Here is a 288,358-nt window from a genome sequence, read left to right on the forward strand (position 1 = left end):
ATCTATGAATAAATATTTGATAAATTTGGCTACATAAAAATTTAAACCCTTTATATGGCAAAAAAATACTACTAAAATGCAGAAGACAAATGACAGAGTAAAAATATTTGTTTTACATTTAAGAGAAAAATAAATTCTTCCATATTTAAAGAGCTATTAAAATTCGGTGAGAAAATGAAGTAAATAGTAAATGAGTAGAAGGCAGACTAGGAAACTGAAATCACCAATAAACACGCATGCATATTCAAACTCACACTTAAATACAAAATGAAACAATACGATACCATTTCCACTTATCAGATTGATAAAGATTACGACAGTATTAAAACTTTAAAATCAAGGTATTAGTATATATGTGTGCATAAATATTATATGTTCATAGAAAGTTTCTAAAAATGATACATAGGAATCTTAACAGTCAGTCCTTACAAGAGTAAGTGATAAGAAACCATGACCAAAAGCAACTTGAGAAAGTATTACTTGGCTTACACTTTCAGGTAAAATTCAGGGCAGGAATTCAAGAAAAACCTTGAAGCACAAACCGTAGAGGAACACTGATTGCCAGTTCACTCACAGGCCCAGGTTTAGCTTACTTTCTTATAGAGCCTAGTGTGGTGATATATTTTGTACCCTAATAAACTTGCCTGAGGATCAGAAGACAGAGCCAGTCACTAGATTAGATATAGAGGTCAGGCAGTGGTGGCACACACCCTTAATCCTATCACTCGGGAGGCAGAGATCCAGATGGATCTCTGTGAGTTCAAGGCCACACTGGAAACAGAGCCAAGCAGTGGTGGCACACACCTTTAATCCCAATACTGGGAAGCACATGCCTTTAATCCTGCGAAGTTATGTCTGGGCAGAGAAAGGTATATGTCATGAAGGAATAGGAACTCACTCTCTTTAGACTGAGCATTTCATAGAGGTAAGAAATAGTGGCTGGCTGTTCTGCTTCTCTGAACTTTCAGCTTTCACCCTGATATCTGGCTTTGGATTTTTTTTATTAAAAGACCATCTAAGATTCAAACAACAGCCTAGGACCACTTAAGGGTGATGATGCCCACAGCAGGCTGGCTCTTTCTGCATCAATTAATAAGCAAGACAATTCCCCACAGACATGTGCACAGGCCAATCTGATCTAGTCAGTTTCTCAATTGAGATTCTCCTATCAAACTACTGTAAACAGTGTCAATCTCACAATATAGAAACATCACCCTTTGCCTTATTTTTACAATTCAATTTTTAAACATGAGTAAAAATTACATTTTAAATGCAAAAGGATAGTTAATAATTAGAACAAAAATAGTAAGAAAAATGACAAGGAAAGAAGAGTCTGTAAGGGTAGGTGTAAGAGCAATAGAACACATGATATATGAAAGTATAAAAGGAAATATTGGAGACAAAGGAGTGGGGGGGCCTACCCATTTCTCTGTGGGAGGCCTGCTCCCACTTTTCCCCCAGTATACCCTTGAGGAGGGAGGAGGAAGAAATATTTAGATAGAAAGATAGAGGGGAGAAAAACAGATATAAACACAGGATAGCCTTGGGAGGACCTGGATCAATATCCACCAGCCCCTTCTGTCTCTTCTAAAGGGCTTTTTATAGGAATGCCAAGGGGTGGAGCAAAAGACTTTCCCCAGAACTGCCAAATGTAGACCTTTCCAATCAGCTGATAACCACACATGTGGTCAAGCCATCCTCTAATGCAGCCCTGCTGGGTAAAGCAAGTTCAGCTCTCACTAGGAAATCTTTGTGGGCCTCCACACAGAAGTGCACACCAGGGATGGAGAAGGGAGTAGAGAAATGGGGAGGTGCAGAGAGCCAACCAAACATGAGCGTTATGAAAATGCCACAAGAAACCTTGTTATTGTGTAAAATAACTAAAATAAATAAATAAAATTTTATGAGACAATAAACAAACTTTCTTCCTTTCTACTATATATGATAATATTATAGTTTATTTGAAATACTGAAAATGGTATTGACAAATCCTGATATAAGGTGCTTTTACTTTTGTTCAATTAAAACATTTTTAAATTTCTAAAAATTAAAAAGGAATAAATGCCTGAAGAAATAAGACTATCCTGCATGAATTTAGTGAGTGTGAAGCAGAAAAGAAAGGAAAGGGAAATGATAAGATCCAGGGCCATTTCAAGCTGTAGTTTTTTCACTGCCCCCAGAGATGCTGTCCATATAGAGATGAGGAAAAAGTGGCTGTGAGGCCATAGGCTCCTCAGTGTGGAGACATGGTAACTAATTATCCATTTTTATTTTTATGCTGAAACAGTTGCCACATTACATTCTGCACTGTAATACTCTGGGTTAGTTTGACAATTTTCATTTTCATACCCATTAATCGTAATTGCACTTTAACTTTTAATCCTTTTTTGAGGACTACAGGTGGAAAGCATTATCATTAACTGGTTACCAAGTAAACAAACATTTAGAAATAGTTTATTAATATAAAATGAAAGAAAACAGACATCTGCTAGAAAAAAAATACGTTTTAAGAGACTCTGACAGGGTTAAGTCTCTTTTTCTTTCAACTCCATCTGTAAATTCTTAATCTCCATCCAAATGCTGAGATATTACCCCAAAGACACTGCCCACTTGTTTCAATAAGGTTTATAGCATACAGGTTGAAAACAAAGAGAAAATTTGTGTCATCATGCTGGTTCATACCCCAGGCTCTATGACTTTGTGGCAATTTGCACTTCAGAATATTGCTTAATTTCCCTGAATTCCAACCTCCCTTTTGTTATCTATAAAATGGAAACCATGAAAAGATCAACAAAGTCTGTTAGAAAAATCAAACAAGGTGATTAACACACAAAGTACTTAATGCAGTATCTGGAACATAGTAAATAATCTATAAGTGTGAATAATCAATTCTGTTTCAAAGGCCGAGAACTATATTAATATCATGTGATATTAATTAATTAATATCTCCCCTCTCATAAGGCAGCTGAGTAGAAGATCATGCAAGTTCCAATCTCCAGTTACTAAAATCCTATGTTGTTTATTGGCAAGTATTCATCTAGCTTCACCATAAAAACATTTTTTAAAGGTGCAGCAACTAAGCACCAAGGCATGAAACATTTCTTGGCAATAGTCCATCCAGTAAGGGAACAGTTTTTTCACAGCATAAAATTTGTATTGATTATTTGAGAATTTTTCATGATACACCCTGATCACACTCACTTCCCAGTCCTCTCAGGTCCACCGCCCACCCTGGAGCCCTCTCCCTGCAAAAAAGAAAAAAAAATGCATCAAGTCCAAAATGTGTTGGAGCATGATCAACCTTCCAGTGACCAGCCCCCTTAAGAAGATTGAGTCCTTCCCCACCCCACCCCCCTTAAAAGGTGATAGCAGGCAGGGAAAGAAAGGTAAATTCATTGGGGAAAAAAACCAAGTCTTTAATGAGGTTGAATAGTCCCAAAGCAACAACATTAATTATTTTCATAATATATATTCTCACAACAAGCTGCTCATTACATTTCTATACTTTTATGAAAGGAAAACTGGAACTGCTTGATTTTGTTGATATTTTATGGACTAGGAAGACAGCCAGGCAGTCCCTGTAGCAGAGGAGAAGGTCTGTCTTTCCACAGGTGTTCCCAAGAAGAACAGCAATCAAGTGGCTTAAAAATAGAAGACAACTGTATCTGCTGGTGCCAGAGGTGACAATGGAGGAGAAGTCGGGAATAGCTACACCAGCTGATAATCCAACTCAGAAGTACTTTCAGCCATTATAAATAGCAAAAGGAGGACAAGTCAAAAATTTCGTAGAAGAATAGTGTTAGGTTCTTGAAAGTGCAGCCAAGTGCTTCATGTGAGTCAAACATAGTCCTAACTCACCCTGTTCTGTACTTCTTTGGCATTTTTCCTTCAATATGCCTGAGCAAGAGCCCCCATGAAGAATAGATAGAGATTTTCTTTGCCATTCTAGGAGAAATCATCCTTTCAAGCAGAAACATCTCAACTTGTGTTCCTCGTCATCAATACTTTCTATTTGAACAAGGAATTTTTCCTCTAGGGGTTTATCTCTAATCTTTCCAGTGCCTCTATCAAGATTCACTATGACAGCATGACAGATGCTTTCAAGTTGGGCAGTGGTAGAGATCTGGACATTGACAATATCCACAGCCCTCAGGAGCACATGCTGACTTTGGTGGACATTGGCATTGGCATGACCAAGGCTGATCGCATAAATAACTTAGGAACCATTGCCAAGCGTGGCACAAAAATGTTCATGGAGAATCTCCAGGATGGTGCAGACATGTCCATGATTTGGGTTGCATTCTCCTCTGCCTATCTGGCGACACAGAAAGTGGTTGTGAATGCAGACCACAGTGAGCCTATTGGCCAGGGTACAAAAATTATCCATCATGTCAAATAATACCAGGCAGAATTCCTAGATGATATGAGAGTCAAGGGAGTGGTGAAGCAGCACTCATAGTTCATAGGCTATCCCACCATTCTTTATTTGGAGAAGGAAAGAGAGGAGACCAGTGTTGATAAGGCAGTTGAAGAGAAAGATGGGAAGGAGCAGAAAGACAAGAATTAGGGGAAGCCTAGTACTGAAAATATGGGAGCAGATGAGGAAGGTGGAAAAGAAAAAAAATGTATATATGAAAGAGAAAACCAAGAGTATTAAGAAGTAATACATTGATCAGGAAGAAATGGATAAAACCAAGCACATTTGGACCGGAAATCCTGATGACTTCATTCAAAATGAATATGGTAAATTCCATAAGAGCATCACCAACAAACAGGAAGACCACTTGGAAGATAGTTTTCCCATGGCTTTCCCAGAAGCCTTGCCTGACCCTGACCCACCTGGCTCTCTGCCTAGTATTTTTCTTCTATCCTGTCCTTGATGTCTTATTGCAGGAATAGCCTCTCCCTCTTAGAACAGAAGGTTTGAATGTTGTATATGGGGGGAGGGGTTGCTTTGTTCTGAAATTAAAATATACAAAATAAAGGAGATGCACATTTTTTAAATGCAGTAAGTATTACTTGAGGGTAGATCTTTATTAAAATGTAACTTCTTGGGTCCTTCTATATTCACATATCTTCATTTCTATCAAGCCTCCTGTGTTATTCTCTGAAGCCTAAGATATGGTGCTGAGCCTTTAAAAGTGTACTTCATTTTATAAAATAATCTTCAGCTAACAGATAATTTCAGTCACAGGATAACTAAGAAGCAGTGCACATCTGAAAGGATTATGGTGAATAAGCATGAGTCTGAAATCAGGCAAACCTGTGTAGAAAATACTAACTACATCTAAACATATATAGTCCACACAATGAGGAAAGAATCCTCTCTTCAATAAGTGCTGCTGAGAAAAATGGATTCCACATGTCAAAGAATGGAAATGGATACAAACCTTACACCAAAGTGAACTCCAAACAGATAAAAGATGCAAATGTAAAACAGGAGAGCATAGAATGCCTAGAAGAGAACAAGGGAAGATCCTTGACATTGGTCCTGACCATGATATTTTTATTTTCACAAAAAAAGTACTGGTAATAAAAAAAAAAGAAAAGAAAAATGGGACTACATCAAACAAAGATTCTGCATAGCAAATGAGAAATTGACCAAAATGACACATCAACCTATGGATCAGAAAACTGCTTACAAACCATATAACTTAGAAGATTTTTAGTTTCAAAATATATAGAATATTAATACAGCTCAAGAGTAGAAAAGTAGTACAATTCAAAAACCAGCCAGACACCCAAATAGCTATTTCTCCAAAGAAGAGAGAGAAAAAGACAAGAACAAAGGTTCAACATCACTAATCACAAAGGGAATGCAAGTCAAGACCACAATGAGATATTACCTAACTTTGGTAAGAATGACTATTATTAAAAAGGGAAAAGATAACAAGTACTGGGAGGAAAGGAAATCATTATACACTGCTGGTAAGAATGTAAATTAGTTCAGACATTATGGAAAACAATGTCAAGGTCCTCAAAAAACTTAAAAAATAGATTTATTATATAACGCAGAAATCCTACTGTTAAATATATATGTTTGAGTATATAATGAAATGTATATATATGTATATATACATATATATATAATGAAAACAGTCTGTCAAAGACACATCTGTATCGTCATGTTTACTGCATTATTCACAGTAACTAAGAAATGCAAACAATAAAACTGTCCATCAATTGATGAATGCTGAAAATTATGGAATGGATATGAAGACATTATCTAAACTTCAAAAAAAAAAAAGAGAAACAAATTCCGTCATCCATTCCAACATGAATGAACCTAAAGAACCTCATTCTAAGTGACATACAAGACACACAAAAAAAAATCCTTGTGTATAGGTACCACATTTTCTTTATGAATTCATCAGTTGACTGGCACATAGACTGACCATGTTTGGGCTACTGTGAAGAGTGTAGTAAATAACACTGATGCACAAATATCACTGTAGCATACTGACTTAGCTTCCCTTGAATATAAATTCAGAATTGGATATATAAATGTTAGATCATAAAATGATTCATTTCTTAACTACTTAATTTTTATTGAAAATAGATACTTCTTTCATACAATACATTCAACTATAGTTTTTCCTCCCTCCTCTTTTCCCAGCTCCCTCTGCTCCCCCTCTTCTTTATCAGGCTTTCTTGGACCACCAGGCCCCAAATCATAACATATTATTAGTTATGAATGCTTGGTCTCATCTTATGCTTGCCCCGCTAGCTCTTCTAACACAATGTAATCCATTTCTCTTCATCTACCTTTTGCCTCAGGGCTTTTTACCTTTCATTCTGTATGTCCTACTTTCCTGCTTCTTCCATGTCTGGCTGGCAGCTGCCTGACTGGCTGGCCCTGGGTGTCTCCTCTTACTCCCTCATTCTCTCCTCTTCTTGAACCTAAATTCCTCCTACTACTTATTCTCTCTGCCCACTAGCCCTGCCTATCCCTCTATTTCCTGTCTATTGACCATTCAGCTTTTTATTAGACCAATAAGATGCCTTAGACAGGCAAGGTAAAACAGAAACACATCTTTATCTAGTTAAAAAATGCAGCATAGACAAAAGTAACACATCTTTATATAGTTAAACAATTATTATTCAACACAAACAAATGTAACACATCTTTACTTAGCTAAGCAAATATTCTATTCCACAATACTCTTCCCTACCCACTCCCCCTCCAGTTCCCTTCAAAAAAGAACAGGTCTCTAAGAGACAAAAACCAAACAAAGCAAAACAAGATACATAAGACAAGGCAAATGCCCTCATATTGAGGCTGGACTCTATTTTTAGGTTTTCAAGGCAAGTCCATGCTCATTTCACAGTGATTGAATTCATTTACGTCCCTACCAGCAGCATACAATATCTATTCCTCACTGCCGTAGACTCACTAGTATTTGTGATCATGGGACAGCCACTTGTCATGGATGTGGTAGAGCGAATTTATGCATTGTGTAGGAGGGTGGATTAATTTCAAAGATCTCTTTCCAATTTCTGTGAATCTGCAAATGATACAGCCTTGGTGTCTTATTCTGTCCATGTTTTAAAAGCGATCTCTGATCTCATTTTCTGCACAAGACCTTGCCTAGTTACTGAACTTGTTTATTCTCCACAGTTAAAACTAATTCTTTATGGCTTTACATTTTCAGTCCAAGGTGCCAAGATACATAGGAGACATGCACATGTGCACTTGTATGTGTGCTCTATAAGCACACACACACACACACACACACACACACACACACACACACACACGTGCACATGCACACAATTTCTTGAAGAAATGTCATTGTTGAATTTTGTCCTAAGCCCACTACAATTCTCATCCTTTGGGGAATCCAGGTAGTTGTGAAACCCAAAGAATGTTTAGGTTTACCCATACCAAACATTGATTTTTCATTTACTTGACTTGACTTTTTATTCTAGGGATCATAGAACAAAGTAAACTCTCTGGCTTGTGACTCTTGCATGTATGTGAAGTACAACTGCATAGGAAATACAATGTGGCATAGCTTATAGTCTTTCAATTCTTCTCATTGACACAACATTTTAAAAGTAGAATTTATTGGCCAGTGAGGTGGCTTAGGCAGGAAAACACACATAGCACACAAGACTGAAGACCTTGTGATCTGAGTTTAATCCCTGGAATCCATATACACATGAGGAAGATAACAAAGTCTGTAAAATTGTTCTCTGACCCACACACAGGCGCGCGCGCATGCGCACACACACACACACACACACACACACACACACACACACACTTAATGATAATACATTTTAAATGCAACGTTTATGGAACACTCAGTGTGTTTTGTGTACTTTGCGATCTCACTCAATCCAGAAACAAACCTAAGAAGTAGATTTTTTCTCATCTTCACTTTTGTAACAGAAAAACCAAGGATAGTAAAACTAATTTCCAAGGAGCGGTAATTTAGAAGATTATACTAAATTGAGCATTTAAGGTATACATCATGTTATATGATATATACAGATAATTTAAAAGTTACTACAGTGAAGCAAATTAAAATATCCATAATCTCACATGGCTACTCATATTTTCATGTTTCTGTGAAAAGAAACTAAAATGTACTCATTTAGTAGGAATCCTGAATATAGTATATTTTTCCACCCAGACCCTGAGCATTTTCTTATCCAAAATAAGCCAGACATGGAAAGTCCAGTGTTATATATTTCTCTCATATGTGTGTCCTAGCTTTTATATTATCTATATAAAATTATATATATATATATATATATATATATATATAAAACATGAAAGTATATGAGACACTTTTGGGAAAGAGGAAGATAAGTGAGAGTTAAAAAGGGACAGTATAGGTTGATGGAAAATGAATATGGCCAACGTAAATAATACACTTGAATGAAAATATAATTTTGAAATCTATCATTTTGTACAATAAATACATGTGAATTAAAATTAAATGAAAAAAGAAAAATTTCCATTAGCACAAAGGACATTGCCTGATTTGGAAGCTCCTGCTTTCTCAGTAGTTCTGGTTATAATATAAATCTTATGCTACACCCAAGCCTGCTTCATCACAGTTGCCCATGAATCCTAGCTCTGCCCTCAGGAACGCTAGAAAACACCTGTTTACTTTCCCCCATATGATGAGCTTCCACATTCTAAGACACAGGTTTCTAGTCTTCCTGAATCAGGCTGTAATTAAAATGGCATTCCTCTACTGGACTCATGTGTGGTGGTAATCTAAATTGTACTGAAATGTGATTTTGATTGTATGTTAATAAATAAAGTTGCCTGGGGGTCAGAGCTATTAGAGCCATAGCAAGAGTGTGGCGGTGGTGGCACACGCCTTTAATCCCATAGATATCTGTGTGTTCAGGGATATAGCCAGCATTGGAGACATATGCCTTTAAGACCTAGGGGGCTGTACATTCAGACAGTGATGAGGCAGTCACGTGTTTGGGTTTACAACCAATGAGAAGGCAGAACAAAATACTTTAAATAGACGAACAGACAGGAAAAAAAAAACCTCATTCGGGAAGCTGGGATACTGCAGGCTGAAGGGTGAGATTTTAGCTCTGAGCTCTGACCTCTCGGCTTTCTCTTTTGCATTGTTTCTGTGTTTCTTATTTAATAAGACGGTTGGTTACATCTATACTCATGGAAAGCACATGTTGGCTCAGTACCTACAGGAACATTGCCATCTTAGTAAAGCCCACCCAAAGGGAAAGCATGTCTGCAAAAAAGAAGAGAGATACAAATGGATGTGGTGAAATAGTCACTACAAAAAGCATAAACTTGCTGGGTGGCCCCCAATTCACAGAAGGGAGCAGCTAACACAAACGCTTTCAAGAAAGGAACTGGGAACATGGATCCATTGAGTGTTCTGCAATTGTTCTTCCAGAAATGGAACAATAATTCACAATATTCTTCAACACATACTAATTATTTCCTGGTGCTGAGTGCAGAGGAGACTCCTTAACTAAAAAGTCCCAAGGAAAACCGGAGTCCCTCTCTTTCACCACCTTATTTCTACTACCTTGGGGATGAATTTGTCCTTCATATCTAGGGGCAAATTCACATCTAGGGGAATGTCCACAGAGTGGGTACCTTCACACATGTGTGTCCATAAGATGACAAGGGAAATAATTGCACTTATAAAATTTCACAGTAAATTCGAGTGGATGGTGAGGATGTGAAGAATTTTAACAAGAAATATTAACAATGTTAAACACAGCACGTTTCTATGAAATTCTCTAAAATTAAGCCACACTCATCTCACAGGGAAACTGGTCATAACCTAATGGAAAAGATTTTAATTTCATACTCTGTCTATGCAGTTCTCATTTACGGTTTAACAGTTTTAGTGAAGAGTTCACAGTGAATGCTTTTACCAAGCAGCTTCATATTTCCCAGATGAATTTCAGGAACTTTTTCTCACCACAAACTGCCAGTAGCCTATTTTTCCAATTGTAGCTTCAATTCTACCCCTCCTCAAATTGGTCTCTTGGCCATGTTCCCAAAGTCCTCAGTGCTTTCCTAGCTCCACAATTTCCCTCAGTCATTTTTTTCTAGCAGAAAAGTCTCATTCCTTTGTTTCTACCTCTCCTATTAAAAAATTGTTCTTCCTCCACAAATCTCCTATATTCCTATCCCCTTCCTCTAAATCCTTACAGTAATCTTTCAGTACTATCCCAGGACCAAAGCTTACTCAAGTAAGACAAGAGACAAGAGGGGGGAAATAATACTAGAAATAAGGAGTAAAAACTTTAATGCCCAAAGCCACATAAAACTTTAAAAGGCTAGGATTGGAATGAATTAGTAGAACATACTATTCAACAGATATCTAATAAGCCTTATTGTGTGCCAGACATCCTAAAGTAGCAGTGTAGAAAAAAATTAAAAAGAAATGATGGCCAAATAATAATTCAAATGGAGATCACACAAAGACCTTTTGCTTGGGAAGATAAATAGATTTTAGATGAGGAAAGGTGGGAGAAGTGCATGCTGGCCTAGGACAACAGGGACTTGATAGTTCAATTTTGGCCACTTAACTTTGGAAAAAGCTATGCAATCCTCCAGTGAAAACGTCAAGCAGACAATTTTATATACAAGTCATAGACTCAGAAGACAGAAATGAAAGGAAGAGTGAAAGTCAACAACCAGGAATTCAAGAAATAGTTGAAAGTAAGTGAAATAGAGTCAGCTTGAAAGCAATTCTGTAAATATTGAGCATCCCAATAGGTCCTCCTCTCTATATTGGTGACAGGCTTTGCAGCATCTAGAAGTGAATTTTAAAAGAGCCAAGCCATCTTATGGAACTTATAATATTCACCTTTCCTTAACATTTGATATGAACTTGTGCCATATTTCTCAGTAGAATGGTAATGATAAGGAGTCTGAATAAAAACTCTTCTCTGAATTCTGAGTCAGGAGCCTAATAGATGCTATTACCAGTGTATCTTAATTAACTAGTTAATGTTAAAGCCTAGGGTCAGAGACACAGCTTAGCTAAGTTGCCCAATTTTTAAAGCCAGTTCATGATAGGATCACCCTTCGGCAAATGGTACTGAAAGGTATCAGGCCTCCCCCATGTGGGTATTTGCATGTTCCAAGAAGACTTAGGCATGCAGGAACAGACCAGAATGTATGTTTTTTTCCTGCAAAACAGCCAACTAGATTTCAAATGGAAGCTAGAAAGTGTAGCTAAGCATCACCTGTTGCATTGAAAAGTCTACACTATCTATACTTTGGGTTTTGCATGAATGAGTTTATTAAGTATATAGAAAACAAAAGTAAAAAACATAAAGAACAAATGGCAGGCAGACATAAGCGGCAAATGAATAGAAAAACATCAAATCAGCAGTTTCTGGTATTTAGCAAAGGCCACTAGAGTAGCCTGAATAAGAGAACAAACAAAAGAAATATCAAATTGGGATCTTGCAACCATCCAGTAGAAATTGACCAGGGAATTTGAGATAGTCATCTGAAGTTCCCAATTAGGTGTTCTTCATGGATGAGCTTCTTCCTTTCTATTCTTACTGTATGCTTTTTAGTCCATGGAATAAACAATAGTATCCCCTGTTGGATATGATTTTTTTAATCTAGTTCCTTTCAGGGGCACAATGTTTTTAATACTCTTAACTGTTTGCTCTTTTCCCCTTTCCCCATTGTGGAACCAGGAAGTCAGCCTGATGCAAAATGGGAGGTTTTAGAGGTGACAAAGGAAGGCCTCTGCCCAGAGTCTATTTTCAGGAAGCTTAAACAGCACATGACAATATTTGTATTATACCTGCCTAGTACCTGCTCAGGATGGAGAGTGAGTGAACCTCCTCAGAAGACCTGAAGTTCATGGGAATTAAAGGCACAGCTAGAGTTTTGTGCCTTCCTGCATCCTCAATGCACCCTGCACAGTGCTATACTATAGCAGATGGTAGACCAAATACTTAACTGAATAAGGAAATGGCACTAGCAGCAATGTGTAAATGTGTTGTGAACATTCATCATTCAAAACTTAGCTTCAAATCTGTATCTTTTGGAAAGGCTTATCTTATTAACACTGCTGCACTGTGATCAGATCTTAAATTTGGAGAAACTAGTGAAACATACAAGTGAGATGTCAACCAGAACATTGCATCCTGGGCTTCCTCAGCCTTTCTCTATTCTAGTTGTGCCACATGAATTTGCACTCACTTGGATGCTATTTTTCAAATGATATTGAAAGTCATTTGTCAACCCCTAAAATATTCCTTTTGTAAAGGACAAACTTCTGACCAAGTATTTTATCCTCCCTTCTCATCATGTATGCCTAAAACTGATAGATACATAGTATAGCAGAGGCTTTATGACTGTCATTGCTAATTTCTGAGATTGTTAGGACTTATGTGAGATGTGAAGTATGGTATTTCTCAAGATAACAGAACCGCCACCAGGGTTTCAACTTCTGTACTTGATGCATTTCTCAGTGCTAGGCTCTCAGAACATGATTCTCTGCCTCCTGCCCTTTTCTATCTATCACAAAGGAAGACATAAAGAATGACAGGCTCTAAAGAGACTGGGCTTCATACTACCCCTTTGCACTGTGGTAACACTCCTCAGTGACAGAATTTTGAAGGAATTGACAAAGACTAGCCCCGAAATGAAAGCTGACAAGTTAGAGATTTCTCTGCAGTTGGTCTCACGCTCGTGCCTCTCTGAGCTGAGTAAAGGAGCAATCTCAGGTTACACAAATTGATAATGCACTTGATAGGGCATTAAAAATGAAGATAGGAAAAATGCTAGAAATAAGACTTCACTCTAATGGAATTTATAGAATAAGAAAAAAATCTGTCTGTTATTCAGTGAAATGCCAGTTCAAAAACTATAAACTTTTTGATTCCTAGTCTCATCTTGATTCCTATTTCCATCATAGTCCACTGAAGAATGACTCGGCACATACAAGGGATAAAGTAAAATTTAACTCCATAAGGAATGCAGAACTTCAACACAAGTTTGAGATGAAAATATTAAACTGGGTCGAAGGTTTTGTTGTTGTTGTTGTTGTTGTTGTTGTTGTTGTTTTAAGACAGGGTTTCTCTGTGTAGTTTTGGTGCCTTTCCTGGAACTCACTCTGTAGACCAGGCTGGCCTCAAACTCATAGAGATCCGCCTGGCTCTGCCTCCCAAGTGCTGGGATTAAAGGCGTGTGCCACCACTGCCCAGCATGGGTCAAAGTTTTTGTCTTAGCTTTCTATACATCATATTACCAGTATGTGGTATGCATGTGTGTTAAATGGAAGAAGGAAGCAGCGATCAAGGCAAGATCCTTTATTTATGAGTAGAGGTAACTATTATGGCTAGTGATATATCAGAGCAAGAAGCCCCTTTAATCAAACATCAAGTTCAAAATCCTCCAGAAATAAGGAAAATTCTTCGTGAAGGAGTGCATCAGTTCTTTTTCCCCTTTTTATATAGACTTTGTTTATTAAATGAAACATACTTTACATACAGCGGAACATCTTACATATTAAATAACACTTTAACAGAATGATATGACATATTTTTAAGCATAATTTGAAAAAGTAACTTTTTCAAAGTGGGTCAATGAGACAAATGTATGCAGTGACTAGTCAAATCAACTTCCTACTGCTCTTGTGGTCAATGAAAATGAAAAAGGAAAGCCAACTTTGACAATCACGGCCTCAAAGGAATAGCACGTGTTGGATTCTTTTCAAATAAAAAAAAAATGGTCTTTAGTTCACCAGTTCTTAAACAGATAGCTCTGACTTTTTGCATGTGTCTCTCATCTCCCGATAGTATAGGTAGCTACTTAAAAGAGTTCTCAACTAATTTGCTCCCTTAATCACAAAATTTGTAGTATTGATATATTTTTCAATTTTTAAATATTTTTCACACAATATATTAATATTTTTAAACATTTTATTTTTATGTAACTCCTGAGCCACTATATAATTATAATACCATTACACTGTAAATTAAACAGCATTTCTTATTTTGACATGCAGCATGTGGTATCATTGTAAGACATTAATGAAATGATTTTTTTCCAAATTCACAGAACTCATTACAAATTTCAGTATTGTATCTTTGCTGTATGGGCTATTAGAAGATTAGACACTATGGAAATATTCAGGACCTCACACATGTTAATCTCATAATATGATATGTTGAAATGTATTATTCTTTTGCCCAGGATATCTTCCTACCAGCCAAGCCATCCCCACTGTCATCTAGCAGAATCCTGACTTTCGTGGCATAAGTCATGTCTAATACCAAGCACTCAAATAAAATGATGCTTTCTCTTAAGCTAAGAGTCTTCAGCTGATATTGTACTCAAGTAAATGTCAAATTTTCCCTGTTATGATGGCACTTGCTGTGACAAGCCTTGTTGGTCACCAATTTTCTGCACTTGCTGGCTCGAAATCCATGGTCACAAAGATAGCTCTGCTTAAACTCAGCAAGTCACAAAACAATATTAAAAGACATGAATGGGGTACTTGTAAGGAAGAAGGTGGGGTAACAGGGCTGGAGGTTTCAAAGAGGGTTAGAGTGACAGTAATCTGAATTACTGTATACATGAATGAAATTGTCAAAGAAGAAATTTATTAAAAAAAAAGAATAGTTAATAAATAAACCTCAACTGAAGGATCAGCACAATCTTACACTGCAATATGTTGTATGTCAAGCCATATATTCCATTTTTCTTTGCTCTACAATCTATATGCCACTCTCCTTTATAGACAGAAGTGGTTATATTTGATCAATGAGGCTAAAGGATTGTGAAGGATCTTAGATTTTTTATCCTACTAACAAACTAATGAACTGCTATGCCATCATTTTATGAATGTTAACAGAAGACATAACACTTTGGACAGAAACAAAGGACATAATTGCTCATAATAACAGCAATAATCAAAGTATCAACATTTTCTTGAACCTGTTATCCAGATCCTAATATTCAAAAGTTGATACAAAGACACATGGCACCTGGAGTACATTGGGTTGTAGCACAGGAGAGGAACCCTGAGTACAAGAAACCCAAATCCTTCATAAGAAACAGTAACCATGCCTGACCTTTGCACTAAAAGAAATTACTTCTACTTTCCAAGCTATTTAATTAAACAAAAATTACTGAAAATATTCCATAATGAGAGCATCATCATCTTTGTTCATAAGGCATGTTGAAATGTGGGAGGCCACTGGAACATTGCTTGCTAAGAGATATATAAGAAGAAATGTGTAATAGAGACTTTTGTGAAAGATTTTTAACCATAATAAGAAGGAAATGCTACACAATATGAGCTCCTGCGTAGAGCATTTGCAAGCAAGACAACAATGCTTAATTTATTTTTAGCCACCATGAAACTGTGGAATAGCTAAAAGAATCTCAGGTATTGCTACCCAGTTCCCAGACATCATAAAATGAAAATTATCTTACCTCCATGTTTAGCACCATCAAGCAAAAGTATCCAATCTGAAACATTTTCCTTAAGCCTCATTATTCACCTAGTTACTGAAAGCAAAAATCATATTAAATTTGTACTAATTAAGGTTAGATTTTGGCTTGAATTTTCAGTCTACTGCTGACTATCCATATGTTTGAAATTGCTGTCTAACTTTTCTATGGCTCAGTTTTCAGATTTATAGAACGATCATAATAGCATAAACTCTCTTAAAGTATTGTGAGGTTTAAATAAAATAATGAATCTCAAGTACATAGCCTAATTCTTAGTACTCAGTAAATGCTAAATAGAAAGCAACTAACAGTGGATATTTTTCATTTCTCTATGTATATCCTAAGGAAGAGCTAGCTATACACAGAATTGGAAAAAGTCTCTAGAATGTGTTGACAGGGTCATATTGCCAGAAACTTAAATATAATTACTTTTCAACTCATGGAATGAAAGAAATAGAAAGAACATAGTTAAATAAAACCCCTGTAATCTACCAAATTTGTTTTTCTTTAATATTTTCAATTTTAACTATTCTTTCCTGTATGAATTTTTTTCCAAATGTAGCAGTTGTGTGGAGCTGAAGATGTGGCTCAGTTGGTGGACTATTTGCCTAAAATGAATGAAGCCTTGGCCTTAATCTTGAGTACTTTATAAACTGGACATGATAGCACATGCTTACAACCCAGGACTGGGTAGATGGAAGCAGAGGATCAGAAGTTCAAGATACAAAGTAAGTTCAAGAACAGAATATGATAACTGAGATTCTGTCTCAAAAAAATATTGATACTTATTCTGTGTTAAAAAAGGGGGGATCCCCCAAAATGTAAAGCTAATCATAATGCTATCATCCAAACACAACCAGTGAACCCACAGAATCACTCTGATCTTCTTTGGTCTGTTTTACTATATATGTATCTTTCAATTTAATTGTGTTCATCCTGTATATAGAGACTTGTGTTCTTTATTTTCTCCATTTAAAGTTGCAACATAAGTATTTTCCCATGTTATTAAAATCTCCTTGTAAACACATTTTTAATGACTGCCTTGTAGCAAATAATGTGTATAAACCATAATGTACTTAAATATATTCCCACACTAATGCATTTTGGTTTTGTCTGATAATTAGCTAAAGTAAACAAGTCACAAAGAATATATATATTCTGAAATATGCAGAAGTTAAATTATTACATCAAAACTTATAAACACTTCCAATTTTTTTCCAACTTATAGTCCCACCCACAACATGTGAACATGCCTATTACATCATGCTTTCACCAGCTCTACAAATTTTCATTTTCTTGCTGTGGATATCCCTCTGTATGTTGTGAATGTGTTGTTCTTATTGGTTAATAAATAAAGTGCTGATTGGCCAGTAGCCAAGCAGGAAGTATAGGTGGGACAAAGATAGAGGAGAATTCTGGGAACAGGAAGGTTAAGTCAGGAGTCGCCAGCCAGACACAGAGGAAGCAAGATGTAAAGATACTGGTAAGCCATGAGCCATGTGGCAAGGAATAGATTAATAGAAATGGATTAATTTGAGATATAAGAACTAGATAGCAAGAAGCCTGTCACAGCCATACAGTTTATAAATAATATGTCTCTGTGTGTTTACTTGGGTCTGAGTGACTGTGGGCCCAGGCGAGACTAGAGAAAACTGCAGCGATATTTTCTCTTCTCTGCTCTTTTGGTTGGGGGTCTTGAGATTCTAATACTCTAGTTTTCATTCCTTTGGTCATCAAAGAAGCTAATTTTTCCCAAGTGTTCCCACTGAATCTTTCAATCAGAGACACTGACATGTTATAGATCTTAAGAATTCACAGTCTAGTTGCTTCTATTCAGAAGGAAGCCAAAACAATACCCAAGAAAAACTTCAGAGGCTTAATTTGGCACCTAAATAATCTAACTATGCAAACGTTTGGCCAGAAGTTCTTATCACAGTGATGCTTGTTTCCAAGTCCATGTTCTATAAACACTTCAGTTACTGAGAGAGAAGAGAGTGAAGTACTGTCCCACTGCCTCTGGGTTTCATAAACACAACCTGGAAGCAGCTGATTAAAGATCAATGAAATGCCTGCTTTTGAAACCTCAGCTGAGAAGATCGTGTTTAACAGGCATTTAAATCAGTCATCGTGCTTGCTTTTAACTTTCCTTACCACTAAGAAGCCTCATGATTTACAAGGAGTACAAGACATACCATAAGTCTTGATGCATCGAGGTGACATTTCTCACACCTGCCTCTCGCCTCTTCTCCCTCACCCCCACATAGTTGTCAGTGCCATGTCCAGGAGTGTGAATTAGGCTGACCTCACTGCCTTACCACTCCATCACAACTGGGGAAAGGGAGATGTGTAGCTTCTCCTGAGTGAATGTCTCTGCTTTAAAAACCAGAAAAGAGACCTGGGCAGCTGCTCCATCAGTTTCCAACTGTGTAGTCTGAGACATAACTAGCCATTCCCTAGCAAATTTTAGATGTCAACTAGTCAGGTTTGTCACCATGATGACAGGTCAGGACTATCCACACATGTTTATGAATGAAGGAGGTAACTTTGCCTCAATTATTGCTGATTTTAAAGGTGTGTGACTTCTGAGAATAAGCCTGGGAGGGGCTTGAAGGTGTTGGGCAAATGATGTGGAAATTCACTTCTGCTTGATCTAGATTCTTCTTGCTTACTTTTCAAAGTTTAGTTGGATCCAAGAGTCAGCTAGCATCATTTTCTAAAGCCAGGCTACTGTTATGTTAGCCAGGCAACACAATAAATCAACATGACAGGAAAAGCCACCAAAGGTGTTTTAAGATTCCAGCCCATTTGCACTTACCCAGCTTGACACAGAGTCGGCACAAGCTTGCATCTCTTTTAAAACATAATGGGCATTCTATTATACAGCTCACTGAAACCAAGAGTACGAGGCTTATAATGGAGGCATCACCCCACAGCCATCCTTGGGAATAAATCCCTCTAATAGATGCTTACTCTGAGGCTGAATGTACAATTATCATACTATCTTAGTCTGACTATCATGTCTCAGCCCACTATTTCTCTCTGCAGCCCTCTGATCCACAGCTGACATGTCAGACAAGGAACAGCCAGGAAATTATGGTCTTGCCATCAAAAGAACATGTAGAAGTTTGATGCAAAAAGATGTGTTTCACTCAGAAATCTTTTCATCCTCATTTAATCATTTACCTGCACTTTTTCTTTATTTTGAAAACTCAACTTCCTGGCCTGGTATGAATAGAGTAACTAACTCAGAAGCCAGCACAATATCACGGAAGTGATTCTGTTCTGTCTTAACACACACACTCGGCACCAAAGCTCAGAGTCTAGCATTTGCTTAACTGGCAATAAATGGTGGATTCAATTGAACTGAATTGAACTAAGCCACATGTAATAAAATGGAAACGAATAGAATTCAATTTTTTGGATTTATTAAATGGGGTCTTCCGTTTTTTCCACATGGCAGCTTTCCAAATGTCCTTTTTCAACCTCCTCAGACAAACTGAGAATAAATAAATGATCAATACAATTCAGCACACATGAAAAACAGTGAGTGAGCTAGTAGTCTGTCTTTATAATAATAACCATGTAAAAAATATATAATTGTGTCATTGGTACAAAACAGAAAGAAAAACAAGAGATTCTACTAAAGTGAAGTTTCCATTAGAAAGCACTGTAAACAAGACAGTTTGTTCCCAGCACCACTGAGCTCTGCGTTCTAGGCCATCTTTTGGCCCTCTCAAGCTTTCAGTGCCTTGTATTTTCATGAGGCACTAATTGCTCTCTCTCTCTCTCTCTCTCTCTCTCTCTCTCTCTCTCTCTCTCTCTCTCTCTCTCTCTCTTTCCTCTCATTAAGAAATAATAATCTCTACAACTGGTGAAACATATGTATTCACAGATCTAAACCATCAAAAATCTTGGAAGTATTAGCCCTCCAAGAGATGTCTGCATGGGGTAAGGATTTAAGCAATTTACACTTAAGATTAGTGATTGAGGAAAAGCATTAGGGACTATATTGGCCTTTTAGTACTCCCTAAATTCTGCTATACCAACAGGAAGTAATTGTTCCTTTGATTTTCACTAGACCCTGTTAGAAAGGTAATGGTGTCATTACTGAGGGGGGTAACTATTTTGTTTTTTAATTAGGCCTGTGACTTGACCCCTGTAGTCTTCAGTTTCCAGTTGATGAATTTTAAAATAGGCAAAAATCACACAGCTCTTCTTGGGGACTCTTCTCAATAGAAATCAGAGAGGGGACTATCCAAACTGGGTATCTTTTGGTTTGTTAAATTGCTTGTGGCTCTGGGCTGAGGTGTTTGGGAATATATTCTGAAGAGTTAGAAGTAAAATAATTCATATACCTTCCATTTATCTCATTCTCTTCCCGAAGGAAAATTTAAGCTGTGCACTTGGCAATTCCCAACATCAAATCATCTCTTCTTTCCAGTCTTGAAAAGTACTCTTTTCATTCATGGGAGAGGGTATGAACTCTCAGCCAGAGCCAGACTACCAGTAAGAAAATTGCTGATGAGTGTGCTCTTGATTAGAGTAAGAGAAGAGTGAAAAATAGAGTTTTTTCTTAAAAATATTGAGAGGAAAAAAATCACTCTTCCTGCTGTTGAGGCTTACCACATCAATAAAGTAATCAAAACAAGGAGGAATTCACAGACATATACAGAGAATCCAGAAATAAATCCCACAAATATGCTCAACTGATTTATCACAAAAATGCAAAAGTAAGTCAATAGATGAAAGACTGTCTTCTTAATGAATGGTGTTATAGTAATAGGACAATTAGACAACCATGTGTAAAGTAATAGCAACAAAATGAAATCCTGCCTTCTGGGATATGACACAGCTGGGACATGTAAGAATTCATTGCTGTAGTGATTTTTTGCATAAGACAAAGCCATTTAAAATTCCAGCATAGAGAAAGTAAGGTCTACTGAGACCCTACAGCTAGCAAAGACCCTATTGTCACTTGATGGCTGCTGGAGGAGGGAAAGTCACTTTTCTTTGGGGTCATGGTCCCTAGTACATTGCCCATGCCCCAATAGATGGCCCCAACCACATATGCATGTGGGCAGCAATAATTACACTCAAATTATTTTTCTTTAAAGAATAAGAAGTTGAGGGGGGAGAGATGGCACAGAATTTAAGAACATTATCTGTTCTTACACAGGACTGAGTTTGATTCCTAGCACCTACATGGTTGCTCACAATTATCTGTAAGTCTAGTCCAGAAGGAACCTACACCCTCTTCTGACCTTTACAGGCACTGCATGTATGTTGCATGCATATGATGCACATACACGCATGCACCCATAGATAGATAGATAGATAGATAGATAGATAGATAGATAGATAGATAGATAGATAGATCGTAGATAGATAAAGTTCCATGACAGTAGTTCAGCTCCATATTTATAAAGTTGGTACTGTTCCCAGCTTCCATGTAAATTCTTAAAGATTTATTTATTTTATATTATGTATATGGATGTTATTTTCTGTCTGTATGTATGTGTACCATGTATGTGATTGGTACTGGTAGAAGTCAGTGGGGCACATTACGTCCCCTGGTACTGGAATTGCAGTTGGTTGTGAGCCACTATGTGAGTGTTAGGAATCCAACCCAGATCCTCTGTAAGAGCAATGGATGCTCTTGACCTGTAAGCCATCTCCAGCCTCAAAATGTATTTTAAATTAATTGAATAATTATAATAAACATCCAATATTGAAAATTACTACATTATAACTTTAAAAGCCTTCGAAAGTTTATTTTCTGGGGGCTAGGATCAGTGGTTTTGGAGTCGTGGTTGCTCTTCAGAGGACCAAAGTTCAATTCCAGGCACCTCTATAACAGCTCACAACTATGTGTAGCTCTGGTCCTGGGGACATCTAACACCCTCTTCTGAACTCTGTGGACACTGTGTGTATGGTACATAGACATACTTGTAGGCGAAACATTCATACATGTAAAATAAAACAATGAATAAAAATATTGGAAATTGGGAAGGAGACATGTTAAAGAGGTTGGGAGTAGTAGGAGGGTGAAATAAGGTTTGAACATGATTGGTGAGCTCCGGGTTAGATAATAGTCCCTATCTCAAACAACAGGACAGAGATTGGTTGAGGACAATATCCAATGTTGACCTCTGGTCTCCATACGCATCCACAAACACATGCACATGCACTCACAGGCACATATGCACACAAACATATATCCACACACCACCCTACATATATCTACCAAATTATATATAAGTTGTATAGATTTATGCAAAATGTATAAAGTTAAAAATGCTAACAACACCAAATGCTAGGAAAAACTTTACCAACACATTGCTGATAAGAATGTAAATTGAGGTTTCTAGCATGACAATTAGGATGTTTGGCCAGGTGGCCTTCGAATACTTCAGAGATCTATTCAGAGGGCCTGATCCAGTTGGGGGCCCCTCAGCCTTTGGTTCATAGTTCATGTGTTTCCATTCGTTTGGCTATTTGTCCTTGTGCTTTATCCAACCTTGGTTTCAACAATTCTGCCTCATATAAACCCTCCTCTTTCTCACTAATTAGACTCCTGAAGCTCCACCCAGGGCCTGGCCATGGATCTCTGCATCCAGATCCCTCAGTCATTGAATGGGGTTTCTAGCACGACAATTAGGGTGTTTGGCCATCCCATCACCAGAGTAGGTCAGTTCGGGCTGTCTCTCGGCCATTGTCAGCAGTCTATTGTGGGGGTATCTTTGTGGATTTCTGTGGGCCTCTCTAGCACTTTGTTTCTTCCTTTTCTCATGTGGTTTTCATTTACCATGGTCTCCTATTCCTTGTTCTCCCTCTCTGTTCTTGATCCAGCTGGGATCTCCCGCTCCCACAGGCTCTCTTTTCCTCAACCCTCACCCTTCATTACTCCCACTCATGTCCAGGTTGTTCATGTAGATCTCAGCCATTTCTCCATCATTGGGCGATCCTGGTGTCTTTCTTGGGGTCCTGTTTTCCAGGTAGCCTCCCTGGTGATGTGAGTAGCAGTTCAGTCATCCTTGTTCCACCTCTAGTATCCTCCTATGAATGAGTACATACCATATTTGTCTTTCCTGAGGGAACCGGATGCAGAGATCCACAGTCAGGCCCCAGGTGGAGCTCCAGGAGTCCAATTGGTAAGAAAGAGGAGGGTTTGTATGAGCGAGAATTGTTGAGACCAAGGTTGGAAAAAGCACAGGGACAAATATACAAACGAAAGGAAACACATGAACTATGAACCAATAGCTGAGGAGCCCCCAACTGGATCAGGCCTTCTGGATAAATAAGACAGTTGATTAGCTTGATCTGTTTGGGAGGCATCCAGGCAGTGGAACAGGGTCCTGTGCTCATTGCATGTGCTGGCTATTTGGTACCTGGGGCTTATGCAGGGACACTTGGCTCAGCCTGGGAGGAGGGGACTGGACCTGCCTGGACTGAGTCTACCAGGTTGAACTCAATCCTCAGGGGAGTCTTTGCCCTGAAGGAGATGGGAATGGGGGTAGGCTGGGGGAAAGGCGGGGTAGGGGGTGGGAGGGGGGAGAACAAGGGAATCCGTGGCTGTTATGTAAATTTAAATTTAATAAATAAATTTCAAAAATGAAAAAAATGTAAATTGATATATTCACTTTGAAATAAAAGAATGTGTAAGTTTCTTATAAACATGAATATTCAACTACCATATGAATGACCACAATTTGTGTAGTAACTTCATACAAAGTTTATTTATAATAGCCCCAAACTGGAAACATCTAAGATGCCCTTCAGTATATAAAGGTTAAAAAGACTGTGGTATATACATATTGTATAATCTTACTCAGTAATAAAAAGGAAACAATTATTGATACATGAAACATGTTAGGTGAATCTCGAATTATGCTGAATAAAAATAGTTTATGTACTCTTTTAATCCATTTTTACAATGTTATTGATATGTAATATGTAAATATAAATATGTAATTATAAATGTGTAAATAGAAAAATCAGTGATTGACAGAGCTCTAGGTGAGGCGTGGTAACAAAAGGGCAACATGAGGTTAATGTGTGGTAACAAAACAGCTCTCTGTATTGAGTGTGATGACAGTTTGTGAAGCTATATATGTGATAGAGTTTCATAGAGCTACCTACATACACTAAAATATTATCCCATAGCATGCAATATTGTAGAAGTGGGGTTGGATGGTTAATGTACATTTTACACAGTTTTTTTAATCTATGATACTTCAAAATACAAAACTAGAGTCGATGTGAAGGCCCATTTTGACTTGGTGTGCTGCTGTCTTTTACCATGACATCCAGCTCATGAGGCTACAGGAAGAAGGATGCCCAGAATAAGCTTAAGCATACAAGTCCCTTTTTAGAGACCTAACCTTGAACTCTCACTAGGAGCAGATACTAGAAGTCACTACACCAGGCTTTAGATGTCATTTTTGTTTCTGCTAATGCTTTAGAACAGGGCCAGATGCAATCAAATACAAGTACTGTAGCCCTTCAAGCAGGGAGCCTAGCAGAGTGTTAGAAATAACAGACCTCCCAGGATACAGTGAAGGCTAAGAGAGTAGAATGGAAATGGGTCTTGAGGGCAGGCATGAGGGCAACTCACTGAAGAAAACCTTCAAATGAGTATTGCCCTTTTACTGATACCAACCAAAATAAAGAAAGGCACAGAAGCATCCAGTCTTACTAAGTTACTTTCAAACTGTAAAATGCTGCTTGACTGTTCTACTTGGTGGTTTTCTCTTCTGTGATGGGAAGGAATAAGTTTTTGCTTCACTGAAGATTCTACTTCTAAGTTATGTCCTTAAGGTATTACATGTTAACAAAATGTTGACAGATCAGACAGCATTTTTAAATGTTGCTTCTTTTTTTATTTTGACTGTTTTTTTTCTTAAGCAGAAGGACCGCTAGCAGCACCTTCAGTGTTCATTTCATCAAAGGACTCTCTAAACATACCGTATATTTATTGCATCTTTGGGAGTGATAATTTTCTTCCCAGCTTTCAAATTACTACATATTTGTTACTGCACCACTGAGGGAGGAGATCATTTGTTATTAGTTCCTTGTCTGACGTGAAACATTTAATTTGAACTGAAACCACTGCACAAGGAAATAAACAGTGCATTTCATACTCAAAGTGTCTGCTTCCCTCACTGGGAGGCGGTGGGAATCATTTTGACCATATGGTGAGTGTTTATCATCAGATGCCTCATGAGTATCTCTGCTGTCTGCTTCGCTCTTCTCCTTAGACCTGTGCGCTGGCGCTTTTTCAAAGAATCCAGGTCAGCCTGCTTTCAGATGGAGCATGTGACCTCCAGAAGCTCATCAGAGTTCCCCCTGGGAGATATTTTTCAATGCCTATGACCAGGCCACAACTCTCTAGAGGTGGAGCAGTTGAGTCAAGAGGTTATTATCTTGGATCCCAAAAAGACTGGACCATGCACACAGCTTTGCCACTTATAACCATGAGTTAGTAGGCAAGACATTTAGCATATATGGGCCTCAGCTCTCTTAAATACAAAGTACAGGTAATAATATTACCTAAATTCTCAGGGGTACTGGGAGGAGCAAATGAGCAAAATCCTGTAACTCAATTAAAGCAAAGCCTGGGAGTAGGAAATACATGATATTCTCAGCTGTTACTTTTTTCTAATCAACTATTCCATTCTTGACTTCTAGTAAGAAAATTTGTATCAGAGGCATTCTGCTATTCATGGGAATGGGATGACACAGCATCCTTTCTCTAAGAACAGACTTTTAAAAAAATTATGAAAGATCACAGTTAGGCAACCGTGGTGGCGGGACTTGATGGGTGTAGCTTCTCTGACATTTCTAGGAGGAGGCACAGTCTCACAGTAAACTTCTTGTTCCTCTGGCTCTTAGAATCTTTTTATCTCCTCTTCCATGATGTTCCCTGAATAATAGGTGAGGGAGATGTACTGTGGATGTACCAATAAACACTTAGCAGATTGTATTTCTGTATTTAGGAATAAATGTGTGTGTGTACACATATTACCTATGTATATTTACATATGTAACAATAATTGAAGAATACATGATAAGAGGTCATGGATTGAGAGAGCAAGGGTGTTTGGAAAGAGAGAAGGAAAGGAGTAAAATGATATAATATTTTAATTTAAAAAATAAAAAAAGTATGAAAGAAAGAAATCTAAGCATTTCCTTCTTTAAAACTATTTTTACCATGCTGAAGTTTCCCTAGCTACAGGTGACTAAATCCAAACACTTTCTTGGGGTAAAGTTCTGCAAAACAGAATGGAAAACTGAAAGCCAGCTTCGAAGTAGACCAAAGACAAAACTGGCTCAGTGTGTGTGTGTGTGTGTGTGTGTGTGTGTGTGTGTGTGTGTGTCTTGTTTATTTTTCTTACAAACAGAAGTATAATCCATGAGTAAAAGAAACCTATTAGAGAAACCTGATTTTTAATTCACATACATGCATATGTACAATGCCAAAACATAACAATATTCTAACCATTATGTCTAACTGCTAATTTGATCATCAATATATTACTAAAATATAATATGCAAAGGGAGACAATCTATCATCCAAATGATTACAGCATTAATATATGTGACTATAGCTATGAAACAAATACAACAGAAATGACTATATTTATCCTGTTACCCAAATCCACATCTGATGCCCCTAGTTATCATGCATCTATAAACACACATGTTGCACGTCAAATTTCTGTGTTCCTGAGCCTGAGTAGATGAGTTAATTCACGAGAGTACTATTACCTTGAAACATGTTCTACCTTTACAAATACATACACCATTGCTTGGCTCTTTGGGCTGAAGTCTTATTGCTATAAACCGGTCCCTTTAGTCTTTCTTAGAGTTGCAGATTGGCACAGATTGATGAATTTTCAAAAGTATAAAGTATAAAAGGGCTCAGGAGAAGCACACTGGACAAAACTTTGAGCTACCCCTCACCCTGCACATGCCTTCTTAATGACAATACATGAAAAAGAGATACTGACACCAATTTTCTTATTTATTCTTCTAAGGGCACCTAGTATAGTATGTAGATAATCAAGATTTTGTAACTATCAAATATTACAATGTCTCTGTACCTCCAGGACACTTCATATACGTCTATGGTACAGAGTATTTACTGCCATGGCCTTTGCTGTAAGTTTTATTGCTTAAAAAGAGACACAAAAGGGACAGAAATGAAAAGTTTTTACTTACAGTAATTTTTGGGTCTCTTCTGGTTATTGTCTTTTTTCACCGCTCATTCATCTTATTTTATTGATGCTTGACTACATATCATAACTCTGAATGAAACACTATTTGATAAGCAGGCATGAATCACTAGCCTCTCTTATCTAAATCTATCCCACTACATATTTCTAGTGTCCATTAGATCAGCCATACATATTAAGCCAAATATATTCAATATATTGTCCTTTCCTGCTAGAGATAAGAATAACACTTCAGCATAAAGTTTAAGAGGCCTCAAATCACATTTCGATTGTCATTTTCAAAACATGAATCTGCTGTGTCATATCTAACCCTCAAAATACTCTTCTAGTACAGCAATTCAAGAAACTGGCTTGATTATTAAAAGGCTCTGTATTTTCTAATTTTGACCACAATATTAAGCTAATACAATGGAAGCTTAATAACTTTATTTCAGCAAGGCATTATCATATTATAATAATATTTTACTCTTAGATCCTTGAACACTTTAACACAATAGAGATTCCATTAATATTAAGAGAATTATTGACTGAGAAAAGTCTGGGAGAAGACCTTCTCTTCACTTCCCAACATTCTTCAGTTGCCTATAGCTCTTTGTCTTAGGTGAGCTCTGTAGCCCCATTGCTCATTCCCCACACCCTGTCAAGCTAGCATGTCTCTGTTCAGCTCATGTTTGGGAAGTCATATTAGTGAGACTTTACGGGTAGAGCTTCAGATGTTACTAGGAGACACAATCTCACACAGAAAACTCACTGGTCTCCTGGCTCTTAAGATCTTTCTAGCCCCTCTTTCATGATGTTCCCTGAGCTTTAGGTGTGGGAGTGTTTTGTAGGAAGAAGGGTAAAAGACATATTATAGTTAGGAGGGTAATGATATTATGTGAAAGGGAACTTTACAAATGTTTTGCCTTTAAAAAGAAATTGACATGAATAGAACTAGAAAAAAAATCATCTGATTGAGGTAACCCAAAACCCAGGAAGACAAATATGGTATGTATTCACTTATAAGTGGATATTAGCCAGTAAGTAAATGATAACCAAGTTATCATCTGTAGAAACAGAGAGGTTAAGTAAAGAGAAGGGATCTGGCGATGGGGAATGGATCTCCCTAGGAAGGGGAAATAGAAGAGATTTTACTGATGGATTTGGGGCAGGGTGGGTTGGGAGCAGGAGTGATCAGGTATATTTGGAGATGGGATGGAGGGAGAGAGTGTGGAGAGAGATGTCTGGAACTGGGTGGCATTTGGGGGTTGGTGTAGAAACCTAGTGCAGTGGAAACTTCCTGGAATCTATGAATATGATCCTAATGAGGACTTCTAGTAATGGAGGATACAAAGCCTCAACTGGCCATCTCTTATAGCCAGGACAGGCTTCCAGTGGCAGGACTGGATTTCATTCAATTGAGTTGTTGGCTAAGGGGGTCTCATGGAAATCCCCAAACAACTCAAGCTGATGCTAAGACAAAATATCGCTCTCCACAAACTGACAGCAAGGCCCCATTGCCAAGGACAACACCCACACAACTGATTGAACATTGAGAAGTCTAGTCTCTTTGGTGCAGGGAAGATACGACTGCAAGATGTACTAGGACAATGGTGGCACAGAACTTGTGGGAATAGCCAGTAAATGATGTGACTTAAGGACCACTCCATGAGAAGGAAGCTGTATCCTACACTGCTTGGCTGACCAAGAACCAGAGACCAGAAAGCCCAAAGACCTAGGGTAAAACCAAACATGATTGTTAATTAATTAATTAATTTAATTCCCAATTATATCCTGCTATATTCACACATCAGCACCTTATCCAGGGATTGTCAGAGAGGTTTCTTCCCGCAGCAGATGGGAATAGATGAGAGACACACAGCTAGATATATTTGGAGAGAGAGTCTAAATTGGAGGTCTCCATCAGATCCCTCCACTCAGAACTCAAGGAATCCCTCAGAAGAGGAGACAGAAGTATTGTAAGCTCCATAGTAGATGGAAGACACCAGGAGAACAAGGCCCTCTCAATCAACTAAGCAAGACACATACAAGCTCACAGAGATTGAAGCAGCAAGCACAGATCCTACATGGGTCTGCACCAGATCCTCTATGTATATATTATAAATATTAGCTAAGTATTTTTATGGGACTATTGACTGTGAGAACAAATAGGTCACTGGCTCTTTTGCCTACTCTTGGGACTCTTTTCCTCCTGTTGAGTTGCCATGTCCAACTTCAATATGATAGTTTTTGCTAGATATGATAGCACAAAAGGGTAGATTATTCTACTCTGAAAAGAAAAAAGGAAGTATATAAATATGATAAGATAAAATGGTATATTATTGAATCTACTTTTAAAAAGAAACTACTAGTTTTAAATATTGTACATTGATATAGATCTTTGTATAATTGATACAAGGTTGAGATTATTTTAGTTAGAACATACTGTACATACATTTCTAATCTTCTTCAAGGTATTGTATCTATACAATTCACTTAACAGTGTAATGCAAATTTCTAATCCTTGAAAGTTATTATTACCAATCAATTAGGATAATAAAAAAATGCAGGTTAGTAGTTAGTCACCTATTACAATTAAACTTGTCATATTAGGTATGTTTTCAAGGTCAAACAGATATATTTTAGGTAGACAGGTCATCTTCAAACACTTCAGAGATCTACAGAATATGAAATTTAAGATATTTTAATAATATAAGGTTCTTTTTTATGACAATGAGACATATCTGCTCCTGTCAGCACCAATCTACTTCAGAGAAGATGATGGACACTGAAGAAACTCCATATGGAGTTTACTTTCTTTGTGGCAAAAGCTAGCCACTGGGCAAGAAAATTCCCTCACCTCAACTGTTGACAATATGCTGTCCAAAATGGACAAGCAGAACACAAAATAAAAGACTGCAGAACTTTGTCAAGACAAGGTAGGACAGTCCTTCAGAAAAATCCTGCTTCACAGAAAAAGTCTGTTAGATATGCTAGGCTTGTAGGCTGATGATGGATGCCCCAACATTGCAGAGGAACCTTGAGTGATTGTCCAGGCAGCCAGCTGTTTCTGTCATTTCTCACATTTTTTGGAAGTTGCTTGCTTACACTTCCTGCTTACTCGGTTAGTATTATTTCCTTTTTTGGGTCTCTGAAGTTGAAGACTAGACAGTTATAGTTTTCCTTGTTAACAATTTCAGAAACAAAACTCACTAAAGAGGTGTAAAGTGTATAAGTTTGAGAAACATCAAAAGATAGTTTTTAGTTGGTAACACAAGTTAGGATAGAAAATGAATTAGGCACTACACTTTGGACTCACCAAAATAAGATAAATAATGGAGTATTTTTCTGAATTTGTCAGATGTTAATGGACTAAATATTATTGATGTAATTATTGCCTTATATATTATATATAGATACTGTAATTATTGCATGTAGTTTTTCTTATATTAGTTATAACCTTTTTATTTTAGACAAAAAAATGAGAATTGTGGTGATATTTTGTGTATGCTCTAATAAATAAAGCTTGCCTGAAGATCAGAGAGCACAGCCAGCCACTAGTTAGTCTTAGAGGCTATGCAGTGGTGGCACACACCTTTTTAATCCCAGCACTTCAAATCTCATGCCTTTGCTCCCAGTACTTAGGAGGCACACATGCCTTTAAATCCAGCACTAGGAAGGTTGAGATAAGAAGTGATATGGCTGGGCTGAGAGAGGAATATAAGGCAGGAGGAGACAGGAGCTCAGTCTTTTTGGCTGAAGAGGGTGAAGTGAGAGGTGGCTGTGGCTTGTTCCTTTGTCTCTCTGATCTTTTAGCATTTACCCAGATATCTGGCTCCAGGTTTTTATTAAGACCAATTAAGATTCATGCTACATTTGCTTCATCGTGTTTGGTTGTTATCTTTTTTTTGGGGGGGGGGAGCTGTTATCTCTTAGAATCCTGTTCTTTTCTCATGAGAGACAGAAAGGATCTGGAAGGGAGGGTTGATGGGAAGGGACTTGGAGGAGTAGAGGGAGGGAAACCTATAATCACAATCAGGATATATTGTATGAGGAAAAGAAACTTTTTTTTTTTTTTGGTGTTGTTGTTGTTTTAAAACAGGGTTTCTCTGTGTCGCTTTGGAGTCTGTCCTGGAACTTGCTATGTAGACCAGGCCGGCCTCAGACTCATAGAGATTTGCCTGCATCTGACTCCCAAGTAATGGAATTAAAGGCATGTGTTACCATGGCCCAGGTATTTATTTATTTACTTATTTTACATGCATTGATATTTTTCGTATATGTGAGGGTGTCAAACCTTCTGAAATTGGCGTTACAGACAGTTGTGAGTTGTCATATAGGTACCGGGAATTGAACCCAGAACCTTTGGAAGAGCAGCCAATGCTTTTACTACTGAGACTTCTCTCTATTTTCAATTTTAAAAAAAGGAAATTGACAAAGGCCAGACTGATTATTTAAAGGAAAATGCCGCCATGGTTAGGAGGAAGGGGGTTAATTGACCTAATAGACTCCTCATTCTAGAGCCCTAACTTTGACATTCAATTCATACTAATATATCCAGACAAATTTACTCTGATATTTCCATGCACACAATACAGGAAAACATGTAGTTATCTGAGTCCCAGTCTCTTGTGAACAGATTAATGTTGAAATTGACACATGGGCGGGTCCTTGCTCAGATGACAATGTGTATTCACTCTACATTAGCAGGTTTAAAGCTGCCAGACAAGGAACTATCCAGGAAGCAATCTGGCGAGGTGACAAACTTGAGTCTCTAACATTCTGTGAATTTCTAGTCCACACCACTTCCATCTGCTAAAACTATAGCAGCCCCAACTACAGCCCCACACTCTCCATTGGGAGCAGATGTTCTCTCTGGAAATAAGTTTCCCTTTTAAAGATGAACCATCAGACTCCATTTTAATCTGCTTTCCTGTCATTTACTTTGTTATACTTTCTGTGCCAACAGATTGTGAGACACCAAACATTTTAAGTGGGGCTCTGTAAAATTGCAACGTCTAGCAATAAATATTAATATTCAATTGTCATATGTTAACTAGAGGTGAATGTAAAGTTGGCTAACATTTGACAATAAATAGCAAATTATTTCTGCAATTAACAGTTGAATTCATCTTAGGAAATGTGGCCAAGACTGAACTTTTATTACTAGTATAGATATGAGGCACAGCCTTATATGGAATTCTATTACATGGCACTTTCTGAAGAGAAAATTGTAAATAATTAATGGCAATGATCCTTTCTAATATTGTAGTCCATTTATATGGCAATATTGGAAACAGTGAGAGTGAGCCTACTTTTTCACACCCACAGAAGCATGCATACATGTGCACATATGAACAGACACAATCACACACATACACACAGCATAGAAAAAAACTTAAAAATAAAGTTCTAAACTTTTTCAATTCTAATTTTCCATTGCTAGTAGACCCTCTGGGCTTTATGTATAACATATATACATAAACACACACACACACACACACACACACACACACATATATATATATGTTATATATATATAAATATGTGTGTGTGTTATGTGTATTTATATAATGTTAAGAAATTAAGTTAGACAAAGTATAAGAAACTAGCCTAGGGGCACTCAGAAGGCAGGAGTAAACTGGATTTGAATTCTGAGCCATAGAAGTAAAGATAAACCATTCAGCCCCTAAGCCAGCTTCATCAAAACATTACAAAAGCAGCCTGTACCACCAGCACAGTGCTTCTGGAAACATCAAGTTCGTAATCTTTCAGAAACAAAGCAGCCTGATTAGCCTTTCAAAGCCTTTATGGCAAAGTACATAGCTCCTATTGTGTGGACATAGTACCATAGATCAAGAAATTATGTTAGTGGCTTGAAAGTAAATAGAAACAATGCTAGGGATGGGGACATTACAAGTTGATTCTTCTCTCAGATCAAGTGTGCATTTGTGTAGTTGGGTATATATTCCAAATACTTATTTAGAATGTATAACTTGATAGTGCAGAAGGACATGGGACTCAGCTCAGTTGTACATAATGCGACCAGTCCTTTATGGCTGCAAGGAAGATGAAATAAATGAACAAAAAATATCAAACTCTTTTTTTAATTTTGTATTACTTTTTATTCATTTACTTTGTGTGCATGGTTGGATGTGCATGTGAAGGTCAGGAGATAACTTCAGGAGTTGATTTTCTCTACTTCCACAACCATGTGTGTCATGAGTATCAAAATTAGGCTATCAGACTTGGCATTGGGCACCTTAATGCACTGTGGCATCTAGTCCACCCAAGATCAGACGATTAACACAAGGACTGTAACATATTACATACTCAGAAGGGTTCAACTACTGCTAATTTTATTGTGCTATAATACTTAACTTTCTTGTCAGTCTCTTCAAACAGCTCATTGTATCCTTTAAGCCTGAGTCCCAAGGACTGGTGCTGAAGATGAAACTCAAGGTCTTGCACATGTTATGCAAATGATCTACCACAGAATTACGTCCCCAGCCCTCTTATTGTCTTTGAAAGGCAACAGAGTACAATAGGTAAAAAGCAGCCTCTGGAACTATACTACATAGCTCTGTTGTTTAGTCTCAATGAGATATGTATCTTTCTTCTTCATTTCCTGATCTATACAATGGTGCTAATAATGTAGTCAAATTCATAAATGTGTTTGTAAGACTTTAGAGGATCCATTCTATGAAGAAATTATTTTCTCTGTTTTGCTTAACAATGCAATCCCAGTGCTGAGAATACAATAAGTGCTCAGCACAAATGTGCTGAGTGGCTATACATAAAGCACATTCACCAGACCCTGCAAATTCAAATTAGCTAATTTGAAAAGATGAGCTATTATTATTTGTTCCATCAGAAGATGGAACTTAGTACAGCTTATGCACTCATGAAATTTTTTTCACACAGACGGAATAAAAATCATCCCCCAGTCTAAGCAAGTCCTTCCTCATGGTATACTGTTAGTAAGGTCTGATCGTACATCACCCCCTTACTTATGCCATATAGTATACAAATGTAAAAATTCTGAGGATCAGATCAACAGCAGACATGAAAGAAATCTTATAGATCCATAATTAAAGTGCTTAATTTCACTCTTTCATTGTACATTTATTCAACAATAAGTATTGTGGTGATTTGAAAGGAACTGTGTGGCTTTGTTGGAGTAGGTATGGCCTTGTTGGATAAAGTGTGTCACTGTCAGGGGGCTCTGGCTTTGAGATCTCCTATACTCAAGCTACACCCAGTGTGGCCCACAGTTCAGTTGCTGTTGCCTGCAGATCAAATGTAAAACTTTCAGCTCTTTCTCCAGAACCATGTCTGTCTATATGCCACCTTGTCCTGCCATGATGATAATGGACAAAACCTCTGGAACTGTAAACCATCCCAATTAAATGTTTTCCTTTATCAGTTTCTGTGGTCATGGTGCCTCTTCACAGCAATAAAAATGCTAACCAAGACAAGTATCTACCGTAAGTTTGACCCTGTGATAGTAATGGTGTCCACAATAATAGACAAAATAGTTCTGATCCTTGCCATCATAGAGATATGGGTCATTTCTTTTCTGTTCAGTTCATTTTTCTCATTTGTGAAATTGAAACAATAAGCATATTTAAAATAGAATGAAACAGGCTGATTAAAAATCATGGAGTTTAAAAAAATAAGAAAAAGAAAAAAAATTTAGCCGGGCGGTGGTGGCGCACGCCTTTAATCCCAGCACTCGGGAGGCAGAGGCAGGCAGATCTTTGTGAGTTCGAGGCCAGCCTGGTCTACAGAGCGAGATCCAGGAAAGGCACCAAAACTACACAGAGAAACCCTGTCTCGAAAAAAAAAAATAAAATAAAAAATAAAAATCATGGAGTTTGAAATTGGCCTACTTGTATCAGAACTCCATTTGTAGTACTTGCCAGATGTTGAAGACTGATAAGGTCCAAGTCTTTATACCTTACTTTCCTCTGTCACAAAAGAATGATGACTGTATGTGTATAAATATGTATGCATATGATTATATATATATACATATATAAACTTCAAAGGTGCTAAGTACATAGTAAATGCTCAACAAATAGTCATTAATATCATAATATTGTCACTCTGTCCTGCACAATCTATAGATCCCAATGTGAAAATGTATTCCCTGTAAGTCCAAGCCCTGGATATCAAGTAAGGGCAATCTGCATATCAACCCTATTTTTAAGTGTATTTGGATTTCACTGTAGCCGTAAGTTTCTCAGGTGCCACCTGGCCCCACAGTCCCATGTTTCTCCAGTTCCACCTGGCCCCACAGTCTTGCAGCACTTATAAAATAATCACTCAGAAGCTTAATATTAATTGCAAATTATATGGCCTATGGCTCAGGCTTCTCACTAACTGGCCATTATAATTTAACTAAACCCATAACTATTAATCTATGTATCGCCACATGTTCCGTGGCTTTATCGACATCCCATTATATGTTGCTCCTTAGAAGGCAGTTTAGTGTCTCCCCTTACTCTCCTTTCTCCTCTCACTATCTCTCTTGGATTCCCCACACCCCCGGCTCCATCCTGCCCTGCATATGCCAATGCAGTTTTATTTATTAGCCAATAGGAGTAACATATTCACAACATACAGAAAGACACCCCAAAGCCTTTCACCTCCTTTTAATTATGTCAGATTTCAAATGAAATATGAAAGACCTTTGTCTTCAAAAAGAACTTTTTTGCTTACCCGTGGCATATTTTTAGGAATCCTCTATAACACCAACCACCATTAAACAGCACCCCAGGAGTGTGTGGATGATTTCCAATGGATTCCAAATTTCTTCTTCTCATCTGGAAAAAATAGACTTCCCCATGTTCACTGACTTCTAAACAAGGCACAAAATTTTAATTATATTACTCTTTAGTTTGTCAAAGCCAGGTGAAGCTGCTTCACAACATGTGGGAAGGATTTAAAGTATGGTCAGCTGCCATGGAGACCTCTGCAAGGATTGGTCCAGGTCAAATATTCAGATAATAGTCTGAAAATAAGAAAATGAAAAATATCATATGTTCAACTCAAGTTCAACCTAGGTACAGGCTCTAGATCCTTCTATATCACCTCCCCAAGGTCCAAATATACATGCCCCCTCTTGAAGTAGCCTCACTAGAGTTTTTTGAGGTACACTATTTTCTATGCAAATTTCTGCCACACACACACACACACACACAACCATATAAACAACATACGTACACATAACTCTTTTATTCCAACACAATTACGATCCAGGGATAAGAATAATGAAAATGCCACAGATTTAAGTGTGACATTTATTTTATGAGGGAACACCATAGAAAACTTCAAACATATCATTTAAGAATAATAGAACTTGAACTTTTAAAAGTCAATGAATTGGAAAAGAGAGAGAGAGTGAAAGTAACCATTGGCAAAGTAGATGACTTCCCCCATGGATTCTATGATGAACTATATAATACTTAATGTTTTATCAGGTGGAGAGAATAAAAGTTCTTTAAAAAATGAGTAAACTAAGCTGAAATATTCGAGGAAAAGTAATTAACCACATTGTGCCAACTCTATAACCTCAGGATGGGAGTGTATCAGAAGCCTAGTACTTTGCGGTTTTCCTTGGTGGAATTTCCTAAATTCTAAAATTTATCACTCTTCCTTTCCCTACACTTGGGTGTTCCTAAGTCAGCAAAACTTGGAGTTGTCTCTCATTTCTTTCTATTCTGACTACAAGATGTTCTAGTTTTTCTTCCTCTTCCTGTGATAAACACAGTGGCCAAATGCAATTTGGGGAGGAAACAATTTATTTCAGCTTACAGCTTACAGTCCATCATGAAGGAAAGTCAGGGCAATAACTCAAGATAGGGACCTAGAGGCAGGAACTGAAGTACAGTCCACAGAGGAACACTGCTTAATGGATTGCCCCTCATGATGTATTCAGCTTGTATTTTTCTTTTAAATACAACCCAAGAACGGCTGCTCAGGGGTGGCACCTCCCACAGTGAACTTGACTCTTCCACATCAATCATTAATTAAGAAAATGCCTCCACAGGCTTTTCTTACAGGCCAGTCTGATGGAGGTGTTTTCTCAATTAAGAAACTTTTCTCCCTTCACCCAGATGGATCTATCTTGAGTCAAGTTGACAAAAAATAAATAAATAACCAGCATATGGGGTGATCAATATGTCACAACCTCAAAAGGCAGTCTTACCCAAAGAGTCTTCTTTCTTCTTAGTCTCTATGAAGTTCAAGGCCCCTCGTATACTGAAAAATAGTAAATCTGTGTCTGTACCCATCACTTTATTATACTATTCTTTAAAATACTTTATTCATTGCACATACTATTGTTTTGTGATATTTCTACCACATTCTGATGCTCCTGAGACTGACAATAAAGTTTGTTTTGAATCAGGGAAGAGTTAGCTACTAGCTGACCAAAATTAATCGTAGAGGACAGATAGACACAGGAAGTGGTAGGGCAGGACTTTGATGGGGTATCGGTCTTTTGGATGGAGAAATGAGAGAGAGAGAGAGAGAGAGAGAGAGAGAGAGAGAGAGAGAGAGAGAGAGAGAGAGAGAGAAAGAAAGAAAGAAAGAAAGAAAGAAAGAAAGAAAGAAAGAAAGAAAGAAAGAAAGAAAGAAAGAAAGAAAGATGGTCTCTGCCACTTCTCTGAACATTCAGGTTCTTACCCCAATATCTAATGCCCGAGTTTATTGTTGATAAAGAATAATTAGATGAATGCTTCCTCTGACTCCCCACATTGGGTGCCATGTATAAATGAATGTTTTTGGGAGGAGGCTGCCAGTTCACAAAAAATGACATGTAGACTTATTATTAATTATGAAAGTTCAGCCTTAGCTTAGACTTGTTTATAAATAGCTCTTATAAATTAAATTAACACATATTTTGAAAATCTATGTTCTTCCATGCACTCATTACCTCATTATCCATCTCCATTATACCCATCCTGGTTATTCTGTGTCTGGCTGACAGCTCTCTCTCTGTCCAGAAGTCCCATTTATCTCTCCTGCTTCACTATTGCCCATTTAGCTTTTTATTAAAATAATGAATTACACAACTTCATAGTGTATAAAAAGATTATTCCACAACATTTCGCTTTTTTGTCTAAATAAAAAGGAAACATTTTAACTCTAACATAGTAAAACTATACAATAAGAACAAGGAAAGGTATAATTTTAACAAATGAAAATATATACAATATAAATAATTATCAACTAAGAACTACATTTACAATGTAAAGTCCATTTGTATTTGGCATATTCAGAGAAAATACTCTATTGTCTATTTTATCTTGATAAATGTAAAGTTTCATGCCTATCTTTTTAGACCTCAAAACATTTTCTTATATAAACAATTTAAGCTTTTATGTCTCTCAACTTTATACATTTTCACCTCTTTTGTGAATTTCTTTTCTGAATTTGTTAACAAGGAAAATGGTAACTATAACTATCTAGTCTTCAACTCTATCAGGGACCCAAGAAGGGTATAATATTACCTGAGTAAACAGAAAGTGCAGAGCAAGCAACTTCCAAAACTATATACATATATATTAAACTTTATGTCATGATATTAATGGTCATATAGAGTACTAACTAATTCTAGAAAAAGGTTTCATCTAGCTTCTTGTACATGATTTCAGGCTTGAGTCTGAATCGGGTAACTAGGAATTAAGTTTGTGCACCCTAGATGTACTTAACAAATTGTGGTTGTTTAACCTTTCTGAGATCTGTTGCATATGACATTTCAAATGTTTAAGTCTTCTGCAGTAAACCATGACCATTTCTAAAAGTGACCTTTGATGTCCCCAAAAGGATGATGTAGCCCCATAACAATTCCACCTATATTGTGGTAATGCCACTAAGCTGACAAACACCACACGAAGATCACCTTTGGACTCCAAACTGCTCATAATTTCAAGGTGGCTAGCTGAAATGGTCCAGCTTCATGCACTACTCCAGCCAGGACTTCAGATAAGCCCTACACTTTTCCATTACATAGAGACTGGCAATAAATGATGCAGATAGCTCTTCCAGGACTTGACCATTATCTCAATTTTCTCATATTCCCCTAGAGAGGCTGTCACACACACACAATCACACACACACACACACACACACACACACACACACACACCAGGAAGCAGTCTAGAAAACTTGACACCCACATTCCCAAGAGATGAGGTGGGTGGTTTATGGTCATTCCGCGAGTTATGGATGCTTGTCATCATTTAGGGTGGTTGGTTACAAGTTGTTATTAGTAATGGTCAGAAAAAGAAAATAAAAACTAACCAAAGGAGATTAGATCCAGGGATCTTGTTCTGAAAAGAAAAAGAGGGGATATAGTATAGAAATGATGGGATAAAAGGGTGGATTGTGGAGTCTACTTTTGAACAACCTAGTTTCAAATATTGTACATTGGCATGGAATTTTGTATGTTGATACAAATGTAAGGTTATTTTTGTTATGCAGTATATACATTTTCTACTCTAGTTTAAGATATTTTTGTATATTGATACAAATTTGAGATTATTTTTGTTAGAACATGCTATACAAATGTTTATACTCTTGTTTGGGGTATTGTGCTTATGCAGCTCATTTAGAAACACAATTTATAATTAAGAAATGCCAGTTAGTAGTTAGGTATATGTAATAATCAAACTTTTAGTCATATTAGGTATGTTTTCAAAGTTAGATATATTTTAGATAGATAGATGGTCTTCAAACACTTCAAAGACCCACAGAATGTAGCATTTAAAATATTTTGTTAACATAGGGCTTTTCATGACAGTGAGACACATCTGCTCCTAGCAGCACAAATCAAGTTCAGAAAAGATGATGGCTGAAAGGACCATGTAGATGCCATAACAGACTGCTTAGTCTTCTCTCAGAGATCAGGCCTCAATTTCAGTTTCCTGAGAAACTTAATTTCTTAATCAAGCAGTTTCTGGGAGGGCTATGACACAGTCCTTGCAGTAGCTCCCTTTCTGCACGTACTCTGACTGCTCAAGGTTCAGCCAGTTGTTTATTGTCTAGGACTCCTCACCAACTTAAAGCTATGTGCATGGGTCAATGTGAATGTGCTAGGCTAGCCAGCCCCCATGGTAGCTCAAGGACAAAGCCTGGGACTTGTTCAGGCCTGCCTCCCAAATAATAACTGTAACCCCCAACCAGTAAATTCAAATGTTACACATCTTCACCCAATCATATGTTGCCAAGGCTTGTACTGTAGCTAGAGTTTTCCTGCCTTGCCCACAGTCAGGACAAATCTTTGTCACCCGCCAGTCCCACAGCCGCTCAGACCCAACCAAGTAAACACAGAGACTTATATTGCTTACAAACTGTATGGCCATGGCAGGCTTCTTGCTAACTGTTCTTATAGCGTAAATAAATCCATTTCCATAAATCTATACCTTGCCACGTGGCTGGTGGCTTACTGGTGTCTTCACATGCTTCTTGTCATGGCGGCAGCTGGCAGTGTCTCTCTGCCTCAGCCTTTTGCTTCCCAGAACTCTCCTTTCTCCTTGTCCCACCTACTTCCTGCCTGGCCACTGGCCAATCAGTGTTTTATTTATTGACCAATCAGAGCAATTTGACATACAGACCATCCCACAGCATTGTACCACACTGCTTGTGGTTTTTCTCTTTAAAAATCCCTCACCCTGAGAGCTCAAGGCCATCCTCCTTCACCTGTCTAGCCAGTATGTTGGACACAGACCAAACCTAGGTTTGTAATAAACCCCATTTGTGTTTTGCATCGGATATTGGCTCTGTGGTGATCTTGTTTTGGGGGGTCTCATGATGCGGCCACAACAATGGCCATCAAAGAAACTCCATATGGAGTTTGCTTTCATTTGTGGCAAGGTTAGCCACTGGGCCAAGAAACTGCTCTTGCCTCAACTGCTGACAGAATGCTGTCCAAATTGGACAAAGAGGACACAAAAGAAGACAACTGCCAAACTTTACCAAGACAAGGTAGGGCAGTCCTTCAAAATTCCTACTTCATAGAAAAGTATGCCAGACTTTCTAGGCCCATAGGCCGGAGATGGGTGCTCCAACATTACAGAGGAACCTTGGGGTGACTGTCCAGTCAGCCAGATGTCTCTGACATTTCTTAGTTTTGGAAGTTGTTTACTCAGGTAATATTATGTCATTTCAGGTCTTTGATGGGGTTGAAGACTAGATACGGTTTTACAGTTTTCCATGGTAATAAATTCAAAAAAGAAACTTACATAAAAGATGTAAAGTTTATAAGGTTGAGAAACATAAAAGTATAAATTGTTTATTAAGAAAATGTTTTGAGGTCTAAAAAGATAGTTTTAAGATGGTAATATAAGTTATAATAGAAAATGGTTTACTATAAAGCTTTGGACTCATTAAGAGAGGATAAATAATGAAATATTTTCTCTAAATTTGCCAAATGCTAATGGGTTGGACATTGTAAATGTAATTCTTACCTGATAATTGTTCTCATTATATATAGTTTTACTATGTTAGAGTTAAAGCCCTTTCCTTTTATTTAGACAAAAAGGAGGAAATGTTGCAAGATACTTGATTACACTGTGTAAAGATATGTCCTGTGATTGGTTTAATAAAAATGGACCAATAGCTAGGCAGGAGGTATAACATGGACTTCTGAAGAGAGACCACTCTGTGAAGAAGAAAGGCAGAGTCACTAACCAGATGCAGAGAGAGTTATATGACAACACATAGATGAATAGAAATTGGTTAATTTTAGTTATAAGAGCTAGTGGGACAAGCCTAAGCTATAGTCTGAGCTTTCATAATTAATATAAATCCCCATGTCATTTTTGTGAAAAGCCTGCCTATATATTTTTCATAATATACTTCAAAAGCTTAAGGCCCAGTTTCCAGAAATTTCTTGATAGCTACTAGCCTTCTAATAATGGGAAGAAATTCTAGGCTGCCATCTACCAGCAGATGGTATTTAGCTTCACTGGTGGCTATCACACACTTAGTAATTAGAAAGCAAACCAGAGAAAAGACTTGCCTAGATTCCATTCAAGTAAGTACCACTACTCCAAATATGGATTAGGCTGTACTAACCAATTAATTACTTTCCCAAAAACCAATTAGAATTTCCTTTTGCCTCATTTAGCTTGGAGAAGAACAAGTATCTCCCTACTCTATAAATATAAAAGAGAACAATATCGCTATTTCAAAATGCTGCAAATCAAGTTATCTTACATGGCTTCAGATAAAGAGAAAGGCACAGGGATGGTCTGGTCTGTGTAATCAGAAGCACTTGACACTGAAAATGAATTAAAAACACATTGTAATTCACAGCCTTTACTACCATATAGACCTCTCAACATTTCTCACACTATCTTTCCTTGTCTCCCCATTTCCTATTGTGCTTTACACACCAGAACATTGAGCCTCCTTAGCTTTTTACTACTGCTCCACCACCTCCCACCTCCTCCCACCCCTCTGCTTCTCTGTCTCTCCCTCCCTTTCTCCCTTAGCTCCTATATCTCTAGAGCAGAGGTCTCACATGCTACTCAGGCTAGCCTGAAACTCCTAGCTTCAAGAGATCCTCACGCCTCAGAGGCCTGATAAATTGAACTGTAATGGCAAGTCATATACAACATTCTATCTGTATTTCTACAGATATCAGATATCAATATCAGCATTTTGGTTACAAAGAGGTGGTGAAAAATATAGCCAGCTTGGATCACTTCCCATCACCTCCACAACCACCATCTGGGTTCAGCTTCCCATTGTATCTAGCCTACATTATAACAGTGCTTCCTGATTTTTCTCCCATCTTTTATTTTCAGTTATATGGACACTTGGACACTGTTAAAATCTGAGTCAATTCAATGCCTTGTTGAAAACCTCAATATTCCTCCTTTTTCTTGACCTCATACTCACATGGCTATTTGATTCTTTAGGATCTAACACAGAAATTATCTTATACCATCTCTAACAGTGCTTCTGTGACTCTTATGGAAATAAGTAATAGCTTTCTGACTAGTTTTGTGATCTACTCCCCAAAAGAAAATAGATACCTGATCCTGAAAACCTAGTTAAGAGCCCATAGTTGGAGAAGTCATAGATCTATGGGGGAGCACACTATCATTTTGCTATGTGGTCTTGTTGTTGTCAAACTGCCTTCTAAATATCTACATTTATATCTATAGTATTCATTTCAGAAGATTCAAATTGCAGTAGACAGTAATCAATGCACACACTGAAAACAAGGAAAATGGCCAAGCATAAGTGACAATGGATTACTTGGCCCCAACATTTATGTCATGCCCTCTAAGGCTTAGGGAATATCATAGAAGAAGGTGTATAAAGAATGGAAGAAGCAAAGAAAACAGCAAAATGTCTCTTCTGAATATGACATAGCCTTTGCACTCATGTATTTGCTACAGCTGTGGTTATCTGTAAGATTTGTTTAATTGGGGCCCATCAACATTTTCTCTTGGATAGGGGAGAGGCTCATGAGACCTCATTCCTTTCTGAAGAGTCTTTGCAGTTGATAGCTGCTTAGGAAGGGAGGGTCTCATTTTGTTCAGTGGTGTAGCCATTGATTAGGTGATATTGCTTTGATAAATAACCTCCCATTCATGCTTAGACAAAAGACATACAAAAGAAGACATGAAAGTAGACAAGGGACTTATGGGAAGAAGGGTTTCACCTAGAGACAAAGAAATATAATAGAGGGTAATAAGGGTGTTGAAAAGGGTTAAAATACATTATGTGTGTGTGTGTGTGTGTGTGTGTGTGTGTGTGTGTGTGTGTAAAGGTATTAAAGAATTTAAAATTTTAAATTAAGAAAAGAAATTATCTTGTCAATCAGCCTTACCATGGAAAACCTAGCTAAAGTTTCAGTAACCCTACAGACATTTAATATTCCTATTTTCTGCTTGTTTAGTCTCCTTTCCTTAGCATTTTTTACAATATGACATAATGTATTCCATCCATTTATCTTATTTATTGTCTGTCTTTCCTCACTAAAATGTAAATGTAAATTCTGTGAGGACAAAAAATTTTGTCTCTTATTGTATTCATAGCACCTCTCACAGTTCTATCTTTTAGTATGTGCTCACTAGCTCTCTAATGAACCAATGAATTAAAAACCACTACTTGACAAAGATCCAGCAAAGCTGAGCCACATGATGGCTGCCACATCACCTTTGGTTTTCATCTTCACCTGTTAAATACTTGGGTCACTTGTTGGGGATGTTGGATTGATGGAAAATCTCTTATAAATCATTTATGCCTTCTCCCAGGAATGCTGCTTCTAAGCTCACCCAAGAAATTCCTGAACATACTATCTCCACCCCCCACTTTGAGGGAGATATCCTTATCTACTTGAAGGTCTTCCTTATGCCTTGGAGGTTGTGACACATAAGCTAGTCAGTCAGGCTGCAAGATTCTCCTGACCACCGTGGCCTGGCTCACTTCCTTCTCCCACTGACTCCTTACTCCCTCTGCAGGACCCATCCACGGCTGGGGATGGCTCCCAACAACCTTTTTCTTACATCCTTCTATCTTCTATTCAAATCAGGTAACAAAATCTGCAAAGTTTTTTGTTTTAAGATTTTTTATGGGTATAAGTGGTTTACCTGCATGCACCTATGTACACAGTGTGTGTGTGTGTGTGTGTGTGTGTGTGTGTGTGTGTGTGTGTGTGTGTGTGTGGTGCTGGAGCAGGCCAGCAAAGGATGTGAAATCCCCTATGTGAGCCACCATGTGGGTGCTGGGAACAGAATCCAGGACCTCTGCAAGAGTAGCAAGTGCTCTTAACCACTGAGCATCTCTCCATCCCTCTGTTTTGTTTTTTTAAATACCACTATTACTGTCCTACTTCACTACTTCACTTTTTATATATAAATCATAGCAAAACTTACCCACTTCTCCCAAGCAGCACACCCTATGTACGAATCCATTCTTCACAGAATCTGGCATACAGACATGCCACTTTCCTCCATGTACTCAAAGTTTGCAATACTTACAATGAGACTATGACTAAGGAGGTCACATTAGGGCATTTGAGATCAGAGCAGAATGAGACTGGATACAGCTATATTGCTTGTGAAGGTTAGAGAGAGAATAGTGCTTACAGATAGAAAAAAGGCAATGTCAGGTGAAGAGGAAAGTAATTGGCTTGACATCCCAGATGTAATGCTAAACATCAGTATAAAAAAGATTCATGAAAAAATGATTTTCTGAAAAAAAGCAAAACAGAAAGATTCAAACTGCAACATTCTCTTTCAAGATGTATAAGGTATAGATAACATGATCTAAAAATGTCAAGCTAATGTGCTATGAAATATAAGTATTTTTTCTCCTTCTGAGTTGTGTTGTTAGAAAAGGATAGTCTTGTGAAGTGAGGATAGAGATTGTGCTTTGTGTTAAATTATACTCTACCCAGTGTACTTATTTATATACATTCATGTAAATGTTATCTATATTAAGAAAGAAAAAGAGTGACACAATTTGTTGTGTGACTCATTGATTTTCTTCCTTTTTGTGATGGGAAACATTCTTTCATAGCTCATGGCTCACTAATCAATGTTAAATGCTTCATTTGTATTTCAAGGGGAAAATGTTAAAATAAGAACATATCTATATAAAAGGGATGTTGATGTGAAACTATCCACTATTTGGACTTGGGAATAAGGCATTGAGTGACACTGACATGTCTCTGGAACATTTGCTACCCAGGGTGCAGGACAGGATACTCTGCACTGTGAGAAGGGGGTGTTTCTCTGGGGGATTCACAGAGTCCCTGGAGTTACAACAATATGATGAAGCACAGTAGCAGCAACAGAGACCATATGCCTAGACAGCCTAATAGATTTACTATCTGACCCTTTACAGGAAAAGCTCACCCTTTGTGTTCAGAGTTGAATAAAAATCTGAGAACATATTGCAGGTAACAAAGATAAGCATTGTTTGTGAAATGTTCATTTCAGTTACAAATATGTGATGTAAAAATGGATTTCTTCCTATAGAGAGCAGACAAAAATATTGAAAATAACTCTTGTAATCCATGTTAAGGAAATTAGATTTCATCTTAGTAAAACCATTGACAGATCTTAGGCAGAGGTGTGATTTAACGGGTGCTGTGTTTTAGCAAAATCCCTCTTGGTGTAGTGCGAAACATGTGACAGAGAAGGGCAAGGAGAATGAGAAGAGACACGTTAGAAAATTATTTCAGTTACCCAGATGAGGGATGTCTAGACCACAGTGGTTACAGTGGGGAATAAAAGAAGTTGACCAGCTACTTTGAGGACAGTTCCTCAGTATTGATTTGGAGGCAAAATTACCTGTCTCTTAGTCCCTGATATAGCCATATTTTTCTGCTATATGTAAAAGGAGAATAGAAAGAAGAGAGAGAGAGAGAGAGAGAGAGAGAGAGAGAGAGAGAGAGAGAAGGAAGGAGAGAGAGAGAGAGAGAGAGAGAGGAAGTAAGTTATTATAGCATGTACAAAGCATCTCAGTGCTTAGTATTTGGGGTAACTCAGCTCTGACAGGCCTAGAGCTATATTCAATAAAAGGAAGTGGTATGCCACTGAGGCTTGCTGGATATGGACACTTCAAAACAGGAACTATTAAATGAGGGGTGCCTTTTTTTTTACTCTTTATATGGGAGCCCCTTTAGGAAGCTGCTCTATTCATTATCAAAGGCTTGTAAATTTCTCTTTCCTTCCCACTTACCTTTGTCTGAACTCACTTCCTAGTTTAGATACATATCAATCAGGATGCTGGCTGATTTGTGGGAACCAGACAAAAGGATCTTGGAGACTCATCAGTACCTCTTCAATTCCACATGAACTATGAAGCATATGTGGAAACCAGCTCATGTTTCTGGTAACCAGTGCTGAAAACTGAATTACCTTTTTTTTTTTTCATTGAGTTTTTCCTTTTTATGATGCATTTCTTTATAATGCCCCGTGGTTTCAATTTCTTTTTCAAACATGCCTTCCATCCCCATCACCACTAGTACCCCACTTTTTAGCCTTTAACTTCTCTAATCTTCTGCCAACTTTCTGCATCTAAAAAACTAATCCAACCCTGTTGTGAACATATATTGGGATTGACTCCAGCTGTGCTGACCTGTAACACACATGAGTACATCCTTGACAGATTGCTTGAAATCCAGAGGGACAGAAGAATATAGGGTTACCAGACCTTCATTTCAAGGGCTGTTGACTAGCTAGAGTGCACAGGCTCTAAAAGGAGTCACAGTCCTGCCATGCATGACTAATACAATTTGAAAGGGAGGCACTGAGTAGGAGTAGGGAGATGCCTGGGAGGCTGATCAAAAGCACCCTGTCCTGAAATTCCCACTGTGACAATCATTTTTCAGAGACATGACATTGCAATCCCAAAGATTTGTTAAAAATTTCTAGGTTTTTCTAGGATGAATAAATAAATGCCTTAAGTTATTAGCACCCACTATTCAAACCCTGTCTAGGAAGAACTTATCAGGATGCTTGTTGGTTCCTCAAGCGTAGTTAAAGAGAGTAATACTTTCTTAGTAAACAGACATGGCTTTGAATCTTAGCACTTCTATTTAGTAATCATGTCTCCTTGAACAGTCTCCCATAAGCCCGCCGAGCCTCAATATTGTTTGTATATACAATAGAGATATCATGATTTCCCATACGAGGCTGCCTTGAGGACAAGATGCTGAACTGAGAACGGAAAATGGCTCAGTAGATAAAGGTGGTTAACACCAGGCCTGAAGACCTGAATTCAATCCCCAAGACACACATAGTGGAAGGAAAAATACTGACTCCCACAAATTTTCCTCTGATATTTACATGCCAGCAGCAGTATGTGCTGTTGTACTCACACACATATACACATACCCTCTCACACAAAATAAGCAATCAATCAATGAATAAATAAATAAGTGCTTAAACAAAAAGCTGCTATGAGGATACTGCTTATAAAGTGTTTGGCACACAGTAGTTCTCTACTAGTCCCTGGTGCTCTAGCATATCCAGAAAACTGTAGAATGTAAAAGGGGAGACTTTTTCTCATTAAGTGGAAATACTTATAAGACAGGGAAAGTCCTGGTTTGAGACAAAGATCCATACTAGAGGACCTGGAAAATCAAAGTGAAGTCAAGGCTTTGGGCATCTGGAGGAAGTTAAGATTCTAAAGCCCAAGATACAGCCAGTACCCCAAGAACTGCAGGTAACAGAGATTCTTGTCTAACCATTTCCCATCCATCTTCCTTCTCCACACTAAAAATCATCCAGTCACTATGGAAATCAGCATTGAGTTTACTTAGAAACAAAATTAAAGGACAATCATACACTTCTGGATGTGTGTGTGTGTGTGTGTGTGTGTGTGTGTGTGTGTGTGTGTGTGCATGAGTACAAGAGAAACATGTGTATACTCTGAGGAATCCAAGTCAGAATATAAAAGAAATAAATATCTGTTATTGAGAGCTAATTATTGTTGGGGGCCTGCCCCCACGTTTTCCTCCAGGGTACTCTTTTTTTTTTTCAGGGTACTCTTGAGCAGGGAGAAATGAGAAATATTTCGATAGAAATACAGAGGAGTGAGACAGTTAACAACATAGGATAGCCTCAGGAGGGCCTGGGTCAAAATGCACCAGCCCCTTATGTCTCTTCTAAAGGACTTTTAAAGGAATGCCAAGAGGGGTGGAGCAAAAGACCTCCTCCTTGCACAGCCAAGTGCAGATCCTTCCAAACACCTGGTAAACATGCACATGGTTAAGCCATACACTAATGCAGCCCTGCTGGGTAAAGCAAGCTCAGATCTCACTAGGAAACCTCTGTGGACCCCAACAAATCATCAACTTGATGTGATTTAGAATGACGATGAAAATAAATCTCTGGGCATATCTATGTTTATCTAAATGAAGTTAATTAACATAGGAAGTCTTGGCTTAAATATGCATTAACATTGCATGGGCTGGAGTCTTAGACTGAATAAGAAAGGGAAAGTGAGCTGAGAGCAAGTGTTCATCACTCTCTACTCCCTGCCTTCAGTTGCAATTTGACCAGGAGCCATGTGTTCCTGCTGCCATGTTTTCCCTGCCAGAATGAATTGTATCCCCTTGAACTGTAAGCCAAAACACACCCTTTTCTTCTTAATTTGCTTCTTGTTAGGTATTTTGTCACAACAGTGAGAAAAGTAACTAATACATCTGCATTCCCATATTTATCATGGAACAATGGCAAAATTATGGCTCACCAAGAAATGAATGGATGAGCAAAATGTGGTATATATGCATTATAAAGTTTTATTTATCCATAAAGAAGAAAGCAATATGTGATCATTAGGGGAAATAGGTGGACCTATATACATTATATTAAGTGAAATAAACCACTGCCATAAAACAAGTATTCCTTGGTTTTTCTCATACGTAGAAGTTGTGGATAGGCAAACAAAGTATGTGGAACTAAAAAAGGATCCATGATTTGGAAGAGAAAGGGGAAAAGTTGGGAGAAAAAATAATAATATATGAGGTGAATATGCTCAAAAGTACCTTATATGCATATATAAAATGTTATAATGAAGTGTGTTTTTTATAGTTAATATACATTGATAAAAATACAAAGAAAAAAGTAGAGAATTAAAGTGTCAAGAAAGTGTAAGAGTCACTTACCAAGATTCAGGAGGATTATAACTATAATGGCAACACTTGTGTGCTCTTATACTAAAGAATTTTGTTTTGAAGTCCTATCACCTTCCAAGTGGTGGAAGTGGCATCCAGGACATCTTTAATCATGTCTACACCCTCAAACCAAAATAAAGAAAGTGGTTAGGCCCATTTTTGTCTCCAGTACAGATACCATACGCTAGAAGAGAATACTCTAAAAGCCATCAATTCTCATGGACACCACACACAGCATGCCAATATTGCACATATAGTGCCTTACAGGTACTTTGTTCCCACTAAAAAGCAGATAATTTAGTGCTTTGGTTTCTAAACTTGAATGTATTTGAGTTTATGCTTATATAATACTGTCAGTTTCCCGTACTTAGGCAATGATCATTGTTATGTCCTAGTGTATGTCTTGGTATTCAAGTGAAGGTTCTTCATCATATGAGAATTTATTTTCTCTTCTTTGTTCCTAAGGATGAATTGACGTTTTTTGCTCTGTCTCTCCTTCCCCACTCAAAAAAATAATAGTAGTAGATGGAAAAAACTCCAAGAACTTTATTTTCTTTGTGCTTTTGGTGCAGGCTAACCCAGAAGCATTCCTTTGACCTCCTATGTCTTAATTGTTTCCAGGCCAGTGACAGACCAGTTTCTTTCCAATATGTCTTTCCATCTGTGAGATCATGTGAACATCTGTACATATACCAGTGTATGTTATGCCAGGGCCCCAGCATGTCTGTTTGCATTCTGATGAGACACCTATTAAAATGCAGTACCAAATCTCTGTCTATTGCTTTGACTCTAGGGCTAATTCTGGGGAATAAGATACAATCTCAATTTCATACAGGTGAACAGAGATAACAGGAAGATGGAAATCCAGGAAGACAGTGGATTTCCTTGAGATCACTTTTAATTGTCTGGAAAGAATAGGTCATGCTGAAGCAATTTAGCCTTTAACCACTAAAGGCACTATTTGTAATGGTCTGATGTGCCCCCCTTTTCTCTAGACACCCCCTCCAGTTGTAGCTGGAATGAATACTTGCAGCTCAAATGTTAAGTCCTACAGAATAATTGTTTGGATAAAGAGAGCTTGTTGGAACTTTCTCTGCAGCCTTGTAATGTACAAAGTCAGAGCTTCTCCTGATGCTTCATTTTCAAACCTGGAGGCATGAAGGGGCAGCCAGGTTGTCTTTGTTTTACACTCCCTTTTTCCCAAATGACAGCCTCAAATAAAGCTTGCCCTTTTAAAAAATTAATTCTGCAGAGAAGTCCCACTGTGCAGTTGCCCCTGAAATGATTTATTTTAAAGAATAACTTTAGTATGCTTGTTTAAAGTGGCTCGTGGGAAAATCTTCAGCATCCCAGATGTGAAATGGGTTTCCCTCCCTTAACAGTATTGATAGGGCTGGCAACAGGAGGGGTTACAATGTAAATGAGTGAGGACTGACTCCAGAAAGAAGCCCCTTAATTAGGAAGTTGAAAGTTGTTTGAAATGGGAAAGGCAAACGGAAGTCTTTGCCTGAACATCAGTACACCTACAAAGAGCTGGTTAATTCTAAGTTCTGAGACGCTTCCACCCACAATCAAAGGGGAAAAAAACCACTCTCCAAGACACATTTCACCAAAAACTCAATACTTTTTCCATAATAGCCTTTAATACTAAAATGCATTAAATTTTTGAAGCAGAGAAAACACATTTAAGAGGGAAACAGAGAACCACCAGATAAAAGGAAACAATGTGGCAGGTAACACCATTTAAAACAGAACTGTAATAATTTAATAAAGCTGCTTTATCATCTTCATAAAATAGACAGAGTAGTGATTCTTTTTTGTCTTTTTTGTTTTTACAATGATTCAATCACTGTGAAAATGTACATAACATACAGATCAGCATATACAACCATTTCATCTTCATATAATCAGCAACAGAGACTGCTTAATGAGACGTACTGTACTTGCATCCTTCTAAATTGCCACCCTGGTTTGACAGGTAAACAGTAATAGTGTCATCAGGCTCATTCCCCTCACTGGAGGAGCGAAGGCGTAAGCCTTTTGCAACTAATACCTTAGCATTCAAATAGCACAAGGAGGTATTTGTTGCTGAATTTCTAGCTAGACCTAGTCTGGCTCTTGGTCATTAGTCTGTATCTTAGCCTTCCTCAGCTGAATGGCAGCCAGTGCCAGTAAACATCTACTTAACTGGTGCTGTGAAGGTGTTAGCTGGTTTGCTTGCTAAGGTTGACAGCAACATTCAGTTAGTAACAAGGTCATCTTTAATTGCCGACATAGCTGGAGCAACAGTCAGCATCATCAGATTGCCCTAATGACCTACAATGCTTTCCAATCAAGGTCAGGTGTTCCTCGGTGGTTCTTTACCAAGAGCGCTTTACAACGTATACTTCAGACAAGGTGGTTGATTTTCTTTGTTTTACAAAAGCAATGTGACTCCTATTTGAAATTAATTCACTTTTGCACAACAAGTGACCCACAGGCCAATTCCAGCTTCACAAGAAAACAAAGAGAGCTGCAACAACTTCATTAGGACAATGTGTTTTGCTCTGGAATATTTCATTATCAATATAAAGCCACCCAGTCCCAGTCCCACCCCCATACATCCCCTTTGAATATTACTTTGATACATACTTAAACTAAAGAACAACATCTCAATACACTTTAGTGTCAGCAGATACAATTTGACTCATGAAATGACATCCTTAAAATGTAATTTTACCAAGAAGGCAAACACTAGGACTGTATACAATGGATTTCTTCAGCTCATTTATGCCAGTTTTTCAAAGTCAGAAGGGTCTTATTACCCTGTGAAAAGAGCCAAGTGGACCAGACTTGTCGAGAATGCCTTGGGGGAACATTTGGCATCAAAATGATCCCCATAAAATGGATTATGTACAGTAATAATCCTTTCTCCACCTTGGATACCCAAAAAAAGCTATCCCTTCCATCCCTGCCTCTCCTCAAACCACTCCTTGTCTTTCTACTTTGAGTAGACCACTTGTGTTTGGTTTTTAGTGGTATGGTAGGTGTAGAGGAAAAAGTCATCTGAATTCCCCTCTAATAGCCATATGCTGAGACAACAGGATCTGGAAGGTACTCTGGGTAGTCTCAATTTCCAAAGTTCAGAGTTACAACTTTCATTAGAGATCAGTTGGTCACCATGTCAACAAATTTGCATAAATGGCCACCTTAGATACAGTTAGTCCTATGAGGCAAGTTGCCTCTGGAGCATTGTCTCATCTAGGCATCTGTAGACAGGAAAATAAATCCTACCCCAAAACAACTAAGAAACTCTAAGGATTAGGCTCCACCAACCTGTACTTTAACAAGCCCTCAAATTGGAGTGGGCAACTGACTCATGGATTTCTGTGCCAAATCCTCCCGATTTCTTATATAGCCATCCTAGGAAGGGATAGAGAATCATCATTTCTAAGAAGTTCCCAAGTGATGTTGCTTTGAGACGATACTTCTGAGAACCACTGTTCTGCAGGAACTCTTGGGTTCCATAGTCCACTATCTATTCAGTACCATGACAGACCCTCACTTTTGCTAATGGCTTCAGAGGATCAATGAAACACTCAGTTTCATTCTGAACAGGTTGATTTACTAGTCTGCATAGGGAAAAGAAAAGTTTCCATAGGGCATTGTGGATCACTTCTCCCCATTTCTTACTGAATAGCATGTTGCTATGTTTGGGAGAAAGCAATCAATCAATGCAAACTAGATTCCCTATACCAAATAAAGAAGTTTACCTGGCCAGAAATTTTTTAAGCATGTCACACTTCATGACCAAGGGACATCAGAAGAAGTGGAAGAGAACTCCCTAGAACTTGGGACCTAAAATTGTTCCCATGTTTAAGTGTGTAACATGTTTGCAGAAAGAAAGGGCAAAAAATATTTGCTCCACTGGCCTCGGTAGCTTTTCATCACATGTTAAAAAGGGAGGGGGATAATCCCGATTCGATGGGAAGTTTCAGATCCTTGCACAAAAGTCCTATTTGCAAGCACAGTCTGCCTGTAGAACCTGCCTACAAAGCCCTCCGAGGATGCGCTTGCACTTCCATCAGACAATTGGAGGGGGAAAGATACTTCCTTAATGAGAATTCTCTGAACAAACAAACAAAAAATCTGACTGCCCACTGAGAACAATGATTTTAGATAGCTTGGAACTAAAACTAAACTCTGGGGAAAAAATTTAAGAACTGCAGTTGCTTTTGATAAAAAAAAAAAAAAGGTTAAAAAATTGCCACTGCTACACTGTTTTTAATTGGCTGGTAAGACACATGGCAGGCAGTGGCCTTTCTACATTCCAACATTCCATTTCCACTTTCCACAATCTTTTAAACACCCTAGTTTCCACTGAGCAGAGTAAGAAATCCACCTGTAGAAAGCTATCCAATCTGACTACAAAGTGACCTTGAGGTGCTAGCTAACAAGATAATATCAAAAGGATCATGGCAAAGATCAGTCTAAATTCTATAGGCAGTCATCCTAACTTAAAGGGCACTTTAAAAAAAGTTGAATATGTTAATCAAATAGTCACTTGGAAGGAAAAATAAATACCTAATTCATAATCTACTACAACAAAATGAAATAAACCAGAATAAGAGAACATATATGAGAGAAAATTAAATGAAGCAAGAAGAAGACATAAAAGTCTCTAACTGTGTCAGTGTCAGGGAGAAATTTGCAGCCAACCCAATATTTTGCATGAGGTAGTATTCAGCACTGAATAGGAAATAAGGATGGATTTGCAGCTTCATTATAGGTTCCTTTTATTTTTCCAGAAATCTTCTCCCCTACCTAACCCCATGCCCAGTGCCTTACCCACCCCCTCCCTTACAACCCTCCCACCACCCACAAAAGAAAGTATTCCTAGTAATGTATAAAGCTAGGAACTCAGGTAAAAATAATGAAAACATTTCAAAGAGCTGACTGTATCTACCTAAACTTAAGAAAATAAATTCTTTTTTGAATTCTAGGGCTCTAACTTCTAGCTTTCTTTCTAAGTGTTCTTGAATTACAAAAACGAGAGAGAGAGAGAGAGAGAGAGAGAGAGAGAGAGAGAGAGAGAGAGAGAGAGAGAGAAACCAAAAAACCTGTTTCTTTAGAAGCAATTCTTTTAAGACAAAGGTAGAGCAAAGGTGACATGTTTCTTTAGTTTATTTTAAATAATGAACTCTTAGGCTGCAAGAATACTATGTTGGCTAGTGAATATTAACTAACAGATGATAAAAAGGGGCATTTGTGCAGTGTTAAAAACAACAAAAAGAATGGGTGGTCTGTTAGTTTAAAAAGGCATATTCCTAGCCTACAGCAAAAAAGAGTCAGCTAAATCTAAAGGATTTTTGTTTTAATAATTTCTTGTTCACATTTTTAATCAAAAAAGTGTTAGACATAAAAAGACATGTTCAAGTGTCTGAGTGTCTCCGTTTAGAAGGCACAGTAATTAGATTAGTGATGTTAGTACCTGTCTTTTCCTAAATGTACACTTTATACTGCTTACTCTATCATTATTTATAAGCCTAAGGTAAAGAGCAACATGGAGCCCTTAATTCTAGCCCATGATGTGCTTTACCATCTAATTCCAATCATGATTGGGAAAACACTGAATCAGGAAGTGTGTGTCTAAAGAGATGTTAATTTAGATCTCAAAATAGACTCAGTCATGTTGCATGAGTTTTAGATGATTGGAGACAAGGAATTTCTCAGCCTGAAAACTGATAACTTCAGGGGTAACTTTCCTGTTCAGGGTCTGAAAATTAGAAAAAAAAATAATGCATCTCATAAAATTTTCAGCACAGTATTTCTGACAACTGCAAAGTAGATAGCAGCATATCCAAAAATGACTTTCTACAATGATCTAACACAGACCCGGGCAGAAGACTGAAAGGCAGGAGAAATCCGCTGCAAGGTGGTGAGCAATCACTACATGGATTAAAAAACGTGAGTATCCAACAAGTACTCAACCTGTAGGTGTGGGGTTGCTCACTCATTTGCTGTCTCAGTTTTCTGCATTTTGTTTTTGTCTGTATTTTTATTATTTTTTTAAGAAAAGAAAACATCAACCTTTAAAAGCCTTTTGCCATCACCACACACATAGCAGTTTGCAATATCAAATACAACAACAGCACGGCTAGCAAAAGGGTTCTTAAAGCAGGGGCGTCCACAGCAAAGTAGCGGCATTGGGAAGGACTCGAGCTTCAGAAACAACCTTTTGGGGGCTCGATTTCACATCACTGAATCAATGAACAGTACACAATAAATGACCAATAACTTGTCTACACTACAAAAAACAGTGGCGAGCTTATTAAAGGTGTCCAGAGTTTTTTTCTTTTTTTTTTTCTTTTTGCTTTTTTAAATGTAATTCTTCACAAACAATGGTGATTTATATTATCATTTTGACATATAAAAATATATAAATTCAAACACTTAATACATAATACTTTTCACAACTGAATTTGCCTCTGTTTCCCCAACATCAAGGCCCCATGAACAACTCAAGCCAAAGCTAATTTGCTCCAACTGAACACCCCTGCTGCCTGTTGAAACGAGAGGGATTGTCACGGAATGATAGTCATTTATACACAATACATTTAGGGAAAGCTCTACAATGCAGCCACTCGAGAACCAACCATTGGTGAGCAATTAAAATGAGCAGCTGCTGCATCTTCACTAGCCAGTGTGATTTCTTTCTCTTTTCTTCCCCAGATGGGTTTACAGAATGATATCCTTCAGACGCTTCACGCCAGGAGATTCCTTGTCACGACCTTCCTTCAGAATAGGATTGACCTCACGCATGACTTTCTCACTGTCGGCTCCACGGGGCTCAGCTTCAGAAGGACGAGAGGCGCCATTGTTGGCATGGTGCTCCAGATCATGAGCTGGAAGAGCCAGGGCGACCGTGTAAGACATAGAAGGCTTGGTGGGCAGAGGGCTCTTGAGATGGAGTGGGGAGGTGACAGGGCTAATAGCCTCACAGCCATTGCCTGCCTCCCGGATAGCGCTGTTGACTTTGGGGCTGCAGATGGTCACATCGACAGTCCTCTTGCCTTTCAGGACGGGCCGCTCCTCAGCCGGGTGGGTGCTGACATCTTTTCCAAAGGTTGCGAAAGTCCGCTTGGTGGGGCCGCAGTCGTCGTAAGCCTCAACATCAGCAGCAGTAGCTTCAATGGACAGAGCGATGATGTTCCTCACATGCTCAGGAGACTTGGAACGGGTGGGCATAGGATTCCGGGGCATCCAGCATCTATCAGAGTGGCCAAGAATCCGGCATTCTTCCCTGCAATGAAATCCTTCATTCTGGTCTATAAAGGGGGGGAAAAAGGAAGATGTCAATTTCATCAGCTTTTCCGGGGAATCACTTCAACCCCCTCTGGTCTCTCTGGTATCCACAGGCCCTTTTAGGAAATGGCACTTTGAATAGTCTTTTATTGCCTTTTGGGAGTAGTGTGAAAAAAAATGGATTTTTAAAAAGCTATAGATCTCCCTCCAAACACTACTCTTTTTTTTTTAAATGATCCTTGCTGTTCCCATTGCTGACAAAACAAAAATCCTAAAAAGAAACAAGTTATAATGAAAAACTATCTTTAAAATTTTATCCTCAGTGCTAAGGTGCGGAGAGTCAGCAATTTTATCAACACCTACTGCTCAAAATCACCTATGTTTGAAACGGCATTCAGCAGAAGAGGACGTGGAAATAACGCTCATGTTATCAAAGAAATTTGCCCATAATTTTTATGAACACTATCAACCCCTTTCCACCTTACCAGTGAAACACGGTGCTTCCATTTCAATTACTGTGCATTCTTTTTTAAAACCTAATACGTAGTTTCTTTTTGACCACCAGTTCCCCCAAGAAATCACTTCACTATGACATCACTATGACTAGATTTCCCATAAGAAGGAATACTCTGGGACCCCTTCATTCTGAAGAACTCACAAGCTTCAATTACACACACACACACACACACACACACACACACCTCTTATATATTGGGTATTATTTAATTAGCCACAAACCAGCTATTTCTCTTTTTTAATCTTCAGTTTTATTAAGGACCTACTTCCTAATGTTATATAAATAGCTAGTAGGAATGCAAATTACAACAGCTATTAGGGAGAACAAAACAGAAGGTTCCTCAAGAAAAATTAAAAACAGAAAAACTAATCTACCTCTCATTTCTGGACATATATTCAAAAAATAAAAATCAAAAAATCTCTGCAAAACCAAGTATATCATTATACTATTAACATTAGTCAAGATATAGAATCGCCTTAGCTGCCCATCAGCAGAGGAGTGGATAAAGAAAGCATGGTATGCATGCTTACTGGAATTTTATAGCCATAAACAAAAATGAAATTCTATCCTTTGAGATAAAGTAGATGAAACTGAAGGACATTACATTGAGCAAAATAAGTAAAGACTAAAAAAACAAGTACCACATATTGTCCTTCATGAATGAAGGCTACAAAAATAGAACCATAGGCATTAGAAACTAGGAAAGTCAGAACTGGGAGGGGTGATAGAAGTAGGCACCAAAGCACAAGTTCTAGTATTCTAACACACAGCACACAGCAGTAGCACTACAATTTACAATAACCCATTTTGTATTTGAGAGGATCTAGAAGAGACAGAGGACTTGAAGGAACAAGAAGATCAAAATGTTTATTACATTAATTAGTACGTGCCATATATGTGTATTAACATATGGCAGTGTTGCCCCTGTGGTGGTTTGAATAGGTATAGCCCCCAATAAACCCATGCGTTTGAGTGCTTGAACCACAGGGAGTGGCAGCCATATTGGAGTAGGTGTGGTCTTGTTGGAGGAAGTGTGTCACTGTGGAGCCAGGAATTGAGCCTCCTGTTGCCTGTGGATTCAGATATAGAGCTTTCAGCTCCTTCTCCAGCACCATGCCTGCCTGCATGCTTCCATGCCATGACTGTAATGGACTAAACCTCTGAAACTGTAAGTCAGTTCCAAGTAAATGTTTTCCTTCCTAATAAGAATTCCATGGTCATGGTGTCTCTTCACAGAAAAAAAAAAAAAAGCCTTAACTAAGACAATTCTAAAAATATGTACAGTCCATCCCATGCTACTATAACATAAAGGTTTTGTTGATTGCTTTATCCCTACCATAAAAGATCTCAATAGTTAGAATTCACAATTATTACAGTAACATTTTTATCTTTCCAGCTCAGGTTCACTCAGTGCTAGGTAATTTATTTGACTCTCAGAGGAGCTTTCTACAAAGACTACTTTACCAAAGCATGAATGAAGGGTTAACAACTGCCTGATCATTGAATAAATATGCATTAAAATGGTTTGTATATAGCAACAGTTTTACAGCTTAATTGATGTTTATGACATTCTTGTATAAGGATAACCGAATGAAAATTTTCATCATATTGTACAATGTTTCACAATATGAAGCATTAATATTTACAAAAATAAAACCCTGAGGTAGGACTGGAGGAGGTAGGAAGGCTAGAAGAAACACAAAGGCAAAGGAATTCATATGTGAATGAATATAAATTAGGTATATGTATGTCTACCATACAAACACAAAGAGAGAGAGACAGAGAGATAGAGCATAAAAATTGGAACTGTATACTGTGGTTCCATTTTTGTAAGAGTATGAAGCTAGCATATAAGGGGCTTGCCTGAAATGAGTCTATATATAGCACACCAGCCTTGCACACTTGTGTGTGTGTTTCTTTAATTAAAAAAAATGGCATAGGAGAGAAAAGCCACTAGAAGTAGTTAGATGGCAAAGATTTTATCCATATTGAGTACAGATTTGAAGACAATTGTGGACATGGCACTTGATCTCATTTAAGCGATTTAAAATCTGACTCAAGAAAAAGCTCTGTGTATCTGGGTGAAAACATTACCAACATCTTTAACATGGGTATTTCCTGAACCATTTCAGTACTCAAGAATGAAGCACTCAGAATTTTGCATATATGAAAACAAATAACAAATTAGCATCATCACCAACAAGAATACTGCCTGTTAAAAAAAATAGGGCAATTCTTCAGATGCCAGCACAGGTTTACATCATGACTGCATGAATAGCCATGCATGTGAAAAAATGAAGAGTTTGCAAACTCCAAGGGATGCCATCTACTACTTTATCACAATTCAACATGCATATGTTCCTGGGGAGGCACAGAATATGAAAATAATAAAAATATGCTGGCACGTACAAAGAAAGCACTTTATATAAGCTCCAAACACATGAATGGAAAAGATGATATACCTCCTGTCGGTTTTCTCTAAATCCTGTGCTTTCTTCAGGAGGCTCTAGGATTGTTACAGTACAACAAAATGCACAGCTTTGAAGTTTTCTAAATAAGAATACTTTATATTTTAACATATTTTCCATAATTTTTCAAGTAACACCTATAAAAATAAGTGTCAGCTTTTGGGGTGATGGGATAGATGGTGAAGAAGTGAAAATAAACACAATTCAATAACTGACTTCCTGTGGGAGCCAGCTAGGACACCGGCTCCCACATTTTATGATGGGGAATTCTTAAGGAGAGAGGGATAAGAGATATTAGATAGAAGGATAATGGGAAGAGAAACAGATCGAAACACAGGATATCCTCAGGAGGGCCTGGATCATTATCCACTGGTCCTTCCTGTCTCTTCTAAGGGGCTATTTATAGGAATGCCAAGGGGTGGAGCAAAAGACCTCCCTCTAGCACAGCCAAGTGTAGACCCTTCCAATCACCTGGTAACCATGTCAAGCAATCCCCTAATGCAGTTCTGCTGGGTAACGCAGGCTCAGATCTCACTAGGAAACCTTTGAGGGCCTCCACAACTTCCATTTCTATAAATCAAATCAAGTATCCCTAGAAGCCAGGAGAAAAAAATCCAGAAAGCAATGGAAATGCTGTTCTTTTGGTTCTTAAATCAGGGCCTCTAAGCCATAGAGCCATGATCATGTGAGCAGATAAAAAGAGGAGATTCTAGCCTACCATTAAACTGATACTACAGGCCACTCACAATTCTAGAGTATAACAGTGGTAACCCACTGTAAAGTAGACTCTGCCCAATGCAATCAACCTTTTATCTCTTACAGTTTTGTTTTGTTTTGTTTTGTTTACTATGAGGGAGCTCTTCAAATTCCATACAATAGCAGAATCCCATTCATGTGTTACCCTCAAATCCAAGTATGTTGTTCCCTCCCCATTCTAGGTTGCTTCAAATGAACACCATAAGGAAATCTTGATCTCTTCCATGCATTGACAAGAAATAAAAATGCCAGATACAGATGCCTCCTAGATGTTATGAATCTAGGAAAAGAGAAGTAGTAACTCAGACTTCTCAAGAGAATTTTTGCAAAAACCAGGGTACCCTTTGCTTATCAACTACATAAATGAAAAGGAATCACTGTCTGGGAAGAGAAAAACAAACTTGTTGTAGAATATTTTAAGGTGTGTTACCTTTATTTATGTTGCATCTGTTTAACTCTGTGAAGCTGTGTTACTTTGCCTGTCTAAAACACCTGATGGTCTAATAAGAAGGTGAATGGACAATAAAGATTTGAATGGCAGGAGAAAGTATAGGTGGGACAGGCAGGCAGAAAGAATTGATAGAAGGAGAAATCTGGGAGAAGAGGAAAAAAGGAGCAAGAGAAGGAGGAGAGGAGGACACTAAGGGCCAGCCACCCAGCCACCTAGCCACTCAGCCAGCCACAGAGTAAGAATGAAAGTAAGATTTACAGAAGTAAGAGAAAGGTTAAAAACCCAGAGGTAAAAGGTAGATGAGATAATTTAAGAAAAGCTGGCTAGAAACAAGCCAAGCTAAGGTCGGGCATTTATAAGCAACAATGAGCCTCTGTGTGTGATTTATTTGGGAGCTGGGTGGCAGGCCTCCTGAAAAGAGTAAAGAGAAAAAACAAACAACAACATGAACTAACATAGCATCCTCAAAAAGATGCAATTATTCTAAGCATACTAACCAAGCTTGCTAAGTCCATCTCAGTTGTACATGAGACAGAATGATACACTATTTTCTTAGATTAATTATGCTAACTTATATTCACTGTACTCACTTATTCAAGTAACTACATGAATCTAAAAGATCAATTTATTAATAATTTCTCACTTGGGATTTAAATCAGATATTTATATTTCCTTAAGCACGTACCATGGATAGTGAACTTCTATTTATCAGCTTTGGCTTCAAATAGCATGATATTTGTGCCAATAAGATTAAAATAAATCTAACCTAGCTTAAACTATTTATACTCATTTTCTATATAAGAGAAGTCATAGTTAAAACTGACAGAATAAATGTACTCCAAATTATAATTTAAGTATAGTAAAGAAATTCACTGTAATATTAAATGTGAGAACAACACAATAAAAATACCCCCTATGACTATCAATAAAGATAGACTGCAAAAGAAAAAGGAGAAAATAAATAAAAGAAAAGATTAGTATTGTTAAAGATTATGTGCCCGCAACTACAACAGCTGGGTGTTGAATAGAGGTGTGAAAATAGAGAGGAGCCATTTTGTATCACCCATCACAAATAATCAGGATGCAGGCTCTTGCTTAAAAAGGCTAACAATTTACCAATTCTCTGCTAGGGTTCCCCTAAAAAGTATATGTGTGACTTGATATTTACTTACATCTCTGTCTGAAAGTATTGGCCTAAACCTAGGCAAAGTGTAAGATTCTAAAATCCACAAATAGTTGTGATGATTCAAACTCACTGCCATACACAGATGTATGAAGGCAGGTGGGTTTTTTTTAAAGATACATTTCTTTTTTATTTTATGTGTTTGAGTGCTTTGCTTCTGTGTATGTAAGTGAATTGTGTACATGCCTGGTACCTGAAGAGGCCAAAATATGGTGGGGGATCCCTTGGACCTGGGGTTACAGATGATTTTAAGGTGCCATGTGGGTGGTGGGAATTGAGCATGAGTTCACTGCTCATATGCAAGTGCAGCAACTGCTCTCAACCACTGAGCTATTGCTCCAGTCCCAAGGCATGGGGTTTTAATTCAAACACACACATGATTAAGGTTGACTGATTTGTCAACTAGTCCCCACTACTTCTGAAGTTATCCCCAGGTCTTACAAATCAGAAAAAAATACAAAGTGGGTGCATAAATTTGGAAGAGGGACATAAATCACCGTGTCAGAGAAGTCTTAACTTAAAAACAACAACAAGAAGCAGAGATAAAGCTCCAGAAATCTACACAGTAATCAATAATTCTGTTATTACTTGTTATCAGGACACTGATGAATTTCCAAGCATCTGGCAACAAATAAATAAATCTTCAAAACATCAGTCTTGCAAATTGTGAGAGGTATAACAGACAATAACAATTATATCATGATGGATAAAAAGGTAATTCAGATAGAAAAATCCCAGAATATGTTATTTATACAAACAGCAAAAGTTTATACAGCAATTGCTACTGTCTTTGAGACAGTAGTGTGCTGCAACAATAGTGTCTATCCATGGTCCGATCCAAAGCAATAAAAGCCAACTTAGACTTTCCTAAGATTTCAGAGTCCTGGAAGAATAGAGGAGCTGAGAGGCTCTGGTGGATTTTTATAGGTGTCCAGTCTCAATGAATGTGGTCAATAACGCTACTAGTTCTTTATTCTAATTCAAAGTTTTAGCGGATTGTCTCAAAGATCTTAATGATCATATACAAGAATCCAACACTACAATATTTCAAGGCTACAGTTCCAAGAGCACTGTTACCTCTTTAGAAGTGATTTGAAAATAGGAAAATGTAAAGTGAGTTTCAACTACTACAGGTTCTAAGTAGTGACAATAATCCAACATATAAACAAGTGATATATTAATCAGAAAAGTTTCGTGGATTGTACCATTACTCACCTAGATAACTTATTCTGCAAAAAGCCCATGGGCAAGACAATCTACAAACAAGACTGGGTCAGTTTATGTAAAGTATAATAAAAAAGCATTGTTGCAAAGATAATGAAGAAGGTAAGTGCCATTAAAATTGGTCACCTTTGCCTAATCAAGAAAGCAAAATTTGGAGTAGACAGGAGAGATTGCTTAGTGATGAAAAGCATTTGCTAATCTTCTAGAGGACACAACTTTGGGTCCAAATACTCAAGTCATGTGGTTCACGAGTAACTGTAACTCCAGCACCAGAGAATCCAATGCGCTCTTCTGGTCTCCATGGGCACCTACACACATATAATATATACTCCCACACATATACACAAAAGTAACTTCAAATGAAACACATTTTTTATAGGTATCCCACTTGAGTAACTTCTACTTATCTGAATCAGATATTAAAAAAAACTGCCTAGAAATAACTACGTATATTTTGTCATAGAGTCCCACTTCCATAGGGATGATAATGTGCTTCATTTTTTTAAAAAAATTCATTGGACTTCCTTCAAGACAGGTGTGATCATATAACTAAGATCAAACCAACCTTATGAAGGCAGGATATGATGAAAATTTGAAAGAGAAATGGTTTATCTGTGAGATTATGGGTCTTTTCTTTCTCATTTTTTCCTATCTGGAACAGAATCATAGTGACTACAGCTACAATATATTTTTTTTATTTTTGTTTTTTGAGACAGTGTTTCTCTGTGTAGCCTTGACTGTTCTGGAACTCACTCTGTAGACCAGGCTGGCACTGAACTCATAGAGATCTGCCTGTCTCTGTCTCTCAAGTTCTGGGAATAAAGCTGTTACAGTATCTGTCTTAATAGAAATGCAGTAACTCTATGAAAATCATGAGCCTTATGAGTAGCAAAATAGAAAGATATAAGGACCTTGGGATACTGAAAATCTATAGTTACCTCATCAGATCTGAACTCATCTTGTATAAGAGGCAAAATAAACTCCACTTGATTTAGGCTATTTTTTTTCTTTAGTGGAGTCTTTATTTCCAATACATGAACACAACTCATGGTGGATAACATTATTCCTGAAGTCACAACTAGAATTTTACTTTCGCAACATTCTAAGGAATCACTCAACCATCCCTTAGACTAAGATAGGGTTCAAAGGATCTCCCTTTCATAGCACTCATCCCACTTGAAATTACTTATTTAAGTCATGTATGCTTTGCTTGCTTTTTAAAGCTTTAAATGAGCAAACACTATGCCAGTCTGATTTTCCCCTACCCAATAAAAGTAGCAAAAACGTCATTACAGAGTAATAATGAATAACAGTTTAACTTAATGGAATGATAAAAAGTACAGAAAGAATGAAAAGAAATCTAGATTGATCCTCAAGATACTATGGCATTGATGCAACTCTTGGAATTGGAAATAAATGTTCTAGCTAATAGAAACAGTTTAGAAAACTAAAAAGTAATCTGTGTCACTTTGTTAAGGGCAATAAAAGTGGAACTTGAGAAACATTAGTCAAGTGACAAGTGGTTTGGGGTGGTTCTAAAGAGATCTAGTATGCATTTTACAATCAATTGAAAATATAATTGTTTCAACCTGGAAATTTCCTATACTAGCAATAGTTAGCAGGGACTGTACTATGATAACTTAAGAACTTTTAACTAAGTTTAAAAGTGTAGATTGTAAACTGAGTGTGCTGTTCAAATATCAAGTACTATTTCTTAACATCTAAAAATTGTCATTGATTCCCATAAAATATAAGACTAATACGACCTAAGATAAGTATTTCAGATCTACAGGAGAAGCTGGTATACTCTGGCAAAATTATTACTGAAAAATATTACAAGACTTCATAACAAAGTTCATGTATCAATCTATTATGCAGGGGAATTACCAAAAGGAAGAATTATTCAAGAAAGAATTCCCAAAGGGGCTTTCAAAGCCTTCAGAGTCTGAAGAAAGAACATCTATTCTGTTTCTATAACTTGACACAGCATTCAAAGTGCTAATGGGCTCAATGAAAAAGGGGTAAGCAGGAATGTTGATAAACTGCTAAGAGCAGGAAACACTGTGGAACTCAGACATTCTGTGTTTGCTTGGATCTGATTGATATTTTGAGAATTGGCTTTGTTTGGATGTTCAGATACCAGGAGAAAAGTACCTTCTAATTATCTAACAAAATTCAATAAAGACTTAAGAACAACTTCTCAAAGCCATAGGGGAGTGGAGTTACACTCACTTCATAAAGTGAAAATTTAACCATAAAAGACAGTATTCCATCTGTAAAATATGTAAAGGGACATCCATGAAGGCTGGCACAGTTTTACAGACTTAGGAGACAATAGTACTAAGCCATCCTGTGGCCAGTCTAATTCTGATGAAACTTGAATTACAGATTTTACTACAAATAGCTACTTGTATCTTACTACCCTCTGCCTTTATTTCTTCCCAAATCATTCATTTTGTTCTCCACTTCTTTAGCCCCCTAGTTCTTAGCAGTCCTTAGTCCTATAGCACTATGCTCTGATACACAGCAGACAGAATCAGTGGAGTGGCAGAATTGTGGTTGACATTTGAAATACTGATGTGAAATTATTTGATAGATGTCAAAAAGTGTTCTCTGCAAACCAGTCCTTATCACATGGAGAAAATTCCCTACATTTTTCATTTATTCAGGTATACATATTAAGAAATGCCAGTGGTAATAAAAGGGTCCTTTATCAAATTAAGACAATCTTTTTCCTTTGGCAATTTAAAAGAACACTGAGTAAATGGAACCCAAATTCTATGGAGTAAGGAAGAATAAAAACAGCTTCTGGTGGAGAAGGATGGGGGTGGGAATGGGATATCAAAACAAAGTTACTGGGACTGGCAAAGGGATGTTGCCAAAAACAGAGGCCAGAAGAGGGAGAAAAGGCCAGTCCTAATAGGCTATCATGGCATTTGCAGAATGGTTGATAAACACTGGGAATTCTATAAAGGTTACTTTGGGCTCGACACCGGGAAGACAGCTGAAAAGACAGATGAATTCCAACCTTGTCCGAGACAATTTGACAGATCAGCACTAGTTATCAAATGTCACCCAATAGTCAACCTCTGATGCCAAGTGCTACATAACCCCTTCTCCTCATTCATGGTCTGTTCACCTGCAATTCACTTAGCACCAATGGAACATGGAAATGGATTTAAAAGATGGCTCTTTCAGAATTCAAAGAAATCGAATTATCTTCAATGGAATCTTTAGTGCTGAGCTGGCTGAAGAGACAAAGTTAAAACATATTGAAGTCTAAGTGCTTGAAAATTTAATATTTATAACAGACGACAGTGTGGCATGTGCAGGTCATATGATCTAAGTTGCAATTTTGGCAATCACAATAGTTCCTGGCATTTTCATTTTTGTACTGGTGCTCAATTCAATTCAGTCCATAAAGAACAGATATCAAGACGTGTATAAGTATAAATCATTTGTGCTGACACATGGGGAGCAAGGAAATGAAGCAAAGGGCTACCCAGAAAATTGAGGTAGAGGAATAAGAAATGGGGACAGTGACTGAGACAAGCAGAGACTGAGTAGACTAAGATCTTTGTATTTGTCTTCTGTGATGGAAAAAAAAAATATGTGACAAAGTGCTGGGTTTCATCTACGTGCTTAGAAGCCATTTGAAAATGCATCTTTATAGATAAGATATGAGATGACATAGGTCCTGAACTATTTCCTACAATGTGGAGCACTGAGATACTGCAATTCTGAATGACATGAGACTGTTTTCAAGGGTCTCACTGTAAGACTCTCACAAAAATAAGCCCTTTAGCCCATACAAGTGGGCCTCTTACAACACCTAGTCGGGTCTCTGAAGAATTCAATCCATTTGTTTGATTTTGCATAGATTAAACACAATCAGATCATTTCACATGTTCAGAAAGTATTTATGCTGCTTGCAAAGTGGAGTCTTTACAATGTGCTTACCAGGAGCTCTGAACATAAACTTAGCTATAATTTGATTTCCCCAGAAAAATAGACAAACTACTAGTATATTATGGAATTGCACAAAAGCCACTTTGTGGTAGATTTGAGCTTTTGGGTGCCTGAGACAAAAACACACAGTAAGGATAGCATAAGTAATGTTGGCAGATAAAGAAAGAAGACAGGGTAGGTTAACCAGGAGAAAAAAATTCTCTTGTAGCAGAATTGGGAACATAGCTTAATAATAAGAGTGCTTGCCTAGCATATGGGAGATTCTGGGTTTGACACCCAGCACTGAAAACAAAACACTTCCGTTTTTAAAATGAAAATTTAATTTTGGAGGTGGGAGGAACATCCAGCAGCAGGGTTCTCCTTAACAGGAACTGACATTTCCTTCCTTCAGGTAAGTCCCAGGACACTTGGTTTTGTGGAAAGGACAATACTGGCCATGAGTCAATAAACATATTGCAATTGTAACTTTCAGATTCCTTAGAGGTTTTTTTTTTTTTTTTTTTTTTTTTTTTTAAATTCCCAACAATTTGTAGGACTGACAGGGCAAATTAAAAGACTATGTTGGTAATTCTCCAATCACTCATTGGGCTTTGAAAATAAAATGTTTAGTAAACCAATCATGTCGTTTACAGTGACTCAAAGGGCTAGTGTGCTGTGTCTTTAGCTGAATAGTAATCACTGGAAATGATCACTGGAAGTAAGTAGGAATGTTGGGGCATTGGTATCTGTTAGTTACCTAAGGTAGACTATCTGTTACCAACAGAAGCCTTACAGACTTTGAGCATTATCTTGATGGTTCAGTGTAACTCAGCAACCATCTGGAATGCTGTAGTGTGATGACACTGCTTCTGGGTACAGCAAACAGCACAAGCATTAAAAAATTCATTTCAGATATCTTCCTGCAAGCAAATAAATTTTATAGCAGTTTCAATCCTTCTTTCTTGCAACAAAGAAAAGCTTAGTTCCAGACAAATTAAAAGTAAATTGATTGCCTTAGGGAAATATATTCAAATATCACTTTTCTGTGTTAGAAATCTTTTGGGGTGGAATATTGGGTAGAATAGTGAAATAGATGCTGGAGATAATAATGTAGAACATATAGAAGTGAGTATATGAAAATGATAAGCAACATAGGAAGAGCACTCAACTCATGACATCTTTATTTGCTCAACTAGGTAGAAATCAACTTAAAATAAAATGCAAATGTGTCACCGGGGTGCAGACCTAACATTTGTGCTGGAATTTATGAATAATAACTATGAATAATGAATACTAAAATTGAAGGGATCAAACGTCACCTTCTGTTTATTTGTCATTATCTGTCTTTCATGGACAATGCTCAATTTTGTTCTTTTGCTCCTTTTCTTTAAAACTACATAGAGTTATTCTTTTGGAGTTGTCCACTTAATCACCCCACTTAGAGGAAAGCAGGCTGCATGTTATTAGGTGCTGCCTCACAATCAATAACACAAATTCAGAAGAAAGATCAATTAATGTATTCTTTGAAGAAGTCGGAAAATGTGAGGCTATCCTACATTTGCCCTATGATCTTATCCAGAAGGAAATGGCCCTTATACCTTCTACACATGCGTGCTTCACTGTGACCCTCCTTGCCAACAGCTTTCCCCAACTCCTCACTGATGCAGAGCATGGCAGCTCCATAGAGCATTAAAGAAGCCTTGCTATCTATTTGGGCCACAGCTGTGGAGGTTTTCCCTGAATTGACTCAAAACTATGCCCACAGGAGTAGCAGAAAACTCTTGGGCTAAAATAATCTGAATTAAAACACTGACACAGTTCTAGAAAAATATCTTGTAGTAACTGATGCATAGTAAGCCTAGACCATAACAACCAAATCCACCCCTCCATTTCTCTTCATTTCCCCACTCCTCACACCACCACCTACACCACTACTAGTTCTTAACAATTATTTCCATTCACAGATTAAGACAAGAGAACAAATCACAACAGTGCTGAAAAATAGACTCATAAATTTAAATTCTGTGCCCATTGGCAGATACCCTTGGCATAATCTCTTTTTTTTTTCCAAAAGACTGCATCTCCTAAACTCCGACCCCACTGCATTTTCCCCTTGTTGGTTAAATGTGTATCTTTCATGACTGGATCTGTGAAACATAGGGCCAATGAGCAAATTCCATGCGGTCGTGAGAGAAGCCTGGAGCAATCTGGGCAGAAAACAAGATAGCACTGGGAGGAGAGAATTGGATGCTTCATTCAAACCTACATGATTTCCATTCTCTGATATTCCAATTTGGCAGTCAGAATACAGAAGGTGCAGAAGTGTTTAACATGAAATGTTGGACTTTAGCATGAAAATACTCTGATTAAATTGAAATTATTAATTACAGAAAAAGCTTCTTTGGCCCTAAAGTTTTCTTATCCCCTTAATTCAACTTTGATTTTTTTATTTGTTTCAATCAGTTGTGAACAGAAACTAATCTATGTTATCATTAAAAATGCAAATGAAATAACCAGTTTTGGGAAAATGCAAATGATGCTGAGTTAAAGAGCTAAAGATCATCATTTGTTCATATATTAAGACATAGCACAGTTCTTTATCTAATCTAATATCCATGGACCAATGGGTTGGGCTGGGAGTGGAAGGCTTTGAAAAGAAAGAAGAGAATGGGACATATAAAAATGGTATTTAGAAGACTTCCAGAAGCATTCCAAGAACACTCTGAATACACACACACACACACACACACACACACACACACACACAGACACACACGGGAGGGGAGTTGTACAGAGTTGTAATGCTAATATAACTTCCTGGATAAGATGTTTATAGGACATTAACAAACAAGGGCACTAACAAATGATTTTCTTCTCTTGGGAAATATTTGCACTCTTCAGAGTATGAAGTTTTGTACAGAGTTTATGCAAACTGAAAAGTTTGTATTTTTAACACCCTGTTGTCCATCCCAATATAGGAGATCCATGGTAGTTCAATAGACTACTCAAGAGTAAACACTTTACCAAGACAAAAGTGGGCAAACTGGAACGAATCTAATTCCTTGTGTAACTGCCACTAAACAGACACATGTGGTGACAATTAGAGTAGTCATTGATCCGATTACAGGGAAAGGCCAGTTCAGGCACCCTCTCCACTACTGCTTGGGGCCTTAGCTGGGGTCTTCTTGTGGGTTCCTGGGAATTTCACCAGCACCAGGTTTCTCCCTAACCCCATAATGGCCCCCTCTATCACGATATCTCTTTCCTTGCTCTCCCTTTCTGTCCCTCCCCCAACTAGACCATCCTACCCTAACTGTCATCATAGAACCTTCATGCAGTAACTGATGGAAGCAGATGCTGAGATCCACAGCCAAGCATTGGATGGAGCTCCTGGAGTCCAGTCAAAGAGAGGGAAGAGGGATCATATGAGCAAAAGGGTCAAGATCATGATGGGGAAACCCACAGAGAGCTGACAAGAGCTAGTGGGAGCGCATGGACTCTGGACTGACAGCTGGAAAACCTGCATAGGACCAAAGTAGGCCTTCTGAATGTGGATTACAGTTGTGAGGCTTGAGCAGTTTGTGAGGCCACTGGTAGTGGGATCAGGATTTATTCCTAGTGCATGAACTGGCTTTTTGGAGCCCATTTCCTATGGAGGGATACCTTGCTCAGCCTCAGTACAGTAGGGAGTGGCTTGGTCATGCCTCAACTTGATATGCCAGACTTGGTTGACTCCCCATGGAAGGCCTTATCCTGTCTGAGGACTGAATGGGCAGTGGGGTGGGGGAATGTGGGGGGTAAGTGGAAGGAGGGGAGGGAGGGGTAAATGTGGTTGCTATGCAAATGGAAAAAAAAACTTTTAAATAAAAAGAGACACATGTGAACCCAGTGCTTGAGAAACTTTTTATGCCGTTTAACAGACTGAAACGAAAATTTCTTTTCTTGTCTGCATGATCATTAAAAACAATCTTTCTTTCTGGCCATGTCTGTCTACTAAGGGCATGACGATTGAACTTGCCTTCCTTCTGTACCTCCCAACTAGACACAGGCAGTCCAGAAAAAACAAACCTTTAACACTAACTAATATTTAAAATTAAAAATAATCACAGTATCTAAATGTTTCTGAGGTTACCCAGGAACTTTGAAGAAGCCAGAAAAATTTGAAGAGAGCTATCAAACAGATTGTCCAGTAAGTAGATGTGACTAGTTATGGTTGTACAACACCTATCATCCACTACTTGAGAGGTAGAGGCAGGAAGGTCAGGATATAAAGGCCAGCCTCCACTACATAGAAAGTAAATGCTGCTGGCTATGAAAGTGCACACCTATAATGACATCACCAGAGTGAGAGAAGGCTAGAGGCTCACAAGTTCAAAGCCAGCTAGGCTGCCTAGCAAGACTCTATCAAAACAAAACAAAACAAAAACGAAAACTAACAGAAGACGTTAAAGAAGATGCTCACTTCTCCCCTTTCTTTAAGAAAGCTCTTGAGCTCACCTCAGAGTAAATCATCCATCTGGACTCTTTACTTCCTTTTGACCACACCCCACAGATTATTCAGAACAGGGGACTAGTAGACTGATTATACACTAGACTGAACAATTCTGTGAACTGCACACTGACAGCTCCCACGGTGTATTTAAGACTGAACTGTCTTTACAAAATTTCATCATATCCATAGATACTGCATGAAAGAAGCTTCCACTGCTCAATGAAACTTTTATTCCGACCTCTAAATATTAAGTACTTTCATGGATTAATTCCCATTCCTGTCTGTATCTCATCTTCCTTGTCTCCGTTCCATAGTGTTCAGCTCCTTTCTGCTGTGACCAAAATATCCACTCATCGTACAATCTCTCTTCAGACCTCATTTCTCTTCCTTCAGCTTTGTGGCCTTTCCTTGTCATAGCAGATTTTTCTGCTAAAAACTCATACCTCCGTGAGCTACAGGGAGTCAATGAAAGACAATAGTAATGGGCAAGTATCTGCCAGGAAAACCACTGACAATGGAAACAGTCCATTTTTTGGAGACATTCCCTCCGCTCTACCGAAGACCCTTCAGAATATGCCTGACATTTCTGTGGGGACCCTCCTATTATTAGAAACAGCTGTGTCTGGAATGTCCTTAGTAGGATATGTTACAAACACTGCTTACAAGATAAAAACCTTAAGGACAAAAATATTAACTATACAGTTAGTCTGCATACCCTATGAAAGAGCTCACATTTTAACATTTGCTATAAAACAAAAACTTTAAATCTTAGCAATGTCTTCAATTTCTAAAAAGTTGCCATAAATTTTATATTTTTTCCAAAAAAAAAAAAAAAAACACCAGACCATTCAGTAAACTACACAACTATTTACTCAGTGGAAACTCATAGCTTAATGTAACACTGGCCTTCTCTTGCCCTTCATGTCAAGATCATTGGGCCATCAGCCAAAGCCTAGAGAAGTTAGTTTCATCTTGGTGAATTGGAATCTTTAGTGTCAGACACAGTCAGCCTGACTAATGGGAGCCACAGCTTGCCAAAACCCACAGCCTCCCTGTCTCTTCCACCCATCAAATATGTTTAGAAGTATATGGCACAAACCCAGCATGCTACAGATCCCAATCAACTATCAATAGCTTAAGTGTAAGTGATTGTGGATGAAGTACAAGCCAAATGTGTTTCCCTTTTAGTTGCAGGAATTCCAGTGCTGTTATGGCACACATAATGCTCACACTTAATGATTCAGACAGGCATCCACCAGCTAAGTGTTATAGAATGCTCTGCACATGAAACAATTACAGCATGCAGCACAGTTAATAGGTATCTCAGTTTGAAGTTCCAGAGGCAACACATGGACAATATTGACAAGACTTCCCACATGTCAGTTGAATATGATGGAAGATGGAGATGTCCCTAGATTTCCTGCTGGGCACTCTGCAGGCATGTTTCCATCTCTTAGGAATCCCACAGCTATTGAACAAAAGGATGCCTGTGTATGTGTGAATTTCTCTAGTGAATCTCTGACTTCACTGACATTCCAATATTGATCATCAACAGTAATTTACTGAACTTTTTTGCCTTTCTACTTTTTAATTCTTGTAGAATGACTCAAACTCAGAGTTCTATCAACACAGCATTCTTTTCTCAATTCATAGCTTCCCATCCTATGAATATTTTCAAAGACAATGATTTGAAATGAATGGCTCAGGAAAATGATCTTGCTTTTTTTTAATTTATGACAATCCCAAATGTGTATACAATGGATTGTGGTCATATCCATCTCCATTACTGTCTTATTCCCCTCCCACTCTGGTTGACTCCCTTTTTCCCAACCAGCCCCTTCCTACTTTCATGCATTTTTTTTGTATGTGAAGGTCTTGTGCATGTAGCCACAGTTTCTGTGTGTTCACTACTGCAACAGTCTTGTTATATTCTGAGACAACATGTCATGACACTGTTCCCCATCTTCTGCTTTTTTATAATCTCTTCTTCCCTTTTTCTTTGATGCTCCCTGGGCCTTGGAGGGGTTGATACAGATGTCCCATTTAGGGTGAGGATTCAACATGGCTCATTCTCAATGCTTTGACCAGTAATGAGTCTCTGCATTAACTATCACCTACTGCAAAAAGAAGCTTCCCAAACTAAGGTTGAGAAGATCACTAATCGATGAGTATAAATAGAGATACTTAGAAGAGAATTTGTCCATTTAGCAAAGCATCAGTAGTATGTAAACCTACCAACCCTGGGCCTGTGGCCTCCTCACCCAAACTCTTCACCAAGTTTGTAGTGCCAGCCAAGAGTTCCTTCTCATGGAACAGGCTCAAATCCAATCAGAAGGAAGTCCTTCAATAGCAAGTTGTGTCAAGAATGAATAGCATCAACTGTCTTGGACCTAAATACACTTCGGTGCACTGAAAAAGTAATGTTTTTCTTTCTTCCCTGATCACAAATATGTCCTAAAATCCATACCCATTAGGAATCCAACTATCACTGTTTCATCTGGTGATTATCCCTCCCAAGAATAAGATGGAAAATCTACATCATGAAAGCCTACTATCTCCTCAGAAAGTTCATATTTTGGAGCTCAGGCATATGTATGCCTATTTGCCTTTCAATCACTAGAGCTTAGACTACTGAATTGAGCAGATCCAACTTCCTGTATAATTGTGGAGAGAGGCATGGTGGAAGGATTGGATGGTCTATAATATTTGCATTTATTTTGAAGAAATCACACTTATTCCATAATAATAATGCTCAGATTTATAGGTCTATAAAATTATATATTAATTCAAAACTTAAATCTAAAGAACAAAGCTGATCCCAGTTACTGGTTACAACATTAAATTTCTCCAATCAACTAAATATTACCCACCCTTCATTCCTGTCACCACAAGGAAGAACAAATGGGATGTAAATTCAGCTGCAGTTTTAACAGGCAGTTTTAGATTTTTGGGGGTATTTAATATTTTACATTTCCATACTTTGTCCAATACCTGCCATTTCTTTGTTTCCTACTGTTGTAAGTGCAGTATCATGAGGATATAATTTTTCCTAACCCTTGCCTAGTTCTCATCCCTCACAGATATGAAGCTATAACAGTGTAATTAACTCCAGCTGCCCCATCTTCCCTTCTGACTCTAGGAGCTGAGCAAGCCGACCCCGCAGGGTGTGGACTAAAGTGGGTGGAAGAATGTCTGGCTCCATTCCAGCCATGGCGTGCCTCACCCAAATTGCAATCCTCCCCCACTAGACAATACCTAAGTTCTGCAATCCTGTTTACACAGCTGGAACTGCACGGCCCCCGAAGAGCACGCAAAGAAGACGAAGACTGCTCCCTGCTCCATTCTGAATTTAATCCTGTTTCTTGAAAGAAGAATAAATGAATGTATTAAATTCCCAGTGTCATGATAAGGCGACTGGGAAAGAGTCTGAATGCTCCCCTTCTGAACAGAATGTTCATTATCAGGATTGTGGCAGCCCAAAGGCGTGAGGCTTTCTATCTGCTAAATAGCAGCAGCCAATGATAACTTCCTCCAGATGGAACAGCGGTACTACCAGAAAACACGACCACCCACTTCAGAATTCGTTTTATCATTATCTTAAAAATGACAGAGTAAATTACTTTCGTGAAGCTGGGTTTCTTGCCAGTCTGGCACTTGAGAGTATAGATGAGTCTGTTCTCCCCTTCATGGAACCCCTACCTGAAATCTGTCACATTCCTGCTCAACAATGCCAAGGAGCCCTCCCCACAGCCCATCAAGGCCTAAAGTAAAGAAAAGATGAGGTGTAAGTTTGATCCTAGCTTGGCACTGTGTGTGCTGAGAGCCTAAAGCCACAGGAAGTGCTGAAGACTGCAAACGGCTGGGGTTTAAAAAGGCAAACATTTCTGCTCCAATCATTTATCCAAAGGCAAAATTCTCTCAAGAAAAAATGGGGCATGACCCATATTTACTAGAGGCACTCAAGACTTAACCTGCTTCACATCAAAGGGAAAGTTTACACCTCCACAGAACGTAAGAAGCTAGCCTTTCTCAGTGAAGTTGAGTTGTGTAAAAGGAAACCCTCCTTCTAAGGGCAGTCTAGCAAAGAGTCGAAGACTGTGCATTTTGGAGCAAAACTGCCTCAAGTCCAAGCTCTGAGACTTCATGGCACTGTCATGGAAGTTACTTAAAATAACCACGACTTCTGGATTGTTTCCAATCTGGGAGAAAAGACTAATAAGCCTAACCTTGAGATTGATGGAATGATTAAAAAAAGAAAAGAAAAAAAAAAAACACTGTGCTTTAAAGAATGTCTAGAAATGTGGAAGAAGAATTCAATACATTTTAGGTGTAATTACAGACACATAGAGAAAGCTCTGACTTATTGGGAGCTATGAGTCCAAGCTGGTCTCATCTTTCACTATGTTTCCAACTACCAGTGGAATACAAAGAAAAGGATGCTAAGAAATACTTTCTCTTAAAAACATCACCACATTAGGCTACACTGATGACCCAAATGCCACCAAGGTCATTCTTTTGTATTGGATTTACATTAAGATGCTAGTACTATTTGAAAAGGAAAGAGCAATTTGTTTAAGAGGTCCCTGGAAATAATTAGGACCTTGAAGAAACAGAGCATTGAACAAGTAAATTTTTACGTGGATAGTAAGAAAGAAGCAAATAAAGGATTTGAACACAGGGCTCTGAGCAGAAGGGTTAGTGGTAGGGGAAACTACGAAATTCTAAACAGTACAAACAGTATTTGGTGCTTGGACTCTCAAGTGGAGGCAAGATGCAGGCAGACGCATATAGTTGCATGGTGCATACAATTGTTTCAAAGAGTGGACCTTGCATACACCAGAGAATGTGAGAAATGCTATTTCACTCATGCTTGCTTTTCTTCCTAGGCACTAGGCTATTGTCTTTATTACAGATCTCATCATTTAATGGAGGGAAACACATATATGCAGAATATATTAAAATTCAAAAAAATAGATTTCAGACAGGAAATATTGACAAGATGCCTAATATGCTATTTATGAAGGATCAAATTGAATGAGGCATTTGGATCAGGCAAACCAAATTGGTTGTACCACTCACATTTGGAAAGGCAGCACTGTGGTGATATTTTATTTGTGCTCTAACAAATAAAGCTTGTCTGGAGAACAGAGGAATAGAACAAGCCAAGCCACAAGTTCTTACCACTAGGAAATCCTCAGCCCAAGAGAGCTACTTCCTGTGTACTCACGCCTTATATGCCTTTCAGTGCTCTGCCATCCTACTTCCTTTCTCCTCCCAGCTTTATCACTTCCTCTTTCCATCCAGCTCTATCACTTCCTGTCTGTCTGTCCAGACCTCCAGACCTCTATGGTTAACTAGCACTGGGATTAAAGGCATTTGCCATCACTTCTGGCTCTGTTCCCAGTGTGGCCTTGAACTCATAGAGATCTGAATGGATCTCTGCCTCCCAAATGCTGGACTTAAAGGTGTGTGCTACCACTGCCTGACCTCTATGTTTAATATAGTGGCTGGCTTCTTCCTCTGATCCCCAGATAAGCTTTATTGGGGTGCAAAAATAAAATATCACCACACAGCACTAAGCTGACAGTACAGAAAGTTTTCCCATTGATTAACAGGGGGCATAATGTGAGAAAGGAGGTGAGGAGGAATATAGAAGTTGCCTTTTATTGTGAAAGCAAGAGAAAGGCATGATAAAAGGAAATTCCAACAATGAAAGTGGAATCATAAAATTAAAGGCCAGGGACATAGGTGAAGTCAAACCACCTAGAGAAAACAGCAATCACTTTCTAAAATGAAGGTACATAAAACTAAAACAGAAAAAATGGATAGGGAAGAGGGCTCTTTAAAATCAAAGTAGAGAGTCTGTGACAAATGAGGCACATTGAATTCAAGGAATATATAGTGTCTTTTCTTCTATTTCTCTACTAAAACCAAACCATGGGTGCTAGGCTAAGTTCTCCTCATAGATCAGTATCTCCAAATGCTAAGCAGTGGAATTACTGGGAATAGTAAGGTAAATGCAGTTCTGAAGGATTGATAAAGCCCACATACCATATGGATTAAGTCCCCAAAAGACTTAAAGGCCCTCAAGGTAAGTTGGAGCAACTCTGGCCATAGGATTTTGGTAGGTATAAGATACAGGAAATGGGCTAGTAGTCCTGAACTACTAAGAAATCAAAGGAAAGAGCTAATCATTCCATTTTGAGAAAGGCAGAGGCAGCTGCCAAAGCATCAGAGAGGAAACAGCTGTGTTCTTCACTTAGGGGAAAGACCTAATTAAGTTGAAAATTGCCAACTATTCAGAAATGGCAAAGGAAGATGAGAACACGAATTGGATGTACAAGGAAAACAGGACCACTTCCACAAATATACACATTTTGAAAGCTAAACACATGCAAATAAAAGCTAAAAAGAGGAAGAATCTCACAATGTTTTACACAACCCAAATTGACTGATTTTTTAAATCTCCATATCCTTCATAATAATGGAAGGATTTTTAGACCCCAAAGCCTCATAACTAAGACTCAGATTTTCTGACGTACCTTGTCCTTTAGAAACAGAGAAAAGTTCAAACTTAGAGTCCTCCAATAACCTTTTCATGCTAAATAAACTCTAGTATGCTAAATAGGACATTAGCAACAGTGAGCCCCTCTAAATTACCAACCCTACAATACAGATAAAGGACTGAGGGGCTCACAGACAGAAAGGTCTTGGATTTCATACAGGGAGTTAGTGCAGATCCAGGACTTCAATCCATGTGCTTAAACAGGACTCCACCCACACACACATCTATACAACAACAAAAAACAAAACAAAAAAAAGGAGGGGAAATACAATAATGGCTATTTAGAAATCCAGGGTGACCACGGTATATTTTAACAATGTGAAAAATATTTTTGCATCATCATTGAGAAATCGTCATTTCCAAGTTACCAGTACATATACTATCACACACAAAAAGCAAGGCATGGTAGTCCATGCCTGTATTCTTAAAGCTCTAGAGAGGCAATGACTGTGCCTCAGGAAAGCTGTACTTCAATAGGCCAGAAAAGAATAGAATAGTCTGATCCAAAAGAGCCCGAGTCAGAGGAAATGACAAGGAAGAGAAACTAAAGACTGATTTTAGTAGACATTTGATGTGGCATGGGAGTGGGGTAGACACCAATGGAAGCAAGAGACAAGCAAGGATAGAGTAGGACGGCAAGAAGAGTTAAGCTGTGATTCAACTGGCATATTGTGAAAAATGACACAAATAACACAGCAGACAAATTCCACATAAAATGTAAGAAAGTGAAAGAGCATCGACTGTAAGGATGCTGATGCAGTAGATACACCTGGTACTATCAAACATGCCCCTTGGGGTAGTTAAAGGAAACCCATTATTTCCCTCATTTCATAGCAATGCTTCTTACTCCTTGATCTTTTTGGCATCATACTAGGTTCTGCTGCATTTTCCTGAAGCACCATGTCTTCCAAACTGGAGGAGGCAGCCCTTTTATACCAATGATGAAAACTCCCTGCCAATCCAGTAGCCTTTGAGACTTCAAGTAGAAAAACAATACCCTGGAGTCACATATGTAGGAAGCAGAAACTTTCTTCTGATCTATGTTCTGTGTTACAGTCAATCATTTCACAACTAGAATCTGTAGGATGACATGGATGAGAACTTCCCTGGGGAACAAACATTGGTAGATGACTTAAATGTTTAGTAGTATTTAGAATGAATTTATGAACACTTGCACATTTGAGATCCCCTGTGACCTGTGTGGGAAACTTGAAGAAGTAAAAAAGGAACCTAACTCAACCACATGAAAGAAGTCACAAAAAAGTGTTTAATAAAGGATAACTGACTTGGGAAAAATGAACAAAAATTTTCTGTGCCATTGACTGTTTCTCCATTTCTTATAAAAGTAAAGTATATGAAGTTGTCCCTCAACACAAAGAGCATAGAATAAGGCTAACCTGAAGACAGGAGGCATAGAGAAAGACCTGGAAAAAAACTATCAAGGTAAAAGTATATAGAGGGAAGGGAGGGAGGAGGATGTAGTTAAAACAGCAGTGGCCCATAGAAGAAAGGGATGGAAGTATTAGTTTCAAAAGAATAGATGAACTGCAAGAGGTATGACCTTTTAGCCAAACAGGAGGAGTTGTCACTCTTTAAGGAAAACAGAGACACTTAACAACTAGGAAAGAGGGAATGAACTGAGAATTAAGTTCATTGTACACTTAAGACTTATTTGCTCCCTGATACCAGAGTTAAAAGCCTCTTCTCTGGTAGACCTTCACCAGATTTTAGCTTAACTATATTTTTTTGATAGACAAGTGACCTGCTACTTCAATTTGATTTTTTACCCCAAGCTTTATGACATTGCCATTGAGCTGCTTCCAACAAATGAATGCCAAAGGGAGGAAATTAAGATGAAAGAACAATTACCCCTCAAAGCAAGCACACCATACCATCTGTTAGCTTGAATATGGCACTCATTACAGACCCACTGGCAAATGGCTATGTGCTCAGGAATCTGAAAAGGTTGTGCCCTGAACCCAAAATCAGATAAAAGAAAGCTCAGCAGTGGAAGGGCTTTAACAATTGTCAAGCCCCTCTCTCTTCCTGCATTTAAAAAACAGGCAAGCCATGAATTAACATGGCAAAAATCATGGACATAGGTACAGAAGCAGAGCATCACAGAAGAGATCAGCACAGACCAAACAAGGCCACTCACAGGACTATTTTGCTCGTACTATAAAGTGGGAAAGACACATGGATGAGGTGGGGGAGATGAAATCAAGAATGATTCACTTTTGGCAATTCCATTTTGAGTACCTACTAAATAACAGGCATCATGCTAAATGTTTGCCATACACTACTATCTCATTCAATTCTCACCACCTAGCTCCCTGGCAAATTCTACCAATAGCCTTCATTATACAGATGTGAAATCTGGGCAGGCATTTAACATGTTTATAGTCACACAGCTATTAATCTGTGAAATGTAATGAGAACCTGAAGTTCCTGACTCTTAGGTCAGTGCCCTTGTTGGTAAATGTGATCACACTGAGATGAAAGCACCCAGGTCAACAGGACATGAAAGGGAAGGGCATGGGGGGGGTGGAATCTAGCAATCTGATTCACAATTATAGTGTCCTAAGAAGAAGTGTGATGCATATAAACATCACCATGGTTATTGATCCTAGCCATCCTGCTCATCATTATACCTCATAAACATATAAGCTGAAATGTTGAGAGGTTAGTGACTTATCCGAGGCAGAGTAATAAACAAATAATATAGAAATTTCAAGTCCTTGTTCCACTGAGCTACATGCTATAAAACTATTTTAGGGACCTATAATTATCTTTAATATTTTGCATATAGTACATGGATTTAGATTTTTAGGTCTAGAGAAGTTGTGTACTTCCAGCTACATTTGTCATGGAATGTCAAATAATGAAAGGAAATTTTTTTTCACAATGAATCTGCCTTTTTAAAACCATGGTGCTGATCCCTGTGTTCTAAGTTCTTTGTGCATAGCCTGAATTGCACACAGTTCTCTTTTGTCCCTCCTTTCAACATATTGACAAATGCAAATACATCATAAGGTCCTTCATAAGCCAAAACACTTTATGCTGCAAAATTGAAGCCTGTTAGCTAGACTCAATAGCATAGAACCAGTGAGGGGGAGCCATATAACTTAAAGTAATACGAGACAAACAACTATAAGGAATGCAAGGGTAGAATTATTTTTTCATTTATCATTTCATTTAACGAGTGGCTGTCTCCTAAGATTTTAAAACTGTGGTTGAAAGGGTTTTGTTTTTTTTCAATCATTAACAAATTCATTTTTCCCACTATAGAACAGGCAGAAATCCAAAGGTACATAAATTCCCATCATTTCTCAGATGACAGTGTCCCCATGGACCTGCTGTGAGCTCATTCATATGGCGAGGAGATATGACCTTTCAGGTAGGAGCTGGGCATTTTTCAGTCCACTGTTAGAAGACGGAAAAGAACAGAAGGGATTCTTTATATTCTTTATTTGTAGGGTGACTTTTAGAAGAAAACTAGAAATGAAAGATATGTTTTCTTTTCTTTTTTCTTTTTTTTTTTTTGTGAAAGTCTGTCCATGATGTAGAAACAGCAGTATCTGCAACTTGTCAGCTGCTTAAAAGCAATGAAGCAAGAGGAGAGCAGGCAAGAGCAATATGGATGATCCTAGGGACTGAGCTGTGCATTTTGTGACCTAGGAAAGGCTAAGTAGAGGTACCACTACCAGAGATTTGCTTATGTCGCTAGGGTGCCAAAATACATGAATTTCTTATTTAAATTAGCCCAGAGTTCACTTCAAATATTTCATGGACATCCTATAATCTTTTGTATCTCAAGAGGCTGCTTCATAGAAATGACTGGACAGGGAATAGAGCACTCTAACATCCACACATTTCACTGTGAGTAAACCGAGTAACAACTATCAAATGCTCTTTTGGACACTGACAGCTCTGGGTAAACTGGTGAGGTTGTTTGGCCTCCCTTTTCTATGCATTTCCCTCCTCTAAGACTATTCAATGTCTATAAATCATCCTCCTTGCATCTCTACCTAATCCCCAGTTTGGAACAATATCGAATAGAAATCATTTACAACTTAAAATGAATCTGAAAACATGCATTCACTCTCTTCCTGTGGGATGCCTGAAATTTCAACTATAGTCATAAAATGCAATGTGCCAACCTCTATTCAAAGGATTCCAGACAACAGCAAGCAGATAAGGAGTTTTGGAGGACAGGGATGCTGACATCAAACAAAATGAGAGGCTAGTTCACTGACTCAATCTACTGTTAATGCTTTGTACACTTACTATTTGACAGAAAATAGACAAAGTGTTTTACCTGAATCATCTCACAACTACCCTGATAGGTAATTTCTGTCATTCTCCCATTTTGCAAATGAGTAACTAAACTGAGGTCCACAGTCACCAATTGTCAAAGGTTAACCTGGAACTCAGATTTGTCATATCCCAAAGTCTGTATTCATTTTCACTATGCTATGTGGCACAGCTGGCAATGATGATCTTGAATATTGTGGAGTTTTATTATTTTTTTTGTTTTATTTTGTTTTTTATTTTTGTTTTTGGGGGTTTTGTTGTTGTTTTGTTTTGTTTTTTGAGACGGGTTTCTCTGTGTAAAAGCCCTGGTTGTCTTGGAACTCTCACTTTGTAGACCATGCTGGGCTCAAACTCACAGAGATTTGCCTACCTCTGCCTCCTGAGTTCTGGGATTAAAGGCGTGCACCTTTAATTACTACTGCCCAGCATGGAGTAATATTAAAGTATTTGTATTATCTCATTAGAGCCAGCTCATAACAGCTAAACCCCGTATTTATAGGGTTTACTGCATTTATAGGTTACTATCTATCTAGACGACTCCAATGAGAAGCAGAATTCTCAGACTTACCTATGAGGGTTAGTTACATCACATATATTAAAGGAAATCTTGATTATATCTCATTATATTCCTGTCAGTCTTAGATTCAGCCACAGATATATGTGCCTTAATTAATTTGTCTATCATCACTTCATTCTAACATTCTGTACATTTCCCAGTCTACTAAGAGTCTGACTTTACTCCTCAACTTAAATGTCTCTTGTTTGGATTTTTTTAATTCTATGCTTGTATACAACTTGTAGTTGCTGTAAATGATAAATAATACATTATAACATGTGTTAATTTCACAATAATTCCAGAGACTGTTATGATTCAAACGTTCTATATTAATGGCAGTAGAAATTTAGGATGCCATAAAGACTATCAATAATGCTGCAAACTGAGTATGTAGTTTTGAACCTGAATTTCTGGTATAAGAATTTTAAGCTCTAAAGGATACTGTGTGATGATTAATACTGTTCTCCTTGAAGATGTCCTCCTTTTCTAAATCAAGTAAGACATTGTCTAGCTTTGTAAATCTCATTTAGATTTTCCTCATCTAGATATTCCATCCCACAGAATCTGTAAACCATTTATTTTAGATGCTTTTTATTTAGAATACAAAAGAAAGAAGCAGTAAGAGGTGCTGGAGATGGATAAGCAAAAACAGAGGGTCCAACATGCTTCAAACGTTCACAACATTATTTCTTTAATGATATACTTATTTGCAAGTGTTGGACATACTAAATGGAGTGGAATATGGAACTAGGTGGAATAAATAATACTGTCTTCCATCTTCTATGTGCAAATACAGTATTTTGAATGGTGGGTGGGCCCATGTGAAAACCTATCATTTTTAAGTTAAGGAGCATTTCAACTTTAAAGATATTTACTCCTTCCAAAACTACAAAATTCATTCCTCGGCTCATTGTCCCACAGGAAGCACACAACTTGAGTTTCACTCAAGCAATCAAGAGAAATTCAGTCCAAAAGATAAGGCAGAAAAATATCATCACTCAAGCTTTACTTAAATGGTCAGTCATTTTCCTTCATAATGAAAAACACTATACTAACACAATCCTTAATGTAACCTGTGTTTCTTTGAAAAAGACTGAACAGATAGTTTAAAGGTCACTAATTGGCATCACAAAGTAAACACTAAAAGGTAAATAGGAGATGATGAGTTTGAAATGTTGGTTTCTTGGTGCCTGCTCTTGTAGTTCAGTTTGTTTACAGACTCATTAGCTGAGTAGATTGATTAGCAGCTGAATTCAGGAAGTGTTCACTTGCTCTGTTAGCTGAAGACTAGTATGATTTGATGTACCTACATTCGAGTTAACTGGGACACAATAGTAATGTTTTCTACATCAAAGAAGGAAAGATTCCCTTCCATCCAACTTCAGTTTAAATCAATTATAAATCTGAAAGTGTTTGGTGAAGCTCAGGGAGGCATAATGAAACCTTCTACATTGACAGTCTGCACAAACAAAGATCTGCCTATAGTTCTTTGAAATTCACTTGGTGCTTAGGCATTGTATTTATGAGTTTTTATTTTGCCGCTAAGCAAAATCACCCAGCATACAAAAACTCAGGCTTAATAGAGAACTCACAGATAATCACTCAACTTTTCTGAAATGTACAAACAGTTTGATGAGCATTGAGTCCAGAAAAATAATTTGTACTTTGAGCTGCACTCTGGACTTTGTCATCAATTTGTATTCTGACATTAATACAGCTGTTCAACTGTTTTGTACATCAGTTTGTCTCCAAGAAAGAAAAATGGAACAGATATTTATATGCAGTGTGTCTGTGGGATGCAATAAATGCTGGAATTAAGGGGGCTAAATTTTCTGGCTAGTCATGGCAATAACAAAAGTTTCCCAAGTTTAAAATAATTTACTTTTGCATATCAATGATAGTTCAGTTTCTGTCTCTAACTTGCCTTGGTTTATCAGCAGGGTACAACCTGACTCTTAGAAGCTGGAGGCATTTTTTGTTTCAATAAGCTCATTTTTCAATTAAATTAAAATCAAAACCATTCTTTTGGTTCATCTCCCAGATTAAAGCTAACTGACAGCCTCATTAATGATTAAAAACAGCAGGTGGTGATGGCTTGGAACAGTTTGACCAGTCTAAATATCTTGGAACCTACATCATTCCCCTTCTTCCTCTTTTCCCTGTATTAAAATGGAAAGATTCTGTTGTTCACACAGGTTGGTAATTTTACAGACTAAAGAGCAGAGAGGAAAGCAATTCATCTATTAGAGTGGAGAAAAATATAGAGATAGAGAGAATGGCAGCAGAGAAGTTGGAAAATATATATCTGGCATGGAATTTGAATTTGCAAACTAACTCCTGGGAAGTTGCCTTGCTATAATGAATTAGGGCTACAAAGTTTTCCCAGGTAATTAGAGCAACGTAAGCTTATGGAGTTTCACTTAAAGAAACAGCATTATAAATTATCCTTTTATTCAAACCAGTTTTCAATTATACTCCCACAAGACTTAAAGACTAGATTCTAGGCTACTGTTTAGAAGGCCCATATGGCTTAACCAGTTGGACTAGGAGCCCATAAACTTGTGTATAGGGCTCCAATATCAGCTATTTTGAAATTTTTCCTGTTAAATTAAGACAGAATTCCAAGTACTTTCATTTGCAACTGTAGTGGATATTACTAAGATTAAAAACAACAAAACTTACAATTAAACAAGGTCTATTATTTTTTTGTTTAGCAGCCTCACTGTTGCCAAAACTTATGAAGGATAACAGAGTTAACTATTATTTCTGATTACAGGGATCCTTAAAAGACAAAGTGTCTCTTAAAAGGCCTCTTCAGCATGGCAGTGTGAATTCCGAGTTCATTTTCTGATAAACTCCTTTAGCACCTTCTAGAGCCAGTGCCCTTCAAGTCACCTCTGCTACATGCCAGCTCGTACATACCTAGAGGCTCAAAGTCAATCTCTGACCTGCTTACTTCTCAGTAATGTCCAGAGTTCATCAGAAAACCTTAAATCTCCCACGGTACCATTTTGAATTTGTCACCTACACATACGTGTCTACCCTCAAAAGATACACTTGATAACTCTAGAGACTGTTTCATTGGCATTCTTTTTATTCGTATTTAGTTAACTGATTCTCTCTCCTCTCTTCTCTTCTCTTCTCTTCTCTTCTCTTCTCTTCTCTTCTCTTCTCTCTCTCTCTCTCTCTCTCTCTCTCTCTCTCTCTCTCTCTCTCTCTCTCTCTCGGTGGGTGTGCACACATGTATGTGTAAGAAGGGAATAGTGTGCACACCTGTGCACAAACATAGAGATAAGAAAAAGGTGTTCTATGCCTTATTCCCTTGAGACAGGGTCTCCAGATAAACCTGAATTTGGCTGGTGGCCAGCAATCTCCAGCAATCTTTTTGTCTCTGCCCCCTGCCCACACTGACTGGGCTACAGGTTTGGGAAAAACCTACCCAAATTGTTACATGGGTTCTGGAGATTCAAACTCAGGCCATCATGCTTGAAACCAAGGTCATCTCCACAGCCCCTCATTGACACTTTTTCTCAAGGAACTTTGAAGAACAAGTTTATGTTCTCTACACTTAGCAGAATAATTGGTTTTTGAGATACTATTCTTCCCAGTTACAAAAAAAAAAAAAAAAAAAAAAAAAAAAAAAAAAAAGTCTGTCATTTCCACCCACCTCGAGTATTAGAAGGTCAGGTATGACCAAAGTCTAGAGTATTTAAGATCTCTGAAACCCTCTACAAGAGCCTTGTATAGTACTCTAACAAGCAATGCTTCCAATAGCCCTTAAGACAAACTTAACCCTTGTCTGACCTGGTGCTTGGTGTTTCCATTTTTTTTCCAAGCTGGAGTTTTATTGTGTGGAAAGTCTAACAGGAAAAAAAAATGTAAAAACATTTCCTTGTAGAAAATTTACCCTTTTAATGTGGATGTATCAAGTAAGCATGCCCTGACTCAAAGTGAAGACAGAGATTATAAACACCAGGGGAATACCTAATTCTTGATGAAAGAAAAATATGTATGGCAAAAGAAAAGCCATTTTACAAGTGCCCACATAATAAAAAGATGATATATAATTCTGATATTCTTTAAATTGCTTCTAAAATCGTTACCATACTTAATTTCCCATATTTACTTCATAGTAAATGTAGTAAAGGCAAAGAACCAGAAAAATACAAATATTCAAATACCATGTTTAGACTTATGCTTCTCTATCCTGGTAGGTTATTATGGTTCTCAGCCATATTGTTGTAGATAGAAATAAGTTTACATAAAAAGAAAGTTTCCAAAAGGATAATGATCTTCCTATTTTAGTGCATCTTTTGAGCATGTGAAGCAATCAATACTATAGTATCTTATACTATGGGTCACAATCCTATATAGGTTCATGTAACTGAATGTGGAGATTGTAAAAAAAAAAATGGCAATAATAAAATGTTTCTTGACACACAACAACAACCAAAATTCAATTTGAGTCGAACACACGTTGATTCCAAGCTGTTTTAGGCAGTGCTAGTTCACATTAAATCCTGAAACAGCATTGCAGCTCTGGTTCTTAAAAGACAACATGCACACTTTGCACTGTGCATACAATGATACCGCTCAACACCAACTAACACTAGCCGAAACACCTTGGTCATAATATCAAATGGTATGATATTCTGTGTTTTTATTACACTGTTCTTGTAGAAACATCACATAATCACATAAAACAAAGGCTAATTAACAATTTTCTACCATCATTCCTCAGAGTATATCAAATTAGTATATTTTTAATTATATTGTCTTAGAATATTTCATTTTGAAAGTTGATGGTAGAGTTACTGACTTGAGTTTCATTTTAAAAAATCATTAAATGAATTTTGGCTTGGGATTAGGACATAATACTGAAGAACTCTGAAATGGGCATAAACATACTTCTGCCATTTCATACTATGTATTCATGCAAAGTAGTGTTCTCTTTATTGATGATTATAAAATCAAAGTATTTGTCAACTCTGAAAAAGTTAAAATTTCTGTATCCCGCAGTATAAAATATTCATCCAATATTTAACTCTTTATGTAAAAATAAATAATTACATTCATATTATTCATTTGTAAATTTCCTTTCATTTTTAATAAATGGTAAAATATGTTTTTAAAACAAAACTTCCTATGATTTATTAACAGGAACTGCTTTATTTGTATACTTACTTGGTGTACACATATACTTCAAGTCCTTTAAACATTTTTAGAAGTGAAATAAGGTAGTGAGTAGGAAAATTTTAAGAAGCTGATATTTTGACTTTGCTCTTATCTGTTACCCTATTGGCAGTATATCTATTCTTCCAGGCCTACAGAACTTACTTTTGCATGAAACATCTGGAAAAGATTCACCTAGCAAATCACCCAAATAGAGCATAATTTTATCTATCATATAATCTTGGGGTCTGGCTTCCTGTTATTTCTCCAATGGGATCCCACTGCGCCAAAGCATCTTTTAAAATGCATGTTGCTTTCCAGTTCAAATAATCTTAATTGATTTCTTCACTGCTCATATGGCAGTCTATTCCACATTGGACCATTTAGGCTATTGGTCCATAAACTCCTACAGAATCAAACTTTGAGTTGTTCATTGTGCTCCCTTTGTATAGCCTCTATCCTCTAGTGCTTAGCAACACTGAAATTCATAATGTAAGGTAACCAAGATAGCACATGGCATTCTTTGGATGAATAATGAATCTTTTATCATAACTTGTATTAATATTAAATTTTCAAATGACCTTAAATATGAAACAACTAAAAACTCCAGATGTTAAAAAACTTGTGTGTGTGTTTGTGTGTGTGTGTGTGTGTGTGTGTGTGTGTGTGTGTGTAGACTTGTGAACGCACGTGTGCACACACATGCAATTCATTTTCCTATCTGAAGGAAGATAAACAGCTGGTTTTATTCCAAAGCCTTGCATGGAAAAACTGATGAAAATGTGTAAAAATAAATTTTCTGATCAAAAGGCTTATACCAAAATAATGTTAGTGAACAAGTGCTAACATCATGGACGTTTCCACTAGTTAAGACCAACTTTTTATTGCAATGACTGTATTGTCAATAAAATATGAATAATGCTTTTGTAGGGATCTGATTATCTAATACAAAAATGTAGTTGAAATAAATAAAAGCTCCACCTCTCACCTCTTTTCCTAACTTCAATGTTATCTTTGACAATTGATATTCATAAAATAAGAGTTTTTAGTCTTTTGTGTTGGCATAATATTTGAAAGACCCTAACCCTTCAGGCTTACACCCCCAAGCTCCAGGAGAATAAGGCCCTAAAAAGAAAACTAGTTCCAAGGGCAACCTGACAGCCATCATTCAACCACCCCTGCCACAATGTAACAATGTAAAAAGATTTCTGTCCACTGTGACCTTTGTGTAAACTCCACTCCCGTCCTGATACCCCCCCTTGAGGTTTCAGGAAGAATGTACATGTGGACGTGACTGTACCCACTCTGTGATCACGAAATTGTATGGGAATTGTAATCTTATGGCTTTTGTGGGTTTTTCCTTTAAAAATACCTATGTGACTGTAGGGCGGCATGACTCTTGCTCTCTGGAGCTGAGTTTACCTGACTGTACAGCCGCAACAATAAACACCTCTTGCTGTTGCATCAACTGCATCGGAGTCTGGGTTCTTGGGGTGCCCACTCGAGACCCTAAACTTTAGGGTCTAACAATATTAACAATTTTATTATTGAGGTCATCTCAGCAGACCCTAAATAAGGCAAAGTAAAAATATGGTACTTTGGTAGTCAATAACAGCAGAATTAACACATTGCCATACACCTCAAAAATGTTGAGTGACAAATGGCAAGATAGGTCAGTAGGTGTAGACTTTTACAGCCAAGCCTAATGGATCGAGTTCAATCCCCAGGACCATATGGTGGAAGAATAGAACCAACTTCCCCAAGTTGTCCTCTGACCTGAACATGTAACATGTTTGACACTACATGCTTGAACACTTTCTCCTCACTTTCTCTCTATTTATCTCTCTATCTCTACCTCACACACATTAAAATACATAATAAATAAATAAATAAATATAGCATGATTTTTTTTTATTTTGAATGAAGTATTAAAGTGTTTTGTGTATGTATTATTCCTTCTTAATATCAAAAGACTATACTACCTGGGGCAGAATGAATGAAGCTGAAAGATACATGTGTAACAACATTGTAAACATGATCCTATGTCCAAGTAATTAAACATTTCAATGGGTACATTTGCAAGAAGATGATAATTCTAAAAGTTTCTATAGGAACAAAACTGGGGAAGAAATAGCCACATGAATTGCAAAACAGTATATCTAGCCTCAAAGATGCTAATTCAGGTCCAAGGGGATCTAATCAACCTCTTTGTTGAAGTAAAGATAAAACTTTTTGACAGCAAATGGTATTCTGATAAAATGGAATTTTCAATTACTCTATGAACATTTGGTCCATGCTACAATTTCTGGAGCCCAGCAGCACATTGCTTTGCAATGTCACAAAATATTCTCCATTGAGAACTCCTTGTTTTGCCAAGAGATTAATTGCAATGAGTGTTTGGAAATTTAGTGAGGTGAGAGGTAAGTCAGGGGATAGATAAAGAGATAAAGAAAGATGTTCAGTCACTGAATTATAATTTCATTAAACGGCTAAAGAAACTGAAATTCTACATTGGTGATAGAGTATTGAGGGCGCAAACACCTTAATATACTGTGGTTGACACTAGTCTGTGCATGGAATGAATAATGTGGGACATTTTTATCAAGATTTTGTAGCAGGAGTAACATTAGGTGCACCTAATGTTCTTCTGATCCACGTTTGATATTTAAGTGATAAATTTTGTAAATAAGTTAAGTAAAATGCAGAAGAATGTAACACTTTCCAAAATAAGGCAATGATTATCTTGCATTTGGGTGTGTTTGGATATAAAACACAGATAAACATCACTGTAAATTTCTATGCATTGCTTCTATTTGATACCAATTAGCATGGGAGGGAAACTAACTCAGTGTTATAGTGAACTCCAAATTAGGTGCATATTAGAGCAATTACAGTCATCTTTTCAGTAGATGAATTTATAATCAATAATTAAAATCACAAGGAATAAAATAAAATTGAGTGTGATTTGAAACAAATTACTTGGGATTGGAACTAGAGTGTGATTCTAAGCTGTGATCCCCATAAACTTCAGTTTCATGTCCATATTACACATTTAAGCACAATGCAATATCCACATCACCACACATGACCTTGCAAAAAAGGGGAGAGGGAAGCAAGAGGTCTACTAATCCCAGCACTCTTCATGTCAAAGAAACATTGGCTAAGGAGAGATTCAATCTGGCAATGCTCTCAATTATGCAGCAAAACCATGAGACACTGCCATCTTTCCCCACCCTACTTGTCAATTTCAGGCATTAAAGGAATCAATATTCTTATCTTCTCACGAAGGTTGTAAATTTACTGAATAAAATCAGATGGGGAAAGCATTGGTTAAGAGATGCGATTGTGACTCCCAAGCTCAGCATCAAATCACCTCAGGAGCCAAGTCAGAAGATAAGCCTGCCACATGTGACAACACTTGCTTGTTCTCAAGGTACTTTGGGAGCAATTGAGAGATAATATTCTAAACAGCACAGTGTGTCAAGAGAAAGCACATGTTAAAAATGTTCCATTATCTTCCTTTCTGGGAAGCCACAAGATCCACAGGACTGGGGACAAACCTAGATAAGCCATATTAATTCTTGGGCATGATGGATGGCCAAGAAGTCTGGAATTGTGTGGCAACTAGGTAATTAAGCTCAGCAAGTTCACCTACCTCCTGACCTGGTTTCAAACTTGTTAAGAGAGATGCCAGGGTTGAACATAATGTAGAAAGCAGAGGCTCTTATCATTCCTTTGTTGCCATTCTGACCCAGCTCACAAATATGTTTGTGTGAAATAATCAAAACGCAATCCAAACTTTCCAGTGACTAGGGTTTTGACCTTTGAATTTGAAAGTCCTTTAGTCTCCTTCCTCCACTGAACATAGTGGGTCTGGGGTTCCTACGCCTAGGAAGAGTTTCATAGAAAAGCTACTGAAAACTAAGACATTTGGGCCTTTACTCAAGACAAAAATCACCTTGTCATTCACACTGAGCATTCTTATGCTGTAGCAAAGTTATAAAAATACTGGAGAAACCTGGGGCAGTACAATGAAGCCTAGGTGTCTCTCAAAAAGAGTGGACCAAATATAATTTGTACATTTTAAAAAACTGACAATACAATATGGGATCATATAAAAAGCCATTCCTGCCTGCTCAAGGAGAAAATAATGGGTGCATAAAATCATTTTGTTTGATATTCCTGGGATTTCCCATCAAACACATGTCCCCACATGTACAGAAAAGGGGGCAATACTAATGTTAAAAGTAGAAATGTCATAAGGAAGACCCACAGTTATTACATCCAAGGTGAACCAAACTTGTCAATACAGTGGTGTAAGGTAACCTTTATGGGTTGCATTTGGTGTGATGTTACACTGGTTCTCACAAACCAAAAGATTCAGAATTTTGCCTGAGGAGTTCAAGATCAGGAATGTGTAGTGAATTCACCCAGTGAGTGTCTTTCAACTACTGAACCTGAGGATAAAATAGGATGCATTTACATGAATGCACGCTTGAGACAACAAATGCTATAAAATGTTAAGTGGTTGGAATAGCTGTTATTTTTTGGAGTCATATAATCAACCCAGGTTAGCTGGTGACACAGTTCCTGTGGCAAGCCTGGAGTTGATTTGGAATACACAGTCACATATCATTAACAGAATCATCAGAAGTTGTGGGGCATCACACGTAAAGACTGAGATGTAAACAAGAGTTCAATTCCTTTTGTCACTCAAACTAGAAAGGACCAGGTCAAGGATTGACTCAAAGTGTAGCCATCACTGGAACAATAAAAAAAATGAAAATAAAAGCATGTAAATAAAATAATAAAAAATGTAAAGGTTATTGTCAGAATGGTATATACTAAGAAAAAATGTGTCTACATGCATGAGTGTGTGTGAAATCATCATTTTTTTATGTAAGAGAGTCTTTGGATATTGTTACATATTTGTTTTCTAATATTCTTGATGTTATTCAATCTACACAGTACATAATGCAACCCATTTATAAGAAACACTCGGAACATCTAGTTGCAACACACTGATATTGTTTTCCTCAAGAAATGTGACAAAAAATTAAAACAGATGTTGTTCTAGCCAGGCATAAAGTGAGAATCAATTACAACTATTTTCTTTCCTGGAGTCATTTCATTTTAGAGAGCCTCTAACAGAAAACCTTTCTGATCTAAATGAAGAACGCATTTCTTTGAGATACACATGAGTAAGAAATGATACATATCTGTCTGCATCCTCTGAGAATTAAATTGCCTCTGTTTCAGCTATATAAATGTTTAATTTTTCATCCTCAGTCATATAGTAAGGTTTCCCAGAAAGTATATTATCTCTGCAGATGTCACCACTCTCCAATTAAGGAAAGGAGCAGGGTACAATTGGTAGTGACCTCTCTATATTATAGACTTTGACACTTGAGTCTCCTGAGGAGAGAATGGATCCGACAATTTAATAGAATCTACAGTGGCTAATTTTTTTCCATGAAAAACATTTTGTTTTGTGAATCATGCATTTTTTGGATTCATTTAGAAAACCAAAACAAAAGCGTTTAATGATGTTTACAGTGAAATGAGACAGCTGAAGACCAGCACGTAATCACCATATTTTGTTTTAAGACTTTTAGCAGTGGGGCTTCCAGCTGAGCATGAGACTAGCTTTTCTCAAGACATAGCCAAGCATTCTGAAGCTTCACTGAGCCTAAACACCAAATTGAATTCATACTTCTTAATTGGGAAAGACAGGCTGTTTGCATACTATGTTTACATCAGTAAAATATTGAAAATGACATTTGTGCCCAAGTCCATATGAACAATCTGCCTTCGCTGAACTCTGCTAGTGTTTTCATACTCTGGTTTCTGCCTATCACAGTTTTAAAGAGCACCTCTTCCTAAAAGCACTTGTGTCTGGGTTCATACAAATAGATTCTCTGCATACATGATGATGTGGGGTCCTGACATGTGCTTTGTAACTCATTCATTTCACAATACCAGAAGGCTTTGTACTGACTCAGTCACATTCTCTTAGCCTGTCTCCCCTATATCCAGTGACATGGACTTCTGCAGTAGCTCCATGCTCCATGGCCTTGGAATAGCAGTCCTGTAGGTGAAGTGGAAAGTCTAGCAATTTCTATCCTCAGGAAAGACTACAAAATCTGTGGGAAGAGAACAGGGTCTCTGGGGAAAGTTTGCCAGACTAGTAGAGAAATAAATCCCACCCCTCTGGTCTCATTAGAGCTGTGTTCTATGCAATTTAATTGATTAGCTGAATCCATGGACTGTAGCATAAAAGCCATTTATTCCTGATGAGAAAGCATCTGCTTACTTCCTATGTGCTCAATACAGTTATTATTTTTTTAAAAAAAAGAATGTGAATCCAGTCACCTTAATCACCTTATAAAATGCCCATGCCCCAACATTACATAAGGAGGTAGATTTATCCTGATAGATGTTATAATGCCTCAAAACTCTCTAGATGCTCCTAACATGTGAGCTAAGTGAATACCTTCATAACATGCACTGCAGTAAAGTAGTACAATATGTCTAGAAAGATTCTGGGTTCTTTGGAACATATAGTTTTGATTTAACATTGTCCATCCCTTACCATGGTCAGGCATCTGAGATCCCATGGAGGTCACGCTGGTGTTCAGCACGTCGTTCACAGCAGTATCACAGTACAGGCTCCTCTGGACATCATGCTCACTGTCAGTCTGGTCACTCTCCTCATGTCCACTATCCTTCAGGCTGTTGCCCTCGAGGTCCTTGAAGGTGGAGCTGCTGGGTTGAAGAAAGTACGTTAATTTACAACTGTGATAGATCTGATTTTTAAAATCTTTCCAAGCCAGGATGATGTCAGCTCTGTAAGGAGGCCAGCAGTGGCTAGATTGTCCAAAAGGGTAAAAATATGGAGAAAAGACATTTCTGTTTGAAGATAATGGAACATAACAATACAGAGAAGTTCTCAATATTGGATGCTGATCCAGCTAATACTTTCATTTGCTTCTTTTTAGTGCTTCACTACAGGCGAGGTAGAAGAAGATAGAAATCTCAAACCACTTCTAAAGAATATCACCGTTGCAGTTTTTCTATTCCGATACAGTTACAGTCAAATAGAAATAGCCAATGTTTTCTGAGAAATTACTGTTCATGAGTTACTGTTTTAAGAGATCAACATTAACTTTTTTATGCCACTCAGGCTGTATAAGAAAAAGGTGCTAATAATATTATTATTTGTAGATGACATAACAGAGATACACAGAAGTTAAATAACTCGCCCAAGGTCACACTACTGGAATAAAAGTGTAGTACATCTAAGATCAATCCCAGCTTTTCGAGTTTCAGTGCTTAAAATCTTAACTAGTATGTAAATTGCTTCTCTAGAGAGATCTACTAATCATCAACTATAAAAAGCAAGAATGGCAGAAATTGAGGTAGTGTAATTAAAATTAAAAGGATGATCAGAGTTGGAAAAACCAGGTCAGTTTCCTGGTTGTTTGATTGCTTGTTTTGTTTTTAAGACAGGGTCTCATTCTGTGCCCCAGGCTGACCTGGAACTTGATACATAGCCCACACTGGCCTTTGAACTTATGATAAGGATAACAGTTTCCTCCTGAGCCCTGGGATTACAAACCTAAACTGCCATACCACATGGCTCACTTGTCAGATTTGAGTAAAAATGGCAGAGTGACCAATTCAAAGAAAAGGAAGACTGGCAGTAGCTGAGGAAACTGTTGGTGCATGGAACGTGTTTGGGGTAATTTTATGCATCTATTTGACTGGACCAAGGGTGATCCAGGTGGCTACTTAAGCCTTATTTTGGAATGTGTCTTTGAGCGGGTTAGCTGAAGAGATTAGCATTTAGATTGAAGAACTGAGTAAAGCATGTATCTTTCACCAGTGTTGGTGGGACTCATCCAATCCATTGAAGAAGACCTGAAAAGAACAATAAGCAAAAGGTTGAATATCCTTTCTGCTTGAACTGAGACATCAATATTCTCCCATATTCAGTGCTCCTCATTTTCAGGTTTTTAGGCTCAAACTAGAATCTCTACAACTGGGTCTCTAATGCTCAGGCTTTCAAATTATACCATCTTATGCTCTGGCCTTCTAGCTTATTGGTAACAGAGCACAGAATTCCTGAAGATTCTACAACTACATTTATCAACGTCTTAAACTTTAAACATTCACAGACCTCCCTCTCAGAGACATAAGAACATTCACTACATATGGTAAAAAGCTATGCCATGGACACAAGGATACACTGTCACTCTGCACATTTGTCCTAAAGGAAGCACACAGAAAATTAACACATGACCAACCTGGATGTTGAATGATTGCTGACATAATAAAAAGTGAAAGATCAAGAGGGTAGTAACTGGAAAGCCAGCATTTTAACAAAATGCAGTTTGATTATGCAAAGCACTGTCCTATTAGTTATTTCAGAAAATACATCTTAGCATCAAAGTCACTAAGATCCAATAACTCAACAGCCCAGTTCATTCAGCTCTGCCAAATTATGTCACAGAGGTAACTCGGTCCAAATAACCTATCAGAACACAGGTCTATTTAAGAAAATCCTACAGTTCTTTCATGGAGAAAAAGATCAATTGGAAACTCATGATTTAGAAGTGGTTCACCATTTCAAGCTTCATGGCACAGACTCTATGTCTTCCTGTATATACTAATCCAAAGTTTAAGTAGATTCAAAGTTTATATTTTAGAAATAAAAATTGGGCCTGCCTACAAGCACTCATATACCTCAAGAGAGAAAAAAATGACCTGCCTGGATGATATCACAGGCCATTCCATTTTTATAACAAATATTAGCTTTTTAACCTATATTATCTGGTTCTGAAACATAAGGAAAAGTTCTTTAAATTCTCAGCACAAAAACTGCCGAGTTAAGCCAAAGAACTCAAGTCTAAATTGAATGCATTTCAGCAGTGCCAAAATTTGCTTGAGATATATGATGGTGAATGAAATAGTCTAAAGACAAATGTAATTGGCCATCCCTTAGAATAGGGCTTCTTAATCTTGGCACTATTGAGTTTTTAGGTCACACAATTCTTTGTTGTGTACATCCTGTGCATTGTGAGATGTTTAATGGACCTAATGACCTTTGCCCATTAGATGCTAGTGATGACCCCCATCAAGTTTAATAATGAAAATTTTCTCCATGGTGACACTGCCAAATCACCCTCAGATAAAACAACTGTTCTACATTTTTTCACCAGTATTCTTATAACATAGTGTGCAAGAGAAAACACTGAACTTGGAGTCATTAAAGCAAGTGATAACCAGCAATCTACCACTTTGTTTATGTGGCTCTGGGCTCCATATCTAATCCTCAATTTCCTTGCCTTGACAAATGCACTTGATGAAGTCTCCCTCACAGGACCATTCTGAGGACTCAGTGAGATACTTTGCATGCAGAGCCAGATAGAAATAGGTATTCAATGAAATTATCATTATTTAATATGATCATTATTCTGTATTATAATGCCTCATTCACATCACAGTTAAATAGTATGTATGGCTATGGTATTTTATGAGATTGGTATAAGAATTTTATATTTATTTAAAGAATGTTCCTATCTTCTGTAAACTACTGTCAGCCATTGTCCATTATTCTATTTCTTCTAAAATCCAGGGACAGAAAAATGTCTTTCCTGTCAAATATGCGTCCTTGCTTTATTGAATGATAAAACTATATGACCTGATGCACTTTTCATTTTGTCTTGGCTTCTCAAAATCTTCAAGCTAAGCATAACGTTTAATTGCACCAAGTTATCTCATCTCCCTGGAAGCTGGTGATCTCTATCTCACTTCTCCTAATTGGTTTTATATCTGCCTTTTAAAAATTTGGTCATCTATTTTATATGCATCAGAATGCTGAAATCTACCTTGGGACTTCTGGGTTTGTTTGTTTGTTCGTTTGTTTGTTTCAGGTTTTAAAAAATAACATAAAAAATTAAAACTGTGAATGATTAGCTACTAGGATCTAAGGAACTGCTGGGGTGAGCAAGAGAAGAAAAATCAAAGGTAGAGCCACTACCCTCTCAAACCTCAGGATAGTTAACTCATTTAAAGATCAGTTTGCCCATCTGACAAACTAAGTGCCGCTTACTGTGATCTTGTAAGGACATTTAGTGGCTTAATGAATGGATTTGTGTAAGGCAGTTTAAGAACCAGTGAGCAAGATGCTACAAACAGTAAAACAGCCTGGTAAATGGCTACTCACCCAAAACAAATAACAATTTATGCCAGACATAAAAAATGCTGATTTCACTTGCTTTATTACCTGTGTACCTCTTGGGAGATGAGAGACTTGTAAAACAACTTTTGTGGGACAATAAATTAGGGGCACCTGTTTCCAATGGTATTGTAAATGCAAATGTTTCTATTACTGCTCTGGTGCCCAGCAGAGGAAAAAGTTCAGTTTAAAACACCTAGAATAGGGTTCTTTACATAAGAGTTAGTCTACATGCTTGATGAAAGAACATTACACTAATACTAACCTGTGTGTGCCCTTTAAAATATTACTTTTGCAAAGGATAGAAGAACCTCAGAGGATACTGGTCATATCTCCAATAGGTGATCCCACATACATAGAGAATGCCATTTGCAATGGAGAAGAGAAAGTCAAAAGAGTATTGTAACTGGCTTTTAAAAAGTGTAATCTATAGTGTTTTCTGGACCATCTTTGCCATCACCTTGTAACCTGTTAAAATTGAAGCTTCTCTAAGGATGGAGTTAAAGACAGCTTTTACCAATGCACAGAATTGTTTAGAAATTGCTGTTTTAAAAGAAAGCTTACTGCTGTTTTATTTTAATGGTAAAATGATGATGTTTCCTTCCACTCCTTTCTCTTATTTATCTGAAAAACATGTACCAAATATTTACTATATACATGGCACCATACCAGATGCTACAGAACTCTGGGACAGTTTCTCTTTTTTTTTTTTTTTTTTTTTTTTTTTTTTTTTTTTTTCGAGACAGGGTTTCTCTGCGTAGCTTTGTGCCTTTCCTGGAACTCACTTGGTAGCCCAAGCTGGCCTCGAACTCACAGAGATCCACCTGGCTCTGCCTCCCGAGTGCTGGGATTAAAGGCGTGCGCCACCACCGCCCGGCCGGGACAGTTTCTCTTAATGAGTCTCTTCAGTAGTATTTTTAACTCCTTGTTCTTATACCAGAAAAAAATGAAATGCATCTTGTCCCATCCTTTTATTATTTCATGTAGAAATCCTGACTGCTATAAAAAAGGACCAGGGATGGCCAGTGCTCAACTATCAAATGTAGACAGATGTGAAAGAATAAAAGTGTGTGTAAGATTCTGGCTATTATGAATAATGCTGCTATAAACATAGTTGAGCAAGTGCCCTTGTGGTATGATTGAGCATTCCTTGGGTATATGCCCAAGAGTTATATCATTGTGTCTTGAGGTAGATTCCCAATTTTCTGAGAAACTGCCATACTGATTTCCAAAGTAGCTGTACAAGTTTTCACTCCCACCAACAGTGGAGGAGTGTTCCCCTTGCTCTACATCCTTTCCAGCATAAGCTGTCATCAGTGGTTTTGATCTTAGCAATGTTCATAGCAGCATTATTCATAATGTTGGTTTCCAGCCAGAACCTGGAAACAACCTAGATTCCCCTCAACCAAAGAACAAAGAACAGATTTTCTTTTTCTTTTCTTTTTTTTTTTTTGGTTTTTCGAGACAGGGTTTCTCTGTGTAGCTTTGCACCTTTCCTGGAACTCACTTGGTAGCCCAGGCTGGCCTTGAACTCACAGAGATCTGCCTGCCTCTGCCTCCCAAGTGCTGGGATTAAAGGCATGCGCCACCACCGCCTGGCTCAGATTTTCTTTTTAAAATGTAGTACATATACACCATGGAGTACTCCCCATGGGAGGCCTTACCTTTTTGGAGGAGGGAATGGGGGATGGGTTGGGGGGGTGGAGGCACAAGTTACTCAAGATCAGAGAATCTGAGCTTGCTTTACCTAGCAGGGTTGCATAAGGGGATGATTTGACCATGAGCACAGTTACCAGGTGTTTGGAAGGGTCTGCACTTGGCTGAATCTAGCAAGGGAGAGGTCCTTTGCCTTGTCCCTTGGCATTGTTATAAAAATATTTTTTGAATAAAGTTCTGGGCCAATGGGTATTGACCCAGGTCCTCCCAAAACTATTCTGTATTTCTGTCTTTCTTCTTGTTGGCTAGGCCTATCATTCTACTGATAATTTCTTATCTCTCTCTCATCAAGAGTACCCAGGGTAAAGTGAGGGCAGTTCTCCCACAAAGAGGGAAGGTTTGAGGGGAGCAGAAGGAAGGAAGAGAGGAGTATCTGTGGCTGGTATGTCAAATGAATAAAAAATTCTTAATAAAGAAAAATGAAAAAATATTAAAAAAAAAAAGAGTCTGGCCAATAAATCCCAAAACAACATTCCAAGAAATGTCCTTAGATAGCTAGAAATTGAATGTAAGATGAGAAAAAATGTATAGGAAACAAATTCTAAGAGTTAGGCTGAACTTTGCCAGACATTTTTAAAATTCAGAGGTTTGTTAATAAAATTTGGATTTATGACAAGATCAGAATTTCCTGTCCAGGAGCTTTTTTTCAAACATGGGTCTTCAGGAAAACATAAACATCTCTTAAACATCTTGGATGCTCACTTCCCACGGCTTGATCCCTTGGGATCAGTGTTAATATTAGTCACCACTGTCATTTCCTACCATTTTACACTTGTAATGGTTATTCTCATGAAAAGGATAGCACACAAAATATCCTGTATCTTTTTAGGTATTTTTATTTGTCTAAATGCAACTTGCCCCATATATTCTAAGACCTTCATGGGTTCCCAAAACCGTCACAGTTCTATAAAAAGAAACTGATGAAAGTGTGTGTGTTCCCAAGCTTTCAGATGTTTCCTCTTAATCAGGTGGTCCCTGATAAATAAACTACTATCTTTGATTTTGGGCCACATCTGGAGATATTTCCTCCAAGAGCTCACTCAGTCAAGAATGTAGCTTTTGTGCGCATGTATGTATAAAAAAAAAGTAAAATAATTAATCAAAATCAAAGGTTTCTAGTGAGTCTCAAAGCTGTCGTGGAAATACATGTATCCCCAAAGCTAAATCCTTTAACATAAGTCTTTATCTCATAAGTCTGCCTTGTAAGTTGGATATTTGGAGCTGATCTAAGATGTGCAGGTCCCCAGGAGTCTTAGCCTTCTACTAGGCTATGAAAATCAGTCTCATGCTATCAGTTTAACCTAGTCAGAGAATTTTCAGGTACCCAGAATGAGCTAGCTCCAGAGACCTGTAAGGATCAAGCAAGCCACTGTTTTTACCAGTTCAAAAAGAAGCTTTGAAAATAACAGTCCTGAAGCAGAAAACAAAGCAGTATTTTTCCTGCAAAGCCCCTCTAATCAGTACATACAAAGAGGCTTTTTCTTTCTTCCTAAAATAAATTTCTTAGCTAATTTTCATTTCCTTACCTTTTGTCCAGAGGATTCTTCCAAACAACTCCAAAATTTTCTGAATTATACTATGATTGGTAATACAAGGATAGCCATTTTAAGATGACTAATGATCATCACTTAAGGTCACAAGCTATCCCAAGCCAATATAGATAAATCTACCATAGTTTGGGGGGGTTACTGCAGCATCATAAATTAAATCAGATGTGAATTCAAGTTTCTTGTACAAAAAGCAAGGATTTTGTTTTTTGCTTTGAATCCCACTCTTACAGCGATATAAATTTATGGGATTACAGCCAGCAAAATAGTAGAATTTTCAGATCTTTCCCACTGCAGTTCTATTATACCCTGTTTGTTCCTCTGCTTTATTGCTATTATTTTAACAAAAAAAACTCAGTGTTCAATTTTAACTGCAGAATAACTACTGGACCATTCAAGAGGCTATTTACATGAAACAGCAATAGAGGCATCATCTGAATGGTCAACTTCTGGGTTACTTTTGCACACCAAGTTCTCTCCTTTGCTTAGTTCTACCTCAATAGAGGGTTTCCTAATCTCATCTTCCTCCCTATTGTAAGAATTTAGGACCCACCATACCAGGTGGAATCTTGTCAATATTCACCTCTGCTTTGTACTCAAAATATAGCTAAGTTATAACCAATCAATCATACCAATTTCAGATTTCAACCAAAACATTTCATAATACCTTGACAAGTATAAAGTTGGAAATTTTTCTTTTCCTCTTTCATCTAGAAAATATTATAAAAGATGTTTCATGTGTCATTTAAATATCTTTAAATTTTCAAAACTGTCAAAATAATAACAATCTTAGAACATACTACAAGCTCCACAAGAGAACAAAAGTTGAAGCCTCCTATTATTTAACTGAGTAGCAACAAAAATTTGGATATCAGTATGATTTTGAAAGTTTTCTAATTTTTCTGATCTTTCTAACATTGATTCCAAAATCACCAATAAATATTTTATGTTATCCCAATTTCATTTTTAATTTTGCATATGTTTTGATGGAAATAAATATGATGAAATACCAACAGTGATGCTCTTTGTGTGAGGGAATTAACAGTGATCCTTACATTCTATATTTTCTCTAAATTCTTCCGAGCATAAGCACCTAGGCATTCATCATAACATCCAAAGGAGTAGAGTTCTTAAAAATTAATGTTTTGGGGTTTTTATATTAAATCAAGCTAAGCAGTAGAAATGCAAAAGCAAACCAACATACCTTTTGATTAAATGGGCACGGCTATTCACGTAGTTAGAGTCAAAGGAATAGTTTTCAGTCTGCAATGAGAAAGAAAAAGATTAAAAGATGATTCATAATAAGAGTCCAAATGTTCTACTTCAAAGGACTGTTTTACTGTGCAAAGCAGTAATGGGACAACAGTTTGATGAATGTCTTCTTTGGGGCCCCCAAGGGCCCTCCAAAAGCAGCATCTTACTTCTGTAAGCCAGGGTGGACTTGGTACAAACATTCTCTAGAATATGGCTGGCTACTGACCATGTAACCACTTAGAGACAAGAGACAGTATGACTCACAATCGTTACAGAAACTAATTGCTTCCCATTCCCCAGTGGAGACCATTTTATGCCCATCAAATTGACTATAAGTTCAAAGGTATTTTTATTAGAAGTAGATAATTAACATGTTAAAATATTTATTCCAAAGATATGGAAATGCGGCAAGGTAATCCCCTACTGTGGATTTAAATGCTGCACTTCCCTTTGTTTTAAGACATTTGCTCAGCATCAGTTACACAGGATGGATTTCATTTTATCACAGATACAAAGGCAAACAAGTACTATGCCCAAAACAGGGTAAAGGTCAGTCCACAGGGGGTACCAAAGTCTTTCATGTGAAACATGAAGTTTGCAAGCAAAGCCCTGTCTCAGTTCCTATCATTAAAACTCTACTGTGTAATCTGGTTACAGTAGCTGGTTGGAGCAAGGGTTTTACAAAAGCAAGTGCAAGGTACCTGAAAGATGAAAGAGATGGGAAAACAGCTTTTGAGCACCGGGAGTCTGGACAGATTGAAGGGGGGCAACCTTAGAATGGGTAGAAACCAAGGAAACATCTATACTAAAGTCAGTGTCCTAGAAAACTTGATCTTATACCCAATGTTAAAAGCACAGCTCTTGTTGAACCTTTGTATGAACTCCAAATGCCCAAACACATCTCTTCCCTCATCCTGCCATTCAACAATTCCCACCATTCTTTCGAGGCCTTCTGCAATCCCTTCAACTGAAAGCACCTGGAAATGGAAATACAATAGCTGTCTAGAGAACAAAATAGCAGATTCTTTTCGGATGACTACCTGTCAGACACTTACTGCACTAGACTGTTAGATGCAGTACTTACATTCAAAGATTCACAGTTTGATAGAGGAGAAAATGAGGCAGGTACACCACATGGACACTAACCAGCCAACTGTCAGGGTAAGTAAGTAAGGGCCCTAGATATCTACAGAGTAGGTAGGAAGCTGGCACTAAACAATTGGGAGGATCAAAGGAGAGAGAACTGGGAAAGAAACAAAACCCTACCGGTGTCCAATAGTTACTCACACATGGCCATGTTCCCTACATGGCCCTCACTTGAAGACAGACTGCATACTATCTCTTTACACTGTTTCTGTCTAAATGTTTAGATACCCTTTAGTGTAAACACAAGTAACTTCTGATGATATTGGAAGAAATAGTTTGAACGAATAAAAATAAAAATGGTCAGTCCATTTCTAATTCATTGATTAGTAAGTGAATGCTGAGATTGTGACAAAAGTAATTAGTGGAGAAGACTGTGTTGGAAACATGACCTTAGTATTTGCTGTAATAAGTTATTCAGAAGTCACTTAACTAAGAAACATCTGATTTGATTCATTTTACCAATACAATGGGAAAAAATGGTGTTACATGTGGGTTGTTTTATTATATTGATTGCAATACTCAATTTAACAAGAAGTTATCACCTCCTAAAAATCATGCTACCCTGCCAAAATAGGGAATGGACTGAGCATTCAGTGATTTACTTCTTGGTTTCATGGTACAATCTATGTTAAATTACTTAATTTGTCTGTGCTTCAGTTTCCTCCTATGTGAAGTACAAACCACAGAAACATGAGTTCAAAAGATAAACTCAACAGCATTTATCAAGGCTCACAATGAGATTCCACACAGACACTGCTTTCTGTGGAGCTCAACATCACAAGTAGAACTAGAAATTTATTTCATTCTGGTAAAGAAACAAGTTCCTGTCCAAACTTACTAGATCTTTACAAGTAAAGTGGCAGAAAAAAATACATAGATACACAAAAGCACATGGAAAAAAAAGAAAAGATAGTAGAAGGTATTGGTTGGCCTTGCAGAAAACTCAGGAGCAATATTGCAAGCTAATATCCTGTGAAAAGAAACATATTTTCCAGCAGAATATTTTACATGTGTGCACAGGTGAAGGCATCAAATCTCTGTGCATTGTGATGACCTGACCTCCATGCACCATACAGAAACCACATGTTTGAGCAGAGAGGAATAACCATGCAAATGTTAGCTCTGATGACTGTACTATTTTTCACTCCTAAGGGAATATCTATCTCACCATGAGGTATTCCACTCACCATCAATGAGTTAGTAGTAGAGAAAACTCTAGAAGTCCTGGTTATAATCATCTTAAGAATTCTCCACACTCATCAAGGTTCACAAATTGGCTAACCATTGAGAGATGCAACAGGTATGATATGACATTCAAGGCAGAAAAATATCACTGAACTTTATCACCTTCCTCTACCTTTCCTCTTTTTTAAACTTAATGAGTAAACTTCCCAGTCTTGAGAATCCTGAACTCCAAATGTGAATGTTCCATTATCTGAAGCAGCAGATGGACCATGTTGCGTCCTAGTAAAACAGATTCTCAAAACAACTTTCTCAGAATAAATGGAGCTATTCCACCTCATCCGTTGTCTTTTGCCTTTACAATCAATTTCAGTACCTAAAGAAGTAGCTTGGTTGCAATTACAGGAACAATTTACGCAACAGAATCATTCACATGAGAACAGCATCCACTACTGGCTTCAGTACTACATTCAGAACAACTGAGTTAACTGGCCATGAAGGCCTATTTTATTATGGATCTATATTTATTAGCATCGAAAATTCTAGCTCAGACTGAGGAGATGTCTTAGCAGGTAAATCATTTATTGTACAAGCATGAAGACTAGACTCTGCATGCCCTGGGACCACATAAAAGCCAAATGGGCCTGGCAGCCTACCTGTAACCCTTTGGAAGGTAGAAATAGAGAATACCCAGATCAAGCTAACTAGCTGAAACCCTGAGTTCCAAGTACAGTAAGGAACACGCCTCAATGTATAAGGTAAAGAGTAAAGAAGATACCTGACATTAACCTCAAACCTATACACACATGCAAACCTACCACACGTGCACATATATGTACAAAAGACGTTCTGTCTCATACTGGGTCCAGGTGTGTACTCAAATCCAATTCTTGTGCACTAAAAGAATCAATTTTTCCTTTTCTAGTGGAGTGAAGAGTGATACTTAGAGCACCCTGAGAAAGAAACCATCTTGTCTTAATGAACTAGAACAACTTGCACATCTTAAATGAGTGTTTCTCGGCTCTAAGTGCATATCAGAATCATCTCAGGAGCTTTTTAAAAAAAGTACCATCTATGAAAGATGCTGAAATAATTGGCATGGAATTCATACTAGTTTTAAAGTTTCCCTAATAAATCGAATGCACCTCCAAGGTGAAGTCCAAATGTCATAAACAAAGAACTAGCTTCAGCCTTTGGCCAAATGTCCCATGTTTGTTCACATAAGCCAGTCATCATATTGTCCTACCAGTTGATCATATGATAGCATTTCTGTAAGTTTATCAGCCAAGGTGATCTCAGTGTAGGACAAAGAACCACAGAAGAAACAGACTTTTCAAGAAATAATGAGAGTTTTACTTTTGTGTGTGAATATATTAGCTCCTGGTTAGCCTTATTTAATCAAAATTTGCTTGACATTATTCCAGTCCCATCTCTAAGTATTCTAAATGGCAAATAACATGAAACACTTGAGAGAGAGATTTTTCTCTAAATGTCACATTAATTTCACTAGGAAATGTCCCCATCTCTAATGAGACAGCCAGGTTAACACAGAAACACAGCAAAGAGACAAGAACAACATTTGTTTCTGAAAATGTAATTTTGACATTAAAAACGGGTCAAAAGCAAACTTTAATTTCTAGTCTTGATGGGAAATATGTCACTTTTAAAATCACCCAAAACACTCAAAAATTCTTTCTCTAACTAGAAGCCTTTTTCCTTTAGAAATTCAATGAGAGCAGACTTCTTGGCCTTGAGTTAGTAAAACCTTGGTTTTTCTACAGCTATTAAAGAACGAATATTTCTGGATAGCTGAGATATCCAAAGGCTAGGGATTTTCCCCCTTAAGAACTGAAACTACGTTACTAAATTAACTTTTCCTACTTGTTTCTGAAATGTATCACCAAATTCCCTCTGTATAGTATAAAAAGTATGAATTTACCTTGTCTTGGTTATTTGGGAGTACCCATCTAAACATAAAATACCATGATATGCAGGATTAAACTCTACCCTCAATGACCCCAAAACACTATTTTGGGTAGCTCATAGCTTTAACTTGAAGGGGAACCCTAAGTGTTGCTGCTTTTCAGGACTCTTTTGCCATTTTTCCTTGAATGTTTTTACTCTACCGTGTTCTGGAAACAAGTAAATGTCTTAGCATAGTCTAAAAATTGAGCTAACAAGTTCTGAGTAGAGAGCATGGATATGTACAGGTTCTAAAATAGGAATTGCATGGCCTTCAGTATACGGACTTTTGTTGCAGCATTTTGAGTTTTATGATTGCTTTGTGTTGCGCTTGCTTAGGCACCTTCTTTGTTAGCTATTTTTTTCCTCAGTATCCTTCTGGATATAGGAAATTCGGAGTGAGACTTTGGGGGTGGGTGATATGTTATGTTTCTATGTTAATAAGTCTGGCACATCAGAAGTCAAATACTTCCACTTTGTCAGGCCCTCAAGGTAGCAGAGAATGCCCTACTTTAATTGTCATTTTGTATTACTTTTACAGTTCACTGAGTTGTGCCCTAGTCTCTGGAAGAGTGACTGCAGCTCTCTCAGCACCACATTTATCACTAGAAGAGACTTAAGCCCTAAGGAGAAAGAAGCCCAATAAATGCAAATATCCAGGACTAGACTCTTTGCCCAGTGGCACAAATCCCCAGGCCACTACAACAAGCTATAAAAAGGTTTCAGATGCTTGGGTTAAAACAGAGATTTTCAGACCTAAAGGTCTGTATTTCAAAAATGAACAGTCTTTTACATTGCACCTTGCAATTCTCACCAAGCTGAAAAACATAGCAACTGTAATTTACTCTTTAGAAATGGTTAACTCTTAAGTCATCTTAGTGACACAAACTTTGAAACTAAAACCCCAAATCAGATGCACAGCAAAGTGATTTTAAATTGCTGCCTATTTTCTTAACAGCTAACTTCCAATAATGATAATTGTGTCCACTGATCAATGATGAAAAGGCCCATAACCTTTTTCAAAGCCGAATACTGTTTTAGATATTCAAATGACTATCCTTTCACGTGTTTTTTAATGAATTGACAAATGACTTTTTCCTGCTTCCTCTGCCTAACACATAAAAATGAAAAAATGTAAGTTCTGCATAGCGATAAAGCCAACATGCCTCCAGCTAGAATGTATATTCAAAGACTCATCCATCCACACAGCAACAGTTAAAATAGGAATTACTGGCAGCAGAATAAAAGACAGCATCCCAGAGTTCCTATCACTAGGAAAGACAACTACTAACCACAGTAAATCTGATGTTTTATATATATATACCCAAGCTCCAGTTCTGACACACAAATGCACATATTTGCAAGCAGGCAAGCATGTATGCATACACACTCGCACACATATAATTTGACTATAAAGAACAGTGTGTTGTCAAAAAGGAACCTAAATTTTCTACCCATGGTTGTCATTCACTGACAGATAACCTTGGATCAATCATTTTGTTCCTACAGAATTTAACCTATCCACCTTAAAAGTGAGATTAACCAAAATGATCTTAATGCTTCCTTTCAAGCTCAAAATGTCTAGGCTTCTTAACAAACTGATTCTTATGAATTAACTCATTAATTCATCCATTCAATAATTATGTTCCAAACACTAAGGGTAAGAAACAGCCCATGTCTTCCAGGAGCTCACAAGCTAACAGACTTCTTTCCAAGGATCATCAGCCTGATAAAATACACACAGTGAGGCTGGCACATAGCTACCTGCACATACATGCATATTATTGTATACACGGCACTCTACATGCAATCTACAGAATTACATCAGTACTTTTTAGAACTAAATAGCATCTTAACAACTTGATCATGGTGGGTGACACACAGAAAAAAAAATGGCCATTGCAGTTGTTACATGTGCATAACACACATCATAAATGTAAAAAAATCTCTCTCCTAACAATCATTGTAAAATGTTTAAGATTTTAGGGCCAGATCCTGATTAGTACCATTAGATTCTTTTAGTACCATCTCCACAGTCTGCATCACCTGCCACTGTTGCTTCATTTCCAGTTGTTTTATGCTTCAGCCCATTGTGCAAAATGCTGTTTGGATAATCATTCTTGCCATCACAACACTTCTGTTTTCCAGTCCTACAGTGATTCCTTGTTATTATTAGCATTAAATTGGAGCAAATCCACCCTTAGTTAAATAGTCATCCAGTAAAAGACCTTCACTTCCTCACCTTCCTCATTTCTACCTTCTCTCAAGTCTAATATATATGTCCATTACTTATCATCTCATATGCTTGTCATGGCCTCACACTCTGATTACATATTGTACATGCAATTATGCATTTTCTCAATGTCTGTGACTATTTCACATGTAGCATGTCAGTTTCTCTTCCACCTGGGCTTGAGGCTCTCTTTTGAGGAACCTATGCCATCTGCTACAATCCTCGACAGTTAGCAAGAATGCATGTGATGTTTTAAGAATAACCAGAGAAAAGGTGGAAGTGATTAAGAATAAGAATACTCACATGTGAAGATAGATGACCAATTCTGTTAACCCAAAGTGGTCCTATTTTCTTCAGAACACTTTCATACTGCATACTGTCTTCTGTAGCTACAATTTCATTTTTTATCTCACCCAATCTCAACCTCATGTGTGCATACAGCCTAAATACTACTGTCACGAATAAAAGTTGATGTAGTAAGTGTTTTCTGTCCATCTAAACTCATCAATACTCTGAACATGTCTAGGAATGACTTGACATTTTTTTCTAAATCAGGATAGATTAAAAACTCTATCAGAAGATAAGTATTCATCTATGTAGACCTCAGAGACACAGCCTGCCAGTTTGGCACCCACCTACTTTTCTACGTGTGATAGAGAACTAAATGTAGGATACTACTGAGTTTCAGGGCAGGACTGTCAATGGGTAACATGGGCTACATAGTTAACACACAAGTTGTACTGAAAGAGTTCTTACGTGGCATCCTTTCATGATCATTCAAAGCTTTGCTGGCAGAACTGATGTTGTCAGACTACCAAGACATAACAGAGATGTCCTAGGAAAAAACACTCTTCTCTTTGGGTTGAAGTTCTATCTTTTGAAGCTCAATCCATGTCCTTTTCCAACAAAGGTCTTCTTAACCAGCCTCTTAGTTTTCTACAGGAATCTCTGTAATTCTAATGCAAAAGTCCTGCTGAAAGACTGGGTTGAATGTGGTACCATCAAGCAAGCAAATACAGGCTTCTGCATAAGGTTCTTGAACCTATCACTAAGTCTTTGATGGGACATAATACACTCTGATACAGGATCTGCCTATAGAATGCTCTCCGAGCCATTTAATGCCTACTGTACATAAAAATACAAAATCAATAAGGCCACAGTATGAGTAGACACAGGTGAAGAGTAAACAAAATGAAGTCATGGAAGGCAAACTACATCATCCCACATAATCAAAACTCAACTCAAGGATTAAGTACCTATCAACAAACCACATGTGAGAAAATCCTGGAGTTGAAGCACCCTCCCAAATATGGAGCGACAACACATTAAAGCTATTTTGCAGGCAAGCACTAGCACGGAATGCTTTCATCTCCAAATATCAAAGTCCTTTACAAGCATGTGCCAACTGTTACCCTTATCCCTCTAAAAAGCCAAGAAAACAAACACACGGGATAAGTACTACAATCAGTTTAAATACTGACTCAGCTGGAACATGCCTTAACAACAAGGATGACAAGAAAACCACCAGGAACACTGTTCCTGGCATTACCTACTACTGAAACGAAAAACAAATATAAGACTCATAACATCATCAGTGACGTAACCAGTCTGTTTCACACTTTCTTTTACTCAGAGTGACGTTGCTTGGCTGCTAATGAAGCTGTGAGTAGAGTGTAGTCTATCAGTTAGACAAAGGGAAAAAAACTTGGCAGTTGGCACTAACTAAAGATGGTTCCCCAGACCCAGCTGAAGGACCCAGTCATATGTGCTAAGGGATCCAGGAATGAGTAACTTCCTTCCCTGGAAACTCGGTAAGCATTTCAATTGTCACTTGGAGGCAATGACAACCATCTTGAGAATGAAAACTAAGATAACTTGCTATAATTTATACAGCAGTTTCAATTTCAAAAGCTATGATTTGATAAAACTGATACATCTTATAATAAATCCATTTGATCCTCAATACTGCAAAAAATACAAAGAAAACAAAATCCATATAAGACCTCCCACCAGCAATGACAATTAGGGATCCACAGTATGAGTTACATTGGATCCTGAATTCCTCTGGCTCAGAGAAGGCCCAGCACTCTCAGAATCTGAGGTGGTCCATTCTTTTCCATTAAGTTCTCCTTTACCAGTTCCTCAATTCCCTGCTACTTAGCAACTATAGAGCCCTGGCTGCCTACAGAGTACAGTTTCTATTGAGTGAGCCTTGTCAGCTGAAAAGACTTTCAAAATATTTGGAAGGTAAGTGGCAGGTGGCCCTGTCCCTGTGAGCCAAAACAACACCCCCAAATTCAGTTCCAACCCCAATCCCATTATTTAGATTATACATCACTTAAAACCCAGTTGCCTCCACAAGCTTATTTAAAAGTAAAAGAGGATCAGTCTTTGGCATAGCACTCACTCTAAACTCATTTCCCTTGTACCAGCTTGTTGCTCAAGTCTATGATATGTGATCATGCTGGCACAAAACAATGGAGCAACCTCCCATCTTAGAAATAGCGAGTGCATTAGTTTCTAATATTGATATTTTCTAATTAGATACAATAGATCATTTTCTTGTTTGTGGTCAATGAGAGCCTCCATGGTTCTCTTTTGTTGCAGATATTCTAATTACTGCTATGGCAAACCGAGCAGACTCTCATCATACCAGGATGAATGGAGAGAAGCATGTACACATAGAGCATTCACATGTATTTTCTGCCACAAGCATATACATCGATTATTTCTGAACTTTCAAGTACTAATTTCAAATTTAATGAGGCACAATAAACATTTCTCAAAATTGGGGCTGCATGGTTGCTTAACATTGGCAACCTCCTAATTATGACTGTAGTTTAAATAAAAGGCACTTCATTCTATATAAATTATTAGGTATTGAATGAAACCCACAGTAGCCTCCAGTTTTCAGTGTGGAAAGAAAACATTGCAGGAAATCGGTATTAGGGGGAGAAGCTTTATGAGCTGTAAATGAGAAGTAATAATCGAATTCAAAAGTTGTGGTGGAAATGTTAACTCATTCTCAAAACCCCCCTACCTGTCCTCCCAAATTTATCAGACCTTCTCATTTCCTGTATGGTAGAAGGGTGAGAAGGAGGAGGGCATATAGAATTTGACACATGTTGAAGACAGAGATTCAGTAAAAGGCTACCATCTGATGTGGAGTTCTGCCAGCCATGCATGGAGAAGGCCATTATTGCACCTCACAAAATGGCTAGTTTTATCAGCAGCTTGAAATTGTCAAATTATTAGCAATCTGTAATGCAGTTATGGAAAGAACCAAAAGCACAACAATTACTAAAGCACCTTGTATTTATATGGAACCTTTTATCAGAATACTTCCAGAAGGTTTAACAGGCTCTCATGGAAAGGGATCATTTCCCCCCACAGCTGAGACACAATAGACATTCTGCACTAGTAACAGTAAATATAAAGGGTTGCTGGAGAGAGGGGAATTACTAAGCCTTACAGAAACCATGAAGGAAAGGAATTATTTTTAGACAGGCAAAAAAACACATACCCAAGTTGGAAACTAGGGCTGACAGTAGCAACATTTTTTACAGAGCTCATGGCACAGAACTGAAGAATTTTGCTTATCATTCAGCCAGCAAGACTTCTGTGAGGTGCTTAATGACTGTAATAGAGCAGGTGCCTCCTATTAATAAGAATTAGCATTTGAAAATGAACACAATGCACAAAACTTGACATTCTTTTCCTGAAAGCCTTTTTGCTAACACGAACTAGCTAATCCTCCTGTTACCATTATGAACTAAATAAATATTATTAACTCTACTAATGGCATGAGAGAGGAAGTGAAGAGATTCACCCTCTACTAGAAAGAGGCGCTGAGCATCTGCAATCAATCTAGAACTTGAGACTGTTCACACCAGGTCCCATGCTCACACCACCAGGCCATACCTCATTAAGATCCTGGAAAATGCAACGAAATGAAAGTAATTAGGACTGGCTGACAGAGTACAAGCCTTAGAAGAAAAAAAAATTATCCCCAGTCTGCTTAAACACGACAAGTCCAAGGGCAGTGAACACAACTACGTCAATTTCCTCCCGAAGGATGATTAAGAAATAATGAGGGGGAACTCCTCACTCTCCCTCTGTCATCAGATTCCCAGCAGCAAAAAACAGGAAGAATTCCAAACTCAACTGTCAAAAAAAAGAACATTGTCAGAAACATAAAACTGTGCTGTGTCAGAACTGCGCTTCAGCCCGGGTTGTTTATGTCTCCCTTCTTTTGTCCACATTTGCCTAGCCACCTCCCTCCCCAGCTCTTCCCAGATCATTTTTCCAAGTAGATTTAGATCTCCTTGGCTTTACTCATTCTTAACTAGCGCAACCACTCCTCATTCTGGATAGCTTGATATTTGTGTCTATTTCTATTCTGTTGATTTGCAGCATGGTCTCACATAATCAAGGCCAACTTTGAACTCATTTCCTCCTGCCTCCCGAGTGCTAGGGTGACACATGTGTTATACTATGCCCAGCTCTTGTGCCCACTTAGTAAAAGATTAAGTAAAAGACTATTTGGTCTGGGCTTAACTCAGTACAAACAGATGTGGCTGGCAGTTATTTCTTAACACACACACACACACACACACACACACACACACACACACACACTTTTTCTTTTTCATGAGGGAAATAATAGTGTATGTTGTGTTTAGATGTTTCAATTATTTTTCTCTGGTATAACCAGCTACATTTAAGGCAAAAGTCACCCTGGAGACAGTTTATACAGATGGTTCTAAGCTTAGGAAAGATCATAGAACATTTTTTAACTCACAGAAAGCTTTTGAAATAAGGCAAAGATGGTTCTTACTAAATGTTAGGCTTGTTAACAACATGGACTCTCTCTAATTCTCAATTTCCTGAATTACAAATCTATAAACTGGAAAAAGAAAGTGCCTGTCCTAACCACCTTGATAACATTGTTATTAGGGTCAAATAGAATAATGCATGTGCAAATGTTCTCTAAAGCTGCGATTCCACAGACATGTAGCACATCTTATTAGCTCATAAACTTGCTTTCTCTTGAATATTTATTTCTACTTCTAACTAAATTCTCATTGAGAATTGTGAATATATTGTTCTACATTTTCCTGCTGGGATATATTATCTTATTCTTGTACTATTTCTTCTATCAACAAAAAATACGGTGAACAGTCTCTCTTGTCATAGAGGACTGTGGGGTGTGTGTGGTGTGGTGTGTGGGGGGAGAGAGAGACAGAGACAGAGACAGAAAGAGAGGAGAGAGAGAGAGAGACAGAGAGAGAGGGAGGGAGAGAGAATGAGAACTAGTTTAAAGAGAGTAGAAATGACCTCACACTATGAAAAATCATGTGAAAGGCAAGATTTGAGACGTTTTAAAAGCTGTTATATACTAGTTTTCTTTCGCCCCATTTCCTTCCTTTGTTATGATTTAACTGTCACAGAATATCTTTTCTTTAAAAAAAAAAAAAAAAAAAAACCTCATCCCAGGGTTAAGTAAAGCACATTAGCATGCATAATTCAGAGCTGTCAGCTGGAAATGAGCCATTGCAAGGCTAGTATAGTCTGTGGGCAGGAAAACAGGATTAAAGGACTGGACAGCTGCACCAGAGACCACTCAGGACCAACTAAGGGCCCACTCCTTGAGAGCTGCACTATATAATAGCATAGATGCCTGCAGCAATTTGAATTTAAATGAACAAAAATGCAATTAAGTTTATGTTTGCTTTCTTTGGTCATAGTAACCAGGTATCAAGAGCTCAATAGTCACGTGCAGCTAGTGGCTACGATTCTGTTTGTAGACCATTTATTTCACCACAGAAAGTTCTAGTGGCAGCAAGAATGTAGAGGAAAGCTGTCGTCTTGTAACTCAGCATTCTCCAGTATTGAAATGTGACACATTTAGTGACCTATAGAACACTCACCTCTCTCATGTCACAGAATACCTTGTATTGCTCATTTACATACTACCCCCACTGGACAAGACAATTTTCAAGGCTAGGACTATGTCCTCGGGGTTTGTCAGTGTTACTTGCACAGGGCAGACACTCACAGACTGGTGTCAGCTGATTTAACCACCATCTGGGATAGGAATATCTCTCACCTGTCTCTTCCTGGGATTGAATTGGGAATGTCAAGTTTTATATGCTCTTTCAAGATTGATTGTTTCGTTTCTGAGACAGGTGTATATTTGAACACTTTGCAAGAATTTAAACAGGAGGGAGGAATGACTTAAGTCAAAACCTGAATTTTATGTTTCCTTATCCTTGTTTTTCCATCATTTTCATTTGTTCAAAATATCATTTATAAGTCTAAAAAACAAACTAGTGACCTCCATTTGTTCCTATTAATATGCCAGTATGTAACACAAATAATTCTGAATACAATATAATCCCTCAAAGAGAGTGTTTTATAATCTAATAGAATTTCAATATTTTTTAGGCTGTGGGTCTCACTGACTCTATCAAAAAAACATTATTTTCTCAATAAACATCCTGTATTGGTATGGCAATACTTTTTACAGAGCCTTGTATCAAATGATAAGTCTTAGGAAGTGAGGAGGCAAAGTATTACTCTTCCTTTAAAATTGACAGGGGCCGGGCGATGGTGGCGCACGCCTTTAATCCCAGCACTCGGGAGGCAGAGGCAGGCGGATCTCTGTAAGTTCGAGGCCAGCCTGGGCTACCAAGTGAGTTCCAGGAAAGGCGCAAAGCTACAGAGAGAAACCCTGTCTCGAAAAACCAAAAAAAAAAAAAAAAATTGACAGGGAAACTGAGGCTCACAGTTTCTGAATCCATGATCAAGTATGCAAGTATTGAAAGAGTCAAAGCAAGAGTCTAAGAATTTCCTGCTTCCCAAACAAGGGGTATGTCCTCTAAATTTAGAGAGAATAGGAAACAGGAGCCCAGTTGGTGGGTTTACTGCTTTTGCTTTCTATCTATAGTCCCTTTTGAATTCTACCTTTCATAAATTCAAGAAATATACTCTTTATGCAATATTAATTATATCTTCAGCTCATGGTGGAGCCTTCAGTTGCTTGATTGCCAAATGTGGTCATTTGGAAAGGTTTTAAAATCATCACTGCATCCTGACAACGATATGCTGTCTACTGTAGACTTTGAAGAATTCCTTTTCTGTCTAAGGACCAAGACAAAATCATATATTCAAAGGTCACTAAAATTCAATATGACTTTAGCAATTATCTAATATCTTAGCTCCCTTCTTCCCTCTCTTTTCTCCCTCTCCATAGCCCTCAATTTATCCCCCACCATCAGCATCCTGCACACAAGAAAACAAGCCTATGAGGATCTTCCAACCACCCCAAGGCAGCACAACTGGTTACTAGAAACCTAGGCCTAAGTACAGAACCCATCTCTTCCAACACTGACATCATAGCTCATCTCTTTCCACTTTCCCAGCTCTCTCCTGTTAATTTTCCAAAGAAGCCCCAGAAGAATAAAACCCAATGCTCAAAGTCCTCTCAGCTAAATTTCTCATGGGAAAAAAAGTAAAATTTAGTGCAAATGATATTTATAAGTCACTTTTTGTCAATTTTCTGTCATTTAAGAAAATTAATTGTGCCTAGGGAAACTGTAGAAAGAGAATATATGATCCACCCAAGGAAACAAACTGTCTTTAGCTTAGTGATTGGGAGATGTGGAATGATAAAGCTCTCTGAAATACAGCCTCATTCTAGAAAACGACTTGCTTGGTTGCCACTTAAATTGCTCATCTATAATTGCTGGAGATAAACTGCAATCAAAATATAGTATCTTCTATTAGTTTTGCCCACTGGGGGTTGTTTGATCATAGGGAGATTATCGAAAAGGTAAATTTTCTCATTTTAACTGCCTCAGTGGAATCTCTCCGGCATTAGTTGGCGGAAGGGACTAGACTGGTGCTAAATATTGCATCCAGGAAGCCCTTTTCCTTTCAGAATAGGACTGGGCAGGTAACTGTGAGTAACTAACAACTAGGTAGGAAAGGAAGAGTCTGTTCTGACCACTTCCTAATAGCATCCACCACAGGCTTACTTGACTCACCATATCAGAGTCACACCTTTGTGGTTGGGTCTTCACTCATTCATATTTGATGATCATTCAGATAGAAACAGACTGCCTTACACAAATTTTAAGTTTGCTGGGCAAATTGTGATGTAAACAAGTTTACATGGGAAGTGTTTAAACTACTTAAGAGAATAAATTAAAGTACTTTAGAAGCAATTTACAAATAATAAATATGTTAATTGCACATCGCTCTTATTTATTCATTAAAACAGGTCCAAGGACTTCTACTTGGCAAAACATCCTGGCAAGGACTTTGTTAGTCTACTTCTTATTACTCTATGAACTTGAAAGAAATAAAATTGCATTTACTTTCTATCTATACTTCCGACTGGCCTTCCTCCAAGTTAGTCTCGATTAATCAGATTTGACTGTACTATATAATACTAAGTACGATGACAAAGCCACCAGCCCAAGTCAAAAGACATTAAAGTCACGGGAGTTCTTATACTATGTTTAAGATCTGTGTTTGTACAAACTATAGGCATCCACTGGTACAAAGGGGTAGATGGAAGCAATCAGGGGGTGGAAGAGAAAGCAAAAAGAGATAAATCATTCCAAGATTTCACAACCAAAAAGCTTTGCTTCTTGCTTTCTGGATGTCCTTGACGACTGCAGAACAAATGGTAGCTAGGACAGCTTGAAGCTGGAAAAGTCTATGCAATTTAACAGATCCTGTGAAGAGTAGGTGCAAGCTCCATGGACAGTGCTAAGGATACAGACTGCCCTCAAGGAGAACACTTAATGTCATGTGGCTGAGAGTAAATGAAGAGGCAATTACAATGCAATGCTGGGGGTGCTTCTGTGGGTGGTATCTGAGTATGTTTACAATGCTCTAACTAAAGGCCTAAGATCAAACAATCCACAAAAAGCAGAAATTTGTTTTCCACAGTTTTGGAGGCCAGAAAATCCAACATGAAGGTGCCAAAAAACTGCATGTCTGATGAGAGCTATTCTCTACTTCCCAAATGGTACCTTGTTGCTATACCCTCCAAAGAAGATAAATACTGTGTCCTCACATCGTAGAAAGCAGAAAGGCAGAAAAGACTAGATAATCCTTTAAGCCTTTTTATAAGGGCACTAATCCCATTCATAAAGGCAGATCTCTCATAACTTTACCTACTAAAAGCCCCACCTGTTAATAATATTGTATTAGGTCTTAGGTGCAAATATGTGAGTTGGGAGCAGGGGCAAAACAAACATAAAATCCACAGTTACAGTACATGCAGAGAAAAAGAAAGCAACAGAGAAGAAGTCCTTGTCCCTAGAAAGCATGTACCATGGAAACTTCTTTCAGATATATGTGCAACCTATGCAATAACTGAACTGGGAATAACCCTTGGTTTGAAAGAAGAGTACTTTGCTCTAGGTCTAATTCTTGATTTTGTGACTTAGATAACAGTATGGAGGAGAGAGAAAGCATAAGCCATTCTTAACAAAATCAAGGGCCTCTCTAGAGCCACAAATCCAGCTGGATTTGGGTTGGCTCTTCTTTAAACTTTGGAGGACAAGTTAAATTCCATACTAGGGCAAAAAAAAAAATCAATGTCCGAAGGGTTAGCTAATTAAACCTCAGAGATTTATTTTTGATCCAGTAAAGGTTTTCTCTAATGGTCAAATGTTCTTGACTTTCAAATTCTTTTTGCAGCCTTTGCATAAGGATGAGTCCTGAGACAAGTAGACCCTAGCTTGAATAATCTCTTTTAAAACTAACTCTAGCCCCCAAGATAGAAGAGGGGAATGGAGCCCTTTCTGGCAGAAGCCTGTAGGTGCAGGCCTTCACTTTCCCAATGGGTCAGATGGGCTCTTAGCAGTACCAGTAAAGACAACTATGACATGGTCTCATTTCTTGGGAAAGAGACAGCAGTTTCTTCTCTCTTTATATATGGTTTAGGCTTTCATGGTTGCTTTTTTTTTCTGTTCTTCTCTTGGTTGGCTAGCTCTGTGTCTTTACTCCAAAAAGAAACTCAAGTGCTATTGGGGCACCCTCATGCATTCCATTTGTGATGGAGCCCTAATCACTCTGTCACTGTCCAATGAACTGTGTCACATCTACAAACCTCATCCTATACAATGCCTGAAACAAGGGAAAGTCACAAGAAGCAAGAGAAATTGTGGCTCACTGAGAAACACAATGTCTAGACAGAAGAGTGTCCCTGGGCCTTCTCTGCATGAATAGCAGAGTCTGGAAGATTCTGAAGACAGAATCTTTATGTCCATTATAGGCCTTCGGTCAAAAATGTACATAGTGTGTTACTGTGTAAACATGGATTACTTTTGTTTCTTCTTTCTCCCAAGTTTTACTGCTGTGCCTAAAAAGACATGAAAAGATAGAGAATGAATAAATAAGAGTGGCTGCTCAATGTTCTATGTTTTCTAAAAGGAATAAGGACTCTGTCACAATTAATTATTTCATAAGATCTGCCTTTTGAAATGTTATTTTCATAGATTAATGTTTCTTCTATAATTCAGGTTTATTGCCATTATTACTACATGTGCCTTTCTAAAAGGAACGTATGACACTGAGAAACCTTGAATTTTTCTTCCATGTAGCTACTAGAGAGATGGGAAAAGGGGCAGGGAAAATAAGAAAGAGTATTAATTAAGTAGGTGAACATGATCAAATACTGTTATGCACATGGATGAAATGACATCTTTTATGTTGCACAGTTCTCAGTATCTCTAAAGGAAAAACCAGTCAACATCTAAGATCTTCCTAAGTCATTACTTCCTTCCTAGCCCCTAAACCATGCCACTATAAGTCTGCAGATGGTGTTGTCTTACTCTGTTTTGTAAAACAGAATACCTGAGACTGGGAAATTGTATAAAGACCAGAAATTTATTTCTTTACAATTCTGGAGGCAGAAACATCTAAGAACAGAATGACAGCACCTGATTGAGGTTTTCTTGCCATATCATAATGGAAGGTATCACATCATGACAGAGAGCAACAGCAGGACAAGTTTGTCCTTCTATAAGAAAAGAATTCTTGTAGTATTGAACACACTTCCACAATATAGGCATGGATCCACTTACAAGAGCTTCACCTTTGTGATTTAAGAACTTCTCAGATGTACCCGTTCATAGGACTGCCATGAGGATTGAGCTTCTGGCACATTAATTTTGAGGAATACATTAAACCTACGGCAGGTGTCAAAAAGATGGAAGACAGCACAACAGCAATCAGTCCTACCCTCCTAGAACACTTCTATCTTCAGTAGTGAGCTCTTGTTTTTTAATAAAGAAATGTGATATAGAGCACTTCACAAGAGAAGAGTAAATCCCCCAATCACACAGTGGACAAAAGACCCTTTCCCCATTTTTTGACCTTGTTTAATGTTCTTTATAGTCCATGAGTGTTCCACTTAAGAGAAAGCATCCAGAAATGAACATCATTGTCCAGATGCATTCTGATCAGGAAAGACTTCAGAGGGCTGATGGCTCCCATAAACACAAATATATATTTCATTAATGAGACCTAAGATTCCATTTATTTTAGCTGTCCCTTCCATTACAGCATATCTACATTTCCAAAGACTCCTTATCAACTCCACTCTAAATTGACATCAGAGACAAATTCCAAAAATGATCACCAGATAGGCAAGTAGAGACTCTGAAGGAAAAGGAGACCAAAAGGCAAAGTAACCAATCTCTCAAACAAAAGAAATTCTAAAGAAAAGGAAAGTGAACAGGCTAGTAAATATGTCATCAATATGCCCAAATGTAGACTTTCAGATCTTCACTTATAAACAATTGATTAATCCTGCTCACCAAAACAACTCCATATCACAGTAAAAACAGAAAGCAGCAAAACTAATGTATTGCCTACTTAGTAAACTGAAAGGAAAAAATAGCAGATGAACTACATTTCATAGACACCCATTTTGTTGGCCTTTATTGAAAGTCAATATTCTCTATGTGCACATCCTTTGGACAAGTCTTTTGTTCTTCTGTCTCGCCCACTCACCTCTCTGCACTATTAAGAATTCAGTAAATATAGTCAATTATTCTAAAGGTGCCAAAACTCTCATTTCAACTGGTTTCCCAGTTAATGTACCATAACAGAGAATGAATTGCTATTACAAGGAACTAAAAATAAAAATGTTTCAGAGTCCATAATTGGCTTGTCTTGTTGGACTTTTTAGGGAGCCAAAGTACCAGTTCCAGACTATTAGCCCTTGGTTTGTAGGAGAATAATATATTTCCTCATTAAAATACTTTGCTCTCCACAGTTTAAAAGTAAAAAAGTTGCATTTCGTCCTGTAATTTTTCATTTTTAAAAGGTTTTGAAGCTTTGGAGGCACAACGAAAGAACCAGAAAAAAAAAAAATAGTAACTCTGCTGTGAAAATCAGCCATTACCTTCATTAATGCTTGCCCTCCTCCTAAGTCTGTTTTCTAGCAGCTCCAAAATTTACCACATCCAAAGGTCTTTCATTTGCTTCAAAAACAGGCTATGTGTTTATGTGTTTGTGTAAAGAGGCACATGTTTAAAATAAAATGCCAGTGATTAGCTGGTTTAGAGGTCTATGGTATCTCTGGGCAATTACGGCGACCACACAACTGAAATCACGAATTGCCTAATCTAGCTGGCGCTTGCCGCTTTGCAGTCATATCCTGCAACAGCCCTCCCACTGCATCCCCATGAGCCTGAATGTCTGGTGGTCTACCTGTGGCCTTTTGCTGGCCTCCATGAATAAGCAGTGTGTTGACACTGAGTATGGCTTTGTATCACACTGAGAATGATTGCAAGCAATTATTTGTGTGACCATTTCGAACGTTTCCTGAATTGTGCTCTGTATTTCTAAAGGTAACATCTCTTTCGTCCTTAAAGGGGCTTAGTAGGACATAAGAGTATATAAGAGTGGCACTAATAAGTGAGGGAACCATCAGACTAAACGGAAGAGAGAGTATGTATAAAGTGTAAGAAACAAAATTAAGACTTACTGAAGACTGTCCGTTTAAATTGTTCTCCACTCTTTACTATCACCTATTTTGGGGAGTGTATTTTTCCTTTTTTGGGGGGTGTATTTTTCTCCAAAATAGCATTGTTTTTCCCTTACTGATTGTAATGTCCCCGTCTTTCTACTACAATGTTTATGTGATGTTAGAAATCTTTGTTGATTTATTTCTTGCACTTACAGGCCTGAAAACAGATCCTCACACAAATTAAGCATCCCATAAATATTTGTCAAATGAATGAATGTTCTTTATGTATTAGGCAAATGGTCGTGTTAAATTTTTAAATGTTAAATGCAAAATACACTCACCAGTTTTTAATTTGGTGAAAATACATCATAGAAACGGTCCTAGAAATCCTTCCCCTTTCTTTCCTATTTTCAACTTTCAAAGATGTAAGCACATGGACATGATACCTGACTTACTGGGACATGGATACTCAGAGAGAACCTAACCACATCCACCTGTGCACTCTGTGAGTACCGCCAAGACACTCTCAGCAACACTTCACCTTGTCTTTTCCAACAGGGCACCTATACATAAAACAGAAAGATGGACTGCCTCTTCCTGTTCGTGAGACTCTAGCATGGCACTGGAAGAAAGATTTCTGTTCATGAACAAGTCACCTGGAATTTGCAAAATCTTAGAAGCTTGGAGTGAGTTGTGATCAAGCTGGTATAGACAAAGTACTCGGGATCTTTGTCTTGGTTTGACTTGGTTTGACTCAAGTCCTGATTATGTGGAGACATCAGAAAAAATTACACAGCTTACATATATTTTAGTTTCTTCAAATATCAAACCAAGATACTAGCTAGCAGTTTCCAGGATCTTAGGGTTGTTGCAAAATTAATTTAGTTAATACATGAAAAATAAATCCATTAAGTGACAGAGGCTACGTATTGAAATAATGTCTTCAGTTCTCTTCGCTTCTCATGTCTCTTCTTATTTTAGGAAAGACATAAGAAATAAATTTGTAATTTGAAACCATTACCAGAAGTCTCCAATTCTTTTTATGAACAATAGTGTCGTCTGAAAGAATGACCTCATTAAAGGAAACTGATTTCCTTTGTAATCTCTCTTTCCTCTGTCTTTGCACTAACAGCAGGAAAACAACTTAACATTCAGAGATGTAGAGAAGAAACATGGACTTTCCAGTCTGTCTACTTGGGGAAGGAGAACAAAGGGAGAAAGATCTTCACAGCTACATCCTGTTTGTTTCTTTAAAAAAAAAAAAAAAAAAAAAAAAAAAAGAGCAAAACCACCGTCAAGCAACATCAGATGATCCCCCAAGGCATTACATACAAAAGGCCTCCAACAAAATTAAAACTTGGAAAGCCTCAGAGGGGCAGAAACCCAGGTGAGAAAAACTCACAACTTTCTTGTGAGGGAAAAAAATGAGGAAAGAAAACTGATACTGTAGCCCGACTGCAGAGCAAGGCAAGAAAGTTCTAGATGAGACAAAAACAAAGCAGGGCTATGATAAAAGTGGAAGCCAGAGGGATGGTCCCTTGAGAGCTCTCACAGGTGACTGAGTGAAAGGAAAGCAGTGACCTCAGGGAACTGACTGGTTAGCTCCTCTTCATCCCTTTCTACTGTGGCTTGTATTTGCTGACTCTGAAACATCCAGGAGTAGGAAGAGATCCAACAAAAATAAGGCTTTCTCTAGGGGAGCCACCTCTGAAGGGTGGGCAGCTTTCATTCATTTCAAAAGTAGCTTCCATAGAAGGATTCGAACTTTTGTTCGAACTTTACCTCCCCCATTTTGATAACATTTAGGCAATACCTTGGGAAAAGGGGGCCAAATAACAGATATTAATTACCCTAATTAACCCAATTCAAAAGACATATTTGTATGGCTGTCATGACAACTGCTTTGACTAACTTGCCAAGAATAGCTTAGCTGTCCATTCAAATAAATCCCTGATAATTACCAGTCTAGTTTACTGGGCTTCTGTGATAATAATAATTAGTGCTACTGTGCAAAAGGTCGCACTAAACAATTTATGAATGATGCATTTTGCATGGTGATTATGTGAGTCACAGGCAATGTACAGAATGTTCACTATTATGCTATTAATGTGAAGGGGGTGGTTGGATTTGAGGCACTGACTGACTCTATGGTCTTTATAGATTAAAAAGGAGAAGGAGGAGAAAAGTGGGAAATTCTGCTGTTAAAGAAGGCATATCCAAGAAATAGTGGGGGTACTTTGCAACTACATATTTCTCTGAATCTATACTCCATATGTTAGGGTCATAAGTCTTGGATTCAAAAGAGAATCAAATATGAAATATTTTGAGTTATGAAAGTGCCCATCTTGGTTGTAGTATTTGTTAGATTAGGAAGATACATCATTGCACAAAAGGAGCTCAGAGAAGATTTGGGAACAACATTCAGAAAAGGGGAAGGTTTATATTGAGATGTGCATGTGAAGCCTACATAATAAAGTAAGTTTCCAAAAAGAAAATCTCCCTATCTTACTGGTGATGTCTATGGTCAAACAAAAGGACATTTTATTTGAGGTTGAACATGTTACTCTAATGAAACAATAATATGGTCCAAATGCTCCAAATAGTAGCAGACCTTTGGAAAATGAATTCTGAATGTTGCTGTCATGTTTCATCCTAGTAAAATCTCTTTACACTAAACAAGTTAGATTAGGAAATACGGATATTACACTCTGTTTTAGACGTGCACTATATCTGAGTAGATACAAAAACTGCATATATTGAAGGAGCAGTTGCTTTCCATTCTGCCTTATTTTCGGGTTCCTTTCTTTCCAGATATTTTAAAAGATGGCGCAAGAGACTGGGGAGGAGTGCATTGGGGTACTGTCTGATGGACCGATGTGACCATCACACTCATGAACACACAACAATTGTGGTTACCTGCACAAAAACAGACCAGCCAAAATTCTGGCATAAACAAGGGAGGAGCTCCCCAGGCCACAGCCGTTGATGAAGAGCTATTGGCGGTTTAGAACTGTCGGAAGAGGAAGACTCATTCTCTTCTGAGGGTATGGCCACTGGTAGGTTGCCCATACTCCAGTGAGTGGCCCCACATACATGCACATATGGGCAGCACTGAATGGACTCAGGGGATTATCAAAACAGACAAAGACATGAACTTGGAAGGGGTCTTGTTGAGGATAATACAGAAGGGTTGGAGGAGAGAACTGAGGAGTGGATATGATTACTTTCTACTCTATACATGTATAAAATTCTCTAGAATAAAGAAAAATCAGGAAAAAATCTTTTGAAAAAATAATAGTAAACTGGGTGGTCTTGCATGCCTTAAATCTGAGCACTCAAGAGGCAGAGCCAGGCAAATCTCTGAGTTCAAGTTGAGCCTGGTCTATTTAGTAAGTTCCAGACCAATCAGGGTTATATAATGAGACCCTGTCTCAAAAATATATAAAAACATAAAGTAGGGGCTAGAGAGATGGCTCAGAGGTTAAGAACACTGATCGCTGTTCCAAAGGAACTGGGTTCAATTCCCAGCATCCACATGACAGCTCACAACTGTCTATAACTCTAGTTCCAGGGAATCTGGTACCCTCACATAGACATGTATGCAGACAAAACACCGATGCACATAAAATAATAAATCATTAATCAATAAATAAATACAGTAAATAATCGACCAACATCTGTGTTTTTATTTAATGCCTATGTCAAATAATGTTAATTACTGCTACATTTCTTTATAAATCATTATTTGTTATTTCAAGCTTCAGACTAGGCTATGAGTACAGTGCACCATCAAATCAGAAATTTGGCATTAATGAAGCACTCCAGTTGAGTTGGCAGAAAGAGACACAAAACATATCCCTTTGTTGCCAGTAAACTTGTTTTTTTTTTTTTAAACTACAGCAAATACAGAAAAGAAAGGTTCATTGGTGATAATTACTGGAATGCTACAGTAAGGCACCCGGAACAAGGCCTGACACAGAGGTCAAAGAATGTGAAGCAACATGAGGAAGGAATCAGACGATAGTCACACTGCTATGAAAGGTGGGATTGTGAGCTTACCCCCAAGTTGAGACTCCTGAGAGCTAAAATTACAACTGCTAATGCTTCTTCCACTTCTGGGTGCCTGTGGGAAACCATAACTCACTCTACTTTGTATTAGTTCTTTATCCTTAACTTCCAGGGATGAATAAAATTGCACAATATTTTATGTCAAAGCATGTCGAGGCATGTTAGAGAACAGTGCACACATGAATTATTTCTCTTTGCCTGATAACTGTCTTTTAGAGTGCTCATGCTGTGTTCAGTCCCTACAAAAATAAGACTGTTAAGAAAGTATTTTAAAAGACCCAACAGTTTTATCCCAACTCTGTCAGTAACTTCAGTGGATTCTCCTAGATGTTTTTTTTACTCAACTGTACTACTTAATTCTTTTCATTATGAGACACAGGGTTGTCATTATAGTGAACAAGCTGCCTTTTAAAAGCCTTTATGCCAAGTACCAAATGGTTTCTAGAAAATGAATAAAGCCAACACCTACCCTTCATATAGAAGTTCTTCATCTTATGGACTGCTCTGCCCTGCCTCACTTCAGGAGATTACATTCCTTGAGGACGTAGGATATTCTGCATTCCTTTGTAAATGCTGCATCACTCAGCATAGACCCTGATGCACAGATGCATGATTCCACACAGCTGTAGTAAACTGAATCTGTGAGCAGGCATAACTGCCTGAGGTACTGAAGTGTGAGGTCAGAGCTTGTATAGAGCTGCACATCAGAGAATGTGCAACAGAAGTGAATATGCAAGAGTGTAATTAGCAACCCAGTAACTGTTGATGAGATAAAGAATTCGATACTACACAACACCAAACACAACTTAAGAAGCAGCAACCCATGTAAGGGAACCTAATACTCTATACATTTTGGAGAGAAAAATCCTGCTAGGCAGTGAGGTGTAAGGGAATCTAATCTACTATGAATGGAAGACAGCCTAATAGGGGTTGATGTGATTGGAAATGCAATGTACTGGAGTAGAAGGAAACCCAATACAGACTAGTAGTGAAGAGGGAATAAGCTCTGGTGATTAACCAGACTGGTCACTGGAAGTTTCCTTTGTTCCAAAAACACATAATCAAGCATGATGAGTATTCAGCACAGGATGGCAAGTATTTTGAGAAAGGCCCAAATGACCCTGACTATACAAACACTTTTCTGGGGTTGTTCATTTAGACCAAGAAGCAGCCTGGGCCGAACTCCCAATACTGCTCAAATTGTGCAAAAGCCATCCAAAAGTGAGCAAGCTGGCAGCAAGTACTCCATCACAACAGTTACTTGGAAAATTCCCTTTGTGTTTATTAGTGTTCTGCTGGCACCCAAAGCAATAGTGTTTCTGTTAGGTACAGAATCTAGCATGTGGTCTGCCCAAGTAGACCTGTGAGAAAGAGCAGATACCTTAGAGCCCCAAAGGGAAAAGTTGAGAAACATTATAGTGGAAAATAGTTCTCATTTTTTAAATAATCTGTTCTTCAATACAGTCCTTTTCCGAGCTCAGTCATGGTAAGAAAATTTATATGAAAAAAAAATTGACTTTAGATGACATGACCATTATTTATGAGCAGCCATGACAATTCTTGATTCTATACGTAAGCAGAATATGATAAACTAAATAGTACCTGTTCCTCATATATAACTATCATTATGAGACTAATTGGTTATAAAGCATCCTGGACTTGTATTAACGTGCAAGACAGTACAGCCACCAGCAGCTAGGCAGTTCTTTGAGGCACCAGAATCATTTGAGCAGACAAGAACAAAAGTCAGGTTAAGACATCAGAAGGAGAGTGGCGCTTGGGGCAGTGGGATGTGAAGTGTGGGGGCTGTTGTCAGAGAACTGCATTGAGCTGCATGCCTCCTTACTCCCTGAAGCTGAGCTCTGGGTGTCTTCTCTGATTATGTCGTTGACACAAACAAGTCTCCACTTTCATCGCTACTGCCATGCAAAGACACCCTTTTAGGGACTTACACTATCTCTCCTCTGCCTCTCAAATATCATCCATAGACTTGGCAAAGACATATGCAGATCCTTCTCTGTGGCCCGTGATGTTGGACACAGACAGACCACAGCTGGATACTCTGACCTTGGGCAGAGTGAAGAGGGCACACTGTTAAGAGGAGACAATCCTCTGTGGAGTGCAGCAAGGGGCAGATTCAAAGAGGAAGTCATACTGGGAAAAAGCTGAATCTCCCCCTGGCCACATCATCCTCATTATTAGGATATGTCAGGAAGCGGGGCAGCTGCTAGCAGGACAACAGCCGGGGGAGGAAAGCAAAGAGGAGCCCAGACTGTCTGCTTTGCTACTAGCAAAACAAGTCCTTTCCAAACCAGTCACGTAGGGTACTAGTAACTCCCAAGATCTTCCTCTCCCTCTCCCTCTCCCTCTCCTTCTCCCTCTCCCTCTCCCTCTCTCTCTAGTTCTCCCTCTCCCTCCCCCCCCACCTCTCTCTCTCTCTCTCTCTCTCTCTCTCTCTCTCTCTCTCTCACACACACACACACACACACACACACACACACACACACACACACACACACACACACACACACCCATACACACAAGGAGGGTGAAGGAGGCATGCACATGCATAGAGTTCATCCCAGATCTCAGGAACAGTTCCCCCCCCTCCTCTGGTTATCTAGACAGTACCCTTGACCCACCCATACAAAACAAGGGGAAACTGCTTGTCCTTGATGGAAATATTACAAAGAAAAAGAAAGAAAGAATGCATTCCTATCTCTCAGGAATGTAAAGATGAGATAAAGACAATAAAATTACTGTGGCCAAGGGAATAAAGGCTGGGTTTTGGTGCATTTGTGCGCCCTCTGCTGACTTTCAGGCAGAACTTCACAGAAAAAAAAAGTTAAGGGAGAAAAGAAAATGAGACTGGAAGCAGAAAATGGGGAAGAAAAGAACCCTTTCTTCTGCGGAGTCTGCAGTTTGTGTGTCTGGCTGGAAGGTGGGGGGTTGAAAACTAGTTTCTTGGATTAGTATCAAGAGTAGTCAAGGAAATAATCATAAATGCTGTGTTGCCCCTTTCTGATCCCACATCACTAATGTGACTAGCTAAGGCTTGCATGTATCACACATGCCTTTTCACTGAGCTGCATCTGTACGCCACCCACCAACATAGGGTGAGGCAGAGGAGTGTCAATACCAAAGACCACCAAGCGGAGAGTGGAAGATTTGTCGATACAAATCAGCCATCTGAAGCTGGCTGCAGGCTGCTTCTTTCTTTGTCTTGAAATAGATTTCTTTGCATGGCTGCTTTTCAGGAATAAATTTGCTTTTTGCAGAATTCATGGTAGACTCTGGCATTGGAACTGCAACCTTCCTGCCTCAGCTCCTTTCCACTTTCATAACCAATGTGTTAGATTCGGGGCATTTTACAGGAGGAGAGAGTCACTTCATGAGTCGAGGCCAAAGATTTCATTCCAGATCCACACCTCAGCAACCACAATGCCATTCCATCACAGCTCTCAAGCCTAAACCCCTGGCCTCACCTTTGAAGTCTGAGCTCTGACATGGCATCCCTAATTTCCTGGACTGAGTGGGATCAGCCGACTGTTCTCTCTCATAAGAATGTATACTTTTCTCTCATGATATGTAACTTTTTTATTGGTCGGGTTTCATCTTCCCACTCCAGAAAGTCAGAGCCATATCAGTTTTGCTTATCACTGTTTAACCAGTATCTAGATTCTAAAAGAAGAGAAGCATGGAATTAAAAAATGAATATACCCATGCTAAACCAAAATAACTCAATCAACATAAAAGACTTACTGGGATGGATTCAACCCTTAAGAAAGCTTTGTGAAACATCTCCCCTAAAGTCTCTGTTTTCTGGGTATCCTTCCTCTCCAACAACCAGATATATTTCATCATTTTCAGACATGCTGGCAGAAATTTTATGCCACAGCCTACTTTCTGCTTCAATCACCTCTAATTTTGTTTTCAAATTCCAAATCGAAACATTTCTCTCTGCAACTACTTATCACTGCAACTGTTTATGCTATGTTTATTAATTTTGCAAACCAAGGAATTGATAAAACATTATCTTGGTAAAACAATTTCATTGTATCCTGCTACTATCAGCTAGGCTACTAGCTGATACCAAACCAATTAATATTGAGTTCTAGTACTCTCATTTGGTCTAATGATCACATACAGTATTCATAAAGTTTATTTGGCAGCAATAAAAAGGGTTAAGAATTATATGATCTATATCTGATCTTTGAAATTTTGCCTGCTTTGAGTCCTTATCTCTAAGACAATTGCCTACACGGGGCTCTCTGTGCAATTTCTAAAGTTCGAGGCCAAAGATACACTATTCTAAAATTCATTTGCTTGCTAGTAGGTGAGTAATTACATGATATTACCCAGCCTGCAAATGTTTACCAATCTTAAGACAAAGCCAGAATATCTGATCTTACTGGAACTTCACATGCCTGACTTAAAAATGGACTACGACATTGCACCAAAGGAAGCATTTAAAACCTTATGTATGCCATGCACTCATCATAGTAAAAGACAACAAACTCTGGCAAACTGAAACCTCAGGAAAACCAAAATTCTTCTGGTCCCCGAAGATAGATTTTTTTTTTCTCCAGTACTCAAGACAGCAATATTAAACTTCATTTGGGTTTATGTTGACTTGATTTACTATAAAAGGAGTTTTTCTCCCCGTGGCTCTTTGCTTTCACTAAGAGAAAATACAGTCTATGGAACATTTTAGGTAGACTGTCAGTGTTACAGGGCACAATGTATACGATCCACTTCTCTCTTGGTACATCGTTATCAATCACTAAATTACCTTTGGCCTGAACAAGAAAACAAGAATCAAGTGGAGTGATCTGTTTATTGTAAGGAACTGATTTGAAAAGGACAGGCAAAAGGAGCTCTCCACCTGGTGTGAATCATTAGATAAGCTTTGCATTTTGTACATTTCACAATAGTTAGGATGATGTAATATGGGCAATTACACACAAGCAACTAGAAAGTTGTCGTCGAAAATAGCTACAGCACAGCTGAGGTTTACTCTGGGCCTGTGGTTTAGAGCAAAGCAACAACCTACCCAGTACACAAAGCCAGCACAAATTCAAAGGAAACCTAGAGCTGCATTTGGATAGCATTTTAATCATATGTGCACGGATTACAACTCTGTAAGCTGGAGAAGAGGGAAAAAGGCAGCCTGTACTTAAATGAATAGAAAGTGGTTGGTACTCACAGCTGCATCTGGTAGGGAAAATAGCCATTTAAAAGAGAAAACTGCTGTATTAGAACTATAGAGTACCTGGGTAGGAAATAGTTACAACAAACTACCTATTTTTTAAGGTTTTTTAAACAATTTTGATTATTTATATTGCTTAAAAAACATACTTGAAGCAGACTAATTAACCTAAAACTCCATTTGCTCACTACTCATTTTAGATAACTACTAATGTTTCATGAATCATTTTCAAATCTATCTCCCCCTTAATTCTTTTTGGACTAGAATATTTTAAAACAATCCAAAATATATTTTCCCTGAAAACACTTGTATCTCTGATACATGAAGCCTCTTTCTTTTTTCCTGGAACACATTTAGATTTATAGGAAAATTAAGAAGATAATACAGAGAGTCTCCATGTATATAGTGCCTAGTGTTATTAACATCTTCCATTAGTATGGGGAACATGTTGCAGCTGATGCATAATAGAGAAATTATTATTCAGCTACCTGTTATTTCATTGGCAACAATTTACTTGCAGTAAGAGTATTCTCTTTTTTTCTCAAGACTCAAACACTTCATCCAGTTTAAGCATTGTAGGAGAGAATGAAGCTTTGGCTCTCCTCCCTTCACCAAGCCTCCTGGCCTTTCCCTGAAGTATAAATTGGTCCCCAAGTGGCCAAAGTGGAATTCAAGTCCCTGCTCTTGGCCACTGCCATATTTTATCCTGGAACTAAGAACATGGTATAAAGTATTTCTAGTAGGATATCATGCCCTGGGGTGAAGAAAGTGTCTGGGACAGAACACTTTCCTGGGAACACAAGCTCTTCACCATGAACTAGCTTTTTAAAATTCATTTGCAAGTCACTTGCATGAAAGCAAGAAGAAAAGGCAGTGGCCCTGAAACAGAACCCAGGTCTGCAGAACCAGCAGGTCACGGGAGAAGAAAGGTTTGGAGGCAGGATTTATTAAAGTGCAGGTCACAACCCCAAGCCAGTGGTCCATGAAATTGCCATCTCCAGAGCTTCCTAGCTAATGGAGATGCCTAGCACAGAGTCACATAGGAGAAAGGTTGAAAAATGCCATATTAAGGCCTAAATTGATATCCACTGACTCTGGAAAGAAAATACAAGGGGGATAACATCAGAGAAGGGCCTTTGGCTTTCTCACCAGCCCATCTAGCTAACTTTAATTCATGGAGGACCTTCCAACTTTAAACTCAACTATCAAAAAGCGTTACAGTAAAGAACAATGAGAAACCCTGAAGGAGCCACTATGAGCACAATAAATACTGTTATTTAAAAAGAATTTTTTCTAACTCATACAAAAAAGTGTGCTGGGATGGAATTTATTTGCAGTACTAAAATAAATGGAAATTTCCTTATTTTCATAAGTGGATGGTGTTGTCCCATTAGCATGCATTGCTGATTACCTCATTTCAGACAAGGGTTATAAACTGGATACCTTCCTAGGGAAAAATGAAATGTTGCCAAAAATAGGTACTAAACAGTTATTGAGGCTTACTAGGTGCCTGCCACTTCAACACTCACATTGAATGCTCTCTCTCTCTCTCTCTCTCTCTCTCTCTCTCTCTCTCTCTCTCTCTCTCTCTCTCTCACACACACACACACACACACACACACACACACACACACACACACACCTAGTCTGTGAACCTATGAGGTAATCACTATTGTTCTTATTTTATAAATGAAGAAGCTGAAGCAAAGGGAATATAGTTTCTGTACAGTCACTCAGCTACTGGTTTTAACTTCTAAAAACAGACAGGCAATAAACCAAAATAACTATTACATGAACACCTAAAGTGGCAAGCCATGTCTAAAAACAAAAAGTGCTTAAGACAAAATGTCGATACATATATCAAGACTATTTCTCCAGACTCTGCCACCTCTTTTGGATGAGAACATGTAAGCGGGAGCTGCTCAGTAGACAAAACTCTTAACAAAAAAGTAATGAGAGTTATGTAAATGTACTGATGCCATTAGAAGAAAACATGACTAAATGAGATTTGATATTCCCAATTCTTTGTCGGGCATTTTTTTAGTCAAAACCTTAATACAATATTTTTTAATATTTAACATGATTTCGAATTTCACCTGAGAGAATTAAACAGAAAAACTAAAATGCATTTTAAAAGACCAAGAATGAGGAGAAATTTTCCACATGATCTATTAAAATCTGTTATAAGGTATTAATAATTAAAACAGTATGGTGGCAGTACAAGACTACACAAAGAGGTCCATTCAAAGCTACGGATAGCTTTAAAATGTCCCTAGACTATATAAAAACTTAAGATATAATGTTTTTAGAAGCACCAGAAAATGGAGGGTAAAGAGTAATAAATAGTAGTGAATCAACTAATTGATCAGTCACAAACAGCTGTAATTGTTAATTCTGTACATATGCACAATAAATTTCATAAAAGCACTCACTTGAAGAAATGCTGCATATGAATTCAGAATGAGTTAAAAGCAACAGAAGAAATCACAGAGTCAAAGATAAAAATGTTGTCTATGTGTACATTCTAAAAAAGTATAGCTAGGTGGTAGAGCTTAGCATGGTCAGTGCTCTGGGTTCAATTCACAGTAAAGAGTCCCACAACAAACTGAATAAAAATTTTTTACATTAAACAAGGCAAAGGATTTACTTTAAATATATGTATATATATGTATGTATGTATTATTCCTCATTGATATGTTATAAGAAATAAAAAACAACAAAGCAATTTTTAAACAAAAATGAAAATCAAAACTAAAATTAAACACACATTTTCTTATTTTTCCTCTTACTGAAAATAGATTCTTTTTCCATATAATATGTCCTGATTATAGTTTTCCCCTCCCTCTACTCCTCCCAGCTCCTCCCCAATCACCCCTCCCCTCCAGATCTACTCCCTTTCTGTTTCTCATTAGGAAAGAATGGGCTTCTAAGAGACAATAACCAAATATGACAAAATAAAATATAAGGTGAAGTAAAAACCCTCATATCACAGTTGGACATGGAAACTCAACACAAGGAAAAGGGTCTCAAGACCAGGCAAAAGAGTCAAAGACCCACTTGTTCTCACAGTCAATGGTCCCATAAAAATACTAAGCTAATACATGTAACATATATGCAGAGGACATGGTGCAGACCCATGTAGGCCCTGTGCTTGCTGTTTCAGTCTCTGTGAGCTCATACACATCTTGTTTAGTTGATTGAGAGGGCCTTGTTCTCCTGGTGTCCTCCATTCCCTCTGGCTCTCACAATCTCTCTGCCTCCTCTTCCACAGGATTCCCTGAGCTCTAGGGTGATGGATTTGATGAAGACCTCCAATTTAGGCTCTCTTTCTGCATAATGTCTAGCTGTGGTTCTCTGCATCTGTTCTCATCTGCTGCCAGAGGAAGTCTCTCTGGTATTAGATACACATTTTCATCTATGAATTAAATCATTCTCCCTCCCACTCTATCTCCTATTCTCTCTGTTTTTATTCTTCCAATAGGTACCTACTCTAATTAATTACACATTTATTCTTACATACATTTTCATAGATATGAAAACCAGCAAAATCTGTCTTCTCTTTCCCTATTTTTAAAATTGAACTTATACTATGCTGTACATATCCCAAATCTTCATTTCATTCATTATATTTAAAGAACTTTGTATATCAATATATAAAACACTGTTTTATTAATTTTTCTACCGCTAAACACAGTTTCGAATTTTTCTATTTCAAATTGTATATATATACTATAAATAATCATATATATTTATATATTATGCATTATGTATATATCATGCTGCACATGGTCAAGCATGTCTGTATAATGAATTCCTTAAACCTGAAATTGCTAAGTTAAAGGGTATGTGTATTTGCAATTTTGAGTGAGATTGACAAATTGCCTTCCACTGGGACTTGTACCAATTTAACTCCCAACAAGAATATATAAGACTGCCTGTTTCCCCCAGTTTCCCAATCTCAGCAGTGATAGTTAAAATATAATGATATGACTAGGGGGGTTATATATGGTTGTGGTAGAATTCTTACTTAGCATCATCTATGCCCTGGGTTTGATCCCCAACACTGAAAAATAAAGATGATAATAATGCTTTATGACTACAATAAAATCAGATCATATACATTTCTGGGGGGGGAACCATAACTCTTTAAACCTTTAGATCAAAACAACTTTAATTCTATGGAATTTATTCTAAGAAAACAATCAAAGTGCACAACATGATTTAGGTATAAGAATTTTGTCACGGTTTTATTTATATAATATGAATTTTTTAAAAGTTAAATAGCTTCAAAGTTAAATGTTAGAGACTGAATAAAAGCAAGCCCTACCTATGTAACATAAGAATATAATTCAATGACTATAAAATTTACTTAGAGATATTTTCTACTTAAATACAAAAGTTCATACAGTGTGCACTACAAAACTCATACTTTTGCCTTGTCCTTTGGAAATGATGAATAATAACTCTTGGATTCCATATCTTAGCAAAGCAGCTTTCCCTCATTCTAATAATCTGCATTTTTATAAAATCACATGTGTGTTTTTAAAGGATTTTACAGCTCTGTGTAAAGTGATTTCTTAATAAATAAAACAGATGTTCAATGGTTTTACTCAGAAATTCAGTGAATAAATATGACCTAGCCTCCAAAAATGTTCACAATATAAGATAATGACAAAAAGAAACAACCTCAACATTAAAACCATTGAAATTTTTCTCAATAATAAAACAACATTTGTATTTGCTGAACATTTGTATTGTCTCAGGAATTGAGCAGAATGTCAATGTGTCTACTCTGGAATAGAATTATGGTTAACAACATCTTCAAATATTACTAAAATTTTCATTTATTTCACAATCGACATGAATTGATTTCATATTGAGTAACCAATAAAAACAATCATAAAAGACACTAGGATCCAACCCACTTCCCCCAGAGAGCAACATATTCCTTAATAATTGTCAAGTAAAAACAAAATACTATAATATATTCACTCCCTCATGTTATTAACAGATGTGTCTTCAAAGATGTCAACACATTAAAAATCACCATTTGTTGAAAGGGGCTCTCGTGTATCCATAATTTCTTTTACGTGTTCATCTCCCTTATGTTAGCACTAGTGAAAAAAATCTCTCAGGTACAACATCTCTGTTCTTGGGCACCAGCAGCCATGGAGGGTGAAGGATAGATGGTACGGCAAGGCCTTTAGAGCTATCCAGGATCCATGAACACGTTTAGAATTGGGCTTTCGTACCTATCATGTAGATATCAACATGTAAGTGAGAAGTGTAAATAGAATCAGAAGAAGAGAATAAAGAAATTCCCTTATGTTTCTGTCATCATATTACAGAGTTTTATATTTACTTTACTGGTGATATGAATTTACATAATATTACAGCTTTTATCCTTTGCTTTACTATAGTAACTTCTTCCAAATCCAGGCTTAAAAGCAATTAAATATTTTAATTTCCTGGAAATTCTCTTCTAATCCAAAACCTTTCATCTTCTCATCACAAAGAAAATATTAATCTTTTCTTTACATCACTTCATAATGTTTAACATTCTCAATATTTCTTCCAATGAAGATAATTTTACTTTAAAAGACTTACAAATGGGGAGGGGGGAGTGTGCCTCAATTTATAGTCCCTTCTGTGCCATCACACATGAAAAGTGAAATGGATCACTATTTCAATAAAAATGCATCTTGTCATAACAAGAACAAACTTACAATTCAAATCTAGAGTCATTTAGTTAAATGGCTGCACATAAAAGAAGTACAGTCCCAAGGAAGACTATTGGGCAGTCTACATCTTTAGGCTGCAAGTTTTTTCCAGAAAAAAATGGCAAACACTTCATTCAGAATCTGGGTGGTGCCTTGCAGGCTTCTCTTCTGTCAGCTTTGGGGTAATGGGTGTAGCATCTGTATGTGGTTTCTTTGTTCCATGAGAATTTTTCTCATAATATCTCTATAGTTTTGAAGTCCATCTATAGAGATCCACCGAAGTAAACATTTTATATTTAGGTGTATGGCTTGCCGTATGAAGGGGAAAAAAATTATTCCCAAGGAAGCTGTGTTTTGAATTTCTGGCATTCAAAACTGCAGTTAGTTATGGAAGCAATCAAATGATTTTATCTTTCTTTTTTTTTCCTTTGGTTTTTCGAGACAGGGTTTCTCTGTGCAGCTTTGTGCCTTTCCTAGAACTCACTTGGTAGCCCAGGCTGGCCTCGAACTCACAGAGATCTGCCTGGCTCTGCCTCCCAAGTGCGCCACAACTGCCCGGCTATCTTTCTTAAAATGGTTGAACCCATTCCACCTTACTGAAAATGGTTCAGATTCTTCAATTTCAGCATCTTAATGACCAACAATTCATTAACTCCCTCTCTTTTGTATGAAATTGTTGAGCTATCATTTTAAAATAGTCTGTATGTCTCAGAATTAAGAAGCAGGAACATGAAATCAAACAACACAGAATACTAAAAAGAACACATCCACAAATTATCCATTGGGTACTCATTGAGTGCCAACAAAGTCTTTGCCTAAAGTGGTCCCTATAATGCTACAGGCTAGCCTATAGCATTTCTACAGAATTAAAATCTGTACAGGTTGTAGTTAACAGTTATTATCTTAAAGCTAAAACTTAAAATGTTTAAACCAAATGTCTAAAGCTTACGAGAGCATTCTACTTTTACAAGAACTTGCAAATGGGTATGAAAAAAGAGGAAAATATTTTTCCTAACACTATTTCCCACATTTTAAAAGTGATTGTTAAAGAAAAGCATTAGTTGTAAATGTAGTCCTTTATGTCAGTTATTAATTGGGAAAAACCTCCAAAAGAAGAAATATAAGAGGAAAAACTGCCAAAATTAGATTGAAAATGAAAATAAGAAACATATTTTTTCTAAGCCTCCTCAAATAACTTATACAATCTGTCTATGTCATCTCATTGGTCTTAATACTGTACAGTCTAGCACCTATTTTTTTTTAACTAATTGGCTTTTCCCCCAAAAAAATTGCATGTTCAATTAAATGTAGAAAATTTGGAAAATTAGCATAGTATAAATGTATAACCTGATTTCCGGTATCCTACAATAGATGTGTGTATATTCAGTTCAGATAAATTAATGTTTGGTAACATCTCTCTTTGCTTCAAAACGATTGGAGCCAATTGTTCTCTTTTCTGTTCTGTTTCTTTCCAGTTAAGGTAGATCATGAGAATTTTCCTCTATCATTAAATATTTCTCAGAAATCATTTTATTTCCCTCACACTATTCTAATGTATGTGTATATATTGAATCATTCACACAAGATGATACTTGAATATTTCCAATGTCTTACTTCTGTACGTTATACTGAGATTAACACCTTATAACACCATAAATTCCTATGCAAATCTAAAATTTTTTCTTTAAGATAAATTACAAAATTAGAAATAGATAGCATAAGGCTATTAATGTGCACTGCCAAATTGCCCTCAAGAAAGACATGAATTTCACTGATTATACTTTATATAGCAGCAGTATATCCTAATCATGTCCTTGGCACCCATGAGTATTGTTTTGCTTTAATCTTTGTTCATTTGATAAGTAAAATTTGAAATACTGCTTATTAAATTATTGTCTGTGATTGGATTGGTCTAGGTAATAAATTGTTGAGGATAAAGTTGTGGAGACTTTAACTTAGTACTTCATATACTTCTTTATTACTTGATCTTTTAAATAATATGCATGCATCATTTTTGCGATTAAAAATTAATAATGCCATTCCATTTCTATTGTCTGATTAACATAATTGAAATATTTTCAAATGCCATGGCTATTATCTGATTGCTAAAACTGAAATATTTTCACATCTATTGCCATCTTATAGCTTCTCTATGAAAAATATCTTAATGTTTGCCTTTTTATTGATTGTAGCAGTTCTTTTGAGGGTATATTGTTTATGTCTCTTTGTCTGAGATGTCCCACCTGAACTTCCTAAAACTGTCATAAAAACCTAAAACAGTCCTTATGCTTCCTTATTTTTTCAGGTTACCATCTAAATTTATTTATTTATTTGCTTCTACTCATAAAAATGTAAACTCTGTGGGAGCCAGAAATTACATTTGCTCACTTTTATAGCTCCAGTGCTTTGAGTAGTGACTAGCATGTAGTATGCACTCTACGAATATTTGAAAAACTAATGAAATAATAAATATACTTTTTAATCATAGAAGCAGAATAGAATGATAGTTAGTTGAGGTTGTGAGTGGGGAAAACAGGAAGAAACTGACCAAACAGTATGAAGTTTTGACTATAAAAATGTATTCCAAGTGTCTGATATGCTGAGGGGCCATTATAGTTGACAACACTGCATCCTATATTAACACTTGCCAGGAGGGTAAGACTTAAGTGTTCTCACTATTTTAAAAATGACAACTATATGAGATGGCAGATACATTAATTAGATTGGTTTTGGAAATCATTTCACAGTGTATATAGACACCAAAATATCAAGTTATGTACCTTAAATGTATAAGACTTCCATTTACCAAGTAACTCCAATAAAGCTGTAAAACAAAAATGAAATACACTTTCTTGATTGCTATATGAACTTAAAAATATTTTCTCAGCTTATGTGTTTTTAATTTAACTTATGAATTTCTGAGACATCGACTTTACTAAATTCTAGATAGTAAGTCAGAGCTATAGGTGTTTTTGGTTTGTGTATATTTTCACTTCATTTTCATTTTCAAAATTAGATATTTGACTTCTAATAGTTTTATTGTTTTCATTTTAACTCTTTATGCAAAAATCTATTCTGTGATATAATGGAAAATATTTTTTAATTGTCAAGTAACTACATACCACCATCGAGTAACATCTCTTTTTGTATCACCACTGATCATCTAAGCTATGAGGGTAAGTACTTCCTATTCTTTCCATTTCTCAGAGCTGAGTACAAGAATGGTAAAGAAAAGATGATTGCAAATATTGAGTGGCTGCTGAATGGATAGATGTTTTCAAGCCAAAATATTTTTTTTGAAAAGAGCCTAACTACTAAACAGTACTTCCATTCACTAAATTCTAGAAGCAAATCATCACAGCGTGCCAGGTTTTATCTAGAACAAGTGAGTACCCTGTAAGAGCAGGGCACTTTAACCACTACAGAGCTAAATTCATCAGTAGCAAAAGAGAGTCAATAAACAGCAGATGCTGTACAAAGGGAATGGTACACAATTGACCTGCCTCCCAAAAAACTCCTGAAAATGCTTTTTTCAGAGGTTTTCAGTAGAACACCACTTCCCAATTGGATATTCACTGACTCCCCCTACCCCTGAAGTAGCCACTGACTCTCCTAAGAAAAAGATTGTCTTACTGCAAACAGTGCCCCAAATCCTGCTGAATGCGATCTACCAGCCTCCAACATAGATTGGATTTAATAATTCTGGAATCAAATCCAGTTTGCAAGAAAATCTAGCCTTTTTTTTTTTTTTTTTTTTTTTTTTTGGCTCTCAAGTAAAACCCCAAGTGCCCCATATTGATTCTGTGAGGCTAAGTTAGCCTCCTCCTATGGACTGAAATTAAAAATAACAACAACAAAAATACATTTTTATTGAATTCTGGCTCTTTGCTGATAATCTATAGCAAACAACAAAATGAGCAAAGCCAAGCTGAACTGCCTGTCATGCCAACAAATCCCACAAAGAATGACAATCGGTGAAACATATTGTTAAACATGAATTGTAGCTGAAATATTTATCTCAGCTGCAAGGTATTAAAATGTGAAAACTTTCCAAGTGGAAGCTTCAAACAATTGTATTAGAAGTTGCATAATTTGGTTAGATTGACCTCAGAACAGAATAAAAAGTTGCTTATTCCATTATGTTGGCCTTCGTTGATATAAAAGGTTAGATAATTTATCAAGATACACAAAACCTTTCTCAAGAACACCTAACTTTGAAAGGAGAGCCCGCTGACTTCCAGCTTATGAATGTTTAGGTAGGGTGATAACCATAGCAGAATTTATATATACATGAATCTGTCTTCTCTGCAAAACCTCAGTTGGTCAGGCAAGAGGAGTCCATCTCTTATTTATCCTTAGAACAAGTGCATGCGAACTGAAAGAAGATGAGGACATTCATTGCTGCCTTCATGGAAGAAATGGCATTGGAATGAAAGACATACTTGAATGATGCAAGTACTGTGCTTGATACTTGACACCGATTGCACAGAGAACATGCTATCCTCATTGAAAAGCTACAGAGTCATGCCTACAGTGTCACTAGCCATAGCTAAGCTCCTTACCGTTAATACAACCAATTCACATCAATAAACTCAAACCTTAATGAGGTTTATGAAGCTTTATGAAGCCCTAAAACCAATACTGCAGAAGTCCATACAATTGTCCTCAGAGAGGAGATGAATGAGAGACGGGATACACTGACCCAGTCCCTTTAAATATTATTTTAGGTTTAGTATAATTTAGTATTTGTTTGACTTCTTCAAAATTCTTGATGTCTTTGATTCTGAATTCTTTACTAATAATGTTTCAAAAAAGCAAACCTTCTTTGTGAGGTTCTGAATTTTGTTTCACCTGTTTTGCTAGTATCCTTCTCCCTTATCACAGGACTGCAGATTGCTACATTATCTTCAGGGATACAGTGACTCAGGGTCAGCCACACTCTAGAAAGAAGGTACTGATGAAGTTTTCCAGGCTCAGAGAGTTAAGAGGACAAAATGTTGCAAGTTTCCAATACATTTTTCATCAGGTACCCCCAACTATGAGAATATGTATAGTCACAAACCTTTGCAGTTCCGGATTTTTCTCCACTTGCTATGATCTCTTCTTGAGGATACCTGCTGATCAGATGTAGATCATGCAATAATACCCAGTGCCACAGCCTTGATAGCACACCAGCTTTTAACAACTTTTCTCTGGCAAGTCACCACACAAAGCACAGTTTGTGAAAAAGCAATTTCTTTTTCTTTCCACTTCAAGTATACCATACCACACTTGTACTGCAATGAAGCACACCACCCTTTTCCAATTTCTGAAGAATTACCAGTAGAGGCAAAATTAAAAAGAGTGACCCAGAGGTCTAAGAACACATATTCCAATAGCAGTCTCACAAGCCATGAAGAAAATTGGGTGTTTCTTCTATAGAATTTGACATTGGTTTCTAAAAAGATGTAACTACTTTACATTGTTTGCAACTTTAAATCCCCACTATGAAAGAAAAAAAATCATCATTTAATACTGATGTCAACATGTTCTCTCTCCTAAGCTCTTAGGAATGAATGTGACCATCAGCATACTCTGTCACTTAAAAATCTGTACTTGAGAAAAAGGAAAAGCACTAATTGAGGAAGTGATCAGTACAGCAATATCACATTTGATGCCAGTGCCAGTCGTATGAGTACAGTGTGCGCATGTCTTCACCACTGTCTTCCAGTAAGTCAATAAGCACTGCCTGTAGCCAAATGCAAACACCCCTCACAGGTGTCAAACTCCAAATATTGCAGCTATAACACAGAGATTTTTAGTTATTCAAAAGTTGCTCGAGGGTTAAACCAATGCCTGTGACTACAGGCAGTCTGCCTACTCATGCATCCTCATCAGAAATGGTTTTATAGCAAACTGCCCATACGTTTGGCAGTCTAAACCAGTCAGACTTCTCCAATCCAAACCATGAGAACTAATGAGAAAGAGGAGGGTTTAAAACAAAGACAAACTCAAAAGAGACAAAAAACAGTCCTCGGGAAATAATTTCCAAGAATTAAGCGTACTCACTGTAGGATATACTTAAGCTGAGCTTCACGTGCAGCAGTGATTATTTGACAGTGTCTAACTCAGAATTCTCAATTAAAAGTCATTCCAGAAAGGCCTATCCTTGGCCTCACATTTGAGTGGTAGCATTCATTGTCTTTTTCACATAGGCAGCTAGCAGAGGGTAAGTGAGTGGAGAAGACGGCTCTGATGATCTAAAAATCATAGATGTGTCTATGATCAGCCTAGCCCACAAAAATTACCATAAAGGCCGAGAGAAGCAAAATTTTTTCTCTACACACACACACACACACACACACACACACACACACACTCACACACAGAGACATGCTCACACGCACATGGAGGGGGAGGGAGGGAGGGAGGGAGGGAGGGAGAGAGAGAGAGAGAGAGAGAGAGAGAGAGAGAGAGAGAGAGAGAGAGATCTAAATTTTCTATTAAACTTTTCCCCCTGCCAGCTTAACTCGGGGAATCCATTTTGTTCAGAAGAACAAGCTACAATCTGAGAAGAGGTGCCCTTCATGCTCTGGAAATCAGATTTAGGCTCAAACAATCTAGAAAGCTGAGACCGCCAAGGCCAGTTACTGGTGGTGCTGAGGGAGACCAGCTTGCCACAGAACAACAGCCAGATGGGGCCCAGTGGGAGAAGCTGAAAACTGGCCACCCTGGCACTCAGAGGCTTAATGGAGCATCAGAAGACTATGCACAGGAAGACAGTGCTTAAGCATCTGACATTAAGAAACGCTGGTGCTGGTCTACTAACGCTGAGCTCAAGGAGCACACAGGCTCGACACCAAACTTGTTGTCTGTTAAAATCCTAGCCGTGCACAGGTCTCAAGGTAGCTGCTCCTAACACTTGTTTGTCAGTCTAGCAGTCTCATTTCTTTTGAAAATCCATTCTCTCCCTCCCCAAATTCTCAATTTAAACAAAAGTTATAAAGGAAGCCTTTATATTTCATATTTCAAAGTAATTTCTGGGTTCTACCTAATCCAGGAAATCCTCATTGACCTGAGGAGCTTTTACATCCTAGAGGGAAAAGGAATAAACTTAAGAAGAGAAGGTCAAAAGAACTAAAAACATTCCAGGCAGGTTTGTGCCATAGGCTTAGGAAGAGTGTAGCTGGACTAAATTGGGGAATCTCTACATTTTTATTTCAAAATTTTTTTAAAATCTGTAGTAAGTAAGTTTAGACATTTGCTAAATCTACATGACATGTATCTGTCTGGTCTTGACTTTATATATTTTAACTATTACATAATTGTATTTTTAATTAAGTGAAATCCAACTAGGAATTAACCCATGAGAATTCAGGGGCTGCTGTTACCTTCCAAGGGAATAAGGAATTTGGCCCAGCTTTCAACACTTATGTAAATCTTGCCACCGTAATGAGCCTGCTTTAAGCAAACAAAATATGTAAAACTCCAGACTTACAAAGGAAATCAGTTCAAAGCTGATTGTTCATATTATATTAGGACCCTTTCCTTAAGAAGGAATCCACCATAGGTTTCTTTAAATACAGAAGGCCACCCTGGTTAGATAACAAAGGGTCTAATTTGCAAAACAAACACTGACTGTCAGCTTTTCAGGAACACACCTACCAACGGGGGTTTATCTCTAGATGCTCCTAAGAGGACTGTTGATTTTCGGTCCTGACAAAGAAGGCACTGGGAAGCTAAAGAACTACAGTCAAGCTACCTGCGGTCTGGTTTGGCCACAAATATATGTGCCTGGGCAAGTCATTTGCTTTGGGGGGGGAGGTACTGGGTACTGAAGCTAGGGTCTCATGTATGCGCCGGAAATACATTCTTAGCCCCTTTGTTTTACTTTTTATTTTGAGAGGAGGATTCAGTGAGTCGCTTAGGGTGGTCTCAAATTCACTCTGTAGGCCAGGCTTGACTTTTCTGCCTCAGGCTCCCTGGAGCTGTGATGACACAGCTGTGCCACCAAGCCCAGGGCCTTTGCCTTTTCTGTAACCGCATTTTCTTGACCGAAGAGTCCCTTCTGACAACTATTCCAGGAATTCTGTGGAGCTTTGTGGGGGCAGCCAAAATTTTAAGCAAACCACTAAACGAGAGCCAAAAAGGCTTCTTCATGGGAACCCAAGCTTCTGGAGCTGACAAAACCCATCTCACCAGTGACAAGACTGTTGCTCATCATCCCTCTGGGGGTTCCAGGGAGGCAGAAGCACACTGGAAGCTGCTGACCCCACTAAGCAGTCGGCACAAAACTCATTCCTCATACTCAACAGGAAATGAAACTTGAAGAGCATTTCCCTCTACAAACAACTGACCCTCTGGGACTTTCACTTCAAACCTCTCAATTGTCTGAAGTAAATGAAGCAAGCACACATTAAAGGCCGGCCAGTCACATGTCAAGATATCCAGCCTCTTCTCCATGGGGGAAATGGCTGCTCCAGCACCAGCCTCCCACCTCTCAGACACAGAACTCTTACACAGATGCCTTTATTTATCCACATCTGAGACACTATCCAACCAAGCCTGGCCTCCCCTAAGCCATTGGAAGCTAAGACTCATAAGCAGAGGGGTCAACATCTGAAAGTCCAAGCAGGTACCTCAGATCTATGGCGGCGCCATAAATGAAAGATTCTATCTAGTTTTGCCAGTAGGTAACTCCATCTTTTTTCATTCCTCTAACTCCTGGTAAGCTATCATCTACATGCCCAGTTTCAACATCTCGGTACCATATATGGACTCAACAGTAGATCCAGGCAAGTTTAGGAAGGAAATGGGACAGCCCTTCCACTTTGCAAGTCTGACTAACAGCAGAAAAGCAGGTTGGACCACAATGGTCCTGTGATAAGAGGAATTCCAAAGCCCCAGAGCTTTCTCTGGAAAATGTCCTGCCTCCAGACCCCTGGGGAGAAAAATCTCAGGATCATTAGCAAGCACTCTGGCTAAGCTCAACTTCAGTGAAGGTGTACAGGGAGAGAGATGATCTCTCAGGTAACCAGTTAATTGCCAATAAGGAATGATAATAATAAATTAGCAAATACTAATGTAAACTAACTCAGTTCTGCAGCAGTTGCGTGGAGACGACAGAGGAACAGTTTATTCTGGAACACATCTTGCTAGCTGCTGCCCTCTGGGAAACGCACTGCCTCAGCTAGATGTGAACCGGGCCAGTAAACATACAGTAGGCAATGGGTGGCCCAAGAATATCCACTGGTAGAAGCAGAGCCCTGGAGCTTTGAAGAAAGCCAAAGGCTTTGTGGGGATGCATTGTTTCCCACTGCTTCATCCTGTAGCCTCAGGATTTGTGTTGACCTTTGACTTCAATGAATCCAAGATCCCATAACAAGGAAACGTTTTTGAAAAACTAAAGCTCACTGGAGGAAAGATTTCTTGGTTTGCTTTAACTGTAAGTAAAACTGTGTGGTATCCAGACTATCCAAACTAGCTCCATAAGAGTTACTAGGTTATCACTTTTCTGGATCTGCTGTCTGTCTAAATGGTTTGTGGTTATCCATAGCCCCAAATTTTTCTCAACTCATTGCAAATCCCTAACTTCTTTGTTTTAAGGAACAAAGCATGCTGAGATATTTCTTTCATTTTTTTCCAATGTTTCTTCAAGGCCTAAATGATGTTTTATTTTCTGTATTTTCCATAACGTAGCCATGCATTCAAACATTTTTGCAGAGTAACTGGAAGCATTCATTCCCACCTGTCACACAGATCCTTGTTCTGCAGATTCTTCCGCTGCTACATTACTGCTTGTAGAGCTGCACAAACAACTTGAGTAAAGCAAGCAAGCACACACACACACACACACACACACACACACACACACACACACACAATTTGGATGCTTCACATCAAAGGTGCTACATTTTGCCAGCAAAGAGTTTCAACCTAAAACACAAGGAGAAAAATTCAAGATTGAGAGTAAATCAAAACAGAATTCTTCTGCATCTATGTGGAAGCTTTGGCAGTTGCTGCCTACTATCCACCAGGCAGAATTGTCTTCTCCAAATCATTCAGTATCAGAAACTCAAATTTTAACAAGTCTCACAAAGGTTAAATATGTTTGGACCACTTCACCCATCCTGAAAGTCAAAAGAGACAGACTCTACCCAAATCTCCATTCTTCATAGGAAAAACATGAGTTCTATTTGCTCCCTCTAATGACCAGAACCCCTACTGCCCAAATGAGCAATACAAAAATGTTAATGTGCAAAGGAAAAACATTTTCTGGAAGCCAGAAGCACTCACTATTCATGCTTTCATTAACAAAACATCAGAAGAAAAAACATGGCACACTATGGGATTCACAGAACAAATTCAGATATTTTCAGAAAAATATTAGCAAACTAACAAACCTAATATCTTTCTTCTTTATCAACCTCTTTTCTTTTTCTTCTGTCTTACACACACACACACACACACACACACACACACACACACACCTCATTTTCACATAAAGTCTATAAACTAAATAAACTAGAATGCCAAGGAATGTGAATCTCACCTTCCAAGTTAAAATATTTAAAAGGTGCACAGCATCACTAATTCTAAAAAAAGCCTTCTGCAAACAGCACAGACACCTTCCACTTTACCCCCTCGTATGTGTATACAAAACCATAAAATTGCCACAGCTGGCATCCCAAGCAACAGCAGAGGACAGGAAAATATTCACATCCAATTCCACAGGAGGCTATCTATACAGCACTAGAAGCTAAGTTCCAATTCTCTAGACCAGTGCTCCACTCCCTTTACCTAACCTACCAAAGCACATTCAAAGTCCTGTTTCCATGTTCTTAGACCTGACAGTGTTCAAAGATAACTAGGTTTATGGATGAAAAAGTCACCCTCAGGGCTAAGGGTCATTAGTAGAGCATCTGGCTAACATGTACATAGCTCTTGGTTTGAGCCCCATCACCCAAACAAAAGCCATCTTCAATTCAGCACCAAGCCGAGATAGTGCAGCAGCAAATTTGCATAAAAATACTATCATCAGCCTTGCCTTGGAAGGAGAAGTACTAAGTAGCATACAAGAGAACAGGTGGTCGGTCAAAAGCTATCTTTTTGTTGCCTGCTTGGCAGTTGAATCCTTTGAGTGATCTGGGCTCCCCGGCTGAACTGAACATTCTGAGGGAGGGCAGCAGTTTCTTTCCTCTTACATGTATTTGGAATATCCAAGCTACCTGTTATATAGCTGGGGACACTGGGCATTAGAAAAACACTTAGTGATTTGGTTTAACGCAGTGGCGATCCATTTCAAAGTTCAGTGGAGTGGAAGCAGCAAGGTGCAAGCAAAGTAGTTCTGAGTCTACTCACTTGTCTAATTACTATTTCCAATAAGCCCTATCACCATACAAATAGTAAAGGGAGTGTGTGCCATAAAAAGCAACACAGCAGAAGAATCGAATATGCAGTCACCTTTGGTCCCAATCTGAAAAGTAAGAATGTCACATATGCTTAGGAAAGGCACATTATCCAGAATTGAAACTGTATTATTTGTCCGTCTCTCTTAAGCTGTCTGATGCCAAAGATCAAGTGTTTTAACTTTTCATCACTAGCAAACAGCAGATACAATATTTGGCACAGTCCAACCATGCAATAAATGCTAGTTGCTTGAGCTAATGAGCAAACAAAAAATGGTTTCATGAAATAATATAAAGGATAATTTTAATGTAATGACTTAAGAATCATCTATTTACTACATCATAGCACTTATCATTCAGTACTATAATTGCTTCATAAATGAATTGTTTTTTGGATGAATTAGTTAATTAATGAGGAAAGTATAAAGGTAGGACATACATCAGAACATTATTATTCTAGGAATCCCACTGCACAATATAGTAACATTTAACATCCCATATTGCAAACCACCTGTTTATATGCTGGCCTCACTAGAAAGTGCATTCATTGCATTCATTGTTGTTTTGGATTTGGTTTGGTTTGGTTTTTTGTCTCTGAAACTATAGACCCTACAGTAGTACCTTAAAAGGAACGTACACTCAACAAATATCAGCTGAATAAATGCACTGATCATTCCTGTTCTTCCAGTCAATGTTCAGTGGCTTCTAGTTTGAAAGAAAAGGACAAGTGTCATTTTCCCTATTCAAAACTTCATGCTGGATACAGGTTAAATATCGTGGTGGATGCTTAGCTATGAACTCTCCAGGACTATATACTGGAAATACGCATGTAACCTCAGCCTAACCCTGCATACCAATTTTGTTGGACAAAGAGGATATCAGTGAAACAATCAGAACTGAGACTTTAGCTTTCTGAAATTCTTTGTTTTATCCTGCCCTTAGGATAAACGCAAAAAGGACGCCAAGATACTAGGTGAATCAAGAAATCATAGTTACTAACTCCTGCTTCTTCCACATATTCAATAGACATCACGGCTCCCTTTTCTTAGGAACTTGAATTGATTGCAAAATGATCACTAAATCTTCAGGATTCGATACTTTTTTGTCCATTTCCCAGAGCAATAGCAAACCAGCAATGGAATACACAATAGTAGCACTTTTCATCTTCATTGTTCAATGATCACTACAAATCAATGGTCTGCTTACACCACCTTGCAGATATTATCCACACAGAGCCAGCCTAAATTCCTATTTGGTTATAAGAGCCTGGTGAGACATACTCAAGTGAATAGCCCGTTGCCAATGGTGATTCTCTAATTTTCAAGTAAAAAAGAAATTTTTAGAGATATCTATGAATCATACACACTACTTACAATTCATAATGTTTTATTTCTCCTTAGAAAAACTTTCAATAACAGATGTGCCCACTTTTTTAGATGAGGAAACAGAGGCTCAGAGAGTTTCCACAGTAAAAGGTGACTCCAGGATTCAAAACCATGCTCTATTTGATTCTACTACAAACCCTTACCTCTCAATCTCTGACTGAATTATTAGTGGCCCATAGCATCTCTCCAAGCAGTCTATGGTTAAGGTACTAGCAGTATTAAGGGTCATTAATACTTAGAAGTAAGTTTATGTGAAATAATACTAGACTATCAATAACTCTTTGTTTATGGAGTTAGGTACTTTAAATGCTGGTGCTTTTGTTAACAGTGGAATATTATGAGTTGCTCATTAAAAATACTGCGTTTCCATGCTATTAATTCTAGTAGGAATTATTTTCCAGAAACTAGGAGACACAATGTAACAGTGTAAATGATCCTAAGCACCCTTTGCCCTACAAAACTGATAAAAACCACTAAGTCCATTTTATGTTCACATGATTGCTTAGGTATGTCGGTGTGAATCATTTCTAAAGGCAGAAAGTACCACTCAAACACTAAGAAGTACAAAGCAAGGTGATGTACTCCTCCCGTTCTGTGTGATCTTCTCTCTGAGTCTGAACAAGTTCCTCAGCATCTCTGAACCTTTGTTTTATCTTCCATCAAAGAGAAATATATCAAGATATCTGATTGTGGGTTCCTAATAAGATGATGTTTGTAAAGATACACTGAAAAACTGTTGAAGTGTTCTTGAAATCTACAAAATAGCTTTTGTAGTGACCTGAAAGAGAGCATGTCTCCCAGTGTGTCAACTTTCTAACCAAAGAGGGATTTAAGCAATTCACAGAAAATGAACCCAGTTTAAGGACTTGATTTTAGCCTTCTACTCGATCCCCCTCTTGCTGCCCCTTCCACCATCACTGGTTTATCACCCTACTCTCCCAAAATATTTCCATAACCAACAAACATTTGACCATATTGCATTGTTAAAAACTCCTCCATAAAAACACCCAAACTGAAGAGAAACAGTTCATTCAAATTCATGGCTACTTCATACAATATTCATACTAGTGACAGTTTCAACATCCTCAACTGTCAAACGTTATTACCAGAACTGCTAAGAAACAGCAATCTGACTTTTTAAATTTGATTGCTTGCATCCTTTTAACCAGAGTTCAGCAAGATGGTAGAGCACAGGAGTATGAGAAGAAAACAGCAAAGCTGGGAGTGGCTTTAGGACTCTGAACCACGAGAGGAAACTGGAATTGAAGCATTACAGGGCTTCCATCATTTTCAGCACTGCTTGGCGACCCAAAACTGCTTCAGTCTCCAAGCTGGTACCACTGGCTTTTGAGCGTGCATGTCTGCAACAGGTGGAGCAAGCTTTTGCTATGCTGGGACATTATGAAGGCATGTCAAGGCTCAGATTATTTGAGTTCAGACTCCCAACACCACCCCCTAACAAAAGCCCTTTATGTTAAATCACTCTTTGTCCCAAAAGGCGCTATTAGCAAATGCTGAGTATGGGAATGGGCTTAGACAGGTGGTATGCCTCCAGAATGGCCCATGGTAGAACAACCAGCTTCAGAAGGAGATCTTGGAAGACCTCACAAAACTACTTAGCCGCACTCACCTCAGGCAGGGGCACACCATTGATGATCAGATCTGGCTGCTGAGGGCCCTGGCTGTTGAAGGAGTGGTGGTAGATGTGGTTGGCAGTGGTGTTGCGGGTATTCTGGTTCTCCACGTTCAGGAAAGTGCTCTCAGAGCGTCGGCAGCCTAGGGGCAGTGTCTGCTGGTGGTAGTCGAAATAGTTGAGGGACGAAGTAAGGGAGGAGCAACTGACAACATTCATCTTGTCTGTCTCCTCCACATCCCGAGGTACAAGGCGGATGTCATTCTTACTAATTTTTTTCTTCTTACTTGATTTCTTTTGATGCCCATAGGAGTATTCAGCGATTCTATGTGACAGAAAAGGCAGCACGAATAGATAACACCTTCTCAGACCATATACTGATGAATAAACATTAAGCACCCCAGAGGGTTGCACCCCATCTCTGCTCCAGCTCCTTATTCTGGCGCATTACATCATCGGGTTTCTCCCTGTGCTTTTTGCATGCGAAAACAAGCTGAGGGCCATGAAGTCTTCATATTACATACTAACCTCCCACCACCCCTCCTAAAGAAATTTTCATACTTTAGATTTGGAATTTTTCATTGTGGGTGGCCAGTGAGCAGGGGTGGGGGATGGGGAAAGTTGAGCCTATGGGAGAGAGCATGAAGATGCTCAAATCTGAAGCTTCCCTGGAACCCAAAGGACATACTGGGTGAAGCAAAGAGTAAGTGCCAATTAACATAAAAGGAGATAGAGGGAAGTAAGAAAAGCCCTCGCCACTGCCTCCAGGAATTTGTAGTGTGGCAAACACCATGGATCAGCTTCCTCTTCGATTAAAGTGATCACTTTTAGATGAGGGTAGAGGTTCAGACCCTGTCCTCCAACAGCTCCTAGCTCTGCTCATCCACACCCTCCTCCCTGCCTTAGCCCAGCTCCCTTCTACTTTCCACCCTTCCCCCTCCTCTCCTAGAGAAATCTGATAGCCAAACCCATTTGAATGAGGGGAAATGCCTTTTTACCTCTTTCCCCTTAGGCTCACTTTCTCCTCTGCCTTTTTGTCTTGCTCCTCGCTAATGGGAGAAACCGAGATGCAATGCAGACACTTGCTGTTTTGTCCTTTTATAAAACAGCCGAGGAGACAAGTGATGGTTAAACAATTACTGCAAAGGAATTTAAAGGTTAGTGCATTCAGCATCCTTCTCCATTCAGGTGTACCTACAAGCAGCTGTGCTGCAACTGGAACATAAAAAGCTCAATTTAATTAACAGTGACACAGATCCAGGAACGTGCACCAAAGACACCAAGCATTAAGAGACTTGTCAAAAGAAATACATTAAAAGGTAGCCAGATTCTCAATGTCATGTATTACTTTGCACATAATGAATTCAGCTTATTGTTTGAGAATTCAATCTCTAAGCAATAATCACCAAAACAATAAGGTTAATAAATAATACAGGTTGAACTTTACAAGGGAAAGAGTGTGTCTGTATTCTCACTCAACAAAGCTAATTGTCAGAATATATATATATATATATATGTCCAATTCAATCAGCAATTGCAGATCATGTCACAAGTCTCATAAATGAATGCATTTCAGGAAGAGGTCCTGCAGGAGCAAAGAACTAGACACCTCTGCCTAGTCACATACATAGAAAGATGGGCTCCTGAACTTTAGGATTCTAAGAAGTGTGAGCAGATGGGGAGTTTGCGTATCTACTCATATCTACCAAGGCAAATTATTACTCTGTCCCTGGGATCTACGTAGAGCTAAGCAATTTATTTCATCTCACCCTTTTGCTCTCTGCCAAGTCTGACTTGAAATGATGGCAAATTGATGATACAGAGGCTGAGGAACAGATAAAATCCCCCAAACCATAGGACTAGGGTTACATTTCTTTTCTAATCTGTTTACTGAATCAATGGGAAGTTCTAATCATTTTGTTTACCCATGATGGGTAAGTTTGGCAATGCCCCATCCAATTATTCAGCTGAGGCATTCATTGCACAGCCCATTCTGTATTGACCAATTATTTAATTAAACTGTACTTCATTAATCGCAAGCCATAGCAGTGAAGAGTACTTAACAAAATCCACATTTGGGTGAAGTTGGAGAGCACTGAGATTTGCACTTTTTCCCCCAATTCAAATGTTCTCTTCCTTGTTTAATGATCTCCCTGGCAAGCTCTCAGAAAGAGCTCTTACTTCTAGTCATATATCACCAAGAAGTGGCAAAGCCTTCAATATCTTTATTCCAAGCTGATTTCTTTTTCATTGTAGGAAGGGTCTTATGCATTTACTTTATCCTGAGAAAATGGCTTAAAAAGAGTCCCCTCTATCATTATCTCCATATAAATAAAATTTTATTGACCCTGCATTTTTCTCCTATAAAAATCGCCATTGGCAGTCACAGGTTTCAAAGGTAAGAGCACTATTAATTTCCAATTCTTCCATCTGAAGTGACTTGGTACTGAAGGAAAGAAAAGTCACGGCCATCTCACTAGTAACAGGATTAAAGCATTTATGAGGCATTGCAGCTGCTCTTTTATGGCACCTGATTGATATTCATGTGTGGTTAGCATTTGTCTACTAACTTGTGTAATGCAGAGAATAGTAAAAGGGAAACAATAATTGCATGGCTGTTACATATTCAGGGAGCTCGGATTCACAGAAGTGTGTATTTCAGATGGTGTCAGATACAAATCGGACCTACAGGAACATATTTTGACTGATTAACATGCAAGCACAGATGGTACAAGATACAGTGGATGTGTAGGTGTGTTGAAAGCACACACAAGCACACACACCTTGGCTGGAAATAGCAGCACCATTCATTTTCAGCAAAGTAAAGAAAATAAAAAGAACTTTTTTCAACTGTTTCGATGAGACACTGCTGGAAAAAATTATATGCATTATCCTAAGAAGGATTCTAGAAATTCTTAGACTTATTTCTTCTATCAAATTGCAAGAAGTTTTCAACAAGAACCTCTAATGTGTTAATCAAGACTTTAAAAAAAATATTACATCACATGCTATTCAAGTTTTTACATTTCTCTCCTCTCTTCTTTTTCCTCTGCTCTTGTTTTCCTACCTACACACACATCCCACTCACACTTCAGAGAAACTGTAACACAATAGCCCATAGTGACATCCACTGGTAGCGACCAGATCTTAATGCCACAGCACAGTTAAGGAAAGCATAGCCAACTCCAGAAAGATTGCTATTTTACAGAAACATCTGGATGCAAACTCTTGTCTCTCATTGGGATGTTTGGTCTTCACACACCAACCAAGCAGATATTTGAAAACATACAGATGCCTGACAGAATTTCACTTTGTATAGCCAGATGTCTGGGGACTAGATACAAAACAAGCCAAGAATACACTAAAACCCACTAATGACCTGCTTCCCCACACACTGCTTTCTCTCTTCCTCCTACTCTCTGTTTCCCATCATAAACTCACTCCCCAGCTCTCTCTTGAGTATAACCCTACAGCAGGACAAGGCAGCTGTCAGTACTCCATCTCCTTTCAGCTATTGTCTGCAAAACAGTGTGCTCCAGGAAAATCAAGCCCTCAAATCATGATACATAGAACTTTAGCTAAAAATACAAAAATCTTTCTCTCTGTAGCTCTCCCTCCCTCTTCTCCCTCCCTTTTCTTCCTCCCTTTCTCCTCTCCCTCCCTCCCTCCTCTCTCACTCTCTCATTCTCCCTCCCTCCACCTCTCTCATTTTTTTCTACCTTAACTTCATTGGAGACAGCTGTGCAAATTTTAAAATGATAATTGCTTTTCTGCTCATCATCATTATGTGACAGAATCCATTCAAACAGTAAATGATTGTCTTCCAGCAAATTGTCAGATCAAAAGAATTGATCAACTTGGACTGTCACAAACTTTTCACCCTCCACAAAGAAGCACTGTGAGTATGCTGCATGCATTTAAGTGGGAAACAAAAGCACCGAGGGTTTTACACAGACACAAATACACACACCTTACTCATTCAAAACACAGAAGAAAAGAAAGAAAAGTTGGCTCTACCTGCAGTTATAGGTCCGGATCTCTTTGTTGTCACGCTTGCACTTGATTGCCACGAATATCATAGTGACAAAGAGGATGCCGGCAATGGAGCCCAGAGCGATAATGAAAATCAGGGATAAGTTCACAGACCCCATTGACTCTTGGGCATCAAGAGCTGGGGACAGGTAGATTAGGACAAGGGCAGAGGCAGAAAGAGACGTCTTGCCATGGTCATGGGCCACCACTATCAGCTCATAGGAAGCCTTGGAATTCTCATTAAAGGTGCGAGTGGTTCTGACTTCTCCGTTGATCTGGTCTATTTCGAAGAAACCGCGGTCACCTTCTGTCATGTCATAGGTGACTCGGCCATTTTCGCCCTCATCATAATCGTCTGCCTTAACTACAGTCACCAAGTAGCCTATGCCTGCGTTTCGAGGAATATAGACCTCAGCAGTGCCATTGATCAGGGGTGGGGCAGTGATGACTGGGGTATTGTCGTTGACGTCGAGGATAATGACCCTCACCGTGGCGTTGCTTTGCAGCGAGGGCAAGCCGCCATCCTTGGCCAGCACCTTGAATTCGAATGCCTTGGTCTGTTCATGGTTGAAGGATCGTAGCGCATAGATATCACCAGAGTTGGGATTGATTGAGACATAGGTGAAGACGGGCATGTCTCGCACCTGTGATGGCACAATTTGGTAGGAGACACTACCATTGAGACCCAAGTCGGGGTCGCGGGCAGAGACAGAGAGCAGATAGGCGCCAGGAGTGTTGTTCTCCTGTACAATGACTTGATAGTAAGGCTTGGAGAAGTGTGGGTGGTTGTCATTCTCATCAGTGATGCGCACAATAAAGGACTTGGCACTTTGCAGCATAGGCACACCGCTGTCTCGAGCCTGAATCGTAAGATTGTACTGGTCGTGCTGCTCACGATCTAGCCGTCCATCAACAAGGATAGTGGAGAAGCTCTCATACTCCTGCAGCCGAAAGGGGACATTGCCCAGCAAGCGGCACTGCACACGTCCATTGAGACCTGAGTCGCGATCAGACACCCGAACCAGGGCAATCACGTAGCCCGGGGGGGCGCTCTCGCTCACCTCCACAAGCTCGCTATTGACCGATAGTAGGTTGATAATTGGCGGGTTGTCATTAGTGTCTAGTACGCTGACCGTGACTTTGCAGTGTGCAGGGATAGAGTTGGGCCCCAGGTCCTTGGCTTGCACATCCAGCTCGTACACGTGTCCTTCTTCGTAGTCTAGCGCACCGGTGACAGTGACTAGGCCGCTGTGTGGGTCAATTTGGAAGAGTTCGCGTGTGCGGTCATTGACATAGCCGTAGAAGGAGTAGACCACCTGGCCATTGGTGCCCTCATCTGGGTCGCTGGCATTCAGGCGGATGACGGGTGTATTGGGAGGTGAGTTCTCAGGCACGCTCACTGAGTAGGTGGACTCTCCAAACACCGGGTTGTTGTCATTAGAGTCAGTCACCTTGATGCTGAGGCCAACTGTGCCCAAGTGTGGTGGGTCACCTCCGTCGAGTGCTGTGATTCGAAAGCTGTAGTGTGACTGTGTTTCGCGGTCCAGGCTCTTCTCCACCACGAGTTCAGCAAAGCGCGAACCGTCACCCCGCGTCTTTATCTCCAGGCCAAACAGCTCGTTGGGTGTGAGCTCATAGGTCTGCACACCAAAGCTGCCCGAGTCCGGATCATAAGCGCTGTCCAGTGGGATGCGCGTACCGGGACTGGCTGCCTCAGAGATTTCTAGCTCAATCTGTGCGGCCGGGAAACTGGGAGCATTGTCGTTCAGGTCCTTGATCTCCACCTTAATCACACAGATCTCCATTGAGCTGGACATGACCTCTAGCGAGATGATGCACTTGGGGCTCTGGCGGCACAGCAGGTCTCGGTCGATCTTCTGCTTGGTGACCAACAGACCTGAGCTGGGGTTGATGTCCACCAGGTGCGGAGCTGAGTTGGACACCACGCGGAACGCAGAAGCCTGCCGCGTATCCATCGCGAAGCCCGCCTCCCGCGCGTCCTTGGCCACGTTAGCGATCACTGTCCCGGCGCGCTGTTCCTCTTCTACCGAGTATTTGAGGTTAATCAGGGCTGCCGCCTGTGTCCACAGTACCGCCAGCAGCAGTAGCACCGGCAGCAGGAGAGACTCCATGGCTGCGCGGGGCTCTGCCTGGCCTCGCCTCTCCACACCCCTCCGAGACCGACGCCGCCGGCGCTCCAGCTTCCCGCCGGCTCGGGCCGCCTGTTGCGCGCGCCCCGGGGCCCCGGAGGCCGCGGGAGGAGTCCCGCCCAGGGCGGCCCGGCGGCGCGCAGGATGAACCCGCGCGGGCTCCAATGCTGAGGTTGCAGTGGACTCGGCGGGGGCTTTCTGGGGGTCCGGGGGCTCCGTGGGGCCGAGGGAGCGCCGCGCGGCCCCGAGCCCCCTCCCTCCAGCCCGGCTACTCAGTTTTCCCCCTTTAAAGTTAGCCAGGCGCGACTGGCCGCAGCGGCGCAGGGCTGCGGATCGAGTGGCGCTTGCACGCCCCAGACGGCCACAAGCTGCAGAGTCCAGACTGTACTTGGGGCGCGGACGCCTAAGGCTGTGAGAGCTCAGCCTTTCAGGCACTGGCCGACCAGCCGCAGCGCACCGGCACTGGGGCAGGCGAGCGCGTAGTCTGTGCACCTGGCATGCGCAAGGACCTCCCCCCAGCGCGCCCAGCTCACTGCGGAGGGAGCTCCCGCCCGGTACGCGCCCTCCGGGCTCCGGGGGGGCCACTCTGGCCTCTTCGAGGCCTGTTGGGGAGAAAAGGGGGGATCGTAGGCAGAAGTCTGAGTTGCTGACAAGATCCTTGGGCGCCTAGGGATCTGGCTGAGCTGGAGGGCTGTCCCGGGGCGGGCAGAGGAAGGGGGAAGGGAGAGATGCTAGAGCACTGTCCCTGGCGCTGAGGTTGGAGTCCGAGGGCGTGGGGGGCGCGACTGCCCGGGATCCGAGGTGGGCACAGGGCTCCTCCCACAGAGCGGTTGAGGGGCTGCGGGCGTTTATATCTCGGAAATCAAAGTTACCAACGCAGCCCAGGCCTCCGCCTCAAGTTTATGAAAATGGGAAGATGGCAATTTGTCCAAAAAAAAAAAATCAAAGTCCTGCTCTTTCCAATTGCCCTGGGGGGAGGGTACAGGGAATGGGAAGGTGAGGAAAGGAAGCTACTACAATACCGGCCAGGAGAGGCGGGACTGCAGCTGCGGGCACCCGGGTTTCTTCGGCTCCCCGGGTTTGGGCTGGGGTGTCGCTCCAAGGACCGCCGCCGCCGCCGCCGCCGCCGCTGCCGCCGCCTCCGCTGCTGCTGCCGCCGCCGCCAAAGGAAGCCCTCCTTAGTTCAGTTGCATGTCGCTGGGGTCCGCCTCGGCAGCTGCCAGGGTCGACGGTTTCTGTCGCCTCCAAAGTTTACTTGCGGGAGCGTCTGGATCCCATCCTCCAGGAGAAGCACCGTCCGTCTGTCCTGCTTAGGGCTTCCTCCCTCCCTGGCGCTCGCGCGCTAGGGAGGTCTGTCTCTCTGAGTCGGGCTGTGCGTGGATGTGCCAAAGGGAGGAAGAGTGAGTGTGTGGATGGGAAGTGTGAGTGTGGAGTATGAGAGAGCAGGAAGAAATAGGACTGGGGTGGGAGGTTTCGGGATCTCAGATGAATCGGCTCAGCTGGAATGCCCGAGAGGACAGCGCACCGACGGCCCGCGAGGGGCTAAGGGAGCGGATGCCGGGCCCCCCCGGGCAAGCCAGGCATGGTGAACGGTAGCTGGTGCTGCCGTCTGCGCCGGCTCGTCTGTCTCCCCTCTAAGCAAGCCGCCGCCGCTACTGCTGCTGTTGCTGCTCCTCCTCCCGCTGCCGCAAACTACTGGCCACGGAGTCTGGAGAGAGCCAGAGAGAGCCGGAGCTGCGGAGCGGGGCTACGCCAGGCACTAGCCAATCAGCGCGCCGCCCAGCGGGCTCCGGTCTTGGGGCGGGACCAAGGCACGACGGGGGGAGGCGGGGAGGCGGGGCCAAGCGGAAACTTACACACCGGCCGGATCGAGTAGAGTACCCTGCCCTGCAGAGCCCTTGCGGGAGTCGGGGGAGGCCTGACTGACACGGGACAAGCAGAGTTAGGAAGGGAGGGTGGGCCGGACTTGAGGTGTGCTGCCATTGATTCTGAGTCCACATAGGAACTGAGCGTCTCTTGCATCTCTTGTTTGCAGAGATTACAGAAAAAAAGATGAGGGTTTGAATTTCTTGCTGTTTATCTCCCTCATGTATCTTTCTGTCTTAAATGCAACATTCTCTGTCTTCTGTCTCTCTTTCTCTCTCCTTTGTCTCACCGTTCTGCATTTCTGTTTCTGTTTTCTCTTATTCTCTGGTAGTGGAAAAAAGAGGAGCAAGCGCCCCCGCGATGGTCATTCATCAAGCTTTTGGCCAGTGTGTCTTCACTTTTGGCAAGAGCAAGGCCGCCATCCACCCAAACCATTATCCCTATCCCTCCTCACTGGGAAGATGCTGCACTCTCCGGAACACCCCAACACACACACACACACACACACACACGAGAGAGAGAGAGAGAGAGAGAGAGAGAGAGAGAGAGAGAGAGAGAGAGAGAGAGAAGAGAGAGAGAGAGAGAGAGAGAGAGAGAGAGAGAACCGGGTTGTTGGTCCGGTCCGGTCTGACTCAGGTCTCTACTTAATCAAATTGGATCTGTGGCTCAAAGAATGAGCCTCCAAGGGTTCTGGATACATTTTCTCACCCCTCACCCAAGCCCTGTCGGATAATTTAGCTCCCTATAAATAAACTACGTTTGAGAAATCCAGCGGAGCGGACGCCGCCGTGCCGCGCCGCACCGCGCCAGGAGAGCCTGGATCCGGATAGAAGCTGTGGAGTGGGCGCGCTGTCAGCCAAGGTCCCTGGCAGCTGTGAGCCGGCGCTGGTGTGGTGGGCGCTCAGCCTTCCCTGGGGGCCTGGTCTCTCCCGGGGTTGCCAGTTCCCCTTGGGCGGCGGTGGCAGCTGCGGTGTGTGCCAGTGCTGGGAAACGGGAGGTCGGTGTGGCCGGGGTTGACATGAAGCTTAGGCTGCCTTCTGAACCAAAGGCACACTAGAGACAGAGGGGGACTCCTCCCCTCTCAAATCTAAGGCTCTTAATTAAGATCGCGAACTGAAAAAAACGTCTTCGACGAACAATTTTTCCTGTTTTTTTTTAGAATTACAGTTTGAGGATGGGGAACAGCTTCTGAATTCACAATTCTTGGAAAAGCAAACCTTCCTTCTGAGTTAGTAGTCTCTATTATTTGAGAGTCTCGGTTGAACAAACTCATAATTAGCTCAGCTACTTTGGCCCGAACCTATGGGCTCAAAATAAGACTCGCTTCTGCCCTTTAAAAAACATTAAACAAGGAAAGGAAAAACGCATTTGGACCCATAATGGATTTTTTTTTTCAAAACTGCCATCTTCTTTCCGAGAGCAACCCAGCTGCTTAAAAGAATATATCATCCAAAAGGAGCTAGTTTAGCAGCCTTTACCTTGTCGTGGGGAGGGGGAGGACAGCTTCCTCCCACAAAAAGGAATTATTTTGGCAGTGAGGTTGAGACCGGACCCACTGAAAGTGTAGCCAAGGCCAAGGGGATCGCTTGCCTGGGGTGGGGGGTGGGGGTTGCTTCACATTACAATGTAATTCAGCCCAGAACATCAGAGAGAAAGTCGAGGCATCTGCAGTGAGACTCATTTCATTTTGATCATTGAGAGCTGCGGGTAGACGGCTGAGAGGGTGGCTTCAGGGAGTCCGGTGGCCCGCCCGGTTTTCTGCAGACACCGTTAGAGAAATGGGCAAGTAGTGGAAGAGAATGACAACATGGCAGGCAGCGCGGGCGCACCTCGTGGGCTGCTGAAGGAAGGGTTCCATTTGATTTATCACAGTTATTTACCTTTGATGTCAGCGAGTGGGAATGAAGTACAGCTTGGTCTAATTAAGAAGGTCTAAAAAGGAATTTAAAATGGGATTGCTATATGATCATGGGATGTGAGTTCCGTGTTTAGCAGCTTTCTAAAATATTGCTGGGACTATTTAAACAGAACAATTAGCAGCATGTTAAAATGTTTGCATGCTATTGCTTAGAAGCTCTTAGCTGTAAACTTTAAGGCGATCTGTTCCCCTTTAAGTTAAAAAAGGATGATGCTGCTTCCTTGTGGCGAAGGCTGTCAGGAACCCGCTGATCAATAAAAGTAAACTGGCGCCTCCACGGCTTGATTGAGCGGGAGCAAAGAGTCTGAGAAGTAGTCTCGGCCATTAACAATCCCCCAGGTAATGAGAAATGGAAGAATTACTCAGGTAAAATGATTAACATTGCCGTGGCATCTGAAAAGATGCACACAACAAGCTAAGAAGACTGCGGACCTCTTACCTTAGGGAGTGCTAATAGAATGTCTATATTCTGCTGTCTTTTTAAAGATAAATAGGAGAATTCAATTCATGTAGAATGTCATTACCTTTGTAATTGCAATCACATTGTAAAGACATGTTCTGCCTTTGCAAAGACAAACCTCTTCACTAACGCAATGGCACCATTTCCCTGGCTTCCTGCTCACTGCTCACATTCCAGGCACCCCTCTTATTCCAAGCAGAGCACCAAAGTACTTTCAGTTACCAAACTGCTTTTACAGAAGGCCAAATGCTGAGAGAGGCAGGGGGCGTATGTATCTGCTTCCTTTCTATCCCATCACCTCCTCCACCCTCAAGCTCACAGTGATAGTTACAACCCCCCCCACACACACACACACAATAGTTCTTCCATCCCCCACTCTATGTCTATAGATAATCCTAACACCCTTTGCTTTCTGACTCATTTTTTTTCTAATATGTGTCAGAGATTATTGCATTCCAACAATCCTATTAACTAAATGAGGGGCCCCAAACCACCTCCATTATCAGGAATTTATTAGCTAGCTGAATAAAAGCATTTGCATGTAGATAATAAAAACAGAAAGAAAGTTCTGTTCGTTTTAGCTTCCGTTTACTTCAATCCTGAAGGGAGCCCTGCCTCCTCAGCCTCTTTAGAGACACAAGAGGGCCATCTAGTGACTATTCCTGGTATTTTTTCTTCATCTAACTGCTGTCACAGGAGGCTCTGGGTACTAGCTGCACAGCCTGCCACAGCTTTCTAGGCCAAGTCAGTTCCTTAGGCTACAGAAGCCAGAATCAAAATTGGTAAAGGAATTGCGGTTTTGTCCTTAGAATTTCATGCACGCCACAAAAATAATCCATAATGGAAATAGAAGAAACAAAAATGGGGAGATCCTTACATATAAATCAAACTGATGTGTGAGTGTAACCTTTGCTGCCCCAAGACTCAGAAAGATAAGTCTGGTTCAGAAAAGTTTAAATTGATGGTAGGAAATAAAGTACCAGAATATGAGGGACTGAATACCTGGTGCTTTCTGAGATACGTTTACAAAATTATTTGTTTCACTTCCCCAAAAATAGCATTCAAACAACTCCAGTTTCCCTTGCTCACCACTTCTCTACCTCTTCCTTCTTTTCATCACTGACCTTGCTGCAGAAAACTGGATGTCTTCTGGCTTGGCTTTTTTGTTTATTTGTTTGTTTGTTTGTTTCATCACATGAGCATCCCATTCCCCAAGTAATTTGACTGGCTTCCTGACAGCATTCTCTTAGGAGAAAAGGGGGGTCAACTTAAAAGCTAGCCAAAGTCAATCTCACTTTTCCTGACTATGTATCTTCTCTTCTGACTTGAGATACACTGTCTAGAATACATAGAATAAAAGAATGAAAGGGAGTGAGCAGGGAGAAACTGGAAAGTGTCCTCACTAAAGTCATCATCTTCTTGAAGCTTTACAGTAACCCTGGGAGGTAAAAACTCTTTGCAGATGTGGAAGCAGAGTTGCAGAGCAGTCCAGTGATTTGCCAAGATGACCTCATTACACAAAACTCAACCACTTTCCTTGTGAGATCAACAAGTGCTGGCTGTGTGCCCAGCATTGTGTTAGCAGACTAGGGAGTTTTCTAAAGATGGACCTTGTCCCTGTGAAGATTAAAATTCAGTGCATTAATTGAATAACAGCATGGAGTTCTATACACTATAAATATTCCTTGAGAAAGAACTAAATGGGGCTGTATTATGTTGACAGCTTCCTGAAATTCTAATCCCTTCTCCCCCAAATGATTGCCCAATTTGTAGTGACTTCCCCTCCTCCTCCCTCACTGACTCAGGCAGTTGAAGCAAAGACAACATGAGCAGCAGTCAGGGATGTGGGCCTGTGGAGCAGGAATGAGGTGTGGTTTCCACTGCGATACATGCTGTTTCTGATCCTTTTGGAACACCAGGAAAACTGGAAAGGGGGGGGGCAAGAAAAGATGTTGAGGTCCATTGTACTTTTTTCTTTCTCTTGTTGCCAAGCCCCAACCAACCCTTGCCTTGTTACAAAGGAAAACAGTAACAGCAGGAGTTGCAGCGCATAAACAAAATACAGAAAGCGTTCTTAAGTGCTAAAATGGCTCACTGTGGTCCTGATGCCTGCCTTTTCCAAGAAACACAGAAAAGGTCATGGACAATGGAGACTAAAAGGCTGTTAATCACTCCAAGTCTTCCCATTTTGACAAGGCCAGCATCCTTGGAGAAGCTGAGTCAACCCTGACCCCAAGCCTTATGCACTCTCTCTTTAGGAATTCTGTTTCCCACAGGGCCAAACTCCTGCTGCTGCCAGACTCATAACTGTCCCTAAATAAACACACATCACGGGGACCATTTAATTAGCAAAGGCTAAATCAGCATATACATTTCAATAAATGACACTGCTCCCTAACACCTTCTGCACTACCCTGCAGTGATCACCTGTGAAGTTCTGACAGCACCATTTGGGCTCTCAGCATTATAGCCTCTGTCTTTTCATGTGAATTCTCTCCAAGTGGATCCCAAATGCCAGTTTCCTAGGTGCAATCTCATGCCAACTGTTATTGTTCCCACCGACACCATCACATTTGAAAACAGATAGCTTTCCCTTCAAAGGCAGATTGCTCACTGCTGCCTCTCTCATCCCTAAGAAGAAGGAGGATAAGAGTGACATTCCACAGCCTCCCAGAGGAAAGGCTTTTGGCACCTTGAAAGTGAGGGGGCCTCAAATTAGAGAGCAAAAAAAATTGAAAATAGGACCACCATGTTTACAAGAAGAGGGGATTAAAAACTAGGGATGTTTTCCTTTAAGATAAACACATTTTTTCTTTTATTTAACAGTTTTCATCACTGCTCCAAATCCATGATGCCACAACCTAGTTCGACGATCCCAGAGACTCTGTCTGTGTAACGCACTTAGATTAGAGCTCCTTATGGGAGCAGAGCTTTTGATTCTCAACCTAGACTTCTCTATCTTTAAACCAGTTCTAGTTCTTCTAGGGCGATTCAAGTAAAGTAAGAACCGCAGCAGAAATACTACAGAAAGGAATTGTTTAGGGTGCTGAAAGCGGCCTGATCAAAATATCAGCTCTACAAAGTACACCCTGAAGATAAGCTTTCCAAATGTATATATATTTGGAAAACCATATATGCACATATGTCCGTTCTTTCAGTTTGTTTTGAAAGTGCTAACATGACTGAAGAAAACAGATCTTTTAAAGACTTGAGATAGGGTGTGGGAGCTGAAAGAATGTGGATCATACACGATAGCAATGGGTCACATTACGTTCAAATGAGTGATACTAGCAAAAATAACTTAGAAGAGGAATAAAAAAGTCAAACTGATGAGCCAACCTCCTGAGCTTCTTTACCTATCTTGGGCAAAAGATGATTTCAGCAAGGCACTAAGGTTATGGTATACTTTTTAATTCTAGATAGTCAGGTTGGATCTAGATTTTCTCTTGGCTCTTCCAAAGCTTCTCCCACAACTCAGAAGTAGCCTCCTGTAGCCTGTAGCTCCCCAGGAGTTCCAGATGCTCCACCAACTGATTTTTCACTAAACTCAGAAACTTAGTAGTTGACTAATGCTAACATAAGAAGGAAAGGAAGAAAAAAAATAATATACAGGAAGAACTGTCAGTTTGACAGCTGCAGTTACATTACCCAGGCTAGCAATGTAAGTACCAAAGGCATGTCACGTATGCCACTAACAGCACCATGCACAGTATCTGTTCAGGTTGACAAGCCCTGGGGCAGTGGCAAGTAAACTGAAAGAGGGAGATCTCAGAAGGAGGCAGAGGGAGCACCATAAAGGGGACAAACAGAGCAGAAGTGACAGAAAAATCATTTCAGCAATAGGGAATTTATGCATTTTTTTTTTTTGTGAGAAGAAAACAGTGCCTTGCCAGCTGGGAAAGCATTCCAATTTGGGGTCCAAGAGTTTGCATCATGGCACACTGGGATTGGGGGAAAGGCATATTAATTTGTATCTGCTTCCTACAGCTCGAGTCAGAATGGCCATAGAGGGCCAATGACCTTTCTTCTAAAAGCTGCGAGTTAGGGGGGAAGGGGGATTGTCCTAAAACACTGCTTTGAACTTCGCTGGTTTCTTTCAGCAAAGATCACAAAATGTAGCAACATCAGTACCAAACAGTATCTACCCTGAGATGGCAGCCTAGGCAGCAGTGAACAAATTAAGTCTTCTGCCTAATGATGGGTTGGTGAGAGAACTAATGATCTTAGTGGGGAGTGGACCACCAGCTTGAGGCCTGTGTAGCTCTCCATGTTCTCTGCCTTGGGAAATCGTGGAACTTCAGAAATCCTTGCTGTCTGGCTGTGCAGTTTCATTTGGGGGAACAGGCAATCAGTTCTGAAAGGCTGACCGAATAGAGTGAACAGAATGATAGCTCAAAATGAGATCCATCAATGACTTCGTTGCAGCCCCAGCCAAACAATCCAAAGCAAATAGTCAGCTTCTGAAATCAATGTTTCGTGAGCTGATGAGCCAACCAGTGGCGTTCACATGGGGTGGGATGGGAAGGAGAATTGAGAGGGAAAGCAGAAAAAAAAATTTTTTTCAAGCTACCCACCAAAGCAAGCAGTTGCATTTCCTTGAAAAGGCAAATTTGGTTCCTAGCAAAATCAGAACTTCAGTCTCCTAGCAGAACAAAACAAAGGAGCAGGGGGCGAGACATTTTTTGAAAACAGGAAGGCGTTTTGGCAACAATCACGGGAGGGCTGGTAAGCCATTGTGCTCTTGGGATCCATCTGCTAAGCTCCAGAACATCCTCTTCTTTCTCCACCCCCATCTAGCTCTCAGATTGCAAACACAGGGTCAAGAGCGGGGTCACTTGTGAAGAAACAGTAAAGTGGAAAAGACAGACTCAGCCCAAAATTGAGGAGAAGAGCCCGGATCCAATTTGTTTCACTCATGAAGGATGTGGTGGGAGAGATCGGCAAGCCCTTATTCTGGTGCCAGTGTAGGGGAACAAGAGTGGACTTAATTAAATTGATAGAAAATGCATTTAAAGTTAAAACTGGTGTGCAACTTCTAATCAACCTATAATCTACTACAGTGAAGGACCATAGATAAGAAGATAGTGACTGCATCTTTAAGGACCTGAATAATTTTATAGCTATTAATAATTTTGTTAGTCATGCAATAAAAGCAAAGACTAGCAAGGTAATCAAATTGCATGCTGCATAGAAGAGATCAGGACAATCTTTGAGGGGGAAAAAGAGCTTTTCTTCAGTGCAGTATATATGAAAACATCTTCTCCAGACTTTTCTTCCTAATATAGAAAGAATATAACTTACTTCATTAAACATTATATAGATCTGTAGATTCATAATATATAATAGTTTTTTCAATGAAAAAGTGTACTTAATCTCATAATCTGAGACCACCAGAGCAAGACCCTAGCAGTGGCAATTACCATTAAGACTCAAGAGAATTCATAACACTAAATTTAACATTTTTTTCTTTTATTTTTTATTATGATTTTTTTTGCTACAGGAACTCCATACATAGCCCAGGCTGGCCGTAAAGTTTGCATTTTCCTGCCTCAGATTCCCAAGCACTGGAATTACATGTGTCACTCACTGTGCCTGGCTTTCAAATATTTCCTTGTTCATTCCAGGCAACACATAGACACACGCAAGCCACCCTTCCTTTACAGCTCAGGGTTCCGAATATTATGTAGTGGACCACTAACCTGCTTCAATATAAAGTTAGATTTTTCTAGCTAAGGGGAGTAAAATTAAGATACTTAATTTAGTTTTCTTTTCCCAGAGAAAAAAAATAGCTGTCAACATCCAGGACAGAAGTGTTTGTGGACAGCTTTGGAACTTGGGAGATCCATGAAATCTGATCCTCTCATGAGAAATAGAGCTCAACTTAAAGTTTTAACCAAAGATTTCCTACCAGAGGCAGCCTGTCCTTGTCAGGAAGCCTTTGAAGACCCTCCCAGGTTTCCTGTTTAGTATTGTTTGATGTCCAGTGGACATTGATTGTTGTAAAACCACTTTATAAATGGAAATTACTCTGTAAATGCAAAATAAATTTGTTCAGCCTGGGCAACTAATTCTTGATTTCTTCAAGTTCCCATGATGTGGTCTAAGATAGATAGTAGACAAGGAAAGATAATTCAGTCTTTGAAACAGATTGCTTTGTAAGGATGATGGTTATGATGGTGAGTAACTACAACTTCTTTCCTGTTCTTTCAAATGTTCATTCCAATACTAATACTCTAAAGGGTTTTCACATTCTGATATATCCGTGTGTGATGTAAATCACCGATCAGTTGTAATTATTTATAAATTGAAATTCAATAGTCAATCTCAATTTTAAGCCAGTTTCATTAGAAAATATTAATTGATCTGCCTACACTGGATACCATGTGCTGGTGAGATATATTATATGGAGACATGGATCTTGCCTTCCACATGCTTCAAGTCTGCCTGCCAATATTAAAAAAGAAGAAACACAAACACAATGATATATTTATCTGAGCAGAAAAGTTCAGTATTGATGCACAGTGATGGTTAGTAACAGAAGCTGTGGGAATGCCTTTCCAATGAGTTAAAGGGTGTTTATGAAGGCATATACACTACAGTAAGTCATGTGTTGAAGAAACAATGAAGAATATAATTTGGTTCAAGCACTTATTCTACTAACATTATTGAAGTGGTGTGGTGCAGTCATAAGGATATAAGCTCTGTGGCTACACAGATCAGGATTCATGTATTGGTTCTACCCTTTCTCTGGTTAACTGGCATTAGGCAAATTAATACAGTATGTATTTCATAAAATTGTGGGATTACATGAGATGATACCTATAAAATGATTGCCATAAAGTATTTCAAATTGTACATGCTTAGCATAAAACATAAAGTTACTGAGCTTTATCAGTATTATTCATAGAACACCATGATGCAATTTGACAGATACAAATCTCAAAATATCAGGTTACTAGTAAAGAAGAAGAAACCTCTGCCCTCAAGAATCTCAAGGAAGGTTTATACAACAGATAATAAAAGCTGAGGTTGTAAGACAGGTTCAGGCTATTATGCAGAAGTGATTGCTGTGATGAAGAATTAGGAACTTATTCTGGAAGCCAGTGGTGTCATCAAAGACTTTTGTGCTGTAAAATAACTGAGTATCATTTCTTTGATTTGTGATTAATGTCAAAGTATTAATGTTGGCTTCTTCAGCCTTTGTCTGCTTCATCTACAAACTAGGGTAGCTCACTTCTTTCACAAGTCAAATTCCAGTACACTGTACACCAATGCAGCATAATGAACAATGGCTACTGAGATTCAGTAGCCACACTGACATCCAGATATTGTAAGCTCTAGCTTCTTAAACTGGTTTGTGACCCTATATGGAGTTCTGTGAATGAATGTCAGTGGTGTGAAACATTTAGTAAGATATTTGAACAAATTGTGCAAGATATTTGAATGTATAACAACCCAAATTAATTGAAAATAAAATGTATAGTAAATTTGAGGTATTTCAGGCAGCACATTCCTGCTGTATCCTGAGATTTGACTAAAGCTTCCACATTTAATACACATCACGTACACTTCATACATGCACTAGCATGCAATGGATCACAAAAGAATGCTTCCTGAAACACATCAGCTCACATTCAGTATGACAGTGTTTATGAGTTGCATTGGTTTAACTATACATACAATATTTTTTCACATTTTAGAAATGTAATGGTATATTTGTAGAAAACAAAAGCTTTTTAATATTTTCTTACCATAATTTCTCAGCATATATGAAAGTAGCATCACTTTGAATTGGATTCTATTATTATGATAGATTGTTTGATTTTGTAATTTTTGAAACAAGGTCTCACTGTGTAGCTCAGCTAGCCTTCAACTAACTATATAGCCTAGGTTAACCTCAAAATGAGGCCTCATCTTCCCAAGTACTGGGATTACAGATGTGTGCTTCCATGCTTGCCTAGAATGTTTGATTCTAATAGCTATTTCCTGAGTTCCTGACTTGAATGTCATAAAATTATTAAACTAATTTTGATTTATGATCAGAACAGAATTTTCAACAATTTTGAACTGTCCCTAGGTTTATTTCTGCTATTCTGTACTTTGTATTTGTGTATAATATTAATATCAGTATTGACCCTAATAAAATAAAAATATCAGTAAATTCTGAAAAATGTTAAATAAACATAAATGCAAAAGCTATAAATGCATAAAGATATATCCTTCATTATCAATTATCTAGTCAAGATTTAATTCATTTTGTTTACTTGTTTGGTCTGTGTTTGTATGTTTTGAGACAGGACCTCATGAAGCCCAGCCTGGCCTTTAACAGTTTATTCAAGGATGACTTTGAATTGACCTTTATGGTTCTATCAAGATTTAATTCTTTATGTTAAAATAAACAAGAACATGCACCTTAATACAAACATACTTCATCTTTAAGAAATGGTAAAATTATGTATCAATGTACCAAATTGTTTTGAAATAAATATCTTTGTAGTTTATTATCAGTAACTGATTACTATGCCTATATTATACCTATATATCCAAAGTTACATAGAAATTTCTTTGACTAAAAGGGAATTATTAGCAGAAAAATTTAAGATGTGTAGCTGGAGTTTTCTCCAGTCCTGCCTGGGCCTGCAGCCACTCAGACCCAAGTAAACACACAGAGACTTATATTACTTATAAACTGTATGGCTGTGGCAGGCTTCTTGCTATCTAGTTCTTATATCTTAAATTAACCCATTTCTATTAATCTATAAGTGGCCATGTAGCTTGAGGCTTACCAGTACTTTCCATATTACTTCTCATGGTGGCAGCTGGCAATGTCTCCTGACTCAGCCTTCCGTTTCCCAGAATTCTCCTCTCTCCTTATCCTGCCTACACTATGCTTCCTGCCTGGCTACTGGCCAATCAGCATTTTATTTATCAATCAATCAGAGCAACACATCCACAGCATACAGAAAGACATCCCCAGCAAAGATGCTCAGATGTAAGGTAGCAGGAGCAGATAGCAATAATGGCATCCATAAGTCTAAGGCATTGTACCCAAGGAATTAAGTCTCAAAATATTTCATGGAAGCAGAGGATATGACAAGTCAACAGAACAATGCATATAACATGATTCTTAAATATTTGGCTAACTGTGACAAAAGGACAAGAAGTAATATCTAGTAATTGGAGGTTATAATAACACCAGGGGTTCATCTACTCTAAATTTCACACTAAGATAAAGGGACTAAGATAAAGGGACTTTGCAGTATATTAAATTAGTTAATATGTCTGGAACTTCATAGTTTTGTACTCTAGACTAAGTCTTAGACAGGGCTTAGATGATTGACTGCTGCTCTCATCCCAAGCCTAGAAATGAGTCACATTAGTAGACTTAGCTGAAAATAGCTAGAGCAGGCAGATCCAGTAGTAAAAAAAGGATGGGCTGACACAGAGACTCATAAGTGTTACCCTGGCATTTTGTTTATAACAAATCTTCCTTGAAGTAAAATGCTCAATTGGTTGAGATCTACAAGTCTTTTTTATTTAAGGAGACTTTATGGTACTAGGAGCTGAAGGAACAAAATTTGTAATATTTGAATTGTTTCGGCAAACTGCCTTAAGTAATCATTCTTTCATTTGGTAAATGTTCATTGAGTTCCTATTGTGTGATAATCACTGTGGAAAGAATGACCAAAGCAACTATGATTTCTGTTCTAATGCAACATTCAGAATAGTAAAGGAAACACTCAAACACTCTTAGAGAAATTTCAAGTTTTAACAAGTGCTATGAAAGTCACACACTAGACACAAATGATGATGATGATGATGATGATGATGATGATGGAGGTGGAGAAGGAAGAGGAGGAGGGAGAGGATGAAGATGCCAGTCAGCTACTATCCTGATGCTTTTTGCATTGTATTCCTCAGGATAATACTCTGAAAAGCACACTAATATGTATATTAAACAAGTAAGGAAATTGAGATGTAGAGGGGCCAAGTAACTTGTTTTGCATAGCATAGCTTAATGATAGCCAAAGCCAGAAAATTGATATGTGGTTCTAGAGCATGTTTTCTTATCTGTTATACCAAAAATGAAGTAGTAAAAATGAATTATATGGCACCATGTTCAGGAAAGGTCTCACTGATGAAATAACATTTAATGGTGGATCTACAGGCCATATAAGGCAGGCTACATTGACAGGAATTCATAAATGCCAAGAGATGACATGTCAAACAAACTGTATTTTCTTCAGAATGTTTGCTGGAGATTAGGAAGATTTTAGAAAAATGAATACAATAAGACTATTAACCAAATTTTATACAGAATAAGGAAAAAATCAGGAGACATGGATTAGTATAAAGCTAGTAGTAACAATGAAAAATTATTAACTCTGGGAACTCGAAGAGTATATCTCTAAAACCGTGTGTCACAAGGATTTACATACTATTGGAAACTGAAGATCCTGGGATAGAATTCTCCTGTGGACTTCTACAATTTCTACTTGTGTCAGATTTTATGACTCCACCAGATACATGTTGTTTTCCAAGCCTGACTTATCTCATTTTAGGCCTTACCTTGGCATAATGAAAATTAAATATATGTCTAAGAGAAACCAAATGACCAACTCTGACAACTAGTCTTCCATGTGAACTCGAAGAATGCTTGACTTGAAGAATGGATCTAGAAAATCATACCATCTTGGTACTATCCACATGCTTGTTTTAGAGTTGACAGGTGAGATAGCTTCAAAGTTCAGAGGATCACTCCTTTCTTTAATACTGCTCTTGTCTGAATATGTATGTCCCTCCAAATTTATGTCAGAAGAAGTTGGTGGACCTTTGGGAAATGATTGGCTGACAAGGGCAAAATTATCACAAATGTGATCATCAAATTTATTAAAAAAAACCCAGGCCTTTTAAAAATTAATTTTACCTATCCATCCTTTCTCCTATATGATTACACAATCTTTGTCTCCACTGAAGGACAAACAACATAGCATTGTATAAGAAGCAGAGAATAGCCTTCAGCAGATAGTGAACCTATAGCACCTTGGTCTTGACCTTCCCAGTGGGCAGACTAGGAGATACATTTCTATTTCTGCTATTTATAAATTGCCAAGGCCCAGGTATTTTGTCATAGTTGTACAAATGGCCTAATGTAAATTACCTGCCCATCTTGCACTAGGAGTCATTTATCTATAAAAGGGAATCATTACAATTTTTCTAATCACAAACAGTGTAGTAAAACTAAGCAACTAAATGCATTTTTCTGATCTTCTGCCATGACCCAAAACAAAATTTTGCCAATAAGAAAAGCTACAGTTGTCCCAAACTGATTGCTAGGAGCATAGACAGAACATAAGAAGGCAAGTAGCAAGGTCATCAGCACAGGAAGATAACAGGAAGCTGAAGGTCAATCAACTTCCCCATACCACTGAGGTCTTACAAAGTTCTCCAACTCTGGATTCTAGAAACAATTCCCACAGAGGTTCTCAGTATCCTTCGATATCTAGATGTTTTCAGACAAGAGATTCACAAAAAGAGATGCACTGCCATCCAACCACCAGATTTTCCATGTCCTAGTGTTCAGAGATGCACTGCTTTATTAAGCTTTATGACTGGAAAAGGGTACAAAAGACCTGCTTAAGGATTCATTACTGTCACCTTGGTATATTGCATTTAGTATCTGAGAAATCAAACCCCATTCCATAAAAAGAGAATTCCTCCCACAAATCAACAGGCTTTAAAAAAAAAAAAAGAATTTTTTTCAGACAAGAGAATAAACCCAGCTCCATGATAACTAGAAATACGAGACTTGAAATATGCCAGCACCTTACTGTCATGTCCAACCTGCAGCCCATGAACCATACACATATATGCATTCCAGGATAACTATAAATGTGGCCCAGTGTAAAACCATAAACTTAAAAAAAACACAAACATAAAAAAAATCTGCAGGATTTTTGCAATTTTTTAGTAATTCTATTTCATGGTTCTCAAATAACAATGTCATGTCACAATGTTAAAAAATTGGACATACCTGATAATATTTCCTAGACTCCTAAAATGAAAGAAATAAATTTCCATTGTATAAGACATACCACTTCAAATGAAGATACTAATGATCATCAATCTTCATGAATATACAGACTTTTTTCCTAATCAAAATACTTTAGACTCCCACAGAAGAATGTTTGTTCTTGTAGAAGTCACTGATTTAATACAATGAATCATTATCATCCACTCATAACTGAATAATGTTTTTAATGATTTATATTTGTTTAATCAAACAATACTATTATTCATTTAATAATGCTAGTTAAGTACATGTTAAGATAATATTTGTTAGTATATATAAAAATTTATAGCTCCTAAACTGTGGCTCAAGAACACTGAACCACCAAAGCAGAAAAACCTGAATCATTATAACAATATAATATAATTCAGCACAGGATTGGAAATGAGACCCTGAGGATTGACAATGTACATTGAGGTAGAGATACTTGCTTTAGGTGACTGAAAATCAATGCTACCTGTCTTTCTTTCTGTCTCCATTCTTTCTTGTCTAAAATAGGATAATAATATCTACTTCATAAGGATATCACAGAAATTAAATTAGGCTATACACACAAAATATCTAACATAATGTCAGTCATAAATTACTAAAAATTATGGATTTTTAAAAATTACCTTCATCTTTCAAAATTTTCTGATTTTTGAGGTTTAATACATATATACAATGAAATAAATAAAAGATAATTTTAAGAATCATCTTCTACTAATCTGTCTTAGCTATTTTTTTCTCTTGTTGTGAAATAACACCATGACCAAGCAACTCACAGAAGTTTATTAGGACTTAGTTTCAGAGAGTAAGCCCATGGCAGCAGGTAGGCCCAACATGCCTTTGGAGAAGTAGCTGAGATCTTACATTGCATCCACAAGTACAAGACAAACAGAGACGGGGGAGACTAGGAAAGCTTGGACTTTTGAGGCCTCAAAACCCATCCCCAGTGACACACCTCCTCCAACAAGGCCACATCTCTTAATCCTTCCCAAATACTTCCACCAACTGTTGACCAAGCATTTAAATACATGAAAGTGTGCGTGTCATTCTCATTCAAACCACATTTAACCAAATGTGTTTATTACATTCCAGTGATCTTTTTTTTTTGTTTGTTTTTGTTTTGGCTTTTTGAGACAGTGAATCTGGCCTGGAATTCACTATGTAGTAGAGATGATCTTGAATGCCTGATCCTCCTGCCTCCACTTCCTGAGTGTTGTAGATTAGAAGTTACTCATGTTTTGAGGCAATGTCTGCCCATGTAGCCCAGAGGTAGAGTGTCCTCAAATGCATGACACTTCTGCTTCAGCTTCCCAAGAAGCTGGGATTATAGACATGTGCCACTGTCCCTAGCTGATATATGGTTCTAAGACTATCAGTGGCATTTTAAACATTGAGACTACTACTAGCTTCAAGGAATCAGTACAGGAAAAACTTGCAACTGCAATAATTCAGAACAAATATGGTGTGATATTTCTAAATTAGATTGTATTTTCAAACTCCTTATTTCAATCCAGATCAAATTTGCAGTTTCTGGGTGGACATAAACAGAAGAGGGTCACTGTTCAACCCACTACACTGAGAACGTAATCTTCCTCTGCTTCAGCTTCCTGATTAGTGAAATACTATGTGCTCAACATATTATGGAGCATCTGAATTTTTGGATCCATATTTTTTACAATTTCCAATCAAAGTATAATCACGATATCCTGGCACAAAATAGTTCATGGAATAAAATCAGAAGTATCTAGGTTTGTTGTTCAAGCAGATCAGTTAAAAAACATTAACAGACCATAAACTGTCAATTCCCATTCTGTACCAGCACTAGGATAAATGCTATGACAGTGGGGATTGAGAATTCCATGTATTCTGAGTAAGTAATACCTTGCACCGTGGGTGCTTAATAAGTGTTTGTCATCATCATTATCATAATTATATCATAGGTTGCCAACAGAGATAGCTAGTGTTTATTACTGCTCTGTTTAGAGGCAGTCTCAGTGGGGAAAGTAAAAGGAGAAGAATGTGTACACCACTTACCATACACTGCCCGATACAGCAAATTTTGCCTCTGGACAGCATCTATGAGAGTTTTACACTGCTGACCCCTTAACATTCCAACCTGTCACCTACAACCGTACAATTACCACACCCTAAAAACACAAAATACTGAAAATACCAATAATAATGATTTTTTTACCTATGAGAATGAGTAAATATGAAGAAAAGCATTCATAGAGCAGCATCAAAGTATCTTGGAGGACAAAGACTGCACTAAGGGTTTAGAAATGACAATCTTAATTCAAGGATATACTATGTGTGAAGTCTTGAACGTGTTTCATAGGGCATACAAATTATTACAGACTGGATAATTTAAAACAACAAAATCTTCTTGCAAATTTATAAGATAGAAGTCTCAAATCAAATTGTCATAAGAGTCATGCTTCCTCTGAAAATTCTAGAGAACAGTCAGCTTCATGCTTCTCTCCTAAGCTCTGGCACTTCCCATCAGTCCTTGGTGGCATTCTTGTAGCTGGATCTCTGTTTCAGATGTCACATGGACTTCTTCCCATCACAGGGTCTCTTTGTGTCTCTATACCTCCTTTTCTTTACTTTACAATAATGCTTTTCAGTGTTTTTAGGGTCTATCTTAATCTAATATTTGATTTTATTTACCTTAATTACATCTGCAAAGACAGTCTTTCCAGATAATGTGCTTAATTCACAGGTTCTGAGTAGGCATAGATTTTGGAGCAGAAAGTATTATTCAACCAATTCTACCAAGGAACGCCATTTAATCTGATTCTGTTTCCTTATCAGTAAATTGACAGCCATGTTTTTGTCCTTGCCTGTCACACAAGTAGAAGTTGTACCTTTGGGGGAAATAAAAACTGGAATATATTTGTGAAATTGTGTACCCACATTTATAATCCTAGAAGCTGTTTGAAAAATATTTTATTTCCTCCCTCTAGAATGTAAGTCAAAGGGGAGAGCTGTCCCTGAGGTCATAAGAGTGGAAGAGCTTACTCATTGATGTAAGGGGTGAACTAGCCAGGACAATGCTGGATGGTTCACCCTGGTAGCAAAAACAAAGTCGAGAGATGGTTGGCCAACCAACCCTGCAACTACCTAGGCCCAGAACCAGGGTTATGTGTTGGCCCACCCCAACATCCACCCCATCTGTGATCTCCTGGAGCATTGGGGGAGGGGTCAGTCCTGAGGACCCAGGTCTGTGCTGCAAGATCTCCATGACACAGAGCATAATTGGATGTTCAGGAAGGCCCAGTGAGGATCCAACATCAATCAATGGTATAGCAGAGTCCAGACCTCCAACCAGACCAATGATTCTTCAGTATGAATGCCTGCATGTAAAAAAATCTATGGATAAAGGAGTTTACTATGTGACTCCTGTGTTACACTGCAGCTTCCATGATGAGATTCTCTCTTTCTTCCTTTTTTTCCCCTTTCTTCTCTTAAATTTTATTTTGTTTTTTTGGAGGGTCAGAGGGTAAGGGAAATGGGTGACATTGGGAGACATGATGTGGAGATATTATGTGAAAGACACAAAGAACAGATCGAAAGTTAAAAAAGATTATGTCACTAGGGCTGGAGAGATAGCTCAGTTTTTAAGAGCACCTGTTACTTTTGCTCTTGCAGAGGACCCTTGCTAGGTTCCCCATATCCACATGGCTGCTCACATCTGCCTTGTTAACCAGTTTTAGGGGATCTGATGCCTTCTACTGGTTTCCATAAGCACACACACACACACACACACACACACACACACACACACACACACACACACAAAGAGTAAACATGCGTATATGTAAGCAAACATTCATACTCATAAAATAAAATAATAAATCTTTAAAAAATACAAGTCAAATTCTTAAATAGTATTTGTGGTTGGTTGCTTGCCATACGAGGCACAGTTGAAAGGAAACAGAAACATGGCATGCTACAAAAGCTACAGGTAGGTTTCCATAAAACAGTCAGGTATATTCTACATTATTTAATATAACCATGTTTTGGAAAAAATCTCCTGTGAAAAATAAAATATACTACCTTAAAAATGACCTTACCAAGCCACAATAATGAAGCATAGACTTTGAGGTATTTCCCACAACACAAATCATCCAAGCACCCTCCCCTTAGCAGTCTCCATAGAATAGATATAAACCCAAGGCTACTGTAAGATCAGTCTCTGGCCATTTCAAGTGGCTGCCTGTACACTCCAGACTCATTTAAAAACTGAACAGTGTACTGACTCACCAATAAGTTTATCATTATTTAGAGCTAGTCAACAATGAGCTTTAAGGTTAAGTTGAATATATGGAATGTTCTTAGCTATAGTTTCCTTCTGTTTGAGGCATTCTTTCTACTTGGTTCAGTGAAACTGGTTGCTGGTGTTCCATGTGTTCATGTGGGAAAATATGTACATCACATCGATGATACTTTACCCTCCACTAAAATGAAAAGGAATGGATAAAAAAAAATCAAGAAATACACCTTTGGCCTAATCCTTGAATAGTTTCCCCTGTTCCCCCCATGCCCTTAAAGATGGATTGATCTGCCATACCACAAGATTGAGAAAATCCACCCTTTCTTTCAGCTCCAAACTGCTGTGGATATCACTCTATATAAATAAAACACTGATGGCCAGTGACCAGGCAGGAAGTATAGGCGGGACAAAGAGAGAGGAGAATTGGGAAACAGGAAGAAGGAAGAGGAGACACTGCAGCCACCGCCAGGACAAGCAGCATGTAAAGACGCTGGTAAGCCACCAGCCATGTGGCAAGGTATAGATTTATAAAAATGGGTTAATTTAAGATATAAGAACAGTTATCAAGAAGCCTGCCACGGCCATACAGTTTGTAAGCAATATAAGTCTCTGTGTTTACTTGGTTGGGTTTGAGCGGCTGTGGGACTGGCGGGTGACAAAGATTTGTCCTGACTGTGGGCAAGGCAGGAAAACTCTAGCTACACCAAACACCTACTACCCTTTAGTAATGGCTTCACTCAAATTAGGAGAACGGTTTCCTATGAAAACTAGGAAAATTAGGCAGCCAAGTAAATATTGTAGTAGAAGTTTACCCAAACAACATATGGGCGTTAATTCTCAATTCAGTTTTTTCAATTTTTTTTTTGTTTTGTTTTGTTTTTCGAGACAGGGTTTCTCTGTGTAGCTTTGCGCCTTTCCTGGAGCTCACTTGGTAGCCCAGGCTGGCCTTGAACTCACAGAGATCCGCCTGGCTCTGCCTCCCGAGTGCTGGGATTAAAGGCGTGCGCCAACAACGCCCGGCTAAGTTTTTTCAATTTTTCTTTATTTTTGAGGATTTCATACATGTATCCAATGAAATATATTCACATCTACCCCCTCACTTTGGCCCTTCACCTACCACTATATTTCCCTCAATATATCCCCTCCCATCTCCACATGCTTTTTAAATAACCAACTATGTCAAATTAGTACTGTCCATGTGTGCATGGGTGTGAGACCATTCAATGGAGCCTAGAATGTAGATAGTGGCCATATCTTCAATAAAGAACTACCTACCTCAGTAACTATCTACTGACAATTGCTCCTTAGAGTGAGATGGGACCTAGGGACTATCTACTTTATCTCTGTCAGGATTTTGGCTGATGAAGCCATACTTTTAAGGAACTATAGGAATTATGTAAATCTGATCACTTGGGGATGTCAAAATAGTCCATTTCTTTGATTAATCAGACTGGCTTCACTACTTAAGCACTGAAAGGGAACCAGGTTGCTTGGCTTGATTTGGGTCAATATTTGCAGTTGGGATCTCCTTAGTTCTTCCCAGGAAAGATACAGCTATCTTGAATGATGGCATATACTTACTAGGGCCAGACTGTAATACTCATATAGGGAATATTTATTTGATATAGTCTCCTCTAAAATATGTTGGAGAAAGTACTTATGAGCTCTCGAATACAGAATCTCTGCATATGTAATTTAGATAGCCTTTGTGTAGCATCCCTGCTACAGTTAGGGCCAACCTGGAACCATGTATAAATTATAGAAATATTCCAAAAGATGTTAATTTCATATTTGGTATTTTAAAAGCAAATTCAAATTTTTGAGCTTTCTACTCTCACTTTACAGTTTAATATACCTTTTATTTTGGAGTTAGACTTAGTGCTTAGAACCTCTAAATGCCAACTTGACCATGATGGGAGCACATGGTACAGATAAAGTTGGAAAGATTGTTAAAAAGATGTTGGAGGAAGAAGGTTGATTTGGGTCAGTATTTGCAGTTGGGATTCAACTCATATTTGGAGATTTCAATTCAATACAATTTGGAGGTTTAGAGTTGAATAATTTTCTCTACAATCAAAGACCTATTCCCACTGATCCTATCAGAAGCTAAGTGCCTATTTGCAGCAGGTTAGTTGAGGGACTGAGATAAGACTCTCAGACTAGTTTCCAGAGAGCAGATGCTAGCTGGTGAACCCTGTTTACCAGGCCATGGCAGTTCTGCCAAGCAGGAAGATCCTGTGGAGAGGCCGTGGGCTAGAGGATCATGACTGAGCTGTTATGAGATGGTCCAAGGCCTCAGAACTGCCAGACAGGCACCTGCTCCCAGCATTCAGATTAGCAGAGAAACCAAGCAAACATTCCCATCAACCAGTATTTAGCCTCCTGGTGCTCAGAGTTGAGCTTTCTTGATTCACTGGGGATGCTGGGGAAAATAAAGAATCAGTAGGGCATGAGTCCTCTACAGGCTACTGCCAAACAGGTGAAAGTTCACTCCCTGAGAGCAGTCAGCACAAATCGTATTCCACCTCACAATGTGATTAGAGGGTCACACTTCAACCTCTCAATCAAGAAAATTAAGTACATTCAAATTAAACAAGCAGAGGCTCCAATTTTTACTCCAGGCTCTTGCCTGTCTCTATGTTAAGCAAATATGGGAATCCAGTTCAGGGTTTTCCTTCCACTGTCACGGACTGAAGTATTAACTCCAAGAGTTGGCCTAGCCAGACAACTCATCCATACTTGAGCCAAGGCATTCACTTGAAATAATTTAGTAGCAGAGGCTTTCACTTCCAGCAAGTCCAGGTAAATCCTGGATTAGCAGTCCTTGTCATTCTTAAATGGACTGCACATCTCCTGCTGCTGGGCCTTCATTAACAAATCTCTGAAGAAAAAACAGAGGGAAATAAACAAGCCACTTGCTGAGCACACATGTGCTCACAAAACTCCTCCTCCTTGGTTTCTCTTGCCTACTGGGATTCTCACTTCATGCTGGGTTCTTTGAACAGTATTTTCCTCAGTGCCTTTTTATACCAACAGCAAGCCCCCCCTTCAGCTCTCCTCCCTTCAACTTCTCTTTCTTTGCCTTCCAGCCTCACAGTGCCATCATCTCCCACAGATTTCTTTTTGTATGCTCTGTCTACAGTTACAATTCATGCTAAAAAAAAAAATAGAGCTCTTCCATCCCTCCCTTTTGCCCTTCCCTCCCTCCCTGAACAGCCCTAAATAACAATTCATGCCATTATAGGCATGGTGATCAAGGCATGTGTGTTTCACAATGCCATAATCAGACTCGAAGGACTAGCCAGCTCCGTTTCAAAAAGGGTCCCGAAGAAGGAATTGACAGAAGCAGGTGTACAAGGACTTCTGAGCTTGGTACCGGCTGTGTGACTTTGAAAATTCTGTGATAGTTCACTACACTTCTCTGTTTCCATCTGTTAAAAAAAATACACAGACATATTGAAATGCCAGCTACCTACACATTTCACAGGACACTTAGAAATCAGTTTAGCCAACAGAAAACTTCTACAAAAAGTGTAATGGACCCTGTGAATCTCTCTTTGGAAAAACAGGAAGAGTCTTGATCATAAAAGAAGGCTAATTGTGCCTCCATAATTCGACTTTGATTGTCTTCCCACTCCATTCTTTCTCCATAAGTACTATGTTCTGGGTGTTTGTAGTTCCCTCAAAATTAGTATATTAAAGCATAACCCCAAATGAGACAGCTTTAAATAATGGGGGGTTTAGGAGGTGAGTAGGGAACAGGGATACAGCCTTAATGGATGAGATTAGTGTTGCTATAAAAGGAATCCAAGGAAACCTAGACATTCCACCATTTGAGGACACAGTGATGAGGAACAGGATCTCAGTAGCAATCAAATGTGCTAGCACCCCCAGAACCATGTTTAGAATTTAGCAAGACTAAAGTATTTTGTTATAGTAGCCTTAGCAGAGTAAGATATCTAACAGTCTAAATTTCAATCATTATAGTGATGCCTTTAAAGTCTATTTCTCTAGGCCTGATTCTCTGCTAAGCTCTGTTTTCATATGTCCAATTGTGTGTTTATTGTGCATCACACTTAAATGTTCCACAAATATTTCACATGTAATTCATTCCAAATCACCTTCTCTTGCTCCTTAATTCATGAGCAGCACCATTATCTATTGGATTATCTTAGTAAGAAACATGATTAAAATTTTCCTTATTTTCATCTCTATCTAGCAACATCATCTCTACTGCTGTAACATAACCCTTTGTCCCTTCTTCTCCATGCCCACTTTGTTCCTGAATGCCATCATTTTTCACTTCTATTACTGCACATTCTCCTAATGGCTAATGAATCTTCACTGTTGTTAATCACCCTTTGTCCACTTGTCATTGGGCTTCCCTGGACCAGCACTATGCCAGCCTTTATTACTCTAAGTACTGACTAGTGTCAGGCACTGAGCTAGGATCTCAATCTGTACAATCTTATTTCATTCAAGCAATAACTCATCAACTTACATACTATTAATATCATTATTTACAGAAGAAGAAAATAAATAAATTTAATAACTAATTTCAATGGAATTGCAGGCCCACCAACTTCATAGACTACATAGCTTCCCTTTATATGTCAGCACATCTAGAATTCTTCATTGGAATGATTTGGTCTTTCCATTCATTTTAAACTACATTTTTCGGTTTGATTTTTGCTTTTTGTTTTGTTTTGGATTTCTGGGTTTTGAGACAGAGTGTTACTATATTTCTCTGGCTAGTGTATAACTCGATATGTAGACCAAGCTGGCCTCCAACTAACAGATCCACCTGCCTCTGCCTCCCAAGTGCTGGTATTAAAGAAGGAGCCACCATATCCAGCTCTACACTATGTTTTGAACACAGGCAACATATATGCTGCAATTCATTCCTGCATCTCTAGGGCAAAGCATGGTGTCTGTTGTCTGTTGAGTCAATACATAAGCACTAAATAAAAATATTGACTGACTTATCAGAAAATGCTTTTCAGGAGTTCATAGATCTCTTTTTCTTACTTCACATTCTTACTGGGGTACTAGTTCACATGTCTTGGCCAATATGAGGTCCATTTTGTCTCTAGAACCTGGCGAGAAAGTGTCAGACTTGTTTTGCTGGTTCTTCCTCCATATCTCCTGCGATAGCCCAAGATCACTTTCAAGCAGCTAGATTTCCTTGCCCAGTGAAAATTTTCCTTAGTCCCAGGAAAACCAGGAATGTGACCGAGATGACTTGGTTCTCAGTTACCACTAAGATGAAGGAATAAAGAGTGGCTTAGGTCAATCCTCTCCAGTTTAAGAGAGAATAACACTATGCCTTCCTGAGCTAGTCAGAAAAAATCAGTCTCACCAAATATTACACATTTTAACCAATAGAATTTGGCCACAAGCCACCATTTTGTTTAATGATGCAAGACATGCTCTTGGCACTTGAACTCTAATAAGGACTGTACAGGCACTTGGCAGCACACATTCTATCAAGGGGTTTTGACAGCTAGAAAGCAAACAAAAGGACAATTTAAATGTAACATCATATCTACTCAGGCTGTCACTCAAGTGCTTACTAGCAATCTGACACCAAATCAATAGTATTATGGTTCATTGAAGTTGGATCAATGGCTTCACGAAGTTTCAGAGCATCAGCAGCAGCACAATAGCAAACTTCATGTCTCCTGTCTATTATTACAAAGGATATAATCACTGTCTGGCTTCTTGGAGTGCCAAAGCCTTGGCACACTCCTTCCTGAGGACTCTAGGACTCTAATTGAGATCAGGGCATAAATTAGGTTATATTCTCCCCACCTCTTCCTTCGATTCTGTCTCCTCCTCCTACAGGAAATAACTTGGAAAACGTTTCACCTATCTCTACATTAAAAGCAGGGATATCCCATCTTCCAGGAGCTCTGTGAGAAACCATGACCAGAGTGCAAGATCCCAGAGAAAACACTATTTTTCTTCATTTTTTGAGACAAGGTCTCACTACATAGCCTTGGTCAGGCCGCCTAGAACTGCTAAGAGGTCGGCCACCACTGGTTCTAGTTTGGGGACTCTTAGGTGTTTCTCAGTCCCATAAATACTTATGTATTCATGTTTCTTGACCCTGTGACCCAACAAAAGGCTTCTGTTTTCAGCTGGTGGAGGATATTCCTGAAGTAGCCACTTTCCATGGTTTCCCCCCATTTCCTCGTGCCCTCCCAAAGTTGACACACTTGAGTATCAATTTTCCAGACATTTCTATAGAGAAATTTAATCATTTGTACAACTTCATAAGGCCTGTGCAAATGTAACCTCCCAAGAAAGCTACATGAAGAGAAAACACAATTTTCAAATGTCCCCCAGTCCACTGGAAAGAGGTACCCAGGAGTCTAATAAAGTTGAAAAGCATCTAGTCACAGGCTAGAGCAGCATTAGACAGGTGGCTCAGACAAGGCATACATTGATTTCAGGGCTCAAATGAATTTCTCCCCCGTGCCAGAGCACCTATTGCACTTGCCAACCTAGCCAAAGGCCTGCACATCAATGAGATGAGGATGAATTATTGAAAAGCTTCTGTATAAAATGCTGCACTCTGCCATTTCCTACAAATCAAATTATCGAAGGAGATATTTGATTGTAAACATATTTAGAAAATGATTTCATTGTCGTTAGGTTGGTTTTGCTTGCACCCCCTCCCTTAAATTTCATTTGCATTAAAGTGCTACAAAGTTAAAAAGGTCACACACACACACACACACACACACACACACACACACACACACACACCACTCCCAAACAGGAGCTTGCACATCAGCTACAAAAGCAAATAAATTCAATCAGCAAAAAATGAAAACCTATTATAAGCAATAGAAAACCCTTTAAATCATGCTTAACATCCTTAAAACAGAATTGCCTCGGCCTTGCCCAGGCCACTAACACATAGTTATCCTGAAAACAAATGTTTTTGCTTTGTTTTGTTTTTAACATGAAGAGACCTAAATTCTATTTATAGGTCTCAAACTGCAAAACCTAACAGTGTTAAACGGGTTTCCCTCCCTCCCACTCCACCCTTCCCCCATCTACGTTAGTTCAAGAAAGTTCTCAATTTCAGTCACAGCTCATCTTCTGAGACTACTATCTCCAGAGACGGAAGTGTGGCTCCTCCCTGCTGTAGGCTCTACCCAGAGGCACAAAAGCCCACTCAGCTAAGACTGAGCAGCTTCTGTTTCTTGCTGCCTTGGGCAGAACAGTCATCAGAAAACGAGGCATCAGATGACCCAAAGGCCAAATTGCTTCTGTGGAGAGACTTGCTTAATGGCATTCAACTAGAATGCCTTTGCCTAAAGGAGCCTCTCAGCAATGCCTTTGGCTCGAAGCACTTAAAAAACCAAGAAAGGATGTGGACTTCCCTGCCGAGAAATTGGTGCCAAAGAGAAGAATCTAGTAGGAAGGGTGAAGGACACATTAATTCAATAGTCATTCTTTATTTTCAATTACATTTTGAGTGCTTGCCATATATCAGGTACTGAACCTGTCCCGGAGCTGTGAAATCCTACTGTCAGATTTCCATAGCCCTCAGACTCAGTGTCCCCTTTATAGAATAATAGTAATGTGTGTTTGAGTTATTGAGGTATCCTGGAATTTGATCTATTGGCAATGAGCCTCTAGGGAATGGGAAGAAGGCTCAGTGGGTAAAGTACCCATCAGGCAAGCAAGGGGACCTGAGATCAGATCCCCAGCACCAATGTCAAACCCTGTATATGACAGTGCATTCCTATAGCCCCAGCACTGGGCACTGCAGAGACAAGCAGATCCCGGGGCGTTTCTGGCCTGCTACTCCATCTGAAACAGCAAACATTAGGTCCAGGAACAGACTCTGTCTTACAAAGATAGAGAGCTGTGGAGAAGGACACCTAGAGTTGACCTCTGGTGGGCCTATACACATGAGTACATACATGTGTATGCCACATGCACAAACATGCTCACACAGAGAAATAAAGAAAGAATAAATAGTTAAAATGTAAAAGAAATGAACCTTTATACAAACAAATTGATGACTGTTTAGCGATGTACTTATAGAACGTTCACTTTGTCCAAAGAGTTGAAGCAAGCACAGTGACCAATTAGAATAGGGATAGGACAGGAAACAAAAGCAAGTCATGTGACTAAGATGCCAGTGGGGCTATCAGAGGAATAAAATATACATGAAGCCAGGATCCGATCACTAAGGTGTCTTCACTACAATTAAATATGGCCAATTTGTATATTAAGTGTATTTATGAAATCTCCTTTTAAAAATACTTGACTGTCTGTGCACTTAGTGCAGTATTTAGCAGCTTTGGAAAGTAGAAATAACAACTTATTTGATACCATCCATTAATTGAGAAGCTAATATATGTCAGATTCGGTGCTAAGTAAGTATTTTTATAGCTTTTCAATTGAACTCTCACAAGAACACTGTGTTTCAAATGATCTAGTATGTGATAATTTACAGAGGTCATTTTACCTACAGGAAGTGCTATCATCCAGTAGCTAATGATGCCTTATATGTAACTTAAATTAAATGAACAACTTGCAGATAAGTACAACCCTAGAAAACATTACTATTTTATATTGTGTATCCTAATTGTTTTCACATTCTTGGTAATTGTAACAAGTGCCAGTACCTATTAAAGTTCCACACAGGGTCTGGAGAGACACTTCAGTGGTTAAGAACCTTTGCTGCTCTGGCATCTCAGGGCTCAGTTCCCAGCATGCACATGGCAGTTCATAACCTCCCAAAACTCCAGTTCCGGGGTATCTGGCACCCCTTTCTGGTCTCCAGGGACACCAGACATGCACACAGTGCACACACATGCATGCAGGAAAACCATTCATATGCATAAAATAAAAACAAATCCAATATTTAGGGCTGGAGAGATGGCTCAGCAGTTAAGAGTAATTGCTGTCTTGTCAGAGGACTTGAGTTCACTTCCCAGCACCCAGGTGGCAGCACACAAGTCCACCACACATGCCCTCTTCTAGCCTCCATGGACACTGCACGCACATGGTGCACATACATACACACATGCAGGCAAACACATGCACAGACAACACACATATAAAATAAAAATTAAATCAAATTTTAAAAAAAATTAAAAAGTACAAAATGGTGTGATCCTATTTTCCAAAGAAATGTGAGGCATAAGCGATGAATTAACTTGCCCTAAATACCACAGGAAGTGAAAGGCAAAGTTGGTACTCAGAATCATCTGACTAGTTCCAGAGTTCTTTCCAGTACCTGTTCACCACTGCACCCTCAGTTTCTTGAGCAGGGCCTGGAACATAGAAGATATTTAGTAAATGCCTCTGTGACAACTGTAATACCAGCACATACAATGAAACAAGAGGTATTACATAGCTTTGTAATATGAGTGAGTGTAATTGTAAGAACTCAACATTCGAAGGAGGAAGCAGTTAATCTAGGGGACTATCAGATGGGCATGACTATCAGACTCCTCCTTGAGCAGTGTGAGCAGTTGAATGAGTAAAGAACAATCCAGCAAGGTGGACACTTGGCATCAGAAGAGGGGAACTATAGGAGTGAATATTCCTTGGTCCAGTAACAGTGGACAGCCCAGTCTTCTGGAGACTGATAAAGTAAAACATAAAGGACATAAACATAAAAAAAAAAAAACATGAAGTGCCAGGCGGCAGTAGCACACACCTTTAATCCCAGCACTCAAGAGGGAGAGCCAAGTGGATTATTATGAGTTCAAGGCCAGCCTGCTCTACAGAGTGAAATCCAGGACAGGCACCAAAACTGTACAGAGAAATCCTGTCACAAAAAAACAAACCAAAACAAACAACAACAACAAAAAAAAAAAAACCCATGAAGTATAAAGCTGTAAGAAGATCATAGAGATCACTGAGTAGTAAGCTAAGAAGCTTGGCATTTAAAGAGAAATATCTCAGAGAAAGAAATGCTTTTTAAATAAGTGAAATAGGAGTTTGTGCTAGCTGGTCTTACGTCAACTTGAGCTAGTTGAGGGAACCTCAACTGAAAAAATTTCCTCCAAAGACTCAGCTGGAAGGCATTTCTTTAATTAGTGATTAATGTGGTAGGGCCAGCCATTGTGTGTGGTGCCACCCATTGTGTGTGGTGCCACCCCTGGGGTGGTGGTCCTGGGTTCTATAAGAAAGCAGGCTAAGCAAGCCATGCAGAGAAAGCCAGTTAGTAGTGCTCCTCCAAGACCTCTGCATCAGCTCCTGCCTCCAGGTTCCTGCCCTGTTTGAGTTCCTGTCCTGACTTCCTTCAGTGATGAACAGCAATGCAAAAGTATAAGCCAAATAAACCTTTTCCTCTCCAACTTGATTTTTAGGTCATGATGTTTCACCACAGCAGTAGAAACCCTAAATAAGACAAAGTCGTCAGGGAAACACACCATCATTTTATTTTCTTTACGATCATTATCATTGGTGTAGGAAATTCTGGAACCCAGACCTTTATTTGGTAACAATATGGAATCTTACAATGAAGTGCTCTCTCCCTCTCCCTTTCCTATGTGTTGTATTCTATCAAACACACTACACGTCAAATCCAGTCTCTAATTCCTCCACTATATCACAAATTCATTTATATAAGCAGTCCTAAAACAACTCTACATGCAACAATCTCTTCTCCCCCTTCCTTCTTTCCTTCCTTCCTTTCTTTTTCGTTTTGTATAGCGAACACATTGCTGAACGTGTCTTTGGATAGCCCTGTCTTAGTGGTATTGCCAACAGCCTCTAAGCGTGTCTGGTGCAGTCTGGGGGCTGTAATTCATCACAGAAACTTAAAGCAGGTTTTTGTTTGTGCACAGCACGAGTTAGGTATATGTGAGAGCGGTTGTTTTTTTTTTTTTCATCTTCAGTTGTCTCAGATGCAGCTTATATGAAAATAATTATTGTTATATTAACTGAACACCACTCTGTAATTGCAAAAGTGCAACTGTTTTGTAGACATTCTGAATGCTTCTATGCAAATACATGTTTGTTTTTTTTGTTGTTGTTTTGTTTTTTTGTTTTGGTTTTTTGTTTTGGTTTTTCGAGACAGGATTTCTCTTGTGTAGCTTTGTGCCTTTCCTGGAACTCACTTGGTAGCCCAGGCTGGCGCAAATACATGTTTTTAATTAAACAAACAAGCAAACAAAATCCTCTGCATGATAAGGATTATCTTCACTACACAGATGAGGAAACTAAAGTTAAGAGGTAACTTGTCTAAATCTACACAATCAGTAATGGTTCATCCAGAGAAAGTAATTCTTAGACAGGAAAATCCTTCTCTCCGGCATTACTTTTTTTTCTCCAGTTTAACCATGCAGATTCAGTAACCAAAAGTCGTGCTGCCGCTGATCAACCCCCTTATCAGGTAGACTAGACACAGAGAATATTTTGCCACTGTTAATTTTTCAAACTCACAAACATGCTCACTTAGAGCAGTTCTTCTATTTTCATTTAATTTGGTCATGTCCCCCAGCAAAACAAGTTCACAAAATAATGGCCGATCCAACTTCAGAACTCTCGAAATATGTATGCCATTTAACAAACCATGCCCAAGCACATGCTGCCTTTGCACCTCCTATGAAACAGCCAGTTCGCATTGCATTTCTGCAGACTGTCAGGTCCTTTCCAGAAGAACGTGCAAGTTAGCAACATTGCCAAATGTGGAAGAATCAGTGGCGTCCTTCCCTGGGGATGCTGCTAAATGTGCTCAGCTGAAAACTGCAGCGAACTGTACAGGTGTCACCAGTAAAGTCTGAAATGAGGACTTTAAATTTGAGGGATATAAAAGATACCAGAAATAATAATAGAATCTCTTTGAATAAATTGCTAGACGTGCAAATGAGATGTGAGTCTGGGGAAGAACAGCATGTGTGTTAAAGTCTTAGGGATAGGTATTCCTCTAGCAGGGACAGTGTGTGAAGCAAATGAGCGGAGGTGCTCAGAAGCCCCTCTTTTTTTGTAATTATCTCTGCCAGTTGGTTATTGTTTACACAAGATCAATTTCTGTCCAGGCGGTAGAAACACTAACACATTGCACTTCAAACATTAACATGATAGGAGGTGAAGGAGTCATTCAAGCATAGGTTTGCTTAATTGTTGAAGTGATAAGAACACTGAATGTTAGCCGAAAGGCCAACCAATGATGACTTAACTTCCATAACACAGGTAAGGTCAATACTTTTCATTCAGAGCACACAGACTTCATTTGTCTGCTTCCTACAAGAGGTCAATGGAACATAGTATTCCTGTCATAACACTTTATTTTTAGATAGAAAACACTGGGGAAACATAGCTATTCTAGGATATGGGTGATTTCAGGGCTCATGATAAACCCAGAGGCAGATGAATGAGGTTTACAGTGTAGTAGAACATGCTTCAGCTCTGCACTGGACCATTCCCAGGTGACTTCTCCAGTTTCTAAAAAATGAATTAGGCCACTTAATTAGTGCTCCAGTTGCCTCTTAAGCCTTTAAAAGATCAGCAAAAATATAACTGGTAATGTGCAAGATATGCACTGAATTAAAAAGGAAAAACTTAAAGTTGCTGTATATAGCCACAAAACTAGATCTCCTAAGTTGGGAACCTTATGTCATTTATTATTGCATCTACCACAGGGATGGACATAGTGCCTGACACTCACAAGGTATTTGATCAAGTTTCCTATAACTGAATTGAAAGGAACTGATAGAAATGATCCATTGTAAAAATATTTTAACTGAGCAATTTACATCCTGACTATACCTCGGGCACCAAGCCGTTGATCTCCTGTAGCTCTTAATTTGAAAACTAAAGCCATCCAAGTTGTCCTAGTACAAGAATGGGTAACTAAACTGCACATCACACTGACTATCTTTTTATCATCACAGCTCATATCACAATGTTACTAGAAACTTTGGGGAGCCCCACTTTAGATCCCACATGTTACTGGGGAAATTCAAGTCCTCTTAGGGTTCTTAGTCTACTTATTAAAAAAAAAATTAAGAACAGACTAAGGAGGAAGTTTGAGGAATTTCATTAGCATTTCAAAGAAAAACCACAGGTCAGGCAAACCTTAGCTGTTGCTTGGAGGAGAAAGATGAAGAAGAGAAAGCCATGCCTTTTAAGTTCACAATGGAGAGTAGAAAGAGTGAAAAGGCCCAAAGTAACAGAGAAATCATACTTAGGCTATGGCCAGTATCCAAAAGAGAGACAGAAAAGAAGGAAAAGTTAGGTTTTTCTGAGCAGACCTAACCAACCCTCAAGGCAGCTCCACAGCAACTGCAGAGAGCTGGATTCTGTGAAGGAAAAGTACATTATCTCATTAAGTAGATAATTATTCCTCCCATCTATTTAGCATGGTGTTAGATAATTCCACCTTCCTGGGGAGTAGTCCCTTGGCTGGGTGACTGACAAGCTCAACTGGATTAACTCTTTTATGTTTTGAGTAGCTTGCAATTCTAAGTTTCTACCTAGGCCCAAGGTAGATTCTATTTTCTTAACCAGAAGGAAATAGCTTTCCCTTAATGGCTCTTAACAGGGCCTTGATCAAGGTTACTGTAACAACAGGGCTTTTAAATACAAATCCCTTTAAAATGAAGCAATATGTTCATCTTTTGGTCAATAACTGACTCATTTTAAATTATAAAACCGTAACCCTATATAGCATCATGTGGTCCCTGACATTGTTCAAGTAAATTTTCTAACTTGGAAGTAGTTTTATGATCTTGTTTATACTAGCAAATTATTCTGACTTAGAAAATGCAAATAGGGGTTAGAAAGATGACTCAGAGGTTAAGAGCATTGACTGATCTTCCAGAGGTCCTGAGTCCAATTCTCAGCAACCACATGGTGACTCAGAACAATCTATAACAGGATCTGGTGCCCTCTTCTGACATGCAAACAGACATGCAGACAGAACACTCATATACATGAAATAAATAAATAAATAAATAAATAAATCTCTTAAAAAAGAAAAGAAAATACAAATAATAAAAGCTGATTGCCCATAAATATATTCTGTGCCTCCTCAATCTTTCCTGATTTAATGTTGAGGAAATGCTTTCAGTGAAAAATTTGCTAGCCATAAACCTTCCCTTTAATTTTATATTTTATTTTATGTATATGATGTTTTGTCTGCATGTATGTCTATATACCACCTTCAGGCCTGATGCCCATGGAGGCCAGAAGACAGCATCAGATCTCCTGGAACTGGAGTTACAGACTATTGTTAGCCACAATGTGGGTGCTAAGAATCAAATACAGGCCACGTGGAAGAACAGTAAGTGCTCTCTTTTTCCAAAAAAAAAAAAATAAACATTTCTCTAACTCTATTTTTTTTATTTTTATGATAGTTTTTTTCCTTTTGTTGAAAATAGAGGGTTTTTTCTCACATAATACATCCTTATTATCATTTCTCCTCTTTCTACTCCTCCCAGCTCCTCTACCTCCCTTATCACATGAATCCATCCACTCCCTTTCTGTCTCTCATTAGAAAACAAACAGGCTTCTAAAGGATAACAATAAAATAAAACAAATACTAACACATTGGAATTGGAAAAAACAAACAGAAGGAAAAGAGCCCAAGAGAAGGCACAAGAATCAGAGACATACTTGTTCACACATTCAAGAATCCCTTAAAAACACTAAACTGAAAGCCATGATATGTACACAAAGGACCTGGTACAGACTCGTGCATGTCCCATGCATGCTGTCTCAGTTTATGTGAGTTCATATGTACTTTGGTCATGTTGATTCTAGAGGACTTTGTTTTCTTGGTGTCCTACATTCTCTTTGGCTCTTACACTCTTTCTGAGTCCTCTTCCACAGGGTTCCCTGAGCCCTGAGGGGAGGGATTTGATAGAGAGAGACATCCTGTTTAGGACTAAGTGTTCCAGGGTCTCTCATTCTCTGCATAACACTTAGCTGTATGTCTCTGTATTTGATCCCATCTGCTGCAGGAAGAAGCTTCTCTGATGATGGCTGAGCAAGGCACTGATCTATGAGTATAGCAGAATGTCATTAGCAGTCATTTTATTGCCTCACTTTTATTTTTAGATCAACAGTATTTGATTTTCCCCTAGGTCCCTGGCCTATCTAGTCTCAGGTTCTTGGCCACCTGAGCAGTGTCAGGGATGAGTTCCATCTCATGGAGTGGGCCTTAAATTCAATGAGATATTGGTTGGTTACTTCCAGAAGCTTTGAGCCACTAGTGCACCTGTGTACTTAAGGGCTTGTAGCTGGGTTGGTGTTTTCCTTTCCTTTGGTGGCATGCAGAGCACCTTCCAGTACCATAAACAGTAGTGTTGTAGGGGAGCAGGCTCAAGGTAGGCACCAGCTTGACCTCTCTTTGTTCAATGAGCTGTATGTGTGTTCTCTTCAGCAGTGGGCCTGGCAGCAAGCGTTCTTAACCACTGAGCCATCTCTCCAGCCCAGAAACACGTTTCTTAATCAAATAAATGTACATATCTAGGTCCAATAGAAAAATCACAGGGTACTTTAAAGTGGGCCCAGTGTTTTATGAAGGAATAAAGAATTCCAGGTGTCATTTGTACATGGCTTGAGCATGTCCCCCTGAACATTTGAGCTTTAGAAGCTTAGCACCCAATGTGGTGAAGTGAGAGGTGAACCCTGAAAAGGCAGAACCTACTGAGATTTGGCTGACTCCTTGGCAGTACACTTAGGCTGTGTTAAGGTCGGCCACTCAGGGCTTTGATTCAGTTCTCAAAAGAGTAAGTTATTTTAAAGGAGCCTTCCCTGCTCTTTGACCCCTTGTCTGGCCTTGTGATCTCTCTGTCTTCCCCATATGCTGCCACCACTGCAGTGCCAGCTGCCAGGAACCCTCCCCATAGCTAACGTGAGGCTAGGTCCAGGTTCTTAGTTGTATACAACCATGAGCTCAATACACCTCTTTTGTTCACAAGTTACTCAGCCTCTGGTATTCTGTTACAGTAAGAATAATTTGAGTAATGGACATAAGAAAATTGTGCATGGCTTCCTAGCCTGGGTAGCACAATAGAGCCAACCCTGTTGCCACAGGTGTGGGTGAGCCAGCTCTGAAGCTGTGAGCATGGGAGAGCTCTTCCCATTACTCATCTGTCTTGTCGCATTCTGGGCAGGATAAAGATGCCCTACCCCTCCCCACATCAATGCCTGAGGCAAGTGGGAGAACTGGCCCTAAGGTCATAAGAGAGGAAGAGCTGTCCCTGCTCCCCAACCAGCTGTAACACTCAGAAAGCAGGTCATGCACCTCCCCTGGGCAACACAATAGAGCCAAATATGTTGGTGGAGGTGTGGGCAGGCCATTCCCAAGTTGTGAGCAAGGGAAAGCTGTCCCCATTACTCATCTGACTTGGGGCAGCAAGGACAGAGGAGAGATGACCTCTCCCCAGCTCCCACCCATCAATGCCTAAGACAAGTGGAGAAGCTGCCATGGGGTCAAAAGAGTGGGAAAGCTGTCCCTGCCCCTCACCAGCTACAGCACTCAGGAGAGTGGACCCTGTACCTTGCTGGGGCAACACAATAGAGCTGGCCCTGACGGTGTAGGTGTGGGACAACTGACCCTGAGGGCACGAAAGCAGGAGAACTGGCCCTGCTCCTTGCCCATTGCTGGAAAAGGTGAGTTAGCAGGGGCAATGCTGGAGAGCTCACCCTGGTGGTGAGGACAAGGAAGAAGTGGCAAGCAGACCAACCCTGTAGCTGCCCCGGTCCAGAACCAGGCATATGACTTAGTCCACCTCAACATCCATCCCATCTATGGTCTGTTGGAGCACGTGAAGTGGCCGGACCTGCAGACCCAAAGCTGCAGGATCTCCACAGCCCAGGGCAACAACTGGAAATCCAAAAGGAGCCCCAGTGAGGGCCCTGCATCTATAGTGTAGCCTCCAACCAGACCAATGACGCTTTGCGATGAACACTGGCAAGTAAAGATGCATGGACAAAGGGGTTGACTGTGTGACTCTCTGTGTCACACTGCAGCTCCCATGACGACATTTTTAAATTTTTCCTTTTTCTCTTAAATTTTGTTTTATTTTGGGAGTGTGTGCAGGGGCAGAGGGCAGATTTGAAGGGGCGAGGAATCTGAATGGGATCAAGATACATGATATAAAAAACACATAGAATAAATAAAAGAAAGTAAAAATAAATAAAAAGAAGACTGTGCACTGTAATTGGATGCTGTTGAGACTGTTAACTATGAACTTCCTTCACACTGCACTTGTAGGAGTCGTGGAAATTGAATAGCCTACAGCAAAAACAAAGTTAAGTTTACTAATTCAGACTTTCTTATGAAATTCTCTTAGTGTAAAATAAATATGGCACCTGAAAAATTAATACACAGATGTTTTTAAGTTGGAAAGCAACTTTTCTCCACAGATTATACTCTAGAGTACAACCAATATGCCCCAGGCCTACCCTCCTATAGTAGCCAGTACTAATAATTTCTTTGATAGACTTCCAGAATTTTTCTATAAATATACATACAGATGTATACTAATTATATTTGATTCCAGTAAATAATATCAACTTCACTGATAACAGCTTGGATTTCCAACTTAGTATTTCTTGGATAACTTTCTTCCTGAGATGGAGATAGATATAGGTATAGTCATGTTTATAGTAGCTACACAGTAGTCCATAATCTAGTAACTGGCATTCTATTCATGATTATTTGACTGTTCTAGCTCTCGCTATTACAAATAATCATCTTTCTATCCATCTTTTCACATATATGTTAGAATTCTTACTTGAAAGATAACATGTGGAAATGTAAAATGATGCAATCACTTTAAAAACAGTTTGGCATTTCCTCAAAAGCTTTTTCATAGTTACCAAATGATCAAACAATTCCAAGTACATATTGTAAAAGTGAAAACATACTTTCAGGTAAAAACTTGCATGTAAATGCTCATGCCAGCAGTATTCATGAAAGCCAGAAAGTAGGAGCAACTGAAATGCCTATCAACTAATAATGAATAAGCAAAATATGAATTACATATAGACACAGATTTATTATACATACTGTAAAATATTCCTCAACCATGAAGAATAATGGCTGAGAGCTCTTCTACCTGTTAGTATTGATGAAGCTTGAATACAGCTTAGTGAAAGCTCTCACATTATGTAATCCTATTTATAATAAATATCCACAACATAAATATACACATATACAAAATTGATTTGGTTATTAGAATCTGGAGGGAGTGGGATCAGGTTGTATTTTTAGGATTTCAAAAATGACATAAGCCTGTCGATGTACCAAAAAAATAACTTACTTGAATGCCTTAAATGAGTGAATTTTATGGAATGTGAATTATATCTAAATAAAACAGTTTTTTAAAATTGGTAATATGAAGTCTTTCAAAGAAGGACCAGTGTAGAATATATACTTTCCAATGGAACATTTTTATATTAGGATATTTCCCCCATATACCCCAGAAAAAAATTCCTTTATCTAATTTCTCCCACCAGACAGTTAAAATGCTTCTGCTCATTTTCCAAAGGAAATGACTGTGTTTAAATTTGAAGAGAAAAAAAAATTAAATCAAAGATTAGCTTTCAGAAACAAGCTTGAATGTCTTTTTTAATAGTTTCTGTGCTGCTGTTGTTTTTTTCTAATTACAAACGCAGCACATACCCAGTGTATGAAATTTGGAAAATTTGGAAAAGACATAAAAGCCCAGAGAGAAGCAAGTAAAGATTATCTGTTACCCTGTCACGCAGGCGTATACACAGCTTTATGTGTGACTTTCTTATTTTAATATTATGATATCATGAATGCTTTCTTCTATCAAAATCCTGATTTTTAATGGAGGCATAGTTTTCTAATACAGGCCCATACCATCATTTATTTGACCACTTTCCAATTGGGGGTAGTTAAGTGCTTCCAAATTTTCACCTCCACAATTATTTATGTAAACAAATCTTTTTGTGCATCCTCAATTATTTCCTTAAGATAAAGAGCTAAAAGTGAAAATGCTGGGCTAAAATATATATCCTCAAATGTCCTTCAAAAAGGTTATGACAATTTATAACTCCACAAAAAAAGCAAGTTTTGTATCTATTTCAACCTGGTCAAAAGTGGCCGAGGTGACTTGTTATGAATTTGGTAAGCCATGTTAATGTGTTGAACATGAATTATGCACATGAGTTCACTATTACTTTGAATGATGTCTGTTGGCCAGTTTGATTCAGTTCTTGGTCTTTTTGTTGTGTGTAATGGTCTGCTTATCTCTTTTATCATTTTGTTAATCTGTGAGAACTCTTTATATACTATTAAATGACAATATCAGAATTTTTCTATTCTATATGATCACATTTTACATGTCATCTCCACATATACAGCACCACAGTGCTTCTCTGGAGTCTTTATGTCTTCCTCAGGGCAAAAATTCTCCAAAATCCAAAGCGGGGGGCGGGGGCGGAGGGGGGGGGGCTGACAGAAATATTTCTTTTCCTTTCTTTCTACCACATACTAGAAGATATAAGGAACCCACAAATGATCTTTAAAATAAATGGACCATGTTATTAGAGAAATAATTCAATCTCCCCTGTGGACTCATTAATGGCTCCTATAAACACCTTTTCTCCCGTGTCTCTGGGCACCTAATGCTTCTTCTAAATCAATAGCCCCGGAAGTTAAGGAACTGCTCAAACCCCCCTCTTTCCACCAACAACTCAAACCGAAGCTTTCCCCATTGTTCCAGGCTCCTTAGCACTTGATGGTACTTACAGAGCAAACTCCTGAGCATCTAATCACCACATCTAATTGCCAGAAGAGAATATTTTCACTAAAATGCTAGTTAATTACTAAGTTAACTGAGATGCCATGCTCCTGACAACCTGGTGATGTGAAGTAGACTGTTTCTGGAAATGATTTCCTGAATCGTATCTGTAAAAGGAAGATTTTCTTCTTTTTTACTACACAAAGTGCTTAGGATATATTGACTATACCCATGCACTAGCATGGGGTAGAGAGTGACACGGGTCATGAACAACATGCTATTGGGGCTACTTGAGGGTCCTGGGTTTCATATATTTATGTATGACTTACTATCACATGAATTTTGTCCCCTCTTCATTCATGCATTGAAACTCCCATACACTAACAATTCCTATACTACCCCTCCCCTCTGTGTGACATATTTGGAGGTAATGAGGTTGGAACTCTCATGGCCATATTCCTGCCCTTACCAGAAAATGAAAGAGACAGACACTAGGACTACCTCTCTTCACTTTGTGAATACATTATGATAAAGAGGTCACACACAAGCCAAGGAGAGGTCTCTCTGCATGAATCACATAGGGGAGCATTTTAGCTTGCCCTTTCCAGCTTCTACAACAGTGGTTCTCAATCTGTGTGTCCTGACCCTAAATGGTCACATATCAGATTTTTACATTACAATTCACAATAGTAGCAAAATTATACTTATAAAGTAGGAATGAAATAATTTTGTGGTTGGGGGTCACCACAACATGAGGAACTGTATTAAAGGGTCACAATATTAGGAAGGTTAAAAACCAGTGTTCTAGAAAGATGACAAAATAAATTTCACTTGTACAAGTCAATCTGTCTTCGTTATTTTATTGTGGTAACTTGAGCTTTCAACACACAGCCAGCAATTAATGCTAGAAATTCATTCCTTATGAGTTTATACTGAATGCCCAGTGCTCAGTTCATATGCAAGCAGCCCCATGGAGGAAGATTTATCTGTCAATGAATCACAAGAGTGAAGATACCCGGTTCCTTTCATAGGGACAGCAGTAAATAATGCATAGGAGAAAAAAGAGAACAATTTACAGAGTGCTTAGGTGTCTACTTGAAGTGGATCTGGACACACACACACACACACACACACACACACACACACACACACACAGAAAAAAAAAAAAACAACTCGACCAGTTCATAAACCTCTCCAAGGTCGGCAATGAAAAGGAATAGCTGCCAATACCCTCACCATGATGGTTCAACAATCCTGGTGAGTAATAGTTCTTTTCTGTAGCCAACGGTGTTGCGGTTTTGTGTTCTTTTGACCTAAATAAGACTCATCTTTATTCAGCGACTCAAAGACAGAACCAAATACCTAGATTTCTTCCATATCTTCATTAATAAAGCTTTTAAAATAATTCTATTGACCAAGAAAGTTCTAAACACTTTCAGGTATGTCCAGTCTATGTCCTGTAGATGGCATGAATCCCTGAGTAGCAATGAATACTGCCCAATATGTTTTTAGACCACAACATTATATTACAGTGTCAAAAGGTTGGACACCTCTGCAAGTTACATGTCTAAGCTAGCTAATATTTCACAATCACCTATCAGGGTAGAAAGATATTAGTATCTTTTATTTACATATAAGGAATAGAGAAGAGGTAAAGCTAAGATTTGGACTGAAATTTGAGAAACTCAAAACATAACATTCTAATTCATACTTGGAAGACATTTGTCCATTGTTAAAGAGCTAGTATTCAAGCCAAAGGCAATTGTTGCTCTTGTATTTCTGCTTTCCTATTAAGTTGTGTGTGTTCTTGCAATGACTAGAGTTAGAAGCACCTAGGAGATGTTGAGGCATACCTCTGGATATGACAATGATGATGTGTCTAGAAAGAATTATCTAAGGGGGAAAGACTGTTCCAAATGCAGGCTAGGGACCCCACAGAATAAGAAAGGAAAAAGAAACGTGCTAACAAGGGACAGGCAAACTTTTCCTTTGCTTCCTGCTCTGCTGTGACATGAACTATTTGGTTCTACCACATCTTCCCTGCCATGATGGAACAACACCTCTGAAAACATGAGCCAAAATAGATTCTTCCCCTTAAGTTGTCTATACGAGGGATTGGGGCCATGGTGAGAAAATGTTAATAAAGTTCTTTTTGGAATCTTTGAAATGTGTGTGTGAGAAACTTCTCAAGAGACTTAAAATGCTCAGGAAAATGAGTTTTGAAATCAGATGAACTTGGATTCAGTTACTAACTCTGTTATGCATAAGCTCTGTGCATTTCAGCAAGTCACTTAAGAGCCCTGAGCTTCAGTTTCATCAGCTCTAAAATCTGTTGGAAATAATGATTCCTACTTCTTTGGGCCGGCAATTATTTGAATTTTGTAAAGGGCTAATTACAGTGTGCAGCCCCTCCCTGGTACTCAACAAATAACACATACTGTGAAAGCTGGAGAGGAGGGCTTGATGGTCATTCTAAGGTTAAATTCCGGTCACATTGTGAGTACCAAGAAAAACCCAGAGAGTGCACTACCAGCAAACAAGGAAAGCCTCGGCTTTAGAAAAGGAGCCAGGCAGCAATCACCCACAGGGACAGACAGCTGCAGCACCATGCTGGCCAACAGCTCAGTCTATTTACTGATGGAAGTGGACTAAAGAGGGAATAGGGTTGCTTGCTACTAGACAGTAGCTCGGTCTTCACTGTCATACCCAAGAAGTCTCCTCTTTAAAACCAGAGAACAAAGCTGGCCTCATCTTCAGTTTGTTTATCTTATTCACCAGAAGTTTGTTTATAATAAGCCTTAGGGAACTCAAAATGCAAGACTTAGTTTCCTCATCTTCAGAGGATGAAAACGAAATAAGAAAATTATGTTTATATTCAGAGGCAAAAATTCTAATTAATTCATTAAGCCAAGGTTCAGTTTATTTTGAGGCATTAACTGAACTTCCCTGAATACAATTTTCTGTGAAATCAGAGACAGTAGAGGTTGCTATAAGGAACAAATAACATGTTGCATATGAAAGTGTTTTGCAAACTGTAAAGGATATACAAATTGTGAGTGTGCTAATACTGCCAAACAAATGCAAAGGAAAGCACTAAGACTCAAAATTGCAGCAGGGGTGATTGAAAACACTAACCAATAATGAATTGTCAACTGTGAATCATTCACATGTTGTTGTTGTTGTTGTTGTTGTTGTTGTTATTTTGACTTCCAAGATTTTAGAAAAGGCAAGGATAATTTGATATAAGTGAAGAAGTCAATGGAGTCCTTTGGGAAATTTTTAGAGAAAGCTTGAGGGCAGTTTTTAGGTCTGTAGATGGCAGTAGTTCTTCAGAATATTTCATTCCTTCTGTAAATTGCAGAGCATTCCGTTTTCTTGAGTTGCAGGGAAGAATGAAGAACTACACAAATGACATACTCTCCAAGACCCTAAAGAAGAGCAAAGTGTGCACAGGTATATTTTAAGACTAAAAGCATGAACTTCACTTCCAAACCCCACCCCTGAACAAATCTCCCCTTGCCTTCCCTGGATCCCCAGCTGAGCCCAGGCAGCCAGGGCTGCATTGACATCATGTGGCCACTAGGGGCCATCTTAGTGACCCCCTAAAATGATGTAAACATGTGAAAGCAGAGCTACTTTTCTCCCTTGCTTTTCTGAGATAGGCTAAAAATATTTCAAAAGCGACCTCATGGAGAAGCGAAGGAAAAACAACCCCGGAATAAGCAAAAATGAGTCGAGAGCAGAAACTGCAATGAGTTCTGACAGCATTAATAGTCTTTCTCTACTTTCATTAACTCTAATTATATAACTTGGCAGTCACCTACTGAAATTTACATGAGCATGTTCTCCAGCCAAGAAATTCCACTTTCAAGTTTCTACCCAGAACAATTCTTGCTCATGAGCAGAACGAGGCATTTGTAAGAATTCTCACTACACTACTCTTTGTAACCTCAGAAGAAGGGAAGTTGGAGATACAAAAAGGGGTGGGGGAGAAAACATAAAAAGTAGAACATTTATAGCATCTGGTTTATCCAAACAATAGAATATGGTGCAAGTGCATAAAATGAGATAGATCTGTCTATCATAACAACAGAAAGTGCTATGACACATATTGTTCAATGTATAAAACAAGTTGTAAAACAATGCGTAGAGTAGGATGTTATTTATGCAAAAAACCACAACACCAACAATATATTTCTGTTTATGTGTGTATATATAGTAAAACTCATATAAAATTTTGAGAAGCTGCACATCAAACTGATGGTAGAAGGTATATTAAAGAGAATTTTTGCTTTTTCTTTATTATGTGAATTTAAATGAGAATGTATTTCAAATACTTATACTTTCACTTTCAGTTTATCAATGTATTTGTAAATTCCAGGCACAGACCAGAAACAAGGTATTTTGGGACTGGCACTCTAACAGCTCAAGGCTATATTCAGTGCAGCTCTAATTGGCATAGGCTATCCTCTCTGGTACAAAGTGCATCCTACTTTAGACTGTGGCCTTCCTGGGTTCTTCAGTAGTCTGGTTGAAATTTCTCTCTGTAGAATCATTTCATTTATTCAAATCCATCAGCGATTGTTTTTACCCCTCAGTGTACTGCAACACTAATGCTCTTATTTAATAGTAGAAAAACAAAAATGTTTGTCATCACTTAAAAGAATTGAGTACAAAATACCTTGTATAAATTAAAAGGATGAATACATTTACATGTGTAAATGAAAACATGCTTAACTCAAGGCAAGTAGCAACTCATGTAGGGCAGGAAGGAAAACACCAGAATGGGCTCTGGGTCCTAAGGCTTGAACTTCACCACCCAGATTGGCAAAACAGAAGTGACAGCTAGTTCAGAAACTCCTGCCAGCCTGAAGAAATCCTGGAATAGTTAGCTCTGACGTTAACACCCTGCCCAGATCACCACACTGGCTCACACAGACCCTCCAGGTTGAGGGTTTCTTTTCTATACTGGTTTTTCTCAGCCACCAAGTCACCAAGTCATACTGACGAAGGGCTTAAACCAAGGTAGATATGGACAGGGTATTAAACATGTACCAACAAAACAGTTAACAGAAATTCAAGGCCAAAAATCAACAACAATTTTACAACCTATACCTGATATCAGTTGCAAGCTTCAAGGACAAACTTCTATTCAAAGACCTATTTAAGTTTCATGATACTAGCACGAGGTACATAAATTTGCTAGGGCAAACTGATACTACGGAATTAGGTCATGCAGTAGATGTTTGGCACCTCCTCCTTCCATCTAGAAGCACTTGCAGTGGATGATGCAGGGGTCCAACTCATCAAAATCCTGTTTGCTGATCTAGATCTTCTGGAAGGTGGATATCAAGACCAGGAGGGACCAACCTACTGAATACTTTTGCTCAGGGAAACTATGATCATTGGATTCACTATGCTGTGTGCCAGAGCTGTGATATCTTCTGGCATGCTGGCAGTAATGTCTGGGTGCGTAATAGTGGCATCTACCCATCAAGCAGCTTGTAGCTCTTCACCAGGTTTGTTGAGGAAGAAGCTATGGTTATTCCTTACTACTCCAAGTCTCTGGCAACATGGACCATCTTTTCCTTGAAGTCAGCACAATTCTCTACTCAGCAGTGTTGGGGAAGGTGTACTTGCTCTGTTGGGATCTTCATGAGGTAGCTTGTTACCTTCTGGACAGCCAAGTCCAGACACAAGATGGAGTAAATAAGGAAGGGCACAACCCTGGTAAATCAGCACTCTCTGTGTGACTCTATTACCAAAGTCCATGACAGTGCTCGTGGTGCACCCAGAGGCATATGGCAACAGCCTGGCCTGAATATCCAGGGTGCTAGAGATCTCAAAGATAATCTGCATCACCTTCTTTCTCTTAGCCTTTGGGTTCTGGTGCAGGAGCAGGGTTGCTCATCCAGTATCAGATGTTCCTTGGAGGGAATGTGCACCTCACTGTGGAAGACAAATAACCTGATGTAGATGTAACCAACCGTCTTATTAAATAAGAAACACAGAAACAATGTAAAAGAGAAAGCCAAGAGGTCAGAACTCAGAGCTAAAATCTCACCCTTCATCCTGCTGTCCCAGCTTCCCGAAAAGAGAGCTATTTCCTGTGTGTAAGTCGTTTTTTCTAGTCATTCTGCCTTCTCATTGGTTGTAAACCCAAACACGTGACTGCCTCGTCACTGTCTGAATGTACAGCCCCCTAGGTCTTAAAGGCATATGTCTCCAGTGCTGGCTGTATCCCTGAACACACAGAGATCTATGGGATTAAAGGCGTGTGCCACCACCGCCACACTCTTGCTATGGCTCTAATAGCTCTGACCCCCGGGCAACTTTATTTATTAACATACAATCAAAATCACATTTCAGTACAATTAGAATACCACCACAACCTGATCTCCTCCACGCCATCTTAATTGGTGACTGTGTTGTACGGGGATACTTCAGAGACAGGATACCTCACTTGCCCTGAGCTCCATTGCCTGTATAGGAGTCCTTCTGACCCATGATGCTGTGTGTCAGAAGTTACCAACCAAGGAGAGGAATACAGGAAACTTGGCACATGCCAGAGCCATTGTTAATGACAGTCACTGCAGGTTCTTCTTCCATTATGGTCCATGAAGAATGGAGCAACCAAGCAGCAAAATGGCACAGAGTGCAGGCCAGCAGTATGAGTGACAGCCATCAGTTACATCTGGGTGCCCACTATTTGCTAGGGAATAAAAATAGAGTTACCAGATAAAGACACACACAGTCCGTCCTATGATCTGGAGTCTGACATTAGTATTCTCAAGTGGAAAGAGCTTAAATTCAAGACTGGATGGGAATAAACACCCCAGATTCCTTGTCTATAGAATGGGATAACAATGCTGCCAAGTTGACAAGGCTGTACTAAGGGTTCAAGCAAGCAGGATAAGCAGCTCTTTGAGCAAAGCCCATAAAATGAAAACAATGGTTTATACATTGTTGCACTAATCCCTCTATAAAATTAGTAATTGTTAGCCGGGTGGTGGTGGCACACACCTTTAATCCCAGCACTCGGGAGGCAGAGCTAGGCGGATCTCTGTGCATTTGAGGCCAGCCTGGGCTACAGAGTGAGATCCAGGACAGGCACCAAAACTACACAGAGAAATCCTGTCTCGAAAAAACAACAAACAAAAAAAAAAGTAATGTAATACAAGTGACCAAATGTTTATCTGCCTTTAATTAGTAGCAGGCACTGGTATTTCTAAATAATGCTACTGAAACTCCACCCTGTCTGAGCTAATTGCTCTGACCACAAGCGCTCTCTGCTTCTCCCACTGTGCTATTCCCTTCCCCGGGGATTTCAAGACCTCCAGTTCGGGCTGGAGAGATGGCTCAGTGGTTAAGAACATTGGCTGTTCTTCCAGAGGTCCTGGGTTCAATTTCCAGCAACCCGGTCTCAAAAATGCAAAAAAAAAAAAAATTGTTTTGAATAGGCAAACACATGGTTTTTACTGTGTTATGTACTATTCTGTCTTATTTATACCTGTCAACTAACTCAATCCTATGTACAACATAGCAAGCCAGGCCTGGCGACAAGACCCGTAGTCCCTGACACTTGGGAAGTTGAGGCAAGAGGACTGCAAGTTCAAGGCCTGCCTATGTTGTACTCTGAATTTAAGGGCAGCGTGGGTAACTTAAAGAGATCCTGTATCAAAATACAAAGTAAAAAGAGACCTGGAGCTATAGCTCAATGGTACGGCATCTGCCAAGAATGTGCAAAGCCCAGGATGCCACTCCCAGTCCTAAAAAGTGAGAGCAAAATTATGCCCACTTCCGTGCTCAGATAAGGAAATTGAGGCCCAATTTAACCACCTTTCCCAGAGGTTCTCAGGATTTGAAGGCCAGTCAGTTCAGCACCAGAATCCGATTTGGTTATTTTGTTTGTAAATTTTTGTTCTGTTTTTTGGGTTTTATCATAGTAAGAGTTGGACACAGGATCTCATTCATGTTTGGCCAGCGTTTGTTTTGAGAAATTTTGGTGTTTTTTGTTTAAGTCCTGAAAGAATTTCCATAGTATCTCTCTGTCTCTTCCATGTCCTATGATCCATTTTCCTTTGTCTTTAGCCCCCAGACATTTATTGAAAACCTACAGTATACCATGTACTGTCTTAGGCAGAGTGTCATAGTAGTGAAAAGATAAAGTCCCTGCCACCATGAAGAGTGACAAAAGTCATCCCAAATAAATCATCATGTAGCAATCTGTGTTTTGGAAAAAAAAATAATACAGAGATGAGTCCTGTTTGTTTTGTTCAACAGTCCCTGGCTGTATTTCTTTTAGGAGAAAGTTAGGTCTGGTGTCTGTTCTGAGCTGACAAGGAGGCATGACAGCTTCTTCTTCACCTTATGCCCTCTTGTCTGCTGGGAAAATTACACAAGCTCCCTTTCACAAGCTCAAATACCTGAAAGGTCTGCCCACGTTGTTCTTATTTGAATAAGAGCTAAACCCTACTTAGTTCATTTACAGGACCAAGATTGCAGATTTCTCTGATCTCTCCTAGGTCATCTACACTAAAGAATCTCTTTTTAGCACCTCCTTCTCAAATGTATGATCTCCAAGCCAGTATGCTATGATTAAAATATTTCCAACATTTCAGACCCATTCATTCCATGTCTGCCTGTCCCTTTAAGCCTGGGCATTCTGCTATATATTGTTCGATGTATCTATAAAAGGAAGTCAAGCCAGGCAGTGGTGGTGCATGCCTCCAGCACTTGGGAAGCAGAGGCAGGCAGATCTCTGTGAGTTCAAGGCCAGACTGACCTACAGAGTAAGTTCTAGGACAGCCAGGGCTACATAGAGAAATCCTATATCAAACAACAACAACAACAACAACAACAAAAACAAGTCAAATGGATGCATGCAGCAAACCCAATGCATCAAAAACATTCCATAAATTAACAAGTGTCTCTGTTGTGGGCCCTGACAGTGCCTCTCATGAGCCCATTCCAACTCCCCTTTTGCAGCTGCTTGATCCAGCAAACTGTTTTCAATCACTCATCTCATTTTACCCTAGGCACACTTCCTCTAAGAACAAACTGCTGATAAACGCCTAGGGGCCCCTCCTTTCCAACAGCTGGCATAGATACTAACAACTGGATGCTGGGGTCGGAGGCTTTGGTTTGCATTCTTAGCTCTGCCGCCCATTGTCTGTGTAACAATGAATCTTGGTGTCCACACCATTATTCCTACCTCTTAGGGATATTGTGAAGATGGAGCAACTTAATGTATATAAGTTTATGACAATGCACAAATGTTTGATACATTTATAAGCATAAAACTCGTAAATATAAAAATGTTGGCTATTCTTCATAGTTCTGCCACTGGCTCTCTCCTCCCTCTTGGTGTGCACTCCAGAAAATCCTTTCTACTCCAAAGCTTCAAAACTTGGACATATGCCAGTGACTCCACAATCTTCAGTCTAGCCCAGAGCTATCTGTGCAGAGATTCTAAGTAATGGTCCAACTATGAACTAAGGAGATTATTCAGAATGATGTAAATTAATGGTATCCTTTCTTTAAAAGAAGGAGGATCTGAGTTCAAATCATCAGCATCCATGCAGAAGCAGGGCATGGCAGAATGTGAACCCACATGCTTGTAATCCTGGTGTTGAGAGGCAAAGACAGGCAGATCCTGGGAAATCCCTGGACAGTTAGCTTTGCATTGATATACAATAAGAGTCTCTGTCTCAAAAAATAATGTGGAGAACAATAGGGGAAGATACCCAGCTTACTCCTCTGGCCCTGACAGGCCTGAACACGGGCATGCATGCACACCCACACACATACGTGACATGCACACTCATACACACCAAACAAAATTTTAAATCAAGAAAGTCTATTTCACTTTACTTAGCATGATGATTTAGGTCATAAAAATAGAAAAGGACTGTGGTGATATTTTATTTGTGCTCTAACAAATAAAGGTTGCCTGGAGATCAGAGGATAAAGCCAGCCACTATATTAAATATAGCGGTCAGGCAGTGGTAGTTCATGCCTTTAATCCTAACATTCGGGAGGCAGAGATTCATCGGATCTCTGTGATTTCAAGGCCACACTGGGAACAGAGCCAGACATTGTGGCACACACCTTTAATCCCAGTGCTAGTTAACCATAGAGGTCTGGAGGTCTTTATAGACAGAAAGGAAGTGCTAGAGCTGGGCAGAAAGAGGAAGTGATGTAGCTGGGCGAAGAGAGGAAACAAGATGGCAGGGCACAGAAAGGTATAAAGGCATGAGTATACAGGAAATAGCTCTCTCTTGGGCTGAGGATTTCCTAGTGGTAAGAACTTGTGACTTGGCTTGTTCTATTCCTCTGATCTCTCAGTTTTCACCCCAATATATGACTTCGGGTTTTTTTAATTAATGAGACCGTTTAGCAATTTGTGTTACAGGGGACCATGAAGGAAGGTGGAGGTGGTAATGTTAAGGTGGAATGGGGACTAATTGGGAAAAAGGAAGGAAGGAAGGAAGGAAGGAAGGAAGGAAGGAAGGAAGGAAGGAAGGAAGGAAGGAAGGGGACAAGCAAAAGTGGCACAGGAGGACAGGAGAAGGTAGTCATGGAGAAAGACAAATAATAAAGCATGTATGTTAATTTTAAAAACCAATAAACAAAAGTCAATTTCAGTGATTCTCAATCTGTGGGTAATGACCCCCACAGGAGTTGTATATCAGATATCTTACATACCAGATATTTACACTGAGATTCATAACAATAGCAAAATTATACTTATGAAGTATCGACAAAATAATCTTGTGATTGGGGGACCCCACAACATGAGGAACTGTGTTAAAGGATCACAGCACGAGGAAGGTTGAGAAACACTGGTCTATTTCTTTTTAAATTAGCCAAGCTGGTCAGACATGATGGTGTACACCCCCAGCACTCAGGAAACAGAGACAGAAGAAGGACTGAAATTAAGCCAACCTGGATTACATAAATTCCTGTCACAAAAAGTAGTCCGCTGAAACAAGTAGTTTGCATTCCCTCCCTTGTCACACATTGGCAGCTAGGACTGTGTGGACGTAAAATAGCAAAGCCTTCTCCAACTAGATGTTCCTCCAACATCCACTTCTGTCCAATGGATAAAAATCAGCTAACGGTGCTTGTCCTTTGAGAGACTAGTGTCGCAGACATGTGCACCGCCACTCCTGGCAATCTCCGCCGTGATCTCTCTGATGTCTACTATCACATCATAGATTCCAGGTTCCCTATATTATGTCTTGAGGCCTTGATGAGTCTCATGACTCCCCTCCTAGCTTTGGAAAGTTGGCTTTACTGCACATTTTTTAGCTTTGTTCACATTTTAAAGAAAGGAATTTCACTCAAATCTTGATTCCACAAATCCCAATCCATCCTTCATCAGAAACTGAGTTTGACAGCATCTTGCCTAAAGCCCTTGGTATCAGTGACACTTTGTCACTCAGCCAGGATTAATAGTCTACATATTTTTGGCTGAAGTTAGAGATATAGTTGGGAATTTTGGTCCCTCTGCCCTCAAAATCCTCCTCAAATTAATACTGGAAAATAAACTATGTTATCATGTGCTTTGTACATGTTCTAACATACAAGCACTTACCCACATTTGCTGCTCCAGAACTCTGTTACTTGATAAAGTACAACTTGTTGGGCTTTGATCTACATTCCAATTCCCGATCACAGGAAAGGGAGACATTCTGAGTTCCCATGTAACAATACATAGGAGGCTGTCACTCCCAGCCAACTCTTGGTCAAAAATCCTAATTGCCAACCCAACCAAAGCAAGCTGTCAAGCTAATGGATATATCCTCACCTAGGTAACCAAGTAACCCTTGAATACAGCCTGCAATTATCAACCATTACAAACTCCCAGTTCCTCCTAATTTTTCACCTCTGTTCAATGAAAATCCCTGACTTTTCTTTGGCTTGCAAAATCATATCCTAAACATTTCTTCCCATTATAACCACCAGCATTGCCTGTCACCAACCTAGTTCAGTCCTATTTATCTTTCCACTGGGGCTGAAAGTGATTCCTGACTTCTCAAATTTCATCCACATCAGACAGTTATTCTTACCAAAAATACAACTTTTACATTTTCCTGTAAATGTACACTTCCTGTTTGTGATTCAGCCACAAGAATGGGAACTATAAAGGGCAGAGACTTTGGTTTTACTTAATCTGTATCCATGTATTAGCTTAGCTCCATTCATATAGTCAGTAGTCCATTAAAAATTTGCTGATAAATGGCATGAATGAATTATTATTATGGATCATTGTAGGGAGCCGCTATTCAAAGATGGCGCTGGCTTCCTGGTAGACTAGCTGTAAACAACTCCATATTTGGCTATGATGCACGAGTATGGTAATTGGCCTTATGTCCTCAGCCTACCCCGTGGCTCCCCGTGCTCGCATTCTGGCGGGACCCAATCACAGTACGGCACGTTTGCCTGATTCCCTTTATAAGCAGCGGCAGTTTAGTCCTGGGGGCCCCTCACCTCCCGCTCTCCCTTAACCAAGAGGTGCTCCAATAAAGTGTGATCTGAGAAGAATCCTCGCGTGGTGGTCGTTCTTCCTCACTGGCCGAGGAGCGCGCCGCAGATCATTTCTTGTGAATCCTTGAACTCTGGAAATGAGTCTGTATCCCAGACAGTCCTAAAGCTAAACCAAGATATTTAGGACCTGGCTCAGATTAAAGAAGGCTACAAAATGGAGAGTTCTTTCAAATCTGACCTCAACATGAGAATAGTCCTCCCTTTCACAAGGCAGTGCCATTACTGCTCACCAGTAATTACTGAAGAGGTTTTGTACTAGTTTGTTCTTTTTGTCAACTTGAATACATTGTGAATCACATTTCCCAATAATCCTCTTCTCTTTGTGGAACTTACTTAGAGTAGAACAAAAGTTAGGTTGTGTAAAATGTCAGTGGCAGAAGTAAAACAGAAGACACACACACACAGAGTGTGATCTTTGGTTAGAAGTGGTAAGAGGGGGCTGGAGAGATGACTCAAAGGGTAAGAGGACTGACTGCTCTTCCAGGGGTCCTGAGTTCAATTCCCAGCACCCACATGGGTGGCTCACAACCACCTGTAATGTGATCTGGCGTCCTCCTCTGTATAGATAATAAATAAACAATTCTTTTTTTAAAAAAAAAGTGGTAAGAGACAGCATAAATGCATGGACGTTCTCCATGTTGTATTCACTTCTTCCTGTTCCTCTTCTATCTCTTCTTCTCTATTATTGGACCTGCTGACCAAGAACAACCTGGGGACCACCAGATGCTTGACTGCCTTCTCACAGAAACAGAGAAACCATACAAAGCCAACAACTTTCCATAGTCTACTACATCATCAGTGTTCAACAGTCCAATTCCAGTAGCCTAATATTACCACCTTCCAAATTTTCCTGTAAGCTCTGGCTCTTCCACATGGTCCACAGTGGATTGATGGTCTTTCTGGTGGTTTTTACACTGCTGTCTTTTACACCATTGTAACCCTCCCACATTTACCAATTGCAATTGTAAGAGGTATTATTCTTTATGTGTGTGTGTGTGCATGTATGTATATGTATGTATAAATATATATGTATACAATTTCTTCCCATATATAGATATACAATTTCATTTGTACTATAAAACTATCCCCCTGGTGACACAAGAGCCTGCACAAACTTCTGCATTGATGTATTATTGGTTTTTAAAATCGCACCTGCAGTGCCAAGATGTGCTGTTTAGTTTCAGTTGTCAACTTGACATAACCTAGAATCACCTGGGAACAGAGCGTCAGTAAAGAATTATCTAGATGAGGTTGGCCTGTGGAGATGTGTGAAGAGGATTAGCTTGATTGTCAGGTGAGGTGGAAATCTCTTAAATGAGAGTGGCATCATTTTATGGGCTGGGCCCTAGAGTAAACAAGAGTGGAGAAAGCTAGCTGAGCATAGGCAGTGAGGAATCAAAGATGTGTTTATTCTCCCCAACCCTCTTGGCTATGGTTTGATACTTTAAGTTCCTGCCTTTACTGCTTTGCAACAATGGACTATAACTTGGAATTGGAAACTAAATAATCCTGTTTCTTCTCAAAGCTGCTTTTGTGCACAGCATCAATCATAGCAACAGGAATGAAATTAAAACACAAGGTATGAAAATAATCTCAACTTGCCTTTATTTTCTGATACTTCTGTCTCTCTTACCTACCATTTCTCTTTTCCCAAATGAAAGCTCCCAAACCATTACTTACATTTAATTCAAACTTTTTAAATTACTCAAATAGCAAACGAATACAATCTCATTAATGCCAACCACAGAGAAATATCTGAAGGGAAATGAAAACTTTTTTTCATCAGTGCTTTCTACCACCACCCCAGAGGCAACTTCAAAGTCAACAGCACTGTGGATCATTCCAGAATTTTTCCCATGCATGTGCATACCCATACATAATGTTCGAGGCATTTTCTTAAATTAAAATGAGGTAATAGCCTATATTTTATGCTACTTAGATATTTCATCTAAAATATGACATGGAAATTTCTCTATGGAAGTACATTTTATTTTCAGTGGTAAAGTAGTATTTCACAGCCAAAAGATAATAATCTATATAATCTTTCTACTACAGATGGACCATTAGGTTATTTATAATCTTCTAAAACTATAAACATCCTTGTACAGATGTGCAAGCATTTTTGTAAGGCAAATTACTGTATCAAAGTAAATTTGCATTTTAAAATTAGATATAATGGTTCCAAATTATCCAACAGAATGATTATATGTATTTAAATTCCCACCAATAATGTGTAGTAAGTTTCCCACACTCTAGTCAACATTGCATGTTATCAGTAATTTTTATCAACACATTGGGCATATATATGATTTCTGTTTCGTTTTGCATTCTCCTGATTACTATTAAGAAATAGCATCATTTAATATGTTCATTGACCATTAGTATAACTTTAATGGATTGTATCTTCATAGCTTTGCTCATTTATCTAATATGCTATTTGTCACTTTCTTATTGATTTGTAGAAGTACTTAGTATATTATGGATATAGCTCTTATTCAATGCAGTGCTCAAATCCTTAGCTATAGCAATTAGATAAGAGGAAGACATAAAAGGAATAAAAATATTAAGGAAAGAAGTCAAACTAGCCTTCTTTGCAATTAACATGACTCTTTACTTAAAAGATCCTACTGAGTTTACTGGAAAATTCTTTGACCTAATAAACACAGTGAAGTTGCAGGGGCACCAAATCAATATAAAAAATCAGTGACCTTCATTATACTAACAGTCTACTTTCTGAGGAAGAAATTAGGAAAAATATTCCATTCCAAATAACTCTTCCCAAAATTATGTAGAAATACATCAAAGGAAGTGAAAGACCTCTACAAGAAAAAACTCAAGATATTGAAAAAGGAACTCACACAAGATACTGCACAATAAAAAATTTCATGTTCCTGGATAGGCGGGATTAATACTGTTAAAAATGTCTATAATAGCAAAATCACTGTACAGAATTAATGCAATACCTATCAAAATACCTATGACATATTTCACAGGTTTGAAAAAATAATATAAGAAGCCATATGGAACCACAAAAGATCATGAACAGACAGAACAATGTTGGAGGTATCATAAGACCCAACCTCAAATTATACCATAGATTAATAGTGATAAAGAAAGCCTGGTACTGGCCGGAAAACATTCAGGTAGATCAATGGATAGAACAAAGGACCTGAAAAAAAATTTAGACAAAGGAAGTGTGCTTTGGAAAAATATAGCCATCTCAACAAATGATGCTGGTAAGACTGGATTTCTAACTGCAGAAGAATGAAATTATATTTACACCTTTCTTCTTATACAAAAATCAATTTAAAATTGATCAAAGACCTTAATTTAAAGTCTGAAACACTAAAACCTTCTAAAGAAAATGCAGAATGTACCCTTTTAAGATATTGGGGTAGGCAAGAACTTTTTTAATAGAGTACCAACAGCACAGAAACTAGCCTCAAATATCAACATATGAGACTACACAAAAATAGTTTCTGTATATCAAAGGAAAGATTCAGCAGTTAACATTAACAGAATTAGAGAAAATCTTTACCAGCTAAACTTCAGACAAAGAATTAATAACCAGAATTTACAAAGAATTACAGAAATTAAATACCAAAGAAGTAAAACTACCAATCAACAAATGAGCAAATGAACTGAACAAGTCTTTTTTTACAAAAAAAAAAAAAGCCAATAATCATTTTTCAAAGTGTTTCAATGCCCCAGATCATCAGAGAAATGCAAATTAAAAGTACTTAGTGACATCACCTCACTCTATTCAGGATGGGTATCATCAACAAATCTGAAAAATGTTGAGGAGGTTGTGGAAGAGAAAGTACTCTTTAGTCACTGTTGGTGGGGTGCAATTTAATACAAATACAGCCATTGTAGAAATCAGTTTGGAGATTTCTTTGCACACCAGTGTTTATTGCTGCTTCATTCACTATAGAAAAGAATTGAAATCACCTTAGTTATCCATCCACAGAGGAATAGATAATGAAAATTCAGAATATATGTAAAATGGGATAATACTCCACTCTAAAGAAAAACGAAGTTAAAAATTTGCAGGAAGATGAATGGGATTCTCAGAAAGATATATAATCTCCCATACGCATAGTCTAGCCAATAATACATACACATGTATGTGTGTGGGTACATTATATCATGAAGAAAAGAGAACAAGAAGGGCTAAGTATAAACGGATGAGGAAGAACCAAATAGGAGAAATGAACATGAGTTATGAAAGAAGATATAAAACTAATCATTTTTCTAGTTCTAATTCTGTAATACTTTTTTTTTGGTTTTGGTTGTGGGTAAGTGCTTAAAATATATTTGATAGCAAAAGTGTAAAATTTAATGTGAAGCACCACAGCTTCCGTTCTGAATGCATGTTCAAACTGAACAGAAGTTTTTTGAGTTGTGTAGAGTTTGAGTCTGGTTAATTTTGTTGTGTAATGTCTTTAATTATTTGCAAGTTTTTTTAAATAAAGCTTATTAAAATATGTTGTTTATCTTTTTACATATATTGTAAATATTGCTTCCAATATGTTTCTTGTCTTTTCATTTTGTTTCATGGGTCACATGCTCAAATAATTATAAGGACCAGAAAGGTGAAAATTTTGTGATTCTAATAGGGTATAAGACAAGAAAGAAAACTGCAATAATGTCCACCTGGTGGTTTAAACCTGAATGTTAAAAGCTCTCTGCATGTATAGATACTCGTCCATCAGTTTGAGACCTAGATTTTAGGAAGTTTTTGTTATTATTATTCAGATGCCTTTTGTTGCTGCTATTCTTTCACATATGTTGTACTGTGGGATTTGCAAGTGTTTTGTGTTTTTACTTCTATATTTTCTTCAGTATCTTGCTTATGATGGAATTGTGCATGTGTATACATACACATCACACATTTACATATATGTATATGTGTGCATACATATACACATGCACTATATATACATACACACAAACACACACACATATATGTATATAAATATCCTCAGTTAGCTTTCAAATAGGTGCCAAGAACAGATAATACATAGACTGTATCTTCATCCATTGTTGACTTCACTGCATGGAAGCTTTTAAACTTGATGTAATCTGCAGAGTGAGAGACCTTGGAACACTCTACCCTAAATGGGATGACTCCATCAAATCCCTCCCCTCAGAGCTCAGGAAACCCTGTGGAAGAGGAGGCAGAAAGAGTTTTGAGAGCCATAGGGCATGGAAGACACCAATAAAACAAGGTCCTCTAAATCAACATGAGCAAAGCTCATAGGAACACACAGAGACTGAAATGGTATGCATAGGACCTGCACCTGTCTGCACCAGGTCCCGTGTTAACATAGCATGGCTTCTAGTTTAGTGTTTTTATGGGATTCCTGAGTGTGAGAATGAGTGGATCTCTGATTCTTGTGCCTTCTCTTGGGCTCTTTTCCTTCTGTTTGTTTGTCTTGTCTAACTTTGATGTGATTATTTTTGTTTTATCTTATTATATTTTATTTTGTTATAGAATAAAGGTTAACAATTAAACTGTTGTCCCTTGTACTTGCTGGGAGAAGGAAAAATTAGTTTTCTCCAATGGAGTGACACTGGGTATGTCAACCACTCCAGGGCAGGCCTCATGTTCAGAAGTAGTTGGCCAACATATAATGAACTCCACAGGTTTTGTTTGCTTGTTTGCTTGCTTTTATTTGGTTATAATTTTCTAGTTTTCTTTTTACTGTCTTTGGGGGGTTTTGTTTTATTTTGGTTTTTGGTGTCGGGTTTTTGCTGTTATACTCAATTTTGGTTTTTTTTTTTTGTGGGAGAACTTTAAGTTGGGTGGACTGAGAAGAGGAGAGGATCTACAACACCTTGAGGAAGGGAAGAATATAATAAATATATATTTAAATTTAAAAATTGTTTAAATAATACAAATTATAATAAACTAGATGAAGTCACACATATATTTGCCTTTGTTTCTTGTATTTTTGGAGTTATATCAGAGAAATCATTGCCCAGATAAATATAGGTTATTCTAATTATTTTACAGTTTTGTCTTATGTTTAAGTTTTTAATCTATTTGAGTTTATTTTGTGTGTAGTATGAAATAAGGATCCAATTGCATTTTTCTGTTTGCAGATACCCAGTTTACTCAATAATAACTTATTAAAGGGATTGTCTTTCCTCATGTGTGTTCATACCATCTATTAAATTCATTGTTTTTATAGCTGAATAAAATTCAACTGTGTAAATGTATAACATTTTCACCATCCATTCGATAGTTAGTGGATATCTAGGCTGGTTCCATTTCCTAGCCATTGTGAAGGGGGAAGAACTGAACCAGGATATGTAGGATTCTCTACCATATGGTATAGAATCCTTTGGGTATATGCCAGAAGTAGTATAGTGCTCATAGTACTAGAAGATGCTATTCAAGCTGTTGTAGAGGAAAGTCTGCACTTAACTGTACACTCTGTATGCTATGATACTGAAATGCCTGACAGAATATGCTCAATAGTGAAATAGTGGCATGGGGGTTATCAGAGGATAACCAGAGGCTTCTGGAATAAAACTGAGGACTAAATCCTAAGAAGGAATACATAGCTACTGTCCTAGTTACATCTTTTTGTCAATTTGACATGAGCCAGAATCATTTGAGAAGAGGGGACTACAAGCTGAAAAAAAATTCTGCAACAGATTGGCCCATAGGACTTACCTAAGTGTGTGGACGATTTTCTAGATTCATAATTTTTTTTTTTTTGGTTTTTCGAGACAGGGTTTCTCTGTGTAGCTTTGTGCCTTTCCTGGGACTCACTTGGTAGCCCAGGCTGGCCTCGAACTCACAGAGATCCACCTGCTCTGCCTCCCGAGTGCTGGGATTAAAGGCATGCGCCACCACCGCCCGGCTTCTAGATTCATAATTTATGTCATCCTGCTCAGGTGATCTTGAATTGTATAAGAAAACAAGCTGAGCAAGCCATAGGAAACAAGGCAATAAGCAACACTCTCCATGGCCGTTGCTTCATTCCCTGACTCCAGGTTCCTGCCTTGAGTTCTTTCCCTGACTTCAGTGGGTGCTGGCCTGACAATGGCAATCTGAAGTAAACCCTTTCCTCCCCACATTCCTTTTGGTCATGGTGTTTATCACAGTAACAGAGAAGCAAACTCGGACACCTACCCTTGTAGAACTGACCAAAATCTCATGGCTAGGAAGATCACAGGCCATATGGGGAAACCAACAACTGATATTGTGCCAAATGGACATGTAGTTAAATTGTACTCTGAAAAGTTAGGCTTTTATTCACAGACTAGTGCCGCTCTCAACCTAGGTCAGAGAAACTTCTTTCCACGGGGAGATAACTGTCGAAGAGAGGGCTGAGAATAAGTAACTGCTGTGTGTTTGGCCTTAAATGAGACCTCTATGATGGCATCTTTTCTGAGGCCTGGGGAACATTGCAGAAAAGAGGATGGAAGGAGTGTGGGAGCTGAAGGGTAGAAAGTAGTGTGGGAAATGTCACCTGCATTTGACATGATCACTGCAACAACACACACAGCAGTTTGAACTGCCTGCATGGGCTGGGAAGAAGATAAGAAAAGGAAAAGAGGGAGATGAAGATAGGTAGAGGACTAGTTGGGAAAGAAGGGGGTCAGTGGACGTGAGAAGAGGAAGAAAGAGGGTAGTAAGGGATGAATGCAATCATAGTGCATTATATACAGGTATGTTACTGTCAAAAATTTATTAATCCTAAAAGGAAAATTGCCATATCATCCGTTATTTCACCCCTAGCTGTATTTGCAAAGGAATTTAAATTAGTATTATAGATAGCTGCACTAATTGGGTTGATTTCGATCTTATTCTCAATAACCAAGATATGGAATCCATCTAAATATCTATCAATGGATAAATGAATAAGGAAAATGTGTTATATGTGCAAAAAAAATAAATTCTTAAACATAAAAATGAATGAAATCTTGTCATTTGTAATATGGATAAAGCTGCAGGACATTATGCTATGTGAAATAAATCAGGCACAAAATGAAAAGTACTGCATGTTTTCAATTATATTTGGAATCTTGTGTGGGTGCGTATATGCATGTGCACATATACATGGTTGTGTATATATAAATATGTGTAGGGCATGCTTGCACAGTATACACATGTGTGTAGGCTAAAGGTTGACAATAGGTGTCTTCTTCAGTTTTTCTCCACCTTATTTTTTGACACAGTGTCTCTCACTGAACCTAGAGCTCATTATAGGCTAAGCTAGCTAACCAGAAAGACCCAGGGGTCCTCCTGTCTCTGTCTCCCCAGTGCTGAGATTATAAGTGTGAGCTGTTACACATGATTACACATGGTATTCTTATACATGGGTACTGGCTATCAGAACTTGGATTCTTATGCTTACACAGCAAGCACATTGTCAAACCAGCTGCCCAGCACCTGTATGTGGAATCTTCGAAGAGTCGCACTCACAGAGCTAGAGAATAGAATGAAATTCCTAGGGTCTAGGTGAGCAGCACCTGTCAGACTGTTTTCCATAGCAGTAGGCTTCCTCGGGTTCTAGCAACCATTTATGCTCTGCTTTGGGGGTCTCCTATTAATAACAGCTATCCACTATTGATACACTTAGATGTTTCATTATTCTATGGGTTCTTTAACCCTGTCTCTAACAATCTCATTTAAACTATCCTTAGTTGAACCATGTGATTATGTCCCTTCTTTTCTTCCTGGCCCTTTACATGATCATATAAAAGAATAGAACCTAATCATTTTAATGACAAAATTAGAACTGTGTTGTCAGGATTGAGCTGCATTTCTAGAGGGCTGCAGCTATTGTCAAAGATAGGACAGGGGAAGTAAAAAAGGAAATCAGAAATACTCTAGCTTTTCCTTCCTGAATTCCAATCTCTTCTAACTCATTAAAGAGAAAAAAATATTCAAGTTAGTCATCAAGAGAGACCAGGAAAGTCAGTCTTTAGGAATTAGCTAAACAGCAGACTAAGAACAGCTTAGTGTTGGGGGACAGAAAAAATTCAGCATCGTCTGCTAGTCTCTCTGCAAGATTAGTGAAGGGTTTTTTGTTCATTTCCAATCTCAGAAAGGAAGGATTTATTTTGGCTCACAGTTTCAGGTGTTCCATTCTTTCATCCTCAGCTCTATTGATCCTGGGCCTGTGGTAGAGCAAAATATCATGGTGGCAAAAAGCATGGAGCAGAGACTGTTTACCCTGTTATGGAAACGAGAAGAAAGACAGAAGACAATCTGGGAGGAGTCACCACTCCCAAGAACTTGTCTCCAGTAATCCACTTTCCCGTCTTTTCCTCACAGCACCTCACAAAATACCATTGTCAACTGGAGACCTGGGTTTCAACACATGAACCTTTGTGGGACATTTCCTACTGAAAGCATAACACACACACACACACACACACACACACACACACACACACACACACACACCTTAGTTATACATGAACTCTGGAAATAAATTATCCAGAGTTTTTCCTCTAAAGAAACTATTCAGAACTTTTGGGTTATCCAAGGGGTAAATTAAAAACAAGGTTAAAAGCCTCAAAAGGAGTAATATTTTATGTCTCATTTTATAAAAATATCCTAAGAAAATTACTGAAATATCAACAAATATTTGTGCCCTAAAATTTATAAGGCAGAAACTGCTGTCTATCTCACCAAAATCTCTCTTCTCCTTCTTCCATAGCAACTGAAGTACCAAACACATAGACGATTAACTATGCTAGAGTTTTAATGTTTACTTGCTGCCTATGGCTGTTTAATTAAGAAACACAAGACACAGTATATGCCACTCCTGTCCCAGAGCATATCCCAACCCTGTATCACTTTATTTTCCTGTGAATCTGAGTGTAGATGTTCTATGGATACAATTTTCAGCAAGATTTGTAGAAAGAAAAACAAATCACATCTGCATTCTTCTATGACTTTGTTAAGTAAAACTGTGACCTGACCTGAGAGAAAAACAAATTTCTCTCTTTTTACATTTAGGTAGCCTTTTTTTTTAAAACAGAAATTGGCATTGTCCCAACTAATGCACTGCACTGCAGCGTCATCAGTATTAGGAAACTATCAAAACAATCCTAGCATCAGGGAACTTCCAAAAATGGAAAGTGCTGTAGTCCTCATAAAGGATGCTTATAATAATTCACAGGGTTTGTTATATAAGGTGAAATGAGAGAGCAGGACACACACACACACACACACACACACACACACACACACACACACACACACACACACACACAGTATTCTTTTGTCCTTGGGTGAATAAATCATGAGTAAGCTTTTCTCGACTGATTCTTTTCTGTAATTTCCAAATTTTCTACAAAAATTATAGCTATAATAATAAGATTCATGATTACAGCCATGAAATTTTCATAGGTAACCATATGAAAACTTGAAAGGGAATGTAAAGATTACATAAAGATACTGACCATGGAACACGGTTAGGCTACAATGCTACTCAATAAAGCACAGAATGCAACTGTGCAAAAACTGTCCCTGCCTTTGAATGCAGACTGGAAAAGGAAATGGCAAAGGGACCATAGCTGCTGTGTTGGAGGCTTCAGGATGCTCCCTTGTTAGAAAGCTTTCTTTCCCTATAATTCAATAAAACCATGGCCATTTAACCTAGTTATCTCCAAATGTTTATACTTCTGGGTGTTTATTTAACTAACCACTGAGATTTTATTCTCAGGGGTATGTAATACTTTTCAAGATCAGGTAACTCCGGTGCTTTCATCTAGAATGTTTTGTTTTGAGTTTTTAACTCAACTTAATTGATCCTGGGCCAATCACTTCTTCAGATTCCAGACAGGGTAATCTGAAGGACAGAAAGAGGCCTTGCTGGTGGCAAGTTTATTTAACCTAACACTGTGCTGGCTATTTGCCTTCATCTCCTTTTGTGTGTGTGTGTGTGTGTGTGTGTGTGTGTGTGTGTGTGTGTGTGTGTGTGTACTACGATTCAGCTAACCGTTCAGAGCTGTTTACAAGCTAACAAAAGTGATGATGCAGGCATGCCTTGTATCCTCTGGGAGCTGGTGATGGGCTTTTGGCAATGGCACGTCCTCCTGCAACGTTGGCTGCTTAAAGCCTATTAGTGGGATGCCACATAGACTGAGAGTGTTTTACTTGGAAAAGAACACATAAGCCTTACTGCTTTGAGCATATGTTCCTCCAAACACTCCACACAATGCTAAAATGCTGCAAACACACCCTGATTTCCCCTGCACCCATTTGAACTCTGTGGGCAGCCATCTGCTACTTCTCTTTCCCAGTTGTTGATTCATCCCAGCTCAGTTGAAATAAAAATTGACAAATCCTTTTTGGCCAAACAAGCTGAAAAGTAATGATGGAGGTGTTTGTGGTGTCTACCTAAGCAAGAGGGAGGAAATTCACCTATTCCTTTAGCTTGCATCTTGTTTGTGGGACTGCTTTTGTGCTGCAGAGGAAAGCCACTGCCTAGCTACAACAGATCACCCGGGGAAATTTTAGGAGGAGTTCGAGCACACACTAGACCCTGAAAATGGAAATTTCATCTTCTTTGCTGCAATCCTTTAAAAAAAACTCTTTAAATAGAAAGTGGTTGTGTGTACAGTACTCTAGCAATATGCAATGTGCACAAGAGAACTTACATAGAGTAGATTCATTTTTAAAAATAATGTTTAGATAATTGGCTGTAACCCAGTATTTTGAGAAGAAAATCAGGCTAATCTGAACTTGTCCTTTTTCTTAAAGGAAGAAAAAGAGTTCTAGATTCATTAAGGTGAGTTCTGCTAAATTAGAAATGCTTTCTATAACTTGGTACAAATATGGGCAATCCTTCAAGTACTTGAAAGGGTACAGTGTTTATATGTCACATAGTTGAGAGTATCGGAAGCATTAAGAATAATCTTGCTATAACTTTGAGGTAAATTTGCCTTAAATTCTTACTTAAGTAAGGTGAGTGTTCCTTAGCAAAATTAGGAAGTCGGTGACTTGACTTCTGTATGTTCATATCTTCTTTTTCATCCTCCCGGGCTTACTTAGACTTCTACTGCACGCCACTGCTCTAGCCTCTCTTTCTGCAAAGAAAATATGCTCTCTGTAGGATCCAACACCTCCATGCAGCTTCGGCCATGTTAGAAAAGTGGGGGAAAACCAATGGTTATGGAAAGAAAAGATCTATCTATCCTTGTCTAAAATAATTTTAGTCATCTGTCAGTAGATGGAAGAAGTGATGGACTTTTCAGAATGTGACACTGAAATCTTACCCTTTAGTCCTTCACTGGCTTGAGTAGATTTTGAGGCTACAGATAATCCTCTAGGCATACTCCTGAGGTCCAGAGAAAGTATTCCAACAGTATTTCATCACCCCCTTCCTTTCTGGTGAGTCTCAAGTGCTGATGGAATTCTGGAAAACTGTGGTCAGTTTTCCTGTGTGTTCATCATTTTGAATCCGGTACATTGGTTTATCCGTTGATTATGACTTATATCTAATGTTGGCCAAAAAACTGTCCTCATTATAAAGAATCCAACTCTGAACTTAAATTCCAGGCAGAAATCCATAGAAACTGATTGCTTGGCATTAAAAATATATTCTCCCTGGAAACTCAAAAGAAGGTAAAGTCATCACTGACAGGGTGGGACTTGTCGAGGTGAAGAGAAGACCTTGAGACAGATTTCACTGTGATCACAAGTTTCCAGCCTGTCTGAGGGAGTTTACAAAAAAAAAGAAGAAGAAGAAAAAAAGAAGAAGAAGAAGAAGAATATTCCATCCTCAACTTCACATAACAAAGGAACTTTTCATGGTCACGTTTCTCTCCCGGGAGTGCAAGCTCTTCCAAGCACACCACACCCTTGAACTATGCAGGCCAACAAGAGTTAAACTGAGATTCTTTTAAGGTCCCACGAGGGACTAATCCTGCCAAGTTTTTTTCCAGTGGAAACTTTCAGATGTTTCTATTTCTGGTCTAATGGCAAGGGCCCTCCACTTTCCTCCCTGTTCCCCTAGCATGTTTTTTTTTTTTTTTTTTTTTTTTTTTTTTTTTTTTTTTGCTGTTAGTTCAGGTTGAAATAAAAGTATAGCCCTTAAATACGTAGGAAGGATAGTGGTAAAATCCAAGGGTCTTACTTGTTCATGCTTATGTAGATTTTTATCACCTAACACACTGTTATCCCTCTGTCTCATCTCTTTTCCTACAATGGAATTTGGCCTCCCAACTCCTTCCACTGTTCTCATTTCTCTTCCCCTGGTTGCTTTATAGTCTCCCCACCTCCCAACACATTTATCCTGCCACCAGTCTGTGGGTCCACTACAGCACTTGACGGTCAAAGGCTGTCCTCAGGCAGATTCCTTTCCGCTGGGATCTTCAATGATGAGCCCTTTTCCTAGTTTGTGTTCCGGGACTCCAGGATTCTACACATTCAAAAAAGGTCCAGAGAAAATGAAATACTTTGTTAGAATAGCCTGAAACATTTCTACAGAAGGAAGATTTTTGTGAGGCAAGCTCAAAGGCTTTAACTTCTTGGCCCCTAACAGTTCCAAATTCTATATGGAGTGACAAATACAAGTGAGGAACTCAGTTCCCCGAGGAACCTGGCACAGTGAGTTCTGTGAATTCTTCATGAAGTCAGTTCTCTTTAAAGCAATGTCTTAACTAAGATATCCAGGGAAGCCACTGTTGATATGTTTTGAGAAAGATAGTGAGAAACAGTGCTAAGCATTTGTCTATCTCTTGCTGTGCTTGTTCCATCTGCTCTCCTGAGCTTGAGAGAGACTCTGCAGGCTGATGACATCCTGCAGAGGACATTGGTTTTCCTCATCAGAGGGCAAGGAGAAGTGTCTGAAAGTGTCATGTCCTATTGAGGCTGAGGTGTGCCATTGTCCACCTTGCCAAGGCAATGCTGTTCAAGAGGACTCTGTCTAGAAATGAGCTTCATTTTGATGTATTCAGATATGTTCTAACACATTGGCAAAATTGAATCACACCTTTCCTAGATACAACTGTGCCCTAAATAAGGAATCTAGATGAGAGCTTGCACAGAGCTAATTAGAGATACTAGCCTTGTGACCTGGACTTACTCTCTACTGCCTAGTAGGAATCTTTAAGCTTGCTGGAGGGATACTTTGCCTTCAGATATTGTGGATCAATTACTCAAGCATAGGAACAGGAAGGAAGGACTACTCAATACATCAAAATTTCCAGGTACACAGCTCTTAGGTTTGCCACTTAGAAGAGCCAAGGATCCTTTTTCACTTTTCCACTCTCAATAGACAGCCAAGGAAAGAGAAGCTGTGCATCTGATGAAAGAGGCTCTTAGGTAACCCCTTTGGTGAATGGGTAAGAGCTCCAAAAAAAAAAAAAAAACCATTTACCTCGAGGAAACTGAACAGTGGCATATCAAAATAAGACAATGAGATAAAAGTCCAAATATAAAACTCCATTAAGAATAAATACCAAAGGAAACGGACATGATCTAATTGTGCATGCCGAATGGCCTAAGAGGCCAGTTATAGTATTAAAGGGGTCACCAAAGTTAACAAAGGAAGGAAATAACTGAAGAAAGGAATCTCCTGGAAAATAGTCAGCACTAATAAGAATGGAAACTGTTCTTAGGAAGACTTCAGCCACCTCCATATTGATGCTACATTCAGGGGAAACTTCCTCATCTCCTTACTTTATAACTCAAGTGTATTTAGCAGGCCTGAACACTTCCTTCTTTTGATAGTCCTTACTGCCCTGACGGGAAGGCCACCGCACTTGGCTATTTATGACTCCTTACTGGTCTTCTTTGTTGAGGCCTGCTCTCCATGCCCTCCCAACTGTGATAAAGCTCCAGGACTTGATTCTGAGCCCCTTTTTCATGCAATATGATAGACTAGTAGTTGAGGAATTATCCCAGAAGGCTAACTACATAGTTTTGAATCTTATCTGCTACTTACTAAACTGGTCAGCACTTTAAGCTCTTTATTTGCAAAGTAGAAATAATCATATAACCTACCACATAGCATCATTTTAAAGATTAGAAGTGTTAATGTAGATATAAAATACTTTGAGCAGTACTTTTTTTTGAAAAAACTTTTGAACAGAACCTGGAACTTTTACAGGTTCATTATTGCTTTATCATTATCTTAGTCATCAGTATTATCATCACCATCATTCTTATTCTTGTCTCCATACTCTTACTTAGATAATCTCACTCATTCCCATAATCTTAAGTGGCATTTATCAGTAAATTAACCTTACATCTGATCTTTCCAATGACCTATGTATTAGTCAAGACTCCAAACAAACAGGAAAAAAATAGGAGACAGAAGAAGAGAGAGAATTCATTATGGGATTTGTCTTATATGGTTGTGGGGGCCTTAAAGTGTCACTACATGCTATTCAGGCTGGAAAAGCAGGCTGACCAGCAGAGGAAGCAAGTTTGAGTCAGAAGACAAGAGAACCAGGAAGCCAGTGGGAAAGATCCTATGCTGGGACTGAAGGCCTAAGAACTAGGGATTGTTGCTGAGTCTGAAGGCTCGAGAACCAAGAGCTCTAACTTCTTCCAGCAAAAGGAATACTTGAGTTCAGAAGAGAAAGTAATTCATTCATTCTTTGTCTTGTTCTTCTTTCCAAGCTTTCAATAGGTTGAATGCTGTATATTTCTATTGAGTGAGGGTGGATCCTCTGTACTCATCTACTGGTTCAACTCTTAGCCTCTTCAAGAAACACCCTCCCAGACACACTCGGGAATAATGGTCTATCAGCTGACCAAGCATGGCTTATCACAAACAAATTGACATAAAATAAACTCTTCCAACCTCTGAACTTAGTTGTTCAACTATCTGATTCTTCTCTAATATCTATTAGGCACATAAAACTCAACATTTCATAAATACAATTTTAATTTTAGTTCTAGCATCCCACACAATAGCCCAAGTGGCTTCCAAATTACAAAGAATATAAATGTTATTCCTGAACCTTAAATATACCTATAGCCTCTGAGCATGCTCATATTAGTCAAAAATCTTTAGCAGGAACACGAAGTGTCTCATACATCAAGCACCAACCAGTATTCCCAACTTCATTTTCTACCTCTCTCCTCTTAAATGTCAACCATTTTGGCCTCCTCTGTCTTCTTTAACACTTTGATTTCTTTCTAAACTCAAGGGACTTCTTTTGACTGGTGTCTGGCTCACTTTGTAGAATGATTACCTCCTGCCTTTTCATGTACCTGTCTCCTGTTTAACCTTGATACATCAATATCAACATCATTTCTATAAAAGGCCTCTTTTGGTTATTCTATCTAAATGAAGTAAGTAGCCTCTCATTTTTTTCTTCTTCCCACATTAGAATGCAATTTGACAAAGAAGAAACTCTATTCAGTATATAGCCAAAACTAATAGACAAGTGAGTAAATGAATAAATAGGTGGGTGAATTAATGAATAAAAGCATGTGATGAACAGTTTTATTATGTTATATGCTTTAGAAAAATATCATCTCAAGTAACTGTCAAGATGGGACTATACAGTTTCTCTTATTTCCATTTTGGAAAAGAAAAAAACTATGATTCAATAATTATTCCACTTTACCAAGACCACACATCCAGCATAAATATTCAGATCTTTCAATTTTAAAAGCCTGATATTTTCTACTTCAACAAAGTCATTCTTTTATTCACTCAACTACTATTTAGTGTGTATTTTGCACCAAAAAAAAACCTATACCAGCTCCTGCATAGTTTTCAGTGAAGTTGTAAATACAGACAGGTAACTGGATAACACAATTAGCAGTAAGGCATGCTATCTTACCTTTGTTTGGGAAGAGGGAGGCAGAGAAACATGGCTTTCAGGATTTCAATTCCAACCTTGCCCTTTCTTTCGTATATAATTTGAGACAAATTGCTTAAACTATCAGTGCTTCTGTTTCTTTGTCTGTAAAATGGGAATGCTAACTTACTGTATATCTTACAAAGTGATTGTAATGATCAAATGAGTTTATCCACCTAGAACATTTGGCACACAAGTACTCAGTAAATGTTTACTGCTGACATAAGAAAGTGAACAATGCCAAAAATCAGCATCCAGTTTATTTAAAGAAGCACAATCTGTGTTGTATTTTTCAGACATGGTAGCTATCATGGTCAATGAGGACTAGGCTAGAAGCCTAGAAGGCTGGGGAAGGCCATTTTCCTCCCATGCTATTTCAGGCTCATCAACCTAATCAAAATTTATTCAGAAGCCTGACCCTGTGAACTTTGTTCTTTCTTGAAGCTGAAATGTTTCCATATACATCGTGTGCTTCCATTGATGTTCCCAGAATATCAAAGACATATTAAATGAGGCTGAAGGGAGAATCAGAGGCAGCAGAGGAGCTGTGGGTAAGCTGGCAGGCATGGAGAAACAGCAGGGCCTGAAAGAAGAATGTCCCATATGCACCAAGTCTCTGTTCAACTGACTTATGGCTGGCTGGGGAAGACAGGGAGAAAGCCAAAGAGAAAAGCAGACTCGCAGGAGAGGGGAACTGCCCCTAATGTAAGACAGTTAGGAGCTGCAGAAAAGAAGATGAAGAAAACTGGAAGATGAACATATAGAAAGCAAATTTGAAACTCTACAAAATAGCACTCCAAATTAAACCAGCGTACTGCAAGTTCACAAAGTCCTAGAAATCATTTAAGAGTTCTTTTAAGTTATGCTGCAACCTATTTAGAAGAATGTTAGCATTCATAAGTTTTGTAGATACATTTCAGAAGGAGTCCAGTGAAAGGGCACATGAAAGACTGCTGGTAGGCCAAGGAAACCCATCCATAACCGTAGATCACATCAAAGAGCTGAAGAGAGAAAGGAAGGGACCAGCCAGAAGCCCAGTTTGTAACTCTAGAGAGAGAGGCAGGCCTGATGTTTGGCTCTGTAAGCTTGCAAAGAGAATTTTTAATGTCTCATGACACTTCTTGCTTGACAACATCTGCGGGAAGTGGCCAACACAATGTGACATTTTTGGTATCTAGAATCAGTACATAATTCCTTCCTGGAGTCCTTGTTCTGTTTCCTTGGGATGTGGCAGGGTTTGATGATGATGATAACTGGTGTTTAGGGACTGCCTTGCTTTTTATGCATTCATAATTCCCGTCTGTATGCAAACTTTATAGCCATTTCCTGCTTCCTGAAAGCAACCAGCAGAGTTGAGAGCCATGGTGGGGAGGAAGGAGGAGGCACACAAGCTAACTGAGTTCCAAAAATTCACAAATCCAAAGCAGGACCTTAGAGACCCACTGCCATCTAGAGAATAAAGGCACACAGACCTGGCTTCCTAAAGCTGCACACGTGAGAGATCCTTGTGTTTTGTTCCACCAAAGAAAACCAATGACCTGAAATGTTTCTTCAGTGTGGCTAAACAAACACAGATTAAACAAAAAATCTATATGATTCATGCTAATTTTCTTCATTTTTACTGTATCATGAGGATACAGAGAAAAGAATGTGACTTTTTTATGCCAGCAGGCTACTAATCTGCATGATTTCTGTGTGGCACAGACACTTCCAAAACAGAGTACAGTGAAAATAAAGATTTTAAAAATAACATCCTTTGCTGCCACCAGGGCCATGCTGATCTGAGTGGCCTGTGCTGCCATCCGAGGCCATGGTGATGTCCAGGCCCATATGACCTCAGAGGTCCACCATGTCTGGGTCGTGGGTCCTACTGTAGCTGGACGCTGTGTTCATGGCCTGTGCTGTCTCTAGAAAACATGTGGGAGTCCATGTTCCACACTCCTGCTGACTGTGAAGAGAAGGGAAGCTACTTTTGCAGTGATAGCCATGACTGCAGACACACAGTTGAGAGACAGGGGCCTGGAAGACTTCTGTGACAACCCCTATTCTCGCTCCAGCCACAAAGGAAAAGTAACGGCCTAGACAGGAAGCCATTGACAGGAACTCTTAAAGGGTATGATAAGGATGCTGAAGTTGAGGGTGCGGGACAGGAATCACTTTTGAGTTTGAGGGGCAGGCTATTGAGAGTTTGACCATACTGCAGTGAGTATATGGATCACACAGATGAGACTCTTTTCTTTTCTTTTCTTTTTTTTTTTTTTGCTGTTTTTGTTTATTTAAATTTCCATTTTTGTTTTTGTTTTTTTTGGGGGGTGATCACAGGGGTGGAGTGGTAGCAGACATGGAAGGACTAGGAAATGAGTGTGATCATGGTGCATGATGTGAAATCCCAAAGAATTAATTGTGTGTGTGTGTGTGTGTGTGTGTGTGTGTGTGTGTGTGTGTGTAATTCTTAATAGAAGAACCACCTGACTCAGGCCTTTCCATGTAAGGATGCTAAGAGCCTCTGAGTGAGCCAGCCAAATTGACTTGCACTAGCTTCTCCTCTGCTCTCTTTGCCTCCTCTTTGTACCATGTCCCTAATCGCCACTCATTCAATGCCCGGACCTTCCTCCAGCCTTCTCTCCTTAAGCAGTACCCCATGGTCCCAGTTTTTCCAGACACTTCTACCTCAATTCGAAGTTTGTGTTGTTGTTAAGTACTTTCTCTGTGCCAGGTACTGTGCCAGGTACTTTACACATGGTATATTACTTAATCCCTGGAGTTCTCTCGACGCTTCCTGCCCTTGCACTCAGCATACAGGCAAAACTTTCCTATGTGGTATCCCATATTGTCAGGGCCTTTCTTGAACTGCCAAGATAGCAGCAAGTCATCTGTCAAATTCATCTGTGCTAAGATGTTAAATGACACCCCTCAAATCATACTGTGTAGACATCTGTAAACTCCTACATTAGCCTATTGGAAACCTATGGTTTGCCCAAGGGTCTAATTCAGCACTCTTCATAATAATAATACCCTCTATTTCTATAACTGGTAAAAACCCTTTCACGTAATTACCCACTATTATCCCTTCCCTGTGTTGAGGTGTTAATGAGGACTTGATCCTCTGTCATATAAATACAAAGGCATGTTTTAAGGCACCCTTTAGCTGCTCCAAATTGGAGCCCTGACCTGCTGTTCCTTCTCAGGTTCCTGCCCTGCTCTAACAAATCTGGCTGACATCAGAAGTCAGAATAGCCAGGCAATGTAGGGACTGAGGGCAGGAACAGACACAGTATAATGAAAAGGAGGAAAGCCAGGAGAAGAGCTGTGAAAGCAACCTCCTTTCTGTCCTCTACCCTAATGCTGTAGGGACCTGAACCTCAGACCAAACCTCCAGCCCAGCCATTACCGGCATCTGCTGCAATTTCTGCCCAGGCTGAGAGGCTCTGCTTCCACTTCCTTCACCCACCACCAGCACAATCTGCAGCTTGGAAGCTGACCTGGCTAAAGCTATAATCCTGAGTTTTCCCAGGAGATCAAAATACAATGGTTTCTTCACCAGAAAGAATGTTCCTTGAGGTGCCATTGTACCCCCCAACACCACCAGCCTGACAGTAGGTGCTTGCAAAGGAGAGTAGGGGAAACTGTATCTATTCTAGACATGGATAGCTGCTGAAAAGAGCAATTAGCTAGAAACAGGTTAAATCTCAGGAGGGCAGAATTCAGAGAAAAGTTTGAGGTTATCTGTGTATTAAACTTCAGCATATCCTTTGGAGGAATCATTAAAATGCAAATTAGTGGGCTCTACCCCAGAGTTTCTGATTCAAAAGAATTCTCTTGAACAAGTTCTCTGGTGATGCTGATGCTCTTTTCTGGTCCAGGGACTATGTATGCTTTGAGAACCACTGTTCAAATCTATTCTGTTACATTTCACGGATTTGAGAATTGAGTCTAAGACTCATAGCAATAGTGAAGAGGGGGCCTGAACTGACCTTGTCTTGTGACATTGGTGACTACTCTAATTGTCATCAAAGAGCCTTCATCCAGTAACTGATGGAAGCAGATACAGAGACCCACAGTCAAGCCCTGGGCCACGCTCTGGGGAGTCCTGTTGAAGAGAGGGTGGAGGGATTGTATGAGCCAAGACAGTCAAGATCGTGACAGAGGAGCCCACAGAGACAGCTGATCTGACCGACAGCTAGGGAGCCTGCATTGAACCAACCTAGGCCCTCTGTATGTGTGTGACAGATGTGTAGCTTGGTCTCTTTGTGGGCCCCTAGTAGTGGGATCAGGATCTGTCCCTGGCGCTTAAGCTGGCTTTTGGGAACTTATTCCCCATGCTGGGATGCCCCACCTAGCCTTGATGCCTTGGGGAGGAGCTTGGTCCTGCCTCAACTTGCTATGCCATGCTTTGTTGATGACCATGGGAGGCCTGCCCCTTTCTGAACAGAGGAGGAGTGGATGGTGGAGTGGGCTGGGCAAATGAGAGGGAACGGGAAGAGAGGGGGGAGGGGGAGTTGTGGTTGGTATATAAAATACATGAAAAAAATAAGGAGGAGGAGTAAGAAGAGGAAAAGGGAGAAGAAGAGGAAGAGGAGGAGGAGGGAAGGAGGAAGTGAAGAGGAGGGAGGGAGGAAGGAGGAGGTAGAGGAGGGGGAGAAAGGACAACTCCACTTTCCTATGTAGAGACTAACAAACAGTAGTTTACCTCAGACCACACAACTAGTAAGTGATATTGACTTTGAAACTCAGACATCCAAATCCCATCTTACTCCTCACTGGACTACAGCCATCACTAAATGTATAGATTTTAGACTTGACGTTTGTGTCTTAGCATCTCCACTTATTTCCTAGGTGTGTGATCTGCAGTGGGTGACTCCATCTAGGAAATGGAAATAATAATGCTAACCTCTTGCTTGGGGTTATTATGAGATTACAGTTGGATAATGCATGTAAAAGCACACACAAGGAAACGCTTAGCCCAGTGCCTCACATAGTAACTGCTCAGGAAATGAAAGACACTATCATCACAGCCCAACTTGTTTTCTTGTTAGTTGAGGAAAGCTGAAGGAAACATTTCCTTTTGGCTTCCCAAGTGTCCCCAACTGGGAAAATGTCAATGACCATAACTCTGTAGACTTCTCTTTATCCTCTCTTTCCCTCCTACTCAGGAGGAATCAATTCTGCCCATTGGATTAGGAAGCAAAAATTGGCCCCGTAGGGACTTATCTAACTCAAGAAGATACAAGCTTTCTACTCACTGCTATAAAACCCCTCTTGTGGCCTAGATCTTCAGTTTTCTTCCATTTCTCCTATCTTAGTGGGAGTTTCTGCCTAATTCTAAAGGTCAGAATTAAGAAGTCCCCTTGGCAAGTACAATTATACCATTTTCTCCATCACTTCCATCGGAAATAGTGCCCTCTTGATCTCTGCATCCATTACTTCTTTGTCTCCCTTTGTTAGTTCAAAACTAGAAGATGAGAAAAAGGGACAGTAACACCTCGACACTGTTACTGTTTGTTCCTGAGTGATAGGGGAAAACTTATTCATTCTGAATCCACTCTCTTGGCTTTATTATATTGAAAATGTCTTCAGGGTAAATTTCACTTCCTTCATTTTTTTGTTGGTTGTTCCAACTATATTATTTATGTACATGGAAGAGATCAGGCATAATACAGTTCAAAAAATTTAAAGTACAGAAGATACACAGAAAAACACTAGTTCCTCTCCACATCCTTTCATTTCAGTCTCCTAGCTTCCCTGCCAGAAGCATCCTTGGCTATCACTTTCTTATGTACCCCTCAAGATGCCTATACATTCTCTCTCTCTCTCTCTCTCTCTCTCTCTCTCTCTCTCTCTCTCTCTCTCTCTCTCTTCTCTCTGTGTGTGTGTGTGTGTGTGTGTGTGTGTGCGCGCGCGCGCGCACGTGCACGCGTACTTTTCAGGAGCACACATACAAATGGGAACTTGTTTAGTTTTTGCAGACTTTTACTGAGATATTAGAGAAAAGTGCACAAGTAGTAAGTACATAGTTCAGTGAACTCTCACGAACTGAACACACTCATGTTACCAGCACCCAAAAAAATAGAACTATAAGAAGAGCCCTTCCATGAGGAAGGATTGAAGGAACCAGAGGGTCAAGACATCACAAGAAAATGGCCCACAGAATCAACTAACCAGAGCCCATAGGGCCTCACAGAGACAGACAATCAAGGAGCCTGTATGGGTTTGACCTAGGTCACCTGCATAAATGTTATGGCTGTGTGGCTTGGTGATCCTGTGGGACTCCTAATAGTGGTAGCAGGGGCTGTCTCTGACGCTTTTACCTGCTTTTGGGACCCTATTTCTCATACTGGGTTGCTTTGCCCAGCCTTAATATGAGAAGTTGTGCCTAGTTTCATTATAACTTGATATGCCATGTTTGGTTGATACGCCTAGGAGGTCTGTCCTTTTCTGAAGGAAAAGGAGGAGGAGTGGATCTGGGGGAAGGGGTGTGTGGGGAGGGACTGGGTGGAGAGGAGGGAGGGGAAACTGCAGTTGGGATGCAATATATGAGAGAAGAAGAAAGAAAGAAAGAAAGAAAGAAAGAAAGAAAGAAAGAAAGAAAGAAAGAAAGAAAGAAAGAAAGAAAGAGAAAGGAAGGAAGGAAGGAAGGAAGGAAGGAAAGGAAGAAAGAAAGAAAGGAAAAAAGAAAAAAAGAAAAAGAAAGAAAGAAAGGAAGAAAGGAACAAAGAAAGAAATTTGGAAAGACAAAGAAGAACCCTTCCTTCACTACTTTTTTCACTACAAGGAGAAAGCCTTTTACATTGAGTCAGTTATTTACATACCCTGTCCTCACAGCCTTGGGTTGACTTAGAGAATCAAATTGGCATTCTCAGATTTCATTTGAAAAAACAATCTCTTATTCATAAGCTATGTGACTCGAACATCATGTAAATGCTTTCCAGCATCATGTAAATACGTCTTGTGCATTCACTGGAATTACCTATGCCAGAGTCAAAGCCATGCAAATCTCTTCCTTTCATTTTCATTGCAAGCTGCAGTTCCTTCTAGAGTAACACCAGCAGGTGGACAACAGTTTTTTCAACACCAAAGCAAAGTAACTAAGGGTCCCTAAACAGGAGATTATGGGATAGAAGTTTGCTAAAGTTGGCTAATAGCATTATTACTCACTTTCCTGATCTTCGTCATCTTGCCATCATGCATATCACCCCCACCCTACCATATCATCCAAACACACACACACACACACACACACACACACACACACATCTGCTCACACACTCACTCACACACACATTCACTCTCACACATATACACACACATTCACACACATTCTTACACACACTCACACTCACACACTCACACAATACACTCTCACACTCGCTCACAGACATACACTCACACACTCACACACACATACTTTCTTATACACATTCATATTCTTACACACTCACACTCACTCTCACATACACACTCATACACACACTCATACACACCCTTACACACACTCTCTCACACACATACACATTTATAAATACAAACTACTGAGACCATTTAGGATTGTTCATATGTCTTGTATGGCTCACATCTTGGTATTTGCTAACCTGTCAGGGCACTCATCCCAGAAGAAGACTGATCCTCCCACTCTTAGCAACCACCAGCTGCCTGTAGTTCTTCTTGGGGTGAAGCCTTGTGAGATATTCCTCTTCCATGTTGGCATGTCAATTAGTGATATGATGTTTTATGATCTTGTTAAGGCAATGATATTGTAAAGATTTCCTTGGTGCAGCTTCCCTGGCATATATAGAAGCATTATTTCGCAACAGACATCCAGCCCTGGTCCTCTGGTCCTTATAGTGTTTGTGCCCCTTCTTCCTCAGTGTTCCCCAAGCCTCCAGTGTAAGGGTTGTGCTGTAGATGTATCTACTAAAACTGGGCACTGTAAGATCAGTTCTCTAAATTAATGGTGACTAATGACTAATGACTAATGGTGACTTCCTTTAATGGTCTCCATCTGCTGTAAAAGAAATTCTTTGATTATGGGTGAGAACAATGCTTATCTGTGTGTATAAAGTTGGGTGTTCAGAATGCATTAGATATTATACTGGCTAACTGAGGTGGCAGTAGTAACTTCGCCTGCCTCTGAGTTCCATGGCCCCATCAACCATGAGTACTGGACTAGGCATAAATTTTCTCCTATTGCACAGGGCTTGAATCCAACTAGATGGCTGTTGGTTACTTCCAATATATAAGTGCCACTCATGTACCCTTGGAGAAATCTCGCCATCCCTGCCATTGATGTTCAAAGGCATTACAGATGGGTAGAAATATTAATTGCTTGTCTCCATTGGCAATTTGGATAGCTACTTCTGGGACTATGAGAACTAGTCCTCAGAGAGGAGGATTCCAGATCAGTTCCAACTTGATTACTCTGAATTGTGTGTCCAAATTGCATGGTGTTTTAAGCAGTCAAAACACGCCTTTATCCTCTAAGAAGAAACCAAGGGCAATGGCAATATCCTATAGTGTGTGTGTGTGTGTGTGTGTGTGTGTGTGTGTGTGTGTGTGTGTGTTGTGCAGTGGGGGGGGTCTCTTGGGCTTCCATGAGCAACAGTTCAAAAGGAGGTTTCCTATTTCTGGTGCTGGGATTTTTGTTAGAACTCCTACCTTATGTTTTGTGCCTCTTCATCAGTTCCATATTGAAGGAAGCAAAGAAAAGGTGTTATTTTGGCCACCCCCTCAAACCTCTATTATTATCCCTCATTCATGTTTTCTAGAGATTGTTAAGGATGACATAAATTTATTGAGATATACAGAAAAAAGAACAAATTTTAACCACACAGCCCTTCCCTGTAGTTACACTGGTTTCCTTTCTATTTTTTATACCTTTTTGAAATGTCCTTTCTTCTTAATATTGTAGTCCACCTCCTGAGACATTCTAGGCTTATGTTAGATGTTACTTTCCCAGAGATGCATTTGCAGTCAATTCTTCTTTTTTGTAATCTTCTTCAAAATGCTTTATTAACAAATTAGACTTTATTACTTTTGTCTTGACCACTCTAGTAGGAAGTCAGCTCGGTGACAGCACTGATTCATCTCATTTGCTCACCACTGTATTCCAGCACATAGAACATTGCTTGTCTTATAGTAAATACAATTGTCTCTTGCTATCTGCAGGAGAATACCTATGGACACAATCTGCAGATGTTCAAGTCCCTTATATAAAATGGCATGGTGATTTTGTGTCACCAAACTACAACCTCTCAGATGTTCAGGAAGAAAATACCTAGATCCTCGTCTGTGTAAAGTTCACTGCACACTGGACTAGAACAAAGTAGACCTAAACCCATAGCTTACCTCCTTACTTCCAAGCTCTCTTCTTACATTTCCCTTGATGGTTCTCCTTTTAATCCACATATGTCTGGATATTCCTTTCCCTGTCTATTTTTCCTACTCTCATGAACTATCTAAACAAAACCAATTACAACAACAAAACATCCGCACTCCTTACAAGAGCATATGGGAAAATTCAGTCTTCCATTTCTTCAGCAACTGGTCTGTTGCACCCTGCCTATCATCTGTCTCCTTCCATTGCCTCCTGTTGTTGTGAAGAAATCAAGCCGAAGTGCTGTAAGTATGGACTTTAAGTCATAATAAATCATTCAGATGTCAAGAACCTTAATCTGCCAATCTGAGGGCAGAGAGATTGATTGGAAGGTTGTAAAAGCTTCACTTGTCATTTCTAATGGTTTCTGCTCTAGATCTCTCCCCCCCCCCGTCTCTCTCTCTCTCTCTCTCTCTCTCTCTCTCTCTCTCTCTCTCTCTCTCTCTCTCTCTCTCCTTGCTTAAGAAAGGTTGGGAGATGTATCCGTGTATTTTCCTGCATGGAAAGCTAAGTTAACATCAAAGGAATGTCTGCTTCAACTCTTCTAGGGAAAATTTTAGTCACTATGGAGTAAGCACTAAACAGTACCTTGGAAGTCATTTAACTACATTTTTTTCATCTTAAAGAACTGAGACCTACAGAGAAGCCATGTCACTTGTCCAATCTCATAATTTGCAGCAGAAACACAGAAAAAAATCCAAGTCTTGTGCCCCTACCATAGTCTTCTTTTCAGTAGATCAAACTGACCCCTCATTGGATCTATATTACAAAGTGAAAAAAAAACTGTGCAGTTAATACAAGTCTTCAAAAATAGAATGAGTCAAGCCACATGCCTTTAATCCCAGTACTTGGGAGGCAGAAGCAGCTAGGTATGAGTTCAAGACCATCCTGGTTTACTGAGCAAGTTCCAGGACAGCCAGGGCTACACAGAGAAATCCTGTTTCTAATTAAGTATTAATTAACAGAACAAGTTAAAGACTCTTGATGACAATTTTCCCTCAGAAGTTTTCATAGCACCTTGCAGTACTGTAAGGGCTAGCCAGCAGGAAGGAAACTTCCAGCTCATTTCCAACTTTGTCTTGCAACTGTGAAGCATATGGTGCCTCCAACAACAAGATTTCATGTACCACCAACATCAGTGGCAACTGCTTGTATTGTCCAGGAGCCTCAGGGGCCTAGGGCTCTGTGAACAGCTTTATCCCCTATGCAGGATACCTATATTCAAATCTTTAACTTTTAAAACTATGTTTATCAAGAATCATGTTCTTTAGGCTTTTCATACACTGTTAGTTTTGGATAACTTCTCTCCACCCACTTTTCTTCCCATCTCTCTGCCCTCTCTCCCCACTTAAACTCTTCCAGCTCCATAATCCCCCTTCTATTTCCATATCACATGTCTTCGATTAATCTCCACCCTCAATAAAGCCTCTTTATCCCACTCTCACAAGTCCCTTTCTTATTTTCTGGCCTCTACACACACTGATTTCCATGTAAATGTGCATATATAAAAATTGAAGCTAGGACCCACATAAGAGACTACGTGTGGTGTCTTTCTGAGTTTGGGTTACTTCACTTAATATATTTTCCAATTCCATTAATTTTCTTGCAAATTTTGTAATTCCATTTTTCCTTATAGTTGAAAAAATTCCACTATATATAATATTTAAACATATATATTATATATCACATTTCCATCATCTATTTATCAGTTTATCCACATCTAGGTAGTTTCCATTCCTTTGTTATTGTGAATAGAGTGATAATAAACTAGGCAAAATGTGCTCACTGGCACAATAATATAAATTTGTTATTGGGGTAACTAACCACTTTATGATTAAAATTAAGGTCAACTCTGCAGAAGAAACTGATGTTTAGTACTGTAAACTCAGTGCTTTAGTTACTTTTCCAGTTTCTGTGATAAAATGTCCCAGATGAAAGCAATTTAAGGGAGGAAGACTTTATTTTGACCCACAGTTCTAGGATTCAGCCCGTCATAGACTAGAAGTCATTGGAACAGGAGCTTGGGTTAGCTGATCACATTATATCCACAGTCAGGAAGCAGAAGGAAATGAAGGCTCATGTTCAGCTAGTTTTCTCCTTTCTATTCCGTCTAGAACCCAAGCTCAGGGAAAGGTGCTGCTCACATTTAGGGTAGTTCTTCCCACCTCAATTATACCAATCAACATAATTCCTCATAGGTGCATCTAGAGGCAAACTTAACCTAGACTATCCCTCATATGTGTTCCTGGAGGCTTGTCTCCTGGGTGATTTTAGTTTTCATCACAATTGCCAATCAATATTAATCATCACACCCAACCAAAACCCCGTGGTTGGGTAAGTGATACACTTCAGTTAGGGAAACTACAACTGCTATTTGGCTAAATGGACACAACATGCCCACCAAACAACATTCTAAATAATTTTGTTTATGCTCCTAGATTAGTCTTGTTATTGGTTTTGGTCAGACAAGCTTTTTTTGTTTTGTTTTGTTTTGCAGTAGACAGTGGCAACTGCACAGTCTCATAATTGAACAAATTGCTTAGAATAGGTGATTGTTGAATGTCCATAAATGGAATATCTATATCACCCACGAAGAGGCTCATATAACATGGGAAAGTGAGTGAAACTGATGTGAGAACTTAATATGAGAACTGGAAGAAGCGGTGGAATGATCTGCAACACCATTTTGCACTCTTGAACTCAGGGGAGCTGTGATTACTTAAACAATCCCTTCACAAGATTTGGACCTGTCAGCATTCTATTGTGAGGCTTCATTTTTTCCCAAGGAAATGTTGAAAGTTGTTGATTGTTACCGGGTAAGAAATCATTTTCTTCAGTGGTATAGCCACCAGTAAGTTGCCCACAATACAGTAAATAACCTGCTACCAATGTTTATGCATGCAACCCTAGTCAAGCTCATTAAGCCAACAAGAAAAGGGCATGAAAAGAGAATGGTGAATAGATGAAGGTTGGTGGGAGTGGAAAGGGGACATAAAAGAGTAATGGAGGGGTGAATATTTTCAAAATACAATGTATGAATGTCACAATGAAACCCATCTCACATATACTTAGTATATGTATACACTCATGGAATAATCTCAAAGCATAATAAATGCAAGTGGGGATAAAGGTATAGAAGTGACAGAAAACTTACCTTTTCAATCCAGAGTAGTGGAAAATCAAGCAAACAAAACCAAAACACACGGACATCTTCAGATTTCTCACAGATACCTAGAAAAGACTGGAGAATTTATATACCATTTAGGGTCCCACAAAGAAACTAGGCCAGCATACTCAATTTAAGTACTTTGAGAGAAGTTGAATGGACTTTACAAAAGTGAGATAGTGAGCTGAGCACCAGCATTCATCTCTTGCTGTTTCCAGACTACGGATGCAATGTGCTTCACTCTGACATCAGGCCTGAAAAGAAAGATGGTGGAGAACAGCTTCATTTAGAAGGAGTATTACATGCCTTCCAGGGGGAGGCACCTTTTCACTTGGGGATAATATTAGACAACGGCATCCTGAAGGGAGGAAGGTAGAGAAATAAAGACGCAAAATTCTCCCTCCTGGTATCCTAATGGGGCACCCTATTTCTCTAATACGCTAGGACACAGGAAAGTAAGGAAGCCCAGGAATGTATTCTACACAGGTTGTGCTTGTTAATTTTCTTGTTGATGTGGCAAAATACATGACAAAAACAGCTTAAGGAAGGGCGTGTTTGTTTTGGCTTGATTTGATGGTACAGTATACGGTCTATCATGACAGGAAAGCATGTCACCAACAACAGTTCTAGCTATGGAGGTAGAAACATGCATCAACTGATCACATTACATCAATAGTCAGGAAGCAGCAAGAGATAAATGCTATGCTCAGCCCACTGTCTCCTTTTTTCCTTTTAATTCATTCCTGGACCTGAGCACATAAGATGGTTGTGCTTACACTTGGGGTTAATCTTCCTTTTCAGTTAAACTTCAGCTGTGGGTCCTCTCCACATACAGCCAGAGGTATACTAGGGATTGTAAATCCAGTAGGTTGTGAATCATCATCAACTGCCACAGATCAGTCTTCTAATATAGATAGATAGATAGATAGATAGATAGATAGATAGATAGATAGATAAGACAAAGGGGAGATGCTTAGTGTGATTTGAGTAAGAAAGAAAATAATATTGCCAATATTATTGCATATATTGCCAATTCCCACAATTTAGACATTGTCCTTGGAAGTTGTCATATTGTGTTTATTCCTCACAATATATCCTTGAGGTACATAGTATTTTCCCCATGAAAATGCTTGAGGCCAAAATTTCAGAGCATCTAGTAAGGTCACATAGCTAGTATTTTGAATCTAGATAGCAGTAGTTATATTTGTGCATAGGCCCATTTGACTCCAAAGAGGATGCTCTCAATTACTTCAAGTCATTGCCTCAATAATAGGGAAAAAATGTAGAGCAATTCTCTCCTGTGTCCCAGAGGTTGACAATGGATTAGAACCATGAGATTGTGTTTGAGCAGCTCCAGATAATGTAAAAGGTGGACCGCTATTTAATTCCTCCTTATCCAACATAGCCAATATATCTAGCCTTCCTCGTTTTCCTATAAACACTCCTGCTGAGGTGTTAACAGATGACTAATTTGTTAACCAACAATTTAGTACTAACACACTACTTTAAGGCATTAACTACTTACAAATCAATTTGCATTTTAGAACTTGTCCCTTGTCATTATACTCCCATTCTCACTTTTCTCAGAATAAATTTATATGAAGACTTGGAAAGGCTGCTGTAACCCTATGTTGCTCTTTAAAGTATTTGAGGCTGCATTTGTTTTAATGAACACAAATTTATAAACTCTGACTTAGTTACAAAGAAGCAACTTGATTTTCTATTTACTATTTTGTTATGCTTAGGAGACTCAATACCCCTAATATTGTTCAAGCTAAGTTCTAGTCACCTTAAAGTTAAAACTTTTCATTAGGGCTGACTCTACGTTCTTAAAATGTCTTCCCATCTCCTCTCTCGGATGGTAAAATACGCAGCCTCAATGTACCTGTGAGAGGGAGATTTTGCTGCATGTTCCTCTCTGGTTCCTCTATGCCCTCCACTGAAATGTCCATACTATGGATGGTCATTGTAGGTGTTACAGGGGTGTCTACAGTAGATTATTTCAGGAGCATCTGACATTTGGGGAGTCTTCCTGAGACTCATCGCTAATAACCATGAAATTTGTCATTATTCTCTTAGTACATAGCTCTCCATCCCTTTGCTAATCCCAGACTTCTTAGTACTCGTTCCTTTCTTAATGTTATATTCCCTACCAGGACATGTGGGAACTTAATGTCTTCCTTATAGCTCTCCAGGACCCAGTAAATGGCCCCTAGACCTCTCAGTTTTATTACATCACTATGACCATTTCTACTCTACTACAGCTAGTCTTGGTTGATATGGAATCCCACACGGATTCCCCCTCCAAGATTTATAAACAGGAAAGTTAATCAGATACCTTAATGGTGTGGAGTGTGAAGTTTCCATCTTTATTTTATGGAAGCCTTTGTTTAGGAGTATTGTTTCAGAAAGATAAGAGTTCACGATGGATGAGAGAGACATGTCAACAACTATGAGGCATGGCAGCAAGAGCAGGAATTTGAGAGCTCACATCTTCAAATGAAATCACATGTCAGAGAATGAAAAGGAAGTGGAGTGATACCACAAACACTCAAATCCTCTTTCCAGTGATGTGCTTCCTCTAGCAAGTCTCTGTCTCCCAAAGGTTTCACAGCTACAGTCACCCACCACCATAAGCATAGATGTCTTCCTCCCCTAACATTGCAAGTTCCTCTGAGCATCACAATAGCATTTGATTTCCTGTGTCAGTGCCTTCTCCTAAGTTAGCAGCTCCCCACTCCCTACACAATCACTGACTGGCAGGGAAGCAGTGTGCTCACACTACTATATTTTGTTTTTGGCATCTAAAGAGAGCTTTCAACTTCATCAAAGCCTGGCTTTTGAAATGTTAATCCATTGTAAACTCAAAGAATTACAATTTGAAACTCAGAGGTGAAAATGAAGTCCTAGATCATACAAGTCTTCCACTGAAACAAATGATTCACTAAATAGGAGGGATGCAAAGAGAAATTATCACTAGCAATTAGCAAAAAAAAAAAAAGCTGAATACAGCAAAAGCATACAGGGGATATTTTCTTTTCACTCAAATTCAAACAATATGCATTGAAAGTATCTATCATGTGTAAGACACTTTTCTGGGTGTGACGGTAGGATCATGAGATTGAAGACAGCCTGAGCTACATAATGAGACTCTGTCTAAAAAAAAAATGGATAATGTGACTCAGTGCAGTAGCTGGTATCACGGATTTACCATAAAATAAAACTATTTCCATCTCCTAGGAGGACGCATGGTTCTGCCCAGGGCCATGACAGACTGAGTGGTACAAAAGAGACCCACATGCTGGTCCCAGGAGGTCTGCCCCAGGTTCCAAGGAGAAAATACAGTGCCAGGTAGACAGGCACTATTATGGTGAGCAAATGTATGGTGTGGTATGGGAGAGAGAGAGAGACAGAATGGCTCATGTCCTGTGGACAGAGACATATCTGAAGGGTGAAAGCGGTGAGGAGTGGGCTGAGGTGGGTGGCTTCATTGCCACCTGGGCCATGGTGATGTCTGGGCCTGGGCTGCTGCCGGGGCCCATGTCTGGGTTCATGGCCCTGATGCAACCTCAGTCTGTGTTGTGTCCATGGCTCCTGATACCACTGAAGGCCGAGAGGACAGGGCTGTACAGAGTTGGCCCCACCCCTCACTGCCGACTGCAACACTAGGGAGAACTGGGCCGACACCTCCCCTGGACAGCACAATAGAGCTGACCCTGTTTGCAGGGGCACAGGTGAGCTGGCCCTGAGGGTGTGAGAAGGGGAGAGAGAGCAGGTCACAGCCCTCTCGTCTGCCATGTGGTGGTGTGGGTGAGGGAAAGATGCCCCCTCCCCTCACCCCTTGCCACCCGCAGCAGGCGGTGAACCTTTCCCAACCCCTCAACAACTGCAGCACTTGGGAGAATGGGACCTACGCAGTAGAACTGACCCTGTAGACAGGGGTGCAGATGAGGCAGCCCTGGGGGCCCGAGAGGGACATAGCTGGTACCGCCCCCCTTGTCTGCAGCGTAGTGATGTGGGCCAGGCAAAGATGCCCTCCTCCCGTCGCCCCTACCACCTCCAGCTGGCAAGGGAGCTGACCCTCCCCTTTTCAAGCTGCAACACTCAGGAAAGTGAGCCCTGCACGTCTTCTGGGAAGCACAGCGGAGTTGACCCTGTTGACAGGGCACAGGTGAACCTGTCCCAAGAACTTGAGCATGGGAGATAGGACCCTGCCCTTCATCTGCCATATAGCAGCATGGCTGGGAGAATGACGCTCTCCCTCCAACTTCACCTCCCACCCCTCTATGCCTGAGGAGGGTGTGAGAGCTGGCCCTGAGATCATAAGAGCAGGAGAGCTGTTCCTGCCCCTCACCAGCTGCAGCACTCAGGGGAGTGGAGCCTGCTCCTCGCCTGGGCAGCACAGTAAGGCTGACCCTATTGACGGAGTACAGGGTGAACCGACCAGAAAACACGAGTCTAGGAGATCTGGCCCTGGCCCTCATCTGCCTATGACTGCATGGTAGGGAGAGAGAGACGCCCTCCCCACTACCCCACCTCCCGCCCCTCGCTGCCTATGTCAGGTGGGGGAGCTGGCCCTGAGGTCATAAGAGCTGGAGAGCTGTCTCTGTCCCTCACCAGCTGCAGCACTCAGGAAAGTGGGCCCTGTTCCTCGCCTGGGCAGCACAGTAGAGCTGGTCCTGAAGCTGTAGGTGTGGGAGAGCAGACCCTGAGGGTGTGAAAGCAGGAGAACTAGCCCTGCCCCCTTGGTTGTTTCTGCAAGGGGTGAACTAGCCAGGGAAATGCTGGAGAGCTCATCCTGGTGGTGAAGGTGGGGGGCGGGGGCAGTGAGCTGGCAGGCTGACTAACCCTGCAACTACCCAGGCCCAGAATTAGGGCTATGAGTTGGTCACCCCAACATCTACCCCCATCTATGGTCTGCTGGAGCATGTGAAGGAGCCAGACCTGTAGACCCAAAGCTGCAGGATCTCCGGCACAGAGCAACAACAGAACATCCAAGAGAAGTCCCAATGAGGGCCAAGCATCTATAGTGTAGCAGAAAACAGAGGCCCTGAACCAAACCAATGACTCTTTGCAATGAACACTTGCAAGTAAAGATATATGAACATAATGTTTAGTTCATGACTCACTGTATCACACTACAGCTTCCATGATGAGATTTTCCTTTTTCTCTCTCTTAAATTTTATTGTATTTTATTTTGTGGAGAAGTAGCAAGGGCAGAGGGTTGGTATGAAGGGACAGGAAACGATTGGGATTGAGATGCATGATATAAAAAACACAAAGAATGAATGAAAATAAAGTTAAAAACTATTTCCAAAATACAGAAAATAATTTTAACTAGATTCAATACAATTTCACACCAGTATGGTCCATCTTCACATAGTCTAAGAATAAAGTACTATGTCTGACTATTTTTGTCTGAATAGCTAGGAGTTAACCTGAAAATCCTATTATTTTTCAAAATGTATTACTCAAAATCCTATGAGTCCAATTTCCTGCCTTAGTGAGTACAGTATAGTAAGTTACATTAGTGAACAAAATTCAATATTTGAAGATTACAGATATTGCCGGGGCTTGAAGTCATCTTTCCAACCATCAATGGCATCAGTCCAGACTAGTAATGTAGTTGTAAAAGGCTTAAAAGATTGTGTCTAATCTATATGAACACACAGTACACTAGAAATGCTACAAAAATAAAACAATAGAAGGTGGTTATCTTTTATATACCCTATTCTGCAAAAAAAAAGATTAGAATTTCTTGAAAGTTTTGGCTAAAGAATCCTTGTTTAAAAGAAATCTGTATTATTCATTTGGATACTTGTTTGAGGTTTCTAGTAATGGGATTTTGAACTTTGTCATATAAAATTTTACTTCAAATAATGCTGCAAACTTCTTGGCCATACCAGTAATCCTTATTGAAATATCTTTAAGACTATCCACCATTACCACTTTGCTTTATTGAGTCTTGAATGCAATGAGTTTTTATCTTTCCAAATGTACCTTTAAAAAGCTGTTTATAAGCTTTTTAGAGCCCCAAATAATGTGTCACAGAAATGTTATTATTCTTAATTTCCCCTGATTTTATTGTCCTAACCCCATACTGTTCATAATCGGCATTTTTTTCCTAATTTGAAGGAAGCTGTTATTAGGCAAAGGGATTTTTAGACAGGCCATTGGGAGTGTTTTGTCCTGCCTCTCGAAGAGAATAATTACATATTCTACTTAATTAAAAGCTTGGTGTTTTAAAAGGATCTCAAATTACAGCCAGGCAAAAACATGAAAGGTAAAGTCACTTATACGTTTATGTGAGCTCTCATATCTCTGTTTATTTTAAGCTAAACAAAATTTATGCAGAGTATGAAAAGGGACTATATTGAACAGCCTGGGAGTGACAGTGATTGCTTATTCAGCCATTATATCTTACGCCATTTGCAAAACAATAAGACTAAAATGGGGGAGCAACTATAGGATTTCTGAAGGAATACGAAAGTGGAAAGGGGGGGAAAGCTGCCTAGCAAATTTAGACAAAATCTTTATACAAAAAAGAGAAGAGGAGGATGCCTTCTATTACTTTACCATTAGTTCGCCATCAAAAAGTTGAGTTGACCTTATGTCAATAAGAACCTTATATTAGTGGTACTGGTATCTATTTCTGAGGCTCAACCATAAGTCCCTACTACTAGGAGTTCTTGGGGTAGGAAAATCAAACTACTTGATTTATGTCACCATGACCAAGATAACTCCCAAATGTAATGAGGAAGGGCTCAAGACTGCGACAGAAAATGTCTCCACAGTACTGAGATGTTTTCTGGTAGTAGCAGTTACGAAGCAGGGAAATCTTGAGTTGGGGTATGATGAATGCCAGCCAGCAGAACTAGAAGCACAGGACTTAATGCTATCAATTCAAACCTACACCCTTGCCAGAAAGCTCTATCCTAAATTCCCAAGTAAGGCTCAATTTGGGGTCAGATTTTCCAAGAGCATTCTGTAAAGTTTTTTTAGTGAAAATAAGTTCATAGTTCAATAAGTGGCAAATATAATCTCTTCTACATTCTTTACTCACTTCCTCTGTGTTTAAGCAAAAGAAAAACACATTAGAAATGATCTGGTGCCAGACTCTGGCGTCCCTCAGCTCCTGCTCCTCTAATCAGGCCACAGTTGAACTGACAGTCAAAATAAGCCTTCTTTGAAGTGCACCAGAGCAGGTTTACAGAAATGACTAATATGATCTAATTTCAGCAATTCGACAAGGTTTCAATTCTGGAAGATTCATACATATGTCTATTTAACTTTCTGATTCTGTCCTGAGCCTGTTCATCTGAATTATTCCTTCAAGATCCAATCTTCTCAATATTGCAACCCTTTCATTATCAAAACTCCAGTATGGTACCAGAGTTTCATAATGTGTAACCAAACAATATCCACCTGAGGTACATTGAAATGCCAAGGAAAACATTTAAAGGCCAAAGATTTATTGGTAGAAGTAGAAAACCACTTAATCAATTAATGAACCCTCACTGAACTACCATTAGGTACAGCTGCCACTGGATTAAGTATTGTGAGTGGTACCATCATTTATCAGTATCTGAGATATATCTAAGGATACATGTTCAAAAATCTGTACACATTCATGCACATACACACACACACACACACCACATTCTCACTGATCTCCAAAATTACTTTGTAAGGAGGAAAATCTTGAACTCCATAATTAGAGATAAAGGAAAGGTTCACTTAAATAGATTCTGAATCCTAACTGACTACATCACAACTATTCCTCAGGGAAGATTTTGATAGGAAGAAAAAGTAAAAGGAGTCCAGGTTTTACTGGAAACTTTAAAGGACAGGGAGTAAAGATCGGTGACAGTGGCAGGAGGCGTGAGAGCGCAGAGTGAAAAGGAGGCAGAAGGAGGAAGGCCCAAGGCCTCAAAGACGACCGTTCACAATGACATCATCATCTCCCCAAAGGCAATGCCGACTGCAAGTCCACTGCTAGCCAGGCTCTGCAAGAATTCTACATTTTCTTTGGAATCTAGCGATTAAACATATATCCAAAGGTTTTCTTATCAAAAAGAAAAAACACTGCTTCAAGCATAAAGCAGAATTACTAATCTTAAAATGGCCGGGCTCTTAGGATATAAATGAGTTATTCCTGACAGAGTTTTCAAACTCAATGGTACGTACGGTTTCTTTTCTCTGGCCACTGCAAAGTACCTTTTTTTTTTTTAACATTAAGAACTCCATTTTAGCCGGGCGGTGGTGGCACACGCCTTTAATCCCAGCACTCGGGAGGCAGAGGCAGGCGGATCTCTGTGAGTTCAAGGCCAGCCTGGTCTCCAAAGCGAGTTCCAGGAAAAGAAAAAAAAAAAACTCCATTTTACACTTCACTATCAGATCAAGTCTCAAAGGAGTTTTATTTACAGGATGGTGCATGCAGTTCTGAAACTTGCCAACATACAATTAAGGCTCCATCTACACTTACTTCTATCTTACGATTCAGGAGGTTAAGTGACGACTCATGCTTGCTAGGTGTGCACACTCTGCTGAGAAAAGTGGAGTGGGTAACAGGACGCATGTCTCCCCTGAAGGCACAGATGGATAGTCAGAAAGCTGGAGACTGCCTTTTACATCAGAGTGCCTTCTCTGCAACTCTTCTCCTGCCGTAGAGAAGTGTCCTCTCAGGGACCCGTTTCCTCTGCGTTGTCAACCTGTGGACTGCAGCATTTGACCAGTTTGGTAAAAGGGCTATGTGCCTTTTGTTCCACTGCTGTGTCTTTTAAAAGCTTCGTATAGTTGCTCAAGAGAACACTCACGTACACCTGACAACATGAAGGGTTGTTATGAGCTCCACGGGAAAAAGACACTTCATATTTAGAGAAGCAAAAAATAGAGGAGGAGTTTGTGCCTATCTTTCATTCCTATGACAGACAGTAATCTCTCTCCTGCTGCTAGATTTCAGGGCAACAAGGTCTGTGTGAGTTGCTATGAAATTCATTATCATACATTTATGCTATAAAAGTGCAATTGAGCTACCCTTCATGTGCACTATATTTACAATAATTATCCCAATAAAACCATATTCATATAAATGACTAAGAACTCCAAGAGAGAAAATAATTTTTTTCCCATTATTGGATTATATCTCAGAAGTGAGGACAATATCCGTGCATAAACTAAGTACAGCAGAACACAGCCTTCTCAGGGGTGGCATAGTTAGCATTTTACTTCAGCATACCCACCCCCAAGTCAAAAGATCTTTCAAAGTAATATAACATGTGACAAATCAGGTCAGAATCCAGCCAGCACAACTGAGTTTTCATGCTGCTTCACTATGTTAAAGATAAAGCAGCAACGGAACAATAAGGAACACAGTACACAAGATCTGGCTGTAGCCAACAATATGGCCTTAACAGGTATTGTTCTGCTGTCTGCACGATAGGAAACGTTCCACTTGAACACAAGGGCACCCAATCTTCTGTCCACTGAAGCTGGAAATATGACAATGAATATTAAACCAATTTGAATATCTAAAACATAAGATGAGTGCAAAGTGGAATTATTCTTTCTGACTCTGTAGGAAAATGATGCTCATTGGGAAAAAATAATGCCTAATCTTCTGCCAAAGAGTATATCTACAAGACCATGGAATTGATCACGAGGCTTTGGACAATTGTCAATTCAGTCCTTCCCTCCTTCTAAGCTCTTTCTCTATGAATTTCTTATTCATTGCCCTCAAAGATTATCTATTTTTTCCTTTGTGTCCAGTGATGCTATCGAGACATTGGAGATCAACATAATTCTTGTCTGCCAAATAGTAGATATACTATTTGTTCTTCCAGGATGCTATTAGGATTTTCTCTTTTTAATGTTTATTTTGAGTATCTCATATGGGATTTGTTCCTGTTTAACACTCCATGACTGTCTTCAACTTGTTGTTTTTTATTCTTTTTTAGTTTCAGACAGTTCATCTCTACTATTCCTTAAAACAGTAATTTCTCTCTATTTTTTATTTTTCTCAATTTTCAGATCCCTTTAATTTGAAATTGGAATATTTAATTCTGTCTTCTCTTTTATAATTTCTATCTCTTTTTTCTCCCCAGTGCATTTTGGTGAAGTCCCTCAATTTTAACCTTTATGTATTTTTGTTTGTTAGCTACATTCATCCTACCACTGATTCCATCCATTGTATTTTCATTTAAATTATTATAGTTTGTGTTAGAGTCTCCACTTTTATCCACAATGTAACAACTAACACATGACTTGCCTTTCTACTAGAAGTAACATAAAAACTGGACAACAGTACAAGAAACAATTACTTTCAGACTGTAGAAAATAGACATAGAGCTGTGAAGTTGAAATAAAGGAAACAAAAGTACTTTTTCTCTGATTTCCCAGTTTGGTTCCTGGAGGCCCTTTCTGGAAAATAGGGTAGAAGCTCAAGTAGAGCACAGTGATCTTGATGATTTATGTCATATAGATAAGAAATCAATGCAAGTGATGCAGTTGTGATCTGAAGGGCAAGGTAGAAGAGAGAAGAGAGCTATAAAAAGAAAGAACTCCAGAAACTGACATAGCAGTTCAAGAACTTTTGCAAACGCTGATCTGTACATACGTACAGTAAAACTCCAATGAAGGCAGGCAAAGAACAGCTGTGGAGCTTTAATCTGAATGATTCCTAGAACCCAGTCAAGGAAAAAAAATTTTTACTTCCAATCAGTCAGAGTGGAGAAATTTTGAACTCCTGGGCATATTAGTTAGTTTTTCATTGAGAGAGGAATGCACATGATACAGGCTACTTATTAAAAAAACAAAAAGCTTATTTTCCTCACAGTTTTGGAGGTTTAATACTAGGCAGATCCACTGTTCAGCCTCTGCTGAGGGTGGTGGATGGTGTCATATTATGGTGGGATGGTGTAAGCTACCTTGTCTATAACTAAGAAGCAATGGAAGAGTCGGCAGACTTGTTCCGTCTATAGTAGTGCTCTTGGGAAAACTTTTATTCTTTGTCTTAGTCATTGTTCTATTGCTATAAAGAGATGCCATGACCATAGCAACTCCTATAAAAAGAAACCACTTAATTGAGGCTTACTTCCAGTTTCAGAGGTTTAGTCCATTGTCATCATGGTGGGGAGCAGGGTGATATGCAGGCATCCTTGGTACTGGGGAGGTAGCTAAGGCAGCAGGAAGAGAGAGACACTGGGTCTACCTTGGACTTTTGAAAACCAAAACCACCTCTAGTGACATACTTCTTCCAACAAGGCCACACCTATCCCAACAAGGCCACACCTCCAAATCATTTCAAACAGTGCCACTCCCTAAACATTTAAATACATAAGCCTAAGGGGGCCATTCCTGTTCAAATCACCACTTCCCTTAACCCAAGAATTCCTTATGAGGCTCACTAGAAGTTCTCTAATACTGTCATGCCTGGACCCTTAGGGGACACTCAAACCCAATCTAAATGACAGTACTAGAAATTTGAGAAGAGCTCCTAGAATGGTTTTACCTTAGTAGTGAGAAAATCTTGCCCGAGTTCTTGGCAAAACAAATTTAAACATTTTCTAAACTAAGGCAGCAAAATCCGAACACTCAAAAAAGTCATAACAGTCAGTATTCAACTAAAACACACCCAGGCAAGCAAAATAGGACAATATGACCACTAACTAAAAGAAATGACACATGACAGAAAAATATGCAAAATGACAAACTGATAAAACAAATATAACTACCAGACAAAAAGAACAGCTAGTGAAATACGTTCAAGATTTTAGAGGAAACTGTGAGTATAATAAGCAAAGAAATAGTAATTACTAAAATAACCAAATGAAAATTACCTGAGCTGAAAAATATGTTGCAATATACTTTTTACTGAATGGAATTACCAGCAGTTTAAGACAGTGGAGAAAATTAGTAACCTTAAAAATGTAGCAATGAAAACTATCCAAACAGAAATAGAGAAATTTAAAAAAAAATCATGTAAGAAAAATAAATATGGCCTCAATAGTGTATAGAAAAATATAAATTGGCTTATTGCTGTGGGATGTTAATGTATGTCCTGTGGGAGCCCTTCTTGGGTTCTTTGTGGCGTTACCCAGCAGGTCCGTATAGAGGATGATTAGGACCATGGGCCTGAGTGCAGGTGTTTGAGATGGTCTGCACTTGGCTGTGCTGGGGGATGGTCTGTATGTCAAGTTGTTCTGATTGATCAATAAATAAAACCTGATCGGCTGTGGCTAGGCAGGAAGGATAGGCAGGACTAACAGAGAGGAGAAATAAAAGGACAGGAAGGCAGAAGGACTGGCTACAGCCGCCGCCATGACCAGCAGCATGTGAAGACGCCGATAAGCCACCAGCCACGTGGCGAGGTATAGATTTGTAGAAATGCGTTACTTTAAGATATAAGAATAGTTAACAAGAAGCCTGCCACGGCCATACAGTTTGTAAGCAATATAAGTCTCTGTGTTTACTTGGTTGGGTCTGAGCGACTGTGGGACTGGCGGGTGACAGAGAATTGTCCTGACTGTGGGCAAGGCAGAAAAACTCAAGCTACAGCTTATCATATAAATAATTGCAATAGGTGATGTAGATTGTCCAGCTATTTTTGTTTCTTTTATAGTACTCATTCATCCCTTACAGAAGTCTAAGTCTGTGAAGTTTTCTTTTCCAGGGGAATTAGTTACTGCGTCTAATAACATATATCAAAGAAGGAAGTCTGGGAATTTTTCTATTTTTAATGGAGATCCCCAGACATCACTGTTATTTCCTGGAAACTCAGGAAGTAGTCCCAGTGGTCAGTCATGTTACGTTGTATTTGATCAGATCTAAGGGTTTTAAGGAGGTATGCTGGTTAGTTTCTTGTCAACTTCACACAAATTGGAGTCATCTGGGAAGAGTGACCCACAACTGAGGAATTGCTTCCATCCTATCAGCCTGTTAGTAAGTCTGTGGAGGGTTTTTCTTAATGATTGATGAAGGAGGCCCCAGCCCACTGTGGGCTCCACCACCCCTGGGCAGGTGGTCCTGGTTTGTATAACAGGCTGAGCAAGCCATGGAAGCAATGTCCTTCCATAGTTTCTGTTTTTTAATTCCTGCCTCCATGTTCCTACCTTGAGTTCCTGCCTCAGTTTTCCTCAATGACTGGGCCATGTAAGCCAACTAAATCATTGTCTTTACAGATTGCTTTTCGTCATAGTCCTTATTGAAGCAATAGAAAGAAAACTAGGACCTGGGGAGAGCTGAGGTTGAAGACCAGAGAGCAGTTGGTTAGTATAGCCTTGTTCTTATCAATTCCTCGCCCAGCAGGACACGTGGGAAGCCTATCCGTATAGGAACTTGCATGCATAGGAATTCTGGAGTATTGTGATTACCTCAGTGACTGACATGACACAGGCAGTATCAACCTCAAGGTGACTAGAAAGAGACAGAACTAGAGTACGAAGGCGTTTACTTCAGTGGTGGTGCCCGAGGCAAAGCTGCTCTTGCTGCTGCTGCTGCTGCTGCTGCTGCTGCTGCTGCTGCTGCTGTTCGTCACTCATTTCTCTCTGGCTTCTACAGTTTCTCCGTGTTGATCTCGAGTGGGAAACAGGAATTAATTTGTGAAAAACTGGAAATACAATTCTTGTTGAATGTTTACTCTGTGTACAGACTGTGTATTATCTCGCTAAATCTCTTCAATAAATAACAGGCAAATACTGCCATTACAAAAGAGGAAACTGTAAGCACCTTAAGCCACACAAGTGGCCAGGCCTGTCCCCCAGGACCTCCAGCCATCAGGTTTTACCCACAGAACACTCTAACTGCCCTAATGGCTGGAACCTGCCCTCACCCTACAAAGTAAAAAGCCCAGTCTCTGGACATGAAGTCCCACCAATCTCCACCCTGGAAAGTTTTACCCTGGAAGTTCTACCCACTTCCCAAGAAACTCTATATAAGCCCTACCTTCTGCTCAGGTCTCTGCTGTTTCTCCCCCTGAAGAAGAGGCAGTCACCCTCCAGGTCCCTCTCTTGTGTGAGGTTGGTTGTGCAGAGTGACTTTGTGATGTTCCTTGGCTCCCAGCTGCCAAGATACCTTTCCATCAGAGCTGTAACACTTACAGAATTTGAAGTATAGGGACATTAAGATACTTGCACAATTTCACACAGCTCTACAAGATGGGCCAAAGATTCAAAAACCGTCAGTCATAATTTAGAGATCAGAATCTTGTTCAATATCAAATATTTGGTGAATAGCACCTTGTAAGTCCACAGAAAGATTTACTGAATACTTGTTAAATAATGCCAGGAGTACGTGGAAACACAGAATTTTACTGTCCGCTTCCCCAGCAGCCTTATTCCCCCATGTTTTCCTTTGATCCATTGCCTCAGTGTCTCAGGAATAGATCTTGAAGTTGGTCTTTTTGTATCCTTCATGGCAAACACATTGTTCTTTCCAGTGTTTTACCCACATACAAATGTGATGGCTTGAACGTAATTGGCCTCTGTAATCTAGTAGGGAGTGGCACTATTAGGAGGTGTGACTTTGTTGGAGTGGGTATGGCCTTGTTGGAGAAAGTGTAGGAGTGTAGGTTTTCTATGTTCAGGATACAGCTCAGTGTCTCAGTTCAACTTCCTGTTGCCTGCAAGATGTAGGACTCTTAGCTCCAACACCATGTCTTCCTGCACACTGCCATGCTTCCTGCCATGATGATAATGGACTAAACCTCTGAAACTGTAAACCAGCCCCTCAATTAAATGTCTTCCTTATAAGAATTGTTGTGGTGTCTCTTCATAGCAATAGAAACCCTGACTAAGACAGCAAGTGATAACAATTAATGAATTCTGAGTGCACAATGATCCTTATGGTCACCGATAAGCACTAGGAAAACCAGGAATGTTAAACACTCAGGAAAACAGGACGTATAACCTGTTTTCTGCCCGGAAGGCTGGGAATGGAGGTGGCTAATAGTCTAGATGACCTCTGTGCTATCTTTATGACCAGGATCTCCTCCAGGCTCCCAAAACAGGACCAGAGGTGGTTGATAGCCCAGATGACCTCTTTGTTATCTTTATGACTGAGATCACGCCAGATCCTCCCTGAGGCCCTTAAGATAAAACAAGTAGTCTATCGGTAGAATCCATCTTCATGGAAGAAGTGACATGTACTTTGAGAGGCAGTTCAATGTAATTATGCCTCATTGTGCACAAGGGATTGTGTTAAACCAGAAAACTTTTCCCCCCAAATTTTACTGTACTTACATAGGCCTAAAATAACTTTCCTGGTGTCAGACTTTCAAAGTTTGAACCAACACCAGCTACTGAGTCATGTTGAACCAGACTTCCTGTTTGCCTCACGTAGATCACTACTCTTCCATTCCTGGTGTTCACAGGGACCCCCCCCAAATGAAAAAAAGAAGGCATGGAGTTGAAAGAGCAAGGAGGGGCACATGGGAGGGTTTGGAGGGAGAAAGGAGAAGGGAGAAATTTCGTAACTGGATTATAAAAATCTCAAAATTTTAAAAAGTCATTTTGATTTTTCTGAGTTAACATGGTTAAAAATGTCTCTCCCAGACAAAGCTCTATCCCCGAAAAATGGCTTGTTTATCCTCAGCAATGCCTCACAGAAAGAGGTCCTTCATAAAAAATAATATAAAGGACTATCAGATTTGGAAAGATGCCCAGCCTCACCAGTTATGAATGATATATACAGTAAAATACCAAAGATCATTTCTCAAACTGGTAAAAAAGTAGAAGGACTTAACTAATCAGTATTGGAAAGGATTCTGGGAAACAGACCTCTTAAATATGACTTGATTCACTGGAATTTAATTTGGCTTAGCCATCATAAAGTGAAATTTGACAAAATCTAACATCTGAAAGTGCAAATAATTTGTCCTAGAATTTCCATTTCTAGGAATTTTTTTTCTGCAAAATGATTATGCTGTACAAGCATATATGTTGGAGAAAAAATGAAAATTCTGTTCATGGGAGAATGGGTAATAGCACATTATGGGATCATAAATACAGTGGATAATAGTATACTATGGAATCATAAAATGAGAAAAATCTATGTTTTTATATGAAAAGGTATCTGGGCTGATGGGAGGATCAAACACTTGTATTAACAAGTAAATACTACAGAAAAATGTATGTGAATGTGGTAGTTTGAATGTAATTGGCCCCCATAAGCTCATAGGGAGTGGCACTATTAGAAGGTGTGGCTTTGTTGGAGTAGGCATGGTCTTGTTGGAGGAAGATTGTCACTGTGGAGGCAGGTCTTAAGGCCATATATATGGTCAAGGCCTTATATATGCTCAAGATACAGCTGTGGTAATCTATTGTGTACCCTAATAAAACTTGCCTGAAGATCAGAGGACAGAACAAGCCACTAGATTAAACATAGAGACCAGGCAGTGGTAGCACACACCTTTAATCTTAGCACTTGGGAGGCAGAGATCCATCTAGATCTCCGTGAGTTCAAACCCACCCTAGACTACATGAGATTGACTCAGTCTAGAAGAGAAACAGAGCCAGGTAGTGGTGGCACACACCTTTAATCCCAGTATTTGGGATTAACATGCCTTTAATCACAGCACTTGAGACCTCCTCGTGCCTCTGCTACCAGTATTTGGGAAGCACACATTGCGTTTAATTCCAGCACTAGGAAGGAAGTGAAATAGCTGGACAGAGAAAGGTATATAAGGTGTGAGGACCCAGAAACTAAAGCTTTTCAGCTAAAGACTCAGAGACACTCAATCAGAGAATTCCTGGAGTTAGCCAGGTGAGAAGTAGCTATGGTTTGTTCCTTTGTCTCTCTGATCTTTCAGCATTTACCCCAATATCTGGTTTCGAGTTTTTATTATAAGACCAATTAGGATTTGAGCAACATACCACCCATTGTTTCAGTTCACTTCCGGTTGCCTTTGGATAAAGATGTAGAATTCTTCAGGACAATGGCTGCCTGCATGCCACCATACTCCCAGCTGCCATGTTCCCTACTATGATGAAAATGAACTAAACCTCTGAACCTGTAAGCTACTGCCTCAATTAAATGTTTTCCTTTATAAGAGTTGCTGTGGTCATGGTGTCTCTTCACAGCAATAGAAACCCTAACTAAGACAATGAGATAATCTAACTTTTGTAAACCAAAAAAAAAAAAATCATATATAAAATATATATATTTCAAATGCACATTAGATTTCTGAGTTTATACCAATCTACTAATTAAAGCTGACTTTGGAAACTTGGATTTAAAGATAAAATGAATGTTCACTTCTGTAATATTTGAATTTCAGTCACATTTATCTCTTTCACAATTTTTTTCTATTGATAGAAATTGAATCCCCTGCCTCATGCATGCTAGGCAAGTGCATTGCCATTGTGCCACACCCACACACACCCATTAATAATTTCTGAATGTGTATATCTAGAGACAAAGAAAGCAAAACAAAACAGACTAGAGAAAAGAAATCTCTTAAAAACAACCAAGAATCAGAAAGCCAAAGTTTGACATCTTCCAGTCCTGAGCTTCTAAGGAAAACATTCTAGGTCATAGAGCACAATCTCTCATCACAGAGAATAGATGTGGCTTCAAGTTTCTATTCCAGTAATTAACATCTCCAAACTTCATGGGGGTGATAGTTCAGTCACTGAACATAAAAATGGATAAACGTACAAAAACGAATTTCCTCTTTTTTCTGTGTTCTTGATTTTAATGTTAACACACACACACACACACACACACACACACACACACACACACACACACAAAGATGCTTTTCCCTTAGATACATATGAGAGTACACCCATACCAGAAGCTCACTTTAATTGCTGATGGGTCTTGAAAACTTCTCCTGGGAATCTAGGCAAATTAGAGGCTTAAACACTAAAGAAAGAAATGGGCCAAGGGTCTGGAGAAGGCCCAAGCAGGCAGCCATTTTTACTTCCAGATTCTAGACAGTATGAATATTTCATTGTTAGACTTAAGTGTTTCCCAATATTCTGATCTCACCTATAAGACTAGCATCTCTCAAAACAATAACATTGTGTAGTTTATCAGCATCCTAGTCTTTCTCCCTTATTCCAGATAAAAGAGGCTGAGTAGCATTTTGTAATTTACCAGATTAATCCAAAATGTACAGCAATTTCATCATTATCATGGAGATCTTTCTTATCAATCTTGACCTTCAAAGTGATAGGAACCTATTTGAGTTATATCTTTCTCAAAGAGCAAGAAAAATAATGAAATTTATTAGTAAATAAAAAGCACAACTTATGTCATTCCTATCACACTTATTCATATAGTATGAGTCATACTAACACTCGCAATAACTGGTTTGACTATCCCTGATGTGAGAGATTTACCTAAGAAACACAGAGGGAAACAGATATAGAGTTAAACAAAGGGGTAAGCCTGTATTTGGAGAGTGAAGACTAATTATTTCAAAAAAGAAAAAAAAAAAGGACTAGACAACTCGTCTGAGAAGTAAAACGATGCTACCAATTGAATTGGATGTCACCAGTGTGGATGTGCAGCAGCAATTTTAGTGGCATGAAGTTTTTTCATCAGGCATCCTAGCTGAACTTTCTCATCAGCTATATTGGGTGAAGAACCAATATTTATCCTCAATCACCTACAATTTGGAAGTCTAAAAATTTCAAGAAGAGAGTCAGGACCCTCTAAATCTTTGCTATGCTGTATGTAATTCCCTAGAATAGTAATAATAGGCACGACCAGAGAAGCTATTAGCAATGTAGAATTACAGGCTTCACCTCAGACCAGTGAATCAGAATCTGTATATTAACATGATCCTTGGTAATTCTTATTAAGGTCTGACAAGTTCTGCTCTGGATATTAGCTGGGAGTTGGACTTGCCTAATTTCAAGTGCCATAGTCATATCTCTATTATTTCCCCCTCATGATTATTTCTGACAGCCAAACTCTTAGGAAATGCAATGAGATTAGCTGATAATCTAATTTACCAAAATCTGTCAAATGACTACTGTGTACTCAGTCAAGTATTCTATTAGGCCCTTAAAGAGAAACCAAAAATGAACCCCTCTACTCTCAAGGATAGAACTCTGGTTAGGAGAAAGAGGGACATATAGACATGCATCTACTTTCTCTCACTTCCCCTAACGCATTTCATACTCTGCTTAGACTTGCGGTGTGGTTTGGATATGAACTGTCCTCCCAATGACTCATGGCTTTGGCTGGGGAGATGATTCAATAGAAAAGAGTCTTTGCACTGCAAGTATAAGGGCCTGAGTTCAAATCCCCAGCATCCACATAAACAAAAACCTGTGCAAAGCTAGCTACTCATGTCTGTGAGCCAGCATTGAGGGCGGTGGCAGGCAGAATCCCAGAACTGCAAGAATAGAGACAAGCAGATTCTGAGAAATCAGTGGCTTGCCGGCCTTGCTGGACTGGTTAGCTTCCAGTTCAGTGAGAGACTTTGTGCAATGGCAACAAGGTGCAAAGTGGTCAAGGAAGACACTGGTTCTCCTGCTCTGGGTTTGGCACACACACACACACACACACACACACACACACACACACACACACACACACACTAGCATACTCAAGTGTTTGCGCCACACATAAACAGTGTGTGTACATGACACATCATGGGAACAAACACGTAAACATGAAAGCCTCATGTCTTGGAGGCTTGGCCCAGTTTTTGAAGCCAATCAATTGAGGAAAGTAAATCACAAGGACCTTTACCTAATGTTGGAGGAGACGGTAAGAGATGGAATCTTGTTTGTGTCACTAGGGACGTGACACCAACTAGACACTAGGGTATCTTGAGCTGTCTTTTTGGTCTCTCTCCCCCTTCTGGCTGCAATGAATTAAGCGATTTTCCTCTCCCATGGCCTACTAACATGAATTTTGGCTTTATCTCAGGCCCATAGCCAGCTAACCACAAACTGAAATCTCTGAAAAGAAATATGTCCTCGTAAATTGATCCTCTCAGACATTTGTCCCAGCAACAAAATGCCTAACACAGCAGGACTGATCCCTGTTCTCCAAATGTGCCCCATGTCGTCTAACTTTTGTCCTCAAGGTTCCTTCAGCCTGGAGCTTTTGTTATCTGTTTCATCTTCATCTGTGGAAAACTTTCACCGTCTTCAAAAGTCTGTCTGTAACAACTCTAAATTACACTGTCTGTCGTTCCTATGAGAATGCACACCTTTACCATTAGCCTGTTCCCACTGACCCTCTGCAGAATGGAAACAATGGGGTTTCGGAAGGAAAAGCTGAAAAAAAAAGCATAATCATCCTTCCCCAAATGAAGCACAACTCCATGAATTCTTTTATTTATGGGACCTTAGGCATCTCTTCTCCTAAGTATTTCAGTTACTGTCCAAAGGATTTTTAGGTAAATGACTGCCAAAATGGCCCTTCTATTGTAATCAAATTTTAGGACTTGGTCAATTTTTGAAATATTTCACTTAGAAATCAAAATATTTGTCCCTAGATGCTAAACTATAGCAGTAGTTTTTGCATACCCTCCTCTATGGCTCCTAATACAAAAACAAAGAAAGTCAGAATCCCCGATTTCTGAGCAAGTCTCCTGCTTTGTCAACGGTGGCTGTAATTTTCAGTGGATACTCTAGATGGTAGCATTGTGCATTTTATTCTTTCGTATCATTTATTGGTTTTCTAAGTCTTTATTTTATACATCACAGCAGGCATCTGTGTGGAGGGAAGATAGAAGGGCGAATACTAATTTCACTTCAACAGAAATCCTGACAAGGTGATTGTCAATAATAATCTTAATTCTATTGTATCAGTCCAATTCCTGTCTATTTTCACCATTGCTCATTTTTCAGTTTGTAGGACTAATTCCGCTGTCTCACTTCCCACTGGGGTTCCCACCCTGAGCAATCCTGTTTTTCCTTTCCCCTATCTAAGCCTTCAAAGGTCATTATTTCATTAAGACTTCTTCCCCCAATCCACAGCCCAACTGCCTCTTCCCAGGGCTCCGTGGAACCATTTATAAGGCAGTTACCCTTCCCTTTTTTTCTTTTAAATCTGAAGCTTACCAAAAAAAGTTGGAAGAATACTATAAAAAGCAGCCATGTACCTGGTCACTGAGATCCACCAGGTAACATTTCCCCACATCTCTTCCCTTCCTTTTACATCCTCCGACTCACACCCTCCCTCTCTGCTACATTTCTTCAGTCATCCTGACACACTGTAAGTACTTCACCATGTATTTCCTAAGTTGCAGACAGCATTTCAGGTGTACTTAAGTTCGTCAGCACACATTTCCTAAGAATACGAACAGTCTCCTGCCCCACCTTCTTGAAAGCCTTTGTTCTCCTTGCCTTTACTCACTTGTTTTGTACATCTAACCATGTCTTTCCAAAGGCATAAGGCAAAGGACGTGGTTGGGGACAGTGGGAATCTACTGGTTCTGGTCGAGTCATAAACTAGCTCTGAAAAAAACTGAAAATGAAAGGAAGGGAAAGATTTTGCTTAACTAGAAAGGTAACATACTTATTGTAGAAAACAGGAAAAATAAGTTTTGAGAATTTTTTTAAAAAATATATGAATCTATCATATAAAGTTAATTATTCTACAAACATTTCTCAATGAAAACTTCCCCTATGCACAATCCATTTTAAATAATTGAACTGATAGAATAGTTGAAATAGTTTAATCTCTTTCCATTCAATATTAAAATAAATACCAAAACTTTTCATAAATTTTTATTAGCTACATCTTATTTAAACAAATGTAATCTTGAAGAAAACATAAACAAATATTTCTATTTTTCAGTTAAACAAAAGACAAGCAAAGCCATGTGGAGGTAGTATAAGATTCTTCATCGATGGTCTCCTGAAGTTTAACATCTGTTCACACGTGGAAAGTACCTTTACAAGAGCTAAAGACATGAGGTAAGAGAATCTACGACTTGGTTTTAACAAAGAATAGTAAAAGGACATTAAGGAAGATGGAGTAGTTCTTTTTCTATTGGTGCAATAAAACACCATGACCACGGTAGCTTATAGAAGGAAGGGTTTAGTTGGGCTTACAGTTCCAGAGGGATGAGTCCATCACCATCAGCAATGGGAAGTGTGGTAGCAGGCAGGCATGGCAACTGCAGCTGAAAGCTGAGACCTGAAGGTTCACATCTCAAACCACAAACAGAAAGCAAAGAGAAAACTGGGAATGATATCGGTGATACCTCAACAGTATGAGTGCCTAAAGAAGACCTGAAAAAAGACAACGCCAATAGACATGCTACGATGGAAGAGGGAAATCTCATGAGACCTCACCTCTAAACAAAAAACTACAGGCAACTAAAGGATACTGAAAGTGGGAGAAGTGGTCTTCTACTAGCAGGAACCCCTAACATGTTATTAGTGGCCAAGTGGCCAGCCCTGAAATCATGTACATACAAGCAATACTGAACTGACTGATCAGGTTATATTTATATCTACACACATATATGTATGCAAGAATAGCAAGTAAAGAAGAGGCCAGAAATTTAAAGGGAGTGCAGGGGGTGGGGGATGGAGAAAGAAAAGAGAATGGAGGAAATTGATGTAATTGTATTTTAACTAAAAAAATCTATTCAGAAATAAATCAAATTGAACCCCAACTAAAAAAAAGTCCAGAATCTCTTATGATACTCAAGACAGCCTCTTATTTGTAAAGCCTTGTAAAATTGAAAATCAAATTGCACACCTCCACCACACAATGGTATAGAATATAAATTGCCAGTCCAAAGAGAAGAAATGGGGGCATAGTGAGGATATACTGGACCAATACAAGAATAGAACACAGGAAGGCACATACCAAATCCTGCAGCTCCACTTCCAGTGTCAAAGGACTAGGATGGAGGGCTCTGCCTCTCCACCTTTACTGCCTACAGAATACATCTCTCTCCTCGGGCTGGTTTCATTTCTTTATTCAGCCACCTTTGGCAAATATCTCAGGGCCCTGGCATCTCGAACATCTTGGGCTCTCCAGTGCAATCCAGGTTTCACAGTCAGAGTTTTACACACAATGGCCTCTCAGAACCTCTAGCCCTCTCAATGCCTTCCTGGAGGGACTCCCCTGTTCCATGCTGCCCGGTCTCAGTAGCTCTTTTGTAAACTTGAAGGAACAATCTCTGACTCCTTCACTTTTACATCCTTCATGCTTCTAAAGCCAAGACAATGAGGATGACACTGCCAAGTGTGGCTGTCATCCCGGGATGTACCTTGGCCCCCATTAATCACATTAGCAACAAAACAATTGTTTTATACAGGCTGGAAATGCCTCAACCTCTCTTTCACAGGTTGCAAGATTAGTTGAATGGGGTCTTTTTCTGAGGGCACCCTTTCCTTTTTCCAGCATCCAGGCCTCGACTTAAAGGCAGTAATCTTATCTCTTTCAGCACAAGCCTTGGCTGCAACATTAAGTTTCTTGCTGCTCTTTTTCTCTTTAAAGTATGCAGTTTGTATTTCTTCCTTTCCTATTTGCTCTTTTTTTGTGGTTCGAAAAAGGGAAACAAAATTACATCATTTCCCTTCTTTCTCCTTCCTCCAACTAATCCTTCCTGATTTTGAGTCCCCATCTTGTTCCCTCTTATATTCTTTTCTTCCATGCTGTGAGAGATTGAATAATAAACATCTGTTATTAGATCAGAATTCTAGTATGAATAAGAAAAAGAAGATGAACCAGACACAGTGGTACACCCCTTTTATCTCAGCACTCTGGAGGCAGAGGCAGGCGGATCTCTGTGAGTTCAAGGCCAGCCTGGTCTACAGAGTGAGTTCTAGGATAGCTAGGGATATGTACAAAGACACTGTCTCAAAAACAGAGAAAAAGAAAGGAAGAAAGAAAAGAAGGAAGGCAAGTAAGAAGTGAAGGAAGGAAGGAAGAAAGGAAGGAAGGAAGGAGGGAAGAAAGAAAGAAAAAGAAAGAAAGAAAGGAAGGAAGAAAGGAAGGAAGGAAGGAAGGAAGGAAGGAAGGAAGGAAGAAAGAAAGAAAGAAAGAAAGAAAGAAAGAAAGAAAGAAAGAAAGAAAGAAAGAAAGAAAGAAAGAAAGAAAGAAAGAAGAAAGAAAAGGAATATGTGGATGTGTGGCCTGGGGCTGTACCACAGTTGGTAGAGTGCTTGTCTGGTATACAGGGAGCTTTGTGTTCCATTCACAGAATGATAGAAACTGGACAGGTGGTGCATATCTGTCACCTCATCACTTAAGAGACAGAAAAATCAGTAGTTCAAGGCTGTTCTTGAAATACTTGAAATATCAAATTTGAGGTTAACCTGAGATACATGAGACCATACCTCAAAAAAAAAGAAGAAGAAGAAAAGTACACCCCTCTCATTGTAGACCTCTGTGACAGTCATAATTAATAACTCTGTGACAGGTTCAACATTATGCTTCCTTTGAATTGACTCCTCCAAAGAAATTAGCCATTACTTTTTAATTAGTCACAGGCAAATTCTTGGGACAAGGGAAGAAGGCCAAATTCTTCATTAAGATGTCACCAGAGTGGCCTCTAGCCCAGTTGCTAACATTGTGACACTCTGAAAACTCCTAAACTGGGCCACCGCAGCCTAAATTTCCCTTAACACTACTGTGTAGCTGGAGAGTTTCTCTCTAGCTCCCATCAAGTCCCACCAGTCCCAGAGCCCATTTATTTATTTTTTTTTAATTTTATAATTTAATTTAATTTTACATATCAGCCACGGATTCCCTTGTTCTCCCCCCTCCTCCCTCCTCACCTCCCCCACCTTCCCCCCAGCCCACTCCCCATTCCCATCTCCTCCAGGGCAAAGACTCCCCTGAGGATTGAGTTCAACCTGGTAGATTCAGTCTAGGCAGGTCCAGTCTCCTCCTCCCAGGCTGAGCCAAGTGTCCCTGCATAAAAGCCCAGGTTCCAAACAGCCAGCTCATGCACTGAGGACAGGTCCCGGTCCCACTGTCTGGATGCCTCCCAAACAGATCAAGCTAATCAACTGTCTCACTTATCCAGAGGGCCTGATCCAGTTGGGGGGTTCCTCAGCTATTGGTTCATAGTTCATGTGTTTCCATTCGTTTGGCTATTTGTCCCTGTGCTTTATCCAACCTTGGTTTCAACAATTCTCACTCATACAAATCCTCCTCTTTCTCACCAATTAGACTCCTGAAGCTCCACCTGGGGCCTAGCCAGGAATCTCTGCATCCAGTTCCCTCAGTCATTGGATGAGGTTTCTAGCACAATTAGGGCGTTTGGCCATCCTATCACCAGAGTAGGTCAGTTCGGGCTTTCTCTGAACCATTGCCAGTAGTCTATTGTGGAGGTATCTTTGTGGATTTCTGTGGACCTTTCTAGCACTTTGCTTCTTCCTATTCTCATGTGGTCTTCATTTATCATGGTCTCTTATTCCTTGTTCTCCCAGACACAGGGATCACCCAATGACAGAGAAATGGATGAGTTCTACATGAACAACCTGGACATGAATGGGGGTAGTGAAGGGCAAGGGTCGAGGGAAAGAAAGCTTAGGGGAGTGGGAGATCACAGGTGGATCAAGAACAGAGCCCATTTATAAAATAAACACACCAACTCTTATATTATTTAAACTGCTTGGCCATTAGCTCAGGCCTACCATTGTCTAGCTCTTACTCTTATACTAAGCCCATTTTTGTTCATCTATATGTTGCCACATGCTCCATGGTTTTACCTGTTGTCTCTACATGATGCTCCCGGGACGGCAACTGGTGCCCACCACCCACCACCCCTACCCCCACCCTTGCCCCCACCCCTGCCTTCCTGTCCTTTTCTTTCTCCTCTCTGTTAGTCCCGCATATACTTCCTGCCTGGCTACTGGTCAATCAGGGTTTTATTTATCAAACAACCATCCATAGCACTTCCCCTTTTTCTTTTTTTTTTTTAAAGGAAGGTTTTAACTTTAACAGTAAAATTACATATAAAAAATTATTAAGCAAGAATTACAGTTACAATATTAAAGAAGATATCCTATTTATCTTATATTTGTGAGTCTAAGGTTTTATATCTAATCCATCTTTTATCATAACTGAGGAAATTATAACTATCTAGTCTTCAACCACATCAAAGACCTCAGAAGGATATAATACTACCTGAGAAATGGGAGAAGGATGTAAGCAACTTTTGGGAGTCTTCAGGGTATACAGAGACAGCTGGCAGCCTGGACAGTCATCCAAAGATCTCTTGTAAAGTTGGGGCATCAGTCTTTAGCCCACAGGCCTAGAGTCTCTCAGGTTTTTTTGTTTGTTTGTTTGTTTTTTGTTGTTGTTGTTTTTTGGGGGTTTTTGTTTTTGTTTTTGTTTTTGTTTTGTTTTGTTTTGTTTTAGTGTCCTGTAGAATGTCAGGCAGTTTTTTTGTGTAGTCACTTTTTTCAGTGTCCTGTAGAATGTCTGGCAGTTTCCTCTGTGAAGCAGGAACCTGAAGGACCATTTTGCTAAGTAAAGTTTAGTGGTTACCTTTTTATGGGTCCTGTATGTCCAGTCGATCAAGCAATCCAGGCAAGAACAGTTTCTTGCCCAAATGGCTCTTTTTGTCAAGAAGAAGATAAACTCCATACAAACTGTCTTTGATGCCCATCCTCCTCTTTGAAGTAAATCTGGTGCTGCCAGGAGCAGATATGTCTCACTGTCCAGGAAGTCTAAATTTTTAAAACATTTTAAATGTTATATTCTGTAAGTCTTTGAAGTATTTGAAGATTACCTATCTATTTGAAATATATCTATGTATACCTAGAAGACTTAACTAACATGGCTACAAATATGATTATCATAGATGACTAATTATTAATCTATTTTTTAATTATCCATTACAATTTTAAATGAGTTGTACAAACATAATACCTTAAACAAGAATAGAAATATACACACAGTTTAACAAAATTAACTTTAAATGCCCATTCCCCTCTCTGAAGTAAATCGGTGCTGCTGGGAGCAGACATGTCTCACTTTCTAGAAAGTCTAAATTTTTAAAAATATTTTAAATGCTATATTTTGTAGATCTTTGAAGTGTTTGAAGATTACCTGTCTATCTGAAATATATCTATGTATACCTAGAAAACAACTAACATGCTACAAGTTTGACTATCATAGAAGACTAATTATGAATCTGTATTTCTTAATTATCTATTCCAATCTAAATGAGTTACATAAATAAAACCTCAAACGAGAATAGAAATATATATATATATATATATATACAGTATAACAAAATTAACTTCAAGTTTGTATCAATAAACTAAAATCTATACCAATGTAAAACATTTTAAACATAAACTAAAATCTATACCAAATGTAAAACATTTTAAACAAGTTGTTCTTTAAAAGTAGGTTAATCTACCCTTTTATCCAATCATATCTATATCCTATATATCTATATCACTACTGTCAATTCCAGCCTCCAAGCAGGTCTTTTAATCTCTGATTATAGTATTCAACCAATTTTCTAGTCCAAATTCCTAAAGTTTCCACATTTCTCTAAAAATCAAAACTGGTCAAGTTCTTCACAGCAACATCCCACTTTGTGCAACCAAGTGCCATATTAGCTACTTTTCTACTTCTGTGATAAAATACAATGACAAAGGAACTTAGAGAAAAAGAAAGATTGGGGGCCATGTGTTTCCAGAGGGATAGGAGTTTTTCGTGGCAGGGAAACAGAGCAGCAGGCAAGGCACAGAGAAAGGAACAAACCACTGAGAGCTCACTTCTTGAAGCACCAGCAGGAAGCAGAACGAGACCCAGGAGTGGCTGGAGGGAGCTCTCAGATCCCTCACCCAGTGATAGACGGACAGACATCCTCCAGCACAAGCACACCTCCTAACCCTCCCCCAAACAGAACCACCCACCCACCGACTGGAAACCAAGTGTTCAAGTGCCTGAGACTATGGGGAGCATGTCACATTCAAACCACCGCAATTTTATTTCACTTTTTATCAGTGATACGTATAGTGCAACAGTTCTAATTTTGAAGAAGTTCTACAATCTTGCTTCTTTTTTGGTTAGTGCTCTTGGTGTCATTTATATCTAATAAGGCATTATTTAATCTAAATTTGAAATTGATTTATTCCGGTATCTTCTTGTGTTTCATCCATTCAAGATGAAAACATTTAAGTCCACAATTCATTTCAGGTTATTTTTTCTTTATGATGTGCCGTAGGGTTTGAATTCATCCTATTGTATGTGAATATCCTATTGTCTCAGCACTATCTACTGAAAATACTGTTCTCCTCTCAGAAAATGCTTACAGTTCTTTTGTCAAAAATTAATTGGTCTGAAATATTAGAATACACATGTAGGCTGTTAAGCCTATTCCCTGATCTGTATCTCTATTCTATGATGACATCATGCTGACTTACTTTTTTTAAACCAAATAAACTTAAGAAATGGGGTTGTGCCTATGGTTCACTTATGAAGTATTTGCCTAGCATGTGTTAGGCCCTGAAACTGATACTCAATATTAAAAAAAAAAGACTATGAAGAAAAAAATAAAGTGAAAACAAACATTAAATTATAAAAACCAACATATTTTATTAAATACATAAGAATTTACCTACTTTCCTGTTTGGAATTATTTGAAACTGCACGTTCATTATGTGGAAATCTCAAATACTATTATGGACCAGCCTTAATAATCTTCTTCCCAGGGGCCCAGAAGAGAAGCTACGAATGGCAAGAATTATTTTTGGGAAAAGAATCTAAGTACACCGAGCTCTTTTATCCATCTACTTTATTCCTTTGGGATAAAATTCTGTCTACACAGCTTCAGTTCTGACTCTCATGCCTAGCTCCTTTCTTGCCTGATTTCTCGCTACATTTATCTGCTGTCCCCTCTGAATTCTATCTTAATTCTCTCATCTTAGTTCTGTGCCTTCTAGGTTCTCATCCATCTAGTTCTTTCCCATATCAGCTCCTCTCTCATCTCCTTCTTTCTCATCTCATTCTTCCTCACCTTGTTCTTCCCCCATCTGGCTCTTCCTCATCTTCCATCTCGTTCCTCTAGTACTCTCTTCTAGCCCTTCAATCTAGTTCTTCCCCATCTCAGTTTGTTCCTCTCCAGTTCTTAACCATCTAGTTCTTCCATTCTCTTTTCTCTTCTCTATCTTATCCTTCTCTGAAAATAAACCTGCCCTTTTATCCCTTTGGCCCTTATCTCTCCAAGCTATCTCTGCTCCTGCAGTTTCTGGCAAGTATGCTTGGTCACTCGGCAACTTGGCTAGACAACTTCCATCACAGCTCAATGCACCTGTAAGTTGGAACCCTTTAGTACTGAGTTAATTGTTAAGGGTTGGTCTAAAACTAGAGATAAGACTTTGGAAAGGACAAGGTTAAGCTTAATTAGCACATCCACCAGGCCTTCTCAAACAGGTAGTCTGGATGCTTAAGTCTGTTCTTACAGAGCACAGAGGTATCTCTGATAAGATACTTTTGTCCCTCCAGCGATGGTCCTGGTCAGATGCTGATAATGACAATAAAAGCCTGAAATTAGGGATCCTGGCTGTGTTACTGCTCACAAGCTTATCTAAATATTCCTTTAGTAGAAGAGAAATTGTGCCCAAAGAATGATGGAAAAGTTAAAATAGCACAAGAGAAATTCATAGTAGGAAACGGCTAATAAACAAATGTCAATGATCAAGACTCCTTGAGCCTCAGCTTGACCTCGGGAAGGCCCTTGGCTTCTTCCAGGTTTTAGCTTGTCATAATCAGCTGAAATCCTACTTCATATATTTTTGTGGCTTGCAGCATGAAAATACTAACATTTGATGAACATCTTTCCAAAAACATGAGTCTATTTCAAATTATTTTTCTAATGTGGATTCCTATTAGTGAACACATTGAATCAAGAGTAAGAAAGTTTTAAAAATTATTAGTTTATTTAGAGAGATAAATAAGCCTGCTGAGATGGCTTACCAGATGAGGACACCTGACACCAAGCCTAATGATCTGAGTTCAATACCTGGAACCCACATGATGGAAGGAGATGAACATTTCCTACAAGTTGTACTCTGACCTCCACATGTGTGCCTTAACATGCACATGCTCTCACACATGCACATGCACACAGAATAGATAAATTAAGATGTGACAGAAAGATAGATATTCGTCAGTGGGAGAGAAAAGAAAAGAGGTAGAGAGAATGGTAGGTGTATAAACTGATAACATGACCACTCCATGGTATGCCATGGTATGGTTAAGGAGCAGGTATATGTGTGTGTGTGTGTGTGTGTGTGTGTGTGTGTGTGTGTGTGTGAGAGAGAGAGAGAGAGAGAGAGAGAGAGAGAGAGAGAGAGAGAGAGAGAGAGAGAGAGGTGTATGTATGTATGCATGCATGTATGAATGAGAGAGAGAAAAAAACAGGCAGAAACATCTGGAAGAGTGCAAGGCAGAGAAAGCAATAGACTGAATATGGCCTGCAGACTGAACCTGGCCATGACAGAAGCAGGAGCAGGAACAAAGCAGAGAGACAGAGAGCAACAAGGCACAGGAGAGTGGGGGCAGACAGAGAGAAGACTAAGAGAGTGAGCATATCAAAAGCATATCAAAAGTAGCTGGGTTATAAGGGAATGAGTAGCTGAGGGAGGGAAGCCCATGAGCTGGCGAAGTTTAGGGTAGGGTAGGAGATGAGAAGACCTAGGATGCTAGCTTGGACTGGGAAGTGTGTAACAGATATTTGTGATACTAAGGGAACCAAGAGGGCAGCATGAGCTTTGATATGCTAATAGACACCACAGCTAGCCATCTGTCCCTTCTGTCATGGAAATGGCTCCTTTGGTAGAGCACAACAGGCTTCACAAGTTCCTGAGGAATGCTGGTTTTCTTTTAACCCCCAGATTTGGGGGAAATGGAGTTTCCTTTGGACTTGACAGTAGGAAAGGAGGATGGAGAGAAAAGGAGGGGAGTGAAAGAAGAAAGGAAGAACTGATTTACAAACCAGTATCAATTCACACTCTCACGAAGACATGTTGTTTTGAGTAAGTCACTCATCTCTGTAGGTCATCTATCTCATCTATCAACTGAGATAAACAAAGTTGACCTTAATTTGTTTATAAGAATCTTATCAGCATCAAAATGAAATCTTTAGTATGATAGGGCTATAACAAATGTTTCAAATCCAATAGACACATATAGGGTATTATTATTTTCATTTTATCTGTTTGCTCATACTCAACAAACATTTATTGAGTACCTATTTCTTGCAGAGAACTAGCAAAGACAAAAAAAATGAAGAAAAATACAACTAAAATAAAAGTGAAGAAAAACCCATTTAAGAGTGAAAGTGCATTCACCAGATTGCAAGCTACTTGGAGGCAAAAGCCATAGGTGGCAGAGGATATATGAAAACTATTTAGTAGTTTTGGCATATGATAACTGCTATAATAATAATTGTAGACAAAACATGCTAAATTCAGAGAAGATAAAGAGAATGATTTTAGCACAAGAAATAAGAAAGATTTAAGAGGTATCTAATTTTAAAGTGGATGGTTTTTACTATTTCTGTTTTGTTTTATTCTTATTGTTGTGTATTAGTTATATACATTAACTATCGCCAATGTGATATTTCAATATTTTTACAAGGCATGCACCACTCAAATCTAGCTGCCTTTTTACCCACTTTCTTCTCACTTTCTCATTACTGTTCTACATTCAGGTTGTCATTTTTTTCAGCTTCCAAATATGAGGGAAATTGTATTCCTTGTCTTCCTGTGTCTGTCTTATTTCATTTAATAAAATCATCTTCAGTTTCATTCATTTTACTGTGAGTGATAAGGTTTTGTACTTCCTTATGGCTGAATAATATTCTATTGTGCATATCATACATTTTTTATATTCATCTATTGATTGACACCTGGGCTTGTTCTGTGTCTTAATCTATTGCAAGTAATGTCACAATTAGTATATGTACGCAGATATCTCTTTGGCCTACTCTGTCAATTCCATTTCTTGTGGGTTTCACCTAGAGATGGGATGCCTGGCTCTCATGGTGCATCTATCTTTAGTTTTATAGAAATATTTATAGCGTTTTAGGAATGGAAATTTGATGTAGATTGTTATGTAAGATCTCATACCTCATGGAAAAAGCAGCATTTGTACAAAAAAAAATCCCCCCAAAGGTATTCTTATGTCTGTTCAACTTTTGATTTGCTTGTAATTTGTCACATTCTTCTTTTTTTCCAGTGTTAAGAATTTTATTCTCTTCACTAGAAAGCTAAGATTGCCATGTCAACTCCAACACCTGCTGATGTTCAAATATTTAGAATGTAGAGATTTCCCAATTTGTACGCAGTTAAAAGCATTGCATCAAGTTACCGTCTGAATTCCTATCTACACCCACAGAAGAGTGCAGCTCTCAGACCTCACTGGAAACATGTTCTTGTGCAGTGGATGGTAGTAACAACCAATCAAAGTGCAGAGAGTAAGCACCTGTTGAATTACTAGCAATAAATTGGGCATCCACATCACACCTTGTCTTAGTTAGGTTTCTGAAGAAGCAACTTGGGGATGAAGGATTTATTTGGCTTACATGTCCACAATAACAGTCCATCATTGAGGGAATCCAAGGCAGAAACTCAAGCAGGGTAAAAACCTAGAACAGGAAACTGAGACAGAGACTATGGAAAAGTGATGTTTACTGGCTTGCTTGAAGTGTTTACCTAAATTGTTCTATTAGTAATAAAAACTCATGCATCAGATATTGGGTTAAACCCCGGATAGATCAAGAAAGCAGCAGGGGAACTCCAACCGACCCTCTGTCTCCATGCTTCCCAGGTCCAAGTCGAAAGGGCACTGTGAATCTTTCTAAGCCGTTCCCTACTCTTTCCTGTGACTCTCTAACGTATTGTATCCTGAGTCCCCCAAAATCTCTGTAGCTAATTCCAGTCAGCTAGTCATTGACTGCCCCCTCCCCGCCCCATTCAAGGTTAACTTTATTAACAATCTCGAGTGTCACAGTATGATATCCCACAAAACTTGCTCCTTGAGGTTCACTCAGGTTTTTATGGAATCCAGGACCACCTACCTAGGGATGGCATTACCCACAGTAGGCTGGACCTTCCCATATTAATCATTAATCAAGAAAATCCCCCATAATATTGCCTAACTCCAGGCCAAACTGAAGGAGGAATGTTCTCAAATGAAATTCCTTCTTCCCAGAAGACCCTAGCTTATGTCAAGCTGACAAATAAACATTGTTAAAAATGAAGCTAAAAACCTAACCGTCACATACCCACAAAGCTTGGGGAGCATCGTGGAAGGAAGGTAGAAAGAGAGAAAGGGCCAGAGGTTCAGGAGGACCAGATGGAAATTGTGTCTTCTGGACATGACAGGACCTCTGCTGTAATGAATTCACAGCAGCTGTGGTTGCCCCACAAGCCTGCACAAGATCGGATCAGTCACCATTCCAGCATGGAGGAGGAAAGGGCTTCCTGAGCCTCCACCCTTTTAGGAGGTGCGGACAGTTAGTGGCTTCTAGAGGAGGGAGAGTTGGAGTTGGTTTCCTTTGAGGATATGGCCCCTTGTAGGTCACCCACACTCACACACGCATGAATATATCAGCAACACAAACTGAACACAGTGAATTCTTTAAAAAAGAGAGAGAGAGAGAGAGAGAGAGAGAGAGAGAGGAGAGAGAGAGAGAGAGAAGAGGACAGGAAGTTGGGGGAAGATAAGGAGGTAGAGGGTGGATTGGGAGGAGTTAAGGAGAGGAAAGGAGTGAATATGATCAAAAATGTTGAATGAAATTCTCAAAGAATTAATAAAATATTGAATTAAAAGGCTCATTTTATAGTTTGCCATTACCCATCATTATAAAGAACTATAAAACTACTGACTCACTCATCCAATAAATTGCATTTTCTGTGACTTTAATTTTAATGTTATCACAAACAAAATGCACTGTCTTTCAAACCTACTGACAGTGTGTTGGGAGCCAATTATTCACAGGTCTCTCATAGTTCCACTTCTCCTGCCAGCAGAGATCCTAACTATATTTTGGAGAATGTTTGTATTGTAAACAGTTGTGAAAGACAGAAATCACTCCTTCCTCCAAGACAAAGAGATATGTTTATTGTGCAGTGTGGTATAAATTTTCCTCCTACTCTATTTCTGATGATAAGATTTCCCAGACAAACATTCCCCTTCATCAAGGAAACAAGAAAATCATTCTTGCTTACCCTTGAATAGCGGGTTTCAGTTCATTACCATCTTGCAGAATTATCCCAAGAATCAATTCCATTCTCCCACAGTAACCAGAAGTCCCCCCAACTTTATGACACTACAAAGCTCAAATCTCACAGTCTCTGGTTATTAACTCTGTGGCTGGTGCAATTACATGTGACCCTGCAAAGTATCCAGTGACCTCTTCCCCTGGATCATTATATGTGACTAATGTACTGTGGGCATCATCTGTCTAATGTTGAAGGTTGTATATTTGACCATTCCTATGACTCTAGAGTAGGAGTGAAGATGGCATTTAGACATCTGTGCTGGCCTGCCCTTAGGGTCCTGACAGGGGATTTCCTCAGCTGCAGCCACTAAGAGTACCTCCTGTGCACTTTCCCTATGTTCCCTTATAAAAGACGGGCCTTGCCCACCTCCCATCTCTTTCCCTTTCTCCACTCTTGTCCCCAGGGACTGGTCTCTGCCCCCTTTCTCTCCCTCTCCTCAATTGAAAACCTCCCACATGGGCCCTGTGGTATGTGTGACTCCTTCCTGTCATTTTTAAATTATAACAGCCCTTCCCTTCATTAATGGGGTAGCTAGGTAAAGAAACGCTATATGTGTGTATACGTGCATATGTGCATGTATGCATGTATGTATGTATGATGTTTACTTCCAGGCCAAAGGTTATATATACATCCCATAATAAAATATTTGTATTCCTTAAGTTTTAGAGTCCCTGAGCTTTTATGTGATCTGACCATGTTCACAGCTTCCACCTCACTTACCCACTCTGTGTCACCCCATGGGAGTGAATGGTCACAGGGATCTATGAGGAATATGAAGTTCTTGATGTTTTCTGTGTAATGACTAATAAAATCGTTTATGTCTAACCCAGAAAAATTTCACATCTTCTGCCAGCACCTGTGAAAATAGCATACAAGTAGAGTTGAAATTTCATACCCTTCACACATTGCATAGGCTGATATAATCTGCTATAGACTGGAGAGTGCTTTCTTGAGTGTCTCTTCTTTACTAATTAACTACTGTAAGCATATTTTGCAATGTTTCCAGGTAGAGATGGGACTACTTTAAATTGAGTTTAAACCTTTTAATGATCTGGTTCACTGATGTTGGATGTATTCTTCCTCATGGATTATTGAGATTTATAATGATTTTAAAATATCACTACAAGGAGCAAAGTTTAACATACCATAAAGCTACTAAAATGCTCTAGCCATAATAATGTTGGGCCCTATTTAAATATCACTCATTGAATAGCACTGGTACCTAGTTCCAAACGTTTCTACCAATTGCCTCTCGTTCTTGTAAATATCCAACAATGTACAGTGTAATTTTGCAATTAAAAATACAAACTTTTGCCAAATATGGAAAAATACAAGCAGGTAAAGGACCTTGAAGAACTGCTCAAATCATTCATAAACTCATTATCAAGTGATGCCCTGCCCAAGTGATGTAAATCAACCATTAAAAAGGAGAAAATGGATAAGTGCAATGGCAGCGTTTCAGAAGATATTTTTTTCAATAATGAAATTGAAGAGAGGTTCATGAAATAAAATAAGGCTGCTCTCAGTGTGACGAGAATGGTTCTCTAATCATAATCGAGAGTGGAATTAAGAAGGTTGCACTCATACTATCGCATGTTTGTCCAGAAATGGCCCTCCAAAAAGAAACCCCAGATTTTTAAAGACTGGAAACTAGTTTGGTTTGAGCTTACAGTTAATATAATATAAACCTCTTTTCATAAAAAATTGTTGTGCTTTCTTAAAACAAGGACTTTTTCTAAAGCCTGCACTGGCCTGGACCACGTTGTTCATCCCAAGATGGCTCCAGTTTCTCAATTCCCCTGCCTCAGCCCCTCAAGTGCTAGGATTACAGATGTACATCACCACACCCAGACCTAATTGTTTCACATTTGAACTAAGCTCTCACTCATATAGTTTCTTTTTTCTATTTATTATGAAATGGTTCCTGTTTCACATCCATTCTTTTTCAGCGCCTTCTGTCACCTCTTTGTCCTGGATCCTGACAGTTCCTTATGGTTAGTCAATCACCAGGCTTCCTGTGACCCTGGAATATATATTCCACTAGCACAGACTTTCCTAAGGGCAGTATCTATGCCACTGAAAAGAATTAAATAATTTTAAGACATCCATGAACGATTATATTATTTTAATATATCTAAGGTCATGTTAATACTTATTACCCAAATTTTCACAGATTGTTAAGGCTTAAAATGAAGTTAAAATTTAAAAGATTATATAAGTATAAGTAGCATTATACGAACTGAGCAGGCTGTATTAATATATTTAGGAATATATTAGTGTGTGTGTGTGTGTGTGTGTGTGTGTGTGTAGCAGCAATTTTTTCAAAGGCCATAAATTTGAGAAAGAGCAGCAGGGGTACATGGTAGAGTTGGGAGGAAGGAAGAGAAAGGCCGAAAATGATGTGATTATATTGTAATTTCAAAAAAATAAAAAATTAAAAATTAAATTAAAAGTGAATTTATTTTAATTTTTAAATATCAATTAATCATCTTTGTGCAGGTGGTACATGCATGGGACAAAAGTTACAACTGTTCCTTATACATGATTGAAACTTAGTAAATACTGCATAAACCTACTAGACACAGCTCAGACACTTTGAAAAGATAATGTCCAATGGCCAAGTGTGTGGCCATCAGAATCTCATATTAGCGACAAGATGAGCCTCTTCATGTTGTAATTGTGAAAAACAGTCTAAATTATTCAAGACCTGAAATTCAGCAGATATACATATATATATAACAAGAAGAAAAGAGGACAAGAAAAGTTATATATAAGGGAGTGAGGAAGGAGCACTGGATACATGTAATGGACATGAGTTATGAAAGAAAATATAAAGCCAATTGCTTTCTTAGTTCTAATTCTGTCATAAATCTTTTGGGTTACTTGGCAGATAAGAGCATAGCATATATTCAATACTGCAAGTATAAAATTTAATGTGAAGCTCCACAGCTTCCCTTCTGAATGCTGTTCTAACTGTATAGAAGTCTGTTTAGTGGCATAGACTTTGGGCCTGGTTAATTTTGGTGTGTGATGTTTTTGTTTATTTGAAAGTTTTTTGTAACAACATTTATAAAATTTTATAAAAGAGATGTCAGAGACAAATATTTTAAAAGAATTAGGAAAGAGGTTTGTCACCCCCACTCCTGCTCTGTACGTCACTGCTTCTATTACCTGGATAGTCTCAGTATCTAAAGGCTTGGATCCACCACACTCCCAATCCCCATCCAGGCTAATGGCCAGGACTACTTCAAGAGACTCCACACCAACAATTCCCCAAACTGGAGAAGTGTAATGCTTCTCCTGCTCAATGCAAGTTTGTGTGTCTAGGGTGGAGGGTGGTGAAGGGCTATATAGAAGCGTGGATGTTTCATTTAATTTTCAACCCAAATGCTTTTGACTTAGGGAGACAAATAAAGGGAAAGTTCTGATGAAAAACAATGCCAATGTCTTTGAAACATTTATAGGGAAAGAAGAAGGAACAACAGAATTGAAAGCTTCACGATTTACTTCTTTTCAAAAAGTCATCTTTTGGGGGACAGACCTTAGTTTTACAATTTCAGGCATCTATCACTTTCCAAATATTAGGAGGGGTTTGCAAAATAAAGTCATTGTGGTTTTGATAGGGATTCTATTGACTCTGTAAGTTTCATTAGATGGGATTGAAATCTTGCCAATATTAAGTCTATGAATGCATGAATACAGATGTCTTGCCATTAGTCTATGCTCATGGAACGTGTGTACTTTACTTCCCCTGAAATTTTTCTTTAAATTGATTCATTTTTAAATTTCACCTTGTCTTATGCAATGATACTTGTAAAAGTATAATTATGTCTTAGTTTCATTTTTTGCATGTGCTTTAAAATACAGAGGAATGCAAAACACTTATTAAATTGAGTACTACGGACCAGATACTGTTCTGAATATGTAGATTAGACACTACCATTATCACCATTCCATGGATAAGGAAATTTTAAAAAATTAAAAATAATAAAATACTTAAGAATGAACTTAACCTAGCAGGTGAAAGACACTGAAAATTATAAAATTGTGCTACAAGTAATTGAGAAAAATTAGTATCAGGATATTCATGTTGATGATTAATAGACATAATATTTCTAAGATTCTAATTCTATACAAAGTGATCTGTAGACTCTGTTCTAGTTTGCTTTTTGTTGCTGGGATAAACTCCATGACCAAAAGCAACTTGGAAAGGAAGGAGTTTATTTGGTTTACAGGTCCAACGTGGGAGGAAGCCAAGGCAGGAACTCAAGGCAGGAACTGAAACAGAGACCACAAAGGAATGGTGTTCACTGGCTTGTTCCCCATGGCTTTCAGGGCTTGTTTTCTTCTTTTTTTAATGCTCATGTATGCTTTATCTGTACTAGCCTCAAACTGGAAACAACACAATGTCCTTTAACTAATGAGCGGGTAAAAAAAATACTGTGTATTTACGCAACATAATACCCCTCAGAAATAATTAGTGAGCTGCTGATATGCACAGCAACATGAATGTATATACTGATTATGAGTCATCTTCTTTTTTTTCCTCACTCTATTATATAACCCAGGACAACTTGCCCAGGGGTGGCACCGCCCCAAAGTGACTGGGCCCACCATGTCAATTATTAATCCAGAAATGTCTCACAGAAATACTCACAGGCCAATCTAACAGAGCGAATTTCTGAATTGTGTTCCCTCTTCCAGGTGACTCTAGTTTGCATCAAATTGACACAATCTGGCCCACACAGACTCAATGCAATCCTTATTAAGATCACAGTGCACAAATCCATCCTATAATCATACAAAATCTCAAACAGCAAAATCAGTCCTAAAAAAGAACATACTTGAAAGTACCATGGTCTCTGATTTAAAATCTTATAAAAAAGTTATAGTAATCAAAATAGAATGATGTTGTCATAAAGATATTCATATAGACCAGCATAACAGAATAAAAATCCCATATATGGAGACTGGAAAGATGGTTCTGTCAGTAAAATGCTTGCTGCACAAGCGTGAGTATCTGCTTTCAATTTCCAGCATGCATGCAAATAGCTAGGTGCTATGTTATGTCCCTGTAGTCTCAGCACTGGAGACAGGAAGATCTCTGGTTTTGCTGACCAGCCAACCTAACCAATCAGTGTGCTCCAAGTTCAGTAAGAGACTCTGTCTCAAAATAAAATGAGATAGAGAAGCAACTGAGGGAGACACCCAATGTTAATCTCTGCATGTATGTGTATGTGCACATACTTACATGCACATGTAGACAGAGACAATAAATCAACCCTTGTGTATATGATTAAAGGTTTTTGACAAGAGTCCAGGCCATTCAGTGAGAAAGTATAGGCATTTCAACAAACATTTCTGAGAAAAGTAGATAGGTACATACAAAAGAATGAAGTTGGGCTCACCATTAGTTATATGCAAAAATAAACTCAAATGGAACAACACTCAAATCTAAGGGCTGAAATTATAAAGTTATTGGGATTAAATGGGGATTTATGATTCATGCCATTGAATTTTGTAATAAATTTCTTAGATATGACAGCAAAAACAGAATCAAATAAAATAGATACTGGACTTCATTAAATGTAAAACTTTTGTGCATCAAAGGACATTGTCAACAGAGGGAAAGTCATTCTACAAAGCAGGAGATAATATTTGCAAGTCATGTGTTTGATACAATATTAATATCACACACAGTACCTACAACTGAACAATAAGGAAACAATCCAGTTCAAAAATAGCCAAAAAGTGGGCTACTTTAATGATGGAATAATGTGTCTGACTAAAGATAAAAAAACAAAGAAGTTGAATAGTTGATGCCATAAAATTGTCAATGACCTCATAAAAAGAAGTCCAACATCACTAGTCCTTAGGGAGAGGCAATTTTAATCACAATGAGACATCTCTTAGGATGTCTATTATTTTTGACAATCTTATACACACGTATGTGATTATGATTATAATTATATTGTATTATATATATTTATGTATGTTTATATAATCATACAATACATGTGTTGTAATTATAATTATCCTGTTACCCTCGCTTTCCCTTCCTTTTACATCTAAGCCCTTCACATCTCCCTACTTCCTTCTTTTTACCTTGTGAATTTAAAGTTGTTTGGCATGAGCTTGAGTTAGGAACTTATTCACTAGAACATGGGCAACTTAACAGTGGCTACACTACTGAAGAAAATGACACTCCAACATGTGGCAACTATTAACTGTCTAAACCTCCTCAGTAAAGGGTGGGGAATCATAGATACCTCACCTTTCAAGGATAGAATGTTGAAGGACCTAACATTGTGCAGACCATGTGGAGGCATCCATAAGTGCTCTGTGTTCACAATTGCAACTGCTGTTTCATAGCTGGATTGTAACATTTAATAGCATTCTTCCCCATCCTCTGACTCTGACATTCTTTCTACTTTTCTTCTGTGATATCCCCTCAACCTTGGAAGGGGCATGATATAGATGCTCCATTTGGGAGTCAGCATTAAACTTCAACTCATTTATTCTCAGCTAAATATTAGTCTCTGTGTGAATCATTGCCCACCAGAGAAAGGAGTGTCTGCCCCAGGCTGAGAGTAGCAGTGGTCTACAAGCATAAAAATATTTACAAGGCAATTGGACAATAAGTATATTTAGCAAAAGAACAGTAGTGGATTCCTCCTAGAGCCTATGGTCTTCCCAGTTACTGGCTTTGAGGCGATTTACAGTACCAGGTATTCTTTCCCATTGAGCAGGCCTTATATTAAATCCAGAAACTGGTTGACTACCCAGAGGGCAGTCAGCCACTATTGCTTGCATCATTGGGTATTTCCTGGCAGGCCAGTACTGTAGCATGCACGATCCAGAGCTGGGTGAGACTGCTGATAACAATTCACCCCAGAAGTCTGTATAACATCTTCAGACACTATGCATATTAGTCAATAGGGAAGGGTCTCCCAACTTAGTTTTAGCTTGATTTATCTGAGTTTTGTAATCATAATGTATGATGTCTTCAACAGTAAGTTCATACAAACTAGTTCTGGTTGGCAACAATGAGCAGTGGGAAAAGCCTGTATTGTTTTGGGAGTCTCAGGGGCTGCCCTGATCAACAACTCATTAGAGGATTACCCTATACCTGGCACTAGGATTTTAGTTTAAAAACGATGACTTATGGAAGCAATATTATCCACCCATGCAAGCTACCTGTCTTCCAGGGTCTTTTTTTTTCTTGTATTTTTTAAAGCAACATTATAAAGAAGTAAGTTTCTAAATGGTTTTTCACATATCCTTAGTTTTTTAAACCCTTTTCCCACTCCCAGTTTTCCCCATCCCTTGCCCCATGCCTGTTTAAACCTTTGCACATGTAGTATTTGGTCCCTCCACTTCCATATTCTGTGTGTTTTACTGCCTGCTACCTTGATGTCCCCCTCCCCTCCATGCCTTTTTTCTTACTTCCTGACCCCTCACTAATGCTAATTTGAATGTAAACTCTAGAATCTAAAAACTGAAACCTAAGATCCACATATGAGAGAGAAGATATGGAATTTGTCTTTCTGAATGTGAGTTTTGTCACTCAATATAGTAATTTCCAGTTGCATCTACTTTTCTCCTAATTTGATAATTTAATTTTTATAGCTAAATTGCTTATATGAATGACATTTTTCATTATTCGTTCATTTGTTGGCAGATATCTAGGCTTATTACGTCTCCAGGATATTTTGAAAAAAGTATCAAGGAGCAAGGATACGTTGTTATCTCTGTCATAAAGTATAGAGTTCTTTAGGTATCTGTCCAGGGGTGGTATTGCTGTGTCAAATGGAAATTCTAGTTTTAGCATTTTTAGAAACCTCCACACTGATTTCTATAGTAATTTGGCTATAGAATTTTACATGTCCACCTACAGTGAGTAAGTGTCCTTCTTTGCCCACGTATTTGCCAAAATTTGTTGTAATTTGTTTTCCTGTGGTTAACCATTCTGACTGAGGTGAAATGGACTCACAAAACAATTTTAATGTGTGTTTTCTCGATTGCTGTTGATGTTGGGTATTTTTAAATGTTCATTAGACATTTGTATGTTTCTTTTGAGAATTTTTCTGATCAGTCCATAGCACATTACATCTGTTTACTTTCTAAATACTTTTTTATTTCAAAACACTTAGGTCAATGGAGTACAATTGAAGATCAGATATATACACATATAACTACACCCAAGTAATTTTTTTGACAAAGAGACCAAAAGCCAAAATTCATACTTGAGGAAAAGACAGCATCCTCAAATCTTCAAGAAACGATGCTAGATATATGAATTCACAGAGACTTTGGCAGTATGCACAGGGTCTGCTCAGGTCTATGCTAGATGGGGGTCTCAGCGGGGGGAGGGAAAGTGGACACAAGCTCCCATCCCTAGCCCAGAAACTGTCTCCAAGTGTCCATCACTCATAAAGGGAAAATTAGTTATCTCCATTGGAGTCTCACTAGGTTTACAAACCACACTTAAGGGAGTCTCCGAGCCCAGTAGTAGATAGCAAATACAAAATGAACACAATGGTCGTTTTAGCAATGTTTGTCTCCTAATGCTTTGTTTGGCCTTGGTTTTTTTTAAACCTTACTGACCTTTTATTTAATATAGTTTATTATTTTTTATTATAGGATTTCTGTATGTGCCTGTATATGTGTCTCTGAGTTTATATGTGCTTCTCGTGCTTTTGCATTGCTTTTTCCTGTTTGTTTGTTTGTTTGTTTATCTGCTTTTTTCTAAGAGAGAGAAAGAAGGCACGGAGTTGGACAGTTGGGAAGATGGAGAATATCTAAGAGGATATGGGGACAGGAAACCATGATCAATATATTTTGTATGAAAAATATTTTTCAATAAAAAAAGAAAGGATGTTGGGGGGAACTATGTTTATGTGTATAAGAATGAAACTAGACCTTATCTCACACCCTGAACAAAAATCAACTCCAAATGAATCAAAGACCTCAACATGAAGCCTGAAAGTGTGATGCTAGAGGGAAATGTAAGTAGTGCCCTAGATATAGACAGCTACTTTCTAAATAATACTCTGGCCACTCCAAAAGTAAAGCCAACAATCTCCAAATGGAACCTCATGAAACTGAAAAAAGTTTTTGTTTGTTTTAAGAATTACTTATTTATTGTGTATACAGTATTCTGCCTACATGCATGCTTGCAGGCCAGAAGAGGGCGCCAGATCTCATTATTGGTTGTGAGCCACCATGTGGTTGCTGGGAATTGAACTCAGGACCTTTGGAAGAACAGCCAGTGCTCTTAACTGCTGAGCCATCTTTCCAGCCCCAAACTGAAAAGTTTCTGTACTGAAAAGGAAACTGTCCATCGAGTGAAGAGACAAACTACAGAATGGGAGAAAACTTTGCAAACTGTGCCTCTGATTAAGAATTAATATCTAAAATATGCAAAGTTGGCTAGTATTTTTAAAATACAAAACCGAAAATTATAATAGTTAGAAAAATGTAGAAAAATTTGAATGCTTTCTAACTGTTGAAGGAGATATAAAGTGTGAAAATAATACAGAAATTTCTGAAAGAAAAAATGTAGAATTACTCATAATCTAGAAATTCCACTACCAGAGTACATACACAAAAAAATTTAAGGCAGAATCCCAAACAGATAACAGCATAATTCAAAATAACCAAATGATAGAAACAATGAAAATGTCAGTAGATAAATGGATGGATGGACCGATGAATGGATGAGAAAAGGAGAAAAAGTAGACTACACATAAAAGGTAGTATTATTTAATTTTATAAAGAATAGCATGTGCTACAATGTGTATGTACTTTAAAGACACTGTAATAAATGAAATAAGCTAGGTGGTGGTGGCGCAGGCCTTTAATCCCAGCACTCGGGAGGCAGAGGCAGGCGGATCTCTGTGAGTTCGAGGCCAGGTTGGGCTACAGAGTGAGTTCTAGGAAAGGCTCCAAAGAAACACAGAGAAACCCTGTTCGAAAAATAAAAAATAAAAATTAATTAATTAATTAATTAAATAAGTCAGACACCAACAGACAAATGTTGTATAAGTCCACTTAAATCAGGTACTTAAAATAGTAAGAGAAAATGCAATGATGGCAGCAATCAGTAACTACGGGAAGAGAGAAGGAAAGTTACTGTTTAGTTGGAACAGTTTCCTTTTGTAAAGTGAACAAGGGGTGATTGTTGCACAACAGTGAGAATGTACAGAATAATTCTGAACGTCATGGAAAGGATGAGGAAGAGGAAGAAAAGGATATATATCAATCGTAATCTAGATACAGTACCAACTGTCATAATTCTCAATGTTGAGATCCCCAGAGATCAAAATCCTAAAGACTGAAATCTTGAAATTCACAATCCCAAAATACCATAATTCAGAAAGTTCAATTCCTAAATATTCAAACTTCCCAAATTATAAGTCTCATAAAAAGAAAATACAGAGAAAGGGGAAGAAAACTAAATTTGGGAGAAAGAGTTATCCATGACACGTAACAAAAACTTTAATTTAAAAATGTGCTTATATTTATATATTTATACATTCATATGTGTGTATAACAATAACTATCAAAGAAAGACCATGGATTTGAGAGGGAGTGAAGTGGAGGTCATGGGATGGGTTCAAGGGAGGTGAAATGTGAGGGATAGAAAGGAGGAAAAAGAAGGGAGAAACAACAATTATATTTTAATTAAAATTTTAAAATTAATGCATCATCCTTCTATATCATCTGGCATCTCTGATAGCTGACAAATTCCAGGAGTTGCTCATGAATTAAAGTTACATTTGCCTGACAAAGCCAGAAAATTACTGACAGATTTAAAAATAGTTATGTGCACAGTAGGATAAGAAAACATTTTACACAATGGTTTTCCTGTTCAATCACCACTACTATTTCTGCCAAATTTTTAGTCTATATACGAAAGCAGTAAGAATGAATTTCCCCTAAAGAACATTGAAGCATGGGAAAAATCTCCCACAGAAGTTGGGAAAATACAATAGAGAATGTTCCTGTTGGTGTATATTAAATCATAGGAAAATTTCAAAAAGTGCAGCACCAGGTAGAAAATAAAAATGAACCTATTTTCCAAGAAGAGCTAGGCCCTAACAGAATTAAAAGACAATTATTCATCCCAATGTGAAACTTCAAAGTGTGATTATTAAGAAAGTTGCCTAGTAAGTATAAACACCTCCAGATAATTTTCCTTAGTCCATGACTGAAATATATTCCTACCACTGATAAACACTTTCAGCATAGTAGGATACAAAATTAACATACAAAAATCAGTAGCCTTCCTACATACAAATGACAAAAACACTGAGAAGGAAATCAGGTATAATAGCCTAAATAATAATTATATATATATAGTCTTGGAATAACTCTAATCAAGCAAGTGAAAGATTTATATAATAAAAGCTTTAAGACATTGAAGATAAAAATTGAAAAAGACATCAAAGGATGGAAAGACTTCCTGTGCTAATTGGACCTGTAGGATAATTGTGAAATGACCATCCTACCAAATGCACTCTACAGATTCAATGCAATCATCATCAAAATTCCAATAGAATTCTTCACAAAAATTGAAAAAATAACCTTAAAGTTTGTATGGAAGTGAAAAAACAAAAACAAAAACAAAAACCCTAGGATAGCAAAAATATTCTGAATAATGAAAGAACTGTTGAAGGAATACTATTCCTGATCTCAAATTGTAATACAGTCAGAGATATAGTAATAAAAACAGCATGCTATTGAAACAAAAGCAAACACATTGATCAATGGGATCGAATTGAAGACAGAAGCAAAAGTCCACATACCTAAGGATTCCTGATTTTTGACAAGCCAAAAATACATACTGAGGGGGAAAAAACCCAGCATCTTCAACCCTCCACATCATTCATGGGTGCCGGGTCTTGTATAATATTTGTGGGACCAGCCTTAATATTATACATCCCAGGGGCTCAGGAGAGAGAACTACTAATGGCAAGGACTATTTTCAGGAAATAGAATCTCAGCACACCAAGCTCTATAGTCTACTTGCTTTAATTCCTCTGGGATAACATCCTTTATACACAGCTTCAGTTCTGTTCTCATGCCTAGCTCCTTTCTTGTTTGATTTCTCTCTATATTTATCTACTGTCCCCTCTAAGTTCTATCTTAATTCCTTCATCTAGTTCTGTCCCTTCTAGGTTCTCATCCATCTAGTTCTTTCCCCTATCAGCTCCTCTTCCATCTCCTTCTCTCTCATCTGGCTCTTCCTCATCTCCATCTAGTTCCTCTAGTACTCTTCTAGCCCTTCTATCTAGTTCTTCCCCATCTCAGTTTGTTCCTCTAAAGGTCTGACCCATCTAGTTCTTCCATTTCTCTATTCTCTTCTCCATGATGTTCTCTCCCTGTCTACAAAAAATACCTACCTTTTCTTTCCTTGGCATGTGGTTCTCTGCCTCCTCAGGAATGTTGTTTTATCTCTCACCTTGATATGTAAAAACCTCTTTTGTTCTCACTCAAAGTGCTCTGGAGAACCACTAGGCCTCCTCAAGGCCAGGGGATGGTCTGAGCTTCATTAGCACAGGAAACAAGGCGAGGCATCTCCCAGTCAGCTTGTCTCCTAAGCTCAGCAGAGCAGTTAGTAACTAGTAGGTTCAGCTGGTCAGGGGAGCTGAACTGTTACCAATTGGTCTGGGCACACAAGGATTTCATAGCAGAAGACAGCTGAAATATTAAAGACTGGGTAACACCAAATATTCATAATAAATGGCTTGCCTTTTGACAGACCCTTGGCTGGTCAAAGTTCAGCTTTAATACACAGCTGAATCTCTATGATATATTCTTGCGGCCTGCAAGATTCAACAAAGGGTGCTGGTCAAATTGGGTAGCTGCAGACAGAAGAATGAAAATCGATCCAAATCTATCAACCTACCTGAAACAACTCCAAATGGATCAAGGACCTCAACATAAGGCCAGATACCTACACCAGTATGAACACCAAAGAGGATGGGGGAAAGCCCATGAGGCCTCAACCCTACACAAAGAACTGCAGACAACTAAGGTCTACTAAGATTGGAAGAAATGATCATCACCAGGGAAAAGCCCTATAACTGGTTATCCAATACAAAGTGATGAGTCCTGAAAACATAAATACAAATAACAGTATATATACTAAACAGATTATAGTTCTGAATATATATGTATATACATTTAATAACAATGGCAAAAGATACCACAAATTTGAAAGAGAGCAAAGGAGAGTGTATTGGAGAGTTTGAGAGAAAAAAAGTGAAGGAAGAAATGTTGTAATTATAATCTCAAATAAGAATAGACACACACGAAAACAAACAAAAGGAACCACCATTTTAAAATGATCAGATACCTTGAATCTAATAGAGAAAGAAGGCAATACACTT

At 39.0% G+C, this 288,358-nt stretch overlaps 1 protein-coding gene and 1 pseudogene across 5 annotated transcripts; one reads left to right on the forward strand and one right to left on the reverse strand.

Annotated features, from left to right (window-relative positions):
* LOC114696982 overlaps nt 1–4,702 on the forward strand; it is a 10,654-nt pseudogene extending 5,952 nt beyond the window's left edge.
* A 46,732-nt stretch (nt 4,703–51,434) lies between these two features.
* Pcdh19 (protocadherin 19) lies at nt 51,435–160,315 on the reverse strand. Of its 5 annotated transcripts, none has more exons than XM_028875000.2 (6): nt 156,440–160,315; nt 153,421–153,561; nt 152,420–152,747; nt 103,451–103,509; nt 95,336–95,508; nt 51,435–57,120 (listed from the first exon to the last, which is right to left on the reverse strand). In XM_028875000.2, exons 1-6 carry the CDS (start codon nt 158,584–158,586, stop codon nt 56,531–56,533), a joined length of 3,438 nt encoding a protein of 1,145 aa, XP_028730833.1. In that variant the 5' UTR covers nt 158,587–160,315; the 3' UTR covers nt 51,435–56,530. The 5 variants fall into 5 exon arrangements, with proteins under 5 accessions (XP_028730833.1, XP_028730832.1, XP_028730835.1 ...); XM_028874999.2 differs by having other exon boundaries at nt 95,336–95,505; nt 156,440–159,260; XM_028875002.2 differs by lacking the exon at nt 153,421–153,561 and having other exon boundaries at nt 95,336–95,505; nt 156,440–159,260.
* Between the last annotated feature and the right edge of the window lie 128,043 nt (nt 160,316–288,358).

Source organism: Peromyscus leucopus, chromosome X, assembly GCF_004664715.2.
Source record: "Peromyscus leucopus breed LL Stock chromosome X, UCI_PerLeu_2.1, whole genome shotgun sequence".
Lineage (NCBI taxonomy): Eukaryota > Metazoa > Chordata > Mammalia > Rodentia > Cricetidae > Peromyscus > Peromyscus leucopus.

What these genes read in the sequence shown, in the direction of transcription:
- Pcdh19 (XM_028875000.2), bottom strand. Translation starts at nt 158,586, where the DNA reads ATGGAGTCTCTCCTGCTGCCGGTGCTACTGCTGCTGGCGGTACTGTGG. An exon ending in CGTGCCCATTTAATCAAAAG is followed by an intron (nt 95,509 to 103,450) that starts GTATGTTGGTTT and finishes TCTTCAACCCAG; the next exon opens with CAGCTCCACCTTCAAGGACC. An exon ending in ATCTCAGATGCCTGACCATG is followed by an intron (nt 57,121 to 95,335) that starts GTAAGGGATGGA and finishes CCCCCTTTATAG; the next exon opens with ACCAGAATGAAGGATTTCAT.